This window comes from Schistocerca cancellata, chromosome 4 (assembly GCF_023864275.1).
Source record: "Schistocerca cancellata isolate TAMUIC-IGC-003103 chromosome 4, iqSchCanc2.1, whole genome shotgun sequence".
NCBI classification, from domain to species: domain Eukaryota; kingdom Metazoa; phylum Arthropoda; class Insecta; order Orthoptera; family Acrididae; genus Schistocerca; species Schistocerca cancellata.
In genome coordinates, this window is record NC_064629.1 from 626026770 (window position 1) to 626315127 (window position 288358).

Sequence of the window (288358 nt, forward strand, 5' to 3'; positions counted from 1 at the left end):
AGAAGTTGGCTAGCAATATGATTTGCTGTTACCCCGTTGTTCTTCTGCTGCTGGTCAGTTAAATCTCCACTTAAGTTTTTCAGTAATTTCCATGCACGTCTGCTGTTTTGTTTCATGTCAAGATTCTCGACTAGTTTGCACCACCGTGATCTCTTATCATCAGCAATAGCCTGCATTAGTTCCTCCCCAGCCTCCTTCGTATCTTCGCTGAAGGGGTCCTGAGTGAAAAGCTTTTTGTACCTGTCAAGTAAGACCATGCTGCTACCGGTCAGACCCTGGATGTACTGGGTACGGCAACCCCTTGGGATGTTTTTCCTTGAGATCCTTTTCACAAGATCGATAAATCTACCATACTCATCTGGTAGAGGAGGGATTTTCCCAATCTCTTCATCCAATTGCTCTTTAAATTTCTGCCAGTCTGCCTTTTTGAAATTAAACCGTCTTCGGAAAGGCACCTGCTCTGGTTTAACCATGGCATTCACAACACAAATGACGGGTCTGTGTTGTGTACTTGGGATAGGTTCTTCAACAAGCTTCATGCACTGTGCTGCCAACTTCCTACTCACAAAGATGTTGTCAGGATTATATCCCCTTCTCCATCTTCTGCTGTTGAACGATGCTGGCTGTTTTGGGTCATGAATGAGTTGTAGGTAATTAGTGTCAGCCCTGGTCTGCCATGATCGAAACAAGAATTCCGGGAATGTTATGTTTCTATCACTGGACAACGTACCTCTGCTTTGCCGGTTTGGGCAAAGGTTCAATGGCTCTATGTACACCACTCCACCACACGTGTACCTGGTTTCTGCCTGAATGGTGTTGCCAACACTGACCCAGATGCAGTTGCCAAGCATTTTGCTCTGCATTATGTTAGAACTTCTATGTTTGAGAATCACTAGCCTGCATTTTGTGTCCTCAAACAGTGGATGAAGAGATTCATTTACCTTTGACAATAGGTTACTTGGAGCCATATAATGCTCCCTAGCCCTTTGCCCTGATGTGACTCGAAGGCCAGACCATATCCACAGCAAAATGCTCAAACATTTCCCAGTGGATTGTCAACATGAAGTCCTTGCAATTTTCAGTTGTACCTAGAACGAGGGTGAGTTCCCATCTGAATGGCGAGAAAGCATGATCGTCCTGGTGTTGATAATGGGTAATCACCCTATTCAGGTGGACAGCTATTGTCCAATTTGTCCCATTGATATTTTCTGCAAGTTGTTCGAATGTGTGGTTAGATGGTGAGCCAGTGTCCACTGCTGACAATTTAGTCTGTCTGGAGTCTGCTGTTCAATCAGCTTTTGCCCAGCGTCAACACCTTCTAGCTGTCTTCTTCAACTTGCAACAGGCCTGTGACATGATATAGCATCATCAAATCCTCGTTACCTTACGTAAGTAAGGTCTCTGGCGTCTGCTCCCATTTTTAGTCCAAAAATTCTCGTGATAGTGCACTTCAGTGTACTGTGCAGGTGGTTAAAGTTGGCGCTTTCCACAGTACCCTCCTCCAATATACAAGAGAATGGGGTCCCACAGGATTCGATGATGCCCCTTTTTCTAGTGGCCCTCAATGGTCTAGCTGCAGCTGTGAGGTCTACAGTCTCACTCTCCCTGCATGCTGACGATGTTTGCATTTCTAATTGCTCCTCCGCATTGGGTATTGCTGAACATCAACTGCGGGGTGTCATATGAAAGGTCAGTCTTAGGGTCTCACCCATGGCTTTCGATTTTCAGCCAACAAGACATGTGTCATGCACTTCTATCGCCATCGTACTGTCCATCGACAACCAGAATTCTACCTCGACGACCAGCTGCTCAGTGTGGTGGAGTCTTATCCTTTTCTTGGGACTAGCCTTCAATGACTAGTTTACGTGGCTTCCCCCATCTTCACCAACTTAAGAAAACGTTATGATGACACCTTATACTCAGTAACACCAGCTGGGGCACAGACTGCTCTAATCTTTTGTGGCTTTACAAAACTTTGATCCTGTCATGTCTTGATTATGGAAGTCTAGCATATGGCCCAGCATCACCTTCAGCATTACAGATGCTGGAGCTGATATACCATTGTAGGGTTCGACCTGTGACAAGTGCCTTTCAGAGCAGCTCTGTCAAAGACCTACTTGCTAAGGCTGGGGTCACTCCACTACAGATCAGAATGCAACAGTTGCTCCTCGACTAAGGGATACACATTTGCTGTTGGCTTCTACCATGCCCTTTTTCCTGGTAGGGAGTGCCACCTCCTACAACAGACGCCCAGGAATGGAGTCGTAATTGCAGTTCACATACAGTGTCTCTGCTCTGGACTCCAACTTCCTCACTGTCGTCTCTTGTCAGGGAGCAGTCACTTATGCCCCATGATGTGCACTCCATCTTCAGATCTGTCTCGATCTGTCTTTGAGCTGAAAGACTCTATATACTCCATGACTTTCTGCCACGTATTCCTGGCCATTCTCAATGGATTTCCGGGTTCGAAAGTGATATACACCGGTGGCTCTATGGTTGACAGATGAACCGGTTTTACCAACATACATGCAAAGTACAGTGAACTCCTTGTGGAAAAGAGGCAGTGTATTTACTGCAGGACTGGTAGGCATTAGTGGAGTTAGCAGTCACACTTGTTTTTGCACCGGTGAGACATTCTTAATTGGCAGTGACTCCCTGAGTAATCTTCAGGCTATCGTCCAGTGCTCCCTGCCGCCGTTGGATAAGCAGCTGCCAGCCGCAAGTCGTATACTCCTAGCTTACTTATTTGCTACATAGTTTAATTCTTAATTTCTTTGCGTGTTTTTGGGTACTTACATTGTTTAATTCATAAATTTCGGGCGTATTATAGTATTTGAAAGTTGTACCATCGCGCTTTAGTGCCTGAATAGTGTTAAATCGCGTAGTCTCCTTCTGCTGCCGAGCAGTGTGTCAGCAGCGCGCAAGTAGCAGCATTACTACATTTACTAGACAACCTTGTATTTTAATAACCGTTTAAATTTTGTGTCGAATTGTTTGTGCTCTGTAGATTAGTTCAGACATTCTTTGCTCAACAGTTTTTAGCATGGATAGAGACTGTGACTGCTGTGTTCGGATGCGGGCTGAGTTGGCATCCCTTCGCTCCCAGCTTCAGGCAGTGTTGGCTTCAGTCACGCAGCTTGAAGCTGTTACCAATGGGCATCACTGTCGGGGTCTGGATGGGGGTTTGTCGGGGACGGCCAGCTCGTCCCACGCATCCCCCGATCGGACTACAGCTGTGGCTGCCCGGGATACTGGTCACATTGAGGCTGACCCCTCACCCGTGGTAGAGTGGGAGGTCGTCTCGAGGTGTGGCAGGGGGCGAAGACATTCCGGATGGCTGAACGGAAGGCCTCTCCAGTTTGTCTGATGAACCGGTTTCAGGCTCTGTCTCCGGCTGATACTGATCTTCGGCCGGACATGGCTGCTTGTCCTGTTCCAGAGGTTGCCCCTCAGTCTGCAATATCCAGGTGGTCGGAGAGGGTGGGCTTACTGGTAGTTGGGAGCTCCAACGTCAGGTGCGTAATGGGGCCCCTTAGGGATATGGCAGCAAGAGAGGGGAAGAAAACCAATGTGCACTCCGTGTGCATACCGGGGGGAGTCATTCCAGATGTGGAAAGGGTCCTTCCGGATGCCATGAAGGGTACAGGGTGCACCCATCTGCAGGTGGTCGCTCATGTCAGCACCCATGATACGTGTCGCTATGGATCGGAGGAAATCCTCTCTGGCTTCCGGCGGCTATCTGATTTGGTGAAGACTGCCAGTCTCGCTAGCGGGATGAAAGCAGAGCTCACCATCTGCAGCATCGTCGACAGGACCAATGCGGACCTTCGGTACAGAGCCGAGTGGAGGATCTGAACCAGAGGCTGAAACGGTTCTGCGACCGTGTGGGCTGCAGATTCCTCGACTTGCGCCATAGGGTGGTGGGGTTTCGGGTTCCGCTGGATAGGTCAGGAGTCCACTACACACAGCAGGCGGCTACATGGGTAGCAGGGGTTGTGTGGCGTGGATTGGACGGTTTTTTTAGGTTAGATGGCCTCGGGCAAGTACAAAAAGGGAACAGCCTCAAATGGTGCGGGGCAAAGTCAGGGCATGCGGGGACCAAGCAGCAGTCGGTATTGTAATTGTAAACTGTCGAAGCTGCATCGGTAAAGTACCGGAACTTCAAGCGCTGATAGAAAGCACCGAAGCTGAAATCGTTATAGGTACGGAAAGCTGGCTTAAGACAGAGATAAACTCTGCCGAAATTTTTACAAAGGCACAGACGATGTTTAGAAAGGATAGATTGCATGCAATCGGTGGTGGCGTGTTTGTCGCTGTTAGTAGTAGTTTATCCTGTAGTGGAATAGAAGTGGATAGTTCCTGTGAATTATTATGGGTGGAGGTTACACTGAACAACCGATCTAGGTTAATAATTGGCTCCTTTTACCGACCTCCCGACTCAGCAGCATTAGTGGCAGAACAACTCAGAGAAAATCTGGAATACATTTCACATAAATTTTGTCAGCATGTTATAGTCTTAGGTGGAGATTTCAATTTACCAGATATAGACTGGGACACTCAGATGTTTAGGACAGGTGGTAGGGACAGAGCATCGAGTGACATTATGCTGAGTGCACTATTCGAAAAATACCTCGAGCAATTAAACAGAGAACCGACTAGTGGAGATGACATCTTGGATCTACTGATAATAAACAGACCCGAACTTTTCGACTCTGTAAGCGCAGAACAGGGAATCAGTGATCATAAGGCCGTTGCAGCATCCCTGAATATGGAAGTAAATAGGAATATAAAAAAAAGGGAGGAAGGTTTATCTGTTTAGCAAGAGTAATAGAAGGCAGATTTCAGACTACCTAACAAATTAAAACGAAAATTTCCTGTTACGACACTGAGAATGTTAAGTGTTTATGGAAAAAGTTCAAGGCAATTGTAAAATGCGTTTTAGACAGATACGTGTCTAGTAAAACTGTGAGGGACGGGAAAACCCACCGTGGTTCAACAACAAAGTTAGGAAACTACTGCGAAAGCAAAGAGAGCTTCACTGCAAGTTTAAACGCAGCCAAAACCTCTCAGAAAAACAGAAGCTAAACGATGTCAAAGTTAGCGTAAGGAAGGCTATGCGTGAAGCGTCCAATGAATTCAAAAGTAAAATTCTATGTTCCGAGTTGACAGAAAATCCTAGGAAGTTCCGGTCTTAGGTTAAATCAGTAAGTGGCTCGAAACAGCATATCCAGACACTCCGGGATGATGATGGCATTGAAACAGAGGATGACACGCGTAAAGCTGAAATACTGAACACCTTTTTCCAAAGCTGTTTCACAGAGGAAGACCGCACTGCAGTTCCTTCTCTAAATCATCGCACAAACGAAAAAATGGCTGACATCGAAATAAGTGTCCAAGGAATAGAAAAGCAACTGGAATCACTCAACAGAGGAAAGTCCACTGCATCTGACGGGATACCCATTCGATTCTACACAGAGTACGCGAAAGAACTTGCCCCCCTTGTAACAGCCGTGTACCGCAAGTCTCTAGAGGAACGGAAGGTTCCAAATGATTGGAAAAGAACACAGTTAGTCCCAGTCTTCAAGAAGGGTCGTCGAGCAGATGCGCAAAACTATAGACCTATATCTCTGACGTCGATCTGTTGTAGAATTTTATAACATGTTTTTTGCTTACGTATCATGTCGTTTCTGGAAACCCAGAATCTACTCTGTAGGAATCAACATGGATTCCGGAAACAGCGATCGTGTGAGACCCAACTCGCTTTATTTGTTTATGAGACACAGAAAATATTAGATACAGGCTCCCAGGTAGATGCCATTTTCCCTGACTTCCGGAAGGCGTTCGATACAGTTCCGCACTGTCTCCTGATAAGCAAAGTAGGAGCCTACGGAATATCAGACCAGCTGTGTGGCTGGATTGAAGAGTTTTTAGCAAACAGAACACAGCATGTTGTTCTCAATGGAGAGACGTCTACAGACGTTAAGGTAACCTCTGGCGTGCCACAGGGGAGTGTTATGGGGCCATTGCTTTTCACAATATATATATAAATGACCTAGTAGATAGTGCCGGAAGTCCCATGCGGCTTTTCGCGGATGATGCTGTAGTATACAGAGAAGTTGCAGCATTAGAAAATTGCAGCGAAATGCAGGAAGATCTGCAGCGGATAGGCACTTGGTGCAGGGAGTGGCAACTGACCCTTGACATAGACAGATTTAATGTATTGCGAATACATAGTTAGAAGGATCCTTTATTGTATGATTATATGATAGCGGAACAAACACTGGTAGCAGTTACTTCTGTAAAATATCTGGGAGTATGCGTGCGGGACGATTTGAAGTGGAATGATCATACAAAATTAATTATTGGTAAGGCGGGTACCAGGTTGAGATTCATTGGGAGAGTCCTTAAAAAATGTAGTGAATCAACAAAGGAGGTGGCTTACAAAACACTTGTTCGACCTATACTTAAGTATTGCTCATCAGTGTTGGATCCGTACCAGGTCGGGTTGACGGAGAAAATAGAGAAGATCCAAAGAAGAGCGGCGCGTTTCGTCACAGGGTTATTTGGTAATCGTGATAGCGTTACGGAGATGTTTAGCAAACTCAAGTGGCAGACTCTGCAAGAGAGGCGCTCTGCATCGCGGTGTAGCTTGCTGTCTAGGTTTCGAGAAGGTGCATTTCTGGATGTGGTATCGAATATATTGCTTCCCCCTACTTATACTTCCCGAGGAGATCGTGAATGTAAAATTAGAGAGATTCGAGCGCGCGTGGAGGCTTTCCGGCAGTCGTTCTTCCCGCGAACCATATGCGACTGGAACAGGCAAGGGAGGTAATGACAGTGGCACGTAAAATGCCCTTCGCCACACACCGTTAGGTGGCTTGCGGAGTATAAATGTAGATGTAGATGTAGCAGTGCTATCCTCAGCACCCATTGATTATGGCTATCCAGGATCTCCATTCTCACCTCCATCCAGCAGGATGTTTCGTCGTGTTTCTCTAGACCCTAGGTCACATTATGGTTCCATGGAATGAACATGCTGACCTATTGGCCAAGTCGACTACCAGAAAGACAACTTTGAAGATGGAGCTACTGGAACTGGAACTTAAGTCAACTCCATGCCACCATTTGTTGGAGATTTTTAACATGGATTCGTGTGCCCTGGTTTATCCAAAGAAACTGCGAGCAATAAGGGGGAATACAGCCATGTGGCAGTCTTCATGCTTCTTTCAGTGAATCTACCATTCTGTGTTGACTTAGAATAAGGTACACTTGGCTGACCCATGTCCACATCCTAAAATGTGATGATCACCACAATGTTGGCGTAGTGCCCATCTAATGGTGATCCACACCCTGCGGGACTGTCCTCGGCTGCCCTAATTTGGATAACTGATGGCGATACCTTAAACTCGTTGACTTGCTGCAACTAGTACTAGCACACAATGGCAAAGTGACATCTTGTTTTACGTTTTACCTGGGAAGGTGCTTTCTACTCTGCTCTATGAGGTGGGGCACACTGGCCTTGTTGGCTGCTTGAAGGAGGGATGCTCCGTTGCTTGCTCCAGCTCAGGAGTCCTACGGCTCCCCTTGCTCAGTGGTACAGCCTGGCTCTTCCTCTCCCACCTCTAAAATTCTTCTTATTCTTTTACATCTGTCATTTGTTTACTGTCTCATCGTCGTTTTTCTCTTTTCTGAGATTTTATCAACTTGTCCGCTTTGCTCGTTTTCTTGTAGTAATGGAGAGTGTGGAAACACGAGTCAGATACAGAGGGTGTGTATCCCATTGCATAACATGTCCTGGGGCCCTCTAACTGCTTTCTGGGCGGAGCAAGTCATCCACTTTCACCTTCTTTCCACTCTGTCACTTCTACTTGCTTCTGTCTCTTATTTTTATTGATTATTGGTTGAAACTGAGTTCACCAGGGTTTGTCTTCTGTGTCCTTTCTTTCTGAGGACTCTTCCCAGCTTGGCACATAGGATAGAGGGACTGATGACCTCATAGATTGGTGGCTTTAACACTACAAAGCCAATCCAATTATCTAGAGAGGTGTGGTCACTACTGAAGGAGAAGCAGTCAACCCTCGGATGACGTAGTGAGCCACGGAACTTAGTGAGCCATCGTCATCAGGTGCTCCTGGGCAGTGGTGTGCATAATCTGAGTCACCTACTGGAGCCAGCAGGATATCTATAACTCGCAGGGATGGCGTGCAGCAGCTGATGCATGCTTATGCCATCCAGGCTGCTGGCCCTCTTTGAGTCATGCAGTACGCCACAGGGAAGGACAGTACTCAAACCATATCCCCTGCATGATTGATACCAAAGGTGTATGCCCAACTATGTGATGAACAGCGTTTATGGAAGCTTTCATGAACTGGAGTACAGTGACAGGATTGGGCTGCCGCCAGTTCAGTCCTGAACTGGAAAGCTGGCCAACTGCTGGAAGTAGTCACCCAGAGAGAGACACAGCGGTTTGATAGTGCTAAGTCGTCTGCATACGACTTCTAGCCCAGGCTGGAGACAGAGTCCGTAGTCAGTGACTGGAAATGCCATCAGGTGCTGCTGTAGTCTCTATCTAAAAGTCAGCAATGGAGACGGCGATGGTGGTATCACATACATGCACCTCTACAGTCATACGCAGAGAATGTAGACGAGCATCTGAATTCGTCTGATTAGATTAGAATATATCTGAGTACATCTGGAAGTGAGGATCTGATGTGGGGGAGTATTTATGAGTGTCTGCTGGCCAGTACTTCAGGACTTCAACAGCAGCACTCTCACAGCGGAATGGACAACAGGTCATACTAACTGGGCATTGGCAATGGGTGACGATAATTTCATTCATTCTCTTCTTCTTGTTTAGCCAGTTCCTGAAGCTGCCTGGAAGTGTTGCCTAATTGCACCCTTCAGAGGCGCTGAATAGCTCCTTCTGCTTTGTCAGCTTCCTGAATGAGCGCTTTTGCGCTCTGAACCCAACTTCTTACTTTATAGTGTATGGTCACCACAACTGATGTTGTTTTGCTGTATTGGATCTAAACGGTTCAATGTCTGAGACTAAGGCATGCAGCAGCAATATTCTCAGCAGCTCCAGAATAATTTTTCAGATCTCTGATCTGGGGTAAAGGAGAATGGGTGTGAGTGGAACACACACGTACCACCTTTGCTTTTGCCTACACTGCAGATAAATTTCAGCTACTGATGGGAGAAGCTTCTAGAACAAACTTGAAGGTAGGCCTGGTATCAACACACCATTAACAAAACAGTACAAATTCATGTCTCACTCATGGAACGGTATGAATATTCCAGAATGAGATTTTCGCTCTGCAGCGGAGTGTGCTCTGATATGAAACTTTCTGGCAGATTAAAACTGTGTGCCGGACCGAGAGTCGAACTCGGGACCTTTGCCTTTCGCGGGCAAGTGCTCTACCATCTGAGATGCCCAAGCACGGCTCACGCACCGTCCTCACAGCTTCAATTCTGCCAGTACCTCGTCTCCTACCTTCCAAATTTCGCAGAAGCTCTTCTGCGAATCTTGGAGAACTAGCACTTCATATCAGCGCACACTCCACTGCATAGTGAAAATCTCATTCTGGAAACATCCCCCAGGCTGTGGCTGAGCCATGTCTCCACAATATCCTTTCTTCCGGGAGTGCTAGTTCTGCAAGGTTTGCAGAAGAGCGTCTGTGGAGTTTGGAAGGTAGGAGACGAGATACTGGCAGAATTGAAGCTGTGAGAACGGTGCGTGAGTAGTACTTGGGTAGCTCAGATGATAGAGCGCTTACCTGCTAAAGGCAAAGTTTCCGAGTTCGAGTCCCCGTCCAGCACACAGGTTTAATCTGCCAGGATATTTGATTATTTTTTCAGTGAGGGCATTTGAAGATAAGGATTCTGTGATCAGCAAAGTAAATAAAGAAAAGAGTAAAAATGGCGCTGAGTACATTTTGACCATTGTGAGGCAGTGGCTGTATTTATCACTGCCACAGGTCAGTGCTGTGATGGCTGTCATGACTCCTGCAGTGCCACTGGGCAGTGATAAGCTTCTCAGCCCCTGCACTAATCCTTCTGATTATGGTGTGAAGAGTAAAGAAATTACATCTCATTAGTAAGTGAGATTAGAGGTGCCTGGTCTCCGGTAGGCAGTGTTGCTTGCCATTTTGACAATCTGGCCTTTTGTTTTGAGGTTTCGAGAAGTTGAACTGAGGTGAGGGAACTCCGTCTTGATTTTAGACGTGTGTGCCTCTGGAAATGAGCTAAAATGGCCATTATGGAGAACCCTCAACCACCTACGAACTGGGGTGGGCAGATGCAACGTAAACATGTATAAATGGGGATACCGAGACGGGACGGACACGTGCCAGTGCGGACAGACCCAAACAATGGACCAGCTGGAATGCAGAAACATGGGGAAAGTGTGCAGGAAAGAAGATCTGGCAAACGCTACGGCAGTGGCAGTTAAATGCGCTGAATTTTGGCGGGACGTGATATGATATATATACTATGTTTGTCTTTATATTGTAATGTGACTCCCCATTTTGGGTTTGTTTTATTTATACATATGTGTATTGTATTTGTATTTGTGTGTGTATGTAATATGTGGATTGTCTATGGCTTGGACACGATTAAATAAAATAAATTAGTAAGTGGACTCTTTCAAGTGATATTTTCTTTTATAAAGATGAATTTCAATTTTGGGTTTACTATAGTGGTTTTATTTCTGTAATCTGACTTTTTATTTCCTATCAGTTCAACTTTAAAAGCTCTCTGGGTAAACGCTGTGAGAAGGAAAGATTATAAACTAATGAGACGTAGCAAAATATGTTCTCAGCATTTTGGAAGAGCACATAGACCGAACAGAAGTTTCTTCAATCCCTATTAGGGAAAACGCTATGCCGTCAATTTCTCCTCATTTAAAAAAGGTGTGTATGTTGAAGAATATTAATTATTGTTCAACTTCTATAAAATTAAAACATAAAAGATCAGTATCAAAACTGTAGAGATTGCAATTGTCATAATCTCTATAGTAATGCACAACCTGATGTGTTCATATTGGGACAGAGTTAGGTCTCTGTAATAGTATTCTCATAGTTTTCTCACATATAGGGTGCTTTGAAGTTATATTTTTAGTTTGTTAATAACCAATGAGGAAGTACTGAATAGAACTGGTAGAAAAGAAATTTTATGGCATAACTTGACTAAAAGAAGGGATTTGTTGATAGGACACATTCTGAGACCTCAAGGGATCACCAGTGAGGTATCGGAGGGAAGTGTGGAGGGTAAAAATTGTAGAGGAAGACCGTGAGATAAATACAGTAAGGAGATTCAAAAGGATGTAGGTTGCAGTAGTTATTTGGAGATGAAGAGTCTTGCACAGGTTAGAGTAGTGAGGAGAGCTCATTCTTTAGACTGGATACATCAACAAAAATATATTTCCAAATATTTGTAGGGACCTTTCACTAACATTGCAGTTACTCTATTGAGCTATGTCCTTGTGCATAGAAATGTTATATGTATAGAAAGAGTATATGTGTGACTTATTATTTCCATATTGTAAGGTACACATTTGCTCATTTGTTTCTTTAACTGTATATTTTAATGCAAAATTGATATTTAATTACATACCATTTATTTTTAGAAGATTTCATAAAATTCTACTATTATCTGATATAATACTTTCACACTTGCATGCATTTCTGCAATTTTACCTGGCAAGTCATGTAATAGTCAAAACGATGGCAGGATATCAACGTGACTTTAAACTGCGGCAGCTTAGCACTTTGATAGTGCAGCCACATCTTGACATTTTCTTCCCTCTATCTAAATGGAGCTTCTTCCATCTCCCAGAAGCAGTTATCTCCTCCCTCACCCTTTCACATGTGTTGCCCATGCATAACATCTTATTGTAAAGGAATGTGATGTAAATACATATTAATGAGTCCAATCAGAGATTTATAATACTGTAAATGTTTGACTTCCCATGAAATGATGAGAATAATTTAAATCAAACAGTGGGTTGTAATGCAACAGATTCATCTGCATTGTGTTCAACACTTTTTTTGTTTCAATTTTCTTTAAAAAGAGAGGAAGAGATCCCCACCAGCACAAAATGAAAAGACTATAAAAACACTGTGGATCTGAAACTTGTTGTCAAGTGTCTTTCCTTGGTGCTTGCACCCTCTCACAGTGTTTGAGTGAAAAACCTGGTGAAGCATTACTATTAACGAAAACCCTCAAGAGGTGTGTGAGTTTTCTGTTAGAAAAAATGAAAAATACAAAAAAAACAAGAGTCCTTCAGTAGCTAAAATAACACCTAAGAAAGAAAGCCACATCTCTGACACAGTAACTGATCATGGATTTTACAGTGTTTATGTGTCTGATTTTGCTGTGTACAGTACACTTATCTTTTCAATTTTGAATTTGCATTGACATGGATTCTTTAAAGTGTAACTCATTATTCATATACTGCGATGTATGTGATGCCATGTCCTTGTTTTATTTCTCCTTTTTTACATTTGCTTGGAATTCCTTCATTTAGTAATAGATGTTAATGAGATGCTTATGGAATTTTGTTTTCAGTTATGCAGTGTAACTGACACCGACTGCAGTTTTTCTTTATATTCTTTCTTAGAAAATAAACATAAAGCGTGAATAATTTCATCTGTGTTATTAAAACAGCTGTTCAGTAAAACTGGACTAACACAAATTTCAACTGCGCACATTGATTCATAGCTGCTGTTTTAGGACGTTTTTGGAGATACGTTTACTTTTCTTTCCAAACAATAAAAAATAAAACATTCGAAACAGGTACACTACCTTCTTTCTCTATAGTTTCTATTCAGAATCAGTCTCAGCAGTATCGGTCCATAGTGATTTTGTTCAGTCGGATGTACAAACTTATTAATTTTTGCATTTGTTAAGCCTAGTGCACACAATTGTGTAACTGGAATTCTGCCTTGAACGTAGTTTGTTGTATAGCAGTATACTATGTTTAATTTCAGTCTGTGATGTCTTATTCCATACATTTATGGGCTAACATAGAAAATGGAGATAAGTTTTTTTCAACCTTGAACATTAAAATTGTTCTGCATATGAGTAGAAAATTGAAATTTAGTGAAGAGTCAATAGCAGTAATCAAACAAGAATTGCCTTCAGAGTTCTGGCTCCGTCAGCTACCGACATAAATACTGTAAAAGAGAACTTAAATGAATTACAAAAGCAGCCTTTTTGCACCACTTCTTGGTTATTAAAAATTTATAACCTAAAATAAGTTTACATTGCAAATGCGTCGTTCTACTTGCTCAAATAAGCATTTAAGGCAAGGAAAATTTCTTAAAATGACTTTATTGACACTGTGCTATTCCCGAAAGCAGTGTAACACTTGCTACTTAAAACACCTGTTACGTGCACAAGACAGAAATTAAGAACAAGAAGCAACCGTAAACATTAATCTGCTAATGTTCTGGGGCACCGAATATGGCGGCAGGAGACCTTATGTTGACCACGATATCTCCCCGTGACATCACTATGACGTATCCATGTCCATTTCCGATCGTTGAAGAGTCTATCGACTTTCGTGATCGTATCGAGCCTGAGTGAGATGAGCTTCCCGTGGCGCGAATCTCACATCTGGTATACTTGCTACTATAACTTAATGATTCTTGGAAATACTCTGGTTGCTGTTTTCAGTACTCAATTACTTTCAAGCATGAAAGTAATGTGTGGCTAACCCGGTTATGATCATTCCAGAAATGCTGTCTGAAAATGCACCATCATTGTGTGTGCATCATTAGTATTATTAGATGGAAACGTACTTATAGCTTGCACACTAATGGATGAATCATATCTTGCTTCATAGTATGCTCTTCAATTAATGGCCCACGCTATCACCTTCCCGATCCTGGACGCACAGGAATTACAGGGAGTGTCTAAAATGAATGTAAAAAATGAGAGGGCTAGTAAAGTGGGTCATAACAAGCAACTTTCACATTGCAACCCACGTCCGCATCCTTTTGCGTTTGGCTCAAGGCGTCATTTAACAGCGTCGCATGTTGCCGGGAAAGTAGGCATACAACCCAACATCCGAGTCGATAGTAAGTAGCTATTCCGGATGGTAAAATACCACAAAGTTTCTCCGTTTGCTGGGACGCGAAGGCTTTGCGTTTGGCAGTATAAATGCCTATATGATACGATTTCGCACGGAGAGCGATATTACATGCACTGCAGTGTCTGGTCGCCCTGCTTCAGTGTGGAGCGGACGGCAGATCGAGTGTTTTTCTTGGGAGGAAGGGGCAGACGTGCGCTGTGCTTCAGGGGTGGCGGATGGAAATGCTCTCGCTGCTCAACGGTTGTACGTTCAGCGGCTACCGAGTCCTAGAATGCCAGACCAATGCACATTCACTGCCATCCACAGGTCCTCAAGAGAGGCGCACATGAGGTGAGTTGTCCACTGACATCCTATCGTAATGGTGCATGTGCGTTTAAGGCCTACATCGAAATCCCGCACGTTTGGGCCTGGAAAGATATGCATTGCCTCTTTGGTCGTGGTCACCGAGAGCGCTTCGCGGTCAATGTTTGGGCTCGTTTGGCAGGCGATAATCTCACTGCTCCATACATGCTTCGTCGACAACACTGTCAGAGTTATAGAACATGTCCCACTTAATGTGTGACAACTCAGCGCGACAGCATGATGGTGCATCAGCGCACCTTGCTCGTGCAGTGCGAAATCATTTGAATGAGAACTTTGGTGAGAACTAGATAGAGCGCAGTGGACCGGTGGCTTGGCCTGCACATTCCTCCGATTTGACTTATTCGTCTGGAGACACCTGAAAACTGTTATTCACGTAGCACCTATAGAGACGGATGAAGAGCTGATAGCACGAGTTATGGCTACCTCTGATGCAATCCCCCCTTTGCTAGGGGTGTTTGTAAGGGTGCGACAATCACTCAAGGATCGTTGCACGACGTGCAGTCAAGTGGAAGGGCGTAATTTCGAGCAGTTTTTGTAGCTGTTTACAAGTAAAGATCACGAAACGTCAACCCCACCTCTCTTTCACCTTGATATCACAAAGATACTGAAAATATTACCCTGCAGACCTGCTACTATGTCGACACGGATGGCTAGTTGTATGCCACCCTTCACGGTGTTAAACGAACCCCGAACACTGAGGGATACGCGCCTGAGTTGCTTCGTGAAAGTTGCTTATTACGACCCCCTCTACCAGCCCTCTCACCTTTTACAGTGTGAACGCCAGCAAAAGGGGCCTAATGAATATCCATGGCTTAAGCACGAGGTTCAATTAAGCTGTTGCAACTGACTAAAATGCATATCTGACTGCGTACCGAGATGATTTACAGCATAGCGCGCGATGTAACCGTTGGTTCGAGGCACAAAGTTTATGTAAATTCCTGAGAATTATTAACTAGTACTTCTTCATAATTATTTCTCCACTCCGAAGTTAAAAAAAAACTACTCAAAGCTAAACTTCAATGAACGTTCACTGCCGAATATCACTTCGATGGACACGAGACTGAAAATCACGAACTGAGGTAGCTCAGATAAAGTATATTGTCAGTAAGACAATACAAGTATTGCACCATTTGAGACCCTGGTTATCTTTTAGTCCATTCAAAGCTGGCCTGGGACGTTAGTCACTCCAGAATACAATACAATGGTCAACATTGAACTTGAAAGTATGGTGGTGTCTTTTCATAATGTTCATTATTCGACCATGGCTTGTCGAATCCCTTTGACGGCCAGGATTGTAGCCCTGCCGTCGCTGCTAGCGCGTCTTCTTACCAGGCTATACCAGTGTATTAGGATGCCTCGAGGCTCTGTCTGATACGCAACTTCTGCAACATTTTATACAAATATGAGCGCGTACCGTTACCCTCACTTGTTGTCTACCTGGGCTCTCAGTAGCCAAAGTCATCAAAACCTCCTACCTTCGAGGCAAAAATGAATGTAGACAATTGCACTGGGAATACTTTCACAGGTTCTGATGAACAATTATGATTTACATTTGTCAAGAAATAATCTTATACAATTTTTGAGTTGTATTTAAACAGGAGTTGTTAGGTTTCACTAACTATCTTTTCTACTGGTGATTTACATTTGTGCTTAAAAATTTAACTGTTAACTTTTAAAATTTTACCTTGTGCTATTGTTAATTTGTGAACCTGTTTGGGTAAAGATAATAAGTTAATGATATTCCGATATAAGTTGTCCTGCAACTTTTACTTATTGTAAATAAAAAAATTTTGCTGCGCTTTGTATGTATAACGTAGTAGTTCGAAGACCTGCGTGCTACTGCTAATCTAAATTCAGCATTCAAAAGAAAGTGTCTAATGTGTCTGAAAAGGAAAGTTTACAGTGCGTATATGAATCACCAGTTATGATGAATGGCTATGGAATGTAAACTATCCATTGATTTGCTTACTTGTAAGAGATATGGAAAGACCGATACGATTACCTTATGAAGGAGGGGTAAGTGACTTCAGAAAACATGGAAGTATACGGCTGAAGACCCTAATGGCTTTGCAAATCGGGGTTTAAGACACTGCTCTTTATATCCTTGTGTCCATAAGCGTGTTAAAATATTTGAAAGAAGGCACTTCCCTGCACCAGGCTGTTTGGTATTTAAAGAAACACTTCATTTCATCCACAATTAACATGTTTTGTCCACTGACATTATGAAGCAACAAGACAATAAAACAATTAGAAACGTTATGAGCAGCTTATCCATGTAAGCAATAAGAAAATACAGCCCTAGTTACTAACATTACACGAAATGTTACGTCATATCCTTTCATCTGTCCGACTGTCATTATCCGCTCAGCAGCCCGGAATAAAAAAGTAGTGGGCACTTTTAAACAAACAAGAAATAATAAAACGCAGCTCAAGTTACCTACTTCACACAAAAAGTTACGTTGTATATAATGTTCCATGTTAGCATTTCGCGTCAAATGTGGGTGCAATTTCGAGTTTTTCGAATTTAAGGCAGCATGATGTAATGATGATGTACACTCATCGCTCACAATCCGTGTGTAGGATATAAATGGTTACCACAATAGCAGCCATGAAAGTTAGTTTTTCTGACGAAAAGAATTTCGTCTGATGCTTGAAACTGTACCCCGATCAGGCGCGAGATGTGAACCGAGGATATTATACGCAATAATTTAGTCGCGATAAAATTCGATCTCAAAACATTACGCTATATATTTCCATTAGTGAACATGTTATGATATATTCACCAGTTTCGAGTAGATGAATATACAATGGCCGGACGGGAACTGAACCCCAAATGCAAATCCAGTGTGCTAACCACTACGTCATCTTGCTCAACAAGGTTATTACAGCAGTTAACATGGACAGTAGAGAATGTTCAATGTCGACCACTTAATGTTAAGTAGGTATGTGAAAAACGCGTTACTTAGTCTTACAATACTTTAACGCACCAACACATTCACATTGAATCACCTTTGAAAAGCATTTTGTAGACAGAATAAAAGACCCGTTGGTGACCATACCATATAAAGATGGGTAAAAGGATGCAAACAAATGTATTTTTGGTGTTCATCATTGTAGACAGTAGCGATATTCAGACGTCAGCAATATCTATACTATGTGGATGTAGAACTATGCTTTCTCAATAAAGAACTAAATGGTGCCTCCAGACTGCTGTCGTTCGTTATATTATGTTTAGACAAAAACATTCCATACGTGATTAAGAATTATTTATTTGTTTCTTGTTATAAGCCTTATGTTGTTAGTTTGATGCTACCCGCCACGAATTTCTCCTCTGTGCCAACCTCTTTATCTCAGAGTACCACTTGCAAATTACATCCTCAATTATTTGCTGTATGCATTCCACTACTGCCTTCCTTCAGAGTTTTTACCCTCTACAGCTCCCTCTAATACCATAGAAGTTATTCCGTAACGTCTTAACAGATGTCCTACAACTCTGTGCCTTCTTCTTGTCAGTGTCTTCCGTATATTTCTTTCCTCATCTGTTCTGCGGAGAACCTCCTCATTTCTTACCGTATCAGTCCAGCTAATTTTCAACATTCTTCTGTAACTCCACATCTCAAATGCTTCGATTTTCTCCTGTTCCGATTTTCGCACAGACCATTTCCACTACCGCACAATGCTGTGCTCCAAACGTACATTTCTCTGCCTCGTGATGACTGGGTTTAGTTACGTTTAAGTAGTTCTAAGTTCTAGGGGACTGATGACCATGGATGTTAAGTCCCATAGTGCTCAGAGCCATTTGAACCATTTTGAACCAAACGTACATTCTCAGAAATATTTTTCTCGATTTAAGTCTATGTTTGATACTAGTAGACGTCTCTTGGCCAGGAATGCCCTTTTTGCCAATGCTGCTCTGCTTTTTATGTCCTCCGTGCTCCGTCCGTCATGGGTTAGTTTGCTGCGTAGGTAGTAGGAGTCCTTAATTCATCTACTTCGTTATCACCATTTCTGATGTTAGGTTTCTCGCTGTTCTCATTTTTGCTACTTCTCATTACTTTCGACTTTCTTCGATTTACTCTCAGAGCATATTCCGTATTCATTAGACCATTCATTCAATTCTTCACTTTCTCAGAGGAAGGCAAGTCGTCAGCGACTCTTATCATTGATATCCTTTCACCTTGAATTTTAATTCCACTCTTGAATCTTTCTTTTATTTCCGTCATTGTTTCTTCGATGTACGTATTGAAGAGTAGGGGCGAAAGACTATATGCCCTGCCTTACACCCTTTTTAATCCGTGCACTTCACTCTTTGTCTTCCACTCTGATTGTTCCCTCTTGGTTCTTGTACATATTATACACTACCCGTCTTTTCCTATAGCTTACCCCTATTTTTCTCAGAATTTCGAACCGCTTGTGCCGTTTAACATTGTCGATTGTGTTTTCCAGGTCGACAAAACCGCTGAACGTGTCTTGAATTTTCTTCAGTCCTGCTTCCATCATCAACCGCAACGTCAGAATTGCATCTCTGGTGCATTTACCTTTCCTAAAGCCAAACTGATCGTCATCTAACACATCCTCAATTTTCTTTTCAATTCGTCTGTATATTATTCTTGTAAGCAACTTTGCTGTATGAGCTGTGAAGATGATTGTGCGATAATTCTCGCAGTTGTCGGTTCTTGCAATCTTCGGAATTGTGTAGATGATTTCTTCCGAAAGTCAGATGGTATATCGCCAGACTCTTACATTCTATACACCAACGTGAATAGTCGTTTCGTTGTCACTTCCCTTACTGATTTTAGAAATTCAGATGGAATGTTATCTATTCCTTTTGCCTTATTTAATTTTAAGTCTTCCAAAGCTCTTTTAAATTCAGGCTCTAATACTAGATCCCCTATCTCTTCTATATCGACTCCTGTTTCTTCAATCATGTCATCAGACAACTCTCCCCCTCACAGAGGCCTTCAGTAAACTCCTTCCACCTATTGGCTCTCTCCTCTGCATTTAACAGTGGAATTCCCATTACGCTCTTAATGTTTCTGCCTCGCTTTTAATTTTACCGAATGTTGTTTTCAATTTTCTATGTACTGAGTCAGTCATTTCGACAATTATTTATTTATCGATTTCTTCACATTTTTCATGCAGCCATTTTGCCTAAGCTTCTCTGCGCTTCCTATCTGTTTCATTCCTAAGCGACTTGTATTTCTGTATTCCTGACTTTCCCTGGACATTTTTGTACTTGCTTCTTTCATTTACATTTACATCTACATCTACGTGATTACTCTGTTATTCACAATAAAGTGGTTGGCAGAGGGTTTAATGAACCACCTTCAAGCTGTCTCTCTACCGTTCCACTCTCGAACGGCACGCCGGAAGAACGAGCACTTAAATTTTTCTGTGCGAGCCATGATTTCTTTTATTTTGTCGTGATGATCATTTCTCCCTATGTAGGTGGGTGCCAACAGAATGTTTTCGCAATCGGAGGAGAAAACTGGTAATTGAAATTTCATGAGAAGATCCCGTCCCAACGAAAAACGTCTTTGTTTTAATGACTGCCCCTCCAATTCACGTATCATGTCTGTGACACTATCTTCCCTATTTCGCGATAATACAAAACGAGCTCCCCTTCTTTGTACTTTTTCGATGTCATCCGTCAGTCCCACCTGATGCAGATCCCACACCGCACAGCAATACTCCAGAATAGGGAGGACAAGCGTGGTGTAAGCAGTCTCTTTAGTAGACCTGTTGCTCCTTCTAAGTGCTCTTCCAGTGAATCGCAGTCTTTGGTTTGCTCTACCCACAATATTATCTACGTGATCGTTCCAATTTTGGTTATTGGTAATTTTAATCCCTAACTATTTAGCTGAATTTACAGCCTTCAGATTTGTGTGACTTATCACGTAATCGAAATTTAGCCAATTTCGTTTAGTACTCATGTGAATAAGTTCACACTTTCCGTTATTCAGGATCAATTGCCACTTTTTGCACCATACAGATATCTTATCTAAATCATTTTGCAAGTCGTTTTGATCATCTGATGACTTTACAAGACGGTAAATGACAGCATCATCTGCAGACAATCTAAGACGGCTACTCAGATTGTCTCCTAGGTCGTTAATATAGATCAGGAACAATAGAGGGCCTATAAAACTTCCTTGGGGAACGCCGGATATTACTTCTGTTTTACTCGCTGACTTTCCATCTGTCACTACGAATTGTAACCTTTCTGACAGGATATCACGAATCCAGTCGCACAACTGAGGCGATACTCCGTAGGCAAGCAGTTTGGTTAGAAGACGCTTGTGTGTAACGGTGTCGAAAACCTTCTGGAAGTCTAAAAATATGGAGTCAATTTGACATCCCCTGTCGATAGCACTTATTACTTCATGAGTATAAAGAGCTGGTTGTGTTTCCCAAGAACGATATTTTCTGAATCCGTGCTGATTATGAGTCAATAAATCATTTTTTTCGAGGTGCTTCATAATGTTCGAATACAGCATGTGTTCCAAAACCCTACTGCAAATCGACGTTAGTGGTATAGGCCTGTAATTCAGCGGATTACTCCTACTTCACTTTTTGAGTATTGGTGTGAGCTGAGCAATTTTCCAGTCTCTAGGTACGACGGATCTTTCTGTGAGCAAGTGGTTTTATATAATTGCTAAATATGGAGCTATTTTATCAGCATACTCAGAGAGGAACCGGACTGGTATACAATCTGGACCGGAGGCCTTGCCTTTATTAAGTGATTTAAGCTGCTTTGTTATACCGAGGATATCTACTTCTATGTTTCTCATCTTTGCAGTTGTTCTTGATTGGAATTCAGGAATATTTACTTCGTCTTCTTTGGTGAAAGAGTTTCGGATAACCGTGTTTAATAACTCTGCTTTAGTGGCACTGTCATCAGTGACTTCACCGTTGTTATCGCGCAGTGAAGGTATTGGTTGCGTCTTGCCACTGGTGTGCTTTATGTATGACCAGAATTTCTTTGGGTTTTCTGCCAGATTTAGAGTCAGAGTTTCGTTGTAGGAATTATTAAAAGCATCTCGTATTGAAGTACGCGCTATATTTCGAACTTCTGTAAATCTTTACCAATCTTGGGGATTTTGCGTTCTTTTAAATTTGACATGCTTTTTTCGTTGCTTCTGCAACAACGATCTGACCCGGTTTGTGTACCATGGGGGATCAGTACCATCACTTATTAATTTATGTGGTATATATCTCTCAATTGCTGTCGATACTATCTCTCTGAAAATATTCCACAACTTTCCTACACTTACATGATCAGATCGGAAGGAGTGAAGATTGTCTCTTAAAAAGGCGTTAAGAGCATTTTTATCAGCTTCTTTGAACAGATATACTTTGCGTTTCTTTTTGATGGTTGTAGGTGTTACGGTATTCAGCCTAGCAGCAACTGCCTTGTGGTCGCTAATCCCTGTATTCGTCAAAATACTCACTATTTGTCCAGGATTATTTGTTGCTAAAATGTCAAGTATGCTTTCACAACCATTTACGCTTCGAGTGGGCTCATGAACTAATTGTTCAAAATAATTTTCTGAGAAAGCATTCAGTACAATTATTGATGACGTTTTATGCCTGAAGCCGGCTCTACGTATAATTTTTCCAGCGTATTGAGGGTAGATTGAAGTCACCACCGACTATAATTTTATGAGCGGGCTACGTATTTGAAATGAGACTCAAGTTTTCTTTGAACTGTTCAACAACTATATCTTCTGAGTTGGGGGGGTCGGTAAAACGATCCAATTAATAGTTTAGTCCGATTGTCAGGTATAACCTCTACCCATACTATTTCACACGAACTATCTACTTCAATTTCGCTACAAGGCAAACTACCTCTGACGGCAATAAATACTCTACCACCAACTGTATTTAATCTATCCTTTCTGAACATTGTTAGATTATTTGAGGAATTTAGGCTGAACTTATTTCCGGCTTTAGCCAGCTCTCTGTACCTACAATTATTTGAGCTTCAGTGCTTTTCATTAGGGCTTGGGGCTCTGGTTCTTTCCCAGCACAGCTACGACAATTTACAACTACAATACCAATTGTTTCTACAACTACCTTACTGTGTTTTACCTGCCCACTTTCATCGATCAACTGAAGCATTTCTTCTGTTATACGTGGTCTCTTCGTAGTTACATTCTTTGTACATATGTTTTTGTCTCCAAATTCCATGATTGCCCCTTTTAGAGATGTCCATTCCTTTTCAACTGAACTGCGCAGTGAGATAAGATGTTCCTTAGCGCAGTATCTATAGCCTCAGAGAATTTCAAGTGTACCTCTTCATTCCTTAGTGTTTCCGCATCCCACTTCTTTGCGCGTTGGTTCTTCCTGACTAGTCTCTTAAACTTCAGCCTACACTTCATCACTACTAAATTGTAACCTAAGTCTATATCTGGCCCTGGGTATACCTTACAATCCATTATCTGATTTCGGAATCTCTACCTGACCATGACGTAATCTAACTGAAATCTGGCCGTATCTCCAGGCCTTTTCCAAGTATACCTCCTCCTCCTGTGATTCTTGAACAGAGTATTCGCTATTACTAGCTGAAATTTATTGCAGAACTCAATTAGTCTTTCTCCTCTCTCACTCCTAATGCCAGGCTCATGTTGTTCTGTAACTCTTTCTTCTACTCCTGCTCCTACAACTGCATTCCATTCCCCCATGACTATTAGATTTTCGTCTCCATTTACGTACTGAACTGCCTGTCCAATGTCCTCATAAACTTTCTCTATACCTTCATCTTCCGCTAGAAACGTCGGTACGTGTACATGAGCTATCGTTGTCGCTGTTGGTTTGCTGTTGATTGTGATGAGAGCAACCGTGTCACTGAACTGTTCACAGTACCTCGCTCTGTGTCCTAGCTTGCTACTAATAACGAATCCTACTCCCGTTGTACGATTTTTCTGCTGCTGTTGATATTACCCTATACTCATCGGACCAGAAAACTTCGTCTTTCACCTCACTGACCCGAGCCAGGTATCTAGACTGAGCCTGTGAATTTCTCTTTTCAGATTTTCTAGCTTCCCTAACACGTTCAAACTTTTGACATTCCTCGTCCTGACTAGTAGAACGTTATCCTTTCGTTGGTTATTCAGTTTCCTCCCTATGGTCACTTCCCACTTGGCAGACCTCTCTCTGAGATCCAAATGACGGACTATATTGGAATCTTTAGCTAATGGAGAGATCATCATGACACTTTTTCAGTTACAGCCTACATATCATGTGCATGCACATTATGTGTCCTTAATACAGTGGTTTCCGTTGCCTTCTGCACCCTCATGCCATTGATCACTTGCTGATTCTTCCGCCATTAGGGACGGTTTCCCTCCTAAAGGACAAGAGGGTGCCCTGAACCTCTGACAGATCCTTGCCCTCTTTAACAGAGCCATTGTCAGAACGAGGCCATCTTCTTATGCCGGAAGCCTTCAGCCGCCATTATTGATGACTTTTGTTCAAAATTTAAGCAGTGCCAGTGTTCGAACCCAAGACCGAGGACGTTTTAATTATTAATCAAAGCCACTACCCCAGATCACATAAACAGATTAATTATGTCGCTTACATAAGCTACGAATTTAATAACCTCTGTTTCTGCAAAACCTAACAGGAAATTTAGTGCGCCAGAAATATTTCTTGTGCTTTATACGAGGGTGGGGGGCGACAAAAAAACGGGAAATTCCTGATAACGTCTTTATTTCTTAATATTTTTGCACCAAATATTAATCACCTTCAAAGTATTCTCCATTTATCATAATGCACTTCTTCAAACGATCCTTCCATTGTTCAGAACAGTTTTTAAATTTACTTTTCGCGATGTTCTTTATGCCTTCCAAAGATTTTTATTTTATCTCCTCCACAGTGGCATAAACTTTCCTTTCAGTTCCCTTTTGAGTCTTGGCAACAAAAAGAAATCACAGGGGATTAGATCTGGTGAGTAAGGGGAGTGGACAATCGGTGTCATGCCGTTTTTGGTCAAAAACTGCTTTACGGAGAGGGCGGTGTGGGCTGGCGCGTTGTCATGATGGAAGAACCAGTCGCCTGTTCGCCAAGGATCTGCCCTTTTCTTCCGGATCTTTTCAAGACCTCCTAATAGATCTCCTGCTTGTCAATCTGAGCCGGAGGAACGTACTCCGTGTGCAAAAGACCTCTGCAATCGAAAAACAAATGAATATCATATTGATGTTTGACTTCACTTGGCGAGCTTTTTTGGGACGAGAAGACCCACTTGTCTTCCTCTGGCTTGATTGCTGCTTTGTTTCAGGGTCGTATCCATAGCACCACGATACATCACCAGTAAGCACCTTGGAAAAAGTTTCAGGGTCCTCTCTGAGCTGATTTTGAAACTCAAAACAAACTTGAAGTTGACGCTCCGTTTGCTCGTCTGTGAGAGGGCGAGGGACAAATTTGGCTGCAATCCTTCTCATGTCCCAATTTGCGGATAAACTCCACTGAATTGAACTCCATAATATTCCAAACATCTCACAAAGTTGATCAATGTTTCGGTGACGGTCTTCACGAACGAGGGCATTGATTTTGTCGACGTTTGTTGACGTTGAGGGGCGTCCTGAACGTAGTTGGTCCTCAGTTGATAATTCTCCATTTTTAAAACGTGAAAACCACTCGTACACTCTCGTTTTACTTAGGGTAACATCCCCATAAGCAGTCTTTCCACACCAGGAAACAAAATTTCACAGCCGCGCGTTGCTCTCGACGATCTGCTATAACGTTTTCGCCGAAATGGAAAAAGTGGTTTCACTAAAAAACTCTTACTGGGGAACCGATGCATCCACAGCGACACAACTTCGCACACTGACTCAGGTGACGTGACCGTAACGGACACCTGGTCGAACAATGGGTTCCCCACTCTCCCTCCTTACGGCAGCCCAATTCCCATTACTTTTGGGTCCCCTTGTATGTTTAAGCTGTGTATCTTGCAAGAAACGGACGACCATTTGAAAAAAAAATCGAAATCCTTAATCTGTCACCTCGTATATGTAGCTTGGTTGTCAAAATAGACTACATGTCATCATCATCAGTTTTCTGCTATATTAGTAGGTCCTTTGGCTCTCCATTTCCTGCGATCCATTGCTTCCTTCTCAAGGCTGCTGTATATTGTACCGTCCATCACTTCATCCAGTATCTGAAATCTCTCCCTTCCTCGCTTCCTTTTCCCTCTACATAACCTTCTAAAAAGTCTTTATTAGTCCATCATTCTTTCTTAAAATATGCCCAATCCAATTTCTTTTTCTTCTTTTTATTACATCTAGTAACTGTCTTTTCTCTCCCACTCTTCTCAGTACCTCATCATTTTTTACTCTGTCCATCCAACTTATTCTTTCCATCCTCCGCCATGTCCACATCTCAAAAGCTCCATCCTTTCTCTGTCTTTCTTCCTCAAAGTACATGTTTCAGCGCCATACAGAAGAACACTCCATGCAAGACATTTTATGAGTCTCTTCCTGAGTTCTCTCTCCAGACCGCTGCAGAAAATTCTCCTTTTCTTATAAAATGTCTCTCTTGCCATTGCTATCCTTGTTTTAATTTCTGTGGTGCACTTCCAGTCGGTGTCCATCCTGCTTCCAAGATACTTAAAATTTTGAACCTGTTCTAATATTTCTCCATTCAGTATAATTTTTATTTCTTTATTTCCTCCTAGTGCGAATACTTTTGTTTTCTTTTTGTTAATTTTCATTCCATAATTTTTTCCGTTAGCTTCAATGGGGTCCACCAAATGCTGTAATTCTTTTTCCCCTGTGGCTAGAAGGACTATATCATCAGCAAACCTCAAACACCCTACTCTTCTTCCTCCAATTTCTACTCCTTTGTCATCTAATGAGCGTTGGTCAATCATATTTTCCAAGTAGAGGTTGAAAAGGGTAGGTGATAGACAGCATCCGTGTCTTACTCCTTTTCCTAGTCCGATCCAGTTTGTACTTTCTCCTCTTACTGCAACTGAGGCTTTTTGATTAAGATATAATGAGTTTACAAGTCTTTTGATTTTCCAGTCCACTCTCTTTTACCTCATTATAGTCGCCAGCTTGTCCCAAACCATATTGTCAAATGCCTTTTCTAGATAGATGAAGCACATAAATAGGTCTCTTCCTTTTTCAATAAACCTTTCTCCCAAGATTTGTAGGAGCCCTATTGCATCTCTGGTGCCTGTATTCCGTCTAAAGCCAAACTGCTCCTCGCCAAGATTCTCCTCCATTACTTTTTCAAGTCTCTTATTAATTATTCTTAGCATCACTTTGGCTACATGTGAAATGAGGCTGACTGTTCTGTGCTCACTGCATTTCTTGGTTCCTTGTTTTTTCGGCAATGGAATCATTACTGTTGTCAAAAAGTCCTCAGGCCATTCACCAGTGTCACATATTTTATTACATAACCTCAATATTTCTCTTATTCCATCTTGATTCAAGCATTTTAATATTTCTCCCGGTATCGTATCTGTACCTACCGCTTTGCCATTTCTCATTGCAGCTATGGCAGACTTTGCTTCTGCCGTTATGATGGTTGGTCCTTTCTCGTCATCACTTACGCTGCTGAGTGATTCAAGTTCCAGAGTTTCTGGTTTGCGATCTGTGTCATATAGCTCTTTTAGACATTCTTCCCATCTCTGGAGGACATCGTCACGATCTTTGTACACTACCTCTTCGTCTTTACTCAAAATTTCCATAGTAGCACTTCCTGCTCTGTTTTGATACCATGTCATAGTCTTTACTCTGCTGTATAGTAAGTCGTATCTTCCTTTCCTGTCCAGTTCTTCAATTGCATCACACTCGTCTTTTAGCCATTTTTTCCTAGCCTGCTCTGTTTCTCTTCGCAGTTCATTATTTAACCTTCGATACATCTTTCTTGCAACTTCAGTGTTCTTGTTTTTAAATTTTCTTCTCTCCTCCATGTTGGATATCATTTCTTGTGTGACCCACGGTTATTTTGCAGTTTTCCCTTTTACATATCCTATATTTTGCTGTCCTGCTTTAGTGATTCCTTCTTTCAGCATATTCCACTACTCGTTGGCATTATCAGGTGGTTCTTTGTCTCGTAATGTGTTTAGAAACTCCCGAGACAGCATTTCTGTAATTTGTTCTTTGTTGGATCTTATGTTCTCTAGATACCACTTCTTCACCATGGTCGCCTTCTTCAGTTTTTTCATTCTTATTTCTATTACTGCCATAAGTAAGTTGTGGTCGCTGTTAATATCTGCACTTGGTAATGTGTGCTCCTTCTTGATTCCATTTCTGTATCTTTCTTCTACCAGTATAAAATCGATTTGGTTTCTGTACATTTTTTATTTACGTCCATTATTCTCTCTATTGCATTGTACGTTTCCTCTACAAATTGGTCATCATGTTCTTAAGTTGGCATATACACCTGGACAATCAGTAAATCTTTTTGTGCTCCTTTCAGCCTTACACCAACAACCCGGTCATTTGCATAGTCCACATATTCCACACATTTAGCCAATTGCTTTGTCATAATCATTCCTACTCCATTCATTCCTTTTACTTCTTCTCCTGAATAGTACAATACATATTCATCTGATTGTAACTCTCCACATCCATTCCATCTTTCCTCAGCAACTCCTACGAGGTCCATATGATTCTTTTCCATCTCTCTTGCAAGGTTTTCTAGTTTTCCTGCTTGTAGCAGAGTTCTAACATTCCAGGTACCAATCCTCGTTTTCATTTTTTGCCTGCTTTCAAGTTGTTCCCCTCGGAGATCCGACTGGGGGACTATTTTACCTCCGGATACTGATTTAACATGAGAGGAACCCACTTTTGTGCATAAAATGGAGAGTGCATTATGCAGGGAAGATAATCTGTGGTGGTATTCCGTTGCCTTCCGCAGTTCTGGAGGCCGCCCCTAATATGGGATACAGACGCCTTTTGCAGCCGCCCGCTCCGGGTCAGACGCTGCATGAGAAGTATAGGTTGGAAAATGAAAGACCCTTAGCCCTCGAAACCTAATAGCGTCAGGGTCGGAAAAGAACAAGAGCTGGCCGACGGTGGCCATATAGTAAAGATAAAAGTGAGGAGCCTGGCACAAGTAAGAGTAAGCAATGCCAGGACTCAGCTCGGGGCCCCGTGGTCGCTAGCCACGTACTCACTAGGTGCGAGTCCCTGACGAGAGACTACATGTAGTGACCAGAAAAATGGATAATGTTTCTAAAAAGAAAAAAGATTTTCGAATGAGCTATTGAGATAAACACATTGTTGCACTTTTCTATGACAATGACTGGTAAATAAATGCTGGTAGTCATTGCAGATAAGAAATAGGTAAAAATGTATTTCGCTTTAGTCTGAGAAGTAGGTGCCCTTACAAATTTTGATATCAACTTATCCTGAATAATTACTTGCTTAGTCAGCGACGAATCACGAAGTATTTTGTCTTGCGTTCTAGTGACACGACGTGCTGCTTATTTAGTAACTGGACAAAAAAAGAAGTACAAGTATCGGCACGCTCAAATAGCTGCAGTTAGACATCCAGTTTAGATGTAGATTACTGGTAGACGCCAGGAAGCAGTTTCACGCCAAGTATCAGCACTGTGGAAACACTCAATACTGCGACGCAGAACATACCGTACTGGCCGAGTCTATCTCGGAGTAGTATATAAGCACAGACACGGAACAGCTACAGCCCATTCGAACTAATGCCAATGTGTTTTAAATGATTTTCTGATGCCTTCAGCTGAAATTTTCTATACTTGTATGTCTGTACAATTTCAGCCTTAAACCATTTCAAGTACCTAAAACGAAAGCATTATACGAGGTGTGTGAGAAACGTAATGAAACTGATTTTTTATATGAAAAAGTTTTTATTTATATTCAAACAACAGTCTTGTCTCCTACAAAGCCGTTACCTTCGGTAGTTATACAACGGCGGAGTCATTGTTCCCAGTCTTGGTAGCAGCGCTCAAAGCCTTCAACTGGTAGGGCCTTTAACATGTCGGTCACATTCTCTTAAACGCTCTCCAGAGGCCCAAAATGACGACCTTTTAAGACATTTCTCAATTTGGGGAAAAGAAGAATGTTACGAGGACAGATAAGGTGCATAGGGAAACTGTGGACAGACAGGAATGCCGCTTGATGTCAAGAATTCCGTGATGTAAGTGGCCGTGTGTCTTGGGCCGTTATCACGATGCAACATCAACTTGTCTCCATTGCCCAGTCTCACTAGATTCACTCTTTTCCTCAGCCTTTCAAGGCCATCTTTGTGAAACACTTGGTTGACAGTTTGTCCTGGAGCACTTCGACGTTTTCGTCGGGTTTTGAAGTTGAAGATCTCCAGAGTGAGGTTCGTCTTCAACGTGTTCTCGGCCTTTCAAAAACGATTTTTGGCAGCGAAAAACTTATGCTCGTAATGAGGAATGTTCCCCATAGACCAGTTGCAACATTTAAAAGGTCACATTCGTGGAGTCCTGAAGTTTAACGCAAAAAGTGAGGACATAACGTTGCTCTAAATTCCGCTGCTCCATTTTTGTAACATACAACAAAAACACAGCTTCACTGATGGCGCTCTAAGAATCACGTAATGGCTGTACGGAACTGAAACAGTGTCGTCGTAACTGCTGTCTGCGTCACGTCTGCTGTGCAGCGAGCTACGTTAATTTAAGTATTAACTGTATTTTTCTTACTTGTCACTTCTTCCGTGTGTTTTTGCTTTTAGGAAGCTTTAACTGTCGAATGATAGTAATAGTGTTCCATAGATTTCGTGTTTGTTTTGAATACAGTCAGAGAGAGTCCCTTTAGTCAGCCATAGTGCCAGTAGTGTCATTGTCGTCGTAACTGCCGTCTGCGTCACGTCTGCTGTGCAGCGAGCTACGTTAATTTAAGTATTAACTGTAATTTTTCTTACTTGCCACTTCTTCTTCCGTGTGTTTTTGCTATTAGGAAGCTTTAATTGTCGAGTGCTAGTAATAGTGTTCCATAGATTTCGTGTTTGTATTGAATACAGTCAGAGAGAGAGTCCCTTTAGTCAACCATAGTGCCAGTAGTGCTAGTGTTTGTTTTCAATACAGTCCAGAGACAGGTAGTGCTATTTTCATTGTTTTCTACAAGAAGTGTCTAGCAACCACAGTTTAGTCAACTATCAGCCGCCTTTAGTGAATTAGCAGTCTAGTTAAAAGTTGATTAACTCTCTACAGTAAATTGATTTCTTAGGATGGATAGGATGTGTGACTGCTGTGTACGGACGCAGGAGGAGCTGGCCACTGTTCGCGAACAGCTGAACGTGTTGATGGCCGCGGTCAGCCGTCTTCAGGCTGCTGCCCCGGAGTGTAGCGGCAGTGGGGAGTCTGGTGCGCCGCATGGTACACCCCAGGTGTTACATGCTTCACACACTGTCCCTGCTGTCGAGACATCTTCGCGGGTACCGGGCGCGTTTGGGCCACCCACTCCCCAAGGGGAGTGGCGGGTTCAACGGCGTTCGCGGCGCACGAGGCGGAGGGTCAATGTGGAAGCTGGCCGTGTGGCATCGCCCGCTCTGCCTGTGAGTGGACATGTGGCCGCTCCTTCAGCAAGGTCCGAGCAGGCACACGGGGGGAGGGGTTTATTAGTTATTGGGAGCTCCAACGTTAGGCAGGCGATGGAGCCCCTTAGGGAAATAGCGGAAAGGTCGGGGAAGAAGGCCAGTGTTCACTCTGTCTGCTTGCCGGGGGGTCTCATCCGAGATGTGGAGGAGGCCATGCCGGCGGCGGTAGAGAGCACTGGGTGCACCCGACTGCAAATTGTTGCTCATGTAGGCACCAATGACTCCTGCCGTCTGGGTTCAGAGATCGTCCTCAGTTCGTACAGGCGGTTGGCGGAATTGGTGAAGGCGGAAAGCCTCGCTCGCGGGGTGGAATCTGAGCTAACTGTTTGTAGTATCGTTCCCAGAACCGATCGCGGTCCTCATGTTTGGAGCCGAGTAGAAGGTTTAAACCAGAGGCTCAGACGATTCTGTGGAGATCTGGGGTGCAAAATTCTCGACCTCCGCTATCAGGTGGAGAAATGTAGGGTCCCCCTGAATAGGTCAGGCGTGCACTACACGCCGGAAGCGGCTACAAGGGTAGCGGAGCACGTGTGGAGTGCACATGTGGGTTTTTTAGGTTAGAGAATTCCCTCCCTACGCCTGACAAGACGACTCCTGAGACGCAGCAAGGTAGGAGTAGGCAAAATGCATCAGGGAATAACAATATTGATGTGCTAATAGTAAACTGCAGGAGCGTCTATAGAAAGGTCCCAGAACTGCTCTCATTAATAAACGGTCACAATGCCCATATAGTACGAGGGACAGAAAGTTGGCTGAAAGCAGATGTACACAGTAATGAAATCCTAAACTCAGATTGGAATGTATACCGCAGAGACAGGCTGGACAGTGAAGGGGGAGGCGTGTTTATAGCGATAAGAAGTGCAATAGTATCGAAGGAAATTGACGGAGATCCGAAATGTGAAATAATTTGGGTGAAGGTCAATGTTAAAGCAGGCTCCGACATGATAATTGGATGCCTCTATAGGCCCCCTGGCTCAGCAGCTGTTGTGGCTGAGCACCTGAAGGATAATTTGGAAAATATTTCGAGTAGATTTCCCAACCATGTTATAGTTCTGGGTGGAGATTTTAATTTGCCGGATATAGACTGGGAGACTCAACGTTCATAACGGGTGGCAGGGACAAAGAATCCAGTGAAATTTTTTAAGTGCTTTATCTGAAAACTACCTTGAGCAGTTAAACAGAGAACCGACTCGTGGCGATAGCATATTAGACCTTCTGGTGATAAACAGACCCGAACTATTTGAAACAGTTAACGCAAAACAGGGAATCAGCGATCATAAAGCGGTTACTGCATTGATGATTTCAGCCGTAAATAGAAATATTAAAAAAGGTAGGAAGATTTTTCTGTTTAGCAAAAGTGAGAAAAAACAGATTACAGAGTACCTGATGGCTCAACACAAAAGTTTTGTCTCAAGTACAGATAGTGTTGAGGATCAGTGGACAAAGTTCAAAACCATCGTACAATATGCGTTAGATGAGTATGTGCCAAGCAAGATCGTAAGAGATGGAAAAGAGCCACCGTGGTACAACAACCGAGCTAGAAAACTGCTGCAGAAGCAAAGGGAACTTCACAGCAAACATAAACATGACCAAAGCCTTGCAAACAAACAAAAATTACGCGAAGCAAAATGTAGGGTGAGGAGGGTTATGCGAGAGGCGTTCAATGAATTCGAAAGTAAAGTTCTATGTACTGACTTAGCAGAAAGTCCTAAGACATTTTGGTCTTATGTCAAAGCGATACGTGGATCAAAACAAAATGTCCAGACACTCTGTGACCAAAATGGTATTGAAACAGAGGATGACAGACCAAAGGCCGAAATACTAAATGTCTTTTTCCAAAGCTGTTTCACAGAGGAAGACTGCATTGTAGCTCCTTCTCTAGATTGTCGCACAGATGACAAAATGGTAGATATCGAAATAGACGACAGAGGGGTAGAGAAACAATTAAAATCGCTCAAAAGAGGCAGGGCCACTGGACCTGATGGGATACCAGTTCGATTTTACACAGAGTACGCGAAGGAACTTCTACATCTACATCTACATTTATACTCCGCAAGCCACCCAACGGTGTGTGGCGGAGGGCACTTTACGTGCCACTGTCATTATCTCCCTTTCCTGTTCCAGTCGCGTATGGTTCGCGGGAAGAACGACTGTCTGAAAGCCTCTGTGCGCGCTCTAATCTCTCTAATTTTACATTCGTGATCTCCTCGGGAGGTATAAGTAGGGGGAAGCAATATATTCGATACCTCATCCAGAAACGCACCCTCTCGAAACCTGGCGAGCAAGCTACACCGCGATGCAGAGCGCCTCTCTTGCAGAGTCTGCCACTTGAGTTTGTTAAACATCTCCGTAACGCTATCACGGTTACCAAATAACCCTGTGACGAAACGCGCCGCTCTTCTTTGGATCTTCTCTATCTCCTCCGTCAACCCGATCTGGTACGGATCCCACACTGATGAGCAATACTCAAGTATAGGTCGAACGAGTGTTTTGTAAGCCACCTCCTTTGTTGATGGACTACATTTTCTAAGGACTCTCCCAATGAATCTCAACCTGGTACCCGCCTTACCAACAATTAATTTTATATGATCATTCCACTTCAAATCGTTCCGCACGCATACTCCCAGATATTTTACAGAAGTAACTGCTACCAGTGTTTGTTCTGCTATCATATAATCATACAATAAAGGATCCTTCTTTCTATGTATTCGCAATACATTACATTTGTCTATGTTAAGGGTCAGTTGCCACTCCCTGCACCAAGTGCCTATCCGCTGCAGATCTTCCTGCATTTCGCTACAATTTTCTAATGCTGCAACTTCTCTGTATACTACAGCATCATCCGCGAAAAGCCGCATGGAACTTCCGACACTATCTACTAGGTCATTTATATATATTGTGAAAAGCAATGGTCCCATAACACTCCCCTGTGGCACGCCAGAGGTTACTTTAACGTCTGTAGATGTCTCTCCATTGAGAACAACATGCTGTGTTCTGTTTGCTAAAAACTCTTCAATCCAGCCACACAGCTGGTCCGATACTCCGTAGGCTCTTACTTTGTTTATCAGACGACAGTGCGGAACTGTATCGAACGCCTTCCGGAAGTCAAGGAAAACGGCATCCACCTGGGAGCCTGTATCTAATATTTTCTGGGTTTCATGAACAAATAATGCGAGTTGGGTTTCACACGATCGCTGTTTCCGGAATCCATGTTGATTCCTACATAGTAGATTCTGAGTTTCCAAAAACGACATGATACTCGAGCAAAAGACATGTTCTAAAATTCTACAACAGATCGACGTCAGAGAGATAGGTCTATAGTTTTGCGCATCTGCTCGACGACCCTTCTTGAAGACCGGGACCACCTGTGCTCTCTTCCAATCATTTGGAACCTTCTGTTCCTCTAGAGACTTGCGGTACACGGCTGTTAGAAGGGGGGCAAGTTCTTTCGCGTACTCTGTGTAGAATCGAATTGGTATCCCGTCAGGTCCAGTGGACTTTCCTCTGTTGAGTGATTCCAGTTGCTTTTCTATTCCTTGGACACTTATTTCAATGTCAGCCATTTTTTCGTTGGTGCGAGGATTTAGAGAAGGAACTGCAGTGCGGTCTTCCTCTGTGAAACAGCTTTGGAAAAAGGTGTTTAGTATTTCAGCTTTACGCTTGTCATCCTCTGTTTCAATGCCATCATCATCCCAGAGTGTCTGGACATGATGTTTCGAGCCACTTACTGATTTAACGTAAGACCAGAACTTCCTAGGATTTTCTGTCAAGTCGGTACCTAGTATTTTACTTTCGAATTCACTGAACGCTTCACGCATAGCCCTCCTTACGCTAACTTTGACATCGTTTAGCTTCTGTTTGTCTGAGAGGTTTTGGCTGCGTTTAAACTTGGAGTGAAGCTCTCTTTGCTTTCGCAGTAGTTTCCTAACTTTGTTGTTGTACCACGGTGGGTTTTTCCCGTCCCTCACAGTTTTGCTCGGCACGTACCTGTCTAAAACGCATTTAACGATTGCCTTGAACTTTTTCCATAAACACTCAACATTGTCAGTGTCGGAACAGAAATTTTCGTTTTGATCTGTTAGGTAGTCTGAAATCTGCCTTCTATTACTCTTGCTAAACAGATAAACCTTCCTCCCTTTTTTTATATTCCTATTAACTTCCATATTCAGGGATGCTGCAACGGCCTTATGATCACTGATTCCCTGTTCTGCACTTACAGAGTCGAAAAGTTCGGGTCTGTTTGTTATCAGTAGGTCCAAGATGTTATCTCCACGAGTCGGTTCTCTGTTTAATTGCTCGAGGTAATTTTCGGATAGTGCACTCAGTATAATGTCACTCGATGCTCTGTCCCTACCACCCGTCCTAAACATCTGAGTGTCCCAGTCTATATCTGGTAAATTGAAATCTCCACCTAAGACCATAACATGCTGAGAAAATTTATGTGAAATGTATTCCAAATTTTCTCTCAGTTGTTCTGCCACTAATGCTGCTGAGTCGGGGGGTCGGTAAAAGGAGCCAATTATTAACCTTGCTCGGTTGTTGAGTGTAACCTCCACCCATAATAATTCACAGGAACTATCCACTTCTACTTCACTACAGGATAAACTACTACTAACAGCGACGAACACTCCGCCACCGGTTGCATGCAATCTATCCTTTCTAAACACCGTCTGTGCCTTTGTAAAAATTTCGGCAGAATTTATCTCTGGCTTCAGCCAGCTTTCTGTACCTATAACGATTTCAGCTTCGGTGCTTTCTATCAGCGCTTGAAGTTCCGGTACTTTACCAACGCAGCTTCGACAGTTTACAATTACAATACCGATTGCTGCTTGGTCCCCGCATGTCCTGACTTTGCCCCGCACCCGTTGAGGCTGTTGCCCTTTCTGCACTTGCCCGAGGCCATCTAACCTAAAAAACCGCCCAGCCCACGCCACACAACCCCTGCTACCCGTGTAGCCGCTTGTTGCGTGTAGTGGACTCCTGACCTATCCAGCGGAACCCGAAACCCCACCACCCTATGGCGCAAGTCGAGGAATCTGCAGCCCACATGGTCGCAGAACCGTCTCAACCTCTGATTCAGACCCTCCACTCGGCTCTGTACCAAAGGTCCGCAGTCAGTCCTGTCGACGATGCTGCAGATGGTGAGCTCTGCTTTCATCCCGCTAGCGAGACTGGCAGTCTTCACCAAATCAGATAGCCGCCGGAAGCCAGAGAGGATTTCCTCCGATCCATAGCGACACACATCATTGGTGCCGACATGAGCGACCACCTGCAGATGGGTGCACCCTGTACCCTTCATGGCATCCGGAAGGACCCTTTCCACATCTGGAATGACTCCCCCCGGTATGCACACGGAGTGCACTTTGGTTTTCTTCCCCTCCCTTGCTGCCATATCCCTAAGGGGCCCCATTACGCGCCTGACGTTGGAGCTCCGAACTACCAGTAAGCCCACCCTCTGCGACTGCCCGGATCTTGCAGACTGAGGGGCAACCTCTGGAACAGGACAAGCAGCCATGTCAGGCTGAAGATCAGTATCAGCCTGAGACAGAGCCTGAAACCGGTTCGTCAGACAAACTGGAGAGGCCTTCCGTTCAGCCCTCCGGAATGTCTTTCGCCCCCTGCCACACCTTGAGACGACCTCCCACTCTACCACAGGTGAGGGATCAGCCTCAATGCGGGCAGTATCCCGGGCAACCACAGTCGTAGTCCGATCGGGGGATGCGTGGGACGAGCTGGCCGTCCCCGACAAACCCCCATCCGGACCCCCACAGTGATGCCCATTGGCAACAGCCTCAAGCTGTGTGACCGAAGCCAACACTGCCTGAAGCTGGGAGCGAAGGGATGCCAACTCAGCCTGCATCCGAACACAGCAGTTGCAGTCCCTATCCATGCTAAAAACTGTGCAAAGAACGTCTGAACTAATCTACAGAGAGCGCAAACAAAACGACACAAAATTGAAGCGGTTATTAAAATACAAGATTGCCTAGTAAATGCAGTAATGCTGCCACTTGTGCACTGCTGACACACTGCTCGGCGGCGGAAGGAGACTACGCGATTTAACACTATTCGAGTACTAAAACGTGATGCTACAACTCTCAAATACTATAATACGCCCGAAATTTATGAATTAAACAATGCAAGTACCAAAAACACGCAAAGAAATTAAGAATTAAACTATGTAACAAATGAGTGAGCTAGGAGTATACGACTTGCTGCTGCAGCTGCTTATCCAACGGCGGCAGGGAGCACACTCCCCCTTCTTGCAGCGGTGTACCATAGGTCTCTAGAAGAGCGTAGCGTTCCAAAGGATTGGAAAAGGGCACAAGTCATCCCCGTTTTCAAGAATGGATGTCGAACAGATGTGCAGAACTATAGACCTATATCTCTAACGTCGATCAGTTGTAGAATTTTGGAACACGTATTATGTTCGAGTGTAATGACTTTTCTGGAGACTAGAAATCTACTCTGTAGGAATCAGCATGGGTTTCGAAAAAGACGGTCGTGTGAAACCCAGCTCGCACTATTCGTCCACGAGACTCAGAGGGCCATAGACACGGGTTCACAGGTAGATGACGTGTTTCTTGACTTCCGCAAGGCGTTCGATACAGTTCCCCACAGTCGTTTAATGAAGAAAAGTAAGAGCATATGAACTATCAGACCAATTGTGTGATTGGATTGAAGAGTTCCTAGATAACAGAACGCAGCATGTCATTCTCAATGGAGAGAAGTCTTCCGAAGTAAGAGTGATTTCAGGTGTGCCGCAGGGGAGTGTCGTAGGACCGTTGCTACCCACAGTATCCATAAATGACCTTGTGGATGACATCGGAAGTTCACTGAGGCTTTTTGCGGATGATGCTGTGGTATATCGAGAGGTTGTAACAATGGAAAATTGTACTGAAATGCAGGAGAATCTGCAGCGAATTGACGCATGGTGCTGGGAATGGCAATTGAATCTCAATGTAGACAAGTGTAATGTGCTGCGAATACATAGAAAGAAAGATCCCTTATCATTTATCTACAATATAGCAGGTCAGCAACTGGAAGCAGGTAATTCCATAAATTATCTGGGAGTACGCATTAGGAGTGATTTAAAAAGTTGATCGTCGGTAAAGCAGATGCCAGACTGAGACTCATTGGAAGAATCCTAAGGAAATGCAATCAGAAAACAAAGGAAGTAGGTTACAGTACGCTTGTTCGCCCACTGCTTGAATACTGCTCAGCAGTGTGGGATTCGTACCAGATAGGGTTGATAGAAGAGATAGAGAAGATCCAACGGAGAGCAGCGCGCTTCGTTAGAGGATCATTTAGTAATAGCGAAAGCGTTACGGAGATGACAGATAAACTCCAGTGGAAGACTCTGCAGGAGAGACGCTCAGTAGCTCGGTACGGGTTTTTGTTGAAGTTTCGAGAACATACCTTCACCGAAGAGTTGGTTCAAATGGCTCTGAGCACTATGGGACTCAACATCTTAGGTCATAAGTCCCCTAGAACTTAGAACTACTTAAACCTAACTAACCTAAGGACATCACACACACCCATGCCTGAGGCAGGATTCGAACCTGCGACCGTAACAGTTCCGCGGTTCCGGACTGCAGCACCAGAACCGCTAGACCACCGCGGCCGGCCACAGAAGAGTCAAGCAGTATATTGCTCCCTCCTACGTATATCTCGCGAAGAGACCATGAGGATAAAATCAGAGAGATTAGAGCCCACACAGAAGCATACCGACAATCCTTCTTTCCACGAACAATACGAGACTGGAATAGAACCGATAGAGGTACTCAAGGTACCCTGCGCCACACACCGTCAGGTGGCTTGCGGAGTATGGATGTAGATAGCTAGATAGAAACTCGGACTGAGCATTTGGAAGGAATGAACACACCAATCTACAGAGTAGAACATCACAGCGTGTTATCAGCTCATTACTTTTCTCACACACCCCGGTGTTGGATGTATTAGTATCACTACTGAACTTAACATAATAGCAAGTCATAGCCAAAGATAGACTAGGAGGACTATAACTTACTTTATCGAGGATTCGTTAACTGTATATTATGCCATGTACGTCTTTGCCCCTATCACTGCATCAAATTGTCATAAAATAAACAGGAAATTGTTTCCCATAATTTTAGAAGCACGTTGCTTTTGAGCAGTTTTTTAATGTACATACACTAGGAAAATTATAGTTTCTTAACAAAAGTCGTTAGCCACGCCATTTAGATCTTTATTCTTCCTTTTTTTAATTATCGCTCATCGTTGGTGTAAATATAACTGCATGCTGTTTCCATAAAACAAACTGCAAATATTTGTTCTATTATTATGAAAGCACGTCAGTTTGGATTAGTCACTACAAATATCTTATATATAAAGTTGAGCACAGTAGTCTAATGAAAACGTTTCGTGCCCTGCTTTATGGTTGCGTGATTTTTCGAATTACAGTAATATTTATGAATGGGTATAGCGATAACTATGCGTTCTATGGTTCTATAACACTTCGTTGTAGAACTGGTGAGAAGTTATGTAGGATTTTTCCATTTTGCAAGTCTATTTGGTCATTTAAAACTGCACGACTGGTCTTTCAGAGGGAAGTAAAATTCAATGTCTCCTGTCACATCCATGACTTTCATTTTCTGTAACTTATGTAATATTTGTAGTAATTTATTAATATTAGGTATTTTGTGGTCGGTGTCTTGTAAACCTGCTAAAAATGTTCCACACAGATTTTTCTTTGACTACCCGTTTACCGGCATTCAGCTTCTACAGGCTCTCAAGAAAAGAGGCGTTGAAGTTTCTGGAGCAATCTGCTGGAACAGAATACCTAAAAACTGCATTTTTTATCCACCAGATAAATTCTATAAGGAGATAAGAGGAAAACACAAGTCGTGTCCAGATAAAAATGCTGGTAAAAATCTAAATGTATATGTTAACATGTTATGCTCTGAAATAAATCTAGATGTTAAGTATTATTTTCGATTGTTTCTGGAACATCAGTCATCACGTGGAATGATAACAGCGTCATTCCTTTGGCTACCAATTATGACCAGGCTCTGCAGTTGAGACAAGCAGGCCGATTTCCCAGCGAGAAGAAACAGAAAATGTCATTGCCTCGCCCTAGACTGTTCGAAGCATATAACAATCATATGGATGTAATAGATCACGCAGATCAAACTATATCCTAATACAGAACACCCATAAGAGGAAAACAGTGATATTTTGCAATAACAGCACGTTTAATCGACATGTCTGAACAGAATGCTTGGAATTTCTGTAGGTGTAATGAGGGGCCAGTAGATCTTCTCACATTTAGGCGCCGTGTTGGCACTGCCGTACTTGAAGGAAATAAGAGAATTGTCCAAAGCCGAGAAAACCTCCACTAAGTGCCTCAAGTGTGATTTAGCTCTCCAAGAATTTTTTTCGGTCTTTCCATACAGAATTCTAGAGTACTGTAATACTGTTTGAAAATGTAGTCAAATTATCTTGCCACTAGAAGGAAGGCCCATTGTGACTAGACTAAAAGTGTAATTGTTGCAAAATCTGTTTTCTGTGTTTGTAGTAACCAATGATAGTAAGATATTAGAAAATAAACAAAAAAATTAAAAATTATGCTTCATGACTACCTGGGTTAACGTTATTTCGTCAACGGGAATTGGCTGTGTTTTGTAGGTTCTTTTTAATGTGGCCAGTAACTTTTTAAAATAAATGTAATTAGAGCCATGTTTCGAAGAACATCTAGTTGTTTTTCAATTTTTTCTTTTTACTGTGGCAAGTTAATAATAAAAAAGTTTGTATATCCTTGCGTGGCATAAATGGTTGCGGATAACTACATATGTTTTCGTTGGTTTACGAAAAATATCGATGTGAGTTCAGATTTCTTGTTTGAAATTTTGAAATCTAAAAAGTCGATGCTTTTATTTTTCTCCCTTTTCAGCTCGAATTTAATTTTATGATGTAAGCTGTTGAAATGTGAATGCATGGAGTTACTCTACTCTATTGTGCCATCGAAGAGAATTAAAATGTCGTCAACATATCTATAGTAATAAAGGAGTTTTTCGGCTGTTCGAGTGAACGTGTTGAATTTTTTTTCTTCTGAAGTGTTAATGAATATATCTGGTAATGTACCCACTAATCATGAACCTATTGCTACTCCATCGTCTTGGAGATAATTTTATTCTGGAATGAGATGTAGCTTGAAGCAGTGATTATTGTAGGAGGTATATTATTTCATAAACTTCTGCTCGAATGTTTTTCTTGCATTTGACAAGATTGTTTTCAATGGTTTCTGAAATCTCCGTTACGGGAATGTTTGTGAACATTGTAAATGGTATCAAATGATAAGAGTGTCCCATTGTCTAGTATTCGTATATTTGTAATTTTACTTTTTGTAGTGTATTCTTTCTCATATTTGTCATATTCCTTAAGGTGTATATTGAGTTTTTGACTAACAGCATGTGCTGGGAGGGTAATCGTATTAACAACTGGATGAACGGGGATTTCTTGTTTATGTCTCTTGGTTTGGACACACAGTGATGGTGTTATTGGATTTATTATGTCTTTTTACGTGAAATTGTGGTTACAACCTTATATTCCTTTCTTTAGTTGTGCATTAAATTTGTTGGTTTGGTCACAGTCAATAATTTTAATATTATTTTGTTCGAAAACTTCTAGAATCTTTTTGTTGTAATCTTTTTCTGAAATAATAACTAACGTATTTCCTTTATCTGATTGTACAGCGATAGTATTACGTTCTTCAAGCTTGTTATTAACCTGACGTATGGCATCATTATCCTTTGTTCTTACACTGGACGTACTTCCCCCCCCCCCCCTCTCTCTTTTTTTCTTTTTCTTTTTCTTTTTTTTTTTTTAAAGGCGGAAACCAGGCCATATCGAGTACCACTTTATTGTTTGCAATTATTTTTACGACTGTTCAATTTCGGCCTTAGGCCACTTTCAAGTGCCTAAAATGGAAGCGATGAGTGATAATTAACTGTATCTAAGAAGAAAGGCCTACAAGGCTTAATTAACAAATTTCTGTAAAACATTATAATCTTCCTAGTGTTTGTACATTAAAAACATCGACCTTATATATGAGTTTTCAATAACTGCTCAAAAGTAACGTATCTAAAATTATGAGAAATGATTTCCAGTTTATTTTATGAGTTATATGCAGTCATAGCAGCAAAGATGTGTTGACATAATATACGATTAACGAATCCTCTACTAAGTAAGTTATATCTTGAGATGAGAACTGTTCTTGTGTTAAGTTGAGTAGTGATACTAACGCATTCAGTGTATAATAGTTCCGATTTAGGTACTTGAACACGGCCTAGGGGCGAAATTGTCCAATCGTACAAATAAAGAAAATTTCAGCTGAAGGTATCACAAAATCGTTTAAAAAATTCGCCACAGCTACAGACCATGCGGTAATGAAGATTATATATTATATAATGTCAACATTGCCTGGATCTCTGCCTTCCTCTACCGAGCGAGGTGGCGCAGTGATTATCACACTGGACTCGCATTCGGGAGGACGACGGTTCAATCCCGCGTCCGGCCATCCTGATTTAGGTTTTCCTTAATTTCCCTAAATCGCTCCAGGCAAATTCCGGGGTGGTTCCTTTGAAAGGGCACGGCCGACTTCCTTCCCCATCCTTCCCTAGTCCGATGAGACCAATTACCTTGCAGTTTGGGCTCTTCCCCCCAAAAAGACCCAACCCTCTGCTTTCCTTAAATTCTACAAATCCCTCGAATTATTAGAAATACATAAACTCACTCTTGCCCTCCAGCAATCTTTCCCATCTCGCATCCTATACCAACTCATCCACTCCCCACACCTTCTTGTCTTCTTGGAGCACCTTCGGATCCGCCAAAGGCACTGTCTCATTGAATGTACAGGTTCTTGTTACATCAACGAAGGGGAGCAATGTCTGGTGTGGGCAGTCCGTCGATGAGTAATCACCTGGGTACACTACGTGCTGTTGGCTGCTTTCCCTTTCCCCTTATGCAAAAAGGGAGGAGAGACGGTAGCATGAAGTCCGTGATCACCAGTCTTTGCGCCAATGTCCTGGTTTAAATTCCAAACTTCTCTGCAGTGTCTCACGAAGTGAAAGGAAGAAGGAAGTAGGTAAAGAGGGAAGGAAGGAAGGAAGATAGATAAGGGTTTTAACGTCCCGTCGACATCACGTAAAACTGAGGGCGTATGACACTGTTGATTGTGATCCGTCCGTCAGACGGGGATATGAAGCTGAGCCGACTCTTTGGAGATATTCGAGAGGAGTGGACTATGTGCTGGCACTGGGTTTCACCCTCTCTCTTCTGTCCGTATTATCCAATACAAACATGACACCATGCTATATACACACCCATCACAATCATCTAAACTTATCAGGTACACTTAAACACACAACGCCCACATTTAGCCAAGGAAATGTGCCAATGTGCGTGAAGGATAAGAAAAAAACTTTCGTATTAAGCAGCTAAACCTCCCTTCGGGGTCTCCCAGCAAACTATACTATACGACTTTGCACTCAATACATTAATAGGTAAATTCAGTCCCAATACCCAATATCCTATCCAATCCAGAAACCCTGCCGCGCCACTATATCCATATGCAATCTTATGTGCACATCCATCGCCTTATCCATACTCTCTCGCCGGAACTTCAACCGATTCCCATCACCCTGTGACTAAATCCATTCCGAGATATACCCTTTCTTCCAGCCCAAGACAAGAAACCTCCACCGCATTCTATCCTCTCTTTTTCCTGCCTTATCACCCCTGAATAACTGTTAAATGCTTCTTGGAGATAGTGCTTGCGGATACGCAGGACCCCACTGTTGTACTCACCATTACACATCCTTTAGGCACATGATGATTTTCTTGCACTTCAAATGGCTCAAAGCACTATGCGACTTCACATCTGAGGTCATCAGTCCCCTAGACTTAGAACTACTTAAACCTAACCAACCTAAGGACATCACACACATCCATGTCCGAGGCAGGATTCGAACCTGCGACTGTAGCAGCAGCACGGTTCCAGATTTAAGCGCCTAGAACCGCTCTGCCACAGCTGCCGGCTTTCTTACACTACCAGCATCACCATTACACCCTAGAAGCGTTATCACCACCATCACTGACTGTATTTAAATCTTGCATAAGGTCATATAAAAAGTATTAAGAGTCATAAAATTTTTTCGTCAATCTATACTGCTAAAAACAGAATTTATTTAAATCTTTTTTATATGTGCTAAAACTTAGTCAATAGTGTAAAAGTTTTGGCTGAAGAACAGTTTAATTTTTTACCAGCGCGTTCCTTTTTACGCTCCTACCTTACCAATAAATATAAGAAGCATCCGCAGATCTCGGGATAAAGCTACATAATCAAACAAGAAAGAAGGTGCGCGCCGTCGGGTAGTCGGCAGATCGTCGTTTTACGGAAAACCATAGCGCGAGCGGTCCCACTAGAAGGAACTTGGCTATGGCAACCGCGCCTTCGAATAAGGCGGACGAGGCTATGCATATGGATTAGGAGAAAACTGCTTATTCGGGTGTTTCGTAAGAAGACGAACTCTTATGTCAACAAGCTCTGCCGCTAAAGCAGCGAGGGTGCCGCAGCACAGTTGACAGTCGTCAGTCTTCTGGAACCAATAATGATACCTTTGTTAAAGAAACAGACTGAAAACACCTCAATTGCTGATTAAAAAACCAATAAATGCTATTCTAGACGCAGACGCAATACCAGAAGATAAAAAAGTACAACGGTATCTGCAATAACAGCGATAGCAGCAGCAGCAGCAAAAACAACCACCACCACCACCACCACCATCATCTTAGAAGCCACCGCCAACTTGTTCTTAGATATGTGTGCGCCATCAGCTTCAGGAACGTCTTCGCAACCAGACAAGGGGTATGCGGGCCAGACACTCGCGTAATTCTGCAGCTGTACACTGCAATAGTGCTGGATCAGCACTCTGCAATGGGGAGTTCTGCCACCAGTCGTGGAGTAGGTTGCAACATAGTGCAGCACAGCACTGAGTTTCCACAGCCAACTATCTAGCGAGAGCCTAACACTTATCATAACACACACACACACACACACACACACACACACACAGCCGGAGTGAATGAAAATGCTCCCAGCTCAGCTAGTAGCAGCATTCATGCGAACTGTGCATTCGATAGACACAGTCTCTGTACGAGTCATCGTTTGAATGTGTGGCTAAGCTACTACAGTCTCATCGAGTAGCATCACAAATAAGGTGAAGCTGCTGATCTAAGAGCCGTCAGCAAACCCTGAAGGTTCCAGGCTTCCAAATGAATCCGCTGAGGCCGGTCTACCTTGTGGATACCATCAGCTGACAGTTCACCCAGTCTTCCGTGGTCCTGGTTTGACCTCAGAACGTCTACGTGTTCCTGCCCGCCACCTCAGGTGGCGTACAGTTTGTGCTAGCCCAAACGCCAAGCCTCAGTACCTGCAACATCACCTGAGTGTGGTGAGTGAAAATCAGCTGTTTTACATGTAATAGGATTTCGTATGCAGTCTCTGATCACCTGAATAGCAAGTCTGGACATTACTCCAGGGAACGTACGGAATGCCTATGGTTAGCACTCAGACGTAAGATTTAGGTGTGTTCAGTGGCAGGAAATAGGACTGTAATGTATTTTGTAGCTACATTTCATCGTCAACATGTATGTTGACAATAAACACCGAGGTGCCGCTGATACCAGTGTAAACGGGGACACTACTCCCAGCCAAACATTAGGCGCACATAATTGCAAGCACAACTACTGAAATGTCCGCAATTCTATTTCCAAACATTTATTCCAAGATACACAAACATTCAACTTCAAGAGATTGTAGTAGAACATTTCCAGTCTATAACTCCAATATTGAGTTATTTTATTATTTTATTTACACGTGAAGTTCCGTAGGACCAAATTGAGGAGCAAATCTCCGAGGTCATGGAATGTCAGTACATGAAATTACAACATAAAAGTAGTAAAAGATAATGTTTATGAACACGAAAAAATTCAGTCTATAAGTTTAAGTAAACGCAATCAACAACACAATAAGAATCTGGAGAGTGACCTATGAGGAAACTCTTCAGTTTCGATTTGAAAGCGCGTGGCTTACTGCTAAGGTTTTTGAATTCGAGTGGTAGCTTATAGAAAATGGATGCAGCAGTATACTGCACACCTTTTTGCACAAGAGTTAAGGAAGTCCGATCCAAATGCAGGTTTGATTTCTGCCGAGTACTAACGGAGTCAAAGCTGCTTATTCTTGGGAATAAGCTAATATTGTTAATAAGAAATGACAGTAAGGAATATATATCTTGAGAGGCCAATGTCAAAATACCCAGACTTGTGAACGGGGGTCGACAAGAGGTTCGTGAACTGACACCACTTATTGCCCGAATAGCCCGTTTTTGAGCCAAAAATATCCCTTTAGAATGGGAAGAGTTACCGCAAAATATAATACATACGACATAAGCGAATGAAAATAAGCAAAGTAGACTAATCTTCGTGTCAGACGATCACTCACTTCTGATACCGTTCGAATAGTAAAAATGGCAGTATTAAGTCTTCGAACAAGATCCTGAACGTGGAGTTTCCACGACAGCTTACTATCTATCTGAACACCTAGAAATTTGAACTGTTCAGTTTCACTAATCATATGCCCGTTCTGTGAAATGAAAACGTCAGGTTTTGTTGAATTGTGTGTTAGAAACTATAAAAACTGAGTCTTGCTGTGATTTAGCGTTAGTTTATTTTCCATAAGCCGTGAACTTAGGTCATGTACCGAGCCAATGCTGCACACAACATCCTTTACTACGAAGCTAATGTCATCAGCAAACAGAAATATTTTAGAGTTACCTGTAATACTAGAGGACATATCATGCATATAAATAAGGAACAGGAGTGGCCCCAACACTGATCCCTGCGGCACCCCCCACTTGACAGTACCCCACTCAGACCCCAAATCACAGCCGTTGTATCATAGTGAATAATGACCTTTTTCTGCATGTTGCTAAAGTAAGAGGTGAACCAATTCTGAGCTGCTCCCCGTATTATGTAATGGCCCAACTTCTGGAGAAATATTTTGTGATCAACACAAATGCTTTACTACATCTTCTGCCGTGGAAGTGCCATGCGTTGTCGAAGAGCGGCAGATCCTTCTGCAGACACGTGAGCTGCGGTGAATTGGAATAGTAGCGGCGATGGCGACTGGAACCAAAACTCCGGACGTGTCTCGCTGGAACACTTACAGGAGCACACTCTCGAAGACACTCTGCCAGTTAAGCACGTCTTATATCCTGAAGCGCAGTAATCCTAAGCTCCGCACTATTTGTTCCATGTGATGCGTGACGTGAAGCAAGCACACGTGAGCAAAACTGAACGACTGAAGTAAATTTTGCATGATTTGTTACAGCCAAGTAACATAGTTCCATGAAATTTGGACCATACATAGGAAGAATTCCTACAGGGTATCACAGAAGTTAAGTGAAAGAAAAGCGAAATGAGACGAAAAGAATTCAAAGACAGTATTTCCGCTGAATGACTGCGATTTAGGATGGTCCCATGGACATTACAAAAAGCGGTAAAAGGATCTTAATAGGTTGTGTGGTCACCGCAGACAGCAACGCGTGCTGTGCATGTTCCCATGTTGACCACAAAGTTGATAAGGAGTTACTGTGGTAGGGCATTCCATTCCACTACCAGCGCGGTTGACAAATGATGGATGATCGTTGATGCCTGTGGGCGTGCTACAGTATGTCTCCTCACCGCATCCAGCACGTGATGGATGGGATTTAAATCGGGGGAAGGGGCAGCTCAGTCACTTCGCTGAATGTCCTCTTGTTCCAAGAACTCCTCCAGTCGCGACGTTCAGTGCGGTCGTGCATTATCATCCATGATAATGAATCCAGGGCCGAATGTGAAAGGCAGCAAGCCCTTCCGCTGGCTGCGTTTCATTTTTTCACCTTTAATTATACGACTGATGGAGAGTTGAATTAGTTTAATATCAGTTATGATATCACAGTGATTTATGAGCTCATTTCACTTCCTTTTCTTTTGTAATCTAACACCGTTCTGGGTACAGTAACTTGCTTTATTATGGGCTGGCTTTGGAAGTGAGGAGTGCTTTGAATATGAGACAGGCGACTTGTGGCGAGGCGCGGCGAAACGAACTAGGGGTGTGGAGGTGGGGCCGGGGAGAGGGGGGAGGGGGAGGGGTGCATGCTAGTCTTTGCAGAAATAGAGGGGGAATCACAGAAGGTATGGCGTCCTCGCCTTGTCAGGGATGAAAGTCGCTTTGTCGAACGGAGAGCAGGCGGAGAGGCCATTGTCTGTTTATAGGATGGTCTGCGTGCGGGACGGCCGAGATAAAAAAAGTCCCTATGCTTTTAGCACCATCACAAACGGTGGCGCTGGTGTGCGGGTGTCAACAGAACACAATGGACTGGTCGTCCAGCAAATAGACCACTACCATGGAGCCGCCGTGCCACTGTCCGGCGTGACACTGCGTGCCTTGCAGCTCTATTAAATTTGGTTGCAATTGGAACCGTTGTTTAACGTGGGTCCCTGCTTAGCTGTTGCAGTGTATTATGTGGCGGTCATGTGCTACTGTAGCTGACTGGTCGATCACCTCCTTTCCTTCGGACAGCAGTGCCTGTGGTTAAGAAAGCTCCCCATGCATATGAACCAATTCTGTGAGCAAATACCAAGCTCCTGGGCTACACTGGTGACACTTCGTCCTTAATCCAGACTGTGATCATTCTACCCTGTGTGAAGTCATCTAGATGTTGTGTTGGGGCCGTGTTGTAATGGAGAACACCGTCACAGTGTACCGTAACTGCTTGCTGATTGACACACACTTTCCTTTCGCGTTCCTTCAACTGCCTCGTATAGCAGGGAACGCCCCATTTTGTGCCGCAGTCGTGGTGACCTCACTCCATGTGAAGTCTAGCTTTCTGTGCGCGACTGGGAGACCATAGGCAACTTGCTCCAGCAGTTTCATTCATTTCCGCAGAGTAGTTAATATGTTAGTTACATTATCCACCCTGTCCTTAAGTTTCGCAGAGCAGTTTGTTTCCGCTCTGCTAGCGACTGATGCGGCAGGCTGCTAGAATTTGCTGGCAGACTCGCTTCGCCTGGCGAGTCAGCCGTTATGTGTAGCTTGCGTTGTTTGAGAGAAGTCTACTTTGCAGGAGTTGCGACTCACGGCCACGGTGGTGTTGGTGTTAGAGTCTTTCCATTTTAGTTTTTCCTTTTGGACATAAGCTTTGCAATAAACGAACCAGAAGTGGGGAGTGTTACCACCGCAGAGGTGGTTCAGTCCTTATTGAATCAGACAATACAAATGGTAGCAGACAAAAGGGAACTGCGCAAGCAGTAGGATACAGTGATAAAGGGTAGGACGAATCAGTCCTCGTCCAGTACATCGGTACGCCAAGACACTAGTACCGCCATCTTAGTCTCTCCTTTCTCGGGTGAGGCAGAATGGGATGTAATATATTTGACAAAATTCCCCAAACCACGCAACATCGTCTGACCTGTACATCGGTACGCCAAGACACTAGTACCGCTATCTTAGTCTCTTCTTTCTCGGGTGAGGCAGAATGGGATGTAATATATTTGACAAAATTCCCCAAACCACGCAACATCGTCTGACCTGTCTTCTAAGTTGCACTTGTTGTTAACTTCCGCAACAATATGCCCTTCCTTCGGTACTTCCGAAACATATTCTTCCTGATTCATAATCTGTTTCTCTGCCTCTCTCTATACCCTGTTCCGTTTGAATATTTTCAATTTCATCTACCACTGTAACAATTGTTTGTTCTATAACTCCACGTGTCTGTATTCCGATATTTACCCTGTTACTATCTGTGTTGCGAAACTTGTTTCCAACAAGACCATGCTCTACGTTTCTGCTCCATCTTAATTCTGATAGTACTTTCGCTGTTTCTTATCTTGGTCCAATTTCTTTTTATCGCACCTGACAGACCTGAAATATGCGTAGAAGTTAGTTCTCCTCATCTCCGTGCCCCTACACTTTACCTCTACCACGGTTGCCAAAACCACCTCTACTTGCCGTCTCGTCATATTTATTTGGTGTCGTCCATTGAGGTCTCCACTTTCAGGTACATTCTGGTTCCTGAAAGTTCTTTGGTCGCGTGTTTTACGCCACCTATCTTCATCTTCGACTTTCTCTAAGAAATCATCGTCAAGAAGTTTCTTCCATAGCTCGCACACTATTTCGGATTTTGAATCTCACTCTTTCAGATATGCTAACGTCTTGGACCAGGACTCAAAATAGTCCTTCATGGCACTGCGTCCGTGATAGTCGGGCATTTCTGTAACGACGAACTCTCGCCGTTAGTTATCCTGTTTCTGCGCAGACCAAATCTCCTCCAAAAATGTTGTTTGTGGACTCTGAGAACGTCCTATTTGACGTATCTCAGTTCATTCCTCATGTCTTTGCACTAATAGCCCTAGCAATAATTTGCTAAATTAACCTGTTCCCTATCTTTAAGGTTCTTTCGGTAGCACGTGTTCGCAATGATTTATAAAATCCGCCGGATACCAACCCTCTTGTTTGGTTTGAGGATCGTATTTTTTTCCCTTTGCTCAATGGTTCTGATTTTTTCACGACCAAAGGAGTACTGCTCGCTTATTTTGCAATTCTATGCATAATGACCTCACTTCATTACGAATGTGTGTAGTCACGTCACCTACGCTGCTTTGTACTTGCGTGTAACCGGACTGTACTTTCGTGAAACGGTTTTTGAGCGCCACGAAATCAACTTTCGTTTCGTCCCTTGCTTCAGTCTTTAATACCGGAAAGGGTTCCTGCAATGTATTCCATACGATCGGTTCTACACTTTCTTCTGTTCTTCGTAATTCAGTCTCTAGTCTCTCGCTGATACTTGTTATTTCGTTTCTGTTTCTCGTTTTTGAGTTTCCAGCTTTTGGTTCGCAGTTTTTACACGATTTTCTAATTTCTGATTCTCAGATTTTATATCTTTCGTATCTGCTTTTTAATTTGAGTTTCCAGTTTCTGGACCTTCGTTTGAGTATGAGTCGTAATATTAGTTAGTAGCACCGCCGTATTACGATTCACTGTAGTCGTATTCATGGCCATGTTTCCATTAAATTGGAGGTAGAGGGTTACTGTTCTGCTCCTATTGTTCGATTGTGTTTAGAATTTTGATGATCGAATATTTTAGTCTCATTCTCTCTTTTGATCACTGCTGGTGAGAGTTCGCATAATGACCGCTAATCTGAAGTACACTGTCACTATTTAATGGTGTTGCCATCTGTTGACTATTGCAGTCGCTCTCTACGCTCGCGCATGCACCATCAACAAGCGCTTCGTCATTGCTAACATTGTCGTCAGGACCAATCATAATGACTAATTATTTTTCTTCCCTCGCTAGCATCCTAACATAGTCTAATACAAACTGTCGTACGTCCTGAACCACTTTCATTCCACTACTTTACAAGTCGTCATCATGTACTTTATTTACCAAATTCTGGTATTTCAGTTTTTTGCGTAGAAGTGCTGTCACAGTCACCACCTGTAATCGAACCCGCCGATTCCACGTGTGACTGATTCGTCTTTTAGTTACAAAGTACAAGAATTGCGTGTAATCAAACATTTAAATGTTTTCGTAGCAGGGAAAGTATTTCCTTTTCACTACGAACCTAGCAATTACTAGCTATTGTAATAGCTGTTATTGCTTTAAATAATGCTTAATATGATACAGAATGTTTTAAGTTACTAGAAAGAAAAAACGTTTCGACGCCTACGGGCTACGGAAAAACATGCCTTTATACCGGCTGCTTTTATGGCAACGCGGTCAATGACCCCGGCGCTGTCTCGCGTATCTTCACAGAAAAAAAAAAAAAAAACCGGCCTCCCTGGGCAAACTGTTTGTCTTCCCAGGAAAATAAAGCTTTTCGTTCATCCAGTCAAGCACTGTCATTAAATGTGCACTATATTACTATTACTACTTTCGCTGATTCTGACAATATTAATTGCTGTATTGATCATCTGTAACCTAACGGAATGCTATTAATTTTAGGAAACTAATTTCCTTTCGAATTCACTACCAAGCACGATGAGGATATCGGGGCTCAATATGAAATAATTTCGGTACACATCAAAGAATATTACACCGAATACGCTGCACTGCCTACCTGGTAGTTTCATCTGCACCGCAGTAACGATCGGATTGTAGACTGGTGTAATGTTACCGTTCAACAGTCCTGAAAAATATGTTAATACTACAAAGATTTGTGGTCAGAAACTCTGGATAAGGAATTTAACTTTATTCCTTCAGAAGTTATTAAACTGTTACTGAAATGAATTTACGTTATTACTATTAATTTTCAGTGTTCTATTTGGAATCAAGATGGATGCAAGCTGTGATAGCTTGACATGGCTTTAAAATTAGCAGTTACATATGAATAAAAATTGGATAACTGACCATTAAATGAAAGTAATCTCGAAATTTGAAGCTTTAAGTGATCAGCAATGCGACCAGATAATTATATATCCACACAACTAAATTTAAAGCTGTGTTTTACAGGTGCGTGTTTTTGCGACAATCTTTCATTGTCATTATTCTGAAATTATTTTTTATACGATCTTCTGGCACTTCAAATTTGCTCAAAATTATTGAAACAAATTGATAAGGAAATTTAAGGTTCAGTTTCTTACTTTAGGAGACTGACTTTAAAAAACACTTTAGAAAAAAACTGAACGTATTAAATAATTAGATATAATGCTTGTGATTGTAATACCCATTACGCTTATGATTACTTGTATTTAATAAAAAGATTTGTCCAAATTATCGCAGTCATTGCACTGCTGAAGACGACAGTTGCGGAATGATAATTGGGAAGGATCTCCACCTCTCCAATTAGATGGAATTAATTTGCTACTACCACGTTGCTTGTGGCAGCCATTTTCCTGGAAGTTGCATTGATTCCAAATTCCATCGTATATAAATTTTGGATATTCTTGCTGTCCAAAACCCACAATTCCTGGAGACGACTTTAGAGCACAAACGTCGTTGCCACTCCTAATTTGACTTGCATAAGCTCAGTTTTAGCTCTCACAGAATTTCGACATCGCCGAAGTAGTGCAATCATGTACATACAACATGCTACCCTGTCTGTGACTGCAGTTTAACTTCGTTCCATTCTTTCCTCAAGCCAATAATGTCAAGGTCATCCACACAACTGTGAGTTGAAAACCCAAAGTGGATTCCCGACTACATTAGTACGTCATCAAAAGGAATTTACTATTTTAAATAATCAGTATGTTTACGAAAATTCCTTGTCATGCTTCTGGTTTCCTTAAACAATATTTATTACTTAATTTACTTTTTACCGATTGTCAAAGACATTGTATACATCGATACTTCTAACAAGATTTTGAAAACATCGATATTTTTACATATCGATTTTTGCAGTCGCAGTTTAATTGAAAAATGTTATTAAATTTTTTGATGAAATTTAAGCTGTTACAATAGAAGTTAGAAGGTGAGCAGATAGCGCCCATTGGGATATATAATTCTGGATCCGCAGCTGTGGAATTGTCCTAGGGATTGATGGTCACCAATTTGGGTATCTTACAGGAAGATAATTTAGAAAGAGAAAATTTGGACTCTAAGCTTAAGCAAGCTGCCAGTTTAGTTGCGTTATGGGAGGGGAGAGTGCACTTGGAAGGAGCAGAGAAGATAACAATGGAACAGTTATTGCTACAATATGAGGGCAGGACTGCTTGATCGTGATGGGTCTTTGCCAGCCTTATCAGTGACACAGCATAGAGTCCAAATTGAGAATGAATTTCCTGTGTGTTGTAAACTGTGCTGCGTACCACATCATCTACAACAACCAGTGATGGGAGAATTTACGAACCAGCAGCTACAACATCGCATTATTGAGGAAAGGACGAGTTCCTTGGGAGCACCAGTGGTAATCGTCTCAAAGAAAAGTATGGATTGGACAAAGGTATGTCGATTTTGTTGTGACAGTTGGTGCCGCAAGAAGCTTACAGTTATAGATGCATATCCGATCCTGAAAATAATGGAACCTCTGGATAACCTGGTTATACACAGAATTTTACCCCATTAATCTGTAGAGTTGTCAGCAGTTAGAAGTAACAGCAGACGATTGTACAAAGAGAGCTTTTAGAGACTGATAAAGTATGTTGCTGATTGTCATTTGGATTGAAAAACTCACTGGTTACATTTTAGGGCTTCTTAGACGTATTACTGCAGGGGCTGATACCTAGACAGTGTGTGTCGTATTTAGATGATATAACTATATTTCCAAAGGACATGGAAGACCGTGTTATTGTAGCTAACGAAAGTGTTTAGGTGGTTGCCTGTGGTGCAGCTAATACTCAAAGAAGTACAGCATTTAATGCATGAAAGTGGTCTTGAACAAGCCTGAATGTATCAAAATAAAAGTCATATAGGAGTTCCCAGTGCCATGAATGGAACAAGTGGTGCAGTATTTCTAGGACTTGGCGAGTTGTTAACAGAAGTTGGTGACGAAATTTTCGGAAATAGCACAGCTTCTCACTCATGTATTGAAGAAAGGTGTCAAGTTTTACTAGTCAATTGAGTGTGAAAATGCATTCACTTGGCTGAAAGGCTTGCTAACAATTGTAACAGTACTAGTTTTCCCAAATTATGAGAAGGAATTTATGCTGACACGTAATGCAAACAATCATGAGCTCAGCTGTCTATCATACAAGAAGTGGATGGGGCAGAAGTCTGGTCACCTATGCCTCATGATAACTGAATAAATCAGAAAATAAATGGAGAAAGAGATACTCAGTCTCATATACGGCATAACATGCGGCATGTCCATAAAGTCACGTGAACAGTTTAAAAAATCATAACTTGGAAACTAATAGAGATAGAGAATCATAGTTTGTTGTAAAACGTTTAGTAGCTCTCAAAGTGTTTTCTTTCCTCCTTTGCTGCAAATTAAACTTTTAGTGTATCAAAATAGGAAAAAGACCAAAAGAATGCACAATGTGTCATAAGGTATGCAGAATCCAAATCTGCGACCACCACACTGCAGAATTATTGACGCCAGAATGAGGTGGCACCACCAACATAACAAGCAGTGTCAGAGTAGGGCCTACCTTATTTGTAGTGTACATCCCGCTGTGTCTCAAGCACATGTTGGCAGAATGCAATCTGAATTTCATAGCGGTACTCAGAGGTCGAGTCACTGTACTTCACACATACAGCAGGAATCAAGATCAGCTGTCTATAAAATGTTACACAAGTGGTTACGCCACTTGGTGTATAAAGTAAAGTGAAAATGGTTCAAGCATTGCAGCCAACCTATCATTCTCTGCAGTATGCGTTCATGTGCTCCATGCTCAATAGATACTGACAATGACAACCTGAAAAAGTGACTATTTCAAGATGGAGCAACGTTCCACATTTATGGACATGTGAATTGCCACAACATTAGGATTTGGGGTTCCAAAAACCCACACAACATACATGTCAACACACATGATAACTCGAAGCTTAATGATAGCGTTATAAGCTAATTTTCCTTTACTAAGAAAACCATAATGGTAAACATTTACCCGGACATGCTTAAACAATTCCTGCCGTCACAGAATAAAGAGCTGCAGCCATGCATCATCTCCCACAATGATGATGCATCATCATATTGGGGTTTGAACATGTGGGATGTGTTAAATGACAGATTTCCTGACAGGTGGCTGGGTTATGTGGTCTCATTGCATGAATCCTGTGCTCTTCCAACGTGGCGCCAATCAGAAGTGTTTTTGTGGGGTTAAATCAAAGATTGTGTGTACACAACACTGATCAATAGTACTGCTACTCTTTGAGCACGAGTCAATGAAGCAAACGAAATGCTTGAAATTATGGCATAACTGAAAAAAGCTTTAAGAGCTGCTAAACGTTTTACAACAAACTATAATGCTCCATCCCTAACGGATTTCAAGTTATGATTTTTTAAAAATCACACTGGGGCTATATGGCCGTTCTGTATTGTCGATGTTATTTGCTAAGTAATCTGTAAAATGAAAGACATTTCTTGGAATACTTTTATTTTTAAAATGATGAGAGATGAATGATATTTAGTTTGTGCATGTGTGTGTGTGTGTGGGGGGGGGGGGGAGGGGGGAGAATTAGAATGAATGACGAAGGAATTTGTGATGCATTGCAAGTGCTGCCTCCAACTCATTTTCAGATAAGAAAGCTAACTATCCATAGTGAGGGTAGACACTTGTTACAAAACACACGTACTTGCCCTGCATTACTCCTCTCCACTTGCTTGACCTGCACACCGCAACTTCATTTGAAATCAACCAAGTTAAAATTTGTGCACTATACTTACTGTGTGTAAGTCATTGAGTGGTAAACTCCTTACTTCTGAACTGGCTGAAATTATAAGAGTTCAGGCTCTTAATGATTTTGTCTGACCACAGAAACTAATAGTAGTAGTAGTAGTAATGATGATGATGATGATGATGATGATGATGATGATGATGATGTATACAGCACTATAGTAGCCCTTACGTAGTTACTGATAACTCATGCTGCAAATTAATTCGTTTATCTGTTTCGAAGCGAGTAGTGAAGCAATTTCTGGACTACTGTAGGTACCATCTACAACTTGGAGAAGACATTTTCTTGAGATATTTAGCATTTGTTACATGTGTGTCTCACTTTTATCATCAGCAACGTACAGAACAAAGCACAACACTTGTGTTTAGTGGGTGGACTGTGTGATGAACCTGTAATCTCCACCACATTAATGCTATTAACTGAGAGAAAGTAATTATAGATAACTTATATAATCAGTAGTAGTCTTGCCAAATTGTGATAATAGGAATGATATTTTGAAAATAATTCAGTTTCGTGACTGAAACAGAATAGAATCGTTTAGTTTTTACCCCTCAGAAAATTTCATTTTTCCCCTCAGGAGGTAATTACCCTTAGGTTGGGAACCATTGTACTAGAGAAACAGAACAATGTGTAGGCGAACAATAGCGTTGGTAAATACGAAAGCAGGATGTAGAACAGTATGTAAAGAACTGTGTACTGTACATACAATCAGACAAATTAATACATTAGTGTATCCTGCAGCAAAGATTACCAGCGACCAGCAAATCTTCTGAGATGATTGGTTTGGACATCTTAGGTCCTTGTGGGCAGTTACCGGCAGGGGATATATGTGTTAAGATAACAGATCATCACACTTTGTAGAAATGATAACTATTCCAAATCAACAAGCTGACACAGTGACACAAGTCATAGTTAACAATTGACTATTGAAGTTTCATACTTCAGAGATATTGATTAAAGACAAAGGCAAACTTCATGTCAGAACTGATAAAGACTTTGTTGTTTGTCACGAATTCGTAAATTAAGAACAAGTATTTTACATCCACAAGTAAATGATGGAATAGAGTGGGTTCTCAGGATGATAGGGAAGTTGTTGAGTAACTATGTCAACAGTCATCATTATGACTGGGATATAATATAACATAGTGAGCATGCACAATCTAAAAGTTAACAATAGTACAGGACTAATGTCTTGCGAGGTAGCTGATTAACCAGAGATGCCCTCACAATTAGAGATAGTGAAACTTATGGTGGGGGAAAACAGTTCACAAATGCTGAATTTTATGAAAACTTATGGTTGGTACTATAGGGGTTGCTTACTCCTGGGTTTGAAACCCCTACTGTTTGTCAGGATGAATGCCAAGGAAACTGTGTGGCATGCCAGATGCAATACAATAGGAATAAATATTAATTTCATATATTTATGTGAATACATCTCGCTGCCATAACTTTGACAGTGGCTTACCAAGCCAGCGAGGAATCTACTGAAACCAGTGGCTCAATCAGGCTGCCATATCTCACTTCATCAGTTCCATGATCAGGCTGGTGATTTCTAGTAAGGAGGTTGCTGCTTGTGGTGTGGAAAACATATCTCATCAGAAGATCTGGTTGGAGATGGTGGTGACTGCGGCATGCGTCTGTTGTGTCTCGTGCAATTCTGGGATATTCTGTCCTTCGCAAGTGGATTGCCTGTGTTGTCTCATCAGATGGACCATGGTGTCCTGTGCTGAGAGGTCATATCGAATGCCGATCCTGGCCCGCCAGTTCTGAAGGTCATCTGACCCAAGCGATGCTAGAGTTTAGAGCAATTTCTGCCTCTGACTGGAATGGTGTTGGTAGGCCCCAGGAGTACCCATCAGCAGCGGCTAGTACTGGAGGCTGGCTTCTATCATCTGACTACGGATCTGTGGTCATCTCATAACGTGGCAGGAATGTGACTGGTATTGGAATAGTCTCAAACACAAGATGTTACAATATAATAATCAGAGAATTGAATGCAAATGACATGAACGCCATTAATCCTACTGATCACTGACTCTAGCCCAGCGGGGTGGAGTATTTATTGCGCCAAGGAGAGTCTCTGCTGTTACATGTCATTCGTCATGGTGTAGCAGAACACTGAATTTCCACAGCCAGCTACGTGACAGTCATAACAAACCTGTCGTAACAAACCTGGTTGGAGCTAATACAAATACTCCCAGATCAGCCAGTATAGGCATTCATGTGGCGCTGTACGTTAGACCCCCACAGTCTCCGTGCTACTCATGGGTCAGATTTGTAGCTAAGCTACTACAGCCTCGTCGAGCAGCTTCATCAACGAGGCGAAGCCACCTATCTATGAGCTGCCAGCTAAGCCTAATGTTTGCAGGCTTCGAACTACTCGTAAATGTGTTGAGGCGTACTTTCACTGTGCACTCCATTGCCTGAAACTCCAGCCAGCCTCTGAGGGTCTTGGGGTGAACTCAGGGTGCCTGAGTGTTCCTGTCAGCAGCCTCAAATCTTGTACAGAGTACGCTAGCCTAGATCCCAAACTTCGCTGCCCCTCAAGTAGTGTATTTTGCCCTAAAAGCTGGCCAAAAGTTCACTTTTCAAATGTGTGAGTCATTTGCTTATTGTGCATTGATACGCGGTAGAGCTAGTCCGTATTTAAGTCTCGCTTGCCGGGCATCTGAAGAGTGTGATAGAATAATCATTCATCTGCTGGAAATTTAGAAACGTAGGAGCTGAATAACACAGTTAGATTTTGTACTATTGTTTTACATTAATGAATTGTCAGTTATCAAAAATTTCATCTCCGAAATGAATTCTGAAAGCATTTTGTTCTTATCCTAGGGCCTTCGAGAATCAGTTATGACAAGAAAAGGCCACTATGAGCTTATGGAAAATTGTATATTATCACCTTTGCCTTTTCTGATGAAGAAAAGAGAGATTTTAAACATAAAATTTCTTATTTAAAGTCGCAATTAAAGAAACAATGGCTTGCTTCACACAAAATTGAAAGTACCTTCTTAAATATAATCATGATTGGCTGCAAAGTACCATTAAAATACCATGTTGCAAAACTCGAGTTGGCAGGTCATCACTTTAGCGTGTTCTTTTTATGTATTTCATATTACAGCTCGTGGGCGATAGCAATTAAGTGACGCAAAGTCATTTGTAGAGTTAAGCGAACACAGTAAAAGGCGTACAAGTCACAGCTATTATCTCATCTCCTACACGAAGAGCTAAATACAGACAAGCAATAGATCGGGGCCATAGAGACTTAAAAGCAAAAAAAAAAAAAAACAACTTTCACGTATTCAGTTCTTGTCAGTCGTTGTGGAAGCTTCACTGACAAGGAAACAATACGAAATAATCCGAACAGGTTATAAGAATATCTATCCCGGTTACAGTATCCTTCAAGAGGCTAAAAAGCAGTGCTATCCTGTGACTGAATCCTTATAGGCGACTGCCACATGACGGGGATTCAACTTCATGCCTTGCCAGTCTCACATGTGAACGATTAACACTATATTTGGAAGTTGTTTTAAATGATCTTCCAGATGATGACATAAATGCATTGGAACTTATCTATAAATAGGGTTGTGATGGTTCACAGCAAAATCAGTTTAAACAAAAATTTGAAAACAACCATGATTCTGATGCAAACATATTTCAGTCATCTTTAGTACCTCTGGAATTTATTAGTTGCTCGAATAAAGACCTAATTGTTTGGAAAAATCCTACACCATCACCTCCTCGCTATTGCGGGCCAATGAGAATTAGATTTTTCTTGAAACAGTTGATGTTACTAATGAAGAAATTTGTTATATTAAGAGGCAAATTGTAACATTAGAAGAAAAAAATTGCGAGATCAGGTCGTGGCTTATCCATAAAACATACTTTGCTGATGACTGTGGTAGATGCAAACGTGTGCAATGCAGCAGCAGAGACAGCATCGACAATGAGATACAAGGCGACCTCAAAACACTTCAGTGTCCTCTCAAAAACCATGGTAGTAAATACTGAAGCTCTTCAGTTTGGCGTGTCTATGATCCATGCTCGTACTAGATTTTTCAGATTTTGTTGCATTTGTTTTATAAAATAAACATCAGGAAGTGGAAAATCAGTTCAAAGCAGAAAAAGAAACTTGCTCACCAGAGGAAAAAAAAATCACATAAGAAATGTTTAGAAATCGATTGGGCATTAACTGTAAATATTCCCAAGCAAGGCTGTGGAAATATCAGTAGAAGATTTTTTGCAGACCCTGAAACATCAACAGAAGTAACAGGTGTAGGTCTGTAAGTCATCTATAAATTCAGGAATCATCAACAGAAGTAACAGGTGTAGGTCTGTAAGTCATCTATAAATTCAGGGTTATTCTAGAAGCTATTTCCAGTGGGTGTAAGATAGACGTGGACAAATTTTCAGCTTATTCATTTCAAACAGTAAGACAGTATGTTGATTTATACCCACGGCATCCAATGTGTACCACAGTAGACAATATTTTGATGATAGCCCAACTGTCACTGAACATGCTCTATTACCCATAGGCAGTTTATCAGAAGAAGCAGGTGACGCCTATAATAAGCACTTTCATCTGTATGGACAAATGTTTGCCATGAAATTTGCCGAGAAGAATGCAATCTGGACATAATAATCTGGCTGCTATTGAAATCTGATCCATTAATAACAGGTATGAGACAGAAGCCACAGAAAACCAGAAAACTGTTCTAAGAGAAACATTACATTTATTGCTCTAGAGCGAAGGATGGATTAGGCAGGTCCCCCAAGCTGAAAATGATGATAAAGAGGAGTCTGCAATAGAAAAAGATCGCACAGATAAACAAGATTGGAAGACGTCATCAGAATAATAAATAGTATTGTAGCTAAGAAATAAAAATCTAATAAAAATTGCACAATTTTTATTTTGTTACATAGGATGTGAATACATTATTATCCTACAAATATCTCCTGTAGGGTCCCACAGTACTGAAAATACCAAGCAGTAATTTTAGCCAACTTTTTGCATGAAATACCCCTGTGTGTGTCGCACAACTGACACCGGATTTGTATTAGCAATGGCACCATCGTCGCCAGCTGCTGTTGTGTTGCCGTAGCATTGCGCTGTCTCAGTGTACGTCACTCGCTGCCTGTAGCTTCTTCCAGTGGCAGGCTACTGCCATCAGAGTGCTGTATAAAAGGAAACTAATAATAAAGAATGTTCCTGTTGAGGAAGCACACTTTACTACACGTTCGCGACGGCACTGGAGAATCGATTCCACGGCTTCCAGCACACGTATCGTCGCCGTCAGATGTGGTCACCCGGCAATAATGGTGGCGGTTAGCTGTGACAGTATCTATGAATCTACAAGAAAATCTGCGATTGTCTGGAAAACAACTTCAAATAAACCTTCACTGCTAAGTAGGTAGTTGGTTATAAGTTAAAACTAGCATCTTGAATCACTGCATTCAAACACAAGCCATTGTTCTTCTTGTTGAACTGTGCATTTCGTGAGAACGAGCAACGATCTTCATGCTTAGTCCTACGGAACTACATTAACAATTTTACGCCTATTGAAATATATTCAACATCGTGTCTTTGTCATCTACCAAAAACATATTAAAAGTTCTCTTATCAGCATATTAAAATATAGATCAATGCAAAAAAGTTATTGACAGTCTTTCCCCACTTAAACAAGCCCAATATGTCTTTCTCCCTCACTGGGCGAGCTCCACAGATTTGTAACGCTTAAAATACGTTGCTGCATTTGCATAGCGAGAAGTATTTTCTCTCAGTCGTCGAACGCAGCAGATTCGTAAGGATGTTACGCTGCATTTTGAGAAATTCTTCAGCTACTTACAGAGTTACACCTAGGGAGATCGGTGTAGCATGAACGTATCTATTTCAGCTGTTGATATTTATTATTATCGATCTTCAAGATCGTATGTTATCAACTTTAAATAAAAATTACGCGATTGGGGTAATTTCGAGATATATCTGGATAAAAAAATAATTATGGTAGATATTATTCCTAGAATTTCAAAGTGTATATTTCAAACGTCGAAAATTTGTCAACTTAGGTATCCGCAAGCAAAGTGTCCTTCTTTTAGATAATGCTGCAGTATTTTATGGAAAGAAGAGTAATGTTCTCGCTCCTGTAGTTGGTGGAGAGAGTGAAGACTGTTGCACTAGTACCTCCTCTAATGATTACTAAGTAAGATGCACCAATTGGAAAAGAAGGTTAAAGAAAGGCTTGGAATTGACTGTCCATCAATTATTCTTCTCTACAGCGAGTTTATGGGAGGAGTGGATCTTTTAGATTCACTAACTGCATTGTACAGGCCGGCCGCGGTGGCCGAGAGGTTCTAGGCGCTTCAGTCCGGAACCGCGCGACTGCTACGGTCACAGTTTCGAATCTTCCTCGGGCATGGATGTGTGATGTCCTTACGTTAGTTAGGTTTAAGTAGTTCTAAGTTCTAGGGGACTGATGACCTCAGATGTTAAGTCCCATAGTGCTCAGAGCCATTTTTTGCATTGTACAGAATCAACATGAGATCGAATCAGTGACTGCCGTGTGCTATTCTTTCGCGTCCGTGATGTGATGGTAGTAAATCCATGGCTATAGCAGAGGAGAGACTGTGACACTGTTGGTGTGTCCAAAAATAAGCAGAGGCCAATTTGTCAATTCAGTGCTAAAGTGGCTGTTGCCCTGTGCAAAATAAACAAGAGGGAAAGAACCGGAACATCTTCAAGTGTAGATGCTGAATATGCAAAGAAGCAGAAAATAGGGCATACGTCTAACCGATTCCCCAGAAGACTGATCGTGAGGACAATATTGAACGTTAACCAGTTGTGTCTGCGAAGGGAGTTAGATGCAAGATTCCAAACTGCAAGGGAAGTCCATCAATTATCTGCCGGACGTGACGCTACAAAATATACAAAAATGACTTAATGTATTTTTTATGAGTGCATATTTATTGTGACCCTTAATTAACAGAAATAGAGCACTTGGAAATGTTTGTATTTATTGCATCATAACTCTGTTGATAGAGGGTTATCATCTGTCCCACGAATTATTAAGAGTTTTGCTCTCAGTATAAAGCCAGACGCGACAGTGTGAGACACGCTGCACGTCTTCTGTTCTCCGCGCTCACAACTTACACAGCTGAAACTCCCGCTGGGCGTGCGTACAGACGGAGAGAAGGTAAAGGCCGTTGTGTGTGTCTTCTCACGAAACTTCTGTCTCGCCGAAGAACCTTAAGACCAACAGCGCACTGAACAATTAGAGGAAAGGCTCGTCGTCTATTTGTATGCCACCGCCGACACAGGAATAGACCAAGAGCCACACACGGCCGCTAGTGACTTCAGAGGGAGCCCGCTTTTGTACGAGACGCCTACCAAACAACAAGGACGCTTGACGTGACACACCGAAGTAACGACCAAAAAAATCGACTTAGCTGTCGCTGGAATCTTCAAGTAATTTGCAAGGAGGCATGTTCGACCGCGTGGAAACATGCAGTTATTTTCCAGTCGCAAAATGAAGCAAGAACGAGTCCAAGATCAAGAACTACTGCCCCATAAGCCTCCTTCCACAGTCTCTGAAAGACTTTTACCAAACAGGCTCCGACGCAATCTTTCTGAGAACAACAGATTGGCTTTCATTAAGGCCACTCAACCACACAACTAGGTCGAATGACTGCACAAATCACAACAGCCTACAGTAATTTTTTGGAAGTAAAGAGTCTTCGATATTATATGGCACCAAGAATTGCTATACAAGCTATACTTGCAAGGATTCTCTGTATCGTAGTTAAACATTACACCCACATGGGCAGACATTCGTCTGAAGGGCAGGTGAAATAACCTTCTCCGTAAGAATAATATTAGCTGGTGAGCCACAAGAATAGGTTGGCTGTACATCTGTACGTCGAACCTACTAATGGTATCACGAGAAATGAGAATTATCTATGGGGATGATATTACTCTGCTAACCAGAAGTAGACAGACAATGGCTCTCCACTGCCGCTTGTAAGACGTTTGTCGGAAAATAGAAAAGTGGTCAAAACAGAGGCAAATTATCTTTAAAACCACGGAAAACCAAGGCTTGGTAATTATCAGGAGGTTTTGACCAGATCTCCCTGATGTCCAGCTATTCAGAGAACCCATACAGTGGATGGGGACAGCTAAATACTTTGGCATCATTCTTGGCATCAGTAAGTCCAGAAAAGTAGACGGGGCGAAACAACGTCTGACTGCGTTGTACCCATTCGTAAATGAGAAGTTTTATGTCTCCATTTATTCTGCCCTGACCATCTTTCGTCTCTATAGTCGACCACTGATCGACTACGGAAGGGCAGTGTGGGGTAACATAGCGCCGAAACATCTGCAGAGGCTACAAACTTCGCAAAATAAGGCGCTACAAAGAGCGTACCAGGCCCACTGAAATTTCTTGAAAACAGAGGAAAAGGATATAATACAAGACGAATACGTAGCTGTGAGAGATAAAATAGTGAAACAAACAGAGAATCACATAGGCAAAAAGACAAGACTCAATAGAAATCCTTAAATATGACACGAGATACTGAATTAGAATGTAGAAGATGGAGGGTAAAGAGAAAAAAATCCCTAGAACCAACACTGGAAGAAAAGCAAAATGGGAAAGCAGGAATAGCTGAAGGGCATATTCATGGATGTAGAAGCATGAATGACAATGAGAAAAATAGTTCTCCCTATTGGAGAATTAAATAGATGTTTGGAGGAAAGAGAAACTTCTGGATGAATATTAAAAGATCAAATGGCAAACCACTAGTAAAGAAAGAAGGAAATATTGAATGCTGCATAGTGTGGTGTCACCGCCAGATACCACACTTGCTAGGTGGTAGCCTTTAAATCGGCCTCGGTCCGTTAGTATACGTCGGACCCGAGTGTCGCCACTATCAGTGATTGCAGACCGAGCGCCGCCAAACGGCAGGTCTAGAGAGACTTCCTAGCACTCGCCCCAGTTGTACAACCGACTTTGCTAGCGATGGTTCACTGACAAAATACGCTCTTATTTGCCGAGACGATAGTTAGCATAGCCTTCAGCTACGTCATTTGCTACGACCTAGCAAGGCGCCATTACCAGTTACTATTGATATCGAGTCATGTACAGTCAAGAGCGACGTTCACCATTAATGGATTAAAGTTAAGTATTCCACCAGCTACGTCCGTTTTTCTAAAGTCTATTTTCCTTGTCCTGTTCCAGACCTCACGCCAGCCTGCGTGAGCTAAAACGCGTGCCTTTCGGCTTCCTCTAGTACCCGGTGTTGGCTCTCCTGCCAACCCACAACACATAGAATATATAAAATTCTATAGAAGAGAAATGCCCTTGAATACAATATTATGGAAAGGGAAAAAGTAATAAGAGATCAGATGCGAGATACGGTAATGCGAGAAGCATTAGGCAGAGCACTGAAGACATAAAAAAATAAATCGAACCAAGGCACCTGAAGTAGACATTTCTTCAGAATTATTGAGACCCTTGGGAGAGCCAGCAATGGCAAAACCGTTCTTCCCGGTATGCAAGATATATAAGAAAGGCTAATTATCTTTATACTTAAAAGAAAAATGTAATTATTACAATTACAAAAAAGACAAATGATGAGAGGTATGAATACTACCGAACTTTAAGATATACATGCAAAACACTGAAATAAATAATCTACAGAATAACGGCAAACTGGTAGAAGCTGACATCGGGCAAGATCAGTTTGAGTTCACCAGGAACGTGGGAAGACGCGAAGCAGTGCTGAACTTACTGAAGAAAAGAAGACGAGCATTTAAGATTAAGAGCAAGTTTTTGAGAGTACTGTGAAACGTTATCTACCACTTGTACAGAAACCGGATTGTAGTTACAGGAGGTGTAAAAGGAAAGCTTTATTGGCGAATGTTGTAGGACAGGGCTCTGTCTGCCTCTGTGCGTGTGCGTGTGCGTTGTTCAGGGGTGCTCAACTTCGAAGTTATCAACAACGTTAAGAAAATCAGTGGGAACAAACGTGGTTGACGCGGCTAAAAAGTCATAAATTAAAGAGGAGGAAGTCCCACAGAAGTGCACTCACACTCACTCATCACGCTGTCTCGCATCCTTCAACATAAAACGAAATCGCCGAAATTCTCTAAAACCGTAAATTAATACACAATTAATACAAGAGAAAAGCTAAAATGAGTACACAGCTAAATGTGACTGGATAATTACTTACAAAAAGAAAAAGCCACGGATGAGTCAGCCACATTGATAACACATTAAAAATTTCTCTCCAAAAATTTTAGGGACAAAGTCAGGCTTGTCAAAAAAATACTTAAAAGTCGTACCACATTCGTTCGATTGACTGTTAAAATACAGGGTAAACCTTTCGGTGATTTAGGTGCTGCCTTCTTGCCTGCAAATAAAACAGTCTTCTAAAATGTGCCGTATGTTGATCCGTATGCTATAAGCACCACATACTGGACAGCGCTTTCGCCGGAGCGAGATTCCATGCGTCAAAGGGCTGTGTCGCATGTGACAACAAATGAGAAGGACGTACACCGTGGCGTGCCACAGTGCGTGCGAGTGGCGTCGGTAGCGCTGGAGGCGACTGGAATACTTGCAGAGGTTGCCAGCCTCCTGATGGGAAGTCCTGCCCTTGCGCGTGGCAGGGTGGGGCATCACTCACAGAGCACGCACCATCATAGAAGGGAGGGCGGCTGTATTGCCCCCCCTCCCCCCTCCCCCCTCCCCCCTGCCCCCTCCCCCCCGGCAGTAGTCGAGGTGCTACCGGCGTGAGCCTGGAAGTGGCCGACCAGTGGAGAGGCACCAAATCCCAAATGGAGTGACAGGTGCTAGAAGATGGTTCGGTGGCGGCGGCTCACTGAGCTTGTAGAGACTGGTGTAGAACCCTCGTCATCAAATTGCTGTAAATACCTACGCTAAAAAGTGACTTATTTACGTGGCATAGCAGATCACTTGCTGTGACGATGTCACTTCCCAGCACGTTCCTGCCAATCGGCCCATCGGTGAAGAAACCGCTTGGCCCATTCTGTAAGAACTTTGTCTTACTGCTTTGCAGACAGATTTGCAGTGCTGAGTCTGGTCTACCTTGCAATGTGCAAACAGCCCTGTTGCTGTAACTGGCATGCTGAAACATTCTGGATTCACCGGTTGTCCGTGGCTTGTGCAGTTATTCAGTGCTATGCTTTTACAGAATCGCCAAATGTAGTGGCAGCTATACAATACCTCCCCTCCTTTGAAACGCCCAGGCTCTGGGTGTCGATGCTGGACCAGTATGCAACAAAACTCGACTGTATGTCCAATGATGTACAATATTGACATACATTTACATTTAGTAAGTACTAGGTGGCTTCAATCATAAGGTTCAGAGACTGTGATTTTACCCTACAATGCTTCGCTCGTAAAATCCCTACAACTAGAAGGTTACATCTTTGTCACACTACTTAGCATTTTATTAGTTCACGTGAGAACGTATAAGACAAGGTACAGCTGCTAGCATCTCGCTAGTCACGCCATCCCAGCATCTCTCCATACATCGATTAACACCTTACCACACTTCTCGCAGGATCTACATGCCCTGCCCAAGAGTATTATGACATCCTACGCTAGGAAAGACCTTTCTTAATACACTCCTGGAAATTGAAATAAGAACACCGTGAATTCATTGTCCCAGGAAGGGGAAACTTTATTGACACATTCCTGGGGTCAGATACATCACATGATCACACTGACAGAACCACAGGCACATAGACACAGGCAACAGAGCATGCACAATGTCGGCACTAGTACAGTGTATATCCACATTTCGCAGCAATGCAGGCTGCTATTCTCCCATGGAGACGATCGTAGAGATGCTGGATGTAGTCCTGTGGAACGGCTTGCCATGCCATTTCCACCTGGCGCCTCAGTTGGACCAGCGTTCGTGCTGGACGTGCAGACCGCGTGAGACGACGCTTCATCCAGTCCCAAACATGCTCAATGGGGGACAGATCCGGAGATCTTGCTGGCCAGGGTAGTTGACTTACACCTTCTAGAGCACGTTGGGTGGCACGGGATACATGCGGACGTGCATTGTCCTGTTGGAACAGCAAGTTCCCTTGCCGGTCTAGGAATGGTAGAACGACGGGTTCGATGACGGTTTGGATGTACCGTGCACTATTCAGTGTCCCCTCGACGATCACCAGTGGTGTACGGCCAGTGTAGGAGATCGCTCCCCACACCATGATGCCGGGTGTTGGCCCTGTGTGCCTCGGTCGTATGCAGTCCTGATTGTGGCGCTCACCTGCACGGCGCCAAACACGCATACGACCATCATTGGCACCAAGGCAGAAGCGACTCTCATCGCTGAAGACGACACGTCTCCATTCGTCCCTCCATTCACGCCTGTCGCGACATCACTGGAGGCGGGCTGCACGATGTTGGGGCGTGAGCGGAAGACAGCCTAAAGGTGTGTGGTACCGTAGCCCAGCTTCATGGAGACGGTTGCGAATGGTCCTCGCCGATACCCCAGGAGCAACAGTGTCCCTAATTTGCTGGGAAGTGGCGGTGCGGTCCCCTACGGCACTGCGTAGGATCCTACGGTCTTGGCGTGCATCCGTGCGTCGCTGCGGTCCGGTCCCAGGTCGACGGGCACGTGCACCTTCCGCCGACCACTGGCGACAACATCGATGTACTGTGGAGACCTCACGCCCCACGTGTTGAGCAATTCGGCGGTACGTCCACCCGGCCTCCCGCATGCCCACTATACGCCCTCGCTCAAAGTCCGTCAACTGCACATACGGTTCACGTCCACGCTGTCGCGGCATGCTACCAGTGTTAAAGACTGCGATGGAGCTCCGTATGCCACGGCAAACTGGCTGACACTGATGGCGGCGGTGCACAAATGCTGCGCAGCTAGCGCCATTCGACGGCCAACACCGCGGTTCCTGGTGTGTCCGCTGTGCCGTGCGTGTGATCATTGCTTGTACAGCCCTCTCGCAGTGTCCGGAGCAAGTATGGTGGGTCTGACACACCGGTGTCAATGTGTTCTTTTTTCCATTTCCAGGAGTGTATTTATCGCATCGTAATGCCCCCCCCCCCCGCCCCCCCCCACACACACACTCACACAAATTAACTCATCCACTTTCAGCTAACTAAGAACGATAAGGCTAAACTCTTTCTCTCTCCACAGATTATCCTTAATCTCCTTTAACAATACATGGTCTGACTTCACTAAACTTTTATGTTCGGCACCTCTTTTGCCTGTCTGATTTTTTTTAACCAATTGTTTTTTAGCATCAGTCGGAATTTTGTCCCTGCGACAACAGTTTCCCTTATGCTTTACTAAAAAACATATTCTCAGACCTATCCTTACACATGAATCACATACTGTAATACTACAAACAATAAATCGACAGGTAGTCCCACTTATTTGTCTCACCGTAGTGCTAATCATAGACAGAATTCTTCCCAAAATGCTCGGCTTTCTTGTATCCTTGCTCTCACAAACCAACTTCGTGGTGCCTTGAGGCACTATATTACATGAGTTAAGCCTTAGTGGTTTTGCTCGCAGTTTAACTGGCTTGCCCCTTAAGACTGACGAAACTTGCGATAGGAATCCATTGGCGACAGTTCCTTCTAGTTGGAATTTTGTCCCTATAAGTGTCACCGTGCGTCGCCGAAGGTAAATTTTGGCATTTTATTGAGACAGGAAGTTTACTCTCAGTCTTACCTCTTACCTTTCACCTACATTACAGCCGTCATCCACATCACACTGCACTTGTTTTGTAAACAGGTCGGAGCGCGTGTCACCAGATCGCTCTGCAAGGCTGTGACCTGCTGCTGCACCGTGTTGAGTAGTGCAGAAATCTGCTGTGTCTGAAAGTGCATTAGCTGTGTGGCATCTAACACTTGCAGCTGCGGCCCCTGAGCAGGGGGCAGGACAGATGGGGTTGGCCATGTTGGAACAGCTCACTTGAAAACACTGATTAGCAAAAACAACAAGCACCTGTTGAAGCAATAAGCGCCTCTGCAAAGTAAATACAAGAAAAAAGTAAGGCACTAAAAAAATAAATAAGTAAAACAGAAGTCCGTGGCCGTTGGGCACTGGGTTCGGCGTATACTCGTCGCAAAATATGGAGTTCTGCAAACTCGTCAGTTACAGGGTGCCTAAGGGATGCTGCGTCTTCAGAATGCTATACAAAAATTCAAGCAAATAACATTAGCGGTTTTATTTCAATAAAGCCGATTGGCAATACTTAACTTTTATTTACAATGTGTTGTCAGAAGCGATGGGCGACATGCAATATAGATCAAAGTCGTTTTCTATATACACTGTTCAAACAAGTTTGACACAGTTTGACACAGTTTGTGGATCACTGATAACTGCTATCGTAGCCCTCTCTGCTAGGCCGTGCTAATACTCAGCAAATACTGTCCACTAATGTCCAGCCGAGACTGACAGGAGCGGCGCTTGTATTCACTTCTTGCAGAGGTCGCTCCTCTCGTGGCGCGGTCCTTGTCAGTGGGCTATTGGCTGACGTCACCTCACTGTCTTCTATGGTCTTGAGTTCTTCCTCTTCGTTTCGGCGCTTGTGGTTACGCCAGAACGGAATCGCAGTGGGCAGAGCACCTCCAACTTCTCGCAGCACAATAAATAACTTTCCAGCCAATTTACAATCCAGATTAACAGCCGGCATAATCGTATATGAGTGCACTAAGGCATTGACGTTAGTTGATATTGATACACCTGTCTTCGAACCTTTAATTTCCCGGGTTCCTTTCATATGAATTTCCTCTTAAAATCCCGATTGGTCGGAGCTGAAATCAAATTCCTTATTAAACGATGGGATTAAGTTTTTTCTATCACATCTACAAAGTTTCAGGCCGATTCCGCAATTTGATTCTTTGTCTGAAATTTCGTGATCTTAAGACTTCGAATTCCTTAACACTGTTTGAAGTCATGCAGTCATTCACTGCTTCCGTTGAAATAACTGTAATCTATGTGGTGCGCAATTTGATGTGTATAACGTAGTAGGTCACTATCAAGCATATCCTGCAACAGTATCAAGCATCCTTGAAACACGCAGTCTTTCTGAAAAGTGCGCCTTGTCGTCCCTTGAATATCCGTAGTTTTTCTTATGAACTGCACAGTGAAATTGCTGTGGATTTATTCGAAATCTGTTCATAATTTTTTTTTAGTATGCTGCAGTTCGTGCTTCATGCATGTAATTACGTTTAGTACCCGCTCCTTGGACAACATTTGTCCTTTGCTACATTTCACTGGAAACGGATGATAAATTACATGGCTCGACATCTGTTTCATTATCAGTTTCATTTGTTAAGCATGTATCGTCTTCATTGTACTCCACATGTACATTGTCCACACAGTCGAGTATACACATTCCACTGTCTCATCTTGCAGAAATACCAATATTTCATATGTGTTACTCCGTCGCCAAGGTAGCCCCTGCGGGCCGGCAACACATTTAACACGACAAAGGACCGAGGTTGCCTATGCCCAAAGGCGTAAGCGATGGTAAACATCGGCTGTTTTGAAAACAAACGTTCCGCGTACTACTTCCTGCAGAGGGAGTTTGAGATGGCCTGAAGGAAGTATTACTACACCAACATCTGATTGGCTGATCAATACTATTTAAAGGCAAGAACCAGCACTGGACGTCCTGCCTCTTGGTGCACCTGCTGACACCCCTAGTCTTTCCATCCTGCCCCCTTCCCTGGTGCACCTTGTTCTCCCCTCCTTTTCCAACCTCTCAGGTCTCTCCCTCGGCAGGTCCCACCTGGCAGTTTCATTCTAAATTGTGTGTGCTCCAAGTGGGTTTAAAGTGTTGTTCTGGAGTGTTTTTAATACTGTGGCCAACTTTTAACCTGTGCATTTGTCTTCAGTGTCTTTTTTGTGTTCTACGAATCGTCAACTGTGTTTTGTAACTTTATGTCGACTTTTTTAATTGTCCCCCCATGAACGTCTCCATGTCAGTGTATTTTTACCTCCATTATCTCCCCTTCTTCTGTTTTATGTCCCCATTTTTAATCGCCTTATATGTAACATTTTATTCCTGTATTAGTTCTCATATTGAGAAGGAGACCCTAGCCATCATGTTTGCCTGTACCAAATTCCTCCCATACCTTTACAGTAGGTCTTTTCACTTAATCACTGACCATAAGCCGCTCATGGTCTTATTTTCTCCGTCAGCCCAGTTACCCACGAAGACTTCCTACCACCTGCAGCGATGGGCACTGTTCCTTTCACGTTGTAGGTATACCATATATTTCCGGCCCACCTCCCAGCATGCCAAAGCGGATGCCTTGTCTCTGCTCCCCTTCGTCCAGGATTCGGCATTCGATTCATCAGACATCCTAATTTTGCAGGTTAATGACAGGTTGCGTTGACTGCATTTCCAGTCACAGCTGAGAGGGTGGCCGCAGCAACAACCGCCGATCCGCTCTTCCAGCTGGTGTGCCACTACGTTCTCCGCGGCTGGCCAATGCTTCTGTTGTGGGTTGGCAGGAGAGCCAACACCGGTTTACTAGAGGAAGCCGAAAGGCACGCGTCTTAGCTCACGCAGGCTGGCGTGAGGTCTGGAACAGGACAAGGAAATTAGACTTTAGAGAAACGGACGTAGCTGGTGGAATACTTAACTTTAATCCATGTCACTCGGCTGAAGAGCGGTGGATTGAGCTGCTTAGAACAATCCCCTGCCCATATGGGGCGGGGGAATGAAATCATAATAAAGGAAAAAAAACAGCGGACGTCAGTTCACGCCAAATACCGACCTCAAGGACGTCTCCACGGAAGACTACGTCCTCTCCATGGGAATAGGACTTGGAATTAAGTGTATGTGTGTTACAACGGACTCTTGTGGGAAATTTAGAAGTTATCTTTTGTTGCCTCTAGTAGGAAATTCTTACTGGCTTTGTGATTGTGACTTTTCGTTGTATTCAGTCATCTCCATGTAGACTCACGTAAATAAAAGTTGTATTGTAGAAACGTTCGAATTGTCAGTTGCAACACAAGTGGCGACGAGTTTGTACCTGCGTGTGTCTTCATCATGGTGGAAATAGTGCTTCAGCAGCTGATCCTACGTGTGCACGACTTACTGCAAGGTTTTCAACAGTTTTGACAGAAATCTCAGGATACACAGGAACGTTTCTTTACGGAACTCTTGAAAAACAAACCGGTTCCGCCGCCCCCGCCGTTTCCGGTTTCAATGAGGATACTGAAGACTGGGAAACATACGAGAAGAGGTAACTGCAGCATTTTCCCATCCATCAGATTGTCCAAGAGACTGCTCGTCGTTCCTACTTTTTGTCCTGGAACCAGTCCAAAGTGTATGTTGTCTTGACGAAACTACAACCTCGACCTCCGGATTCTTTGACTTTCTCCCAGATTTGTGGGGTTCTCGCAGCTTACTACCGATGATGGTTCCACATGTTGGCTGTCCTGATCGAATTCTACCAGTGTCGCAAGAAGGCAGGCCAATCCTTTCGCCAGTGGGCAGCGGAACTGCAAAATCTCAGCCGGAAGTGACAATTCACCACACGGGTCTCCAAAGAATCCTACACGGATGAGATGGTCCGCGACCACCTCATCCAGGCCGCACCTGACGCGGCATTCTGACACGAGACCCTCAGACTCGACTATTCTACTCTGGACCAGATCATTGGTCTGGCATTCAAGTACGAAGTCTCTACGGCAGCCGACAAACGTTTGGAATTCTGGGTGGAAGTGGCGTCCCTCCATGACCACAACGACTCGGAGCCCGTCGCATCGCTGGCAAAGGTCGGAGACGTTGCTGCCGTCCGTTCTGATGACCGGCGCTGGCCGCCAGGTTCGGCACAGCGTTGGCAGGGTAGCAGCCCTGTCCAGGACTTTGCAGCCTTGTCCTGCTCTGTGGGTCCAGCGCGAGACCCCCGCGCCCTCGCCAGTGCCGCCAGCCCCTCCAGCTGCTGTTCTGCGCAGGATGCTTTCAGGACAGTGCATGAGAAGACTGCCCTGACAGGTGGGCATATTGTACAGTGTGTACCCGTAATGGACATGTCAGTTTGGTCTGCCACTCTCGACAGCCTCCTCCTCCTCCTCCTCCTCCTCCTCCTCTGTCCACTGACCGTTGGGGGCCGCTACCCATGGATGTCAACCAGGTGCAGTCTTCAGGTTCTTCCAAGCTGATGATCAACATTCAGGTCAACGGTCGGCTGCTGCAGATGCAGGTGGATACTGGAGCAGCAGTCTCAATGATTCCTCTTATGCCAAGAATGGGATCCCCCCCCCCCCCTGGAGCCCGCACCTTGGCGCCTCCTTATGTATAATAAGCAAGCGATTGCTCTCTTGGGTCAGTTCACAACTTCCGTCCTGTGTAAATTGGTTAGCCGGGACGTTACCTTCCTTGTGGTCAACAATGCAGCCACTGCTGACCTCTCTGGGTTGGATGCCTTCCATGCCTTTGGCTTCGCCATCGACAACAGTGTTCATCTGGTGTCTTCCCAGGTTCTGTTTCTGGCAGTCGATGCCTTGTGCACAGAATTCCAGGACCTCTTCTCGCCAGGTGTTGGCTGTGCTCAAGATTTTCAGGCGTCACTCTAGCTGAGACTGTCTGCCAGACCGGAGTACTTCTGGGCTTGGCAGGTCCCCCTCGCCGTCCAGCATCCTCTTAAACAGGAACTGGACCATCTCACCACAGAGGGAGTCGTCACGCTGGTCCGTTACAGCTCGTGGGTGACACCGTTCATTGTCCTCAAGAGACCAGATGGGCATTTTCGGGTTTGTGGCGACTTCAAGGCTACGCTAAACCCTCAGCCAGGTTGAAGACTATCTCCTTACCCATCCTGAGGACCTGTTCTCCAAGCTTGTTGAGGGCCAATTTTTTTTCGAAGATCGATCTTGCCAAGGTCTACCTCCAAATTCCTTTAGATGAGCCTTCTACGCACTTGGCCGTCGTCAATGCACTGTTTGGGCTGTTCCGGTTGAACCGCCTCATGTATGGCATTGCTAGTGCACTGGCCCTCTTTCAGCATTACTTGGAACAGCTCTTGCACGATGTGCCCGGATGTATCAACTACCCTGGCGACATCGTCGTCACCAGCCGTACTGCAGATGAACATCTAAGTCATCTGCGACACTTGCTCCTGCGCCTGCGGGCCTCAAATGCAATTTTGCTAAATGCTCGTTTTTTCAATCTACTATTTCCTACCTGGGTCACATAATTTCCCTAAGTGGCATATCGCCTACCTCCTCCCACATCGCAGCTACAATGGCCATTCCTTATCCGCGTAACGTCTACCAATTGCGGTCTTTCCTGGGTAAAAAGCTTACTATCGAAAGTTCATTCCCTCCGCCGCCCACATTGCGGCGCCCCTTCATTACCTATGCTGAAAGAACATGCATTTTCATTGGCCTTTGGCTTGTGAATCGGCTTTCCAAAACTTAAAGTGGAGGTTGCACTCTGCGGATTGTCTCATGCTGTATAACCCCTCTCTTCCTCTCCTATTGGCTACAGATGCCTCAGACTATGTGTTGGAGCTGTCTTTTCGCACCGTCTACCTGATGGATTGGAATGCCCCGTGGCGTACATAGCTAAATCCCTTACCAAGGTCCAATGCAAATATTCTCATATTGAGAAGGAGACCCTAGCCATCATGTTTGCCTGTACCAAATTCCTCCCATACCTTTACAGTAGGTCTTTTCACTTAATCACTGACCATAAGCCGCTCATGGTCTTATTTTCTCCGTCAGCCCGGTTACCCACGAAGACTTCCTACCACCAGCAGCGATGGGCACTGTTCCTTTCGCGTTTTAGGTATACCATATATTTCCGGCCCACCTCCCAGCATGCCAAAGCGGATGCCTTGTCTCTGCTCCCCTTCGTCCAGGATTCGGCATTCGATTCATCAGACATCCTAATTTTGCAGGTTAATGACAGGTTGCGTTGACTGCATTTCCAGTCACAGCTGAGAGGGTGGCCGCAGCAACAACCGCCGATCCGCTCTTCCAGCTGGTGTGCCACTACGTTCTCCGCGGCTGGCCAATGCTTCTGTCGTGGGTTGGCAGGAGAGCCAACACCGGTTTACTAGAGGAAGCCGAAAGGCACACGTTTTAGCTCACGCAGGCTGGCGTGAGGTCTGGAACAGGACAAGGAAATTAGACTTTAGAGAAACGGACGTAGCTGGTGGAATACTTAACTTTAATCCATTAATGATGAGCGTCGCTCTTGACTGTACATGACTCAGTATCAATAGTACCTGGTAATGGCGCCTTGCTAGGTCGTAGGAAATGACGTAGCTGAAGGCTATGCTAACTATCGCCTCGGCAAATGAGAGCGTATTTTGTCAGTGAACCATCGCTAGCAAAGTCGGTTGTACAACTGGGGCGAGTGCTAGGAAGTCTCTCTAGACCTGCCGTTTGGCGGCGCTCGGTCTGCAATCACTGATAGTGGCGACACGCGGGTCCGACGTATACTAACGGACTGCGGCCGATTTAAAGGCTACCACCTAGCAAGTGTGGTGTCTGGCGGTGACACCACATTCCTCCCCCGCAAATCGGCGGACGGTTGTGGCATAGGGCTTCCGCCCGCCGTGGGGAGGACCCCATGTTGAGGTATACGGCGAGGTGGGGAGCCTAACAACAGGCGAGGCTGTGCCACCCGCACCCTGCCATTCGGACCGCGGGGAGCTAGGAAACACCCGAAAACCTGCTCCAGGGTGCACACCAACATGCGGTGTATGCGCCCGTAGAGAGACAGGAGGGGCCGTAGGGTCGACCTCCATCGGGCTGGGGCACCCGACGGGCGAAGACGACATATGGTCCGGAGCGGGCAAGAGTTCCCTGTCGGAGGACAACTGGTCACGGGAAGCGATCGGCGGCGCGTGACCCAGGGAGGCGCCCGGCGGTTGCAGCGACGCGTCCACTGCAGGCGTCGCCGGCGGGAGAACAGGCGGCGGCAGCGGCGGCGGCGGCGGCGCGTCTCCATGGGGCAAAATGGAAGGTAGCGTCGGTAACACCTGGGGCTGAGGCGAGCCAGTAGATGGGTCCCAGGGCGCTGACCGGACGGCACCGTCGCTGAAAGCAGACGGGGAGCGGCAGATCCCGTGCGACGACAGAGGCGCAGCTGATTGAGATGCCGACACACCTTACCAGAGGCCCCCAAAACCAGATACATAGCGCTGCCGAGGCAGCGAAGAATGCGCCCTTAGAGCCAACGCCGTGAACCTCGATAGTGACGGTAGTAGACAACGTCGCCTGGGGCAAAAGCAGGTTTCTGCCGCTGACAGGAACCGGAGGCGGCGGATGTAGGAAAGACATCAAGGTTCGATGAGGGCGACCGTGAAGCAACTCAGCCGGCGAGCGACCATCTCGAGGCTGAGAGCGATACGAGGACAAAAAGAGCAATAACGCGTCCTCCCGAGAATGCGACTCTTTCCAATTCAACATCTGTGACTTGAAAGTCCTGACCAAACGTTCAGCGGCACCGTTTGTCTGTGGGGAAAACGGCGCGGACGTCAGATGTTGAATACCATTGGCCTTGCAGAATGACTGAAATTCTGCGGACATGAATTGTGGGCCATTGTCGGAAACAATAGTCTGTGGAAGACCTTCAATGCAAAAGATAGCAGATAACGCTTGGATGGTGGCAGATGACGTCGTGGAAGACATCCGGACAACAAAAGGAAAATTACTGAATGAATCTACCACAACCAACCATCGAGCATTCCAGAATGGACCAGCAAAATCGATGTGTAAGCGTTGCCTAGGGGAAGTGGCTTTTGGCCATGCAAAGAATTTCCACGGTGGTGTTGATTGTTGTTCGGCACACACCATGCAAGAAGAGCACATATTCGTAATCGCGGCATCGATTCCGAACCAAGTACAGTGCTGACGAGCAAGTTGTTTCGTTCTCACTATACCCCAATGTCCTTGGTGGAGAAGCTGTAAGACAGAGGACTGTAACGAACGTGGGACCACGACCCTAGACTGATCATTATCAGAACGCAACAGCAAAGCACCACGTCGTACAAAAAGTCTCTCCATGTGAGCAAAAAATCGGCGAACCAACGGATCCCCGATCCGTGACTTTGACAAGGGCCATTGTGTAGCAACGGAACGCAGAACGGTAGCAAGGACAGGGTCGGCAGCTGTGGCTGTAGCTACACGACGAAAATCAATCGGAAACGATTCGACCACGTCATCGGTTTCCGAATCAATGAACATGCAAGCAAGTTCGGAGGAATCGAAGACTCTATCCTCAGCAACATTCAAATGGGACAACGCATCGGCGTTTCCGTGCTTAGCAGTGGACCGATACAAGATATCGTAGCGGTACTGCGAGAGGAAAATAGACCAGCGAATGAATTACTGCGCTGTACGTGTAGGTACAGGCTTGTTCGGATGACAAAGCGATATCAAAGGTTTGTGGTCTGTGATGATGGTAAAGTGACGACCATACAAGAAATCATGAAACTTTGTAACACCAAATACGAGAGCCAATGCTTCTTTCTCGATCTGTGAATAATTTCGTTGCGCAGACGAGAGCAATTTGGACGCAAAGACAATAGGGCGATCGTGCGATCCATCTTTGTGCGCAAGCACAGCACCGATCCCGAAATCCGATGCATCCACCATCAACAAAAGGGGCTTCTGGGGATTGAATGGCGTAAGGCAAGTATTGGAAAGCAACGCCGATTTCAACTGGCGAAAGGCGCGTTAGCATTCCGTCGTCCAGACGAACGGAACACCTTTACGGCGTAAGCGATGAAGGGGAGCTGAAATGGAAGAGGCATGGGGAACATAGCGATGGTAATAGTGAATTTTGCCCAGCACACTCTGTAGCTGCTTCAAATTCTGCGGCGAAGGCAAGTCTTGTATGGCACGGAGGTGCTCTGGACTGGGATGTATGCCTTGGGCATTGAGTACATGTCCCAGATAGGGTAAGTCACGAGCAAAAGTCACACATTTGTCCTTCCGCAAGCGAAGACCACTTTGTCGCAAGAACTGAAATAATGTTCTCAGATTGGCTAAATGTTCTTCTTCCGTCTTTCCGGAGCTCAGAAGATCGTCCAGATAGTTTGCTGCAGCAGGGACCGACGCACAAACAGTTTGTAGATATTGCTGAAACAATGCAGGGGCGGATGCACACCCAAATGGCAATCGTTTGAATCGATACAAACCAAGATGCGTGTTAACCACAAAAACGCGCTGGGAGTCTTCGTCCACTAGTATTTGTAAGTACGCATCTGCCAGGTCCAACTTCGAAAAATATTTACCCGGGCACAGTTTGTCAAAAAGATCTTCCGGGCGGGGTAAAGGAAAAGTTGCAGCCACTAGTTGTGGATTCACTGTTGCCTTGAAGTCCACACAGTCTCAATTTTCCGGAAGGTTTTGGCGAAATTACTAAGTGTGATGCCCAGAGAGAAGCCTGCACACGTTCAATTACACCTTGCGATTCCAAATCGTGTAATGTTTTTGCGACCTCATCACGCAATGCGTGGGGAACATTGCGCGCTCTGAAAAATTTCGGTTGCGCGTTGACTTTCAGTTCCAAATGTGCTTTATAGTTCTTAGTGAAACCGAGGCCCGGTGCAAAAATGTCTGCAAATTCTTCACATAGACGAGAAACACTGTCTGAAGGCACAGTCTGGTTCACTGATAGGATCTGATTTACTATAGACAAGTTAAACAACTGAAATAAATCGAAACCAAACAAGTTCACTGCAGAAGAAGAACGAAGGATGTAAAATGACATAAGTTATGTTTGTCCCTTGTATGTTGCAAGAAGGCTGCACTGTCCTAACACAGGGATCTTGTGAGCTGAATAGCTAGTTAACTTAACAGTTGCGGCACGCAACAGAGGTGTGCCCAGCTGTTTGTAAGTGTCTTGATTGATCAGTGAAACCGCAGCCCCGGTATCGAGCTGGAATGGTATCACTTTGTCGTTAATGTCCAAGTCCACAAAAAGTTTATTGTACTGCTGATAAGAGCGACTGTCTCGTGTAACGTGAACTGACACTGGTACAAAATCACTTGCGACTTGACGGGAGTTCCGGCGATGTCGACGGACACTATTTTTGGGACGAACACAGTCACTGTTAGAGAGAGTGGCACTGGGCGGAGTGGCATGAACTATATGAATTTCCATGGGCGAAGTGTCGCGCTCCTGAGTATCCTTGGTTCGATTCCGATGCTGGCGCGAAGCAAAGGGCTTGGAATGATTTTGAGTTTCCGATCTGAGCTTTTTCTGGCAAACACTTTGAACATGCCCTTTTTTATTACAGAAAATGCAAATAGCTTGGCATGACGGGCAATTCTCACACGAATGTCTATTAGCACACCGCGGGCATGATTTTAGCACTGCATTTGCTTGCCGGCGCGGTACACATGGCTGAGAGCCTGGCGGCAGCGGCGCTGTACGTTTTGCATGAAAGAAGTTATACCTTTTCGCAACTACATTGACTGATTCTTTGAAATATGCATCTAACACAGACAAAATTTCTTCGTAGGACAGAGTTGCTACATCGCGTCATGGAAATAATTTGACTTTCACACGGTACATGGTCACCCCGACGGAAGATAATAAAAAAGGCTGTCACTCGTTACCTTGAATTCTGTAGGCGGCGAGATGGAATCCAAATTGGCGTGACCACTCCGTCCAGCTTACCAGTGCAGCATCAAAAGGACGAAAAGGTGGTACAACTGCGTGTTGTGGCTGCGTTAGCGGTGGAGCGGCGGCTGCCGCATCGTTTTGTTTTGCACGTTGACCCTGGACAATCTGTCAAAGGGCATCCAGTAAGGCCTGCGTCTGCTGATTCTGTAAGCGATAAAATTGGGACAGTACATCTGGAGATGGTGGCGAAGCCATTACACAAGTAAATCAGGGCAGTATAATTACGAACGCGGTGTTGCCCTGTCGCCAATGTTGTGGGTTGGCAGGAGAGCCAATACCGGTTTACTAGAGGAAGCCAAAAGGCACACGTTTTAGCTCACGCAGGCTGGCGTGAGGTCTGGAACAGGACAAGGAAATTAGACTTTAGAGAAACGGGCGTAGCTGGTGGAATACTTAACTTTAATCCATTAATGATGAGCATCGCTCTTGACTGTACATGACTCAGTATCAATAGTAACTGGTAATGGCGCCTTGCTAGGTCGTAGGAAATGACGTAGCTGAAGGCTATGCTAACTAGCGTCTCGGCAAATGAGAGCGTATTTTGTCAGTGAACCATCGCTAGCAAAGTCGGTTGTACAACTGGGGCGAGTGCTAGGAAGTCTCTCTAGACCTGCCGTTTGGCGGCGCTCGGTCTGCAATCACTGATAGTGGCGACACGCGGGTCCGACGTATACTAACGGACTGCGGCCGATTTAAAGGCTACCACCTAGCAAGTGTGGTGTCTGGCGGTGACACCACAGCTTCCTCCACCTCGCGCCCAGGCTGCTCTCCGATTCTTCTTCTCCATTTGCCATCAACTGGTGGCTGTTAACAGGGTGCTCCTCCATGCAGAACATGACTCCAATCCATGAGTCATTGTGCCAACTTCCCTGCAGTCCCGGATTCTCAACGTCTTACATCAAGGTCACTGGGGTATTGCCCGACGAAAACCCTCGCAAGTCGCCATGTCTTCTGGGTGGGCATGACAGCAGATGTGGAGCGCATGGTCTGGGTTTGTCAGCAGTGTACTCTAGCCCTTACCGCTCTGCGCCAGTCCTTACAATCCTGGCAGCTTCCCTCGCATGGGAGCGCATCCATGTGGATTTTGTGGGACCCTTCCTCAGTGCTTTCTGGTTGCTCGTCACGGATACCTACTCCCACTTCCCTTTCATTATCCAATGCTCCTTTATCACCACGAAGACTACTATCATGGCCCTGTCCAAATTTTTTCCATTGAAGGCCTTCCCGTCACCTTGGACACTGATAACGGCCCTAAATTTCGCAGTCAAGAGTTCGCCAAATTCTGCCACGATAATGGTATCCACCACGTCTTTACCCCACCTTTACATCCACAATCCAATGGCGGGACGGAGCACCTTGTTCGCACATTTAAAACTCAGATGCGGAAGTACACAGAAGACCGTTCTCCGGAAGACGCTCTTATATTATTTCTCAGTTCCTTCAGGACCATGCTGTTGGGTGACAAGAGTCCAGCTGAACTGCTCCATGGTCGCCAGCCTCAGACCCTCCTCCATCTCCTCCTGCCGCGGGTGGCACCAAGCGCCCGGCCCGGCGTTTCCAGATATTCATCCGGCTCCTCGGTGTGGGAGCGCAGTTTCGGGTCCCGGCCCTGCTGGCTGCTGGGGGTCGTTCTCCCCATGGTCGACCACTGTTCGACGTCCACTTGGAAGACAGTGTGGCTTTGCGTGACTGCAACCAACTCCGTCCTCGTTTCCTCGAGCATCCACAGCCCCACACACCGGCTTCTGTCTCTCTCCTGTTGCCGGCCCCTTCCATGAGGCCTATGTTGCTGCCCTCTCCTCAGTTAGTGGGTGATCTTCCAGGAAATGGCCAACAGCTGCCGGCTGCTAGCCTCGCGCCGCCGCCGCCTCCTCCGGCCTTGGGACAACCCCGGGACCTTCCCAGGGATCCACTTCCTGGCCCCTCTACGGCGCCACCCTGGTTGGACGACACGCAGGTTCCCATGCCGCTTGCCCAGCCCACCATCGCCTCGCAACCGCCACCACTTCGACGTTCCCTCCGCAACGCGCCGAAGGCGGCGCCCTACTCACAGGCGGCCGGTTTCCACCGCCTCCATCAGGACGACTTAGCTGCTGATCGGCTTACGGCACCAGGCTACGTTGGTGCACTCTACCCCGCGGTCGCCCGTGCCGCTCCAGCTCTTCCAAAGGGGGAACGGTGTTACGCCATCGCCAAGGTACCCCTGCGGGCCGGCAACACATCTAACACGGTACAGGACCGAGGTTACCTATGCCCAAATGTATGACCAATGGTAAACATCGGCTGTTTTGGAAACAGACATACCACGTACTACTTCCTGCAGAGGGAGTTCGAGATGGCCTGCAGGAAGTATTACTATACAAACATCTGACTGGCTGACTAATACTACTTAAAGGCTAGAACCAGCATCGGGCGTCAGCTAACGCCAAATACCGAACTCAAGGACGTCTCCACGGAAGACTACGTCTTCGCCATCGGAATAGGACTTGGAATTAAGTCTGTGTGTTACAACGCGGACTCTTGTGGGAAACTTAGAAGTTATCTTTTGTTGCCTCTTAGTAGGAAATTATTACTGGCTTTGTGATTGTGACTTTTCGTTGTTATTCAGTCATTTCCATGTAGACTCACGCAAATAACAGTTGTATTGTAGAAACGTTCGAATTGTCAGTTACAACAATATGCTATTTCTTTCTCACTCTGCTCCTTCTTTTTTTTCTAACGAAATGTCAACTTCGGCAACTGTTGTTGTAGATATAATGCAATGTTTGCTTTGTTTATCGTTGCCACTGTTCTGCTTTGTAGCAACACCACTAGCACTATAGCACTGTTGTGGGTTACTTGTCGAGTAAGGAGCTCAACTTCGCTCTTTAGCCTCATGCTGTGCTCATCATTGGATGCCTTTTGTCCAGCCCCCCGATACTGTTGGAGCCAGTATTGTGATTGCATGGTAGACAATATTTGGGGTGTCGAATGTCGTAACCATCATAGGCCTTTTGCGACCATGCACTCCAGGGGTTCCTTGTTAGATCAGCAGGTATATTGGCAGCATCATTTCGAATTGTTAAGAGTGAAAACTTTGGATAGAATGCGTATGCAGTGCACTGTACTAGGTGCAGTATACTGTACTAAATTCTACGTCCATGCTACCACGTTTTACTGTAGCGCTATATAAGACGATATAACGGTTGGTTCTTGATTAGGGTGAGATCGTATGGGGAAATATATCGGAAACGCCTTTTTAACGGCAACATATAGCAAAAAATACTCATGAGATTCAACCGGGTGTCGGAGTATCCATCAGAGCCGCTACACATGTTTGTTGGAGCCTTTCACCAAAGAACTTAAACATAAGGGAATTAGGAACAGTGCGAATAACAGGGCGATAATTTTCACTGGCCAGACCAACTACATACGCCATGAGTAAAAGAAAATTAACTAAAACATGAGAGCAACAGGGAAGACCAATGATATGAAACGTAAATGAAGAACCACAAACAGTAAAACTGAAAACACCAGAAGCAATTTTTATTTTAACTTCATTAAACTTTGAATTTATTGAAAACAAACACATACGTCCTCTCAGCATTAGTTATTTTCTAACGCAGAAAATTATTACGAGATAACATTCGTTGCAGTAAGGCACGCAGCCTTCTAGTACGGTGGCTGCAGGATGGCTATGTTCTTTTCGCTCTGCTCACAGCACAGCTGACGCTGCCTGCTGTGAGAACTGCGTAGCGTAACATTCAGTCGATACGAAGATTCATACCCTCCACGAATGTAAATAATCCATGTTAGTTATTATTCGATTTTATTCAAATTTGGTACACAGCCTTTTGTTATTAATGGAATACTGTTGTCAGAATTTCAGATTTTTATTTATTATAGATCCGGAGATAAAGAGAATTACCTGAAAGTCATAAAACCTGCGCTTGTTTTTTAAAACCAAGTTAGGAACAATAACAGATCGACTTTCATTATCATTTAAAGCCATTACAAAGTTGTCAGCGCATAAAAATCGATCAATTACAATTTTATTTTTAAAACTTTAGTCACTTTGCATTACATAATACCAAAATCGTTCAAAATTATTATTTTGATTATATTTTCGTGTGTGAGTGCGTGAGAATGATTGAGATAGTGTATGTGGGACATACTATAAAATTTAATATTTCGTTTTACGTAAAACCGTGTAAAGCGAAACGTGGGAAAATTATGTTGCAACCACGATTCCAGTGACGTATGTCTGTGTGAGCGTGCTTTTGTATAAAAGCAGCCAGAATGAAAGTTAGAGGTGGAATATGTTTATTAATTTGAAGAATATTTCGCACTTCTCTTATTTTGATTAAACATAATACAAGAAATTGAATTTTGCTGACATTAATTACTATCAAATTAGTGATTGGATGAGGCAAGATTTGCCGCAAGAATGAGCAGGAAGGAACGTTTTGATTGGAAGTTTAGATCAACAGCCAATTAGAATTAAGCTGTTCCCGCGCGAATAGAGGAGTGGGTAGAGACACGAGGGAGCAGTAACTGCTGCGCAGAAGCAAACCCATTTCTGACGTTCTGCGCATGACGTCACTGAGGAACAGCTCTTGGCGCGCGCGAAGTGTACGTCTGAGCTTTGTGTTGTCGTGGTTCGTCCGTGTTGTGTTTCGTGCGTGTTGTCGTTTCCGTTTGGTTATCTTTGTGTAGTGAGTGTTTGTCCGAAGTATTTGAGTGTGTGGAAGCAATGCCAGGTTATGCTGTTGTTGGCTGTAACTCTCACAATCGCAATACAAAAGGGACTGAAATAGTGTTGCATTGTTTCCCACGTGATGAAAGTCTGCAAAAGGTTTGGCTTTCAAAATGCTTTAGGAAATATCCTGTGAACGTAGGGAACGCTAGAATATGCTCTCGTCATTTCAAGGAAACGGATTATATCCGGGACGTACGTTCAGAACTGTTAAATTTACCGCGGAAACTAATCCTTAAGAGTGATGCGTATCCGTCTTGCAATTTGCATTGTGGTAGTAGCGCCAGTGATAACACACCGATTGCAATAGAAGAAAGGAAAGAACGTTTTAACAAACGTGAAATTCGTAGAAGAAGCCTAGAGACTTTAAAGAAGCTCTCACCATCGAAGAGGAATGTTGACAAGTATACATTTACAGATGAAGTTCTTTGTAGTGATCCACATAAAGTCACTTTACAGAATTCTGTAGCGTCACTACAGAGAAGAAATGCTCATCTAAGGGACATGTGCATGAAATTGCGAGCACGTAATAAAGATCTTAGAGGTCAGCTGTCCTCAATGAAACGACGTCTGCACGAAGAAGAATTTAATAAAAAGGAACTTGGGTCTCGTGAAACTAATCAAATACTGGGCAAAATATTTTCACCCAATCAATTTAGAAGTTTGTTGCATGGTTCAAAACGGGTTCGATGGGGCAAAGAGGACATTTGTAAGTCTATTACTTTACGTGCTCTGTCGCAGAAGAGTTACAATTTCCTCAGAGAAAAACTCGGATATCCTCTACCTGCAGTGTCAACCTTGCGTTCTTGGATTAACCGCAGTTTCAGTTGCCAACCAGAAATTTTGAAGGATGTTTTAGTGATGATGAAAATGCAGGCTGCAACACTGACTGACAGGGAACGTATTTGTGTTTTGTCATTTGATGAAATGAACATTGACAGTAGAATTTGTTACGATCAGCAAGATGACAGGATTCTTGGACCTCACAGTAATGTCCTTGTTGTCATGGTCCGAGGCTTGTTTGCAACGTAGAAGCAACCTATCTATTTCAATTTTGACGTTCAGATGACAGCAGCACTCTTGAACGAAGTAATTGTTTCCCTGGCCAGCATTTGCTACAATGTTGTGGCTGCAGTAGCAGACATGGGTGCAAAGAATAGCTCTGTCTGGAAAGAGCTTGGCATTACTCATGAAAATACTTGTTTTCCACACCCGTGTGATTCTCTGATACGTATGTGGGTGTCTGCTGACGTTCCCAATTTGCTCAAACTCTTAAGGAACCACTTGCTGGATCAAGGAATAATGTTGGAAAACAAGGCTGTGACAAAAACTGTGTTCGAGAAACTGTTAGTTCTGGACAGTGGTGATATGAAAATATGTCCCAAGTTATCTCAGCAACACATTACAGTGAAGGGCAGAGAGCGACAGCGAGTACGCTTAGCAGCTCAGCTGCTATCAAATACAACTGCACAGGCGATTCGGTATTTGATGCCTGAAGAAGGACACGCCAGTGATTTCATACAGATGGTGGATGAGACTTTCGATGTACTTAATTCAAGGACAAAAGAAAGTAATAAATCACTAGCCTGTGGATTTGGTGTCAATTTTCAAGCCCAAGAACAGTGCCTACGTAAATTTTCGAAGTGTTGTGAGAAGATGTGTGTTGGCAACTCAAAGCATCTCCTACCCTTCCAGAAAGGATTTTTGAAAACTGTTCGGTCACTTTTGGGTCTGTTCAGTGACTTAGCTGTTTATGAAATTGAATATATTCTTACAGCAAGATTAAATCAAGACTGCTTGGAGAACTTTTTTTCTCTTATAAGAGGCCTTGGACGTTTTTATGATCATCCATCGCCAGTCGAGGTAAAGAGCCGTATAAGACTGTTGTTGTTGGGAGCAAACGCTCATGATATTCCTCTTTCAAATGCATCGTCTGTTGAGCCAGATGAAGAAGGAAGATTCGTGACTGCAACTGTTTTTGGCAATATCCTGCCTGATATGTCTGAGGCGTTGACAATGGTTGAAGGAGAGAAGGAGATAGAAGACTTAGATTTTGGAGTAGGAGAATCCGATGTGCCTCCACTGTCACTGGCTTCTGATTGTAGCACTGAAGGATTTAAATATCTTGCTGGATATGTAGCTTACCGATGCAGACAGTATGACAGATCACTGGCCACACCCACTGGAGAGTTACTGACACTGCCTGAGGAGACGTCGAGAGGATGGCTGGGCATGGTTTCTCGTGGGGGTTTGCTTGTGCCTTCAGAAACGTGGCTCGAAACAATTAGCATATTTGAAGTAATTTTTGCGCAGATCCAGGGACACGACAGTTTGTCCAGGGAAACTGGTGTCATCAAGAACCTGTGCGCTATACTTACCGAGCGATTCCCCACTATTCACCCAGAAATCATTAAGATTTACGCTAGAACGAGAACATTTATCCGACTGCGTTGGCTGTCTGCAAAGGACAAGTCGAAGAAAGCAGTTGCCGCTCAGCAACGGAAAGCAAGAAAGTGGTATTTGTCATCGCTTTAGAATGTAAATAAACAATATTTGTGAATGTTAAATAATATATAAACTTAGTGATAGAAGTGAAGGTCCTCTGACTGTGTGTTTCACTACTAGCAAGACTCTACACTGACAGTGTCAAGGATTGGCTTATGGTTTCCCACACTACATACCAACTTTGCTGAACGGCTGACTCGGTAAGTTAATTTACCACTATTTCCTGTAAATCGTATTTTGCAGCACTTTTTATGATTCAATGCTCTTTTATATAAGTGAATTTTAACAACTAGGGCAAACATTATACAGCCACCTTGATAAAAATATAAGCCAAAGGTTTGAGGTGTGAGAAAATTAAGAATGTACGTGTGTGTGTGTGTGTGTGTCAGTTCAGGTAGGTAATTCAAATGCTTCCTACAAATAAGGCAATTGCATAATTTCATGAGTGAAAATGAAAGTGTTTTTGTAGACATGATTTAAAGAGAATATAAATGAGCGTTACATAGAGCTTGTCTACAAGTTAACACTTTTCCCAGAGCCAAAGTTAGAAAATTGAATTCTCATTTCGAACGTTTACTTCGTAGAGAACTGCAAAACAGACTGTACTTTACACTTATTTTTGTATAGTTTGATCTATAGACGCTTGATTTTATTAAAGTCAGCACTCAGCAGTGTCTGTTTAAAAGCTGGACAAGTTACAGAATATAGCAGTAACTTTCTAGAAATAGCAGAATAACAATTTACCTTTTACTATTTCTGTAGAAACTGAAACATTTCACAAATACATCGCTTAAATGCGCGGGCTGCGTCTTGTAGCGCTGTTCAGAGTAGAGATGGGGGATGCGCTCTTGAACTGATTCATAGAGTTGAATCTTTCAAAGGAGTGAACAATCAGTGATTCAGAAAAAAAGAACGGTAGCTCCAAACGTTTCCCACGGCAGAGAGAGAGAGAGAGAGAGAGAGAGAGAGAGAGAGACGGAGCATATCAGCAGCGCCTCTGCTGGTCACAGCACAGTGCATGCCACACAACACAGCCAGCGCCGGCCTCTGCCCTGCTTCTACCTTGGCTGCCTGCATTGTGCAGTGCCCCGTTGGATTTTGTGTTTCACATATGCCGTGCCGTCTCTGTGCATCGTCTGCCGCGTGCAGCGTCTGGCGCAGCTTAACTTCGCATCGCACTCTGTCGGCGATCGTTTCAGTCGCACGTCCTGCCCTCTGGGCAGTTGATGCGAGCAACAGGACAGAGAGCCACCTAGCGGATAACATAGGAACTACTTGCAACAACCTGCTCGCAAAGGAACGGACGATTTGTCTCGGAGCGGGTGAGTTCACCGCTCCCCCCACCCTCGGAACTCGCCCGCTCAATGCTCACCCCACCGTTCTCGACTCTAGCCAGAGCGTTGAGCAAAGCAACTCAGGTGTCACTCTGGTCTCTGCGGTCTTAGCTCACGCATTAATACAGCTCGCGGCTCGACCTGCTCGACTCAGTGCTTCTGCATCGGAGTTCGTCTCTACTGGATATTGTTCTTCGTAGTAATACCGCTATGTATATTACATTATTATGTTATGTATACATCATTTGTTTTTATTTGTTTAAACTGATCAGATTAGGTTCCTGACGACTCCTCTTACTATAGGATTTTTATTATGGACGCTCGAATTTACGCTCTAATTACGAGCGAACTGATAAACGTATCGCAAAATGTGATACACCAATATTTTCCTTGTTTTATTCTGCGTAAGGCTATATGCAGCACTTTCGTTTTACAGTCAAATTTATATATTTTTTTCTTATTCTGGTACGGATTTTGCGATTTTAGGCGTCTTCGGAAGGAAACGTTCACTTTAAAAATATATAGCTTGCGATGTATTTGTATGAGGTTAATGAAATTTTAATACATTATAGCCAAATATATTGTTAATGTAAATCTCAAGTTACAACATTTTCCGATCACCCAAAAAACCACGATAGTGCAAAATAAATCAATAATCAAAAACTTTGTCATATCGTGGAAATTCCAATAAACAATACAAAATTCTTACTCATTACCTGTGTTACTTCAAAATAGGATCAAATAAGATCAAAATACAGGTATAGTACTGGAATAAACCAAGTTTAAAGGGCAATGTGCCTTCCATTTATTTTCTATTGTAAATGAGTGGTGAGTCATGAAAAAGAGCTAATTCATTCAGTTCTGATCCGATCTCTGAAAAGAACAGTTTTACCCATCTCTAGTTCAGAGGCAGCGGCGGTTCCTTCGTGACGTCACAGGCTCAGCCAATGGCAGGACAGAACGCTTACTGCTCAACCTTATTTTTTTTACAGACCTTGGGTAGAGAGGAGAGTACCTCGAGAGAGTGACTTTCTAGCCAGCCAACGGATAACACGATGTTAGATCGCACCTTAAAAATACTCTGCTGGATAAGGACATAGTGAGATAGTTTCGGTTCGAATATATCGTGACTGAAGCGACTGGAGTTACGAAAAAATTAATGAAAGTTTGGTGTTTCTAAGTTTAATAGTTTGAGAGATATGATCGTGTGAACTTCCTGGTCGTGGTAATTTCTCCACGTGGCGTGTTTCAGGCTCTGTACGGAATATTTTGGCGAGCACTTCTTACGAAGAAGACCACTGAAACGACCAATTGTTAAGTCACGAATAATTGTTGGTCTGTGACTGGTAGATCGCGAAAATTAGTCGGGTCGGATTTGCAAAAATTCTAGCTACTTTTCGAGTGAATATTTGTTATACAGACAGTGAACTTTCAATGATAACGTTTCACCATTTTAAATACGGACTTGATAGTCATTTCATGTGTTTCAATATAAATAAAAAAGAGTTAATCTGATTTTAAACGCTTTTCTGCAAGTAGACTGAATATCCCGAACGCCCGATTTTCTAATCGTGAACTTTCAGGAACTGACTTTCATCTAGAGTTACGCGGCCTCTCTGTGGTAGATATTAGGTAGTGGTTTCATCAACGCTGCTTTACACTCCCTAGCACGTATCTGCTACCCCATATTGAAGGGACATCGGCAAGAATCCTATGTAGATAGGTGGACTGAACGATAGCGTTAACAACAACACTGACGACCGACCCCGCCCCGCCGCAGTTGGTGCATTTAGCATCTGGGAAATGTGAAGTTCAAGTGAGCGCGAACTTTAAAAGCAGCAGTGTAGCTAACCCGATAAAAGAAAGACCCAAACGTGCATAAATAAACTTTGATAGAAAGACAAAGGAACCATGTGATCAAGGGAAAGATGATTCAGAAAGGACAGCAATAGCGAAGTGGAAGATTTAGCGGCTAGAACAACTGGGGGAGAAGGCGGCTGACGACGTCGGCAACGGCTTAACATCGCGCGACAACGAGGAACAGCAGCCGGGAATCTGCGCCAGTTGTCAGCAGTGGATGGAGTGTGGACCCAGAAACTACATCTGTGGGGGCAGAGTTTGGCGAACGGATATCTCGCCGTGCTGACGACGATCGAGAAAAGCTAAGTTGTATTCTACATAGTTTGGTGTGTGTGTGTGTGTGTGTGTGTGTGTGTGTGTGTGTGGAAAGAAACTTGTGAGCATGACGGAAAATAATAACCCTGCTGTAGTAGACAAAAAAGTTGGGGGTAGATTTAGAGAAAGTAATACATGCAGATATGTAGTGGCTGGTGAATTTAGGTTTGATACATCACAAGCAAATGATAGTGGCTTGCCAGATTCAATGTATGCTAATTATGGGACAGACAATGAACAGAACACGGTGGAAACCGATGTCAGGTTTACATCGTTTCGTGTTCAGAGGCTAAAAAGGGAATTGAAGGTTGAAAACTCCACACCTATTCCTATTCGGGAGGAAAAAAGTGAAGCAGAATCTGAGGTTAATGTTAAGTTTACACTTTTTACTGTTACAGAGATAAAACAGGAACCGTTGTCAATTGCTTGTGAGCAGAAAGATACTGTTTCAGAAATGTTGGCAATTATTTTGAAACATATGGAGGATATGAATATCAAAATGAATGGACTGGGTTCTGAAATTAAAATTCCATTAGGCTCTGATATTAACACTTAAATGAAGGAAATGGGTTCTGATACAAAGGATTCCTTAAGTTCTGAGATAAATGGGTTGCACACTGAAATAAATGGGTTGCATACGTAAGTAGCTGGATTGGTTTCTGAAGTTAATCAAGGGTTTACTAACATGTCAGCAGAAATGGAATCCAAAATGGAAAAGAAAATTTCTAAATTAAGAGATTCATGGAAAAACGATATGACTTTGTTTAGTGACAGTGTAAAAAGTGAAATTAGTAAAGTAAAACACGAATGTAATAATGCTGTTGTAACAGTAAAAAATGAATTGTCATCTAAGATTAAGCAAGTTGCTGATGACAGCATACATTTAGGGGAACAAGTAAATGCAGATTTAAGTAAAATGCAGGAACAAGTAAATAATGTGGAAAAACAACGTGGAAAAACAATGTGAGGATAGTCATACTATAAAGGGAAATCAAATCAAGGAAAGAAAGGATGTGTGTGAGAAATTTGGTATGCAAGTGGCTGCTAAATTTACTAACCTGGAAAGTAATATAACTCAATTTATTACAGCTGTAGGTGAACAACTGCGTAGCCATGATGGTAGACTAAAAAGAGCAGAACAAAGTGTTACTAGCAGTAGTGGCTATGTAATATCCAATGGTATTGTAGAATCCTCAGAAACTGCATATGTGACACATCGGCAGTTCTTGCGATTTGATCCAAGTAAAAATGTACATCGTAAAGAATTTTGGGGTGATATTGAGGACGTTTTGGCCAAATCATGGAATGATAAGCAAAAAATTGGCTTCATAGCGTCAAATTTGATGGGTGAAGCTAGATCGTGGGGAAATTGGACAGTAGATAAATATGACAAGATAGAGGATTTAAAATAGGCAATTTTTGGGGAATATAGGGGCAAGCGAAAGCAGATGGCAGTTTTGAACAAATTCTGGTCAGGTGAAAAATGTGACACGAACAAAGATACTATTAAGAGGTTTGTGCAAAAATGGGTCACAACTGTCATATTTGTGCTCTAAAGTGGAGACGGAACAGATCATTATGGGGGCAGAGAATAAGTTGGCTTTGTACTGGCACAACAAAATAATCTCGGCACCTAGGCATGATACTGATAAATTTATTCATTATCTTGAGAAGGCAGAAAATCTTCTAAAGCAGGAGGAGAATGGTAGGAGGAATTATAAGCCTCCCGTTAAGCAAAATGAAAATCACAGCCGAAGCTCATGTAAATATAATAGGAGTGCAAAGATCCAGCAATTACAGAGGCAGGTACCGAGGGCTAGGGGTTCCTGTTGGAAGTAGAACGAAACGTTGAATATAGACAGTAGTAGTCCGCTATCTGGGCGGAGTTGTGTACACAGCCAGCCGAAAGAAATGTCAGTGGCAATGACCGCGAAGGAGAGGGGGAAAACTAATGGCAGTCCGTAATGGTGCTAGCGTTTGCAGTCAGCTGCAGCACAGGTTAAATCCGCTAGGAAAACATTTTTTAAGACAGCCACCGCCGGGCAGAGTGGCCGAGCGGTTCTAGGCGCTACAGTGTGGAACCGCACGACCGCTACGTCGCAGGTTCGAATCCTGGCTCGGGCATGGATGTGTGTGCTGTCCTTCGGTTAGTTAGGTTTAAGTAGTTCTAAGTTCTAGGGGACTCATGACCACAGCAGTTAAGTCCCATACTGCTCAGAGCCATTTGAACCATAAGACAGCCACTAGCTGAAAATCTTGGGGTTGGTGTAGTAGAAACAGATGATGCAGAGGAGAGGGACACTGTTAAAATATGTGTTCTTCAGCGAAGTGTAGTAGATTTTTGCGAAAGAAAAAGTCATAACAGTGATTCCAGGAACCACGTTAATGAGGAACAGCCATTAGAAAATAACGAATCAGAACAGGGTGTTAGTGTGAGTGGGCACTGAAATGCAGATGAGGAGCTTACAGTGAACTGTGGAGTTAGCACTATAATAGGGGAAACGGTGTTAGAGGTACCTGAGGAAGAATATACACTCCTGGAAATGGAAAAAAGAACACATTGACACCGGTGTGTCAGACCCACCATACTTGCTCCGCACTGCGAGAGGGCTGTACAAGCAATGATTACACGCACGGCACAGCGGACACACCAGGAACCGCGGTGTTGGCCGTCGAATGGCGCTACCTGCGCAGCATTTGTGCACCGCCGCCGTCAGTGTCAGCCAGTTTGCCGTGGCATACGGAGCTCCATCGCAGTCTTTAACACTGGTAGCATGCCGCGACAGCGTGGACGTGAACCGTATGTGCAGTTGACGGACTTTGAGCGAGGGCGTATAGTGGGCATGCGGGAGGCCGGGTGGACGTACCGCCGAATTGCTCAACACGTGGGGCGTGAGGTCTCCACAGTACATCGATGTTGTCGCCAGTGGTCGGCGGAAGGTGCACGTGCCCGTCGACCTGGGACCGGACCGCAGCGACGCACGGATGCACGCCAAGACCGTAGGATCCTACGCAGTGCCGTAGGGGACCGCACCGCCACTTCCCAGCAAATTAGGGACACTGTTGCTCCTGGGGTATCGGCGAGGACCATTCGCAACCGTCTCCATGAAGCTGGGCTACGGTCCCGCACACCGTTAGGCCGTCTTCCGCTCACGCCCCAACATCGTGCAGCCCGCCTCCAGTGGTGTCGCGACAGGCGTGAATGGAGGGACGAATGGAGACGTGTCGTCTTTAGCGATGAGAGTCGCTTCTGCCTTGGTGCCAATGATGGTCGTATACGTGTTTGGCGCCGTGCAGGTGAGCGCCACAATCAGGACTGCATACGACCGAGGCACACAGGGCCAACACCCGGCATCATGGTGTGGGGAGCGATCTCCTACATTGGCCGTACACCACTGGTGATCGTCGAGGGGACACTGAATAGTGCACGGTACATCCAAACCGTCATCGAACCCATAGTTCTACAATTCCTAGACCGGCAAGGGAACTTGCTTTTCCAACAGGACAATGCACGTCCGCATGTATCTAGAAGGTGTAAGTCAACTACCCTGGCCAGCAAGATCTCCGGATCTGTCCCCCATTGAGCATGTTTGGGACTGGATGAAGCGTCGTCTCACGCGGTCTGCACGTCCAGCACGAACGGTGGTCCAACTGAGGCGCCAGGTGGAAATGGCATAGCAAGCCGTTCCACAGGACTACATCCAGCATCTCTACGATCGTCTCCATGGGAGAAGAGCAGCCTGCATTGCTGCGAAAGGTGGATATACACTGTACTAGTGCCGACATTGTGCATGCTCTGTTGCCTGTGTCTATGTGCCTGTGGTTCTGTCAGTGTGACCATGTGATGTATCTGACCCCAGGAATGTGTCAATAAAGTTTCCCCTTCCTGGGACAATGAATTCACGGTGTTCTTATTTCAATTTCCAGGAGTGTAGAAGATTAGAGGAAGTTTTACGTATAGTAGAAGGAGTAGTGTCTAATAGTGACGACGAAAGAACAGAACTGGAGGAAGCAGGGGGTTATTTTGATAATTCTGACAACACGATAGGAAGGCTTGCAGAATCCGACATTATTATTAAAGAAGGAGAGTGTTTGGAGAAGTGTTTAGATTTGTCAGTAGTGGACAGACTAATTATAGCTGCCACAGTTGAAGAGGAAGAAGACTACGAGAACATATGCGTAATTTCCACAGAAGGTGTAGATTCAATAGACGTGATGTATTGCAAGATTTGTTAATCGAACCTTATTCTGAAGTCAGGGAAAAAAACTGCAGGACAGCTTATAGTAGAAGTTACTATTTTTAATGAGAAGGTTTCTTGTTTAATGCTCTCCATGCTAGTAAGGATGTGGTTATAATGCTAGTGAATGGCATAAATATTATGGCAGCCACAGGGAAAGTTAAGAAAGTAGTTAGACATGAAGCAATGCTACCTGTCAGGATCGGTGATGTACAGTTGGACTAGATAATTTTCTGATAATAAATGGATTATTCATGGAAATGCTGGTGGGAGTAGATTCTTTTAAAAGTACAAAGAAAGAGTGGATTTTGTACGCAATGAAGCGGTCATTGTGGTGCAGGGAAGAACAGTAGCTATTCCTTTTTTTGGTAAAAGACAATATGAATCCGAGGAGCAAAGTTACACGCACCGCTGCATTTTGTGTTGACCATCAAACTACTGCTTTCTACTATGTACTAGTGAGATCAAATTTACGACTTATATGCTACTGTCAGTGTCGGCTGGTCCGCATTTCGCTGCTGCTGCAGATAAAGCGAGTACACCATTTATTTGCCAATTATAATTACGAGCTTCAGACGGGAGCATCTTATTTTCAGCCATCTGCGTGGATACTAGTTTACTTTCTTAATTTCTTGCGTGTTTGTGTGCGTACTAGGCACAATCTAGCTTCTAATAACTGTGTAGTGTATAGTTTTGCCTTTTTTGATGTGGATAGGCACTATGATTGCTGTGTTCAGATGCGAGCTGAGTTGGTGACCCTTCGTGCAAAGCTCTAGATGGTGTTCACTTCGGTCACACAGATCGAGGCTGTTGGCAGTGGGCATCACTGTGGGGGGCCGGATGTAGTTATCCGTGGGACGTACTGTACGGCCCACATATTCCCTAATCAGTCCAATACTGTGGCCGCCCGTGTTACTGACCACATCGAAGCTGATCTCTCACCTGTAGTCCAGTGGGAGGTCGCTCCAAGGAGGCAGGCAGAGAAAAACTTCCCAGGAGGCCGATTTGAAGACCACCCCAGTTCGTCTGACGAACAGGTTTCGGGCACCGTCTGTGGCTGAGAAAGTTTCTGAGCCAGATGGAGTCGCTCGTCCTGTTCCAGAGGAAGCCTCTAAGCCTGCAAGGTCTGGACACTCACAGAGAGTGGGTTTACTGATAATTGGGAGCGCCTACGTTAGGCGCATAAATGGGACTCCTTAGGACTATGGCTGCCAAGTAGGGGAAGGAATCCAGCGTGCACTCTGTGTACATACCGAGAGGGGTCATTTTAGATATGGAAAGGGTGCTTCTAGGTGCCATGAAGAGCACAGGGTGCAACCAACTGTAGGTGGTGGCTCATGTCGGAAGTAACGATGAGTGCCGCTTTGGATCGGAAGAGATTCTGTCTGGTGTCGAATGGTTAGCTGAAGCAGTAAAGACTGCAAGTCTTGCTTGTGGGATGGAGGTAGAGCTTGCCATCTTTAGCATCATCCACAGAACCCACTGTGGTCCCTAAGTACAGAGCCAAATGGAGGGTCTGAATCAGAGGCTCAGTTTGGCCTGCGACTGTGTAAGCTGAAGATACCTCGACTTGGGCCATAAGGCAGTGGGTTTTTGGATTCCGCTTAATAGGTCGGGTTCCACTACATGCAGCAAGCGACTAACGGGCAGAGGGAGCTGTGTGGAGGGGCCTGGTTTTTTTTTTTTTTTTTTTTTTTTTTTTTTATAGAGCGTCTCGGGAAACTACAGCAAGTGCGTCAGTCTAAAAGTGTGCAGGAGATACACAGGAAAGTAGACCTACAAATAACCGGTATTGTAATTGTAAATTGTCGTGGCTGTGTTGAAGAAGCACCTGAGTTCCAAGAGCTAACAGATAGCAATGAATCTCAGATCGTTACAGGTACGGAAAGCTGGCTAAAGCCGGAAAGAAGCTCACTTTGTAGAAAAATCGATGTAGATAGTTCCTGTGAGTTAGTTAGGGTAGAGGCTATACTTGACAGCCGGAATATATTAATAATTGGCTCCTTTAACGGACCCCCCGACTCAGATGGTAGAGTTGCTGAACACTTCAAACAAAACGTGAGTCTCATTTCAAACAGGCACCGGCCGGTGTGGCCGAGTTGTTCTAGGCGCTTCAGTCTGGAACTGCGCGACCGCTACGGTCGCAGGTTCGAATCCTGCCCCGGGCATGGATGTGTGTGATATCCTTAGATTAGTTAGGTTTAAGTAGTTCTAAGTCTAGGGGACCGATGACCTCAGACGTTAAGTCCCATAGTGCTCAGAGCAATTTGATCCATTTTGATTCAAACAGGCAGCCCATTCATACAATTATCGTTGGTGATGACTTCAACCTACCCTCGACCTGTTGGCGAAAATAAATGCTTAAAGTCGGAGATAGGTATAGAACGTCGCTCGAGATCGTTTTGATTGCGTTCTCAGAAAATTATTTTGAACAATTAGTTCGCGAGTCCACTAAAGTAAATAATTACGAAAACTTACTTGATTTCTTAACATCAAATAATCCTAAGCAAATAGGGAACATTCTGACGGATACAGTTATTAGTGACCACAAAGCTGTTTCAGCGAGACTGAATACCGAAACACCGGAACGCACCAAAAATGGACGCAAAATACATCTATGTAAAAAAGCAGATAAAAATTCCCTTGAGGCCTTCCTAAGAGACAGTCTCCACTCTGTCCAATGTCAATATTTAAGCGTAGACTAGGTGTGCTTTAATTTCAAAGAAATAGTATCGACGGACATTGAGAGACGTATACCAAATACATTAATAAGAGATGGTAGTGATACCCCATGGTACACTAAACAACTCAGAACATTGTTGCAGAAGCAACGAAAAAACATGCGAAAATTAAAGGAAGTAAAACCCTCAAGATTGGCGAAGTTTTGCAGAAGCTCTAAATGTAGCGCGAACTTCAGTGGGAGATGCTTTTATTACTTTCTACAACAAAACTTTGTCTCGAAATCTTGCAGAAAGCTCAAAGAGATTCTCGTCGTATGCAAAGTACACCAGTAGTAAGACGTAATCAATACCTTCGCTGCGCGACAACAATGGTGATGTTACTGATGACAGTACCACTAAAGTGAAGTTACTAAATACTGTTTTCCGAAAGTCCTTCACCAAAGAAAATAAAGTATTCCGGTATTCGAACTAAGGACAATTGCAAACGCGAGTCACTTAGAAGTAAATGTCCTCGGTATAACAAAGAAGCTTAAATCACTCAATAAAGGCATGGTCTCCGGTCCTTAGTGTATATTAGTCAGGTTCCTACATCTACATCTACATACATACTCCGCAATCCACCATACGGTGCGTGGCGGAGGGTACCTCGTACCACAACTAGCATCTTCTCTCCCAGTTCCACTCCCAAACAGAACGAGGGAAAAATGACTGCCTATATGCCTCTGTACGAGCCCTAATCTCTCTTATCTTATCTTTGTGGTCTTTCCGCGAAATATAAGTTGGCGGCAGTAAAACTGTACTGCAGTCAGCCTCAAATGCCGGTTCTCTAAATTTCCTCAGTAGCGATTCACGAAAAGAACGCCTCCTTTCCTCCAGAGACTTCCACCCGAGTTCCTGAAGCATTTCCGTAACACTCGCGTGATGATCAAACCCACCAGTAACAAATCTAGCAGCCCGCCTCTGAATTGCTTCTAAGTCTTCCCTCAATCCGACCTCATAGGGATCCCAAACGCTCGAGCAGTACTCAAGAATAGGTCGTATTAGTGTTTTATAAGCGGTCTCCTTTACAGATGAACCACATCTTCCCAAAATTCTACCAATGAACCGAAGACGACTATCCGCCTTCCCCACAACTGCCATTACATGCTTGTCCCACTTCATATCGCTCTGTCAAACATTATGGGATTATTTTTCATATTCATCTGCATTATTTTGCATTTATCTATATTTAGAGTTAGCTGCCATTCTTTACACCAATCACAAATCCTGTCCAAGTCATCTTGTATCCTCCTACAATCACTCAACGACGACACCTTCCCGTACGCCACAGTATCATCAGCAAACAGCCGCACATTGCTATCCACCTTATCCAAAAGATCATTTATGTAGAGAGAAAACAACAGTGGACCTACCACACTTCCCTGGGGCACTCCAGATGATACCCTCACCTCCGATGAACACTCACCATCGAGGACAACGTACTGGGTTCTATTACTTAAGAAGTCTTCGAGCCACTCACATATTTGGGAACCAATCCCATATGCTGGTACCTTAGTTAGGAGTCTGCAGTGGGGCACCGAGTCAAACCCTTTCCGGAAGTCATGGAATATGGCATCCGTCTGATACCCTTCATCCATGGTTCGCAAGATATCATGTGAAAAAAGGGCGAGTTGCGTTTCGCAGGAGCGATGCTTTCTAAAGCCGTGCTGATGCATGGACAACAACTTCTCTGTCTCAAGGACATTCATTATATTTGAACTGAGAATATGTTCGAGAATCCTGCAACAAACCGATGTTAAGGATATTGGTCTGTAATTTTGAGGATCCTTCCTTCTACCCTTCTTACATACAGGCGTCACCTGCGCTTTTTTCCAGTCGCTCGGGACTTTACGTTGGGCAAGAGATTCGCGATAAATGCAAGCTAAGTAAGGAGCCAATGCAGTAGAGTACTCTCTGTAAAACCGAATTGGAATCCCATCAGAGTATGCTGATGCAATAGGTCCGTATTTTGCAATCATATACAACTGGTCGCTCGTTGAAAGACCCGTACCTAAACACTGGAAAGTAGCACAAGTCACACCAATACCCAAGAAAGGAAATAAAAGTAATCTGCTAACAATGAGACTGCCTACACTACGCTTCCACATCCTCTTCTGGAGTACTGCTCTGCGGTATGGGATCCGCATCGGGTAGGATCGACGGAGGACATCGAAGCATTTCAGATAAGCACAGCTCCTTTTGGACTATCGCTAAATAGGGGAGATAGCGCCACGGATATGATACGTGGCAATCATTAAAACAAAGGCGTTTTTCGTTGCGGAAGGATCTTCTCATGAAATTTCAGTCACCAGCATTCCCCTCTGAATGTGAAAATATTTTATCGGCGTCTACCTACATAGGAAGGAACGATCATCATGACAAAATAATAGAAATCACAGCTCACACAGGAAGATTTAAGTGTTCGATTTCCCATGCGCTGTTCGAGAGTGGAACGGTAGAGAAATAACTTGAATGTGGTTCGATGAATCTCCTGCCAGGCACTTAATTATGAACTCGCAGAATAATCATGTAGATGTAAAAGTAGATGTAGATGCATTTGGTTACTGCTTAATTTCTTATTGGAGAAACTGCCTACTTACTAGTGGACTGTCTGAATTCGCTCCTTGCTCAACGTATAATTATTAATTTTAGGAAGCACTTGGCCTGTGCTGCTTACAAGTGAAGTGACTCGGCTACTGTTTTTACTCTGTGAGTCAGTGTCTCGTTATTGAATTCCATAAACCATAGAGCACTGTTCATAGAATAGTGTAACGGCACAAACAATCTGCTAAGCAGCCGTTGTTTGGTTCCAGTAAGAGTTTTAAATTGATAAAGCGCATACGTTTTTACTGAGGGTTACAATGTGAGGTGTGACTCTATCTATGTTTTATAAATATGTTCCACATCACCTCCTAAAACACTGGATCGATGTCAGTCAAACTTGATACACGTATAACTTACATACTGTCTGAAAAGAACCACTGAGGGGGGTAAGAATCACCTTCCTGTGAAAATGTTGGAGGTGGCGGTGAAAAAGGGGTTTAGCTGCTTGCACACAGATAGTCAGAATATATTCATCCAGTGTTTTGAAGTGAGAGCACTCAGAGATTAGCAAAAAGTTTTACTCGCCCCAGTTGTACAGCCGACTTTGCTAGCGATGGTTCACTGTCTACATACGCTCTCATTTGCAGAGACGACAGTTTAGCATATCCGTCAGCTACGTCATTTTCTACGACCTAGCAAGGCGCCATATTCATTTATTATAATTACTATCTTCAAGAATGTATTATGAACAGATAATATTGTGAATCATGTACCGTCAAGAGCGACGTTCATCATTAATGGATTAAAGTTAAGTATCAAACTAATTACGTCCGCTTTCTGAATTCTCATTCCTTGTCATGTTCCAGACCTCACGTCAGTATAGTTCTTCCCTCCTCACGCCTGCCTGCGTGAGCTAAAACGCGTGCATTTCGGCCTCCACTCGTAATACGGTGTTGGCTCTTCTGCTAACACAAAAAGCACTCCAGGGACACGAAAAAACGGTAGCAGCATGCTTATAAAGATATTTATTCGTCTATGTCTTTGTTTATATCCGATATATACTATTCATGAAGAAATTAATTAAATACTTACTGTGTTTTAGAAACCACAGGGACATTAGGCTACTGGCCTACCTTTTGTTCTATTCCTTTGATATATGTTTATTAAATTTGTTTATGTGTTTAATAAGTGTGTTAGAGCGTGTTTATGGTCCATCCGTAGGAATATTTATTTAATTTGAAGTTATTTAAATGTAAATCCAGTATTTCGAACGTGTTTCATTATGTTTGTAAGGGTGTGTTGGCTTGAAGACATGGCGCGAGCGCTGTAGCCAATCACAGCGCTCGTGAATGGGGAGACTGGTTGGAAGTGGGAGAAGAGCATCGTTTCGAGAGAGGACAAGGCAGTTCTCGGCAGTGCGACATTAGGGACAGTCGCAGAGGACACGGGAAGTGCTGGACGCGACGCCACGACGGACGCATAGTCGCGGGAAAGACTTCGAGCAGTTTGCACGTGGTCGCGTGAGATAGAAATATTTCGTAGTGCCGACTTGTGCTCTTGTGTGATTTCCGTGGCTTCTACAGTGAAGACGTAGTATACGTTTAGAAGTGAATATCTCGCGAGCTATGTTGTTGTTCATTACTAATTACGTGTAGTATGAATCTGTTGTTTACCTGTTATTCAACTTATATTTTATTTTATTGCTGGACCATCGACACCAACAAGTGTTTTGCAGAAATATACGGCATTCTCAAAAGTACTTCTGCTATCGTACTCATCATTTAAAGTCGTTAAAATAGTACCTGCAGATTTTATTTAATTGCAATCTTTCATTTATAAATTTCTACGTTACATTCGCAATTGACGAGTGATAGGAACCTTTGACCATTCGATTCATGTGTATATTCATATTGTATACTGTAGGCTTAGCAGTATTTTGCTTGTAATGTGGTAACTACGTATCCCAGCCCCTAGACAACTAAACCAGCCGAAACTTTAATATTTCAATTTTGAGTCTGAGGGTACATAGTTGAGGGCCACCACACCACATCATCATTCATAATTTATTATTTGAAAGCCCGCAAGTAGATGGACAGAGAGAGGGAGGAGTAGGAGGACAGAGAGAGGGTTCAAATGGTTCTAAGCACTATAGGACTTAACATCTGAGGTCAGCAGTCCCCTAGACTTAGAACTACTTAAACCTAACTAACCTAAGGACATGACACACAACAATGCCCGAGGCTGGATTCGAACCTGTGACCTTAGCAGCAGCGCGGGTCTGGACTGAAGCGCCGAGAACCGCTCGGCCACAGCGGCCGGCGACATAGAGAGGGGCGGAAGGCAATGGACAGAGAGCGGTGGTTGGAGGAGGTGGACAGAATAATGAGGGAGGAGGGGATGACTGGGGGAAGGGAGGAGGAGAAGGACAGAGGAAAAGGGAAGGAGGAGATGAGATAATAGAAGACTGAAATAAATACTTACCTGGCCAACACTGGGTCCTCAGCTAGTAACATGAAATTAACATGGTACATTTTGATTTCTTAATGGATCGGAAATAAATGCAAAACTGTAAACTGGCAGCCAGTGGATGAATGTGTGACGCTGCAGCGAAATTTCACTGCGCAGCTGACAAGGACAGTAAACAGGGGTCATGTCAATACCAGAACATAAAATCTTCGTGAATTTCATTCCGTGTATTCAGCTGGACAGTAACTATGCTTCACAGACAGACACGTGAACCGTATAAGCAGATGTCGCCATTTGAGAGAGTATGTGTAATCAAGAAAAGTAGTTTGAGTAATCGACGAATTACTCTACATTTGAATAAGAGTGATGCCACTACTCTATGGTGTTGGCAGGAGTGGGTGAAACATGGCCGAACACAGCATCAAGATGCAAGCGATTGATCTAGAGACGCAAGTAATAGTCAGAGAGGCACTCAGAGCTCAGGATTCATCATTATCATCGATCCAACGTCCAACTGGTTTTTCAATACCACAAGGACCATTAATAGGCGACTCACAGAATGGAGGCTGAACTCACAGAGCCCCTTGCACCAACTGCCATGACCTCTGTACACCAACAAGCCCGTTTGCTGTGGTGTCCAGCACATTCGATCTGGAATCTCACTGACTGGAGTAGAATTATCTTGAGTAATTAGCCCTGCTTCAAACTGAGACCGTATGACCAGCGAAGAAGTGTCTGGAGACGTCCTAGACAGCAGTATGCTACCAACCTGACCCAACAATTAGGAGTGATGGTACGAGGTGCTACTTCATTTCATAGCAGGATCCCTTCGGTTGTCATCTGCGGCGCCCTTACACCACACTAGTACGTCGACGATATTCTACGCTCCATTTTGTTGCAGTTCATGGCAAGCCATACTGGGCTTACATTTCCGCAAGATTATGCCCGCCCACACACCACGAGAGTTTCTACTGCTTCTCTTCGTGCTTTCCTGCTTGAGAAACCCTCCCTTGGCTAGTAAGGTCGCCAGATCTTTCCCCAGTTGAGAACATTTGGAGCATTATGGGCAGGGCCCTCCAACCAGCTCGTGATTTTTGACGATCTAACAGGCCAATTAAACAGAATTCGGCACGATATCCTCAGGAGGACATCCAGGAACTCTGCCAATCGCTGCTAAGCAAATAACTGTTTACATAAGGTCCAGAGGTGCACCAATGCATTATAGACTTACTCAGTTAGTGAAGCCTTTGGCTTGAACCAATCATCCAATTTTTTCTGTAATTGTAATCAGTTGTTTTTCTGTACATTGTAAAGTTACGCGTATGTAGGCGAGCTAATCAGCCGTCTTGAATTTCTGTGAGGTAAGGTGTACCTGTTGCAAGGCTGAACGCTAGTGGTCACAGGGCGTGCCACGACCAGCCTGGCTAGTTGACCGTTTCAGCCCCAGGCGAGTTCAGGTGCAGAGACAATGAGTGAGTCGTCGGAAACGGGTAAATCACAGACCTGGGAATTCGATAGACCGATCTCGCATTGCCTTTGTGCAGAATATGCTCTAGGAAATGGTGGAGTGTCGAACACTCATAAGAAATCGTCAATTTACAGTTCTGTTAATAAACTGTGCTGATTTAAAAGTGGTCAGTCGCATGCGTTAGTGGATACCAACTTAGTAAAATAATGCCAAAAGACACGGTACCGACCGGCCGCCGCGTCATCCTCAGCTCATAGGCGACACTGGACGCGGATATGGAGGGGCATGTGGTCAGCGTGCCGCTCCTCCGGCCGTATCAAGTTTCCGAGACCGGAGCTGCTACTTCTCAATCAAGTAGCTCATCAGTTTACCTTACAAGGGCTGAGTGCATCCCGCTTGCCAACAGCGCCCGACAGACCGGAGGGTCACCCTTCCAAGTGCTAGCCCAGCCCGACAGCGCTCAACTTCGGTGATCTGACGGGAATCCGTGTTACCACTGCGGCCAGGTCATTGGCTGCAAGAATGTTAGCTTATGTATTTTTGAATTAGATATTACTCATATTTCTTGTAAATTGCCTGAATGTAATCGAATGTTTGAAACATTTATTTTACTTAAATACTCTGAAAATATATCTTATACTTCATTTATTTTATTTAAATATTGTTATAATATTTTCTTTTAGTACAGGAAAGTGGTCTAGTGAGTCAGATCATGCCTGTAAAGCTTGAGAACGATGTTTGTTTAGTGGCGACGGCCTTCAGCCAATGAGAATTGAACAGTGGCGGAACACTGCTGTAGTCAAATGGAGCCTGGGACTTTTATGCGAGTTCTGAAAGGCGGCAGACCTACCTGTTGTAACGAGTGGTATTCGATTGTGGAGGTGATCGAAATTCGAGAAGTTTGAATGTGATTCAGAGCAGGACTTTTAACTTTTGTCGCTTGATTGAAGGAACTGAGAACAGACGGAGTATGAGTTACTATGCTTCCTATCTCGTATGTTAATTTGTACATCATTTTGAACTCTGAACTATTTTGAGTTGGCGAATCTTTCGTGTACTGTGATCACGAAATGGACTTAGTTCTCGCGAATCTCTGATGACTATCTAGTTTGGGGATTTTGGTACCATTCTCGTTACGATCTCAATGTGACTTTACTGCATTTGGTAAGGATATTTTCTGTTTGTATTTCAAATGAATATCATAAGACAACCTTCCATTTATTTGAGATGTCCTTTCTCGAACAAACATTATGCAACATTATTCTCTGTCATTTACATCAGTTACAGGCGCTAGAATATAACCCTTGTAATTAAGTTATTCATTTCAATTTTATTTTGTACTTTTGTATATTTCACTAACTCGCAATTCTAGCCATGATTAGACTATTTGACTGTATCATCACAACTGTAGATTATTATTTGCAACGAGTTAGCTGCGGGGTATGAAAGCAGACTTGCGCAGCTGGAACCTAGGACTACATTGAGCTATTATTTTGAAACAGAGGCGTGCATAGCCCAAGAATCTAAAGTACGCCGTGCGGGGTAGCCGCGCGGTCTGGGAAGTCTTGTCACGGTCCACGCGGCTCCCCTCGTCGGAGGTTCGAGTCTTCCCTCGGTTATGGGTGTGTGTGTCATCCTTAGCGTAAGTTAGATTAAGTAGTTTGTAAGCTTAGGGGCCGATGACCTCAGCAGTTTGGTCCCATAAGACCTTACCACAAATTTCCAATTTCCTAAAGTACGAATAACCGCAGGTAAAACACATAACTGATTTGCTGATATGGAATGTTCTTTAGAAAAGCAACAATGCAGCAGTAACCATTAGGTATCGCCACATCTCGTCCGGGATATGAGTCTAATCCCTTCAGAACAGCAATTATTATTCTAACACGTTACAGTATTCTGTGATCCAGGTCCCAAATCTATTTATTGATAGGCAATTTGCGTGGGGGCTCTGAGCGTTAAGATTTAGCAGCAGCTATGTGCGTGAGAATCGGTAGCAATAGCTAGGTGTGGGGAAGTTCGCCGCGGAACTTCAATCAAGAAGAGGAAGGCTACGCAGAGGCGTGCAGAATTCGAGTTTGCAGCGGCCAGCAATAGCGGAGACCTCGACGGCGGCATAGCAGCAGCGGCGGCCACGGCAGCGCGTGCCACTGGCGGCGACTTTGGGTTCATCAGCATCGACCTTTTCAGGCAGCAGCAGTACAGCAGAAGCAGCCGGCATGACATATAAAATAGGTACTACCACCAATAACCTTAATATGTGCGAAATCACAGAGTTATCGTCAGTGATGGAGTTTCCAACGATTAAGTAGTCACCCAATCTGTGTCGTTCAGATAATGTTAGTAGACCACTTCGTCTGAAATCTGAACGTGGCAGTGTTGATAGGGACGATATTAGTGGGGCAGATAGTCCGAAATCAGGAAAGGGAGTCGTAATTGCGGACGATTGAGTGGGATGGTTAAGGGAAATTCTGATAAATTTTAACTCTAAAACGGGGGTATTCCGTACAGAGATAGTGAGGCGTAGGGCCTTCGTATCGCCCCTGTCACTTGTTACAACGATATCGTTATAGGCATGAGTCATCGACAGCTGTCACCAGCTGACATGGATCTGAGTTACCGAGCTGCAAATCAAAAATGGTTCAAATGGCCCTGAGCACTATGAGACTTAACATCTGTGGCCTTCAGTCCCCTAGAACTTAGAACTACTTAAACCTAACTAACCTAAGGACATCACAGACATCCATGCCCGAGGCAGGATTCGAACCTGCGACCGTAGCGGTCACGCGGTTCCAGACTGAAGCGCCTAGAACCGCACGGTCACACCGGCCGGCACAGAGCTGCACGTAGTTGTACAAGTAGGCGGCAGAGGTCAGCAGTTGATGGACACTGCTAGCAGTCGTAGTCAAAACAATGTTCTAAAGTTATGTTTGATTAATATTTAATGTATTTGCATAATTATAATTGTTTTATATGTGTAGTAACTAGCAGTGTGAGTGTTGTATGAGTGAAGAAGATGTAAATGAAAATTGTTTTGTTTATTCACGAAGTGCCAGTTAAACTATACAGGGGATTTGCTGTAATTAAATGTGCAGTCAGTTTATGGTACTAATAAATCGTGAGTAGAACACAAATTAATAGGTAATTTCAGAAGGAGGAATTTTATATTTGATACTTTTCTAAATTTATTTATTCAGCAATTGCCATAGAAAGAAATGTTTTACTATGGTTGGTCATTGAAGTAAAGCGCGGGTTAGCGCGGGATAATACTGCAACCTGATTTGCTGTTTGTGATATCAGCCAATCAGAAGAATGCAGGCTCGCGCCAATCTATGCTGGGAACAAAGCCTTTGGCGTGATCTGGTGGGGTCGGGGCTGAGGGTTCGAACTAGTAACATCTCATTGAAAGCAGCTCCGACGAATGTACAGCAAAATCGCGGAAAAATGCTAATTACGAGTTCATGAAGTAGTACAAACTGTATTTAAGCGAACGGTATAGTGGAAGTCGTGTGGAACTTCGGACGGAATATCAAAATTATTGCTTTTGACTGTTAGTTAAAACCGCGTGGCGTGTTGTGCGATCTAAGACTGGAACAGGTATTACGTGTAGAGCAGAGTGCACAACATTTGAGGGAGCATTTTCATAACTAAACGATCCGGTGAACTCAATTAACTTCGGTAACGGATGTAAATACCATAAACTGGCTACGTGTGTGATTGTGGTGTGCGTGTGAACTTTACATTGTGTTGAAACTTAGTAACGACTTGGCAGTATTATCTGTGTATCATAAAAATACACCTGAAAATTTACATTGCCGAGTTAAAACTTTTATTTCAGTAGCTGGCTACATCCCGTTTACCGGACAGTTCTATGTATGTTGCGATCTGCAGTAGACAGTAGTGGCCTAGTATTTTCTACTACAGCTTTTAGCTAGACAAATGAACATTGCTGGACACTGGCAGGGCGGTAAAAAGTAGCGTGCCGCGCCGCAATAGGTTCAATAAAAACGGAGATAGATTCAGTAGAGACAAGTGTAGCAGTAACAGAAAAAACTGAGACGAAGAATATTAAATCAGATGTAGAAGAGATGATTGATTCAGTATTAGAAGCTATAGGGGCAGATATAGACAAAATTTCTGAGGAGACTGGCCTGGTTAACACCAGACTCGTGGAAAAATATTTCGGGCACACGTTGGAAAAGATACAGGACAAACTCGGCAGCGGAGTGAAAATTCGTGTACAGAGGCAAAATGCGCTTGACGACGAGTCCAGTAAGTCTGTTAACGATTTATCAGGCAGAGTAGCAGAATGTCAAAAGGAGGTGATTAAGAATAGAGAACATTTTGAATCAAGATTGAATAAAGAAGCTGCGCAGCGTGAACAGCAGTTTAAAAACATGAGAGAAGAACTAAATTCCTTATCAGCGAATTAAACTACTGCTGTGATAAGTGATCCATGGGCTAGTGAAAGAACGACACAGTGTTTTCTAAATGATGGAATATACCATTCAGTTGAGTTTCTTGCTGCGTGTAGAGCTAGCTTTGTGAGAGGAATGTTGGAAGAGGCAAAAATTAAATTAGTTAAAAGACATCTTGAGGAGAATGCACAATCATGATCAAATTTAATGAGTGCTTCATTTACTACCTGTGAAGTGTCTGACAGTTGTTTCCTGAACAAATCCTGTAGTGAAGCGAAACAAACGCGACTTCAGAATGAGTTCCTAAACGGATCAAATTTCAGACACGGAAGTGGGACGATGCGGAATTTTTGTGTCCGTGAAATGGCAAAATTGTCGCATAGAAACCGTCTCCTGGGAGTGCTGACGGAGATTACAACGCTCAAGAGACGCTTACCAGAACATTTACAATGGAAGCTTGTCCACAGTCTGACAAATTACATTGACTAGTTTTTAGGTTTTATTGAGAAACTTGAACATGCATTGAAATGCAAGCTACATATTGGAAACAGTAGACAGAGAAATGAGTACCAGAACGGAAATTACAATGATAACAGAAATAATTATCAGTGTAATAATAATTTTCGGAGTGGACATGGGAATGGGAACTGTCATAATAGAAATCAAAACTAGCATCGACAAAGAAGGTTTGAGGGGTAGGAGCCTCGCGAAATGCTACGCCCGAGTACGAGGTCGGGAAATCAAAGATCGTCATATCTCAGGTCCGGAGGTGGCGAAATAAACCGCTGTTGAACGGGGCCAGTTATTTTAAAAATTCTGTGGTTATCGAAAATTCAGCACATAGCCCACAAATGTTGGAGACAGAGCTTATAAGAAATAAAAATAAATTGGGGAATAATTTTACACAGAGCAGCCATAAAGAGGGCCCAAGAAATATGGTAAAATGTGTAGAGGTGTTTGATAGTGATGATATCGAACCGCGCGGAGTGGCCGCGCGGTTAGAGGCGCCATGTCACTGACTGAGCGGCTCCTCCCGCCGGAGGTTCGAGTCCTCCCTCGGGCATAGCTGTGGGTGTTCTTAGCATAGGTTAGTTTAAGTAGTGTGTAAGCCTAGGGACCGATGACCTCTGCAGTTTGGTCCCTTAAGAACGCATTACATTTGAAGATTTGATGATATCGAGCTGAACAATTTATTTTGTGGAAGGGAAGTGAATGATGAAATGAATGTATGTTTGCTGAGAGATTCTGCGATGAGAAGAGAGACTGCGGTGAATATGAATTTGGTGGAAGTGGAATATATGACGAATTCTAACCAGGCGCTATCAATTAGCGGCAATTACAATAATATAGGTGAAAGTAATTAAGATGATTTTGTATCGGAGAAATTAGTTGAAGCCATCTGTGAAGGTGGTGAAGCAATAGTCTTGTCAGCTGGAGATGAATTTTGTGGTGTACTGACGGAAGAATGTGAAGGTATTTGTGAAGGCGGCTTAGTAGTAGTTACGTCAGCTGGTGATGAGTTTTATTATGTATCGGCGGAAGTGGGTGATTTATTGTTAAAGGGAAGCAAAGGTGATGTGTTAGTGGCTGAAGTTGCGCAAGTAGAGGCTATTGATTTAGACATCGTGGAGGAAGGAGCTTGTGCGTTTATTTCTGTTGATGTAGGTGAACCAATGGCTCTTGATGAAAGCGTGAATTGCCGAGCGGGATTAGCCGAGCGGTCTCAGGCGCTGCAGTCGTGGACTGTGCAGCTGGTCCTGGCGGAGGTTCGAGTCCTCCCTCGGGCATGGGTGTTTGTGTTTGTCCTTAGGATGATTGAGGTTAAGTAGTGTGTAAGCTTAGGGGCTGATGACCTTAGCAGTTAAGCCCCATAAGATTTCACACACATTCGAACAAAGCGTGAATTATGAGTGGATGAGGAAGGATGAATGTGAAAGTAATGTGTCAGATAGCGGATCAGAACGCAAAGTGTCGCAAAAATCTGAGAGGAAAGAAAATGTTACGAAGACAGAAGTTGTTCCGAATTTGGCGGAATTCGAGTGTACTGTGCATTCGTGGTGCGATGCAGTAAAGGCAATTTGAGTGTTGTATCGGAGGAGGTTGACGAAGTCATTGCTGATAATTTCTATAAGATGCCGACGGATGTAATGGATGTTTTAAGTAATGAATCTTACGAGTTATCGGCGAATGTCAGTGGAGTTACTTACCATGAAGTTTGTGGTGATTCGACGGAAATAAGTGAGGCTTTGTGTACTGGAGACGAAATTATAAGTTGTGTGGCTAATAGTGAGAATATTTCAGCTACTGATGTCGTTATTTCAGAGGAAGGGGACAGTATATTTGATGCTTACGACGACGATGAAAGGACGGATTTGGAGGGTGACTTCAATCCTACAAATGAGTTGAAGGTAGATGAGGAGAATCTAGGAATAGATAATGAGATTGAGGGTTATTCTGAAATTATAATGTGTGCCCTAAATATGAAAGAAAAAGGTAGGGATGTTGAAAATGATCTGTTTGATGGAATAGTGTTTAGAGAGGAGTGTAATTAAAAAGTGTAAGTGAAATAAACGATGCTGCCGAAGGAAGAAAGTGGGCGTTTCCTGGATGTAAAAATGTTGTTCTAGCGGTAGTCACAAAGTTTTTATGTAAACGAAAGCGTCCGTCTGTGAACGAGGAAAAAGGGCTCGAATTTGAGTAGTTCAAAAACTGCAAAAAGGTGAGATTTAAAAGGTACTCGCACTGTCGATAAAAATGCTATAAGAGGCAGCAGAGTTGCACCTTGTGAATGTAGAATGGGGTGTGTACAAATATAAGTGTGTATATAACTGTAATTTCATGTGCAGTATGTAAGAAATTTGGGGGTTATATTTGCTTTGTGTAAGGGGTGACATGCTGAATTTAGATCTATGTAAGATGTATGGTGGAAGAACTTAGTGAAACGAGAGTGTCGACATTTCGCCGCACGACTCTCGGTGCGCGGAGGTCGGAAATACATAATTATTTAGTTATTTGCGAAAGAGAAGAATAATACGAGGGTTGGAACTTTATAGTGGCAACTATTTATTTACAGCTCGTACAAAATAGATACGTCTCTCAAAGTTTTACTGACCTTCAAAGTAGTCACCAGCATTCTGTATAACCCGTTGCCTGCGATGTGGAAGCCGTAGGATACTCTTAGCAGTGCCAGTTGTGTTGACAGTTCGAGCGGCGCGGTCTATTGCCCGACGAATTTGTAGCAGTTCTGAAGCGAATGCCGTGAAGTGTTTCCTTCAGTTTAGAAATCAAGTTTAACTTTCGAGGACTTAAGTCAGGGGTGTGCAGTAGGTGGTATAGCACTTAGCAGCCCCCTCAGTCAAACAAATCAGTAACAGCTTGTTGTTGTTGTTTTTGGGGGAGGAGACCAGACAGCGAGGTCATCGGTCTCATCGGATTAGGGAGGGAAGGGGAAGGAAGTCAGCCGTGCCCTTTCAAAGGAACCATCCCGGCATTTGCCTGGAGGGATTTGGGGAAATCACAGAAAACCTAAATCAAGATGGCTGGACGCGGGATTGAACCGTCGTCCTCCCGAATGCGAGTCCGATGTGCTAACCACTGCGCCACCTCGCTCGGTAGTAACAGCTTTCACTGTACGTGAAAAATGATGGTCAGGTCCTGCAGAAAGTGTCATCACTTTTGTCTCTATGCTGTTCATTTTTGGAACATAACCTACGACCAACTTGGAGACAGAAGTGATGACACTTTCTGCAGGACCTGACCATCATTTTGCAGGACAATGCTCAAGCACGTACAGTGCAAGCTGTTACTGATTTGTTTGACTGATGGGGCTACTAAGTTCTGACTGAAGCCCTCGTCAGTTAAATTCGATTTTTAAACCGAAGGAAACACTTCACGGCATTCGCTTCAGCACTGCTACAAATTCGTCGGGCAATAGACCGCGCCGCTCGAACTGTCAACACAACTGGCACTGCTAAGAGTACCCTACGACTTCCACATCGCTGGAAACGGGTTATACAGAATGCTGGTGACTACTTTGAAGGTCAGTAAAACTTTGAAACACGTATCTATTTTGTATGAGCTGTAAATAAATAGTTGCCACTATTAAAGTTCCAACCTTCGTATGTATTGCACGTGGGATTTTGGAGGAAATTTCAAGTGGCTATTTAAATGTGTTATTTCTAGTATTTCGGACAGATTTCCCGTATAATATGTATAGTTTATTTATAGTCATTGTTCGTGTAAAATTTGGTGTGCGAAATTCTAATTTTCTTATGGGGGTAAAACATGTAGTTACGTGCAAAGCATGAGCTAAGTTTTTGGAGGCATATTAGTGGGTTGATTGTATGATGTATGTTATTTTTGAAGGGTTCTGAATAGATTTTCATATGAAAATTTTCAGGCAGCTTCGTAATGAGTTTTAGTGAATAATTCTAGGAATAAGAGTTTTACTATGTTAATAAAATTGCAATGAATTATGATCGAGTAATTTGCTGAATTATAATGAAAGCTAAATGGGCGATTTCTGCACAGAGTAGTTTTAGTTTTAAAGTTTCTAACTAGACGTGGAGAAATTGTTGAGAAATGGTAAAGTGTTAGTTGACTTATGGTATCGAAAACATGTTTCCTAGTGGGAGCACGGACAGAGTATTTGAAATGTCGAGCTGAATTAAGTATTTTGCCTATGCTATAGATCAGTTTTTGCTTCCGACCCTGTTTGCCAATGTATCGATTCCACTGGGGAGGGCGTTCAGTGCCTGATCTATGGGGACATAGGAAGTCATATGTTTATCGGTAATCACACTACAGTCGTATTTAGACAGCTATCGTCCTTCGTTACAGGCGGTGACTGCGGGTTGACGCATGTTTCGGCGCAATACTTAGCCAAGGCAGTCATGAAATTCTGCGGAGGCAACTGGACTGCGAACCCTCCGAACTTCGACAACAGAAAACCGATCACTTGTTGTGTTAGTACCACTGAAGTGCTACGAAGCGGTAACAAAAAGTGCTGTCAAATGAGCGCAAAGGATATATCAAATTTTGTGCTACTTAATGTGCCAAGTTAGCAAGCTAATGTGCCACACTAGGCAAGCGTATGTGGGTGAGCTAATTCTAAGCCTAGAACTGCTGTGAGGCAAGGTCTATTTGTTGCACGGCTGAACACTGGTGGGCACAGGGCGCCCCACGGCCAGTCTAGTTAGTTGACGGTTTCCGCCCCAGGCGTGCTCAGGTGCATAGACAATGAGCGCGTTGCAGGAAACGGGTAAATCCCAGAGCTGGAAATTTGGACGGCTGATGCTCGCATTGCCTTTGTGCCGAATATGGTCCGGGAAATGGCGGAGTGTCAGACTTTTTTAAAGATGGCGAAGTTACAGAGCTCTTTGAGATTCGACAGTAACTCACAACAAATATTAATGCAAATTGAATACATTTGCGATCTCAGAAAAATGAGGCGCATCCAGTGACACAACAATATCTCAGTACCTTTAAAATCACAGAAGTTAATGCCTTACAGCGAATAACCACTTTCACAATGAACCTCTGATTTAGCAACTTTTAATCGCTTCACGCGATTTCAGCAAACTTTACCTCAACTGGCAGCATTGCACTATAGCTATCATCCCTGAAAGCTAAGTATCTGTGTCTACTTCATTTATTGATTTACGACATCTTTTGTATCTTTTTCATTACGCAAATATTTACCAGAACATCGTATTCTCCATATTTACACAGCAAATGAATGCAGCACGAATATCTCATACTTTGTCATACTTGCGTTCCCATTTAATGAATAGTTTACTGTTGTGCCAGTAACTTTACTTAAATGTTGGTTGTAAGTAATATTAAAAAACTGTGCTATTTTAAAGTGGTCATTCGCATGTCTTAGCGGACACCACCTTCGTAAAAGAATGCCAAAAGACACTTCTGACAAGAATGCCCCAATAATTGTGTAATCTATGTTTAACAACAATTAGTTGTCATTTAAAGTGAGCGCACTTGCACTAGAAAGCTAGCTTATTTATTTATGAGCCAACTATTGCTTATATTTATTGTAAATGGTCTGAATGTAATCGAATGTTTATAAACATTTTATGTATCTTATTTAAATATTGTTATAATACATTAGTTTAGTGCGGGAAAGTGGTCAAGTAGGTCAAATCATGTCTGTAGAACCTGAGAACGATGTATTTTGGTTGGGGATGGCCTTCAGCCAATGAGAGTTTGGCAGTGGCAGAACACTGCTGAGTCCGAGTTCTGGAAAGAGGCAGGCCTGCCTGTGGTAGCGTGTGGTTTTTGAATGTGGAGGTGATTGATTGTGGACGATGAACGGCCGCTTTCATACTTCTGAAAAGACTTTATAGTTTGAGATGTCTGAATGTGCTCCAGAAATGGATCTTAACTTTTACCGCTTGATTGACGGAATTGAGAGCAGACAGAGTATGAGTTACTTTTCTCCGTATCGCGTGTGTTAATTTGTAAATCATCGTGTTGAACTCTGAACTATTTTGAGCTGGTGAATCTTCGAGTATTGTCATCACGAAATGGACTTAGATCTCGCGAGTGTCTGATGAGTATCTAGTTTGGGGATTTTGCTGCAATTTTCGTAACGCTCTCAATGTAACTTTACTGCATTTGGTAAGGACATTTTCTGTCTGTATTTAACCGAATATTGTACGACTAATTCCCATTTATTTTAGATGTCCTTTCATGAATATACATTATTCAACGTTATTCTCTGTCGTCCACATCAATTACAGACCTTAGAATAGAACACTTCTTATTAATTTTTTTTATTGCAAGTAGGTCATCTGAGGACCACGTTCCAATTTCTATTTTTCGTTCTTTGTTTCTTTCTTTTCTTCCAGTATGCCTTCATCGGTTCACTATGTGAACCAGTTCATTTCAAACCATTCTTTTTAGCTCCGCTCCCTTGGAATCCTTCCATTTACATTACTTTTCCTCGAAATGGTTCTCCGTTGTTTATATCTTTTATTTTTATGTTGTTCCTTTCTAAATCTTTTTTTACTTCGTTGACTCGGCTTGTTGTGGACTTCTTACCCAACAAATATTTGAAAATTTTATTATCTAATCTACTGTCTTGCATTCGAAATAGATGTCCAAAAACATGAGTCTTCTTTTCATTATTACGTTTGAAATATTTTCTACAGTTTGGTATATTTCAGCATTACTTCGTAATTTACAACATTCTGCTGAGTTTTTTGCTCCTAATATTTATTTTATAATTCACATTTCTAGCACTTCTGATTTATCTAAATTGTAGTTTAATGCCAGGCGTTCTCTTGCATATAGGCATTCTGGCTTCACTGTTGTGTTTTAATGCTTTATTTTTGCATTTTTGGATGGGCACTTTTTATTGTAGAGGACTTTGGTGCTACCGTATGCTCCCCCCATTTTATGCAACCTTTCCTCCACAGTAGATTTTTCCAAAGTATTTTCTTATATTATCTCCCCTAGATATTTAAATTTTCTTACCCTCTCTATTTAGCCAATATCTGTTTTCAGAAATTTTGGAGCATCCTTAACGTTTGTTGCTAATTTTGTTTTTTCTGCAGAAATTCTTAAACCAGTTCTGCTAGCTATTTCTTCCAGGAGATTTATTTGTGTCATAAATTGTTGATTTAAGTTTTATTTTGTATTTCTGTGTATTTTTATAATTCGCAATTCTATCCAATGCTCAGACTATTTGACTGCAGGATCACACCTATAGAGTATTATTTGCAGCGAGTTAGCTCCGGGACATGAAAGCAGACGTGCGTGGCTCGAGCCTATGACTGCATCGAACTTTTCTTTTGAAACAGAGCGCTGCATTGACCAAGTACCTAAAGTACGAGTAACCGCAGGTAAACACGCAACTATTTTGCTCGTATGGGATGCTGTTTAGAAGAGCAACTACGCAGGAGTAACCGTTATGTACAGTCGCAACATGTACATCAGATCTACCTATTCGGACGATTCCCTCTTCGTTCCTCGTTTTGTTTGTCATAAAGTGTGTAACTGATTCTTGAAATGGGCTACTATCAACCTATAAAACTGAAAATTGTTGTTCAGTGTCTCAAGACGTCCCTCGGATTCGGTCATTGTAAGTAGGTGACTGTTTCAAAATCCTGTAATGTGTACGTGCCTTTCTCTAATTTACGTCAATGACCTATTACTAACAGTACAACTTCATTAAAGCAATATAAAATCTTAGATGAGAAATTCACAACTTTGTGATATGATGTGAAAGACACAGCAATCATATTAGTGTATGATCTAAGGACATGGCTTGCAGAAAACAGGGTAACACCATTAGTGTAAAAACTGTCTTTTCGAAATTTATTTTAGTGTGATAGATCGCATAATTGTGAAGGAAAATAAATAAGAAAATCCACTTGGAATTCTCAACAGGATATACCCGGAAAGATAGGTGCTGCTATCTTTCTATTAACCTACACATTTGTTTAATTTTCTGTTCTTCATTCATTCATATCCTGAATTTAAGTGTGGTGACAACGAGGGGTCATGCTGCCCTTTTTTCTGAGACACTTTGTTTTGGAATTGATGTATCATTGCTTCCTTTCGATCGATGAATGATACAATCACTGTTTTATGCATGGCTGCTATGCGTAAATGCACCGAGCAGCGTAACTTTATTTTTGTGTCGTTATTGGTATTTGTAACGATGAAACTCACTACCGAGACGTAGTCGAACAACACTAAGTGGAACTAAGTGAGTTAGAACGGAGATGTTTCAATCGTAATTTTGGTCGGCGCCTATGAGTACAGTGATCAGGAACTGGACATCTCCAAATGTTGTCCTCTTTGCTGGTCAAACGCTGACAGCGAAAATTTTTTCTGTTATGAACATTCAAACTAACACATGAGTACCAAATATCACCGCTCTGGCTTATGTTAGAGATCTCGGGAAGCGGAGACTTGTGTCTTATAGAACTGCATACTGGAGCACCTCTACTCATTCCCGTGGCAAATTTTTAATTAAAAGAGATCCGCTGCAGCAATATATAAAGTCGGCTCACGAATTTCATCTGGGTCCCAGTGCAAAAGCCTAGGAAATGTAATGAACCCAATATTTTTTTCTGTCACATACGTTTTTTTAATAGAATAAAATGGGTTTCTCCAGAAGACATTTATTTAATCTCTTAGTGGACACGAGACAAACAGTGAATCTGAACCATAGTTATTCTTCCTTGATTCCTGCGAGACTTCAAATTATCAAATCTCTTCGTCTGTTATTTACAGAAGTGCCTCACTGCAGTCTTTAATTGCTACCGATTATGTTGACATATAGGTTAATGTAAGAGATAAGATGTGTTTTGGAACTTAATGGTCACAAAATTGAAATGTCTGGCGTTTTGTAATACAATTCCATTTATTTTACTTTCTGAGAATAATTTCCAGCATACTCAACTTGCATCTGTTCATCGTTTGACACCTCTCAGCAATCCAGTTATGACAGGTGTCTTCTACAGAATGGTTGCATTCATATTCTCATGAAACAGAAATTCATCGTCAGTGAAAACTGATGCAAGGCACTGTCTCATGGCGTAAGACCAAGGCTATATGGAGTGTGCTTATAAACCTTGAAGTTCACTGTAGCTTATTAACCACAAATGATTTTTGACCGACGTCCTGAAACATTATCGTGACGAGAGCAACAAATGGACGAATGATTTGATAAAATTCGTTTGTAAGCGTTACTTTAAATACAGATTTCTGGCTTATTTCAGGGTCGAGCACCACAGCAATTTATTTGAGGAACTAAAAGAACCGTCTGGGGCGGAAATCGGTAGATGCGATGTACAGTCATGCTCAAATGTATACGAACGACCTGAATTGCATTTCACCTGATTCGCATGCGACCCGCATAACGCAACTGTGTAGAAGGTCCTCTAATCGTTCCTTGGTACAGCCGTTTGACCATTGAAAATGGGTCCAACAAGTCACCACTAGAAAACACTGATCTTTATCGCAATAACTCAAGATGTAAAGTAATACCACGATACTAAAAATATCAGGAAACACCTTATCACGGATAAAACTGTCCTTAAGGCTTGTAAGCTCACATTTATTACACTAAATTACATACCTGAAATGTTACCACTCCCACTATTACGTCAAATAGGTAATACACGTAGTACGTTCGTCGTATTCGTGATTTCCTCTTCAACGTAACATACCGTACTTATTATTTAACACAAAATGACATTAAAAATTTAAGTTATTCACGAGCAGCTAGTTGAGAATATGTATGGACTTCAAATGGCACGACGAACCGTCTCGTTCTGCATATGGATTCAAACCCACGTCATGCAGACTAAGCAAAGGTTTCGTGACTGACGGAAACTAACAGTCATTCCTGACTAGGCATACAGAGAGTGATATATCTCGATTTTAGACAGTATCAGTTAGCAAATGCCGGCCGCTGTGGCCGAACGGTTCTGGGCGTTTCAGTCCGGAACCGCGCTGCTGCTACGGTCGCAGGTTCGAATCCTGCCTCGGGCATGGATGTGTGTGATGTCCTTAGGTTAGTTAGGTTTAAGTAGTTATAAGTCTAGGGGACTGATGACCTCTGATGTTAAGTCCCATAGTGCTTAGAGCCATCTGAACCATCATCAGTTAGCAAATATCAACTTTAAATTACATGTCGTAAACATTTTTAACGGACGGGAATTCCTACCAATCATCTATTGTCCCTGTTAACGAACTACGAGAGAAGTTAAATATTGCTTCTTCACAAGTAGCTTACTTGAAATACCGTGAGGTAAAACTTTGTGTTGGACAGGGATTCGAACCCGGAACCTAATCAGATTGATATCGAAGCACAATTAACTGTCACATATCGGATTTTCTCGGCAGCAGCTAGATGTTTTAACTGAAATGACGAGACGAAACATTATTTATTTCCTTCTCAGTACTCCAACCCGGCACCTATCGCTGTTCTATTCTAGAGAAAACGAACGTTAAATATGGCTTTGTTACACCAGCAGCGACATGTGAGCATGTTTGAACTAGAAATAACATGACGAAGAGTTCAATGATGACTGGGAATCGGACGCCACACATATTGTTGTTGACTACACACAAAGAGACGTCAACTACCGAATTTTTCTCCACCAACAGGTCCGAATAAGATTCTTGAACTTACAGTGATCTCGCAAACAGTTCTGTGTCTCACTGGGAGTCAAAAACGTCAGATGTCGTTAGTGTTGACAACGAATGAAAATACATCAAAAATCAAAATTATTATTCTACAGCAGATAGGTGTTCGCATGCTAGAGCTTGATAACACATAATGAAAACTTTAGTGCTGGGCCTGGAATCGAACCCATTCACGCGCAATATGTAGAGATGTTGAGGAATCTGCAGTTTTGAACAAACAACAAATTTTAGTAGTGCTGTATTGTCACAAAGGGATCATATTCCGCGTTAAGGGTGGTCTGAGTTGCATTCCCAGTTCAGAAGAAATTTTACCGACATACAGAAGCTCAAATAAAAGACGGAATAAGTGTCCTGTGACACTTCATAGCGTTTGTTTTGTCACTAGAAATAAATAACCACTATAAATCAAATGGTTCAAATGGCTCTAAGCACTATGGGGCGTAACTTCTGAGGTCCCGCCGGCTAACCACTATAATAAAGGTTACTGGTGTTAGAGTTTCTACACGTCCTGACTTTATTATGGTTCAACCTAACATCTACTTGGTAGAGAAGGAATATCATTTTTAATGTTTCAGCCCACAGTGCCACTTCACTTGGCGTAGCCAGAAAAGAATAGAATCCGTCTCTCCCTATCCAGAATCATCGGGAGAAGTTGGAATCGAACCCAGACCATAAGAATAAGAACCTATCATCAAACCATCAGGCCACCAAATCCTCTTCTCTGTGACTAATTTTTTCTATCGCAACGCCGTTGCGGCATACCGGATGAGAATTCTGACACACAGTCTCCCTGTAGTGGTTTGCAGCATGTTCTGGACATTCATTTACTTGGATGACCGAATCGCCATGAAGTAGCTGCCTCGGCTACCCAGTGCATACATTCGACTCTATTTTGTAATCACCGAAATAAAATCAAGTAACTGCCACCTACACAGAACTGCCAGCAGTGTAGGATGCAGAAATTTAAATACACTACGGGCCATTCAAACTGCTACACCACGAAGATGACGTGCTACAGACGCGAAATTTAACCGACGGGAAAAAGATGCTGTGATATGCAAATGATCAGCTTTTCAGAGCATTCACACAAGGTTGGCGCCGGTGGCGACACCTACAACGTGCTGATATGAGGAACGTTTCCAACCGATTTCTCATACACAGATTGCAGTTGACCGGCGTTGCCTGGTGAAACGTTGTTATGATGTCTAGTGTAAGGAGGAGACATGCGTACCATCACGTTTCCCAATTTGATAAAGGTCGGATTGTAGCCTATCGCGATTGCGGTTTATCGTATCGCGACATTGCTGCTCGTGTTGGTCGAGATCCAATGACTGTTAGCAGAATATGGAATCTGTGGGTACAGGAGGGTAATACGGAACGCCGTGCTGGATCCCAACGTACTCTTATCACTAGCAGTGGAAATGACAGGCATCTTATCTGCATGGCTGTAACGGATCGTGCAGCCACGTCTCGATCCTTGTATCAACAGATGGGGACGTTTGGATGACAATAACCATCTGCACGAACAGCTCGACGACATTTGCAGCAGTATGGATTATCAGCTCGGAGACCATGGTTGCGGTTATCCTTGACGCTGCATCACAGACAGGAGCGCTTGCGATGGTGAACTCAACGACGAACCTGTGTGCACGAATGGCAATACGTAATTTTTTGGGATGAATCCAGGTTCGGTTTACAGCATTATGATGGTCGCATCCGTGTTTGGCGACATCTCGGTGAACACACATTGGAAGCGTGTATTCGTCATCGCCATACTGGCGTATCACCCGGCGTGATGGTACGGGTTGCCATTGGTTACACGTCTCGGTCACCTCTTGTTCCCATTGACGGCACTTTGAACAGTGGACGTTACATTTCAGATGTGTTACGACCCATGGCTCTACCCTTCATTCGATCTCTGCGAAACCCTACATTTCAGCAGGATAATGCACGACCGCATGTTACAGGTCCTGTACAGGCCTTTCTGGATACCGAAAATGTTCGACTTCTGCAGTGGCCAGCACATTCCCTGGCGTATGAAGGCCGTTATTCCGACCAAATGTGGTCGTTCTGGATACTGATTTCTCAGGATCGATGCACCTAAATTACGTGAAAATGTAATCACATGTCAGTTCTAGTGTAATATATTTGTCCAACGAATACCCGTTTGTCATCTGCACTTCTTCTTGGTGTAGCAATTTTAATGGCGAGTAGAGTAGGAAATGTTCCTTTCCACTTGAGCTTCTCTATTGCGCTATCTGTTTGTCGAAAACGTCGTGCAGTGCAAAAGAAAAGCTGTAACTGTCTGTCTCTCAGAAGTCTAGATCCGGCCATATGCATTATCTCACAGCACAGAGGAATGCGAAAGTTCTAGAGGAATTGTTGTCGACTTCTGGAGGTGCTGCAGTTATGTGTCAGTTATTAGTGTAACGGTAAGCGTCGCGCACCGTAGATGATAGTTTGAGTACATTCACTGCACCATTTTTTAAAACGCAGTTCTGCTATCTGCTGAAGTTATCAGTGTAATGGACTTTTAGACATAATTCCCTTCACTTCTCAACCCAAAATAGTCGCATGTGGAAAAGAGGGCTAACTTCTGCGACGTTTTGTTCTTTTCAGGTTTAATAGACGGCCAGGCAGCAGATGCATCTCGAAACTTTTGTATTACGTATGGGGAGAGGGCATGGTGCCCATATTCGTCATAAAAGTATTTTCTACATTATCTGTCATGTGGTAGTGGCATTTTAATCTTCTTCAAACCTTGTTTGACAGCTTTAACTCAGATAAAGTTTTCTACATGCATGTAATCAATAAACTGCAGGTGCATTGTCAGACTGCTATAGATAACATCAGAGAATTCGCATATATCGTTGATGATTGATTTCTCTCTTATGTTTACTATTGTTTTAACAACACTAAAAGAAACCTTACGAAAATTGTGCACTGTATTGTAAGAAATGAAACGAAAATAAACACCATAACCTGACGACGAAAGTCTGTTTTAATAAAACTGTGTATCTGTACACAAGCGTGCCTCTATCGGAAGGAATTAGTAAAATACTACTCACTTAGATTTCGATTGGGTCTGTGTTTAATTGGTATGCTGTGTCACACTCAAGAGGTATGCAAATGTGGCAGTTCATAAATAAAGTTATATATTCCTTGAATCCCAAAATTTGCTTGTCAATAGCGGAAAGAGGCGTTACCTGTTATGCAGTATTGTAAGTTTTTCACCATTGCGCTATGAGTCGAAAGTATTTTCTTGCGATTTTCTTATAGATGTTTGATCTGACTGCTTGTAGCTCTTCCACAGAAGGGATAAGAACGTTGCAGTCAGCGAAACTGGAACCGCCAACCGTAACAGCTGCTTTTTCACATGTCAGCACGTTACCACAGAACTAGCGAAGAGGTATGTGTCCTGGCTTCCTCTTACGAGGCCAGTAGGGCCTAGAACTCGTAAACCGCTATTTAAAGAACGAGATTAGTTGCGATTTCCACGTGCAACAACATTCCTGGTCTGAAAACCGTAAATTTACAATCTTTTGTTACACCTCAAGCGATAATAACTCAGATTACTCAATGGAAATGACATGAAAAATCAAGTGAACTTTGAGGCTTAATTCTGGGCACTTCAGGAAGTAACTCGTCGATCACAGAGTTGCCAGACATACCTTGCCTTGTTGCCAAATCTCAGTTACAGTACCAGCAGGAAGAAGACGAACCGATGTGATCCTACAGCGGGCTGGGAAGTGACCATAGCTGGCGTCTCAATGACGCGGATGCTACCGCCTGGAATATGTGATGCATCTGATTCGCATTTCTGTAACTAGGTTTAGGGACTGGAGCGTAGTTACTAATAATACTCAGAACTGACTGCAAACTAAAATCGTAAAGCAGTAACTCTCATAGTTGTATTTATATTTCTTTTGTAAGTGTACTCAAAACTGAGAAACTCATTCACGGACGTTTTGCTGCCTAGCCGGTAGTCGAGCGCAACAAACAAATAAAAATAAAAAAGAATGTGTGTGTGTGTGTGTGTGTGTGAGAGAGAGAGAGAGAGAAATGAAAAAGAATGAGAGAGAGAGTCGAAAATTGTTGTAAAGAAATTGAATTACGGTATTTCATTAAAATGATGCATTCCACATCATTACGAAATGTATTCATGATCTATGGAACAAGTATTAATCTAATCTAACCTAATCATATCATATTGCTGACTAGCCATGGAGAGTCATGAATTACCGAAATTTTCGCCAATATCAGTAACCAACTCTAAACTTGAAAATATAAGACGACAGTTTTTGTAATAAACCGGGACTCCTATCAAGACCATTTCGTCCCTGTTAACTAACCACAAAAGATGTCTGATATACCTCCATTCAGAAGTAACAATGTGTGCAAGCATTTAAAGATGAAGCACATGTGAAGTTCTGTGACGTAGGTACTAACCCAACTCGTAATCGAATTGTTAAATAAATAAAATCAAATGTTACGTATCGGTTTGTCTTACCAGCTGCTAGGTGTTTGAATCCAAAATAAGGATCCAAATTTTTGTGCCTGAGCGACATTCGAACCGCACACCTACCGTCCTTCTTTATCAAATGGCTCTGGTTCAGTGGCTCTGAGCACCATGGGTTTTAACATCTGAGGTCATCAGTCCCCTAGAACTTACAACTACTTAAACCTAACTAACCTAAGGACATCACACACATCCATGCCCGACGCAGGATGCGAACCTGCGACCATAGCGGTCGCGCGGTTCCAGACTGAAGCGCCTAGAACCGCTCGGTCACAACGGCCAGCTCCTTTATCATCCATGAATATAGCTTAAGTAGCAATTTATTACTTATCAATAGTAAGATGTGAGCGTGTTTGTCCAGAAATAACGACACCTATTGCGATTGTTGGCAACATATGAACAGATATTAAAAATGCACGTTAATTTTCATTAGCAGGCTAGTGTGCACGTGATAGGGCTTGAAATGAAATTATGAATATTTTTGTACTGGGTCAGGATTCGGACCCACATACTTACCTTTGGAAGAGACCTAGAGAAGATTGCAGTCTTGGAAAAAGGAACGAAGTGATTGAACTATACTGTTCCGAGAGATTCAGATCCTTGAAAAAGGAGATATGAATTCGAATCACAGTCCAGCACCAAATTTTTCAACGTCTCTAGTTCAATCAAATACAAGTAAAATAGGAGCCCTGTTCCTTTAAATGGCTACCGGTTCACCAAATAAAATAAAATTTTCTAATGTAAGTAAGTTTACTGGCGACAGTATTTCTGTTTACCATGACTTCCGCCTATGTCATTTCCCAACGTAAACCGGCGCTGCCCAGTTGGTAATGAATGAACGTGATGTTTAATGCGGATTCTGAATTATAACATCATTCTCTTGAGATTACCAGAGGTAAAGTAAATCTGTTTGTGCCTCTTAAAAGTAAGTGCCTGAATCCACGCATTGCGCCTGTGATAGTTCGTTCCACTAGACCAATGTGGCCACTTTTCCCAGCCCCAGGAGTGTGCTGTAACGGATGATGTGCTTAGCTTACAAAATTAGTCACGGTGGAAAAAATGCGAGTCTATTAAATGGTTAAGTAGAACCAAGCTTCTGACGCGGAGAATATGCTATTTTCATGTCAGCAGGATGTAATGAATCTTCTAGGCATCATAGCCTCGATGTGAAGCCATTTTGAAATTTTCACTAATTCAGCAAATTTCTTAGTTCGATAAAATCCACTGTGAAGTGTGAAGCTACAGGATAATTCGATTATTACCGTCATTATTACTATTATTTTCTTCATACCTCTGCTGGAACACACGTGCCTGAATATCAATTAGTGCCTTTTGGTCATTACAGAAGTAGTTGTCCAAGAACAGGCTCTTACACTGTCTACGGAATCCTTTTCATGTTAACATCAAACTTCAGCAATTACTGGTAGATTACATTAAATCTAAAGTAACTGATGAAGACGTTACTTGACAACAAAAACGCACTGCCTTTCTTCATTTCCTTGCACCTAGAAATGGCCGTCGAATACTGCCAAGGCAAGAGATCTTACTGCCTTCCGATATACGTCGCTGTCAGTCCTTCCATATGATTTGGTTGACGTGACCTGTTTCAAGTTGTGTATGACAGAGAATGTTTTAGAAAATCAGTTGTTTTCCTTTGCAATAAACAGAAAGATTTTCATTGTAAGCTATCCAGGTTCAAAATTTTCCCAATATTAGTTTAAATTTAATATTCGCTTCTATAATGTAGGAAAGTATTTCACAGTTGCAAAATCCGCATTCGACTCATTGGCCTTACACTTAGTCGCCGACCATAAATTCTAGCTCATAGTGACACCACTTTAAGTAACCTAATATAGCGTGACTTTTTGCCTGTGCTCTTTCTCAACGGAAAATACGCAGTTCACTCATTGGGCTCCATAAGTACACTGTAACAGTAATTTCTGTGTTTATGCAATGCATACGGATTGTAGAGTTTAGTGGTGCTCTCTCTTCCACTTCACTGCACTGCACTGCCTCGCCTTTTGCCGACAACGTCTGCTTCACTCCTCGCTCCCGACGGTGTAACTGTAAATGCTTTAATGTTGCTGAGTGGTGACCCATAAAATCTGTCTACGATTTGTGTTTCACACTCAATGGCAATAGAGGCACAAAACCGTTTTTATTTTGAGGAGTATTTTATTACGCTAGTATGCAACACATCAACGTGGCACAGAATTAATTTTATTGTTTCTGATCCAGTGCACTATAATTGAAGCGTCACATCCTGTTCTTTTTCCTTTCACAGGAGAGTCTTCAAATAATTTATATTTGTCATGGATTCATATGTGTTAGTCAAGGCACAGAGAGTAAATGCAGTGTAATGTGTTTGGTTTCTTTCTTTGATTCCCTAAGGTAAATGGATGCGAAACATTATGTCAATACCTTTCAGAACCTGCGCTCTAGCTACTCAGGCAAATTGCTTGTTTTGAGGTCCATACATTAATTAATGGAGAATTGAATGCTGTTCAAAACTGATATTTAAAATATTCAATTGGATTTAAGGCGACAAAATTGCCCATATTTGAAGCTACCCAGAGACAAAGTAAGTTAGTAGAGAAGCTGTTAGCAAATGTCTGCAGAGAGTTCCTAATTGCTACCGTGGATATTTAGCTGCAGTAATCAAGAGGTTCATTTCCTTCATACTTATCACCCTGGCATGTGAGTCTTAAGTGAAGAACAATATTGAAATTCCTATCGTTGACGGTCGATTCGAATTTATTCAGAAACGCTTGTATTGTGTAGCATCTTGGCAATCAGAAAGCCGAGATCTATGACTATTAACAGAACTTACTGGGTTGAGCTACCAAGAGGACTTGATGTGTAAAGGTTGTCTTCCGATTTCGTTACAGAATTTTTTCTGGAAATTCGCAGCTCCATAAAATAAATCAGAAGAAAAGCTCACACACGCTGGCCCCTACCACAATTAGAACTGACGACTCATTGAGCCGTTGCGACATGAGATACGGGTGGTACCACGGGGCTACAGACACACTGCTGCCATCAGGTCACTCTCATCATGGTGTTGGTCTCTCAGCCTCATAACGTAGTTCACATGAGGATTATATAGCATGAGTCATTCAAATGTAAAGGGAAGATCAAGTGAATAGAGCGAATCAATTCAGTACCATACGCAGAAGTGATTGCACTGTCACAGTGTGGCCAAATGTTTGTGATGATATTGCCAATTCTCAGCTGTGCTAGGAACAGCTCTGTTGCGGTATGCAAGGAGAATCCTGTGCTCGTGTCATAGGAGGATACAGAGAGGAGGCGCAGGGTTTGGTTAATATGTAGCGTTTGCTCCTACCAGTTGTGTTAAACATTCAGATGTATAATCTTCCAATACGATTACAGTTTCCCACAAAATATATGCAAATAAAACACGTACCTTGTTGCTTTGTGACAAAAGGTTATTCCAGTACAATAAAAAGTCTTTGGAAATCAACTTTGCTCACATGTCAAAAAAGTAAGATAACAAACACATTGCACCTCGAAATCGATTGCATCTATGTGCAGTCTTGTGATCATACAAGTATAATTTCATGAATTGCATGAGAATGTAGAAAAATGTTGGTGCGAATGGAAGCTATAAGAAACACAGTTTACTAATTATTCTGTGCCTTGTAATAATCAATTCATTTGAAAATTCAGAAGAGAAGAAACTAAAAATTATGTCCATTAAGACAGAAACTCGAGTGCAGATTCGGGCACTGTGCAGATCTGCACTTTTTCATCTGCAGATTTATACAAATAATGTATACTAACCAGCGTATTCATTGCTTTCGTAATGTTTCCCTCTTGTTTAGTCTTCTAATGATGAACTGGATCCACACCCATGAGTCTGATTGTTTCCTTGTATCCTTCCATCTACTATCTTTGTGTGTTATTGCTCGGTGTTCAAAAAGCAAAATATTATGCCTACTCCCACGAGGTATTAGAACGAGGTCGCAAGAAAGCTAACGAATTATAATCAAAATACACTGAGACGCCAATTTGTCTGTCGTCATGGTGATTAGTCGACAGAAATAGTTGGGTATTATTGCCTGCATCACCGGCATCCTGTTGTCGTCTTCTCTTACTGAGATTTTCATATTACCCTGAACACAAGACGCCGAGATAAATGTGTATATTCTCTGTGACGAAACATCCCACATTTCATTCATCCTGATCCATTCGTTACATGCATCAGCAGCAATGAGTGATAGGAAAACTGTTGTGAGGTGACGAATATCAATAACAATGGTAGTAATAACAAATCAGTAATCAAAGATGTTTCCTGCATCACAGACAATTGTTAGCGATTGACAAAATAACCAAGAAAGGCTGAGTGTTTAATTGACGCACTGCATAGGTGTTCTTAGCAGTTTGTTACTGAAATCTATTCTGGTTGTTTGCAGAGAGAAAAGAAAAAAACCCTGTAGCCATACATATCACAAGTACAACGAGATATTACCTATCAACTATCCTTGCTTTACATCACGAGAGTTGCTGTTTTATGATGCTTAGTTTGCAGTCAGTTCTGAGTATTATTAGTAACTATGCTCCAGTCCCTAAACCTAGTTAGAGAAATGCGAATCAGATGCATCACGTATTCCAGGCAGTAGCAGCTGCGTCTCTGAGACGCCAACTATGGTCACTTCCCAGCATGCTGCAGGATCACATCGGTTCGTCTTCTTCCTGCTGGTACTGTAACTGAGATTTGGCAACAAGGCAAGGTATGTCTGGCAACTCTGTGATCGACGAGTTACTTCCTGGTGTGCCCGGAAGTAAGCCTCAAAGTTCACTTGATTTTTCCTGTCATTTCCATTGAATAAACTGAGTTATTATCACTTGAGGTGTAACAAAAGATTGTAAATTTAGGGTTTTCAGCCCAGGAATGTCGTTGCACGTGGAAATCGCAACTAATCTCGTCCTTAAAATAGCGGTTTACGAGTTCTAGCCCCCACTGGCCTCGTAAGACGAAGCCAAGACACATACCTCATCGCTAGTTCTGTGGTAACGTGCTGACATGTGAAAAAGCGGCTGTTACGGTTGGCGGTTCCAGTTTCGCTGACTGCAACGTTCTTATCCCTTCTGTGGAAGAGCTACAAGCAGTCAGATCAAACATCTATAAGAAAATCGCAAGAAAATACTTTCGACTCATAGCGCAATGGTGAAAAACTTACAATACTGCGTAACAGGTAACGCCTCTTTCCGCTGTTGACAAGCAAATTTTGGGGTTCAAGGAATACATAACTTTATTTATGAACTGCCACATTTGCATACCTCTTGAGTGTGACACAGCATACCAATTAAACACAGACCCAATCGAAATCTAAGTGAGTAGTATTTTACTAATTCCTTCCGATAGAGGCACGCTTGTGTACAGATACACAGTTTTATTAAAACAGACTTTCGTCGTCAGGTTATGGTGTTTAGTTTTGTTTCATTTCTTACAATACAGTGCACAATTTTCGTAAGGTTTCTTTTAGTGTTGTTAAAACAATAGTAAACATAAGAGAGAAATCAATCATCAACGATATATGCGAATTCTCTGATGTTATCTATAGCAGTCTGACAATGCACCTGCAGTTTATTGATTACATGCATGTAGAAAACTTGATCTGAGTTAAAGCTGTCAAACAAGGTTTGAAGATTAAAATGCCACTACCACACGACAGATAATGTAGAAAATACTTTTATGTCGAATATGGGCACCATGCCCTCTCCCCATACATAATACAAATGTTTCGAGATGCATCTGCTGCCTGGCCTTCTATTAAATCTGAAAAGAACAAAATGTCACAGAAGTTAGACCTTTTTCCATATGCGACTATTTTGGGTTGAGAAGTGAAGGGAATTGTGTTCAGAGTTCCATTAGATTGACAACTTCAGCAGACAGCAGAACTGCTTTTTAAAAAATGTAGCAGTGAATGAACTCGAAATCGCAACCTCTTATACACAGTGCGCGACGATTACCGTTGCAATACTAGCTGACACAGAGGTCTAGCTACTCCAGAAGTCAACAAAAATTCCTACAGAACTTCCACATTCCACAGTACTGTGAAATAATGCATATGGCCGGATCTGGACTTCTGAGAGACAGACAGTTACAGCTTTTCTTTTGCACTGCACGACGTTTTCAACAAACAGATAAGGCAATAGAGAAGCTCAAGTGGAAAGGAACACTTCCGATTTAAATTTCTGCATCTTACATTGTAGGCAGTTCTGTGTAGGTGGCAGTTACTTGATTTTATTTCGATGATTACAAAATAGAGTCGAATGTATGCACTGGGTAGCCGAGGCAGCTAGTTCATGGCGATTCTGTCAACCCTTAAATGAATGTACTGAACATGCTGCAAACCACTACAGGGAGCCTGTGTGTCAGAATTCTCATCCAGTGTGGGGCAACGGCGTTGAGATAGAAAAATCAGTTACAGAGAAGAGAATTTGGTGGTCTTTTTATTGATGATAGGTTCACATTGTTATGGTCTGGGTTCGATTCCAACTTCTCTCAATGATTTTGGATAGGGAGAGACAGATTCTATTCTCTTCTGGCTGCGCCAAGTGAAGAAGGTATAATGACAATGTGGTCTGAAAATCACATTAAACATGATATTTCTTCTCTGCCAAGTAGACATTAGATTGAACCACAATAAAGTCTGGAGTGGCAACATGTAGAAACTCTCACCAGTAACCTTTCTTATACTGGTTATTTATTTCTAGTAACGAAACAAACGCTATGTATGGGCACAGAGCACTTATTCTATCTTTTATTTGAGCTTCTGTATGTCGATAAAATTTGTTCTGAACTGGGAATGCAACTCAGACCACCCTTAACGCGGAATTTGATCCCTTTGTGACAATACAGCTTGACTACAATTTTGTTGTTTGTTCAAAACTGCAGATACCTCAACATCTCCACATATTGCGCGAGAATGGGTCCGATTCCTGGCCTGGCACTAAAGTATTATCAAGCTCTAGCATGCGAACACCTATCTGCTTTAGAACTATTTGCGAGATCACTGTAAGTTCAAGGATCTTATTCGGAGCTGGTGGTGGAGAAAAATTCGGTTGCTGACGTCTGTTTGGTTGTAGTCAACGACGATATGTGTGGGGTCCGATTCCCAGTCAGCACTGAAGTCTTCGTCATATTATTTCTAGTTCAAACGTGCTCACATGTCGCTGCTGGTGTAACAAAGCCATATTTAACGTTCGATTTCTCTAGAATACAACAGCGATAGGTGCCAGGTTGGAGCCTTGCGAAGGAAAAAATTAATGTTTCGTCTCGTGATCTCAGAAAAAACATCTAGCTACTGCCGAGAAAATCCGATATGTGACAGTTGTTTGTGCTTAGATATCAATCTGATTAGGTTCCGTGTTCGAATCCCTGTCCAACACATAGCTTTACCTCACGGTATTTCAAGTAAGTTACTTGTGAAGAAGTAATATTTAACATCTCTCGTAGTTCGTTAACAGGGACAATAGATGCTGGGTAGGATTTCCCGTCCGTTAAAAATGTTTACGATATGTAATTTAAAGTTGATATTTGCTATCTGATACTGTCTAAAATCGAGATATATCACTCTCTGTGTGCCTAGTCAGGAATGACTGTTAGTTTCTGTCAGTCACGAAATCTTAGTCTGCATGATCAGGGTTTGAATCCATATGCATAACGAGACGGTTCGTCGTGTCATTTGATGTCCATACATATTCTCAACTAGCTGCTCGTGAATAACTTAAATTTTTAATGTCGTTTTGTGTTAAATAATAAGCTAGGTATGTTACTTTGAAGAGGAAAACACGAGTACGACGAACTTACTACGTGCATTACCTATCTGACGTAGTAATGAGAGTGGTAACATTTCACGTATGTCATATATTGTAATAAATGTGAGATTACAAGCCTTAAGGACAGTCTTATCTGTGATAAGGTGTTCCCTGATATTTGTAGTATCGTGGTATTAGTTTACATCTTGAGTTATTGCGATAAAGATCAGTGTTTTGTAGTGGTGACTTGTTGGAACCATTTTCAATAGTCAGACGACTGTACCGAGGAGCGATTGGAGGACCTGCTAGACAGCTGCGTTATGCGGGTTGCATGCGTATCAGGCGAAATGCAATTCAGGTCGTTCGGATAGTTTTGAGCACGACTGTATATGTATAGGAAAACAAATGATAACAATTTCATAAAAATTGGATGATTCGTTCAAGAGAAAGAGCGTCATAAACTGAGCAAGTCAAAAACGCGCTGGTCCACCTCTGGCCCTTATGATAGTTATTATTGTGCATGGCATTGACAGATAGACCTGTTGGATGTCGTCCTGAGGGGTATCATACCATATTCTGTCCAATTGACCCGTTAGATCGTCAAAATCCCGAGATGTTTGGAGGGCCCTGCCCACAATGCTCGAAACGTTCTGGACAGGAGAGAGATGTGGCGAACTTAATGGCCAAGGTAGGGTTTGGCGTGCACGATGACAAGCAGTGGAAACTCTTGCAGTGTGCGGCTGGGCAATATTTTGCTAAAATATAAGTCCAGGAGCGCTTGCCATGAAGGGCAACAAAATAGGGCGTAAAAATCGTCGACGTGCCGCTGTACGCTAAGGGTGGCGCGGATGGGAACCAAAAGATCGTGCTATGGAAGGTAATGGCACCCCAGATCATCACTCCAGGTTATCGGGTGGTATAGCGGGTGACATTTAGGTTGGTATTCCATAGCTGTCCAGGGCGTCGCCAGACACGTCATTGGCCTTGAACATCATTGACTAGAGTTGAATAGTCTTCAGTGATGAATCTCGCTTCTAAAAGAAACCTAATCGCCAGCGAAGACTTATCTGGAGACACCGCAGACAGTGATTTTCGTGTCATTCGCGTAAGTACTTCGTGATGCACCTGTGTTTTTGTCTTGGTGCATATAATGACAATTTTCGTAGCTCCCAGCGTAGACACTGTTCTGAGACCTGATTATAGCAGTTGACCGATTTGGGTTTTAATCTCTTCTTTCACAATAACAGCAATGCCAGCTCTTCGATTGATTCCAGAATTGCCTGGTAGCCGGGTATGCTACACAGACGTAATGACAGTAACTTTTGTAGTAGCGCTGCTGTCGCGTTTAGGTATTACATTAAACGCTTCTTTTGACGTTTGTTCGCGTCCCGAACTCATGTACAGTTAAAATACTGTAACTGTGGAAATGAAGACTGAGGTTGTTCGTGGACTTCTCTATTCTTTCACTCTGGAGATGTTTCACTTTTGTTGATATCTATGGGACAGCTGTTTGCCCAGCTGATCGAAGCTGCCGTCTGCACTAGCAGAGGTACCTCAAACGTCACTTCCTGTTTACGTTTTGTCTCAGCCGGATACGACTCTAGCTCACTTAGTATACTCATTTAAACCCAGAATTCGTATTTGCTTACACTGGGACTTTTTACGATTTTTTTTTCTATTTACTGTTTTCGTTTATGTTTCCACTGTCTCCTCTTGTAATCAGTTTGCCTTTGCGTGCCCCTCTATAGTTTTCTGAGCAGTGTATGGATCGTTCTCTTCTATGTTCTAATCAGATGATGCTTGACTGACGCCTGTTACCGGCCGCTGTGACCGAGCGGGTCTAGGCGCTTCAGTCTGGAAGAGCGCGACCGCTACGGTCGCAGATTCGAATCAAGCCTCGGGCATGGATGTGTGTGATGTCCTTAGGTTAGTTAGGTTTAAGTAGTTCTAAGTTCTAGGGGACTTATGACCTCAGATGTTAAGTCCTATAGTGCTCAGAGCCATTTGACGCCTGTTCCCGTATTTCTTTATCCTATATGCCGTTTGTATATATCAGTACCAGATAGTTTTAAGTTCTTGTATACAAATACATATCGCCATTTTTAACAGTTCAAGTAACTGCAATGTGTATTTACATCAATACTAATCGGCTATCTTCTGATATAGTGCTTGTCTGTGATAGTCAAATATGTTTCCCACAATGTGATGTCTGATGATTCTTCTTTTTTCATCTTGTTTATCATTCCTGACCATTTGCCCTCAGGCTCGCTATCGCAATGTATTGTATGTATAGTACTCCGCATATGTAAATCTCAGAGTTGCTTTCATTGCTTTTGTTCTCTGCATTACCCTTATCCTTGCTGCTTTCGTATAACTGAATTTTCAGCTATTGTTCTTGGTTGTTAAGGCTAGCTGAAGTATTTGATTAGAGTGGGATATTCCGTCTCTGCATACTGATTGATGGATCCGTTACAGAACTACATCTACATCTACATAGATACTCTGCAAATCACATTCAAGTGCCTGGCAGAGGGTTCATCGAACCACCTCCACAATAATTATCTATTATTCCATCTCGTACAGCGCACGGAAAAGACGAACACCTATATCTTCCCGTGCGAGCTCTGGTTTCCCATATTTTAGTATAATGATCGTTTCTTCCTACATAGGTCGGCGTCAACAAAATATTTTCGCATTCGGAGGAGAAATTCGCTGAGTGCAATTTCATGAGAAGATTCTGCTGCAACGAAAAACGCCTTTGTTTTAATGATGTCCACCCAAAACCCTGTATCATTTCAGTGGCGCTCTCCCCCTATTTCGCAATAATACAAAACGTGCTGCCGTTCTTTGGATTTTCTCGATGTACTCCGTCAGTCCTATCTGGTAAGGATCCCACACCGCTCAGCAGTATTCTACAAGAGGACGGACAAGTGTAGTGTAGATAGTCCCTGTAGTAGATCTGTTACATTATCTGAGTGTCCTGGCAGTAAAACGCAGTCTTTGGGTAGCCTTCCATACAACATTTTCTATGTGTTCTTTCCAATTTAAGTTGTTCGTGATTGTAATTCCTAGGTATTTAGTTGAATTTACGGCCTTTAGATTTGACTGATTTATCGTGTGACCGAAGTTTAACGGATTCCTTTTAGCACTCATATGGAAGACCTCACGCTTTTTGTTGTTTAGGGCCAACTGCCAGTTTTTGCCCCAGAGAGATATCTTTTCCAAATAGTTTTGCAATTTCTTTTTATCTTCTGATGACTTTACTAGTCGATAAACGACAGCATCATCTGAAACCAACCTTAGATGGCTGATCAGATTGTTTCCTCAGTCGTTTATATAGATAAAGAACAACAAAGGGCCCACAACACTACCTTGGGGAACGCCAGAAATCACTTCTGTTTTACTCGATGACTTCCCGTCAATTGCTACGTACTGTGACATCTCTGACAGCAAATCACGAATCCACTCACCTAACTGAGGCGATATTCCATAATCACACACTTTCACTACAAGCCATAGTGGTACAGTGTCAAAAGCCTTCTGGAAATCTATAAATACGGAATCAGTTTGAAATCCCTTTTCAATAGCACTCAACACTTCGTATGAATAATGAGCTAGTTTTTTGTCACAAGAACGATGTTTTCTAAATCCGTGTTCGAGGTAATGCATAATACTAGAATACAATATATGTTCCATAATACTGCTACATCTCGACGTTAATGATATGGGCCTGTAATTTAGTGGATTACTTCTACTATCTTTGTTGAATATTGGTCTGGCCTGTGCAACTTTCCAGTCTTCGAGTACGGATCTTTCGTCGAGCGATCGGTTGTATATGGAGCTATTGTATTAGCATACTCTGAAAGGAACCCAACTGGTATACAGTCTGTACCGGAAGACTTGCTTTTTTAAGTGATTTAAGGTGCTTCACTACTCCAAGGATATCTATTTCCACGTTACTCGTGTCTGCAACTGTTCTTGATTCGAATTCTGGTTCAAATGGCTCTGAGCACTATGGGACTTAACATCTTAGGTCATCAGTCCCCTAGAACTTAGAACTACTTAAACCTAACTAACCTAAGGACATCACACACATCCATGCCCAAGGCAGGATTCGAACCTGCGACCTTAGCAGTCCCGCGGTTCCGGACTGCAGCGCCTAGAACCGCACGGCCACCGCGGCCGGTTCGAATTCTGGAATATTTACTATGTCTTCTTTGGTGAAGGAATTTCGGAAGGGTTTGTTAAATAACTCTCCTTTGGAAGCACTGTCGTCGATAGCATTTACATTGCTATTGCGCAGAGAAGGCATTATTAATTATGTCTTGCCGCTAACATACTTCAGATACGACCAGAATGTCTTTGGACTTTCTGCCAGGTTTCAAGACAAAGTTTCGTTGTGGAAACTATTATAAGCATCTCGCATAGAAGTCCGCACTAAATTTCGAGCTTCTCTAAAAGAACGCCAATCTTGTTTAAATCTGGTATGCTTTTTTTGTTGTTTCTGCAACACTGTTCTCACTCGTTTCGTTTACCAAGCAGGATCAGCTCCGTCGTTTGTTATTTGGTATCAATGTCTCAATTGCTGCCGATACTATTTCTTTGAATTGAAGCCACATCCGGTGTGCACTTAGCTGGCCGCAGTGGCCGAGCGGTTCTAGGCGCTTCAGTCCGGAGCCGCGCTGCTGCTGCGGTAGCAGGTTCGAATCCTGCCTCGGGCATGGATGTGTGTGGTGTCCTTAGGTTAGTTAGGTTTAAGTAGTTCTACGTTCTAGGGAACTGATGACCTCAGAAGTTGAGTCCCATAGTGCTCAGAGCCATTTGTACCATTTTGGTCTACACTTACGTTGTTAATTTGGAAGTCTCTTAGGAAGGTGTGAAGTGAATTCTTTTCTGCTTTTTTGGATAGGTATATTTTTCGTTTATTTTTGGAGGAATTGGAGGTTACACTATTCAATCTCGCTGCGACAACCCTGTGTTCACTAGTCCCTGCATCCGTTTTGATGCTTGTTATTATCTCAGGATTATTTGTGTGTTTTCACAACCATTTACTATTCGCGTGGGCTCATGAACTAACTGCTCAAAATAATTTTCAGAGAATGCATTTAGCACAATTTCGGATGATGGTTTATGCGTACCTACGTATTTAAACAATTATTTTCGCCAACATATCGAGGATAAATTAAAGTCACCGCCAACTATAATTGTATGAGTAAGGAACATGTTCGGAATTAAACTGCCGGCCGAAGTGGCCGTGCGGTTCTAGGCGCTGCAGTCTGGAACCGCGAGACCGCTGCGGTCGCAGGTTCGAATCTTGCCTCGGGCGTGGATGTGTGTGCTGTCCTTAGGTTAGTTAGGTTTAACTAGTTCTAAGTTCTAGAGGACTAATGACCTCAGCAGGTAAGTCCCATAGTGCTCAGAGCCATTTGAACCATTTTTGAAATTAAACTCAAGTTTTCTTTGAGGTTTCAGCAATTGTATCATCTCATTGGGAGGTCGGTAAAAGGATACAATTATTATTTTATTCTGGTTGCCAACAATGACCTCTGCCCATACTAACTCACAGAAACTACCTGCTTCAATTTCGCGACCACATAAACTGCCTCTAACAGCAACAAACATGCCACCACCAACTGTGTTTAGTCTATCCTGTCGGAACACTGTTAGGTTCCTCGAAAAAATTTAGGCTTTAGCCAGCTTTCAGTACCTGCAACGATTGGAGCATCAGTGCTTTCTATTAGCTCTTGGAGATATGGTAATTTCACAACACAGTTACGACAATTTACAACTGTTATACCGATGGTTCCTGTATCTACATTCTTGCTGTGTTCGGCCTGCACCCTTTGGGACTGAAGCCCCGGCTGGTCCGGTGGAGGTACGAGTCCTCCCTCGGGCATGGGTGTGTGTGTTTGTCCTTAGGATAATTTAGGTTAAGTAGTGTGTAAGGTTAGGGACTGATGACCTTAGCAGTTAAGTCCCATAAGATTTCACACACGTTTGAAGGTTTGAACTGAAGCCCTTTTTGTGTTTTCGCGAGACCTTCTAAACTAAAAAAAAAAAAAAACAAAAAAAAAAACGCCAAGTCCACGTTACACAGTCCCTGCTACCAGTGTATAGCTGCCTCCTGCGTGCTATGGACTCCTGACCTATTCAGAGGAACCCGAAACCCAATAACCTTACGGCCCAAGTCGGAGAATCTCCAACATACACGATCGCAGAACAGTCTGAGTCTCTGGTTCAGACCTTTTACTCGGCTCTGTACCAGAGGTCCGCTTCTGTCGACTTTGCTGCAAATGGTGAGCACTGCTTTCATCTCGCAAGCAAGACTGGCAGCCTTTACCATTTCTGTTAGCCATTCGAAACCAGAGAAAATTTCTTCCGATCCAAAGCGACACACATCATTGGTAGCGATATGAGCCACCACCTGGACTTGGTTGCACCCTGGCCGGCCGTGGTGGCCGAGCGGTTCTAGGCGCTACAGTCTGGAACAGCGCGACCGCTACGGTCGCAGGTTCGAATCCTATCTCGGGCATGGATGTGTGTGATGTCCTTAGGTTAGTTAGGTTTAAGTTGTTCTAAGTTCTAGGGGACTGATGACCTCAGAAGTTAAGTCCCATAGTGCTCAGAGCCATTTTTTTGGTTGCACCCTGTGCTCTTCATGGCACACGTCGGGAAAGACTCCACCTGGTATGCACATTGGCTTTCTTCCCCTTTGTGGCCTGCATGTCCCTAACGGGCCCCATAACGGGCCTAACATTGGAGCTCCCAACTACCAATAATCCCATCCTCTGTGATTGGCCAGATAGTGTGGGCTGAGAGGTTACCTCTGAAACAGGACAGGCGACTGCATCTCGCTGAGCGACAGTGTCAGCCACAGACAGCACCTGGAACCTGTTTGTCAGACTAAACGGGGAGGCCTTATCTGAGGCCCCGTGGGCAGTCTTCCGCCGCCTAACACGCCTCGAGGCGACCTACCACTCAACTATGTGTGAGGGGTCAACCTCTGTGCGAGCAGTAACTGGGCTGGCCACCAGTGAGGACCGATCGGAAGACTTGGACGTGCGGGACGTCCTTTGGATCCCCACGGCCGGCCCACAACAGTGATGCTTACCCACTGCAGCTTCAAGGTGTGTAACCGAAGCCATCACAGCCTGGAGATGAGAGCGAAGTGTTACCAACTCGGCTCACAATGGTACACAACAGTCCCTACACACACTAAAGACTGTGGAAAATTGTACTACTAAGACGAACGACAAGTGCTGCGGAACTCTACAGCAAACCCTGACGAAATCGCAAGAACTGTGTCTAATAAATTAGATTACTACGCAGAGATTCAGAAACCAAACTACCGAAACACTCAGGTGAGACTAAATAATTCGCCTCTGATTAGTAACTTGTAGTGTGTTACAAAATCGGTTTACTTTCCGAAGCAAACGAAAACACAGGAACTGTGTCTATTAGATGTTAAATTAACACGCAGAAAATCAAGAAAGTGTACTATCAAAACACATAGTTGAAATTATACAATTCGCTCCTGGTTAGGAACTCGTAAAAGTCACAAAATCGGTTACTTCTCTCTTGCTGCTTCTGTCTCGGCCAGCTGCTGCTGCCTGATTTTTCGAGTGTTTATTATATGTGAGGTCTTTTGCTGGCATTGTGTTCGTTTGCTTATGGGGACATTCCACCTTAAAACGTTAAGCAAAGGCGCACAGTCTACGTGTCAGTGGCTCTCCATCTTACATCAAGAGAGTCCTGTTTCTGTCCACTGGGAAGTAGAAGGGAATGTGTCTAGTGGTTTCTACTTTGACACTGTTGTTCTTCTAGTTTCCCCTAAGTGATACGTTCAAATAGTTTCAATGGTATTTCACTTATTTGTTACTGATTTCTAAAGATATGTTAAAAATTGTAACGCATCTTCTACTCATTCCTACATTTACGGCTGTTACATCACTTGAGTCGCAAACATTTGCTTTTCGTTTGGTCGGCTAGTTTAAACGTCTATTTTATCGTGTGACTCTCCGACTGTCTTATTCATACGTTGGGTTAACCAGTTTATAATCCCGAGATCTTATATTTGGAGACGTTTTGCTATGATGATTTAAAAACATGAGATTTTTTTAGTTCCAAAATAATGTTAGAATGAAACATGCAAACTGGCTCTTGGCAGCTCTCAGCTTTGTTTTGAAAGTCAACATTAGTTGGACCTGTGAAAGTGAAGGCTGGCTCCTGCGGAGCGATGCCACCTTCCTGCTATGCGTACCCTCCGTAAGTTCCTGCGTGGGCATCACATTGCTCGAGAGCAGTCAGCCAGTGTTACTGAATCCATTCAAAAGTTATTTGTTTATTACTACTTACATCTAAATCCCTTCTCATTTACTTTACTGAAATAGAACAGAAAATGTTCTTCCAGAGCTGAGTTAAATCTTAGGGCTGAGGAAGTTTCAAATAAAATCTCGAAACGTATGCTGTTTCAAGTTCACTGAATGGCTCTGAGGACTATGGGACTTAACATCTGAGGTCATCAGTCCCCTAGACTTATAACTACTTAAACCTAACTAACCTAAGGACATCACACACACCCATGCCCGAGGCAGGATTCGAACCTGCGGCCGTAGCAGTCACGCAGTTTCGCACTGAAGCGCCTAGAACAGCCCGGCCACCGCAGCCGGCCAAGTTCACTGAATGATCAGTTTTACATAAGGCTGTAAGTGCAGCTTATCATGAATAAAGATGCAAATGACAGAAGTGGAACACAAGTTAAAAAAAAAAAGGTGTTAACTCAGTTGGACTTCCTTCGAAAAGTTAAAATACTGTCTCCAAATGTTTTCTCAATGTATTCTGTTACTGCCTTTATTTCTCTGACTATAACGTTTTATAAAGAAGTTTATTCAAAGTATCAACTCAATGATACATTCACAAGAACACTATTGACTGGTAAAATAACTCTTTTCAGGTCGGAGAGATTTAAGATTAATCCATATACACTGAACTTTAACTTTACACCTCGATATTGACATTTAATTATTAACGCTCAAAGTTCTCAATCTGAAAAAGAACATCGTATTTAAAATAAATTTTTCACTCTCCTTTACTGAATGCTCTTCAGTGCAAAGTACGCGTTTTCAATAACTGTCAAATAAGAAAATACTGTAACTACTACATATCTGTACTATAAATAATGAATACTCTAAATAATTCTGAAACATGATGAAAGTTCAGGAAAAATGTTCTGAAGACCCTTGAGGCTAATTTGCTTCAATAGTTTTTTGAAGTTTCTCATCTCGCTCTAAGTAACTTGTGCTCAACACCAGAATTCGAGGAACTTTCATGGAAGCCATTATTTCGTAGTAATCGTCTTACGAACGCACTCTCCGAGGACTTGCGAACACATGGAAAATTAAAAACATCGGCGAAAGTGTAGTACTCGCCTCTAGAGACTCCTGTTAGAATAATCCTTCCACGCGTGACTTTACTCGTAAAATAGATGGATCTTGAAACACTGCTTCAGTACCATATCTACATAAAATTATCCAGTTTTTTTCACGTTTTACACAAGTATTACCGACCAGACGGTCATCAAGGGAATATTTATACAGCACTGAGAAAATCGCAAGTATTCCCGACCAGACAGTCATCAAGGGAATATTTATATAGCACTGAGAAAATCGTCAGTAAGTTAGTGAGCACAGCCCAACTTACAATTACCGTAGCAAGAAAAGAAGCAGGGACGTGGCAAATGGCTAGAAGTAATTTCGCCATCAAAGTCCAACATTTGTTCACAATATAAAAATTCGTTTCCTACGCAATTTCATGTACACTGCTTGACAAAAAAGTGTAGGGTTCAGAAGTGGAGGAGGAAATGAAATGGAACTTCACGGGTTGAGAGGAAATGTGATTTTATTTCAGTGATTAAATTATCGACTCAGATTTACGCAGACTTGGCAGTAATATTGAAAGGGTGCAGTACCGCCCGACATTGAAAATAGGTACAACATTCTTCGTTATTCTTGTCAGTACAACACATTTTTCTAATAATAACTCAATTTCAATTAATACAGCGAAGCCGGATACCAGTGTGGGAAAGAATGACAATTTATTCATTTAATTGATCACATGTGCACTCCCACAAAATAAATCCCTACATCCAGTTTGGTGAGATCTGTGAAATGAATGAATGTATGGTCTTCTGCTAACCGCAGATAGTGAATGTGAATATATGATCATCTTTGAGACGATCTTTCGGTGGAACCAAAGAGATGAAATTTACCGGAGCTTTGAGCGCCTGAAATGTGGCTGACCAATGGGTAGCATGGTCTTCCCCCACCTCGACGGAGGTGCGAGATGACCTGGAGAACGGCCAGGTTTCAGCACTGCCGCTGGATCTTGTGTTGTTAAGACCTGTCTTAGGTGTGCTCCGTAAAGACAAAAGATTGGAGAGAATGGTATGCATGTGGAATACGTAAGAGTAGTTTAGAATAATAATTTCTCTATCTCAGGAACTTTTGCGGGGAGAATTAAATGTCAGGCAGGTAATATTAAGGGGACCGTAGTAATTTTCGAAAGTGACCAACGGTCACAATGAAACCACGTGTAGCAATAAGTTGAAATACTTCCGAGTGCTTAAGTTAAGCTGAATTACTGGCGTGTGTACTACACTCCTGGAAATGGAAAAAAGAACACATTGACACCGGTGTGTCAGACCCACCATACTTGCTCCGGACACTGCGAGAGGGCTGTACAAGCAATGATCATACGCACGGCACAGCGGACACACCAGGAACCGCGGTGTTGGCCGTCGAATGGCGCTAGCTGCGCAGCATTTGTGCACCGCCGCCGTCAGTGTCAGCCAGTTTGCCGTGGCATACGGAGCTCCATCACAGTCTTTAACACTGGTAGCATGCCGCGACAGCGTGGACGTGAACCGTATGTGCAGTTGACGGACTTTGAGCGAGGGCGTATAGTGGGCATGCGGGAGGCCGGGTGGACGTACCGCCGAATTGCTCAACACGTGGGGCGTGAGGTCTCCACAGTACATCGATGTTGTCGCCAGTGGTCGGCGGAAGGTGCACGTGCCCGTCGACCTGGGACCGGACCGCAGCGACGCACGGATGCACGCCAAGACCGTAGGATCGTACGCAGTGCCGTAGGGGACCGCACCGCCACTTCCCAGCAAATTAGGGACACTGTTGCTCCTGGGGTATCGGCGAGGACCATTCGCAACCGTCTCCATGAAGCTGGGCTACGGTCCCGCACACCGTTAGGCCGTCTTCCGCTCACGCCCCAACATCGTGCAGCCCGCCTCCAGTGGTGTCGCGACAGGCGTGAATGGAGGGACGAATGGAGACGTGTCGTCTTCAGCGATGAGAGTCGCTTCTGCCTTGGTGCCAATGATGGTCGCATGCGTGTTTGGCGCCGTGCAGGTGAGCGCCACAATCAGGACTGCATACGACCGAGGCACACAGGGCCAACACCTGGCATCATGGTGTGGGGAGCGATCTCCTACACTGGCCGTACACCACTGGTGATCGTCGAGGGGACACTGAATAGTGCACGGTACATCCAAACCGTCATCGAACCCATCGTTCTACCATTCCTAGACCGGCAAGGGAACTTGCTGTTCCAACAGGACAATGCACGTCCGCATGTATCCCGTGCCACCCAACGTGCTCTAGAAGGTGTAAGTCTACTACCCTGGCCAGCAAGATCTCCGGATCTGTCCCCCATTGAGCATGTTTGGGACTGGATGAAGCGTCGTCTCACGCGGTCTGCACGTCCAGCACGAACGCTGGTCCAACTGAGGCGCCAGGTGGAAATGGCATGGCAAGCCGTTCCACAGGACTACATCCAGCATCTCTACGATCGTCTCCATGGGAGAATAGCAGCCTGCATTGCTGCGAAAGGTGGATATACACTGTACTAGTGCCGACATTGTGCATGCTCTGTTGCCTGTGTCTATGTGCCTGTGGTTCTGTCAGTGTGATCATGTGATGTATCTGACCCCAGGAATGTGTCAATAAAGTTTCCCCTTCCTGGGACAATGAATTCACGGTGTTCTTATTTCAATTTCCAGGAGTGTATAAGTTGAAAATATTTAAGAAATGCAGGACTTGAAATTAGAGACGAGTACTTCCACGTGGTGAGTACTGTGTGAGTCTCAATCTGTGAATGAAACAAAGGATAAAGAGAAGTACTCGTCCATGGTATCAGTTGAGGACTCGCGTGTGTGATGAATATGTTCTTAATATTACTTTGCGTGTTATGCTTCCGTGTGACGCTTGATTCAAACTATAATACTCTGAGAGAGAAGCAAGGTGAGTCAGCCGTCTATCCAGCAACGCCACTTGGCTTGCATTGCACAGGAAGGCGTGCATATATCGTCCAGAGTTCATAGTAGGAAAGAAAAGTTACGAAGTGGGGCAGTGTCGTGTGAAACTGGGATAAATACCAATTGAAGTGGGAAAGCTGAAAGTGATGTGATTATAACGTTGTGACTATTCTTTGTATTGTATATTGCCGGTGTGATGTAATTCATGAAATTTAAGTATGTGTGGTTGGCATGGGAGAGTAACAAGATAGTTTCAGAGTCAGTGGGTTATGCATGTTCCTTTTTGTACCGCTCGGTCTGGAGGAAATTTTCGTAATGATGGGTGTGAGAGTCGAAGTGCGAGATATAGAAAAAGATCCACCATCCTATCCAGAAAGTGCATTGTAGCGTTAAATAATTACGAGACCATAAGATAGAGAATCACCAATGTAAAGCCATGCCCACTGGGCGGAATTTCTCTTGTGTTATTGTTGTAGGTTATAGAATTTGTGTGTTTAGGTTATAGAATTTATCGGAATAAATAAGAAAGTGAAAAGAAAAAGATTGGTGGCCTTTTCCTTCGAATAGTATGTTGTCATGATACCTATGATTTATAATGTGTGCGCCATTCATATTCAGTGCGATGGCCACGTGTTGATCAAAGCCGTTAAATAAAGAAAGAAAATGTGGTATTGCCAGTGCGTAGTGAACAGTCAGAGTTGTGTAAATTACTAATAGTCAGATGTGCGCTTCCGTTTCCGTTGCGTAATATTCAAACAGGAGAATAATTTGTAACTTAATTGTGAGTACTAGAGTTCATAATTAGTCATTGAGAAATATAAATAAATCCACTGGCTTGGCAGACCACTCATCTTGCAGGCCTGACTGCTTGATGCCACAGTATGAGCAAGGCAAGTGGATGCCTCTCAATATATCTGTTACTAGTAAAATGTTGCACCTCCTCTGTCCTGGGTGCATGGGCTAATTCGTTTGGGAAGGGTGTGACCCACAGCTGTTGTAACTTGCCCTTGGTATTATGGGTACTGGCACTGGAACGAAGTTGACGTCCGAGCTGGTCCTATACATGTTCTATTGTGAATATTTTTGGGTAACTTGCCGGCCATGGGGGTACCTCAACATACGCAGACGTGCCATGTGTGGACGGACATTGTCCTGTTAAAAAGAGCCATCACGATGCTGCCAGATGAGAAGCAATACAAAAGGAGGCAGGATGTCTGTGACGCACCGTTGTGCCATCAGAGTTCCCTCAATCACTACCAGCTGTGACCTGAAGTCATTCCCGATGGCGCCGGGACGCCATCATGGAAGAATGGGACCTCTTCTCTGGGCACTACCACAGTTTCCGTCAATGCTCATCTGGAATAGTGTGGAACTGCGATTCACTGCTGGACGCAATGTGTCGCCATTCATCAGCAGTCCACGTTCCGTAGTCAGGGCACCACTCCAAACACAGCCGTTTGTATTGGGTGTTAACGGCAGCCTACACATAGGACTGTAATTCCGGCTGCTGCTAGTTTCCGACCGATGTTGCGGGTTGACACGGAATATTGCAGGGAGTGAATTACTTGTTCTTCGATGGTAAACTAAAATATGAAGGGGTTACAAAGCGCGTGGTGCGCAATACAGTGATCCTGCCTTGTAGTGATCAGAAGTGGTCGACTAAAACAATGACAACGAGTATCCCTGCCCTCACATTCCTATGCAGTCCAGAGCAGGTTACTGCGGCGTCCGAATGCCACACAGATCTGGATGCTGGGCGATTTTACCAGCTGGCCTAGTGCAGACACGCAATGAGGCCCCTTTCAAATTCTGTCAGGTGCTGATACCACTGTGTCACAGGAGTACGCGGCCTCTCTCGCAGTGATCGTTCACCATCTGACGCTGTTCCCGCGTCATATATGCCCTAGCAGACTCGGTAACACAACACTAGCGCTTGCTGATGACTGTCTATCTGTCACAGAGAACTGCAACCCGGAATCAGTTACATGTCCGCCGATGGAGTGTACTGGTACGACATTACACTGACATCTGACAAAGTCTTCAGTGTGCTTCATTTCTTTCTTTTTTTCAGGCGTTGTACTTCACTTGTGAATGACAGTTAAACTTACATCACAGCGTACTACGCAACTTACATTCAAATGACACAGCCGGCCGCGGTGGTCTAGCGGTTCTGGCGCTGCAGTCCGGAACCGCGGGACTGCTACGGTCGCAGGTTCGAATCCTGCCTCGGGCATGGGTGTGTGTGATGTCCTTAGGTTAGTTAGGTTTAAGTAGTTCTAAGTTATAGGGGACTTATGACCTAAGATGTTGAGTCCCATAGTGCTCAGAGCCATTTGAACCATTTTTTCAAATGACACAGACGATATGGTCAGTTCTCGGTCGACTGCCGTCACGATCTTCTCTGCTCAAGTTGCTACTACCCCAGTAAGTAAATCATTTTCTTAGATAACACAATCTGAACCATTTTAGTAGTATAGAATATGACTAATATTTATTCCCACTTGACTCAGTCACTATGAAAATTTTATTGCAATTGCTTATCCTCCATGTTTTACAATTCTTGATTTCCTGCTTTGTGTCCTCCCCACGAAAGGAAATGAATGAGTCCCCTCTCAGGAGGCAAGTGAATTCCTTTGACCTAAATGGCGTCTTGTCCCATTTTAAACAGCAAGTACATATATAAGGAATATTGTTTTTCAAAATCCGATCTGTCGCGGGATGGAAACCACAGAGAAAATCAAGAGTCTTTTATTTGGAACATTTAGCTACACCTTCCAGCGACCTCTCTATCTAAGACATCTGTCGTAAAGTGGTATCAACTGTCGAATACCCTCGTCATACAGGGTGGGGCTAATAAATGTGGCCCGGACGAGTGGATATAATTGGACGTGACTGTATGCATGTAACAACGCCCCGTGACGCGCATACTACTTATACATCCGCCACGTGATCCACGCCGGTTCAGAGCGTTGTGCGAATGGGAGGATGGTAAACTCACAGTGGAGCAGCGGAAGTTACATGACAACATAGTCGTGGACAGGTTTTGGTCAGTTGCTTGCTGAGAAGTTTAATGGTGTCAAAGTGCCAGCAAAGAGTGCCTTGCAACGCTTATTCCGAAAATAGTGTCAGACAGGATCTATTTTTAACAAGTCGAAATACATTCCGAAACGTGCCCGCACATCAGAAAAAGTGGCTGCAGTTCACCAAATGGCTCTGAGCACTATGGGACTTATCACCTGAGGTCATCAGTCCCCTAGAACTTAGAACTACTTAAACCTAACTAACCTAAGGACATCACACACATCCATGCCCGAGGCAGGATTCGAACCTGCGACCGTAGCGGTCGCGCGGTTCCAGACTGAAGCACCTTTAACCGCGTGGCCACACTGGCCGGCGCAGTTCACCAGAAAGTACTTCAGAGTTCTACCAAATCACCGCGGCGCCTGGCACAAGAGACCTGCACATTACGTCTATCATGCGGACTTATGCTCCACCTGGACCTGCACATGCATCCCTTCCGAGTGTCTGTTGTTTATGCATTAAAACCGGCAGATGGTCCTCAGCGTCTCCAGTTTTGTGAGTGGCTGTTCACTGAGATAACAGTGAGTGGCTTGGGCATTAATCTCTTCTTTATGTCTGATGCTGATGAAGCCTGTTTTCACCAGAGTGGTTGCGTCAACTCCCAGACTCAGAGATTCTGGGCAGCGGATAATCCGCATAACTTCCACGAAACAGCATTGCATGATCAGAAGGTTGGGGTTTAGTGTGCAGTGTCTGCACGCCGCATTATTGCTCCCATCTTCTTTCATCAGACGCTGACTTCGGCGCTTTACATTGCCAAGATTTTGAAACCATTTATGGCTGCATTAATGGAGGAATAAAAGACCTACCGTTACTTCCAACAGGATGGAGAAACTGCCCATACAGCCGACCGAACCTTGGAGCACATTTACACATTATTCACGCCTGACAGAGTTGTTGGCAGAGGACAGTCTGGTCGCGGCCCTAGCTGACTACCCAGTCACCTGGTCAATGTGCGATTACTTTGCGTGGGGACGCCTCAAGTCTAAGGTGTATCGCAATTACCCACATAGTCTTCAAGAACTGCGCCTCAACATTTCGGATGAGACTGCAGTAATTCCAGCAGTCTAGCTTAGATCCGCCTTCAACAGCTTGCTGACCACGGCTCAGAAGTGCCAAGAGATGAATAGTGGTCACTTTCAACATCTGCTATTGTCGGGTTAGAACTGTATTTCCTTCCTTCTGCTTGGTTTCCTTGTACCCTGAAACTCTGTTCTCTTAGCCACTTATTTGCCGCACTCTGTAGAAGGCAGACGCCCTTGCTTTCTGTCAATTCTATATGCTAGTCTGCAACTCGTTGTCTGCGCCAAAATGCTGTCCTCACAGCCAAGTGCTGGCTGTGTGGTGGGAAATCAAACATTTCCCATCAAAAACGTTGCAGGAACGTCATTGTTGCAGCTGCAGCGTGTGGATGAGCATTGTCAAGAAGAAAGACAGTCCCTAATGACAACGTTCCTCTTCGTTTGTTCTGAATTGCCCTTTGTAGACGATTTTCTCGAAGCCCCTGATCCACTCACTGAACAAGATCAATGCTTGACACTCGCTTCCTTCCCTGACTGCCTGCATTATGAGTACCTGCAATTCGTACTTCAAAGTTCCTGAATCAATGCCGCACTTTGCTGTCACTTGTGACAGTTATGTTATGTGGGCTGCATGAAAATCAGGCAGAACCCCTCAGCATGAAGTGATCGAACGACAGCACGCACTTCACATTTCTCAGGAGACTCTACTGTTCCATGTATATTTACTTTCTCGCTATGCTCTCGAAACTCAAACGTGCGACGTCACGCGATCAGCAGGCGTACCAGAGGCACTACACAACACATCTACGCAAAGTTTCATTGGAGTTTCACTTTGATTTTACTTTAATGACAAATTGAAGCTTGAAAAATGTAGCGCTTATACATGAGTCGACACTCTTGATGGTACGCGGAATCACTCCATGTGGAAAATCTTCCATCCATGTCTGTAAAATACACTACCCGGTCAGTCATTGCCTCTATTCGCCATGCATTTCTTCCTTGTGTGTCTTTGGAACGATGGAAACCATGTCTCCCGTGTTCGTCTCTGAATTCTGCTGCTTTGCTGTCTTTAAAATCCAATAGTCGGATTTTGATGCATGTTGCAGCATTAAACTTACAATTTTCAGCTGTATGTTATCAAACACGGGAAAAAAGAAATTGCTTTTGAATAATCTTAAGTTACTACGAAAATTTATATTCGAGAATGAGGATGGCAGGGAAGTGAAATAGTACTGCTATGTCCCACACTGTTAATTTTTTTTTACAATACTGGTAGGCATCTGTAACACTACAGCACCATTTAAAAGTAACTACCATGAACCGTCTTCCACAATGACGACGTTTGAACCATGTCTGTCCTGCCATAGTTTTTGCATGTTCTCTCGTTGCTGCTACTGCGCAGCCCACGCTTCAATGTTGATCAGGGAAAGCCTTTACATTCGTTGGTCGACAGTCTCCCAATTCTTTGAATACAAATTAGTTTGACTAATACTTAAGTTGGCTACGATATTATTTACTTGAGTGTTCTTATGGATAAAGCAACTTGACAAGTTTTATAAAGGGCAGTCAAATGAAAACGAGACAACTGAAAAAAAATAAATGAAGTCTTTATTATTTCAAAAGTAATCGCCGTAACTATTAACACATTTATCTCACTGTGAGACAAGACGGTCAATACCTTCATGGAAAAATGTTTGGGATTGCTTACGGAACCATGATTGTACCCACGCGTGCGCCTCTTCGTCCGAAGTAAATCGACAGCCAGGATTGTCTTTCTTCAGGGACCAGAAATATGGAAATCGCACTGAGAGAGATGGTGGTTGTAGGGGTACGTGTAAGTGATTTGCAGCGTAACTTCTACAGCGTAGTCGAAACAACGGTGACAGTATGTGAGCCCGCTTTGTGCGAAGAAGTTGACGCCTCGCTGGAGTCATGGTTCCGTGGGCAACCACAAACATTTTTTCGAAATACGATAAATGTATTAATAGTTACAGTGATTAATTTTGAAACAATAGACAGTTTACTTACTTTTTTCCATGTGACTCCTTTCCACTTGAATGCCGTTATAAAAATTTTGCTTACTCCCTCATACAATGTCCAAAAATCCGTTTTTCTTTTAAAATTATGTAGCCGTCTCGTCAGATACTTTAGCCATTCAGGAGCCGCTACTTCTGTTGGACTGTGGCTTCGTTTTCCTCGCATGATCATCATACTGTACGTTACATAGCTCTGGATTGCACGCTGTATTTATATGTAATTCGAGAAAGAGTGGAAAGGGGGCCAGAGAAGTTGCCATTATCCGTTATACCATAGGAACTTTTCCAAAGCTTACCTGGCAAGCATTACATAAATGATACACCCTGAATTTACTGTCTGCAATATTCAAATCAATGGAGCCTGAGTTGCTTTTAACCAGTGTCAGAAATGCCAATACAAAGATACACAAAAAATAAATTACAGAACACATAAAACAAGCAACTTAGGGTAAATACGTTCAGGTGTAAGTGCGTGGAAAATTATACCATGGATGCCCAAAAGTGGGCAAGCTCAAGAGCATTTAGAGCAGCTTCATGTAGAATTTACTTGGCGCAAGAAGCAGGACAGAGCAAGTGTCTCATAGTATGTGTTTCCCTGCTGTCGAAGCTGCCAGTGACAACTGTAAAATACCTCATTTTTGGTGACTACATCGGGATCTCCCGACTCTGGATTAACGGCAACTGAGAGAACTCCATTAGTCTACTTCTCATGATAACCAGAAGGGAGATTTACGTATGGTTCAGCTCTCTGCTTTCCAGATTTCCATTCTAGCTTTGGGTGCAGTCGCATGCAAGATATTGCTGATAATCATTAAACTTTTCCTTGACCTCAGACTTTGGACGACTGGTACATAGTCATCTATTGGACAGCAAGGCTTGGCGACCAGATTAGTTCTTTTCACATTGGCAGCAACCTTACCATGGTTGTCTGGGGGAGAAATATGTGAATAGAGCCCCGCGGGGCAGCCGCGTGCTCTAGGGTGCCTGCCACGGTTGCGCGGCTTCCCCCGTCGGAGGTTCGAGTCCTCCCTCGGGCATGAGTGTGTGTTGTCCTTAACTTAAGCTCGTTTAAGTTAGATTAAATTGTGTGTAGGCCTAGGGACCGATAACCTCAGCAGTTTGGTCCCATAGGAACTTAACAGCAAATTTAAAAATAAATAAATAAATAAAATGTGATTAGGGTGGCAAGGGGAGTTCTGACTGGAAAAGTTCTGATGTCATCATCAGAACTTTCTCATTAGTCATGTCACATTACACCTGAGACGGTTGTGCTAATTATATTTCGCTGACAACAGCATCAGCACTTCCTCATGTCTAAGGTCATTGCTTGCACCACATGCCACAGCCAATGAAGGGAGAGAAGAGAGGAGGGGCCCCACACCCCCACACACCTGCAGTTTGCATGTATGTGGTCAGCATGAAGCACCCCTGCCCTGGGAACCCGACTCAGCAGCCTCAGCTCTCTACCTTTTTTTTTTTTTTTACTAATAATGTGATTGCATGTGTAGCGCTGTCAGTAGCAGCAACTGCAATCAGTTGAGAAGAAAACGGCTGTTGGTATATATTACGTCAATCTAACTTTAATTATTAGTATGATTATTATTATGCAAGTATGTTTCATTATTTTTTTTTTTGGTAATATTGTTACAGACTATGATCCAATCCTGGATGAGGTCATGCCGCCGATTTCTGCAGCAGCAGCATCAGCAGCAGCCTGAACACGTGTCTCGCAGAACAGTACTGTTTGCGAAGATGCACAGTTTAACTGCCAGTGGGCCTCAACACGTAATCATCGACCTAGCGCCTCATATTGACTTTGATGTGGTGATTGAAATATACGTAGAACATTCAGTGTCTTAGTACTAAGGAGCAGCATTCATGGCATGAGTAGGACTATCTGTGTAGTATGATGGAATTCATAGAGAGGAAGATCACAACTGAATATATACTCGAATTAAAATTAACATGTTAAAGGGTGAGACATCAATTAACGATACATATGAGCAGCCAGTTCTTGAGTTAAGATATGAGGCTGTGAGCATATATTTTAAACATTCTAGTGCGGTAAATTTAAGTGATCCATAAAACGCTTTATTGCTTGCTGCAAAAAGACTGAGCTGCTGGCATCCATATGCCAGAAGGGCATACTAGGAATTCGTTGCAATAACAGTGTAAATATAGGTCAAGTGGAGCAATGAATCAATGGTTGTATTCCTCCCATACCAAAATGTGTAAATGTTGAAGCTGTAACTATAAAATCAGTGAAGGCTGAATTTACTGAAGAAATGACCATGTATGTCATCACATCTATAGGCTTCGATGCGATTCAGGCTGAATTCAAAGCACATAAAAAGAATTATTTGGATACTTCCGTAAAGCTGATCGTTAGTGTGTAAATAAAAAAACTTATCTAGAATGAAATTGTTCTTATTCGCTTCCACCCTACAGTAAGTTTCATAATGAGAGAGGATCAACTGATAATAATAATAATAATAATATTGGCTTCTGTCTCGGGTTCTTCGGACGACGTTCATATAATGATTTTTCTGACGTTTCGCCAGCACGAGTGGCTGGAATTGTCAAAGCTTCACCCTCCATTGCCGGTGGTGAACTGGAGCCGAGCTCGCGGGCGCAGACTATATGTACCTGGCGCGCCAACGTCCGAGGGCTTCTCCGCGGTCATTTCCGGTGCGGTTCTCCTCTTGCTACCTGCGACGGTCGTTCGCTGCAGTACGAGAAGCCAGGATCCGTTTACCTTTAAGGCTTTCCTCTTTCTTGTTCAAAGTGTTCGCGTGTTTTTGTATCTCTACAGCTTCTCTGAACAAGCGCGTGTGATAGTGGTTCTCTACAGCCAGAACTTCCGTGTCGGCAAATTTTATTACATGGTCGGTCTCATTCAGTGCGTGCTCTGCCACGGCCGATTTCTCCACCTGCCCCAACCTGCAATGTCGCTTATGCTCTTTGATCCTGGTGTTAATGGATCGTCCAGTCATTCCGACATAAACTTTTCCGCATGTGCATGGTATACGGTATATTCCCGACATTGCAAGTGGGTCTCTTTTCTTCTTCGCCGATCTAAGACACTCTTTGATCTTCCTTGTCGGTTTGAAATTCGTCTTTACGCCATGTTTGCGCAATATACGGCCGATTCTGTCCGTCACTCTGGGAATGTATGGCAGAAAGGCCGTACCCGACATTTCTTTTTCTGGTTCCTTGCTTCGCTGAGTGTTTGGCTCTGTTACACTTCTAATATAATTTGTGGAGTACCCATTACTCCTCAGGACAGTTTCCAGGTGTTGCATTTCTCGTTTGAGGTGTTGCGGCTCACATATTCGTCCTGCTCTCGTTACGAGCGTACTAATCATGCCTCTTTTCTGGCTCGGGTGGTGGTTTGACAGTTTGTGCACGTATCGGTCCGTGTGTGTCGGTTTTCGATACACGCTGTGTCCCAGGTTTTCGCCGTCCCTTGTGACCAGCACATCTAGAAATGGCAGTTTCTTGTCCTTTTCTACTTCCATGGTAAATGTTATGTTGGCATGGAGACTGTTCAAGTGTCTTAGGAAGTCACCGAGCTGTTCTTCACCATGGCTCCACACCACGAAAGTATCATCGACGTACCTGTGCCACACCTTAGGTTTACAAGTCGCCGAGTCCAGTGCCTGTGCTTCGAATTGTTCCATGAAGAAGTTGGCCACCACTGGACTGAGAGGACTACCCATGGCGACGCCTTCCAGCTGTTCGTAGAAATCGCCATTCCATGTGAAATAGCTCGTGGTGAGACATGCATGGAAGAGCTTTCTGATGTCTTGCGGGAAAATGGAACCGATTACTTATGCCTGGAATGATTTTATTTACAGAACAGCTACTGATCAACTGTACAATATTTACAGCAGCAGAGGTACATCATACTAAGACAGGAGAAGAACGATTTTTTTATTTACAATATTTAAAGTGTATATGGACTAGCAGCAGAAAGTGAAGAACCACACACATACACAAGCACAAAAATATACAGTGTGTCCCAAAAGAAGACGGAAAACGCGGGAAGGTTTTCAAGAAGGAACGCACATCTGCAAACGCACGGTTTGGGCGCAGGAGAGTGTCAAAGTCTGAGACTGAAGAGTTGTGGTGGTTTGATTCGATTCGTTTTGGTGTCTGAATACGGAAGTATGGCCCAGTGATATGGTCACCAAATATCCAGACCCACATATTAATACCAACCCTGTGTTGGTGATTTTGAATCATCTGTGCACGCAGAGTTTCGTCCATCCATACATGCATGTTGAGGAAGTTTAATATGCTTTCCTTAGTAAACGTGCATTAATCTGTGAATAGCACCAAACTTGGGAATTTTGGCTGGAATATGGATTGTTGTAAATATCACTGTGCAACGTGTAGCCGTCATGGGTAGGCCTCCTTTCGTAATGCCTGGACTTTCCGCAAATGGTATGGATGGAGCTGGCGTTCGTGAACAACACGTCACATGGTACTTATACCCTTGTGCAGCAACTGTGCCACCTGCCGAGTGCTGGTGGTCCCATCCACACAAATGAAGCGTTTGTCATCATGACACGATAGACCAACTTTCACTTGCAGTGCAATATGCATCTCATGGCCCTGTAACTGGAGGACTACTTGCTGCACCATATGAGGAGACTCATCATCAGCAATCATGAGTGCCTGTGTGGCCACACGATGCACATCATTCTCCTGTCTCTGGGAGGCACTGGCATCTAATGCGGTATGCATATGTCTTCTATCTGAGCCCTACAAACTCCACAATCTGCAAGCCATTTACCGAGTCTTTCATCAGGCCAATAACCTTCTTGTTCTGAGATGTTCTGCTGTAAGAATTATCGGCCGCGTATCCAGACCTGCCGAATTCCTTGGGATTACCCATAATTATTTCGTAAGGATCGCATCCTTTCATCGAGTAGAAGAAACTGTCTCTATAGATATAAATTAACTTGACGTCAATGAATTTTGGTTTTGCACACTTGTAGTGGAGTCGGTACATGTGGAACTGAGAAAGGTCCAGAACACACATAGTGATATGGACAGGTTTCGTGAACTACACTGAAACCTTAGCCTTCTCCACAGCGACTAGTTCTTCATTGAAGATTGTGGTTCACTGAAAATTTGGCCTGGTGCCGTAATATCTTGCACCATAACACCCTTCTCAACGGTAAACTAAACATATTTCGCGACACTTTATAATACTCTCCATGGTTTGTTGGAAACTGAATTATTCATTAATTTATAACAATGTTTTTCAAAATCTCACATCGGGATAGCCCTTTGCTTGGTTTTTAAATCATTGTACTCCTTTAGCCAGGGACGCTGCTCGAAAGAGATACTGCTGGTGATTCTAAGAAGTCACATCCACAAATTGTGACACTGCTGGAGGTTTCTACAGGGTAGAATGTATCTCTGCTTATTTCTCAAGATTGCCGTCAGCTTGGGGTTGGAACCATTTCAGGGGGTTCAGGGGGCTAGACGTTCCGGACACAGTGGCAAGTCACTGTGCTCGTCATGCAAATTGGTGGGATTTCCAGGTCTGCCTCCAGGACATACCCCTACCAGCATCAGCATCCACACTGTGGACATTATCCTTCAGTCTGGCGATTTCATCTTTGGACAATCATCAGAATGCTCCAAATGGGAAAGTTTGTTATATAGTTTGTCCATCAAGATTGTTTACATCCAAGTAAAGGACGTAACTAAAATCTTCAGATAGCCTGTACTCCTCACTGGTCGTGGATTACTCGCCTTGGTGTACCTGTGGAAGCACTGGCAAAGTCCCCCATGAGTCCTGCGTTCGATAAAAAACAACATATCAGCATCAGTCAACAGATGGATATCGATACGCATCTGTTTTAACACTGCGTCGCACAAAAGCCCTGGCACAATGTAATAGAAGGCAGGATCCAGAGTGTATTTGCCCAGGCGCTTTCTCAAAAAGGCCCACAACCATGCACACATCTGTCTCTATGTACAATTTAGCGCCGGCCGGTGTAGCCGTGCGGTTCTAGGCGCTACAGACTGGAACCGAGCGACCGCTACGATCGCAGGTTCGAATCCTGCCTCGGGCATGGATGTGTGTGATGTCCTTAGGTTAGTTAGGTTTAATTAGTTTTAAGTTCTAGGCGACTGATGACCTTAGAAGTTAAGTCGCATAGTGCTCAGACCAATTTTTTTTACAATTTAGCATATCCCTCTAAATCAGAGAAGTTGAACTTCTGCCAGACATTCACCACATATTTAAACTCCGCATCGATTATGGCAGTGCCTGTGAGTTTACTGATGACTGCCGTTATATCTGGCAATGTGGTTTCGTGGAATATTCATATGGGAAGACCACTTTCTTCGTTAGAGTCTGAAACTTTGCATCATCGGGAAATGCAGCTTGAGTGAAATGCATTTCCTCCAAATATATTGTCGCAGCACGTTTCTGAAGATGGGCCCGTGTAAATCGTAACGAATCCAGGAAGTGGAGCGTTATTCTTAACGTGATCGCTTGGAGAAAATGACATGTATTTTTTTACATTGTTAGATATGATACTGATCTTATCATTTTCCAACATGAAATCTCCAAATTTCTCAACAAGAAAGTCAGCAAGATACCATTTAAAAAAAATGGAAGAAGACGGGTAGGTGTTATTGGACTTTGTACTTCAAGTTGAATGCATTATGAGTTGAAATAGAGAACTTTCCCATTAGATGATAGTGATCTCTACGTGGAATTTCTGCTTTTCTATCCAAAATCAGGTCACAAATATGACATTTAACTGTCTGCTTGTAGAGGGATTCATTCTCCTGCGAGTTGAATGTTTTTGATATAAAGCCCATGAATATGCCGCACGGGGTCTTCAAGCTCAGAGGGCAACCATCTCGTAGGAATGTCACCGATATATAAGTCAAATTGTAGTAACTGGGATCATATGAACATATAATTTCATATGCTGCCGCATACGGAATGGGAAACTTTTGGATCACATTCACAATGCACCGCAGGAACTAGTAAGCTCTCAAAGGCAGCGTATACAACAAAGGGACATCATTGATCTTTAAGAACTTGTTATCCTCAGTGGGCATTTCCACACGAACCGCTTCCTGGTTTGAGCAATCAGTAAGATGTCTTTCTAAAATATCACACTTACTAAAAGAGTTGAGATATCTGCGGCAGAAGTGCCTTGGTCCATAATTTTTCGACTTTTGGGGGGAGAGTAGGGGCGACATGTTTTTGATCAAAAGCTAGTGCTGCTACTCGCTTTTGGAGAAGAGCAATAAATCTACATGTTTAGGACGCTGACCAGCTACTTTGGAATAATAGAGTAATTCAGTTACTTTATGATTCTCATCCCCTGTCTTGCTTTTCTTGTCATATACAGGCAGACTCTTACCACGAATCAAGTTATTAGGGTTCTGCCTCGTGAATTTTTGGAGGTCTGAAATTGGGATGGGGAATGAGATGCCTTCAAAGTTATGATGCCCGCAGACCTTAGAGGTCTTGTGTGTATTCATAAGATGTGCATGATCTGAATAATTCCTGTCGCAAGCCAGAGGCGACCAGGGAAAGCAACATTCATCCTTCTCATCTAGATTCTGGACGTTAATACATACCTTTCTAGAGGCAATATATGGAGAAAGAGGGGTGAAACTGCACTCTCCATTAAGTAGATCAAAAACGTGTGAGTACATATCAAGGTGGAGTACGCCACTAATCATCTTACCAGACCCTCTTCCCTTCATATTAGAAAAATGCTATAGTATGACGCTCGCAGTAGAAGTACGGTACAACTCTGCTATTGACATGCCCTGCGATATCGCAGCATACTTCCCTCAAAGCATGATTACTGCAATCTTTAGGGGAACACAACAGCTTGCAACAGAGAACTGCTCTGCACCTGATGGCGGGATGTTGATGATTCGGGAAGCTCCTGTTCCAACACTGCTTGTCATGCAACAAGGAAGGTAGCAGGATCTCGAAATACAGCATTGCTGCAGTCACTGTGGGACTGCAAGATCCTATCCCTGAAAGTACCAGCAACCACAGAGTAGTCTAATGAGGATGCATGTTGATGAACAAGACGGGCTGTGGGACTGCTACTGCCACACCACAGCTGGGGTGACAGAAATGTTGACAGTGTCGCCCTGCTACTGCTAGATAGGCGACAGCGCCTCCTTCTGCAGTGGAAGAAGAAGCGAAATTGATAATAACATAAACATACACACATACACATACACATACACATACACACACACACACACACACACACACACACACACACACAATCAACAGAAATAATAATTAATTTCAGGTACTTACGTCAAGGGTAACCGATGATAAGTGCTTTTATGCACTCATCTTCCTCATTATTATTCATAATATGTATTAGTTGATGTACATTCTAAGATTTTTTGGTTTAGCTCAGTTTCAAAATTACACACACACAGAATAAAATTCTTACATTAGTATTCTTACTTTTCCTTGATGTAAATCAATCTGGAGTAATGCCATTCTCTCATCATCAAAAATTGGTGAAAACAATGTATGCAGGCATAAAAAATTATTATTGTTGATACAAGAAGTGGCAATATCACTACTCATGTATCTGCTTCTCAACGACTGGCATCATTGCCCATGAGCTCCAGCTAGAAAAAGACTGTGTTGTTACTTACAGCTCATCCACGAGCTTGTCGAACCCTATGAGATCTGAGTGGAAAACGGTATCAACTCACTGTCGATGGCATGTATTCCACATCAGCAATCTGATCGAAACTTCATGAGCTCTGGTTGGAAAATGGTGTCACAGATGCTTGTTGTGGTAGATCAAAATCGATATGTTCACCTTTACGGAACAAACCGAAGGAATAACTAAGTATTGCATGCAAATATGAAAAATGAATTACGTACATATAGCAAAAAAAGCTTATATTCGCCATCGTATGAATCATTCGTGAGAAATAACATTCTCCCATAATCAAAAAGTGGTCTTGGAAAACTATCAACACTTGATAAATGAACGGGCTTAAAAGTGCCGTCGCCATCAGCCTGAGCAGAACGTTTCATGATTGATCAGACAGAAATGAGAAGCCGCCATTCTGTACTGATTATTTGTATACAAGCGGTACATTCATCTGGTTACAGGTAATTGTGCACTGAGAGAGAGAAATCGTCAGGCAGACTACTGCATTCGTGTGAAACTAGCATAGCGCTGACGTTCGTGATTTCAATGGGAGCGAGAGGCACAAGTGTAGCCTTGCTGCACGTACCACTACACCACTATATTCACGTTTATCATGAGAGTGGAAGTGTGTTGTAGCTCACAAATACACATGCAAAATCTAACACGCCTGCGCATACTGTCAAATGGCGATATGCGCACATTCACAGTACCCGTGTGATCCTCATTCCTGTGGATATTGCTGAGTGGCGCTACAAGTGTGTACGCAGCAATGCAATAGTGTTCCAGGCGAGTCAATGTAACCTAACGACGCCTGCTACATTCTGCTGCTGCCTGTCAACGCCTGCTGGCCCGTCTCCTAACTGTTAGGGTCAGCTGCAATGCATCTACTGCAGGCAGCATGAGGAGTACAGCAGAAGCCTGTAAGTTAGGAAGTGGAAAATATGAAGTGAATAAACATATACAAAGTTTTTTCAAAAAACAATTTATTCAGTAGTAAGCCAGTCCAGAAATAGTTGTACACTCCTGGAAATTGAAATAAGAACACCGTGAATTCATTGTCCCAGGAAGAGGAAACTTTATTGACACATTCCTGGGGTCAGATACATCACATGATCACACTGACAGAACCACAGGCACATAAACACAGGCAACAGAGCATGCACAATGTCGGCACTAGTACAGTGTATATCCACCTTTCGCAGCAATGCAGGCTGCTATTCTCCCATGGAGACGATCGTAGAGATGCTGGATGTAGTCCTGTGGAACGGCTTGCCATGCCATTTCCACCTGGCGCCTCAGTTGGACCAGCGTTCGTGCTGGACGTGCAGACCGCGTGAGACGACGCTTCATCCAGTCCCAAACATGCTCAATGGGGGACAGATCCGGAGATCTTGCTGGCCAGGGTAGTTGACTTACACCTTCTAGAGCACGTTGGGTGGCACGGGATACATGCGGACGTGCATTGTCCTGTTGGAACAGCAAGTTCCCTTGCCGGTCTAGGAATGGTAGAACGATGGGTTCGATGACGGTTTGGATGTACCGTGCACTATTCAGTGTCCCCTCGACGATCACCAGTGGTGTACGGCCAGTGTAGGAGATCGCTCCCCACACCATGATGCCGGGTGTTGGCCCTGTGTGCCTCGGTCGTATGCAGTCCTGATTGTGGCGCTCACCTGCACGGCGCCAAACACGCATACGACCATCATTGGCACCAAGGCAGAAGCGACTCTCATCGGTGAAGACGACACGTCTCCATTCGTCCCTCCATTCACGCCTGTCGCGACACCACTGGAGGCGGGCTGCACGATGTTGGGGCGTGAGCGGAAGACGGCCTAACGGTGTGCGGGACCGTAGCCCAGCTTCATGGAGACGGTTGCGAATGGTCCTCGCCGATACCCCAGGAGCAACAGTGTCCCTAATTTGCTGGGAAGTGGCGGTGCGGTCCCCTACGGCACTGCGTAGGATCCTACGGTCTTGGCGTGCATCCGTGCGTCGCTGCGGTCCGCTCCCAGGTCGACAGGCACGTGCACCTTCCGCCGACCACTGGCGACAACATCGATGTACTGTGGAGACCTCACGCCCCACGTGTTGAGCAATTCGGCGGTACGTCCACCCGGCCTCCCGCATGCCCACTATACGCCCTCGCTCAAAGTCCGTCAACTGCACATACGGTTCACGTCCACGCTGTCGCGGCATGCTACCAGTGTTAAAGACTGAGATGGAGTTCCGTATGCCACGGCAAACTGGCTGACACTGACGGCGGCGGTGCACAAATGCTGCGCAGCTAGGGCCATTCGACGGCCAACACCGCGGTTCCTGGTGTGTCCGCTGTGCCGTGCGTGTGATCATTGCTTGTACAGCCCTCTCGCAGTGTCCGGAGCAAGTATGGTGGGTCTGACACACCGGTGTCAATGTGTTCTTTTTTCCATTTCCAGGAGTGTACATTTCCTAAACAGTTCAAAAACCATTTCGTCCATACCTCTTCTTCAGCTGCTTGACGGCAGGACATCCTTATGTTTCCAGATTCTGTATAGACGCACATTTATAAATTTCTTGAAACCAGGATGTCTTCTAACGACCTGTCACATAAACTACGCTGTCTCTGTAATCATACTTTTGGAGTGATGACATGGTATCTTCGTACACCACTCCTTCATCGTCCCAGTGATTTACATAATAAATGGCGTCAACGACGTCACTGTTCTTCGACTTTTAGCACACGGCACTGAGCTACCTGGTTTGGGGAAAGCAACGATTCAGGGATACCTCTTCAATACTTGTTAGGTGCCAGAGAAAACAATGAATGCATCTTTAACCACAAATTGTCCGACCCATTGTGAGACCCTTGTGCAGTTATGACGATCTTTGCCCTTCGAGGCATCATTGTTAATGCTTCACAAGCTGTGTAATAGGTCTACATATATACTACACGTTGCATAATTCGTGCTAGTGGCAAGAAGTTTATGAGACGGTCATGTAGTATTAATGCATATGCTGGACTGGCCATAGGAAAGCTTTGCGATGATTCAAATTCAGTATATACGTCCACAGTTACAGTCTTCACTGCCTTGCATTGCTTTGAACAATGTATCAGCAGTATGAGTGATTATTCCTTAAAAGTCTTTGGGCTAATTGGGAATCTGAAAGCATCGTCAGCCTCATAATATGACGTACGAAATCTTGCGTACATGTCATGCAGTTTTCCACATGCGTTTCTGTTCCAGTCAAACTTTAAGTTGTCGTATGGAATGAACTGGGAGTTTAGGTAAACTCTGCCATTGGTTAGTTTACAGTTGTCAAATATTCTCAAATCCTTTTCGAGATTCCCCTGCCTGTCTGTTTGCAGCTCTAAAATAACAAAGTGAGGCATTTTTAACTGAGCAGAAGTCTTAATGGTCTATAGTTGGCAAAATGACTGTGGAAGGATTGGATATTCAAGCAACTCCCATGACCACAAAGTTAAGGGCAGTTGGAGTCCTGAATTGAGTACACATAAAAGTCTAGATTCTCTTTAACTGAAAGAGGTAAGTGCAGTACATTCCAAATGAGTTTATCAAGCACAATTTTATGCTCTTCTTCTCTTTGTCCTGGAAGTGGTGAATTATTATCTGTAGCACTTGGAACTAGAATCATCGCCTGCTTAGAGTTAATAATAACACGATCACTGTCTTAAAATAAGTCCATTAACATTCTGACTGGTGTCCACACACTACAGCAGTTATCTATCGATCCGTCTATGAACGGTCCAACTTTTTATAGGGCATTCAGACATGATGTTGATGCAGAGACGCATGTCTTGAGCGTCTATGTGGTACCAACGTTTCTGATTAAGTCGATTTCAACTGCGTTAAGATATTATCTCATTTCTTGACACAGAAAGGCGAATGTATTATGTGTAAGGTTTGATGTACTTGATGGTGCCGAGGCCTCCTTCCAAATAGAGGAAGGTCTTGTTTGGAAGTGTCAGTCCATTTTGATGTTGAATAATAATTCGTATCTCATCATATTAAATGTTACCAAGGCAAATGGTTCATGGGAAAAACATTCCTGGCTAATGATACACTCGTCATACTGAACTGGAGTTGTTACATCGAGTGACGCCATTGTGAGGTTTAAATCCCGTTGATTTAAGAAACTAGTAATTCTTGCATGGTATAACGTTGTGCTTCTGCTTCAAAGTAGTCTTGTGATGGCTGCATGTACCATATTTGAATTTAATATCCATAATGTTCCGGATGAAGACATACTCTAATTTTCTCACTGCAAAAATCGACTAGATTTGTGTTCTGATCTATGATATTCGGTCTGAGATGGTCTAATGCCTGAATAGTCACTAGGAGATACATCAGATTGCTGGGAACCTCTGCAGGTATATAACTAGGACCCACTGTAAGAAAAATGTGCGTGGATAGTATAGACTAATATGCCGTTAAGATATGATTTCGTAGAAATATTACACTTTACATGAATATCTTACTGACCGGCAGTACGTCCACTGGCCGATTCCACTCGTATAGGTATTTTATCAATATTATGCCCAGGACTTGCCCATAAAAAAATGGTTCAAATGGCTCTGAGCACTGAAGGACAGAATTATAAGACTTTTCATCGAAGGACATCTTAATGGTAGGAAGTCCACCACATTTCCGCAAGGAACATTATGTCTGTTACTGAAAGAAATACCTTTAGGAACATGGAACAGAATGTGGTATCAACACGATGGGTGTCCGGCACATTTTGCGCTGATGGCTAGAAATGAGCTGCCGAGACAATTCGCAAATCGTTGGGCTGGGCGCGAAATTGTGTCGTGGCCGGCTCGTTCGCCAGACTTCACGCCTCTGGATTTTTTCTTGTGGAGATTCGTGAAAGACATTGTTTATAAAGACGATCCAACTACACCTGAAGATATGCGAAAGAGAATTCTCAGAGCATGTGCTTCGATAAGTGCCGAAGTGATAAGAAATACCACTCAACCCATGATAAGAAGATTGCAGCACTGCATTTAAATGAACTTCGAACACACTCTGTAAATGGACGTTCATGCCAACTTTGTGACCTTCGTTGACTTTCAAAGACCTTACTGTTACACATCATTGGATTCGTCTCGATAGCCGCTATCAGAAAATAAGAACCAAACTGTAGTATGCCATTTGAAGTAACAAAGTTGACCTTCATACCTCTAAAGCGCCTCCACGTAGCAACAAAAAACCTTCATATTATCGCCCCTATTGTCCCATGCATCTTTTGTCCCACAAACTTTTCAGTTCCTATCATACTTTCGGAGTTATCCTTGGTGGCAATAGTCACATATAGAGCATAGTATTAGAATGACGTGGATAAATAGTGTCAAATTACATTCTTTCCAACATAATCAGCCTGTGGTATTAAATTATTCCTAAAATAGTGTCCAATTACATTATTCTAGACGTACATATCCTTATCTATAGCCACTCATAATATATTATTAAAAATTCCAGGTGATGGAAACAAACCAATGTGCTTTACGCCCCACTTCCCTTCTTCTGTATCTCCAATTAATCAGAGAGTAGTATTTAAATGATGCACAAAAAATTGAAGTCAAATTATAGTACTTCTAACGTAGACTTCCAATTTCCCTTCTTTTACCTCTAACCAGTCACAGAAGAATATTAAAATGACGCCATATATATACAGTAAAAAGTACGTAACCCCACTTTACATCTCATACATGTGTTTCTGCCCAGCTTTCCACGTATGTACCCTTGCTAAATGTTATTTTTCACAATTTTTTGCGGAAAAGTATAAATACTCCACTCTAGTGGTTCAAATGGCTCTGAGCACTATGGGACTTAACTTCTGAGGTCATCAGCCCCCTAGAACTTAGAACTACTTAAACCTAACTAACCTAAGGACATCACACACATCCATGCCCGAGGGAGGATTCGAACCTGCGACCGTAGCGGTCGCGCGGTTCCAGACTGTAGCGCCTAGAACCGCTCGGCCACTTCGGCTGGCTACTTGCCCTTCAAGAAAGCTAGTAGTGATCCTATTGAACGTTTGTGATTAAAGTCTACTATCTCTTCTGTTGTTTTTATCTCTGTTTTACACGTATTAACGTTTGCATGTATGTCAAATCCCTTTACAAATCGTTCTATATATGCATTTAAATAGTGAATGTTGTAAGAGTCAGGTGGTATTACTGCTACTTCTTCACATCCTAGATGAAAATCTTATTTGCCTCAGTGACATTAACTGGGCTGTTGTATATTTCCAGACCAATCAATGCTATAGTTAACTCCTCTTTGTTTAAATCTATTGGAGAAGAGGAGTTTGCTCTTAATCTAGCCAAACATTCCTTTACAGAGAGTGAACATCATGCATCTCAGTAGTATGGAGATGGCAGCACCACCACAATTTTGATATCAAATTGATATGCAAGTTAATTAAATCGATTAATTAATCCCCCTCCCCCAGACCACACCCACCGCCACCTCTGGATGACATCGTGTTAGCCCCAGCCCCCTTTCCCCTCCTCCCTCACCGCCCTCCCCCTCCCACAACCTACCCTTTTGGCGGGAATTTCGAATTTTTGGCGGGAATTCCGAATTTTGGCCGAAATTCCGAAATTTCTCGGTACAATTCAATTGTCAATTCAGAGCACGTAATATTAACAGAAACTGTTGATGGAAATTGTTTGTAAAACTGGAGTAGGTGGTAGAAATCGGAAAAAAATTCAGAGGACAGGAAATTGGAGAATTATTCTCTGAGAAGGACATAATTTGCTTTTCGTAGGACATGGATACTCTTTTTTAACTTCCGATCGCTGATCGCTTCGTATAGTGCGATCGCAAAGTCATTAAGATGCTTCGTGGTGCACTGCCAGGCTCGAGTGCAATACTGGTGCGGCTGGCTCCACTCCGCCCCCCCCCCTCCCCCTTTCCACTCCTCGCACGATGTGGCAGCTGTCGCCTAACCTTGACCGCTCGATCCCTCCCTAGCTGGGCCGCATTCTTCATGGCCGATTCGCGGGACACTGCCGGACCCGCCTACGCACGTCTCCTGGCCTGCTGCGAGCAGTTTGCCATGAAAGGCGCCGCGCCACATGAGTTCGTAACTCTCAGACGGCCTTAGATGACACAACCGCGACACATGCACTCCTTGGCTACGTGTCCAGCGGTCTACTGATGACCACTTGCATGCCTCCCTCACAGTCCCCCAGGCCTCGACTTCCACGCCCCAGGGGGCGGCAGCCAGCAGTTGCAAATTGGCAGAAGATTATAACATAAAATGCCACTCTCAAGGCACTTTTTGTTGGTTATTTATCGCGAAAAATAGATTTGTTTTCTAAGTTTAGTGTCTTCCACCACAGCTCTGTCCTAAGGAAAACATCAACATATATTTAGAGGGATGCAGCTGGCATTGGGCATACCAGATCATCTCAGAATGAACAAAGGGTGTTTTTCTAAAGATAGCAGATTTGTACAATTTTCCATACACTTGTCAGCACACGAAGGATGTTTGTTAAAAAAAAATGGTTCAAATGGCTCTGAGCACTATGGGACTTAACTACTGAGGTCACCAGTCCCCTAGAACTTAGAACTACTTAAACCTAACTAACCTAAGGACATCACACACATCCATACCCGAGGCAGGATTCGAACCTGCGACCGTAGCGGTCACGCGGTTCCAAACTGACGCGCTTAGAACCGCACGGCCACAAGATGTTTGTTTCAGAATTTTTTTCCTCCCCCCACAGATGCGATATTTTCCTCAAACAACTATGCCAAGCCTGCTTGAAGAAAAAAGAAGGCGGGTTATAATTTGCTGGTATGGCACTCTGAGATCCTATTGGCCCTCTGCAAAATAGAGGGTGGAGTCTGAAGGTATATAAAGCCCAACCCCCACTACAATCATCATCAGTCTTTGACAGTGACAAGTTGTGTCAGTGCGGTTCCTGCAACATGAAACAGTCAGCCAGCAGCGAAGCCTGCGATAGTGGTGGTGGGTCCAAGGCCAAACGCGGATCAGTTGCCACGTAACTGTTTATAAAAAAATTATGAGTACAGATTGCGACAGTTATAAGGTTTCGCATCAAAGTATTCAAATTTTTCGAGATTGTGATACATTTTCGTAACAAGTGGGTGTATAAGTTCTTTTTTCTTACTATTACAGCATTCATTCCCGAAATGTTGGTAGAACTATAGAGCCAGCTGGAAGCTGAAAGTCTCCAGCAAGCGGAGGAGGTTGTGCTACCATCATGTAAGTTCATCTACAAATTCTGTGTGATAGTTTACATGTTCACAAAACGGCTCTTGATGTATTCGGATCGTAACAAGTGTTTATAAAACTTTTGATGTCACTGTTGCAGCATTAGAGTAGCAGCTGATGGACATGGAGCTGCTGCTGAAGGCTGAAATGCAGCAAGTAATATATTGCCGTTAGACATTTTTTTCATCGTATGTAGTTGTGTGACCTAAATATTATTCATTGCTGTAGATGTTGAACAGATCAAGAGCAAAATGAGTTTTAGTAGAGTCATGCAAAGAGATTGATGACCAGGAGTCATCACTTCCATCTGGTATGAAATTTTTAGTTATTTAATAAATTTTTTCGTAGTTATGTGTAATCAGTATCTCTTTGTAGTCAAAATCAGTACAAATTTTTGTTGTTGTTTCTAATAATCAATATCTCGTTGCAGACGACTTCAGTGAGATGGATCGGTGGCATTTCAGAAGCCACCGTCCCAAGCTCCCACTCAGGCATTAGACCCTTGCCGGAATTGTTGTTGCTGTGAAGCCACCGATCCATCTCGCAGAAGTCGTCTACAACAAGATATTGATTATTAGAAACAACAACAAAAATTTGTACTGATGTGCTTAGGACGGTATAGAGCACTACCGATAGCCACAGGTTCATTATCATTAATATTACAGCTAGGAGATTACTGCATCCACCCGGTGGATGTCACTGTTGCAGCATTAGAGTAGTAGCTGATGGACATTGAGCTGCTGCTGGAGGCTGAAATGCAGCAAGTAATATATTGCCGTTAGACATATTTTGCAGCCGCCCGGTGTGGCCGTGCGGTTCTAAGCGCTTCAGTTTGGAACCGCGTGACCGCTACGGTCACAGGTTCGAATCCTGCCTCGGGCATGGATGTGTGTGATGTCCTTAGGTTAGTTAGGTTTAAGTAGTTCTAAGTTCAAGGGGACTGATAACCTCTTGAAACGTCCCCTTAGAACAATTTATACACGACTGTGCTTAAACTGACACACAATATTTTTAGCGCAACGCAATCTGACTTTGAAAAATCCCTACAAAAGAATGGCCCTGACTAACATTAACCTATACCTTTCACAAATCACTTACCTCACCAAAAATCTTCCTTACTCGAACTACTGCAATACAGCGAGCGCCACTACTGCCAGCTAAATAAAAGATTCAAACTACGGAAGGCACTAACTACTAATAGGCATAGTTAGCAAATGAAAGATTTTAATGGAGAACAAACAATGTATTTACCTTAATATCATCACAAGTCATAATATATGTAATTTCAAAACTCCGCCATCTCTCTCCTCACATCCACCACTGCTGGCGGCTCACCTCTAACTGCGCAACGCTACGCGCTGTTCACATCCAGCTGCCGCTGCCCAACACTACAATGGCAGACAACAATGCAAACTAGCCACAGACTGCACACAGCACAGCCAGCGATTTTCATATAGAGCGCTACATAACGTTGCCAATAAGAAAACATAAACAGCCTACTTACACTCTGTAGTTAAGTCCCATAGTGCTCAGAGCCATTTGAACCATTTTTGAACATATTTTTCCTTGTATGTAGTTGTGTGACATAAATATTATTCATTACTGTAGATGTTCCAACAGATAAAGAGCAAAAAGCCTTTTATTACATGACACCTTGCCCCTATCACTCACTGAGAAGGGAACCCCTTACCTCACATACCACTGTGACGCAAAAACACGTATCATATGTGGCGGCCTACCAACTACTGCAGATTATAAACATGCCATGAATGTCTGGCGGGAATTCAACATTCCAAATTTGGGTGAATACACAAGACTATACATGCTTGCGAACGTTTCTGAAAAGTTCTGGACTGTATGCATGGCCACATAATCTATGGACCCTGCCTTTTATTACATGACACTTTGCCTCTATCACTCACTGTGAAGCGAACCCCTTACCTCACATACCACTTTGACGCAAAAACACGTACCATATGTGGCGGCCTACCAACTTATAGTGTGAAGGACATCAGATTAGTGGCGCTATGAACCCTCTAGAATACACCGTGGTTGCTAGAGACTTTGAGGGGTGTGTCTCGTTTACTAGACTTGAGGATTCAGCTGGGGGGTATCGCGACCCAGTCAGGTTTCTAGAAACTGGAGGCAGAGCTCCTCAAAGCCATAGAAGATCCGAGATATGTTGCTATTAAATGTAACGCGCTACTGTGCTGCCAGTTGACTCACAAAAAAAAAACCACCAGGGTTCCGCTGAGGAGAAAACCTTGCACTACATTTGGGGTGATAATGGCGTTATATCTCAGAGTACATCAATCGCCGAGTGGTATCGTGAATTCACCTTGGGTGCTATACTGGCACGGTTTTCCGAGATGGTAGTAAGAGGGTCAGTGAAAGCACTCGGCCAAATGCCACATCTCGAGATCCAAGTTAATGTCTATGATCCGTTAAATGGAGGGTACAGTTACATCAGACTCCCAGAAGATAATAAGAAGAAGCAGAGTTGCATTACATTCAAAATGAAGAGGATACCACCTGTTTTGCATAGTCAATTCTAGCTTGTGAGAGAAATTACCATTACAGATACCATCCCCAGTGCACAACAACATACAATGTACGAAAAAATAAAATCCTCGGATGTTATAACTGTGATGGTATCGAGTTCCCTGTAAAGATTCAGGACGTATCAAAGTTTGACGCACAAAATCCCAGTATACTGGTTCATGTTTATGGCCTGAAGAAGAAGCAGAAAAGCAAGCCAGATGAGCAGGACAAGCATACTATAGTTGGACCAATCCATTTTTCGAAGTATGCAGGTGAGCGTGATCTTCATGTAAACATGCTGCTCTTCTTAGAAGGTGATAATCAGCATTACGTATGGATCAAAGATCCTTTACAGCCAATTGTCGAAACATGAAAATAAAAAACACATTTTCTTCAGGTGTCTAAATACTTTTTCAGATGAAAAGTATTTAAAAAGGCATCTAGAGGATTGTGAATCCAAGGAACCGCTACATGATGTTATGCCCACAGAAGAAAACAAGTTCATTAAATTCAAGAATGCTCACCACCAGGGACGATGTCCGTTTGTTGTACACGCAGACTTCGAATGTCTCCTTGCCCCTATCACTCACTGAGAAGGGAACCCCTTACCTCACATACCACTTTGACGCAAAATCACGTACCATATGTGGTGGCCTACCAACTTGCATGTTCATTTGATTCAAGTCTTAACAGCTATGTATCGTATGTCGGGGATAATCGTGTGGTTGGTTGCTCACTGAGCTTGAAAAACTCTCATGGGATGTTGATAGCCTTTACAGCACCAACATCCCCAAGACCGAATCGAAGGAGGATAAAAAATTATACAATGATGCGGTTAACTGCCATATTTGTGGGCTGCCATTAGATAGAAAAATAGAAAAGCTGAAACTCCCCATAGAGATCATTGTCATATGACAGAGAAGTTCCGTGGTGCACCTCACAACGCATGCAATTTGAAATATCAATTATCATACACATACCCATTTTATTCCATAATTTAAGTGGGCATGAGACTCACTTTCTAGTTGAGCAATTGGTTAATTTCGGTTGGGAGAAAAATCAGGTCAGTGTCCCGCCTGAGAGTGTTGAGAAGTATATTTCATTGTCTAAACGTATGACTCCAAAAATTACGCTCCGCTTCCTTGACACGTTACATTTCTTGCAGGTGCAACTCCAGAAACTCGTTGAAACTCTACCTCGGGTGGATATGCATATCACCCGATCTGCATACCCCGATGAGGAAAAGTTTCAGCTTGTGATCAGGAAAGGAGTTTTCTTTTTATGAGTATCTGGATAGTAAGGCGAAACTCGACGAAACCAGGCTACCCCGCATATCTGTATTTACCAGTAGTTCCACAGGCACATAACTAGTGCAGATTATGAGCATGCCATGAATGTCTGGCGGGAATTCAACATTCCAAATTTGAGTGAATACGCAAGACTATACATGCTTGCGGATATTTCTGAAAAGTTCTGGAGTGTATGCATGTCCACATACTCTCTGGACCCTGCCTTTTATTACATGACACCTGTGTTGTCTTGGGACGCAGAAAACTAGGTGCAGCATCAAACTTCTGACTGATGCTGATATGCTTCTTTTCTTTGAGCATGGGATCCGTAGAGGACTTTGCCAATGTGTCCATAGACACACCAAGGCGAATAATCCACGTGTGGGTGCAGGGTTCAACGCAACCCTCTATTCAAGTTGTATTCTATATTTGGTTGTGAATAACTTATATGGGCACGCCGTAACGCAGCCACTGCCGGTTGGTGGGTATCAATGGCTGCTCGAAAACGAATTAGAGGGATTAGGTGGAAAAATATTGAGTCTGGCGGCAGATTCTGATGTAGGGTATGTGGTGGAGACAGACCTCATATATCCTGTTAGTTAGCATGAAATGACAAGCGATTTGTCGTTATGCCCAGAGCAACAAGTTCCACGAGGTAGCACTATCCATAAATTGATGACCACTGTTGGTCACAAGCAGAGGTATGTAATTCATTATCATAATCTCCAGCAGTGTCTCAGTTTAAGGATGGAGCTAGGTAGAATTACCTGGTCTATCTCCTTCAATCGGTTGCTTTGGTTGAAGGAGTATATTGAATTATATACGAAAAAGAGGGCTGGGGTGACTAGTGATTTCGAAAAAGATTTTCACAAAATGATAAATAAATCCATTTTCAGTAAAATCATGCAGAATACATGAAGTTGTAAGTAGGCTCTTTAGGTTTTTATGTTGGTAACATCATGTAGCGCTCTGTATGAAAATCACTGACTGCGCTGTGTGCAATCTGTGGCTGGTTGGCATTATTGGAATATTCGCTATTGTAGTGTTGGGCAGTTGGATGTGAACAGTGTGTAGCGTTGTGAAGTTGGAGGTGAGCCACCAACAGTGGTGGATGTGGGGAGAGAGATAGCAGAATTTTGAAAGCAGACGATCTGGGCGTGTGTCCGCCAGAAAAACGAAATTTGTAAGACTGGATGTCATGAACTGAGATATATATATTTTGTGACTTTTGAACATTATTAAGGTAAATACATTGTTTGTTCTCTATCAAAGCCTTTCATTTGCTGACTATGCCTATCAGTAGTTAGTGCCTTCCGTAGTTAGAATCTTTTATTTAGCTGGCAGTATTGGCGCTCGCTGTATTGCAGTTGTTCGAGTAACAACGATTTTTGTGAGGTAAGTGATTCATGAAAGGTATAGGTTATTGTTAGTCAGGGCCATTCTTTTGTAGGGATTGTTGAAAGTCAGATTGCGTTGTGCTAAAAATGTTGTGTGTCAATTTACTGATGATCAGAATAAATAAAGAGAGAAATCTCTGAGCACGTTCATTTTTGCTCAGCTGTTTTAAAATCAAATAATGTAAGAGGTTTACCAGCACAGTAATTTATAATTTTCCAAAGGGGACATTTCATAAGGCGACCCTGCTAGGATACCTCACTGGAATCTTCTGATTTTTTCTTGTAGTTTGTGTAATTAGTATAGCTATTGTTTATTGGTAGCAAGTAATTGTAGAGAGAATTTCCTTTGTAGTTGTGGTTTTTTATTGTTGTACAGTAAAACAATTGTGGCATGCATGTAAATTTGCACCAAGTATTTCGCAGCTGCACTTGCAATTAACTAGATATTATTTTCAGTGCTATTTTAATGTGTTTTCTTATTTTACTATTCAAATTGTGCTTTTCTGTGTTATTGTGTGAAATATTGTGACAATTATGGCGTGTGAAAAACGCAATGCTAGTGACAATGCTAAGGACAGTGAAGACAAGAGTAGTGTGTTAGCGCCATCATGCAATGAATTAATTAATGTTCAACATAGTAATTTGGAAATTGTGCATAGGGAAATGGACCAGGCGGCAAATAATGGTGTAGACAGTGAAACAATAAGTGAACAAGGAAGCACTGTCGATCGATCAGTCGGCAACAGCTCGCCTCAGGATTACAAAATGACAGGACAAAATTTTGCAAATACTGTAGTCAATTTTTGGGTCCTCACCTTTTTGTCAGTTAAGTCAAGACACATTTTCTGCTTTTCAAAATGCGAATGTTGCCGGTGCAAATGCACTGCCGAAAAGCATAGAGGAACAGATTCCAGACACTAACACATTATTATTGCAATTAATGCAACAAATGAAAGAAAATCAAAAACAAATGGAAGAAAATCAGAAACAAACACTGCAACAAATAGAACAAAATCAGAAACAAATTAAAGAAACACTTCAACAAACACGTAAAAATTTAACTACTGAGTTACATAACATCGAATCGAAATGTCAAAAAGTCTGTAATGACGTAAAAACACAAATTTGTGAGCATTTTCAACCTATTTTTTCACTGCATGAAAATGCATTACAGAATCACGAAGCAGCCATAAAAGAACTGCAGACCATTGTTCATGAAAATCACGACACCATGGGAACTAAAATTGACTAAGTTGCATCTACCGATTCAGTTACGCAACTTGCAAAAACTCAGGAAAACTTTAAGGACGCAGTAGATACTCTAAAAATTGGTTCAGAAAGACACATGAAGGAAATCAGTTCACTATCAGAGCAAGTATTCGAACTTTCGGATCTACGAAGGTAGATGATAATCTGAATGACACAAGAGCGGTAGTCTTTAATGACTCAGAAGAGTACGAACAAATTAGGAAATTCAAACAAAATCAGAATCAAATTAATACGCAACACAAAAGAGAAATCCGGGCAGTACAAGATCAGTTGGCACAAGTAATACAAGAATTACCTATTTCACAGGAGACTCGCGCTCCAACACGGGAAGAGGGACTTAGAAATACGGAAAAGCCATAAAATAATAACACAGGGCATTTCGGAAATTATGAAAGAAATTGGCAACGTGCACCGAATTTTGAGATGGGACCGCCGACACGACGTAACAATGACCGATATGCGACTCGCCGACACAATGACTTTGACTATAAGCTGTTCATTACTACACGTAAATTCAAAACATTTAAGAATTCTGGCAACGACATTCATCCAAAAGCATGGCTTCATCAAGTCTCTCAGTGTTTTCCTCCCAACTGGTCATTGGAGCACAGGCAACGACATTCATCCACATGCATGGCTTCATCAAGTCTCTCAGTGTTTTCCTCCGAACTGGTCATTGGAGCACAGATTAGAATTTATGTGTGGCTACTTAGAGAACGAACCAGCTGTAAGAATGCGATCGGTCATTCACGATTGTCACAGTGAAGGAGAGTTTTATCATGCCTTCCTCTCAGCATATTGGTCTCAAGCTACTCAAGATCGAGTGAAACATAGCATCATAATGATGAAACATTTCGAACAATCTGTATTTTCCAGTCTTGTCAAATATTTTGAAGGCATGTTGCACAAGAATTAGTATCTGTCAAACCCATACAGCCCCTCAGAACTTTTTCGCATTTGCTTAATCAAATTGCCTGAACGTTTACGACATATTATTTTGGCAAGACGTGCAAAGACGACATCGAAGCTTTTCAGAGACTGTTACAAGAATTGGAAATTGACACTGACAATCGCGGGACACGAAAACAGGAACACAAGAAATACAGGTCACATCCGTCACAATTCCGCGATGACAGAAATAATAACTGGACACGACAAGGCCATTCTTACAACGCAAATCGCGACCAAAACAGACACCACCCATATGACAACCGTTGGTAGAGTAATAATTACAGGGAAAGATCACCTCTCCGCGGTAATGACTATAACAGGGACAATCGGAGAAACAGACAATATGGGAACCAACATAATTATTATCAAGGGAGACAGAATAACTTCAGACGCAACAGTCCACCGCGCAGTTACGATTCCGGGAGAAATTCTCCACCACATGATCGAAAAGAAAGAAACTATGGAAACTACTGACATGACGACAGACCTGAATTTCGTCATAACTGGTGGGATTCAAACAGGGCAAGGCCCTCTCGGCAAGGTGCATTTATAGAAATTAGGTCTCCTAATCCCAATAACGACGCGCGCCAACAAAGAGACAGTAGGCAATGACTCACACCGCTGGCAGCCACAAAACGTACTTGTAAAGCTGAGTCGGCCGGGATGGCCGAGCCTGGAACCGCGCGACCGCTACGGTCGCAGGTTCGAATCCTGCCTCGGGCATGGATGTGTGTGATGTCCTTAGGTTAGTTAGGTTTAAGTAGTTCTAAGTTCTAGGGGACTGATGACCTCGGACGTTAAGTCCCATAGTGCTCAGAGCCATTTGAACCATTTATAAAGCTGATGACGTAGCTGCCGTGGCTAGTAATTACGTAAAAATGGAAGACATTGGAGACATCTTATTCCAGGAACACGATGTAAAACAGAACAACATTGCATATCCTATAATTCACATTACAGTAAATGATGTAAAATTTACATCAGTACTTGACTCTGGCAGTCCCATTTCAGTAATTAGTGAAACAGCCTTTAGCAAATGCAACAAATCGAACGATTGCTCCACATTTCCGTTACGTAAGATTAAATTACAAGGTGCAATCTTTGGAAAAAGTGTAGGTGTACGCCAACAAACCAACTTAGAATTCCTTTGTCAAAGCCACAGTTTCTCTGTGAACTTCCTTATCGTTCCATTATTTTCAACAAAAATTATATTGGGAGTAGACTTTTTGAATGAATACAAAGAAATCTTAAACTTTCATGATGCTGAAATAAGTTTAGAGAAAGAAGGTAAGTCAATAGCTTTGAAATTTGAAGATTGGCTCTCAAACCATGACGAGGAAATTAATCGGCTTTACATCCTGTTAGACAACAGTTCGGAATTTTCGACGGAACTCGACACTAACAATCACTCTGCAAGTGTTGAGAGGGATGATATCGACGGCGTATTTGATACTAATGAGCTAATTCAGAATAAAATTCAAACAATTGAGAATTGTAATGAAACTGATAGGCAGGACCTTTTTGAGATTTTACAAGCACATTCCAAAGTTTTGACTCACAAAACAGGAACAATAAAGGGATTTCAATACCAATTTTGTGTTCGTCAGCATACTAAATTTTGTGTTAGACCATACGTAATTCCGGCACATTATAAGGACCACGTTAGAACAGAAATCTATGTTTGACGAGGGCATTATTGAGCCTGCAGTAAGCTCATACAACAATCCATTACATGTTGTTGAGAAGAAAAATGGATCGATCAGCGTTGTCTTAGATTCGAGACAAATCAATACTATCATTATTCCTGAAACAGACAGGCCGCAAACGTTGCAAGAACTTCTTCAAAATTTTCAAGGTGTAAAAGTGTTGTCTTCCATTGATCTCAGATCCAGCTTTTATCAGTTCGAACTTCATCCAGAATGTGGAAAATACACAGCTTTTCTTTGTTTCGGCGTTTGTTATCAATTTCGGAAAGTTCCTTTTGGTTTGAACATTTCTTCTGCAGCATTCATTCGTGGGCTAAATTCCATATTACCTGAGTTCTTAAAACGTCACATCACCTTATATGTGGACGATATTCTAATAGCAGAAACCTTATGGGAACAACATAATCGCATCCTCAACAGTGTGTCACGTATTTTTGCAGAACACTATTAAGGTAAATACATTGTTTGTTCTCTATCAAAATCTTTTATTTGCTGACCATGCCTATCAGTAGTTAGTGCCTTCCGTAGTTAGAATCTTTTATTTAGCTGGCAGTATTGGCGCTCGCTGTAGTTCGAGTAACGAAGATTTTTGGGAGGCAAGTGATTCATGAAAGGTATAGGTTATTGTTAGTCAGGGCCATTCTTTTGTAGGGATTATTGAAAGTCAGATAGCAATGCGCTAAAAATATTGTGTGTCAGTTTATAGATGGGAATAAGTAAAGAGAGAAATGTCTGAGCACGTTCAGTTTTGCTCAGCTGTTTGAAAATCAAATAACGTAAAGGTTTATCACCACAGTAATTTATAATTTTCCAAAGGGGACGTTTCAAAGTGAATGCGATATTGTGATTGGGACTGAATGGGATGGGCCGTGGGATGTAAGAAAGTGCATCGCCAGACCAAATTTTAAGCGGGTCATTATTTTCAATGAGAATGTTGTTGCTGTGGAGATGTTGACGGTTTCAGTAGAGTTTACGAAACCAGTCTATTTGGGTATGTGTATATTGGACATCTGTAAACTCCAGATGTACAGCTTCCACTATGAGTTTGCTAAGGCTTATTTCATGGAACCAAAGTTACTTTATATGGATACAAATAGCTTCATCTATTGGGTAAATTACTGACCCATATGAAATAATTAGGTGTCACAGAAATGAATTCGACACATCGGGATACGCAGCCGATAATCCTTATGGTATTGTTCCTCAGGACACGAAGGTTAACCGCTTAATGAAAGATGAGGTGGATGCATTGTCGATTGTGGAATTTGTGGTTCTAAGATCCCAAATTATGCATTTCGTACAATAGATGGAGCCACCCAGAAGTAGGATAAGGCAGTGTGACGTTCGGCATCACGTGTCCTTATGGTCGAAGACTACTAGCGGTGCCTGTACAGTGGTTTTCGTGGTACTCTGCCACAACCTCCACATTTGGTGCAGCAAACAGGTATTCAATCGCAAGGTCATCAGGTGTATACTATGCTGCAATCTAAAGTTGGATTGTCACCTCATGACAATAAAACAGCCATTTGTGATAACGGGATTGAAACCCTTCCGTACTCACACTATTTGCTTGAAACGCGAGGGGGGTGGGGGGTGGGGGGACTCCGTTAGTGTGAATGAGAGAGAGATTGAGTGAGCGATTGGCTGAGTGAGAGCTTGTGCCGAATAGTATGGCTCTTTTATCATAGAGTAAATATTGTACGTGTGATGTGTTGTGTGTCTGCATGTGTGAGTGCTTGTGTGTGTCTGTGTGTATGCTTGTGAGGCTATATGAGTGTGCATGTCTGTGTAAATATGTGTGCCTGTGTGTAAATATATTCTGTTTATTTTTTTCTGAATAAGTACAATAATATCTATGCTTGAATATATAAGCAGCACGTGCTGAAAAAAAATTATAAAACAATGTTAAAAATGTGAAGATGATAAAAAAGATTAATAATTGAACTAAACTCATCAAAAGAAGCTAAAAAATTGTAAGTGAAGTAAAAAAAATTGTTTACCGTATTACTCGCTTATGCACTTTGTGTGCATGTGTGATTCTGTGAGTGAATGTGTTAACAGATTAGTTTTTAAGTTTCACCTAACACTAACCATCCAAGTCATACTAGCTTTAAGTGTGAGTTTCACCCAGTTCATTTTAGTACAGCTGTTTGGGATGAACATTTTAGGGCCATCCACTTCATTGTATTAGTAAAGTATTTAAGCTGCTTGAGTTGGAAAACGTTTAGAGCTACTCAGTTGTTGTTTGTATCCGGATCGCGCTCCAGCTACCGCCGGGTCTGGGTGTTACTATTGATTTGGCAGTGCTAGTTGCAGAGGGTGGTCGAATGCCCTTCCTGTCGCCACCCTGAACCTCCAGGGACGGAATTAGTGTACCTCAACTGTCTGCATCTAGTGTAAGCTACGTAAGAGAGCGAACATGTTCAAATGTCTACGAGGGGTGTAATTGAGACGGAACGTGGGGACCAGCTGGGTATTCACCTAGTGGGATTTGGAAAATCGCCTAAAAACCACATCCAGGCTGGCCAGCATACCGGCCATCGTCGTAATCCGCCGGGCAGATTCGAACCTGGGCCGGCGCGCCTACCCGAGTCCACGAAGCAGCGAATTAGCGCTCTCGGCTACCCTGGCGGGTAGAGCTACTCAAAAGTATAAAATAAGTATTATGAGTGGTTAGAATTTGGCTAGTAAAGTATTAGTCTAAGAGACACTATACCTCTGCAGTAACTGTAAACATTACTGCAATGTGAAGTAAAAAAAAAAATTCAATCAGTACTATTATTTTTAAAACCAAGAACTGTGAATTTAAAAGCAGCATTCCTTCGTGTAGTTTAAAAACAACAAGATTTGTGTACGTAAAGGCGTATTACTACTCACATCTGCGTCATACTCCGCAAGCCACCTAATGGTGTGTGGCGGAGGGTACTTTCGGTACCACTATTTGATCCCTCCAACCCTGTTCCACTCTGGAATAGTGCGTGAGAACAATAATTGTCGGAAAGCCTCTGTATTCGCTCTAATTTCTAGAATTTTCTCCTCGGGGTCAATACGCGAGATTTATGTGGGGGGAAGTAATATGTTATCCGACTCCTCCTGAAAAATGCTGTCCCGAAATATCAATAGTAAATCTCTCCGTGATGCACAACGCCTCTATTGTAACGTTTGCCAGTGGAGGTTGTTTAGCACCTACGTAACACTGTCTCGCCAGCTAAACGATCCCGTGACGAAACGCGCCGCTCTTCGTTGGATCTTCTCTATCTCCTCGATCAGTCCTACCTGAAAGAGATCCCATATAGATGAACAATACGCAAGAATCGGGCGAACAAGTTCCTTATAAACCACTTCTTTCGTGGATGAGTTACATTTGCTTAAGATTCTTCCGATGACTGAGTCTAGTATCTGCTTTTCCCACTATCTGTTTTATGTGATCATTCCAGTTAAGGTCGCTCTGGATAGTACGCCTAGATATTTTACGGCAGACGCTGTCTCCAGCTGTTTGTCATCAGTAGTGTAGCTGTAAAGTAGTGTATTTCTTTCCATATGTATGCGCAATATGGTACATTTATTTATGTTCAGGGTCAACTGCCAGAGGTTGCAAATTCTTACTATCTTCTGGCGTTGCTACTTTGGTATAGACAAGTGCATCATCTGCGAATAGCCAAACAGCAACGGTCCTATCACACTTCCCTGTGGTACTCTGGATATTATCTTTCCATCTGTCGATTTTGTTCCGTTAAGAGCGACGTGTTGATTTCTATCTACAAGAAAGTCTTGAATCTAAGCGCAAGTCTGCTCCGATACTGCGTAAGCTCATTTTTTTTCATTAAACGGCAATGCGGGACGGTGTCAAGTGCCTTACTGAAATCAAGGAACACGGCATCAACCTGAGCGCCGTTGTCCACTGCGCTGTGGATCCCATGGAGGAACAGAGCGAACTGAGTTTCGCAGGATCTCTGTTTGTAAAATCCATGTTGATCTTTATAGAGGACATGTTCATTTTCCAAAAACGTCATAGTTCTTGAGCATAAAACGTGTTTCATAATTCTGCAACAGACTGACGTCACCAATAAAGGTCTATAATTGTGTGGATCTGTCTTACGGCCTTTCTTAAAAACGGGAAGACCTGCGCTTTCTTCCAGTCGTTAGGAACCTTTCGTTGCTCAAACGATCCACGATAAATTACTGCTTGAGCTAACATCCCAAAGATGTTCGGTCTCACATGCGGTTCCTCTTCGTCGAAATGTCTTGGCTCAAACTCGTCTAGGTGTTGAACCGCACCTGTCGCATTACACGCCCTACATTAAACACTTTTGATCCTTTGGTTAAATTGCCTGGCTGATGGTAAGTTAGGGAAATACAAAGTTAACGTAACATATAATAACAGTAATAATAATATCGTGAACTAAATTAACGACTCATATATGAAGTAGGCCACACGGTTGCGATTTGATTAGAATAATGTTTATTCAGACAGAAAACTAATATCGAAAGTGGTCGTATTTAGAATTACTATTACACTCGAGCGCATATCCATTAGACACAGTTCCATCATTTGCAATCTCATCACGAAACACAATACTCCACCTCGATATTTACACGAAAAGTTCATTCCAGGCGCGCGGATGCTCACCGCCCCGAGACTAAGTCCCGTGATACCAAACAATGCGAAATTTTCTAAGTCGTTTCACTTCCTAGCTACCTAATGACCGACTGTCCGCTTTCGCGTCTCAATCCAAACCATACGCTTTGGTGTCTCCAGCCGAACTGTACTCTTTGGCGTCTAGACCAGAACTGTCCCTCTGCCGTCTCTGGCCGCATTTCCCGCACGCCGAATACCCTCGCTCAACTGACTAGGGCAGATGCCTTTACTGAAGCCGTCCATCTGATTGGCTACAGCTTATTCTACATTATTTTACTATTTAACATATTTAAATAATCAAAAATTGACCACTTTCACGATCTAAATAAAGTAACAATAATATCTTTTGCTAAATTCTTTTACATAAAACCAATACAATTTCCTTCTTAACTCTGAATGTCACGGCCAGTAGCCTTGCACCAATGTCTTTTCTGATAAATAAATAAAGAACAAAAGTAACTATTATGCATTAAACTTTACAACAAATATTCTATTACCTAATGATTTAATAGGGTGTCATGCTGTCATCGTCCAATGTGTTTTGTGTCGAGGAAATGATGATCTGATGCTTAATTGTAAATACTGATAATTTAAATTTACTGTATCTTCTAAACAAATAACGTTGGAGAGTTGATATTTACTACGTTTGTCATTTTAATGATGCGCTTCAATACGAAGATCGACCAAAGCATTCAGATTGCACCATTCAGGTCTTTGTTATAGAACTTGTAAATTTCACTTTAACAGTAAATCCTAAACTATTATAGATATGAGCGATATTCAAGTTTTATTGTGATCACCATGAAAATTTATGGAGGATCGCAGATTAAAATTACTGTGGCTTGATTCTCTGCAGTACTACAGAATTAAATAGTTTTTTTAAATGTGTCCCTTTATGGCCGATTTTAGGTCCTCCATATTTAACACTGCTGCATCTCTCAGGTACAAACGTTTTATACTGGGTTTCCCTATGACATAGGTTCTCGTCTGTCTCCTTTGCACACTACAGCGCTTGGGCCTCAATAGACAATAGACGCCTGGGAACTTCGCCATATTGTGCTGAATCTGCGCCCTTTGTGGCACACGGTCCTCGACAACAGGGTTCGTTTCACAATTCATGTAGGCTGACTCTTTCGGCAATATATTTAAATGAGAGCGCAATGCTCGTTAACTCACACACCTCCACTTCATAACATGTTGGCGTGCCATGTATGTTATGAAGTAGCGCCCAAATTTACAAGACACAAATTCATAAATAACATAAATATCCTTAGCGCCAGATCAATAGTGTAATTATTTGGAGTGGTGTTCATGCAGCATGGTCTAAATTTAAAGAAACATATATATAACATAAATATATATAACATTACTTGAGGCATATAAATAAAATTCCAAATATAGCTATATATTTATCAAAATCGACAGCCTATTGAAATGTTGCAGAAATATCAGTGCAACTGCGCTCACTTTCACAGAACCTTTTCGTCACAACGAAGTCTCCAGCGGCGCTCCACAGTTTCGGAGCCGAGTACCCCGCCGAAATTCTGTATGGCTCTGCATTCCATCGCCATCGTTTTGCGGGAACAAAATTCGGATCAGGTGTAGATACCAGAAAACAAGCACTTTCGGAAGCCACACAGTATGTGCAATGAACGCTTGTCCCAGTGGTATAGATACAAACAGATCTAAACTACACAGTAAACAATTGATTTATAGCGTTTGCGAGATTCTTCAATGATTAAGACACGTTATTAAAGTCCCACTAGAGACATGCGTCTCGTTACAGATTCCCAATCTACTTCATCATCAGCAAATTAATATTTTCTTTTAATTTAAATAGCTCCCATTAGACTCTAAACTAACAACAAATAAGAACAAATCTCACCCCTCGTCTAATACCGTGCAGTGAAGCTGCGTACACAAAACGTTACTCCATACAACAAGAAATTATTCCCCCAAATATTCTCAGATAAGTAGATAAACATACATCTGTCGTCCTAGATAAGCATTATTAATTTTCATTTTTCCAAATTTCTCCAACCTCCATGCACCCAAATTGGTGTGACCATAAGTTATAATTTGGAAATTACTACAAACATAAAACAATCCAAAAACTTAAGCCTAACACATACATACAAATAAATAAATCCCTTATATACCCCCAAGAACCTAATTTATTTGCATAGTGTGTACTGATTTTTGACTTGATACAAGACTTTTGACTTGCACAAGACTTTCTGACACTGTCGACACATTGCTTTCAGAATCGAGCAATACATCTACTTTCTCATCATTTACTTTAATTTCAAATGGTTCAAATGGCTCTGAGCACTATGCGACTTAACTTCTTAGGTCATCAGTCGCCAAGAACTTAGAACTAATTAAACCTAACTAACCTAAGAACATCACACACATCCATGCCCGAGGCAGGATTCGAACCTGCGACCGTAGCGGTTGCTCGGTTCCAGACTGTAGCGCCTAGAACCGCACGGCCACTCCGGCCGGCCTTTAATGTCAATGATACTCCATCCCCCCCCCCCCCCCCCGTCAATTTCATACTCGTCCCAAAATAATTCATTAAATGCTTATTTCGTCCCAATTTCATTTTAAACTTCTCTCGAGTCCACAAATGAGGCAATAACGATCGCAATGTTCTACCGTACCATCGCCAATCAGTTACAGTAAAATCACATTGCTCCTTAAGATATCATTCTGTCCTAATATCACTTTCTATATTAGAATCAAATTCGCTGTATTCTCCCTTAAAATTATCGACATTAGTAACTACAACATCATTATCATGAAATAAAGCAATACTTTTTACTTCCACGTCATTAAAAACACCTTCAGAAACAGCACTTTCAACAGCCCCTGATACATCAAACAAATCGCTATATAAAACCTCATTTACCTCTGTCGCCAAATCACTAATATAAAAACCGTTCACAGTTTCACCATCATCTGCCGTTACATCACATAAATTGTAGCTACAGCGTCGAGCAGTTCCAGAATCAACCGTACCATTAAATTCCGCTGCGTTTTAATTTAAATCTAAGCATAATACCTTTTCCTCTCCTACACGCTCCTGCGCCACATTAATTTCAGATCGCACATCAAATTCAGACCCACATTCATTCTCTAACAAACATTTAAGATCCACAGATACATGCAGACTTTCGGATTCACCTCCATTAGTAGAAAGATATGCACAGATTCCTTCCTCTGAAGTATCAAGACAGCACTTTGAGCTTTCGTAACTTCAGCACGTGAAACACCATTACTACCTTCCTTCAAAAATAATTCACCAGTATCCGCCGATACACACACAAATTCAACAACAGCTGACGAGACTAATGCTACGCCACTCTAATTAACCTCCTTAACAACTTTCGACGTCATAATATCACCTGAAACATCATCACCTTCATCACTATAATCATTACCGCTGGTTTGTACCTCTTTAGAATTTTCTGTACCATCTAACTCCACCAAATTCAGCTCCACCTCAGCCTCCTTTTGGCACATAGACGCTTTCATTGTATTAACATTATGCCGTCTGGTGATACCACAGTGGTGTTGTGCGCGAAATAGCGGTCAACGGCCGGCGACACCACAGTGGTGTCGTCAGCATAGTATCGCTCAGTGGCCGGCGACACCAGAGTGGTGCCGTGAGCATCGTATCGCGCAGTGGCCGGCGACAGCACGTCAGTATCTTTTGCATTCTGTCGGTGTTTTGTTTAGGTAACAATAAGTTACACACGTCAACAAGTGTTTTGTTTTTATAAGTACTTGTACCGTTTCATCATGGCGGAAGAAAGAGACAATAGGATTATTTACGATGAATGCGCGGACGTCTTGTCTGACGTTCCGGACGACTTAGCCGATTGGGAAGGAGACATTGGATATCAAAAAATGAAACTGAAGCAGAATCGTAGGAAGATATGAAATACGTACAAGAAGAATTAGGCGGATGCTACGGTTGCCAACTGATTCGGCTGAATGAGACGAAGAAGACAGTACGCAGTGGTCAGACTTTGATTTACCGAGAACCAGTAATAAATTTGAAGGATCCCCGGCTCCAAACATATTTCCCGAAAATACACAAAGTGTCGAGGATATCGTAGAATTATATATTGGGTACCATCTATTTGAATATATTAGCAACGTAACCAACAAGTACTACAGTCAAAATTGCAGCAGTCCGGAACCGCGGGACTGCTACGGTCGTAGGTTCGAACCCTGCCTCGGGCATGGATGTGTGTGATGTCCTTAGGTTAGTTAGGTTTAAGTAGTTCTAAGTTCTAAGGGACTGATGACCATAGAAGTTAAGTCCCATATTGCTCAGAGCCATTTGAACCATTTTTTTCAAAATTGCAACAGAAGAAAACGATTTAAAAAATGCCAAATTTGTCGACGTTACGGTACCCAAACTTAGAAAATGGTTTGGACTTGCTATCTTTAAAGGAATTGTAAAAAAAGTAAGGATCGATTATTATTGGTCAACGAATCCGTTGATAGACACACCAATATTTCGCAAAACGATGTCTCACAACCGATTCAGTTAAATATAATCATTTTTACAGTTTTCCGACAGCAACAATAAACCGGATAATGCCGACCGGCTTGTCAGAGGGCAATTTGTAATTAATTATTTTTCCAAAAAGTTTAAAGAAACGTTTAATCTAAGTCAACACATCTCAGTTGGTGAAGGAATGATACCGTGGAGTGGACGGTTAAATTTTAAAGTTTACAATCCGTCGAAAATTACGAAATACGACATACTCATTCGGATGCTGTGTGATTCGAGTACGGAATACATTTCCTCATTCAAGATATATTCCGGCACTCGACAGCCTTTAGAAAAAACAGTGATGGAACTACTGACGCCGTGCGGGGTTAGTCGAGCGGTCTGAGGTGCTGCAGTCATGGACTGCGCGGCTGGTCCCGGCGGAGGTTCGAGTCCTCCCTCGGGCATGGGTGTGTGTGTTTGTCCTTAGGATAATTTAGGTTAAGTAGTGTGTAAACTTAGGGACTGATGACCTTAGCAGTTAAGTCCCATAAGATTTGACACACATTTGAACATTTTTTGAACTATTGACACCTGATGAAAGTGGCATCGCCTCTGCATGGATAATTATTATAACAGTGTAGAACTTGCAGAGAATTTACTTGAAAAGAAAATTCGAGTTTTGTGAAAATATAGGATATCCGGAAAATTAAAGTGCTCAAAAGTCAATGTGTTTGAAGCTTGTTATGAACGGAAAGGTGACAAGCGGCCGGTGACAAGCCAAGTAATCCGACTTAGCATTGCCGGCGCCAAGCGAGTAAATTTGTAAAAGACGTGAGGACGGCAAAGTGTTAACTCACACACTCTGTTTTCTCACATTCATAAAACAAATCATTTAGCCCCAAATCATCGTCATCGCCTTCATTTTTACCGTTCATTATCTTAGGATTACGCCTTTCATGTACGATCTGAGTTGAAAATTTATTTATTTGATACCCATTGTTGTGGATTGGCAAGACAGCCAATCCACTATGAGGAAGCCGAAAGGCACGCGTTTAAGCTCACGCAGGCTGGCGTGAGGTCTGGAACAGGACAAGGAATTGAGACTAGCAAAAAACGTACGTAGATTCGGGAATACTTAACTTTAATCCATAATTGGTGAACATCGCTCTTGACGGTACATGTTTTACAGCATCAGTAGTGACTGGTAATGGCGCCTTGCTAGGTCGTAGCAAATGACGTAGCTGAAGGCTACGCTAACTATCGTCTCGGCAAATGATAGCGTAATTTGTCAGTGAACCATCGCTAGCAAAGTCAGCTGTACAACTGGGGCGAGTGCTAGGAAGTGTCTCTAGACCTGCCGTGTGGCGGCGCTCGGTCTGCAATCACTGATAGTGGCGACACGCGGGTCCGACGTATACTAACGGACCGCGGCCGATTTAAAGGCTACCACCTAGCAAGTGTGGTGTCTGACGGTGACACCACATTCCTCCCCCGCAAATCGGCGGACGGTTGTGGCATAAGGCTTCCGCCCGCCGTGGAGAGGACCCCATGTTGGCGTATGCGACGAGGTGGAGAGCCTAACAACAGGCGAGGCTGTGCCACCCGCACCCTGCCATTCGGACCGAGGCGAGCTAGGAAACGCCTGAAAACCTGCTTCAGGGTGCACGCCAACATGCGGTGTATTCGCCCGTAGAGAGACAGGAGGGGCCGAAGGGTCGACCTCCATCGGGCCGGGGCACCCGACGGGCGAAGACGACATATGGTCCGGAGCGGGCAAGAGTTCCATGGCGGAGGACAACTTGTCACGGGAAGCGATCGGCGGCGCGTGACCCAGGGAGGCGCCCGGCGGTTGCAGCGACGCGTTCACTGCGGGCGTCACCGGCGGGAGAACAGGCGGCGGCGGCGGAGCGTCGCCATGGGGCAAAATGGAAGGCAGCGTCGGTAACACCTGGGACTGAGGCGAGGCAGTAGACGGGTCCCCAGGGCGCTGACCGGACGGCACCGTCGCTGAAAGCAGACGGGGAGCGGCAGATCCCGTGCGACGACAGAGGCGCAGCTGATTGAGATGCCGACGCACCTCACCAGAGGCCCCCAAAACCAGATACATAGCGCGGCTGAGGCAGCGAAGAATGCGCCCTTCGAGCCAACGCCGCGAACCTCGATAGTTGCGGTAGTAGACAACGTCGCCTGGAGCAAAAGCAGGTGTCTGCCGCTGCACAGGAACCTGATGCGGCGGATGTAGCAAAGACATCAAGGTGCGATGAGGGCGACCGTGAAGCAACTCAGCCGGTGAGCGACCATCTCAAGGCTGAGAGCGATACGAGGACAAAAAGAGCAATAACGCGTCCTCCCGAGAATGCGACTCATTCAGCTTCAACATCTGTGACCTGAAAGTCCTGACCAATCGTTCAGCGGTACCGTTTGACTGTGGCGAAAACAGCGCGGACGTCAGATGTTGAATACAATTGGTCTTGCAGAATGACTGAAATTCGGCGGACATGAATTGTGGGCCATTGTCGGAAACAATAGTCTGTGGAAGACCTTCAATGCAAAAGATAGCGGATAACGCTAGGATGGTGGCAGAAGACGTCGTGGAAGACATCCAGACAACAAAAGGAAAATTACTGAATGAATCGACCAGAACCAACCATCGAGCATTCCAGAAGGGACCAGCAAAATCGATGTGTAAGCGTTGCCAAGGGGAAGTGGCTTTTGGCCATGCAAAGAACTTCCGCGGTGGTGCTGATTGTTGTTCGGCACACACCATGCAAGAAGAGCACATATTCGTAATCGCGGCATCGATTGCGAACCAAGTACAGTGCTGACGAGCAAGTTGTTTCGTTCGCACTATACCCCAATGTCCTTGGTGGAGACGCCGTAACACAGAGGACTGTAACGAACGTGGGACCACGACCCTGGACTGATCATTATCAGAACGCAACAGCAAAACACCACATCGTACAAAAAGTCTCTCCTCGTGAGCAAAAAATCGACGAACCAACGGATCCCCGATCCGTGACTTGGACAAGGGCCATTGCGTAGCAACAAAACGCAGAACGGTAGCAAGGACAGGGTCGGCAGCTGTGGCTGTAGCTACACGACGAAAATCAATCGGAAACGATTCGACCACGTCATCGGATTCCGAATCAATGAACATGCAAGCAAGTTCGGAGGAATCGAATACTCTCTCCTTAGCAACAGGCAAACGGTTCAACGCATCGGCGTTTCCGTGCTTAGCAGTGGACCGATACAAGATATCGTAGCGGTACTGCGAGAGGAAAATAGACCAGCGAATGAATTTCTGCACTGTACGTGAGGGTACAGGCTTGTTCGGATGAAAAAGCGATGTCAAAGGTTGGTGGTCTGTGATGATGGTAAAGTGACGACCATACAAGAAATCATGAAACTTTGTAACACCAAATACGAGAGCCAATGCTTCTTTCTCGATCTGTGAATAATTTCTTTGCGCAGACGAGAGCAATTTGGATGCAAAGGCAATAGGGCGATCGTGCGAACCATCTTTGTGCTCAAGCACAGCACCGATCCTGAAATCCGATGCATCCACCATCAACAAAAGGGGCTTCCGGGGATCGAATGGCGTAAGGCAAGTATTGGAAAGCCACGCCGATTTCAACTGGCGAAAGGCGCGTTCACATTCCGTCGTCCAGACGAACGGAACACCTTTACGGCGTTAGCGACGAAGCGGAGCTGAAATGGAAGAGGCATGTGGCACATATTCATGATAGGAATTGATTTTTCCCAGCACACTCTGTAGCTGCTTCAAATTCTGCGGCGAAGGCAAGTCTTGTATGGCACGGAGGCGCTCTGGACTGGGATGTATGCCTTGGGCATTGAGTACATGGCCCAGGTAGGGTAAGTCCCGAGCAAAATACACACATTTGTCCTTCCGCAAGCGAAGACCATTTTGTCGCAAGACCTGAAATAATGTTCTGAGATTGGCTAAATGTTCTTCTTCCGTCTTTCCAGAGATCACAATATCGTCCAGATAGTTTGCTGCAGTAGGGACCGACGCACAAACAGTTTGTAGATATTGCTGAAACAATGCAGGGGCTGATGCACACCCGAATGGCAGTCGTTTGAATCGGTACAAACCAAGATGCGTGTTAACCACGAAAACGCGCTGGGATTCTTCGTCCACCGGTATTTGCAAGTACGCATCGGCTAGGTCCAACTTCGAAAGATATTTACCCAGGCACAGTTTGTCAAAAAGATCTTCCGAGCGGGGTAAAGGAAAAGTTGCAATCACTAGTTGTGGATTGACTGTTGCCTAGAAGTCCACACAAAGTCTCAATTTTCCGGAAGGTTTTGGCAAAATTACTAAGGGTGATGCCCAGAGAGAAGCCTGCACACGCTCAATTACATCTTGTGATTCCAAATCGTGTAATGTTTTTGCGACCTCATCACGCAATGCGTGGGGAACATTGCACGCTCTGAAACTTTCAGTTGCGCGTTTACTTTCAGTTCCAAATGTGCTTTATAGTCCTTAGCGCAACCAAGGCCCGGTGCAAAAATGTCTGCAAATTCATCACATAGACGAGAAACACTGTCTGAAGGCACAGTCTGGTTCACTGATAGGACCTGATTTACTATAGACAAGTTAAACAACTGAAATAAATCGAAACCAAACAAGTTCACTGCAGAAGAAGAACGAAGGACGTAAAATGACACAAGTTTTGTTTGTCCCTTGTATGTTGCAAGAAGGCTGCACTGTCCTAACACAGGGATCGCTTGTCCTGAATAACTACTTAACATTTGCGGCACGCAACGGAGGTGTGCCCAGCTGTTTGTACGTGTCGTGATTGATTAGTGAAACTGCAGCTCAGGTATCGAGCTGGAACGGTATCACTTTGCCGTGAATGTCCAAGTCCACAAAAAGTTTATTGTCCTGCTGATGACAAGAGCGACTGTCTCGTGCAACGTGAACTGACACTGGTACAGAATCACTTGCGACCTGACGGGATTTCCGGCGATGTCGACGCACACTATTTGTGGGACGAACACAGTCACTGTGAGAGAGAGTAGCACTGGGCGGAGTGGCATGAACTACATGAATTTCCATAGGCGAAGTTTCACGAGCCTGAGTATCCTTGGTTCGATTCCGATTCCGGCGCGAAGCAAAGGGCCTGGAATGGTTGTGAGTGTCCAATCTGAGCTTTTTCTGGCAAACACTCTGAACATGGCCTTTTTTATTACAGAAAAAGCAATTAGCTTGGCGTGACGGGCAATTCTCACACGAATGTCTAGTAGCACACCGCGGGCATGATTTCACTGCATTTGCTTGCTGGCACGGTACACGTGGCTGAGGGCCAGGCGCCTTTGGTGTGGCCGGGCGCGAGGACTGTTTACTGTTTCGTGCAGCTCGCCCGGCGGGCCAGTTAACGTGACACTCAGGTGGCGAAGTTTCAAATGATTCCTGAGCAAAGTCAAGTGTGTCCTGCCGATCCAATATGTCCATCACTTGTTGAAGGGAGGAATTGACTAGTTTCAAAATCTGTTCCCGTATACGAACATCAGAAACGTTCTGTGCAATTGCATCACGTACCATAGTACCTGAATAAGGGAGTCCACATTGACACTCAAAAGCACAATCCCTAGTAAGGCCTTGCAAGGTTGCAACCCACTCCCTATTAGTCTGACGTGCTGTACGTTTTGTACGAATGAAGGTATACCTTTTCGCAACTACATTGACTGATTCTTTGAAATATGCATCTAATGCAGACAAAATTTCGTTGTAGGACAGAGTTGTTATGTCGCGTCGGGGAAATAATTTGACTATCACATGGTACGTGTGGACGCCGACGGACGAAATGAGATAAGGCTGTCGCTCATTACCTTGAATTCTGTAGGCGGCGAGATGGAATCCAAATTGGCGTGACCACTCCGTCCAGCTTTCCAGTGCCGCATCAAAAGGACGAAAAGTTGGTGCAACTGCGTGTTGTGGCTGCGGTAGCGGTGGAGCGGCGGCTGCCGCATCGTTTTGCAGTGCACGTTGACCCTGGACGAGCTGTCCAAGGGCATCCAGTAAGGCCTGCGTCTGCTGATTCTGTAAGCGATAAAATTCGGACAGTACATCTGGAGATTGTGGCGAAGCCATTACACAAGTAAATCAGGGCAGTATAGTTGCGAACGCGGTGTGGCCTCGTCGCCACTTGTTGTGTATTGGCAAGACAGCCAATCCACTATGAGGAAGCCGAAAGGCACGCGTTTAAGCTCACGCAGGCTGGCGTGAGGTCTGGAACAGGACAAGGAATTGAGACTAGCAAAAAACGTACGTAGATTCGGGAATACTTAACTTTAATCCATAATTGGTGAACATCACTCTTGACGGTACATGTTTTACAGCATCAATAGTGATTGGTAATGGCGCCTTGCTAGGTCGTAGCAAATGACGTAGCTAAAAGCTATGCTAACTATCGTTTCGGCAAATGATAGCGTAATTTGTCAGTGAACCATCGCTAGCAAAATCAGCTGTACCACTGGGGCGAGTGCTAGGAAGTGTCTCTAGACCTGCCGTGTGGCGGCGCTCGGTCTGCAATCACTGATAGTGGCGACACGCGGTTCCGCGGCCGATTTAAAGGCTACCACCTAGCAAGTGTGGTGTCTGTCGGTGACACCACACCCATCTCTTACTAATTTCATGTCGAAATACTGTCGCCTTTCTGCCGATTTATTGACACCTAACACATTTTAATTTACTCGCATCCTATTCATCGTCGGTTTATTTTACCATCTCCGGACCTGAGATGCGGTGAAACTTAGTTTCCCGATCTCCCATTACGCTGGTTCATTTAGCCAAGTGTCGGTCCCTCAAACCTAGTTCTTGGTGTCGGTCTCTATCACGAAAGTATCCGTTGCTATTACCACTTTGAAATTTATCATTGGATGTGTTCCTCATTCCGGCTGCAGTTATGATATCCAGTCTAAAAACTATTTGTCTGCTTATTTGGCTGTTTAAATTTCATCGTCCGTCATAATTTTTCTACAAAGTCAAAAAATTCGTCTACTGAGTTTCTAGGACTCGGCACTATATCCTACTGTAAATTTTCCGGTAACTGACTTTTCAACGTCGTAATTTCAGTAAGCACTTCCAATGGACGTTTCACATGCATTAGTCTGGCATGTTCACGTTTGCAGAGTTCTCGTATCCATCCGTTCTCGTATTTAAATGTTGGCCCGTTCAGAAACTCATTTTGGAGTCGCGTTTGCTTCGTTTCACTCCAGAACTTGTTCAGGAAACTGCTTTCAGATATTTCGTAGGTAGTGAACGTATCACTGTGTATATTTGCCCACGATTGCGGCCACCTTCCTAAGGTCTTTTCACGAATTTTATCTTCGCCTCGTCGGACATTCCCCTTGTAAAACCATCCCTGCATCCTGCTAGAAAATTTACTGCGTGATATTTCCCGTCGTCTGCAAAACATTTGACCGATCCCGAGTTAATCCACGGAACACTGATCACTGTAGAGGTTTGATGTGCAGCTAAAGAATTCAGTTCGCTTTTAATTTCATTGATTTCATTTTTAACTTAACTATTTTCAATCTTAATGCTATATTCTACTCGTTCCTTAATTTTATCTACTTCTTTCTCTCCTTTACCTATTAGAACCTATAAGTTGCTAATAGCCTCTGTAGTCTCAGCCATTAGAGCATGTTGCCTACTCATACAATTTCTTACGTTGCATCCCAGATCTGCCTGAAACTTGTCCACCTTATCACTGAAATTTTTCTCCGCTTGATATCCCTTAGAGTCAAGTATCCCAACTTCATCAGAAATTTTGCCCATTTCTTCCCGAATGGCTTTTAATTTTCCGTCTATCAGTTCCTTGAATACACTAGCCATTTTACTTACTTCGTCTTTCACAAGAGAAACTATTTCGAATTGAACTGAATCAGTTTTTAAATCTACGTCAACCATATCCGTTTTAACAGAATCAATTTTTAAATTTACGCCAACCGTACCGGTTTCAACAGAATCAATTTTGGATCGCAATCCTCTTATCATTTGCGTTAACTGCGGCATCATGTCTCCCCAAATCCATCTCCGTTGCCTGATTTCGGACTATTTGCCCTGCTAAATTCACCGCCGATCACGCTCTCCCGCTCCGACTTCGGGCTAAGCAGCTTGCTAGTCTTTTAGGACCCGCACAAACTGGCCGACTGCTTAATATTAGCGATGACTATTATTGGCGATTGAACTACAGAACCATACATAATCTCCCTGTCAGTGCAAGTACTTAGCTTTGCCGCGCTGGATCCTTCTGCCATGGTAGTGCTGCCGATGTTGCAGTTGAAGCTGACGCTGAAGATCTCGTAGCATCTGCTGTGGTACTGCATCTGCCGCTGCGCGGTGAATCGCCGTTGAAGATGCCGCTGCTCCTAACCACTGCTTAAACTCGGTGCACACAACAGTTGCAAAATTCGTAGGTCAGAGTCCCCACGCAAACTACCTGAACTGCCACAGACTTAGGACCTAGGTCACAGAATGTCGTTAACTGTGAGATTTACAATTGTAATTTCACAACTATTAAAGAAATCTTATATTCAGTCCTGTATCAATCTCCCATTTAACTTTTCAGAGAGATCCCGCCTATCGAAGTCCAGATAATACTTTTGGAAACACTTTGCAGAATTCAAATCCAATTCTAAGGTTTCCAGAGGTCATATTCCCCAACTGACACTTTCCAAAATCCAATCCTGTTCCAACACTGCAAGTTTCGTACCTCTCAATTAACACTTTCCAAGTTCACATCCCTGGCGAGCCCCCAATTGCAAGCTAACTTCCCAACGATGTTCGGGCTAACACGCGGCTCCTCTGCATCGAAATGTCTTGGCTCAAGCTCGTCTGGGGGTTGAACCGCACGTGTCTTATTACACGCCCTAATTTAGACACTTGTGACCCTTAGGTTAAATTGTTTGGCTGATGGGAAGTTTGCGAAATACAAAGTTAACGTAACATATTGCATAATAACAGTGATCATAATATCGGGAAATAATTTAACGACCCATAAATGATGTAGGCCACACAGTTGCGATTTGGTTAGAACAGTGTTTATTCAGAAAGAAAACTAATATCGAAAGTGGTCGTATTTAGAATTACTATTACACTCGAGCGCATTACACTCATTTACAATCTCATCGCGAGACACAATACTCCAACTCGATATTTACACGAGAAGTTAAGAGTTCACTCCAGGCGCGCGGCTGCTCACCGCTCAGAGACTAAGTCCCGTGATACCAAACAATGCGAAATTTTCTAAGTCGTTTCACTTCCTAGCTACCTAATGACCGACAGTCCGCTTTCGCGTCTCAATCCAAACCGCACGCTTTGGTGTCTCCAGCCGAACTGTACTCTGGCGTCTAGACCAGAACTGTCCCTCTGCCGTCTCTGGCCGCATTTCCCGCACGCTGAATACCCTCGCTCAACTGACTAGGGCAGATACCTTTACTGAAGCCGTCCATCTGATTGGCTACAGCTTATTGTACATTATTTTACTATTTAACATATTTAAATAATCAAAGATTGACCACTTTCACGATCCAAATAAAGTAACAATAATATCCACTGCTAAGTTCTTTTACATAAAACCAATACAATTTCCTTCTTAACTCTGAATGTCACGGACAGTAGCCTTGCACCAATGTCTTTTCTGATAAATAAATAAAGAACAAAAGTAACTATTATGCACTAAACTTTACAACAAATATTCTATTACCTAATGATTTAGTAGGGTGTCATGCTGTCATCGTCCAATGTGTTTTGTGTCGAGGAAATGATGATCTGATGCTTAATTGTAAATACTGATAATTTAAATTTACTGTATCTTCTAAACAAATAACGTTGGAGAGTTGATATTTACTACGTTTGTCATTTTAATGATGCGCTTCTATGCGAAATGTCGATCGTTAAGATCGACCAAATAGTTCAGATTGCAGCATTCAGGTCTTTGTTACAGAACTTGTAAATTTCACTTTAACAGTAAATCCTAAACTATTATAGATATGATCAATATTCAAGTTTTATTGGGATCACCATGAAGATTTATGGAGGATGACAGATTAAAATTGCTGTGGCTTGATTCCCTGCATTGCTACAGAATTAAATAGTTCTCATAAATGTTTCCCTTTATAGCCGGTCTTAGGTCCTCCATAATTAACACTGTTACGTCTTCTCGGCCTCAGACGGATTATACTGGGTTTCACTATGATGTAGGTTCTCGTTTGTCTCACTCGCACAGTACAGCGCTTAGGCCTCAACAGACAATAGACGCCTGTGAATTTGTCCATCTCCTGCTGAATCTGCGCCCTTTGTGACACACAGTCCGCGACAACAGGGTTTGTTTCACAATTCCTGTAGGCTGACTCTTTCGCCCATATATTTAAATGAGAGCGCAATGCTTGTTAACTCACAAATGGGAGCAAGTTCTTTCGCATAATCTTTGTAGAATCTTATAGGTATCTCCTCTGGTCTTGACGTCTAACCACTACTAAGCGGTTATAGATGCTTTTCAATTTGACGATCGGTTATCTCAGTATCTGCCATGTCGACGTTCGTACGACGATTGAAAGGAGGGACAGTGTTACAATCTTCCGCGGTGAAACAACTTCGGAAGCCCGAACTCAGTTTCGGTCTTCTCTCTGTTATCTTCCGTTTAGGTGCCGGTGTGGTCACTGAATAGATGATTTTGACCCACTTACTGATTTTGCATTCGACCAAAATCTCCTAGGGTTTTTACTCAGGTTGTTTGACAACGTCTTACTTCCAGACTCATTGAACGCTTCTCTCATTGCTCTCGTTACCCTCATTTTCGCTTCGTTCAGCTTTTGTTTATCACTTAGGTTTTTACTTCTCTTGAATCTGAGATGAAGTGCTCTTTGTTTACGTAGTGCTATTCTTACAAGGCTACTAAACCATGGTGGATCATTCCCATCCCTTAAAACCTTACTCGGAACATACTTGTATAGGGCATATTGAACGATGCGTTTGAATGTTTTACATTTGTTCTCCAAATTTTCGTTCTTATCACTGAATATTTGATGCTGACTGTTGACATATTCTGAAATTTGTATCCTGTCACCCTTGCTGAGCAAATATGTCTTCCTACCTTTCTTAAAATTCCTTGTAGAACCCGTAGTCATAGATGCTGTCACAGCCGTATGATCACTGATACCTTCCTCTACGTTAACTGATTCGATAACTTCAGTTCTGTTTATTCCCAGGAGGTCTAAGACGTTACCCTCAGGAGTTGATTCTAACTATCTGCTGAAGGTAGTTTTCGGAGAAAACATCCAGAACAATGCCACACAAATCTCTGTCTCTGGCACCAGTTTTGATGGCGTAACACTCGCAATCTATACCTGACAAGTTGAAATCACCCCCTATTACAACGGCATGATCAGAAAAATTACTAATGATATTCTGCAAGTTCTGTCTGAAGCGCTCTACAACAACAGATCTTGACCCAGGTGGTCTATAAAAGCATGCGATTCCAATTTTTGACCGTTATTTGACACTCAGTTTCACCCAGATTAATTTAGTTTCAGAATCCATGAAAAAATCGGTATTTCATCGTATTTTTTACTGCAATACGCACACCATTGGCGACTAACCTATCCTTACAATGAGAGTTCCAGTCTGAACTTAGGATTTCGTTGTCACTGACGTCTAGTTTCAACCAGCTTTCTGTTACCAATACTATCTGTGCATTATAACCTTCAGTAAGCGATACTAACTCAGGGACCTTTCCTTGGATGCTCCTGCAGTTTACTAAATTATATTCATCTTTTCTATCTCTGATCTGCAAGGACCAAGATTCTCTGAGGTCAATGTATCCTAATTTAACAGTCAAATCTTCTTTGAGCCCAAGGGAGGGGTTCTCTAACCTAAAAAAGTCCCATGTGCACGCCACACGTACTCCGCTACCCTTGTAGCCGCTTCCTGCGTGTAGTGCGCGCCTGGCCTACTACGGAGAACCATACAATTATGCACCCGATAGCGGAGGTCGAGAAATTTGCATGCGATACCGTCGCAGAATCGCCTGAGCCCCTGGTTTAGATCTTTCACTCTGCTCCAAACCTGAGGACCGAGATCAACCCTGGGTACGATGCTACAAATAGACAGCTTAGCCTGCTCCCCGCAAGCGTTGCTAGTTGTCTTCACCAAATCAGCCAGTCGCCGAAAGGAGGGAGGATGCCCTCAGAACCCAAGCAGGAGGCGTCATTTCGTGCCGACATGTGCCCTACATGCAGACGGTTGCACCCAGTGCGCTCGACAGCCGCCGACAGGGCCTCCTCCACATCCCGGATGAGACCTCCCGGCAGGCATGCCGAATGCACACTGAAATTCTTTCTCGCTTTGCCTGCTATATCACTGAGGGGCTCCTTCACCCGCCTAACATTGGAGCTCTTAATGCTAAGCATACTCTCTCTCTATACTTGTTCGGTCTGGGCAGGAAAATCGACTGCTGGCCCAACAGGAGGGGCATCCCGTGCTGGCTCAGAGTTATCATCAACACTGGATAGCACCTCGTACCTGTTGCTAAGACGTAGGGAGCCAACCGCACGGACTGCTCCCTCCTTCGCCTTCCGCCCAGGGACACGCGAACCCACCACTGTCTGCCACCCACTCTGCAGTGAGGACGGACCGGTCAGACGTTGCGTATCAGAAGCCGCAGCGACGTCCGGGCCACCAGGGCATTCCAGTGGCACCAGAGGTGTCGCAGGTCTCGTCACTGGTGCTCAGACGTCACTGCAACTTTGACTACTGTGAGTATTTATGTCTGAATAAAAAATTGTTATTCGTTACCACACGTCTTACTTGTTATTTCGCAAATCCCGACTCTTACAGATGTATATAAAGACTGTGCAAGATGCACAAGATATTAGTTTAAAGCGTGAGGGAGGTGAGGTTTAAGATGGAGGAAAACAAAATATATGTAATGATTGCATGGGATTTCGCCTATCGTGCAGCATGTATAGGTTTTTGGGAACTGGCGGCGCGTGATCGCGTTCACTTCTAAAGACATATAGCAAACACGGCTGAATTATATCCCCTGTGCTTCAACAAAGCCACAGACAAAGGATCTGGGCAAAGTAACAAACTACCTAAGTAAGGGAGAGGTAGAAAGAAAGAAAAAAACAGAATTCGAGGTCGACAATTCATTTATTTTCATTAATCCAACTTAAAAGTAATTTTACATTTTTATAAGCAGACACAACACTATTTTCACACGTATTTCTCTTCTTGAGCCCGTAGAATTCCAGGTCTTCAATAGATACAATCTTGAAGATTCGCTGCATCCATGTGACCTTTTCCTCGCTTTTGACGTAGATGGTGGTCTCAGGGTGATCGAATATTCGAAGTGACGTCATCATTTCTGTATAAGGTATACCAGGATCGTCCCAGTGGAGTCCATGAAAGAAACTTGTTAGCCACTTTGCACTCCTCCGTGTTTTAGCACAGTTCACATCATTGAAAGACCTCGGTGATGCAATTCTTGGTGAAAATACCTCTATTATACCAGCATATTTTGTGTGTGCTAAGAGTGCAACATCTTCAAATATGAATTGTCTAGACTCATCGTCATAGAAACCTTGAATGTCAGCAATGACATTCACACCGCAAGTTGTCATTGTGAAATATTCTGGGTATGCCACAACACCTGATCATTTATACATCTCGCTCCACAACACCAGTAAGTGGGCAAAATCACACGGTCATGTAGAACTAGAGCATATGCTGCAGTGTGTTCTGGGAAATTTGATGATGATTCAAATTCGATTTGTACATCTATTGGTCCGGATTTAATTATCTAATTCTGCTTAGAACAGACTATCACAATGATGGTGCCAGCTCCTTGATTTTCCATGGACTAGGAAGGCATCTTTCCTCTTCAACACCTTCATAGTGAGAAGCATGGAACCTTGCATATATGTAAAATTCAAGACTGTGCATATTCTGATCCCACTGTAGCAGTAAACTGTCATATGGATAGAATTCGGAATTCAAATAGACTCTGGAATTAGGTCAATTACAGTTGTCAAATACGGTGGAATCATTTGCTAAATTCCCCCCTGTATTGATGTGGAATGCAAGTATGATGATTCTTGGTGTTTCCAGCTGCACTGAGGTTTTAATAGCCCATGTTTACTTGCTGTCGGTAGCCCAGGGTAGTCAAAAACCTCCCATGAGCGGAAAGTTAATGACAGATATGTACCGGCATTCAGAACTTTTGAAAGCTTCAAACGCTCCTTGTTTGCCACAGTGATGTGCAGCATTTTCCATATAATTTTACTGATGCTGATCAGATTCTTCGCTTGAGCTCCTTGACTGTATGAGTTGCTATCTGTTGCGCTCCGTACCAGAATAATCTCCTGTTAAGCATTCATAATAATTCGTTGCATGTCCTCAAAGTATCTCACAAGCATTTTTAGAGATGTGCATGCATTAAATTGGCGTTATTCTTCTGCTGTTCTGCCCACAGGTGCGCCTATGAACCATCGTACATTTCCTAAGCCATTCAAATCCGAGCGTGATGATGAGACGTATGTTTTAAGGGTTGATGTTATGCCAACATTACGTGTACGATCAATCTCTACCCCCATTAAGTTCATAACGTATTTCCTGGAACAGAAATGCCAAAGCATTACGTGTAAGCTTTTATCCCACAGTATCACTACCATCCTTTTTCTTAATATATGAAACTCTTGCGTCGAAGAGTTAAAGCTTTTTGGCGCTGGATGACAATCCTAATTTCTTCGTTCTTGTTAAATGTCGTTGAAGCATAAGGTTTATGCGAGAAGTATTCCTGTCGTTCGATTAGCTCATCATTCTCCACTGGGTTAGATATATTGAGCGACGACATCATTGTGAGCTTTCAAGCCTTCTGATTTAAGAAACGTGTTATAACCTTGCAGTTCTGCTGCGAAGTGCTGCGCTGTGTGCTGTGTGCGCTGGTTTTATACCTTACGCCCATTTTGTCTTAGATGTAGTCGTACAATTATTTCGCCACCATGAAAGTCAACAAACTGTGTATTCTGATCCACAATACACAGCTCCAGATAGTCCATTATATGAACTGTCACTGGAAGGTATACAACGTTGGTAGGAGTCTCAACACTCTTATACCCTGTTCCAACTGATGCGAAGAATCCGTAAATTGAATGAACCAATCTATCGTTGACATGTGAGTTCGTTGCAATGTTACACTCAACACCGATTGTACTGACAGGGAGAATATCCACTGTCTGATCAGATTTGCCAAATTCATTTGGCTCCGTCTTCTAAACCTGTCCCTTTGTGAAACCCAATAGTGGGCCTACTGAACCCTTCTGCTTAAAGTCAGTCGATGCATTCGCCGTCCATATTTCAGATTTAAGCGTACTGATGTTTCCAGACTGTTTTAAAACTTCGTTTAAATCGTCAGTATCGTATGCACCAGATTCAATTCCCACAATTTCGTTTTTACCATGAATTTCCAGATGCAGTTTATTGTTAGCCTCTGTGATATTTGGGATGATGCTGTATGTCTCCAGTCCAATCAGCGCGATGCTCCAATCTCCAACGCTTAAATCAATTGGTGGGAAGTAACTTGCACATAGTACAGACGATCGTTCTTTTATCAGAGTACACGATATTGCACCTAAACATCGACTGATGATTGGGTGCTTAATACGCGTTCTTATATATCATTCATAAACTGTCACGTTGTGCAGTCTTAGTAATATCTCTTTTCTCATAGGTCTAAAAGATACTTCCTTATTCAATCATTTACAACAGTATATTTCTGCATATTTTGAACCACATCTTAATTTTTTTTATATTGGGATCTCTGTTCCGAGATATTGAAACAAATTCACCTGTTCTATTATTTTATTTCTATCACTATTTTTGATCTTCTTATATGTTTTCCTTTCACTGCCAGTACTTGTGTTTTATTATATATATATATATATATATATATATATATATATATATATATATATATATATAACTTGGGGTTCGGAGGCTTGTCTGCTCTGCAAGATAGGATAGGTGGTGATCTGTGGCATTTATGCCGAAAGAGCACAATGCTGATGCACACACAAGTATTTCGGAGCACACCATTCATCGTATACTGTTGAACATGGAGCTCCGCAGCAGACCACCCCTATGTGTTCACATGTAGACCAAACGACATCGTAAATTACGATTACAATGGGTACGGGACCATCGGGATTCGACCGTCCATCAATGGAAAGGTGTCACCTCTTCGGATGAATCACATTTTTTGAAGCACGCCAGCCGGTCGGAGTGGCCGAGCGGTTCTAGGCGCTTCAGTCTGGAACCGCGCGACCGCTACGGTCACAGGTTCGAACCCTGCCTCGGGCATGGATGTGTGCGATGTCCTTAGGTTAGTTAGGTTTAAGTAGTTCTAAGTTCTAGGGGACTGATGATCTCAGCTGTTAAGTCTCATAGTGCTCAGAGCCATTTGAACCATTTTGAAGCACGCCACGGACGTAGGGTGGTGAGAGCAGTGTTATGGCATGGGAGACACTCTCCTTCGCTTGCATAGGATCTGTGGTAGTAATCGTAGATACGCTGACAGCTGCGAACCATCTGCATCCCTTCATGTCTGACATCTTCCCCGACGGCAATGTCATCTTTCAGCAGTACAATTGTCCTTGACTCTGAGCCAGAACCGTGCTACAGTGGTTTGAGGAGAGTTGTAGCGACCGCACGTTGATCTCTCGGTGAACAAATTCGCCTGCTGTAAATCCTATGGAACCCATCTGGGTCGCTATCGGGCATCATCATCGTGCACGCAAATCAGTGGCCCATTATTTAAACGAATTGCATGACCTGTGCGTAGACATCTAATGTCACATATCTCCACAATCCTACCGAGAATCTGTCTGATCCCTGATACGCAGAATCAGTAATGTATTTCGTTTCAGAGACGGACAGACAAGTTATTGAACAGGTGGTCATAATGTATTATATACTCTTCTTTTATACTAATTTATGTGTTCTTGTATATTGAGTTAATGACAGTATTTCCTCCCTTCCTTAACGAAGGCCTTCTCGTAGTCTAGAAAGAGCAGAAATGGTGTCTTGTTGGATTCTTTTCTCTTTCCTAGGACTTGTTTTAAAATAAATGTAGCATCAGCACAGGACCAGCCTTTAAGAGAGTCGCATTGCTCCTCTTGTAAAAATGTTTCTGCTGTTGGCTGGAGTTTCATTTTATGATGGAGGAGTAGACTTTACAAGCAGCAGTTAAAATGGACATTCCTTTTTATCTTGTTTCTTGTATATACTTATAGCTCTTGCTACCTTCCATTCCTCTGGAATTTTTCCCAAGCGCCAAATATCATTCAGGGACTACACAAATTACTTTTTCCATTTAATACTAGCACTTTTGTATTTTATAGGTCCCAGTGAATTCAATAACTTACCTTCTCTGCCAACATGCCTGTCACAAATAGTAATACACCGTAATTCATGAATTTCAAAGGCTGAAGGCCTAGAAATGCTGTATCACAGGCGAATATCAGTGTCCTCTGTCTCCTAATTGAGACTGCGGGCCGGACACTGGAGTCACTTACTCTTCGTTGATAATTCTTCGGAAGTCAACCTGAGTAGAAAAGTTCTAGCAGCAACAGTCGGTAAAGACTGTTCTCCGTTGTACTTTTCCGAGCGCAGTAACCAAATAATACCGTTACGATGCACGAGCCTACGACGTCGCAGCAACACCTGAGCACGTTCGCATTCTACGAAAGCCGGAAGTAACCGCGAGCTACTTACAAATTATGCTGTTTCTACCAATAGCGAGACATTTCATGTCAATGTTGTGTCTTCGACTCCAGTTTACTAAAGTCAATGCCTTTTTAAGGTTTCGAATACTACGAATTAGGCAGTGCGTGTTTTCTTGTGTTTTTTAGATAGTGCGTGCTTATGCTGAATGTCGAGAAGAAAACGAGAAGAAGACTTTGGGTAACACTCGTAACTATAAGTGTTCTCCGTTTTGATGAGTAGTGCTGCGTACGATGGTATCTGGCTCTCGCGTTGCCTCGAAGGAATTTCAAATTTTGTTTCCGTCAATTTTTGTGCCTTCTTGTGTACAACATTGTATGTAACCATTTTAAAATTTTAATTTTTGGCCAAGTGTTACTCGATATGTTTTGTGTTATGCCCTTGCACCACAAATACGAGCATTGCTCTCCAAATTCGTCTCACAGACGCCTATCATTATTTCCGTTAACATTTCACCCGGGAAAACATAGTAAAACTTCTTTCCATTGTATTTAGATAGACAAATGTTATGGGGATCCGTCTGTGTAATCAGGTAGTCAAATGAGGAAAGAAAAAGCCACATCCAAAATATTGAAATCATTTTGGGGCAGTCGGTTCTTGTACGTTCTTACTGACGCTCGGCCTGCAATTCACTCAGTGTCGTATGTTGCTCATCTGCTCTCACGTTGTGCTGTTTAAATAAATGATATTGCTGTGGCGCTCGTTTCGGTTTAAATAATAATGCATGCGTCAGCTCCGAAGCTCCATTTATCCTCCTAATCTCCGGAATGGACTGCAGTGTCAGGCAGTTACTCATCTGCTGAAGAGGAACAGTGGACCGCGTCACAGCTTTGATCTCTGCGCCCGTATTATTACCGGCCACTCTCAGCGAGCAATAATCTTTGCACGTTCCCGTCATATGGTCACTAGCCTCACTGTGCACCTCACGCTTTTGAGAGATTTACGCGGATGATACTGCCGTCATAGGATTCTGACATTTTACCTCGGCACAGCAAAGCTTTGCGAAATGTGCAGCACAGAAACCATGTTACTGTGTCAGTAATATTGCACAATTCAACCATTTCATTTATCAACAGAGCGGAAAACGGCACGCTGCTGAAAAGCGTTTAATCCGTATTGGAATTGCTTCTCGTTAATGTTGATTCGTGTTAGGAAAGCAGACGGCGGTGAAAAGAACTTCATGGGACGAAATTTTCTACATCACTAATAAATGAGAGATTGAAACTGATGGTACAAATAAAAATAAGTAGTTGTAGTACATATCACACTTTTGACACATAGAGGTTTCTAAACCTATTGTGACACGCTCTTTGAAAAGGGATTATATTTCCAATAACGTAACAGCTTTGCATATATTCGTCATTTCTCGTGAAACTGAAAGTAGTTGTAGTATATATTAGACTTTTGACATATAACGGTTTCTAAACCTATTGTGACACGCTCTTTGAAAAGGGATTATATTTACAATGACGTAAGAGCTTTGCAGATATTCGTCATTGAAACTGAAAGTAGTCATGTCCACTGTGACAAGTTATAAATCTGTTACTTATCTGCTGGCTTCGTTGTCTCCATCGGTGTACGATTGTTTTCTCGAGTTTTTCCTGTACAAAGTAATCTGGAACTTCCCAGAATCGTAATAGCTCAATGGGTGACTTTACCTACTATATAATAAATATTTATTCCTTTTAACTTTCTTATTTTTTGAACACTCAATCAACTAGTTCACAATAATAATTCAACTTACATAGTGTATAATTTGGATCTGATCACAGCAGCTGTAGCTGCTGAGCTACAAAATTTCAGCTGCTCGCTACGGCTACATAAACACGTCTGACTTTTAGATTGTCTCTCCCCGACAAGCGAGAGAGCTCAGAGAGACTACAGTTGTGGGGAAAGACGTACATAATTGACTTTACACACATCATTTACGTAAATATAACTTTAGTAAACCCTTTGTTGTAAATAAGTTTATAAAGTTTCCATAATCATATTTGCTGTTAATTAACTTCGACGTTGTTTTATTAATATCTAATGAAATCAACGGTTCACAAAGTATGTCGATTACGTAGAAATCGATGTATACTGAGTTATTATTTCTTTTATAAATGATGTGATCGATACTCACTGGTATCGAAGGGGTGCTAATAGGCTTTAGTCTTGATTACATCACACTATGCACTGTGAAAATGAACAGAATGAAAAGATTCTGCAAATTTATTCAAGTTTTGGTTCGAATTGTTCAAATGGCTCTGAGCACTATGGGACTTAACTGCAAAGGTCATCAGTCCCCTAGAACTTAGAACTACTTAAACCTAACTAACGTAAGGACATCACACACGTCCAAGCCCGAGGCAGGATGCGAACCTGCGACCGTAGCGGTTGCGCGGTTCCAGACCTTAGCGCCTAGAACCGCTCTGCCACCCAGGCCGGCTACACAGTTTTCACTTTAAATGTCTCTACATAATAAATTTGAGAGTTCTCTGGTCTCAGGATCTCTAGGGTAGCGACCAGCGGTACACATTCAGTATCTTCACTGCGCGACAGTAATGGCAATGTTACTAATGACAGTGCCACTACAGCGCAGTTGCTAAACATGGTTTTCTGAAATACCTTTACCAAAGAAGACGAAGTAAATATTCCTGAATTCGAATCAAGAACTGCTGACAATGTGAGTAACTTAGAAGTACGTATCCACGGTGTAGCGAGGCAACTTAAATCACTCAATAAAGGCAAGTCCTCCAGTTTAGATTGTAAACTAATTCCATTCCATTCTGGGTATGGTGATATAGTAGATCCGTATTTAACAATCATATACAGTCGCTCGCTCGATGAGGGATCCGAACCTGAAGACTGGAGAGTTGTACAGATCACACCAGTACTCAAGAAAGGTAATAGGAGTAATCCGATGAATTACAGACCCACAGTACTGACGTCGATTTCAAGTAAGATTTTGGACAAATAGTCAGTACGGATGCAGAACATATCGTTCTCCTGAAACACAACTAGCTCTTAACTCTGACGAAGTAATGAGTGCTGTCGACAGGAGATCTCAAATTGATTCCATATTTCTAGGTTTACAAAAGGCTTTTGATACCAGTTAGTCACAAACGGATTCTAATAAAATTTTGTGCCTGTGGAGTGTCATCTTAGCTGTTCGACTGGATTCATGATTTCCCGTCAGGAAGGTCACAGTTCGTAGAAATTGACAGAAAGTCATCGAGTAAAACAGAAGTGATAGCTGGCGTTCCCAGAGGAAATTTTATAGGCCCTCTGCTGTTCCTAATCTACGTAAACCATTTAGGAGACAGTCTGAACATCCCTCTTAGATTGTTTGCAGGTGATGCTGTCATTTACCCTCTGGTAAAGTCATCAGAAGAGCAAAACGAATTGCAATATAATTTACACAAGCGATCTGTAAGGTGCGAAAAGTGACAAATTGACCCTAAACGGTAAAAAGTGTGAGGTCTTTCACATGAGTACTAAAAGGAATGCTTTAACCTTCGGTTACATGATAAATGACACAAATCTAAAGGCTGTCAATTCACCTAAATACCTAGTAAAAAAAGTTACGAACAACTTAGATTAGAACGAGCAGATAGATAATGTTTTGGCTAAGGCAAATCAAAGACTGTGTTTTATTAGCAGAATTAGAAGATGTAACAGGTCTACTAAAGACATTGTCTACACTACGCTTGTCCGTCCTCGACTAGAGTATTGCTGTGCAGTATGGAATCCTTACCATATACCATATAGGATTACCGGAGGGTATCGAAAAAGTTCGAAGCAGGGCAGCTCGTTTTGTATTATCGCGATATAAGGGATAGAGTGTTATTGATATGATACGCGAGGTGGAATAGCAATCATTAAAAAGGAGGCGTTTTTAGTTGCGTCGAGATCTTTTCAAGAAATTTCACTCTCCAACATTCTCCTCAAAATTCGAAAATATTTTACTGACACCCACCTAGAAAGGGAGAAATGATCATTTTAACAAAGTAAGAGAAATCAGAGTTCGCACGGAAAGATTTAAAAATTCGTTTTCCTGCGGGCAGTTAGAGAGTGGAACGATAGAGAAACAGTGTGAAAGTGGTCCGATGAACCGTCTGCCACACACTTCAGTGTCAATTGGAGAACAGTGATGTAGATGAAGACCATAAAGTAGGTCGCACAGAACAAGTATTGAAAATAAAAGAAAGCAGAGCGTATCATATCCTTCAACAAAAGGGGAATCGAGTTTCTCTAGCATGATGTTACACTTAATTTCACAGTCTGATTATTTGTTTCCGGATATTTGTTTGAATGAGTAGGCCCCTGATACCAAACGCCGACACTCTATTCAAAATTACTACCTTAGGGGAATGCAGTAACATCCCAGTAATGGCAATTCTGTTTATTTACACATCCATATCTGTGAAACGGCGCATTGGCCATATTATTCGCGCAACATATAAATCATCGTTTAAAATACTTATCATTATGTTACATAATTATAGGTGTCGCTGATCCAATTTCGTTTCATTTCTTACATTGCGTGAGTCTTGTATGGGTTCAGTTTCTAGGCAAGCAGCGAGTGTGACTTAAACTTGGCATGGAAATATTTAAAGTAAGCCACGGTCGCGGGCTTAGAAGGATGGAAAATTTGCTGTTGCCCACTTTGTTGGCGTGTTGTCTTTGGAACACCTGTTAGCGCCAATTGCCTACGACAGTTTACGATCACTCCTGGTATCACGTTTGTAGTGGACTGACAAGACAGCCAGTCCACAGTGACGGGTAACCGAAAGGCATGCGTTTACACACGCCGGCTGGCGTTAGGTCTGAAACAGGATACGTAATGAATGCTATAAAGAAAAGTACGTAGCTGCTGGAATACTTAACTTTAATCCATCATTTGTATACAGCATTCTTGATGATACAAGTGAGGCTCTCTCTTGAAATGGTTAATGGCGCCTTGCTAGGTCGTAGCCATGGACTTAGCTGAAGGCTATTCTAACTGTCTCTCGGCTAATGAGAGAAAGGCTTCGTCAGTGTAGTCGCTAGCAAAGTCGTCGTACAACTGGGCGAGTGCTAGTACGTCTCTCAAGACCTGCCGTGTGGTGGCGCTCGGTCTGCAATTACTGACAGTGGTGACACGCGGGTCCGACATGTACTAATGGACCGCGGCCGATTTAAAGCTACCACCTAACAAGTGTGGTGTCTGGCGGTGACACCACATTCCTCCCCCGCAAATCGGCGAACGGTCGTGTTATATGGCTTCAGCCCGCCGTGGGGAGGGCCCCATGTTGACGTATGCGATGAGGTGGGGAGCCTAACAACAGGCGAGGCTGTGCCACCCGCACCCGGCCATTCGGTCCGAGGGGAGCTAGGAAACGCCTGAAAACCTAGTCCAGCGTGCACGTCAACATGCGGTGTATGCGCCCTTAAAGAGACAGGAGGGACCGAAGGGTCGACCTCCATTGCGTCGGGGTATCCGACGCGCGATGACGCCATGTGGTCCGGAGCGGGCAAGAGTTCCATGGCGGAGGACAGCTGGTCACGGGAAGCGATCGGCGGCGCGTGACCCAGGGAGGCGCTTGGCGGCAGCATCGAAGCGTCCACTGCGGGCGGCGCCGGCGGGAGAACAGGCGGCGGCGGCGGCGGCGGCGGCGGCGGCGCGTCGCCATTGGGCAAAATGGAAGGCATCGTCGGTAACACCTGGGGATGAGGCGAGCCAGTAGATGGGTCCCCAGGGCGCTGACCGGACGGCACCGTCGCTGAAAGCAGACGGGGAGCGGCAGAACCCGTGCGACGACAGAGGCGCAGCTGATTGAGATGCCGACGCACCTCACCAGAGGCCCCCAAAACCAAATACATCGCGCGGCCGAGGCAGCGAAGAATGCGCCCTGCGAGCCAACGCCGTGAACCGCGATAGTTGCGATAGAATACAACGTCGCCTGGAGCAAAAGCAGGAGTCTGCCGCTGCACAGGAACCCGATGCGGCGGATGCAGCAAAGACATCAAGGTTCGATGAGGACGACCATGGAGCAACTCAGCCGGCGAGCGACCATCCTGGGGCTGAGAGCGATACGAGGACAAAAAGAGCAACAACGCGTCCTCCCGAGAATGCGACTCTTTCAACGTCAACATCTGTGACTTGAAAGTCCGGACCAAACGTTCAGCGGCACCGTTGGACTGAGGCGAATACGGCGCGGATGTCAGATGTTGAATACCATTGGCCTTGCAGAATGACTGAAATTCTGCAGACATGAATTGTGGGCCATTGTCGGAAACAATAGTCTGTGGAAGACCTTCAATGCAAAAGATAGCAGACAACGCTTGGATGGTGGCAGATGACGTCGTGGAAGACATCCGGACAACAAAAGGAAAATTACTGAATGAATCGACAACAACCAACCATCGAGCATTCCAGAATGGACCAGCAAAATCGATATGTAAGCGTTGCCAAGGGGAAGTGGCTTTCGGCCATGCAAAGAATTTCCGCGGTGGCGCGGATGATTGTTCGGCACACGCCATGCAAGAAGAGCACATATTCGTCAGCGCAGCATCGATTCCGAACCAAGTACAGTGCTGACGAGCAAGTTGTTTCGTTCGCACTATACCCCAATGTCCTTAATGGAGAAGCTTTAAGACAGAGGACTGTAACGAACGTGGGACCACGACCCTAGACTTATCATTATCAGAACGCAACAGCAAAACACCACGTCGTACAAAAAGTCTCTGCCTGTGAGCAAAAAATCGGCGAACCAACGGATCCTCGATCCGAGACTTTGACAAGGGCCATAGCAACAAAACGCAAAACGGTAGCAAGGTCATGGTCAGCAGCTGTGGCTGTAGCTACACGACGAAAAATCAATCGGAAACGATTCGACCAAGTCATCAGTTTCCGCATCAATGAACATGCAAGCAAGTTTGGAAGAATCGAATGCTCTATCCTCAGCAACAGGAAAACGGGACAACGCATCGGCGTTTCCGTGCTTAGCAGTGGACCGATACAAGATATCGTAGCGGTACTGCGAGAGGAAAAGAGACCATCGAACGAATTTCTGCGCTGTACGTGGAGGTACAGGCTTGTTCGGATGAAAAAGCAATGTCAAAGGTTTGTGGTCTGTGATGATGGTAAAGTGACGACCATACAAGAAATCATGAAACTTTGTAACACCAAATACGAGAGCCAAAGCTTCTTTCTCGATCTGTGAATAATTTCTTTGCGCAGACGACAGCAATTTGGATGCAAAGGCAATAGGGCGATGATGCGAACCATCTTTGTGCACAAGCACAGCACCGATCCCGAAATCCGATGCATCTACCATCAACAAAAGGGGTTTCTGGGGATCGAATGGCGTAAGGCAAGTATTTGAAAGTAACGCCGATTTCAACTGGCGAAAGGCGCGTTCGCATTCCGTCAACCAGACGAACGGAACACCCTTACAGCGTAAGCGATGAAGCGGAGCTGAAATGGAAGAGGCATGGGCGATATAACGGTTATAATAATTAATGTTTCCCAACACACTCTGTAGCTGCTTCAAATTCTGCGGCGAAGGCAAGTCATGTATGGCACGGAGGTGCTCTGGACTCGGATGTATGCCTTGGGCATTGAGTACATGTCCCAGATATGGCAAGTCACGAGCAAAAAACACACATTTGTCCTTCCTCAAGCGAAGACCATTCTGTCGCAAGACTTGAAATAATGTTCGTAGATTGATTAAATGCTCTTCTGCTGTCTTTCCGGAGATCACAATATCGTCCAGATAGTTTGCTGCAGTAGGGACCGACGCACAAACAGTTTGCAGATATTGCTGAAACAATGCAGGGGCGGATGCACACCTGAATGGCAGTCTTTTCAATCGGTACAAACCAAGATGCGTGTTAACCACCAAGACGCGCTGGGATTCTTCGTCCACCGGTATTTGCAAGTACGCATCTGCTAGGTCCAACTTTGAAAAGTAGTTACCCGGGCACAGTTTGTCAAAAAGATCTTCCGGGCGGGGTAAAGGAAAAGTAGCAGTCACTAGTTGTGGATTCACTGTTGCCTTGAAGTCCACGCAAAGTCGCAATTTTCCGGCAGGTTTGTGCAAAATGACTAAGGGTGAAGCCCAGAGAGAAGCCTGCACACGTTCAATTACACCTTGTGATTCTAAATCGTTTAATGTTCTTGCGATCTCATCACGCAATGCGTGGGGAACATCACGCGCTCTGAAAAATTTCGGTTGCGCGTTGACTTTCAGTTCCAAATGTGCTTCATAGTTCTTAGCGCAACCAAGGCCCGGTGCAAAAATGTCTGCAAATTCTTCACATAGACGAGAAACACTGGCGGAAGGCACAGTCTGGTTCACTGATAGGACCTGATTTACGATAGACAAGTTAAACAACTGAAATAAATCTAAACCAAACAAGTTCACTGCAGAAGAAGAATAAAGAACGTAAAATGACACAAGGTTTGTTTGTCCCTTGTATGTTGCAAGAAGGCTGCACTGGCCTAACACAGGGATAAGCTGTCCTGAATAACTAGTGAGCTGAACATTTGCGGCATGCAACGGAGGTGCGCCCAGGTGTTTGTACGTGTCGCGATTGAGTAGTGAAACTGCAGCTCCGGTATCGAGCTGGGATGGTATCACTTGTCCGTCAAAGTCCAAATTTACAAAAAGTTTATTGTCCTGCTGACGACAAGAGCGACTGTCTCGTGCAACGTGAACTGTTTCTGGGACAGAAGCACTGGCGACTTGACTGGATTTCCGTCGATGTCGACGCACACTTTTTGTGGAACGAACACAGTCACTGTTAGAGAGAGTAGCACTGGACGGTGTGGAATTAACTACATGAATGTCCATGGGCGAAGGTTCACGAGCCTGAGTGTCCGTGGTTCGATTCCGGCGCGAAGCAAAGGGCTTGGAATGGTTGTGAGTGTCCAATCGGAGCTTTTTCTGGCAAACACTTTGAACATGTCCTTTTTTATTACAGAAAAAGCAAATAGCTTGGCGTGACGGGCAATTCTCACGCGAATGTCTAGTAGCACAACGCGGGCATGATTTCAGCACTGCATTTGCTTGCTTGCGCGGGACACGTGGCTGCGCGAACGTGCACGAGGGCTGTTTACAGCTCCGTGCAGCTCGCCCGGCGGGCCGGTTAATGTGACACACAGCTGGCGAAGTTTCAAATGATTCCTGAGCAAAGTCAAGTGTGTCTTGCCGATCCAATATGTCTATCACTTGTTGAAGGGAGGGATTGACTAGTTTCAAAATCTGTTCCCGTATACGAACATCAGAAACGTTCTGTGCAATTGCATCGCGCACCATAGTATCTGAATAAGGGAGTCCACATTCACACTCAAAAGCACAATCCCTTGTTAGGCCTTGCAAAGTTGCAACCCACTCCCGATTAGTCTGACCGGCCGTACGTTTTGTACGAAAGAAGGTATACCTTTTCGCAACTACATTGACTGTGTCTTTGAAATAGGCATCTAAAGCACACAAAATTTCTTCATAGGACAGAGTTGCTACGTCGCGTCGGGGAAACAATTTCACTATCACACGGTAGGTGGACACACCTACACACGAAAGCAAAAACGGCTGCCGCTCATTACCTTGAATTCTGTAGGCGGCGAGATTGAATCCAAATTGGCGTGACCACTCCGTCCATGTTTCCTCGGCCGGCTGAAAATTACGGAACGGTGGTGCAACTGCGTGTTGTGTCTGCGGTAGCGGTGAAGCGGCGGCCGCATCGTTTTGCAGTGCACGTTGACCCTGGACGAGCTGTCCAAGGGCATCCAATAAGGCCTGCGTCTGCTGATTCTGTAAGCGATAAAATTCGGACAGTACATCTGGAAATTAATGGCAACATGATCCCATCCTCGTCGCCAAACTGTAGTGGACTGACAAGACAGCCAGTCCACAGTGACGGGTAACCGAAAGGCACGCATTTACACACGCCGGCTGGCGTTAGGTCTGAAACAAGATACGTAATGAATGCTGTAAAGAAAAGTACATAGCTGCTGGAATACTTAACTTTAATCCATCATTTGTATACAGCATTCTTGATGATACAAGTGAGGCTCTCTTTTGAAATGGTTAATGGCGCCTTGCTAGGTCGTAGCCATGGATGTCACCGGCCGCGGTGGTCTAGCGGTTCTGGCGCTGCAGTCCGGAACCGCGGGACTGCTACGGTCGCAGGTTCGAATCCTGCCTCGGGCATGGGTGTGTGTGATGTCCTTAGGTTAGTTAGGTTTAAGTATTTCTGATAGTCCATACTGCTGCAGACGTCGTCGAGCTGTTCGTGCAGATGGTTGTTGTCATCCAAATGTCCCCATCTGTTGATACAAGGATCGAGACGTGGCTGCACGATCCGTTACAGCCATGCAGATAAGATGCCTGTCATTTCCACTGCTAGTGATAAGAGTACGTTGGGATCCAGCACGGCGTTCCGTATTACCCGCCTGAACCCACCGATTCCATATTCTGCTAACAGTCATTGGATCTCGACCAACGCGAGCAGCAATGTCGTGATACGACAAACCGCAATCGCGATAGGCTACAATCCGACCATTATCAAAGTCGAAAACGTGATGGTACGCATTTGTCCTCCTTACACGAGGCATCACAACAACGTTTCACCAGGCAACGCCGGTCAACTGCTGTTTGTGTATGAGAAATCGGTTGGAAAGTTTCCTCATGTCAGCACGTTGTAGGTGTCACCACCGGCACCAACCTTGTGTGAATGCTCTGAAAAGCTAATCATTTGCATATCACAGCATCTTTGTCCTGTCGGTTAAATTTCGCGTCTGTAGCACGCGGTGGTGTAGCAATTTTAATGGCCAGTAGTGTAGATGCTAACAGGGTGAAACTTAGCAGGCTTCCCTATCTAAAGGAAAATATTGTTTTTAAAATGATGAAACTTGAATTAACAGATACCGTAATTTGGGCTGCTGATAGGCGAGATAATGGCTGGGCTCGTGAATTGTTGGAACATATCTGTGATGAAGACCTTTGTGCTAAAAATGTTGAGTATAATAGGTTTTGTTAGAGATGTTTTAACTGGCCAATCAGGGGTGGAAGAAGACAAGGAAGTTCTGGATCCACACGGTTAGATGAAGCAATGAACATGATTTCTTCCTACATCGAACAATCAGAAGAGTGCCAGTTTACTTGGTAGGAGTTAAAGTAGTTACCAACCGTGCACAGGCAGGGTGACGCGTCCAGCGAGCGACCAAATGGTGTAAATTGCCCTGAAGATGACCCCATCGCGGATTGAAACCAGTTGACGGCAAAATAAATAATGGAATTTAGACTGTCATTTTGAATAATTGGTTAAAGGACCAAATCACGAATGGGAGATGTAAGGACCATAAAAACTTGACTCTTGCGGAAATATAGTAAAGAAGGCTACAAAACACTGTCTGATAATTCCTATCACGGCAAGCTATCATGTCTAGGAGAGGAGCGTGTGAGAATTGTACGCGCCAATGCAGAATACTTCGCGAGGACATCCGTACACAGGTCTGTCATACATCGCAATACGCCCCACCTGATGATTTCTTGCCAGACATTCAATTAGTGTTCCTTGAATCTTTGTGTCGTTTAGTTTGAAAAACAAACGATGAACTCTAGATAAATGGGAAAAAAGTGTGTTGCTTTGTCACATGCACTGATTCCTGCAGTAGGACCACGATTATTTCTGTTTTCACTATTAATTGGTCTCAGTACATTCAGGTACAAAAGAGTCAGATAAAGATTTTTTGTCGATGCTCTTACTGCAATGGGATTTGCAGCTCCATAAATGGAAGCTTCCTATTTGAGACGTCCTCTACTGCACGATCTGAGCATCCTCACATAACCGTGAAGGATTCATCTAGCTCATCTCTGACAACGCCGATTTTAATATCTGCTCGATTGACGTATTGAATACTTTCCATACCATGGGAGAACTCGTTGCAGTCTCTCCCTACACAGCTGTGGAGCCTGATAAGAACATTGATCGGGAAAGAAGACGTTCAACTTCTGAATTTTTGTCTACGCAAGTGATGCTCCGCAAAGAGGAACAAAGTCTTCTGAAAGACCTCGTCGTTTAAAGACATCAGGTTCTTCATCAGCTATCATTTTCGATGGATACAAATGCTGCCGTCGCACGGAAGTTTCTCGTAAATAGGAGCAACAAGAACCACTTGATTTTTATGCTCATGAGGAGATTTGAGGACGGAGGTTTTAAAGAGCTACAGGCAGAAGAAAATGCGAATTACTTAACTGTGGCTATTTACCAAGTTGCTGAGTCTCATAATGTGCAATCGTAAGAGAGGACATTGGCGTGATTGTTCTCCTAAGGGGTCGAAGAAACAACAACTTGCACTTCCATAAATTGAGAAGACAGAAATCAGCAGGGGTGTGGTACTCCAGTAAGTCTTTCAATTTCGATCCTGCGTTTGCCCTTTACAGCCATGCCTTCAAAGGATGTGATACCACATCCTCCTTTTTTGACTAATGAAAAAGGGATATTACTAAACCTTATGTAGCAACAGCCACTCCTCAGAGTGAAAGCTGCTGAATTTGTTAAACCCTCAGTCTCTCAAGACTTAATAGCACAGGCAGAAGAGCAGCTGATGTTAGCACTGTATGGGAATTCCAACTGCGCGACTTGGGAGGAGCTAAGGTACGAGGCTTTTTGTAAAGTCTGCCCCGAAAATCTTTCAAACATGAAAGGCTTCCGCCAACATCGGACGAAGCATGGTGGCACTCAGTGCGATCTTACCGTCAAGTGAAATCTTGACTGGTGAAGAAAACTGATCCATTCCAGTGGGGTTGGAAGAAAAACTTATCAGGCTTCTTTCCCGTGGCGATAACGAAAGATGGGACACCACGCCCACTACTGAAGATGGTTTCCTGCTCGTGGAAAACAGGATGCACAGCAGTATGTGCATGTTGCAAATCTGGACTGAACTGCTCCCCGACGTGCAAACACCATTGTGGCGAGAACGGCCCAGAAAGTGAGCTCGACAAGGATGAGGAAGAGATAGAAGATACGTTACAGGACGAGGAAGTTGGTAAAAGTACCGTAATGGATCCTGAAGATCCGATGCTGGACCGAGGACCTGCCGCAGTCACCCAAACGATCTCGATGGAATAGAAATTTGATAAAATGTTAATCTCTGTTACTTAAATTGTTTTCATAATGTTGTCATCCCCCCCATGAACCATGGACCTTGCCGTTGGTGGGGAGGCTTGCGTGCCTCAGCGATACAGATAGCCGTACCGTAGGTACAACCACAACGGAGGGGTATCTGTTGAGAGGCCAGACAAACGTGTGGTTCCTGAAGAGGGGCAGCAGCCTTTTCAGTAGTTGCAAGGGCAACATTCTGGTTGATTGACTGACCTGGCCTTGTAACAATAACCAAAACGGCCTTGCTGTGCTGGTACTGCGAACGGCTGAAAGAAAGGGGAAACTACGGCCGTAATTTTTCCCGAGGGCATGCAGCTTTACTGTATGATTAAATGATGATGGCGTCCTCTTGGGTAAAATATTCCGGAGGTAAAATAGTCCCCCATTCGGATCTCCGGGCGGGGACTACTCAAGAGGACGACGTTATCAGGAGAAAGAAAACTGGCATTCTACGGATCGGAGCGTGGAATGTCAGATCCCTTAATCGGGCAGGTAGGTTAGAAAATTTAAAAAGGGAAATGGATAGGTTAAAGTTAGATATAGTGGGAATTAGTGAAGTTCGGTGGCAGGAGGAACAAGACTTCTGGTCAGGTGACTACAGGGTTATAAACACAAAGTCAAATAGGGGTAATGCAGGAGTAGGTTTAATAATGAATAGGAAAATAGGAATGCGGGTAAGCTACTACAAACAGCATAGTGAACGTATTATTGTGGCCAAGATAGATACGAAGCCCACACCTACTACAGTAGTACAAGTTTATATGCCAACTAGCTCTGCAGATGACGAAGAAATTGAAGAAATGTATGATGAAATAAAAGAAATTATTCAGGTAGTGAAGGGAGACGAAAATTTAATAGTCATGGGTGACTGGAATTCGAGTGTAGGAAATGGGAGAGAAGGAAACGTAGTAGGTGAATATGGATTGGGGCTAAGAAATGAAAGAGGAAGCCGCCTGGTAGAATTTTGCACAGAGCACAACTTAATCATAGCTAACACTTGGTTTAAGAATCATAAAAGAAGGTTGTATACATGGAAGAACCCTGGAGATACTAAAAGGTATCAGATAGATTATATAATGGTAAGACAGAGATTTAGGAACCAGGTTCTAAATTGTAAGACATTTCCAGGGGCAGATGTGGACTCTGACCACAATCTATTGGTTATGACCTGTAGATTAAAACTGAAGAAACTGGAAAAAGGTGGGAATTTAAGGAGATGGGACCTGGATAAACTGAAAGAACCAGAGGTTGTACAGAGTTTCAGGGAGAGCGTAAGGGAACAATTGACAGGAATGGGGGAAAGAAATACAGTAGAAGAAGAATGGGTAGCTTTGAGGGATGAAATAGTGAAGGCAGCAGAGGACCAAGTAGGTAAAAAGACGAGGGCTAGTAGAAATTCTTGGGTAACAGAAGAAATATTGAATTTAATTGATGAAAGGAGAAAATATAAAAATGCAGTAAATGAAGCAGGCAAAAAAGAATACAAACGTCTCAAAAATGAGATCGACAGGAAGTGCAAAATGGCTAAGCAGGGATGGGTAGAGGACAAATGTAAGGATGTAGAGGCTTATCTCACTAGGGGGAAGATAGATACTGCCTACAGGAAAATTAAAGAGACTTTTGGAGATAAGGGAACCACTTGTATAAACATCAAGAGCTCAGGTGGAAACCCAGTTCTAAGCAAAGAAGGGAAAGCAGAAAGGTGGAAGGAGTATATAGAGGGTCTATACAAGGGCGATGTACTTGAGGACAATATTATGGAAATGGAGGAGGATGTAGATGAAGATGAAATGGGAGATACGATACTGCGTGAAGAGTTTGACAGAGCACTGAAAGACCTGAGTCGAAACAAGGCCCCCGGAGTAGACAACATTCCATTGGAACTACTGACGGCCTTGGGAGAGCCAGTCCTGACAAAACTCTACCATCTGGTGAGCAAGATGTATGAAACAGGCGAAATACCCTCATACTTCAAGAAGAATATAATAATTCCAATCCCAAAGAAAGCAGGTGTTGACAGATGTGAAAATTACCGAACAATCAGTTTAATAAGCCACAGTTGCAAAATATTAACACGAATTCTTTACAGTCGAATGGAAAAACTAGTACAAGTCGATCTCGGGGAAGATCAGTTTGGATTCCGTAGAAATACTGGAACACGTGAGGCAATACTGACCTTACGACTTATCTTAGAAGAAAGATTAAGGAAAGGCAAACCTACGTTTCTAGCATTTGTAGACTTAGAGAAAGCTTTTGACAATGTTGATTGGAATACTCTCTTTCAAATTCTAAAGGTGGCAGGGGTAAAATACGGGGAGCGAAAGGCTATTTACAATTTGTACAGAAACCAGATGGCAGTTATAAGAGTCGAGGGACATGAAAGGGAAGCAGTGGTTGGGAAGGAAGTAAGACAGGGCTGTAGCCTCTCCCCGATGTTATTCAATCTGTATATTGAGCAAGCAGTAAAGGAAACAAAAGAAAAATTCGGAGTAGGTATTAAAATCCATGGAGAAGAAATAAAAACGTTGAGGTTCGCCGATGACATTGTAATTCTGTCAGAGACAGCAAAGGACTTGGAAGAACAGTTGAATGGAATGGACAGTGTCTTGAAAGGAGGATATAAGATGAACATCAACAAAAGCAAAACAAGGATAATGGAATGTAGTCTAATTAAGTCTCGTGATGCTGAGGGAATTAGATTAGGAAATGAGACACTTAAAGTAGTAAAGGAGTTTTGCTATTTGGGGAGCAAAATAACTGATGATGGTTGAAGTAGAGAGGATATAAAATGTAGACTGGCAATGGCAAGGAAAGCGTTTCTGAAGAAGAGAAATTTGTTAACATCGAGTATAGATTTAAGTGTGAGGAAGTCATTTCTGAAAGTATTTGTATGGAGTGTAGCCATGTATGGAAGTGAAACATGGACGGTAAATAGTTTGGACAAGAAGAGAATAGAAGCTTTCGAAATGTGGTGCTACAGAAGAATGCTGAAGATTAAATGGGTAGATCACATAACTAATGAGGAAGTATTGAATAGGATTGGGGAGAAGAGAAGTTTGTGGCACAACTTGACCATAAGAAGGGATCGGTTGGTAGGACATGTTCTGAGGCATCAAGGGATCACCAATTTAGTATTGGAGGGCAGCGTGGAGGGTAAAAATCGTAGGGGGAGACCAAGAGATGAATACACTAAGCAGATTCAGAAGGATGTAGGTTGCAGTAGGTACTAGGAGATGAAGAAGCTTGCACAGGATAGAGTCGCATGGAGAGCTGCATCAAACCAGTCTCAGGATTGAAGACCACAACAACAAAAATGTTGTCATGCCCTTTTATTTGTTCATTTGTACAAACTTTTGTATTACCCATACGTAAATACATATTGGCCATTACTATGTACTTGGTTTTCATTTTAGCAGCACACTCTTACCAATTAAGGCATGGATAAAACCAAATAAAAATGCACATGTATGCAGAAAAATTAAAAATATATTCGTAGAGAACACATATATGTTCATTAGAGAACAATCTTTCCACTGGAAATTTCATTTCATTGAATAACTTTGACTTAAACGAATAACAACAAAATGGAATTGATTTGGTTTCCAAACGTATGAACGGTTAATAGTGCCTAAAATTGAAAACTAGATGATTTTGTAACAAGAAATTTCGTGCTCTACACCTCTGATAACTTGACATTTGTCATTTGAAATAGCTGTTTTGAGTTACAGGCGTTGGAGCCGACTTTTTAGCCAAGTTGGTAAAAACGAACGAATTTTTTCAACTGATTACGGCCAAACGGCTGCACCGAGTTTGACATTTACGTAGGTAATTCGACGAAAAATTTATTGCTCTCTCATTTTTGTACGGGTAACAATTTTAGTAGGATGCATAGTTTCCGAGTAATAGGTGAAAACCTGAAGAAAGTGCCAAAATTTCTAGGTTTTTTGGGCACAAAATGTTTTCCCGAGGGTTTTGGAGGCCAAAAACTTGGATTCAGCACACTCTTAACTATAGAAAAAAGATAAAAAAACTTCTACCTCGGTTTTTGCAAGCAAGAAGTACCTCGTTATCGTGCGGTATTGATGGCCGGGAGCCCCATCTGTGGAAGTTCGGCCACCGAGTTGCAAGTCTTATTTCAGGTGACAACATTGGGCAACTTGCGTGTCGATGATGATGCGAGGATGATGAGGACAGCACAACACCCAGTCCACAAGCAGAGAAAGATAGCCAACCGGCCGGGAACCGAACCCGGGCTCACAGCATGGTAGACAAACACGTTACCACACTGCTAAGCAGGCGGACAGATACACTTTATTCAAATCACACGCAGGGAATGTTAAATGCGAGAACTTTATTCCTGTTATTCTAGTGACTTTATAGAGCACAGATAAGATTTTTTTGAAACAAAGATAATTTTTGCAAAGAATGTTGTAGCCTTAGCACGCCGTTGATGGCGGCTGATGGGCAGACGAGCCCTCTGGGGTTCAGATATGGAAACCTTACTGTCTGGTCCGTGAAGTTAGCTATAACTTCGTTCAATAGAGCAGCTCAGTGCGTACAGGCATTATCACACATTAAGAGGAAGCCTGAACCAAGTACAACTCTATACAGTCGCAGATGTGGTCGCAGTACGTGGTCTTCATAACGCTAATCGTTAACAAATGCCTCCCACCACTTCCGATAGGAATTTCTGTATGACCATGTTACACGACACCATAACTTCATCACTGCCTAAGTGGCCTTACACTGCTACCAAAACAACGCTAATACTCGTATAAACCCACTAGTTCACGACAGCTGACGAACGCAGAACATTCCAAAGCTCGAAAACACAGCTTTACATGGAGACCTGAGAAACACGTTCGACAGACACTACGTGCTGTTGCTTACCGACGAAGTAGCAGCAAAGTGCATTCTATAAGTGCATTAGAAGGCCATATATAGCAGAATAGGTATGCCAATCAGGCAAAATTGCCCTGAGCATTGAGGCAATGATCCCTTCGGCGCCAGCCGTGCTGGCCAAGCGGTTAAAGGCGCTACAGTCTGGAACCGCGCGGCCACTACGGTCGCAGGTTCGAATCCTGCCTTGGGCATGGATGTGTGTGATGTCCTTAGGTCACTTAGGTTTACGTAGTTCTAAGTTCTAGGGGACTGATGACCTTAGAAGTTAAGTCCCATAGTGCTCAGAGCCATTTGAACCATTTGATCCCTTCGGCACACAAGGATTTTAGATAAGTGTTTGGTGAAACACTGTGTCCTGGGGCGTGAAGAAGTCTGTAATTGCCTGGTGCACAGCCTCGTCCGAAAGGAATCGTCGGCTCTTCGATAACTTTTTTAAGGGACCGAAGGCGTGATAATCACATGGGGAGAGATCAGGCCTATAGAGTGGCTGATCGAGCGGCTCCAACTTGAGTTAGCGTATCTTCTGCATAACGACATTTAAGATACAGGGACGTGCGTTCTCATGAAGCAGCAACACCGCTTGTCGCACCATGCCGCAATGGTGGTTTTCAACAGACATGCTGCATCATACAATACACTTCATTTTCCGATGGATATCTCGGTGCTTATACTGGTTGATTACCTGATGATGGTACAAACTTTCAAGGATTATAGAGTAGGGAAAATACACTGAAGCGCCAAAGAAACTGGTATAAGCATGCATATTCAAATACAGAGATATGGAAACAGGCGCCGCGGTCGGCAACGCCTGTATTAGACAAAAACTGCCTGGCTTAGTAGTTAGATCGGTTACTGTTGCTACAATGGCAGGTTATCAAGATTGAAGTGAGTTTGAAAGTGGTGTTACAATCGATGCACGAGTGATGGGACACAGCTTCTCCGAGGCAGCGATGAATTGGGGATTTTTCCGTACGACCATTTCACGAGTGTACCGTGAATATCAGGAATCCGGTAAAACATCAAATCTCCGACATCGCTGCGCCCGGAAAAAGATCCCGCAAGAACGGGACCAACGACGGCTGAAGAGAATCGTTCAACGTGACAGAAGTGTAGTCCTTCCCCAAAATGCTGCAGATTTCAATGCTGGGCCATCAGCGAGAGTCAGCGTGCGAACCATTCAACGAAGCATCATCGATATGGGCTTTGGAAGCTGAAGGCCTACTCGTGTACCTTTGCTGACTGCACGCCTCAAAGCTTTACGCCTCTCCTGGGCCCGTGTGATTCATGGTGTCAGTTCCATCCAGCACTACTTCAAACATTAGTCCAGTCCATGCCACGTGGTGCTGCAGCACTTCTCCGTGCTCGCGGGGGCTCTACACGACATTAAGCAGGTGCACCAGTTTCTTTGGCTCTTCAGCGTATATCGGCATGAGGTAACGGACGCTGGTGCGGGAGCGACCGAGTTAAAAGTAGAATTGAAAATGGTTCTGGCCCCTTTGAAGTTGACCCCTTTTTCTGCATGATGTTTTTTTCCCATATTTGGAGGAGGTAGCGTGTATCAAAATAAGCAAAAGTTTTCAAGTAAACATAGGGTCTAAAATGCATATCTTAAGAGCTACGAGCATTTGTTCCATAGAAGAGATGTATTTCACACTAGCAAAGATGAGGAAATGCTCATAGTTCTTAAGGTATGCGGTTTAGAGCTCATATTTAATTGACTATTTTTCCTGTTTTGGTCCATAATACCACCTCCAACATAAGGAAAGCAAAGAGCCTGCAGTAGAAGAGGCTCACTGTCAGAGTTATCAGAACGGTTTTCTCTTATAAATTTTGAATCAATCGTTTCCGGACCAGGATACCTTATCTCAAATTGATACGTTTACCCATTTCCATCATCCCTGAAAGTCTGTAACAGCATCACGGACTCACCCCGTATACCCGCTTTGGAATCGCTACAGCAACGCACTCAAACGGAAACGTTTTGATCGCCCCTCATACCTGCCGGTGTGGGAGGGGATTCTGGCGATGGAAATCGACACAATGGCGTGCATACCACTAGTATAGCTTAAAGGTTAGGCAAGCCATTCGAGAGCTATTGCGGAGTTGCAGCGTTAAGTCAAAATTGCCGGCGAAGTTGGGTCGTGCACTACAGCAACGCCGGCCGGAGTGGCCGAGCGGTTAAAGGCGCTACAGTCTGGAACCGCACGACCGCTACGGTCGCAGGTTCGAATCCTGCTTCGGGCATGGATGTATGTGATGTCCTTAGGTTAGTTAGGTTTAAGTAGTTCTAAGTTCTAGGGGACTTATGACCACAGCAGTTGAGTCCCATAGTGCTCAGAGCCATTTGAACCATTTTGCACTACAGCAACGTAAATAAAATGGTTATCATCTCGTGCTATAGATCGATAGCATGTTCCGGTAATCATTTGTCACTGCACTTCTCCCTATGGTTCTACGCTGTTTCAGCAGTATGACTTCAACTAGTACAAAAGTGACGATGCGGCAATTACTTGGTTTCGCTTAGTAATGGTCACCCAATCCTCTGCCTTAGGCCATTCTTCTGGCCGATCCTTCACGCAGTGATTTGGGCCCGGAAGGACCTGGTTTCGAGTCCTGACATTCGAATACTTTTTAATTTTAGCTAATTCTTGTGCAGTTTTGTGAATTTTACTCTGTTTTGGCAGTTAAAAATAGTTCTCATTTCTTCCACCTATTGGTATTCGCATGTGGTACCGTCTGATTACTTCTGCTTGGTGATATGGTGCCAGAGGTTGTGATATGTTTTCAGGTGATGGATTTATTACGAGCGGCGTTCAGTAAGTAATGCAACACACGTTTTTTCAGCCAATTTCAGTTGAAGAAGTACTGAATTTGTTGTGGGACATCGTGGAATATTTCCGTTTAAGATTCTACAGTTTCATAAACTTCCAATAGGTGGCGGCGCTATACGTAGCCTATAAAATGGTGCCTATAAAGAATGTACGTTCCAATCAGAGAGTTGTAATTGAGTTTCTTTTGTCGGAAAACCAGAGAACCGCAGATATTCAGGAACCTTGCAGACTCTCTACCGAGGCCTGGCAGTCAAATAAAGCGCGATGAGTTGTTCGCGAGGTGTCTGTCATCGCATCAAGGTCTGGCAAACCTGTCCGATTTTCCGCGTGCCGGCCGGCCGTACAGAGCTGACTCCTGCAATGTTGGAACGTGCGGCCACTCCGAATCGATATACTTACCCGAAAGAACGGACACAATATCCATAAAGGTATATAGTTCTGGCAATACCGGCCATGACCTTCCTCTTCTGTGCGGATGCACACATATTACCCGAACTCTTACGGGACTTGGTAAGAATGTCTTCCACAAGAAATGAGTATGTTGGGTAGGGACACTACGGATGTAGTGTATGGACATATAAGGTGAAAATGTGGGTCTCGCGGGAGGCGTGCGCGAGATAGGCCCTGCAGTCACACTGTCCTCTGTGCCCTCGGTGGCTGCCATGTGAGCAGGAGATCCCAGGTTCGAGTCCCGGTCGAGGCACACATTTTCACCTGTCCCCGTTGATATATATCAACGCCCGTCAGCAGCTGAAGGTATTAATACATAATTCTATTTCCGATTCAAGGGTCACAATCAAATACCAAGCTGCTCAACTTAACATCTCTGTTGGTAGTGGTGACGCATTCGTCCACCAGATGGGGTACTCAAGGGTATGTGCCCGCTGAGTTCCTCGTCGCCCAGCAGAAGATCATAAAGAGCAACGAAGGACTATCTACGCGGATTTTCTTGCGTGTTACGAGGGTGATCATGACATTTTTTGTCGAACATTGTCACAATGATGAAACATGGATTCATCACTTCGAACCGGAAACATAACGGCTGTCGGTAGAATGGCGCCACACCAGCTCTCCTCCGTAGAAAAAGTTATTTAGTTCTAAGCAACTTCTGCCTAATATGCCACTTGGAGTTACGACATGTGTTAAGAGACATCTGTTTCAACTCATCAAAATAATTATCAGAAGCATCATTCAAATTATATATCATTTTACATGTACACTTAAGGCAATCACCGATAACTTTGACTTCGTCAAAAAGAATTTTTGCGACTTTTTAAAAAATTCGTCTGAGCCTCTTCATACACAATCTTACGCACTCGTGTCTAGACTGCGACCCACCGATACCACGAAACCAAAGCCCGCCCGTTTCATCTCCCAGCTCCAGAACGCATGAACGCTCTCTCCTGTGGCTGACTGTAGGGATGGCCATTAACGGTTGTAACTGTTCTCATATAACTACGAAAATCATTTAACTGACTAATCATTACTCTTAAACTGAATTTGTGTTAATTGCCAAAAATATTACCTCCATAATGACAAATGAACTTCAGATCAGCATATCTTTACTCGTCTTGTGGATCAGCGTAAAGGTATTCCTTTTCCGATGTAATTACGGCCTTGTATCACATTGCTATTGATCCTTTGACTCAGTGTGCTCGGTGTCCGTGACTCACTGAGCGATTGCCCAACATTGTGTCACACACTCCGACAATAATTGCTCAGAAATTCAAGATTTGTTCATCATGTGTACTTCAGGCCAAACACCTCCTAATAATATGGAAACTTTAACTTGTTTTTAACTACTGAAACTTATGTATTTTAAGGAAATTTCTGCACCTTCAGACCTATAAGACATATTGACTTGAAATTTATATGAATTCAAATTCCGGTACAAAAATGGTTCAAATGGCTCTGAGCACTATGGGACTTAACATCGGTGGTCAACAGTCCCCTAGAACGTAGAACTACTTAAACCTAACTAACCTAAGGACATCACACACATCCATGCCCGAGGCAGGATTTGAACCTGCGGCCGTAGCGGTCACGCGGTTCCAGACTGAAGCACCTAGAAAATTTAGGTACAACTGCCCCGTAAACATTGCTTCATGAAAACATATAAACGTTGAATCACTGCGTAGCTTACAATTTAGAATCTCGCTATACGCTCGCATGCTGCAGTATGCATAGCGTGGGAACCAACCACATGGACCGCCTCCACAAGGCATCCGCATAGTTACAAGACTGCCTCTAACACTTAACTATCTATTGCTGCGGTCATTTGTACCCAAAAGATCTTTCGTTCCAAGATTCTGTGTTGAGGTCCCCAGTGAGATGATCTCAATAAGCCGCACTTGCACTAGCGTCCTATCATTTGAACCTATTAGAGTTGCGCACCATAATGTGGATCTGAGCCTCTAGAGACGACGATTCCAGTCGCTGCTCGCCCTACACTGCGAAGTGATACTTTTTCAGTTACAGAATACGTAAGCCAATTACGAGGCGTTTTAGTTGCAGCTCAGTCGGTCAGGTATTAAACTGGATTGCTAATACTCCAATTTCTTCTTTTCCATTTGGGTCATCTAAGGACCACACGCCAATTTCAATGCTTCCTCCATTATTCTTCTTTCTTGTTCCTCCAGTTTTCTTTCATCTTCTCGCTATGTATTCTTTTTCTCTCCTCAGTCGATTTTGACACTGTCTTCGTCTCCCTCCTGCCTTGGAATCCTTCCATTTTTAACACTTTTTTCTTAAAAGTCTTTCATTCCGTTGCGTCTTTTACACTTATGTTGTTTTTTTTTTTGAGATACCTCCTAACTTCTTGAATCCAGAGTATTGTTGACTTCTTGTCCATAGGTATTTAAAAATCTGTTTGGATAGCCTGTTGCCGCTGATTCTGTATAAATGTCCAACAAATATCAGCAGCCTCTTCCGTAGCGTTTCAATTACGTTTTCTATGTTGCGATATACTTCTTCATTAACTGTTAATTTCCATATCTCTGTATTTCTCAGCGGACCAAGTAGTTTTCGAATTATTCTTCATTTTAGGACTTAAAGTGTATGTAATTTGTAATTCAGTACTAAACATTCACTTGCATAAAGACATTCTGGTTTTACTACTGTGTTATAGTGCTGTACATTCAAATTTTTAGACAGATACCTTTTGTTGTAAATGTTCCTTGCTATACCACATGCTCTCTCCATTTTACATACTTTTTCTTCTATATTGAATATTTCTAAGCCATTTTCTTGACTCATTTCTCCCTAATATTTAACTTTATTACCCCTCTACATCTGCCTAATTCTGTTACTAGAATTTCTGGAGCATTTGTATATTTGTCATAAATTTTGTTTTCTTCGGCAGAAATTCTTAAACTTGCTTTGTTGGCTATTTCTTCTAAGAGATTGATTTGTATTTAAGCGTTTGTTAGGTTTTCAGAAAGAATGGCAAAATCATCCGCAAATGCCAGACAGTGAATTTCAATAACTTTGTTCTTAGTCCCCAGTCTTATTGGTGATAGATTTTCTTTTGCTTTTGTTTCCATTCTCTTACTATTTTCTCCAGGACTCAGTTGAAGAGGAGTGGAGACAGGCCGTCACCTTGCCTTACACCTGCTTTTATTTTGAATGCTTTAGATATTTCATACCGAAAATTTTCTTTTGATATGGTGTCTGTGAGCATTTCGCGAGTAAGGTTTGCTAGTTCAGATTTGATACCAAATTCTCGGATCACTTTATCTAGTGTTTCCTTATCAACTGAAACAAATGCCTTTTAAAAATTTATAAATATTGCAACTATGTCTTTAGAGCTTGTAAGTCTGTGACAGATTATGGATATAATGTTGGAAATCTGTTCTGAGCAAGATATGCCTTTTCTACAATTGTTTCTAAGTTTCTTACGGGGTAACACGGGTATGTGTACGTGTTTTCCGACTTGAACAACTGCGCTGCATTTGTTGTGTTCTCCACATTGTGGTGAATTGAAGCCACCTACAGACTTCCAGGGATGCTCCATTCCTGAGTTGACAATTTTATGACTCATGGTATGAGGAAGCAAGTACGGCTTCCTGCTCGCTGCTGAGATGCAAATTAGCCCTGAGCACGGAGAAAGCGGGACTTCCCTATACTCCAAGCAGCAGCCCGCGCAATATGTGGTCCTTTGCTGGTTGGGAGCGATTGTGGAATATGACATCACAAAAATCTGTTGTTCGGTAACGTATATAATGTAGAAGAAAATAATCCTTACTTTTTGGCCAATACAGTCAACGATTTCCCAAAAATCACTTTTCTTCGTAACTTAGATGCGTGCTGCAGACAACACCTACAAATGTAAAACTTGCGTAGTAGATATAACTGAGTGTCAAACCATTGTCGTGAAATACGTTTCAAGGTATATTTATTACTTTGAAAAATAATAAGGCAGTATATCCGAAAAACGCTATAGATTAACTATCCATTTAAATTAATCTAGAGCTTTGAAACTTTTCCACCACATTCAACCAATGAAGTAATGAAGCCTATCAATGTTGAACCTTGCAAATATAGTACCGTCAGGCACAGTGTGTTTAGAAGAGGCAAAAGACTAAATTTATAGCAAATTTTCTGGAAAACCATCCCCTACCATGAAAAAAATTAAAAACAGTTTAGAGTCCTATTTCGGAAATGTATGAGAGATTTTAGATTACGCTAGTGGCCTTTCTAAGGTTGCGTTCACAGCGACACCGTCAACGGTCGTCAGACGCCGTCACTAGAGGTCGCCCGATAACGACGGCCGACAGCTTGGTCACGGTGCGTCCGATCTCCTTAGTCAGTTTGTGGCAGGGTCAAGGAGAGTATGTTAGGTTCGAACCTATTATATGTATGAGGTAGGTTAGATTTTAACCTCCAAGGGTGGGATGGATACCACGACCCATCTGTGCCTGAGGACAAGTGCTGATGTGCTGCGTTTGCTGTTAAAAAGATACCGAATGTATATAAATAAGCTATATCTGTTTCAAAAGAACGTGGCGAGTACTGTACGCTGTCATCAGTTACTGGGATTACGATTATATGGGATGAAGGGAAAGAAGTTATGCCACAAAAGTTAAAAACGCTTTAACTTTGTGACACCACTTTCCTTCTCTCACCGCCGATTACCGACAGAAGGGGAAGCCATCTCTGAAGCTAACATGCCATGCTTAATGTATCTCATATTTATATGTGTGCATTACGAAAACAGGTAGTTTCAGTGATACAGTGCATTAAGGATCTATCCAAAACACACTCTTCCGAGTATGGTTTACTATGCTACAGTGGCGAGATGTGTGACTTCGGAGTATAAAGGTTTAGCCAATGAAGTTATAAGCACATAATGGTTAATTTACGTGGTGAAGGTAGATTTTGTTTCTGTTACGTGGTGTACAGATACAATTTGTGTGTGAATAAGCACGTATTATTTAATTAATGAAAGACTGATTTATGATTTCACAGGAGCTAACTTTCTTCTAAGAGTTGTGAAAATTAATGCAATACTACCAGATTATTCAGATAATCAGATTCTAATACTGGAAACTTCAATGCTGTTGAAACACTTGCTCAGTGGATTTGCGAAAGGAAGTAACAAGGTTTCTGGTGGCAAAATTATTTCAGATTGAATGCAACTTTTAATAATGGAAATCATCTATATCGCAGTGGCTTTTTAGTGCACTTGCACGAAGCATAGCTTCAAAATTCGGTATAGAATAAATATAACATTTTTTAGTATTTGGGGTGCAAGAGTGAAGATATTAGCTTTTATATTGATCTTCGGGAATCGTAAATAGCATCCAGCATATCGCACAAAATCATTGAAATTACACTTTTCAGAACGTGGTGTAGGTCTGAATATTAGAAAGATGTAATCACCAGATCTCAAATAAAGAAGTGTCATGCCTAGTTTTACTTGAGCCAGAACTGCTTCTGTAATGTACCGGATTTTTTAATAGAGCTCGAATCACACCTCTACAAGTACTCAAAATTAGCTTTCGTTATACGAAAGTGTTTCACGCATGAGTCTTCGACTTAACATACTCAAGATGATTAGTGATGTTTTTCTGAATTTATTTGAAGCTCTCCAGACATGCGTTAATTATCCATCGATGATTGTCATTTAGTGTACGTGAAAGATAAACAAAGTTTATAATAGTGTTGTTTCTAGACAAGACAGTCTAGACACAAGGCGAGGTAACCGAAATGCACGCGTACACACACACCGGCTGGCGTGAGTTCTGGAACAGGATACGTACTGAATGCTATAAAGAAAAGTACGTAGCTGCGTTAATACTTAACTTTAATTCATCCTTGTGGTACATCGCTCCTGACGATACAAATGAGACACTTTAAATATGGTTAATGGCGCCTTGCTAGGTCGTAGCCATGGACTTAGCTGAAGGCTATTCTAACTGTCTCTCGGCAAATGAGAGAAAGGCTTCGTCAGTGTAGTCGCTAGCAAAGTCGTCGTACAACTGGGGTGAGTGCTAGTCCGTCTTTCTAGACCTGCCGTGTGGTGGCGCTTGGTCTGCAATTACTGACAGTGGCGACACGCGGGTCCGACATGTACTAATGGACCGCGGCCGATTTAAAGCTACCACCTAGCAATCAGAAGATTCCAGGTTCGAATCCTGGAAGGGTCGCCATATGAAACGTCCCCTTAGAAAAATTATACAAGACTGTGCTTAAACTGACACACAATATTTTTTAGCACAACGCAATCTGACTTTCAAAAATCCCTGCAAAAGAATGGCCCTGACTAACATTAATCTATATCTTTCACAAATCACTTACCTCACCAAAAATCTCCGTTACTCGAACTACTGCAATACAGCGAGCGCCACTTCTGCCAGCTAAATAAAAGATTCAAACTACGGAAGGCACTAACTACTGATAGGCATAGTTAGCAAATGAAAGATTTTAATAGAGAACAAACAATGTATTTACCTTAATAGTCATAATATACATAGCAGTTCATGCACAAATTTCAAATCTCCGCCATTTCTCTCCCCACATCCACCACTGCTGGCGGCTCACCTCCAACTGCGCAACGCTACGCGCTGTTCACATCCAGCTGCCGCTGCCTAACACTACAATGGCAGACAACAATGCAAACTAGCCACATACTGCACACAGCACAGCCAGTGATTTTCATACAGAGCGCTACGTGGCATTACCAATATAAAAATCTAAACAGCCTACTTACAACATAACATCACATTTGCAAACCACTTCATGTAACAGAATCACTACCCTACTGGCATAAAAAGGCCAGTAAGCAGTAATAATATTACCCTGCGTTCGGTGTGGGGCGGCGGAGGTGTGAAGTGGACTGCAATAGTCGTCATGGGGCTGTGGACCTCTGCGGCGGGGACGGAGCCTCTCTGTCGTTTCTAGGTCCCCGGTCCACATACAATACAATACAATACAAAGCAGTAATAATAATTTTTAAGCAGTTAATGTTTAGCTACCACAACCCAAAAAAGACCCGCTACAGTAACTTCAAGCATAAGATAAGCCATCCTTCTCACATGAACAAAGTATTTTTTGAGGCTACAATTTATCTCTAAAATTTCCGATAAAGCTTGTGCCTACTTGTGGTTTCCAATAAACCTGTGGTTTCAGTCCATAGATGCTTACCTGTATCCTTATTATGACATTTTTATCCTCACGATAGCACTCACTATTCATCGAATTAAACATATCGGTTTTTCGCAGTATGTATGTGAGAACGTCAGTCGATCTGACCGCAGGAATCAAACTGATCTGAATTTCACCGATTGGCCTGCGAAGTCAATACGTTTGGGTAATGAGGTCGGCTACAGTGTGACAGCAATCATAAGTGGCGTACTGATTTGAAAAGACCGACCGTCTTCGGCATATGTTGGTAGTCAGCGGAATCCACTGATATTGATGTCACTGTGACCTCTACCTCACAAGGGAAGGATACGGCGTTGGGATCACAGATTTACTTCAACTTTGTACATCCTTAGTAGGCCATTAAAACAACGTAATGTGCAAGTAGTAAGGTGCACTACACTGTCAATTCCAAGAAAATCGGAACAGAAGTTCTACGCGCCTATCATGTGACTTATGTATCTGTGAGTAGGTGCCAGACACTAGACTTCATGGTGGTCTAACAGTCCTGCTTTGGCAGCCGTGCAGTGCGGACATGTAGTTTTTGCCTGCGGAGAGCGCAAGCTCGCTGTTGTTTACTTTCAGCGGCTGTCACTTAACATGTCGCTTATGTATACTACGAACCATGGCCAACCGTTTTCGAAAGTCTACACTACGATGCACCTGCTGCAATGACTACACCCGACCAAAGACTTTGGAAGTGGAACACTTTCTACGCGCCGTCAATCCCAGATTCCGACATTTTGGGCATCCATTTTCCCATCTTAAGCAGTACTGTGTACGTCAAAGTCGTCAATGACGCGGTGTGTGAAAGAGTACATTGTGACACCAAAAATGGACTACACTTTTGCTACATGTAATGTAGGTGCAGTGACTGTCAACCACGCAGGCTTGGGCATGCGAGTAGTGGGACAAAGCAGAAGCCGCCCTACTCTCCATTGTTGTCAGATGTATCCAAGATGGCAGCGATTACGTCATCCACGATAACATGACGTAATCCAAGATGGCGTTTGTGATGACAGCTGATGACGCGAGTACCGTTATTCAAGATGGCGGCTATTGGGGGGAAAGTGTCACGCCCCCTGGTAGGAAGTTTGAAAGCAGGAAATTGAATTATGTGCTTCTACAGATCACCTGTCAGTCCCCGCCCCCACCCCCGCCCCCCTTTCCGACTTGTTGCATGATAGCATGTCATACTCTTGGAAAATGGGTGGGAATTTCGAATTTTGGAGGGAATTTTGCTGTAAGAGCTCACTCCTGCAGCTGAGGGAGTTAGTATGGTGTTGCCCCCACTAGAGACTGCTTATGATGTCATTAATTCGAATATAATTTGTTTAAATTTGTATAAATTTGTTTAAATTTCCTTAAATTTGTTGAAATTTATTAACTCCCTACATCATTAGTGGCCTACTGGCTGAAATATCAGTGCTTGTTGAGCTGTCAGTGTGGAAGGAGCATGTGTTCAATTAGTGAGATGTTGGTGCCAGATGGGGAAGTTTTAATAATTGTATTACATGCACTCATTCAACCAAGGAGTGCATCCACAGCTCACTGTGTAAAGAATGGAAGCGAGAATTAATGCTTCAACATATGAAGAGGAAGAATACGGTCCTGCAAATAAATGCTTTGCATCGAGATGCATGAAAGATTCATTACACAATGCATGGAAACATATGTATCTGCTGGAATTGTCTGTCATTTCTAAAACCTACGTATAAGCTCCCACCACACAAGAGACAACTGCCTCCGATCCAGCAGACCAAAGAACTGAGCTAGTTGAAAAGTTCACCCCTGGAGGGCGCCGCAGTAGGTCGCATTATTTTGCAGTTCAGTCAATAGGAGCACAGCATCATGATGACGTCACGTGTTTTTCTTAGCTGCTCATGTGCCCCAGCCTCTTCATCCGCCCAGTGGTCTGGAGGGGAAAAATGGCAGGAAAAGGAATCAGCCTGTTCTGGGCTGCTGGAGAGAGGAAGGAGTGTACTTTATTTACTTTTGTAACAATTTATTTAGGGATGGATTTCACCTAGTTTATTTATTACACTGATACAAAACACTCACACTGATGTGCTTGAGGTCACAATATGCAGTTTACAGACATGGAAACTACTCGTAAATAATGCAGTACACTGATATGCAGAGACTCAAACAACTCGTAAATTACCGAAATAATCCAGTACACAGCATACAGACGTGCAAACTATTACCGAAATAATGCATGTGTAGCACTATGCAAACATGTTTACAATGCTTAAACACCCGAAAATAATGTAGTGCACAAACACTCAGTGCCCATAAGAAACGCAACGTATCAGTTACTCGAACCCTGGTTCTACTGGATGAGAAGAATAAGTGCACCCCCTAACACATGGAAATAGCCCAGATGCGGGAGAGGAAGGTTAGGGTAGTGTATTTTATTTATTTTGGTAGGGAAATTGATTCAAATATCGATCCTAATTAATCACAAAGAGCGGTCCTAATTACACATCTCTATGCATAGCGCTACACAAGGACGGCGTAAAATCGGAATACAGCTCAAAAACTGACGGTATCATAGAAGTGGTGTTGTCCTGCTGGGAAAAAATTTCGCAATACCACTCGAAACTGACCTAAATATCGATCCTAATTACGTAATTAATCACAAAGATCGGGCCTAATTACACAACTATATGCACAGCACTCCTCAAGTACGGCAAAAAAGCGCAATACGCCCCAAAAACTGACGATACCATACAACTGGTGTTATCCTGCTGGAAAAAAAATTTCGCAATACCACTCGAAACTAGTGACAGAAACACTCAAACTCTACCCTACACCTACAAGCTAGGGGGAAAAAAAGCTTGGGTGTAAAGTACTATCTTTATTCTTTTTGGTGGGAAATACATTCAACTGACTAGATGTTGGTGTTGGACAGAGAGGAGTTTAAAAAAAAGTGCAGTACCTTCAAGCATACAGCATCTATCGTTGTTTGATATCGAAGTTCGCTACAGACAACTACTAAAAATCACTCTACAACCCGGGTAATCGAATCCAATATACACTATCACAGCTGATGGAAAAAATGAGTCACAGTTCTAATTACACTTCGAAATTGTCGTGAAAAACCAGCACTCGTATTGAATGGGTCATAATTCAGCACATGTACTGGGGCAATTCGTCGTCCTAAAAGACTACAGAAGAGGTAGTAGTTGAATTTGCGTTCTCCTCGACGTACAATCACAAACTGCCGAAAACCGAGGCCCTCTCTCCATCTATAGGACGGGTGGACCGAGGGAGAGCAACTCCACATGTGTCACAGAAGGTTCCCATGACGTGCTCTTCCTGCTGCGATCGTTAACAGAGAACCTCTCGATCATCAGAGGACTTCCATCCTATTTCGACACAGTCCTCTAGACGAAAGAAGCTTTATGCGAGGGACTCCATCCTCCTGCCGCATCTTGGTCATAAAATCGAGTCTTCAGTTTCATAAACTACGGTGATTTTAAGTGAGAGATAGGTGTTTGTGAGGTACTGCAATCCCCACGTATACATCTGATTGATGTCTTGTTTACAGAGTTAGTGGCAGCATGACGTGTAATTCCAAACACCACTGCTATGCGTTTCTCCCTTTCTTTGTAAGAGGCATTCCCCGTTACTAAAGATCATTTTATATATGACTGATGCGAGCATAGTATAATTTCTGAACCGTGATTGGATGTGAATAGTGGGGGCTATACACCTCTGGAAAGCTATATTGTACGTGTATCACAAGGTATCGATGTTTAAGGAAGTAGCTTTTCATTTTACAGTTTATCACCATAGTTTATCGTAGAGAAACCTGCAAGGAGAATGTATGTCATGCGCTGGAAATATATTTCTTTCATTGGGATAGTAACAGTGTTGCATTCCATATGACTAATAGGTCAGAAATAGCAACGATCTAACATTATAGCGTGTTTTAAGTGCAGAACATTGTGGCCTTAGGAATGCATGTGTTTATGTTCTCTCTTACCAATACCTTCTTGGTAATGACCCCAGACACTAGAACAATACTTTAGAATTGCTAGCGCAATTGATTTCCGTAAAACGCAACAAACTCCGTCCGTCTGGAGCTCCATCATACATAAAAACCACCTGTTTCTTGTTATTAAGCGGCTGTTATATCATCACAACAGTCTCATATCTACAGTACACCGATAAGGGGTGCTAACCTCCTCGACATTCGCGCATCTGGAGAAATCTTGTGCTCTTGAATGGGTGCAGGACAGTAGTTACAGCCTCGGTTCGCACTGTTCCTACACGAAACGTGGAATGTAGCGGTCTACTTCTGGTTATCTGCAGGGAGCGTTTGTCAAAGACAACGTGAGGAGATCTTTCGGTCTCTAACTTTATCCAACAAATGTGAGAATGCCCTGTGACTCTCATCCACATAAAGAAAGATCGTAAGTTACACACTATGATCGAAGTGCTGGAGATATGTAGGTCGCTGTCTGGTATACTTTGATGATGTATATGTTCGAGAATTAACACTGAATGGACGTACTGCACAGTCATCTATCCACATTCACGATGACACTCGCAAAGTAGAGAAGGGACGGTTTAGCGAAATTAGAAAACATGCTGTCGTATGATTGATCGATGTTGAAATTATTGCAAAATTGCTAAAATTGTTCCCACTATCAAATGTGATGTTTATTATTACAGTACATTGACGGTGTCTTTTCCACCTCATCCATACAATGGTACGCTGTTGGATACCACATAATGATTGACTGACATCGCTTGTTTGATATGGAGAAAGAGATATGGTGGAGGGTCAACACCTTCGGGGGATGGCTAGTGTCGAAACAGTGATCGCGTACATGATTGCGATATGAGGAATCAGTCGAAACGAAATGCAGAGTCATCAGCTATTCCGTCAGTGTGGCAGATGAGTTTAAATGCAGAGGTTGTCAATCACCTTCAGACAGTAGTTCTGAGACTCTCCACAACCCCACCGAACTCTTCCAGGTTCCTTATGTTGTAACTGTCTTTTATTTAAAATCATCCAGTTTGTGTGGTGTACTATGGTAGCAGTAGTAGCAACATGATTTATACAGTATGGCGTCTAGTTTTCTGTTACAAGCAATGGATCATAACGTGTTAATGTCAGTTTAGAACCTGACAGAGACATCGAAGTCGTGGAGGGAAAAAACAAAATGTATGGCAGTGTACAACGCGTGTTACAGCAGAAAAAGCAAAGTTTCCAATAACGACACAGGGTCACAGGGAGCGTCTCTTGCGACTTATTGTATAGTTTGTGGGGTACGGTTATCCTGCTACAGTACAGGCTATGCAACTTCACACTGGTCTGTGCAATGAATCAATTCCTGTATATTTAATAGGATCGTTACATGTGCTCGATGCCGGATGGTACAGAATAACGATGATATAATGTTTGGGTGATAGATGTGAATGGATTCTGTGGGTCACGGATCTGCTTTGATGTTGAGTCTTCCTAATTTTCCCAGCAAGAAACCCCACCGTAACTGTTCGTACTGTCGTCGTTTTGCTGGAGCAGGTTTCATTTGACGCTGACTTTACACATCGTACACAGGTGTTGGAGCTACGAGAACATGTTTCCACTTCCACGGAGTGGTTGAAACAAGCTCCTATAGCATTAACTCAGCTCACTTCCAATCCCGGCCATCCAGTGGGTATGCTGTTGATTACCGAATAATGATTGACTGACACCACTCCGTTGAGATGGAGGGAACATTGACGGAGCACTGGATATTTGCTACTTGTCGCTGTGGAACATGGGATTAAATGTAGAGGTCATGACCTTAATACAGTTGTTTGGTAGCGTTCCTCATTCCTATAGACTCGTCCTATTTATATATTCTGCATTACTGTACACATGTTTTTATTTTTCTGTTCATTTTTCTTCATCAATAAGATAATATTACCTCTTTTTATTTGTGCTACTTCAACGCGTGTTGTGAACAGCACCTTCCGGCGATGGTCAACACTGGAACAGTAATCATGTGCATGACTTCAAAATGAAGGAAGAATGCTTTTCCAAACAGAGCACCGAGTCATCCGCTACCCTTTTGATGGGAAGATGAGATTAACTGTATAGGTCATAACTGTTGGAAGCGCTCTACTATACCACAGACTCTTCCAGTTTCCGTATGTTGCGATGTCTTCCTCATTTTTGTCAATGAGAAACATCGCGTCTGTGTTTTATTTCTACCAGCCTGTGGTGTGGTAGCTGTACAGTTTATGTCATGTGATGTTCAGTTTTCTGTGAGAGCCAGAGGATCGAATCGTGTTAATGTTGGTTTAGTAGCAGCTGACACGGGTCTCTAAGTCATTGTAGAAAAAACAAAGTGTGTGGCAGTGTACACTCATTGGATGTGTTACAACCGAAAAAACAATGTATTAGACTGCTGATGAAGGAGCAATACAGGAACTCTCTCGTGTGATTGATAGTCTGTTGGATATGGTCATCGTACAGTACAGGTTATGAAACTTTACACCGGTCTGTGGAAGCGACTTCGATCACAAACCCCCTGATCCAGTGAATCAATACCTGTATATTCAATAGTGTTGCTCGAAAAGAACATCGTATTTCCTTCACGAATTCCCATTTGACCTACCTGGTGAGTGTAATCGGACTACAGAAAAAACAAAAACAAAAATTACTCGCCATGCAAAGTGACTCTCATGATCAATTTAATTTCGAAATAACGAGTGCATTCTGTGCTGATCGGTAATTTTCGCATCAACATAGTCGAAGTTTTTTTTCCCGATTTTACGCAGGCTGGGTATGTCTCTGCTGATCATTTGTGATCGGTGGCGGATGTCACAAAATAATGAGATGCGACTGCAGTCGAACGTACAAAACTAACCGATTTTGCTCATAGAACTAAATGAAAATGGACTTCGTTTAATTTCAAGGAAAGAGGACATTTATTATCGTCACAAATGTTTTTTGTTCGTTTTTTGTAATAGTTCGCCGGTCAGAGTGGCCGTGCGGCTCTAAGCGCTACAATCTGGAGCCGAGCGACCGCTACGGTCGCAGGTTCGAATCCTGCCTCGAGCATGGATGTGTGTGATGTCCTTAGGTTAGTTAGGTTTAATTAGTTCTAAGTTCTAGGCGACTGATGACCTCAGAAGTTAAGTCGCATAGTGCTCAGAGCCATTTGAACCATTTTTAATAGTTCCTTTATTATAAGAGTCGAGTTGAAATTAAATAGTCCAGCACAGAATGGCGGGCGACTTCTCTGCATACCGCGGCTCCCCCTCGGTCCCAGCTGGAGCGTCCTACGTGACTTTAAAAACAAAAGTGTTTTGCATCCCAGACCGAGAGGCCTATTGGAGGCGTTGGGGACCTGTCTAGCCTGTGACAGTTCGTCGCTGCAGCTGCGCCCCCTAACCATTAGTGGCGGCTGTTTCACTACACTTTAGATGGCCAAGATGCATTTGGGAAAGCCGTCCTTCTGTCTCCTGTTGTTCAGTTAACTATACCTCCTTCTGTGCTGGCGAAGGACCATCGTATCAAGGCGGATAGCGGCCAGCACGTGTCAAGAGGCTGCTGGTGGAGTAGCTCTCTCTCTCGGTCCATCCGCTGTGTAGATGGAGAGAGGGCCTTGATTTTCGGCAGTTTGTGATTGTACATCGAGGAGAACGCAAGTTCAACTGCTGCCTCCTCTGTAGTCTTTTAGGACGACAATTTTCCCCAGTATGGGAATCCGGAGTAGAACGGGATACAAAGTTGAAAATATTAATTAAAAGTACAAAAGTGTTAAATAAGAGTGTTACCAATTTTTATATGAACACATTCTGATGGATTAATTACAAAAATACAAGAACATTGCCATAAAATAAAAGAACAATATTTTTTCACTCAAAAACAGAAAGGTACGTCATTTGCCCCATTCTGCCCCGTGCACGGGGAAGATTAGGGTGGTAAGTTCAAGTGATTATAAAAACGTATAAAATTATCAGAAATGCAGAAAATATCGGCTTGCTCAGTATTTATTTAGTTTAAAGTGAACGTTAAGGTCAAACTACAGTTTTCATGTCTTGTATCTTTTTCTTAGGGCTATTTACAAAATTCACACACGAGGGAAAACTCATCATCTTCGCTATCTATTCCTGCACAAGAATCGTGTGCTCATTTTTTGCACATCGAACAAGCGACCCAACCTTCAACTTAATTTGAATAAAATTCACCACAATATAAACATTCACAGTCAGAAATTTCTTCATAATCACTCTCGTTAGTATTGGATGCTCTCACCTTTTTCCGTTTGTCTTCAGGCCCTTTCCTTTCTTTTTTGAATTCTTAATTTTATTCTCCTTCGCAAATAGTTTTTTCTTTGCTCTTTCTTGTTTGACAAATTTCTTTTCCTCTTTTTCCATAATAATGACTTCTAACTCTTTTTTTGTACGGCGAATCAGTTAAAGCAACGGTCTTCCCCCATTTCTGTTTCGCCCTTTTCGTGCTTTCATTAACTTTTGCCAAGGGCATCAGAATTTCAGGTGAAACATGAAATGAGGAGGCCGTGTTGTCAATTGTCATCCAAGAGCACCCAAGACTAGAACAATTAGCCTCAATAAACTTTGTCATTCTTAGACGGCAGTTCATTGTTTCAATGAAACCTCGTCAGCTTGATCATACAACCCGTTGGCGTCGTTTTTTTTAGCTAAGTGCTAAGTGCTAAGTGAAGGCAATTCCAATTGTTCAGCTCCAGATATAATAACCTCTTTATCTGATGGCCTATCAAGTCCGATATCAGTTGTGTCTGCCAGGAGGAAATCTGCATCGGTGAATATGGATGGGTCCGTGGGCCATATTCCAATAGCTTCGAAACCTTTAATAGCGGTTTTCATTGTTGCACTTTTGATGAAAGCTGAACCAAAAAACTTTGAAATTTTAAAGAGAGTTACGACTTTGCCTGGGTTGCTTTGTAGCCATTTTCGAAGCTCATCACTGTAATGAAGAATTAAAGGCTTCATAAAAGAAACATCAAGCGGCTGAAGTGTGTGAGAGCAATGTGGTGGTAAACATAGCAACGAAACGCTACTCTCCCTCGAGTAGTCTATGACGTCAATGTTATTGGTATAGGTTGAGTAGCCATCTAATATAAGAAGGACTGGGAAGTCTTTTGATGCCTTAGAAAATTCGACAAATTTTCGAAATTATACAAAGAATGACTCTGTGATCATCCACCCGGTGCTATGGACCTCAGCCCAACCTCCTGGTGGCAGTCCTAGCTCAAATTATTTCTGCTTCTTCTTTCGTGGAAAAATAAGCATTGGAGGCAGGTAAGCTCCACTTGCTGATATACAAATGAGCCAGGTTACAGTTTCGCCCCTTTCTGCAGATGTTAACGTTCCTACTTGACGTTTCCCCTTGCAAGCTATGATCTTTGATTGGTTTTTAGGGTTAACCGAAACGCCTGTTTCATCACAATTAAATGTTCGAGAAGCCATTGGTTTGTGTTTGTCAATTACATTTGTAGTAAGGGCAAAAACCTATCGACAGCTATTTTATTAAAACCCATGGCTCTTGCACCAGATGTTGCTTCGGGTTTGCGAACAGATAAAGTAGGATATCTTTTAAGGAATCCGTTGGCCCAATCTTCGCCTGCAATTTTATTTATAAATCTGTGAACAATGTCATGTCTTACAGCCAACTGATAAGCTGGGTTACGCAAGTCTTTGATTGTTAAGCCGAATAACCTAGCCTCCATACTTTTTAAGTACTTAACGAGCTCAAGTTCCTGTTCTTCTGTAAATACGTCTTTAAACTTTCCAGCCATTTTGTCAATATTGTAGTCAGGGTTTTCCCTTCTTTTTTTAACGTATCTTTCCAGAGTAGTATGGAGAACGTCAAATTGGTTTGACGCCTTCAAGTACCCACAGTGGCCAGAATTAACTGCCTCCACAGCATTGTTCATGGCCTCAGTAGACCATGACTGCCTATTTGTTTTTCTCTTATATACTCGAACCATCTGAAATCGAAAGCAAAATAGATTAGGAGCCTAATAAAAGCGATCTCTTTGTTAAAAATGTAGCAGGCAGAATGGGGTACTTCCCCATTCCGCCCCAGGTACATGGTTTGGGTTATGGAGGTAAGACCACTAAACAAAGATACGAAAACAAACATTTAACCGCATGAAACTAACGAGTATTAAAAATATTTTAAGCATCTACTAGCAATAATTGTATTGTAAATAAGTAGGTATACCTTTTCTTGCTTCCAATTCGCCAGAAGTTACAAGACAGGAGCAAACATTAGCGTCGGCCGGGGTGGCTGTGCGGTTCTAGGCGCTACAGCCTGGAACCGAGCGACCGCTACGGTCGCAGGTTCGAATGCTGCCTCGGGCATGGATGAGTGTGATGTCCTTAGGTTAGTTAGCTTTAATTAGTTCTAAGTTCTAGGCGACTGATGACCTCAGAAGATAAGTCGCATAGTGCTCAGAGCCAAAAATTAGCACAACGAAAACTTCACGATCCAACGCTTACGAAAACCAAACAAATATGGCTGCCAAGGTTGAACAGTAACTGAACTAGTTCTACTTATTGCCGATCGTTGGCAGCATCACCTTGACACAAAAATACGTACATCTTCATTCTGCCCCGGTACCCCTTTCTACCCGGGGTTCCCCTACATGTGCTGCATTACTTTAAAAATAAAAAAAATCCTAGAGGAGAAGGTTCAGAGACGGGAAGGGGGAGACATCGTGGTCAGGCATCGGCTGGCCATACTGTCTTCACCGGCTCAAAACTGATCGCTCTAAGTCCTGAAGAAAAAAAAAAACATATGTATGTATAAGGCTTTTGAGTGTAGTGAAAGAGGTTAAAAAAAAGGTTTGCGTTCGAGCGTTGTAAATCTCGCGTGTATGTGGCGACGGTTCGGCTCCCGCTCAAACTTAATTTTTCATCTATACTATCGGAAGAAAGAGAAATTTTTCAAAGTGCCAACGAGGTGTGTTTTCGCTTATAAATTATGAACATTCCCTATAAATGCGGGAAAATAGGATTTATTCGATGTAGTAGATGCCGTATCAATTTATGTTTTCCATGTATGTATGACAAATACCATCCTGCAACGTGTGATGTTGGGAGCACATCCGACGAGTAATTGTACATTAATCCTGTGATCTGGCAGTTTGTGACTTACTATTTTACTGAATAACGTCAATTGCATCATTATTTATCGAGGTTTGCCTTGGGCTTCCCAAGCCTGTCCCTCGTCGTTGAAAATTTAATTAAAAATAGTAAATAGTTAAATAACATATGAAATTCACTGCAACTTCATGAAAATGCCTGTGGGAATTTTTCATTACATTACCTCTCAAACGTCACACAAATTAAATAACGTGACCAGCGGTGAAAAATAAAAGGACTGAAAAGTAAGTGTTAGCAAGGATTCGAACTGTCGCTTCGTCGTCCACGCTCTTTATTTATTTTTTCTTTTTTTTAAATCTCGTTTTATTCCTTACTGTTCGTTGCATTTGTTCGGGACGGACGTCCCATGACACACGTTGAAGTTCATTGTTGATCCATTCACTTAGTTTATTATTACAAAGCGAAGCTAACTCTATTTTACAGAACACGCTGAGCTACCGTGCTGGCATCCTCTTGCAAAGCGCTAACGCTAACCCCATGATCACAACGTCTTATTTCGGCTAGTGCTTACGCACAGATACATCAGTTACATAATAGTCGCGTAAGACTTCTCTTGCGATTTTCTCGGAGTTGCCAGAGTAGTGCACATTATGTTGTTTTAATGACCTGTTAAAAGTGTACAAAGTTTGAAATAAATCTGTGACCCCGCAGTCATTACCTTTCAGACCCGCCGCTCCTCTGCCGAGCACGATAGCGTTGTGCGTAACATTACTGGGTAGAGCAGCAGTCGAATACGACAGTCATGTGTTATAGGGATGAGTGCGGTCTGATGCAGATAAGTTGGCAGTTAGTCGTTGAGTGAAATCGGGATAGTAAGAGAGGTCGCTTGCCTCTGATAGCCGCTTTAGTTCAAAATGGTTCAAATGGCTCTGAGCGCTATGGGACTTAACATCTGAGGTCATCAGTCCCCTAGACGTAGAACTACTTAAACCTAACTAACCTAAGGACATCACACACATCCATGCCCGAGGCAGGATTTGAACCTGCGACCGTAGCAGCGGCGCGGTTCCGGACTGAAGCGCCTAGAACCGCTCGGCCACAACGGCCGGCGCCGCTGTAGTAAAGTACTGTATCGTTTAGTGATAATTTTCTCAACTGACCTTTGATGTGATGTGTAAATGAGACGTGGAGAGATTTTGAATAAATGAATTTTAAATTTTGATAGTTTGTTTGATCTTTTGCGTGTCATCGGGGTGGAATACCGCATGGTCAGAAAAATTCTACTAGAATGTTCCATGTTAGGCAATCTGAATAACACGAAGCCGACTAGTAGATAGTTACTGAAATTCTTAGTAATGAATTGTGGAGCTAAGTAGACTTTAGGGTCTGAAAGCTTGCAGGTGCTATGAGAAAACAAATGCTTGCTATCAAAATGAAGTTATTATGGAAAGACATCTGCTTTTTCCTGGCCTTTGGCTCGTATCTTCACGGAGTCAGCATTTCGGTTATTGGATTTGGCATTGTTGGTGGTAACGGGTGACGGATGCCCTTGTTGTCGCTGCCTTCTCCCCGTTCCCTCTCCTTGCGACGGCCAAGTTTCCAGAATTTTGTAAACCACTCATAAATCTGCTTGTGCAGAGACGGCTTCTTGCTGAATCAACGGCAGAATGCAAGTAACACTTGAACATTAAATTGAATTCTCACAAATTCCAATACGCAAAATGATTTCCCTTGCGGTGTAGTCGCCATGCTGCTAAAAACAAACAACAGCGCAGCTGTGTCAGAACTTTGAACCATCCTCTGCCCAGTGACATGCACAATGTGTTTCTGTCTTTTATAGTTTATAATAAACAACAGAAATATATTTTTTATTCTGAATCACCCATTGCTACCCTCATCCAGTGGCTTGATCTACTTGTCCTCGGTTGATGGAGATGGTCTTAGAACTCTGATGGAACAGCGAGTCCTGCCAAGGGGCCTTTGCCACTGCAAGGTTCAGTCCTGCCGTTCGAGCCTTCCGGGGGCTAGCCCGTCGGCCAGGGAGTAATCCTCAATCGTCATCGCGGTGTGGCGTGCCGCAGCTGTCCCTGTAGACGCTGCGAGCCTTGCTCCTGTCGGAGGCTGCAGTGTGACCCAGTCCGACGTGACACACGCTGTTTAGGGCTAGTGGGTGGTTTCTAGGGCGCAGTGTCCGATGTCAGCGAGAGCGCTCTGGTAACCCACTATCCCGTGCTGCTGACACCAATGGCAGCGCAAACAATACCGGCCGAGCCGCGCTCAAGGTACGGTGACGTTGCCAAGCGCAGAGCACCCGCCTTCACCACTCCAGCGACCGAATTGGCGAGGCGCACGTGGTTGTCAGTGCAGTCCGGCGAGGCTAGCGCCAGCGTCCTGTCACCCGCCGCCGTGAGTGAAGACATTGTGAATTGTGGAACAATAAATGCGTGTTTGTTAGTGATATTTTACTAGCGCCTTCGAGTCCAGAGCAGGGCATCTCCCACTGCGCCACAGTTTACCCATGCCCGACGGGTGACGGTCTAGCCTGATCCTGACCTCGACGTACCGGTGCCGTCAACTAACGTAGCGACGTGTTGCTGGGCGCTTACAGTTTATTTGAATACTCAAGTGGAATAACTGCAGCCAACAAAGGTTAATCACAACATAGATAATACATCATGTATACATATCTACTGTACATATTGCTATTTTTAAGCCTTACACTGAATCAGGGGTTTTAATATGGTGGACGCGTACCACTGGTGGTATGCAAAGACAATTCAGGTGGTACACGCACAAGTAAACAAACTACGTACTGATATAAGCAAAATTATTCGCTAACGTAATTTTTAAAATAAAATGATAGCGAGAGCATAGACTGATAAAAGTAGCTGATGCATAATGTTAAAGTAAATGAATTTACCGCAGAATGTTTGTTTCGAACTGTACGCAGGACACAGGAAGATCGAATTGTACCCACCGCAACCCTCCCATCATTTGTTGTCGCTGTTCTGGCCGATAATGAAGCATCTTATTTAGACGTCGGCGATATTTTGATCGGGTCTCGTCGGTGGTTGCTTGGAAGTTTTCGTGCCGCTTTGCAACTGCTGCCAACTTATGCCGTGACGCGATGTGTGGTCTTGCAAGAGTCATTACACAGTGAACGGCTTGATGTTTTTATTGTTGCTTTGTTGGACGTTACGTTAAATGGCATCGTGATACGACGAAAGCTTGCTTCTGGAACCGGAATATTCGTATTACAATGAGCTGATTCTTGGCTCCTATAATTCTGACGTGAAGTTTAATTTGATGGTGTGGCTTATAGATGCTTGTGTTTAAAGTTAATCATGAAGCGATTTTTGACCCTGGAAATTCCTTCTACCTCCAAGGTGCAATTAAAAAACATCATCCAGTACCTAACCACAAGTACGATGAAAGCTCTTTCTGGTTCGCAAATCCTGAACAATAACTTCTTTGCATTCCTTGCTCTCAAATCATTTTTGGAAGACAATGAACTAGTTTCCGTGCAAGATTAAGTTCGAGAAGTCATTACGTATTTAGAGGTCCTTAAAAATTTTTTTAAGTAGTACTTTCCCTAATATTACACAAAATATGAAAACATAAGAAATCAATTTTCAGGAAAAGTATCAGAAGGAGTAATCACAAAAGAAACTTTCATCAATACGACTGGCGACAGTTCAATGGAAGATACTTTCAAAAAGAAAAATATGCTTCCTTTTTGGACAGAAACCAAAACATATACACCCTTCTCTTTTTAAAGAAGCACTTCAAATTTTGGTGTCTTTTGTTACTAGGTACATATGTGAAAGAGGGTATTGTGAGTTGTCGTACATTACATTAAGTACAGAAACAGACTTGAAGAAGACTTTAGAGTTAAGTTGAGCGCGATCGAGCCAGATTTTGAAGCTTTTATTAAAGAAGTGTGCTTCCAACTGAAACGTATAGGTGTTCTTTCATCAGAATTGAGATCTGAAAATTTGGTTACTGGCTGTGAAGTGTGATATATTGTGAAAGTTTGATTTGAGTTCTTTTTAATTTTTGGACTCTAATGTACCATTCTAAATGTTCAGTTCATTACTCTCTTGTGTAACTGGTTTATATAATTTGTAGTATAAATGTGCACCAAGTTTGTTAAATGTCGTTCCTCTCTTACTCATTGCATGTTTGTATAAGAACCGGATTAATTTAATTTCATATTACTAGAAAGAAGTTCCGCTTGTGAACATGAACAAGTATGTGAAAAAGAACAAGCTATAGTGGTACGCCAAAATTTCTACACATGATAGATGGTACATAGTGACAAAACGTCTGGGAACCCCTGCACTAGAATTATCAGAACGACTTCATTTTATAGTAACTTATACTATCAAAATGATCACGTCACATTCTCCACCTCTTGGAAGCATATCGAACTATGTGTTATATGAAAGTAGATTAAAACCACTAACCTCAGTGATGCATAAAAGTATAGCTTGTCAAACTACTATGACAGTACGTCATGCCCAGACTGCTTGCAGACTTCGCATTACAAAGAATGTTTAGAATTCGAGTTTGGGACTTTCCTTTTATCACGCTGGTATGCACAGACTCAGGATTTCAAAGAAAAGGTGAACTAAATATGGGGTAATGAATCGTACATGATGTTACTGGAGAAATAGGTGAGCGTTAATTTTAGCACCAAGAACAATGTCTGAAAACTCAACACTTGTTGGGATGTTGTCTTGTTATGACCTACCTATCTGCCATTCAGTGCCCCACCAGCAGAGAAGTCTACACAAACATATGCTCCAGATATTGCAGATAAATTCGCTCCAGCTACCATGCCGCTTTTTACAAGTGGTGTATGAATTTTGCATCAATTGAAGGACTCTTGTGACATCAATTACAGGTCTGTCTACAACCACATCAACATCTACATATGTAATCCACAAGACTTTTTGCAGTGCATGGGAAATGGTATCTTGTACCAATACTAACGATCCTATTCGATTTGAGTATTGTCTACAACAGTAGGATAGCATGGCAGGTACAGGCTCTCATAGCGATTTAATCGCATCCGGTGTCATGTTACATATACAGTGTCATGTTACCAACTTGGGATCCTTGTTACCTCACTTCTTATCCCCCAGGGAACCACTGGAACTTGACAGAGGTCACCCATGGGAATCACCCAAGCAATTTTGGTACTTATATTCAAGGTCATGAGTCAACCAGTCACGTGGCGTAAAGATGGCGGGTACCCCTCTCAACCTAGCCTTAAGATGGACTTCCCGATTTATTGAGCATGAACTATTCCGTACTGCAGTCTCCAACCAACTATACTGTGCCGTCACCACCGCAGCACCTCACAGAACCGCAGGCACATCCCCCATCAAGAGTACTACTGCTTGCTAGGACATATAACGTAGCTGCGTGTGGATCTAAACAAGTAAATGTAGGTCTGGATCCTGATAATGACTTTGCTGTGGTTATTGAAACTAAAACGCGCAACGCATTGATTCTAAAGTTCAATATTAATGGTACGAGTGGGATATATGAGCAGTATTGTTTGTTGTATAAAGAATAAGATAACTGACGAGTACGATCAACCCAATACACCCACTGATATTAAATACTAGGTCGTAAATTCACAGTACTTGGTATATACAGCGAGGTCATGTTAGAATTAACTTCATGGGGTCCGAATATATACTTAAAATATTCGAGTGTTGAGAAATTAACGGTCGCTACAGAAAAACTGAGTCGTTGGCAGTCTTATGCAAGAGCTGCGTACTATGTGTTTGTTGACTATTTGGGCAAAAATGGTGTAACAGTTTACCAAGCGGAGCGGTGTATAAATTCCTGTATACCCCTGTACCAATGTGTTCGTCTGTAGAACTTCTAAAGACTGTCGATGGGGACGTCACAGACGGAATTACCATGTGGGTCATGCTGCCTATTGGCTTGAACGCCTTTCAGGACGAGTTTAAGGCCTACAGACGAATATTATTTTCCAAGTTCGGTGCTGCTACTGAGCGATGTATCTCAGTGTACACAGCTCAATGTGTATGTGAGTTGATTTTCCAACCCGCCCCAGTCCTATCCGACAACCTACTAAAAGAATATATAGTTTCTTCATACAGTGAGTCGGAGCACCCCGTCTCAAAAAAAAGATAAGTCTATCAACAGCGATCGACGAACGGCTCACCCAGTCGTGGCAGAAGCGGCAAATAGTTAAGATGTTGAGGCACATAGCTGCAGCAGGTGAGGTGAAGAAGCCGCATGACTTGGTAATTATGTTGCTTAACGTCAACTACAGCTTAAACAACACAGGCTTGGTATGATTTCTGACTGAGAGTTCTGTCGGGAGGTCGTATTTGAAAAGCTGCAATTTTGTGACGTTAAAGTGATATTACGTGCTGATAAATGGTGTCAGCTATGTGATATGTCAATGAATATCTCCGCAGTGTTCCACGGAAATGTTCATTCTCGATCACTAATGCTGGGGGATCATACAGTCATAACTGGAGGCTTTCGTGGACAATTAAAATATCTTGCAGCAGCGATTGTATACATCTGCCGGAACAGACGTTTAAGAATCCAGTGTGTACAAGTCATAGTATAAAGTATGCTATAGACTGTCGACTGAGGTGGCAATCATACGTCTGCCGATTCTACGAGACACTGTCGAGCAAGCTGTGGACCCGAAATCTACGTCCATCGGAAGAATCCATCACTCAGGTGTACGATTGACCCCTGTAACCGCTAGACGTACATTGCGAACGGGGGGCTCAAGGATGCAACAGTTTGAAAAAATTCGAAAACATAGCGCCGCACTGACCGCTGAGCGCCTAGCGTGTCGGTGACGCAACCCGCCCGACATGGCTAGGCGCTATGCTGGCGCACCAGGGTACGCGCGCTGCTAGTAAGACTACAGCGCGCGTACGGGATAACTCTCGCCTGCTGGTGCCTGCAGAGTCTAAGTCCGTTATCAGCGCCTTACGTAATCAAGGTCACTCGCTCTGTATACAGGGTGCTCCATTGATCGTGACCGGGCCAAATATCTCACGAGATATGCGTCAAGCGAAAAAATTACAAAGAACGAAACTTGTCTAGCTTCAAGGGGGTAACCAGATGGCGCTATGGTTGGACCGCTATACGGCACTGCCATAGGTCAAACGGATATCAACTGCGTTTTTTTAAATAGGAACCCCCATCTTTTGTTACATTTTCATGTAGTACGTAAAGAATTATGAATGTTCTAGTTGAACCACTTTTTCGCTTTGTGATAGCTGGCGCTGTAATAGTCACAAACATATGGCTCACAATTTTAGACGAACAGTTGCTAATAGGTAGGTTTTTAAAATTAAAATACAGAACGTAGGTACGTTTGAACATTTTATTTCGGTTGTTCCAATGTGATTCATGTACCTTTGTGAGAACGCATGCTGTTACAGCGTAATTACCTGTAAATACCACATTAAGGCAATAAATGCTCAAAATGATGTCCGTCAACCTCAATGCCTTTGGCGATACGTGTAATGACATTCCTCTCAACAGCGAGTTCACCTTCCGTAATATTCACACATGCATTGACAATGCGCTGATGCATTTTCTCAGGCGTTGCCGGTGCATCACGATAGCAAATATCCTTCAACTTTCCCCACAGAAAGAAATACGGGGACGTCATATCCGGTGAACGTGCGGGCTTCGACGAACAATCCACCTGGCATGAAATATGCTATTCAATACTGCTTCAACCGCACGTGAGCTATGTGCGGGACATCCTTCATGTTGGAAGTACATCGCCATTCTGTCATGCAGTGAAACATCTTGTAGTAACATCGGTAGAACATTACGTAGGAAATCAGCATACATTGCACCATTTAGATTGCCATCGATAAAATGGGGGCCAATTATCCTTCCTCCCATACTGCAGCACCATACATTAACCCGCCAATGTCGCTGATGTTCCACTTGTCGCAGCCATCGTGGATTTTCCGTTGCCCAATAGTGCATATTATGCCGGTTTACGTTACATGGACCTTGCCGCTGGTGGGGAGGCTTGCGTGCCTCAGCGATACAGATAGCCGTACCGTAGGTACAACCACAACGGAGGGGTATCTGTTGAGAGGCCAGACAAACGTGTGGTTCCTGAAGAGGGGCAGCAGCCTTTTCAGTAGTTGCAAGGGCAACAGTCTGGATGATTGACTGATCTGGCCTTGTAACAATAAACAAAACGGCTTTGCTGTGCTGGTACTGCGAACGGCTGAAAGAAAGGGGAAACTACGGCCGTAATTTTTCCCGAGGGCATGCAGCTTTACTGTATGATCAAATGATGATGGCGTCCTCTTGGGTAAAATATTCCGGAGGTAAAATAGTCCCCCATTCGGATCTCCGGGCGGGGACTACTCAAGAGGATGTCGTTATCAGGAGAAAGAAAACTGGCGTTCTACGGATCGGAGGGTGGAATGTCAGATCCCTTAATCGGGCAGGTAGGTTAGAAAATTTAGAAAGGGAAATGGATAGATTAAAGTTAGATATAGTGGGAATTAGTGAAGTTCGGTGGCAGGAGGAACAAGACTTCTGGTCAGGTGACTACAGGGTTATAAACACAAAGTCAAATAGGGGTAATGCAGGAGTAGGTTTAATAATGAATAGGAAAATAGGAATGCGGGTAAGCTACTACAAACAGCATAGTGAACGCATTATTGGGGCCAAGGTAGATACGAAGCCCACACCTACTACAGTAGTACAAGTTTATATGCCAACTAGCTCTGCAGATGACGAAGAAATTGAAGAAATGTATGATGAAATAAAAGAAATTATTCAGATTGTGAAGGGAGACGAAAATTTAATAGTCATGGGTGACTGGAATGCGAGTGTAGGAAAAGGGAGAGAAGGAAACGTAGGAGGTGAATGTGGATTGGGGCTAAGAAATGAAAGAGGAAGCCGCCTGGTAGAATTCTGCACAGAGCACAACTTAATCATAGCTAACACTTGGTTTAAGAATCATGATAGAAGGTTGTATACATGGAAGAACCCTGGAGATACTAAAAGGTATCAGATAGATTATATAATGGTAAGACAGAGATTTAGGAACCAGGTTTTAAATTGTAAGACATTTCCAGGGGCAGATGTGGACTCTGACCACAATCTATTGGTTATGACCTGTAGATTAAAACTGAAGAAACTGCAAAAAGGTGGGAATTTAAGGAGATGGGACCTGGATAAACTGAAAGAACCAGAGGTTGTACAGAGTTTCAGGGAGAGCATAAGGGAACAATTGACAGGAATGGGGGAAAGAAATACAGTAGAAGAAGAATGGGTAGCTTTGAGGGTTGAAGTAGTGAAGGCAACAGAGGATCAAGTAGGTAAAAAGACGAGGGCTAGTAGAAATCCTTGGGTAACAGAAGAAATATTGAATTTAATTGATGAAAGGAGAAAATATAAAAATGCAGTAAATGAAGCAGGCAAAAAGGAATACAAACATCTCAAAAATGAGATCGACAGGAAGTGCAAAATGGCTAAGCAGGGATGGCTAGAGGACAAATGTAAGGATGTAGAGGCTTATCTCAGTAAGGGTAAGATAGATACTGCCTACAGGAAAATTAAAGAGACCTTTGGAGATAAGAGAACCACTTGTATGAACATCAAGAGCTCAGATGGAAACCCAGTTCTAAGCAAAGAAGGGAAAGCAGAAAGGTGGAAGGAGTATATAGAGGGTCTATACAAGGGCGATGTACTTGAGGACAATATTATGGAAATGGAAGAGGATGTAGATGAAGATGAAATGGGAGATACGATACTGTGTGAAGAGTTTGACAGAGCACTGAAAGACCTGAGTCGAAACAAGGCCCCCGGAGTAGACAACATTCCATTGGAGCTACTGACGGCCTTGGGAGAGCCAGTCCTGACAAAACTCTACCATCTGGTCAGCAAGATGTATGAGACAGGTGAAATACCCTCAGACTTCTAGAAGAATATAATAATTCCAATCCCAAAGAAAGCAGGTGTTGACAGATGTGAAAATTACCGAACAATCAGTTTAATAAGCCACAGCTGCAAAATACTAACACGAATTCTTTACAGACGAATGGAAAAACTAGTAGAAGCCAACCTCGGGGAAGATCAGTTTGGATTCCGTAGAAATACTGGAACACGTGAGGCAATACTGACCTTACGACTTCTCTTAGAAGAAAGATTAAGGAAAGGCAAACCTACGTTTCTAGCATTTGTAGACTTAGAGAAAGCTTTTGACAATGTTGACTGGAATACTCTCTTTCAAATTATAAAGGTGGCAGGGGTAAAATACAGGGAGCGAAAGGCTATTTACAATTTGTACAGAAACCAGATGGCTGTTATAAGAGTCGAGAGACATGAAAGGGAAGCAGCGGTGGGGAAGGGAGTAAGACAGGGTTGTAGCCTCTCCCCGATGTTATTCAATCTGTATATTGAGCAAGCAGTGAAGGAAACAAAAGAAAATTTCGGAGTAGGTATTAAAATCCATGGAGAAGAAATAAAAACTTTGAGGTTTGCCGATGACATTGTAATTCTGTCAGAGACAGCAAAGGACTTGGAAGAGCAGTTGAATGGAATGGATGGTATCTTGAAGGGAGGATATAAGATGAACATCAACAAGAGCAACACGAGGATAATGGAATGTAGTGGAATTAAGTCGGGTGATGCTGAGGGAATTAGATTAGGAAATGAGACACTTAAAGTAGTAAAGGAGTTTTGCTATTTGGGGAGCAAAATAACTGATGATGGTCGAAGTAGAGAGGATATAAAATGTAGACTGGCAATGGCAAGGAAAGCGTTTCTGAAGAAGAGAAATTTGTTAACATCGAGTATAGATTTAAGTGTCAGAAAGTCATTTCTGAAAGTATTTGTATGGAGTGTAGCCATGTATGGAAGTGAAACATGGACGGTAAATAGTTTGGACAAGAAGAGAATAGTAGCTTTCGAAATGTGGTGCTACAGAAGAATGCTGAAGATTAGATGGGTAGATCACATAACTAATGAGGAAGTATTGAATAGGATTGGTGAGAAGAGAAGTTTGTGGCACAACTTGACCAGAAGAAGGGATCGGTTGGTAGGACATGTTCTGAGGCATCAAGGGATCACCAATTTAGTATTGGAGGGCAGCGTGGAGGGTAAAAATCGTAGGGGGAGACCAAGAGATGAATACACTAAGCAGATTCAGAAGGATGTAGGTTGCAGTAGGTACTGGGAGATGAAGAAGCTTGCACAGGATAGAGTAGCATGGAGAGCTGCATCAAACCAGTCTCAGGACTGAAGACCACAACAACAACAACACGTTACCGCTTTTGGTGAATGACGCTTCGTCGCTAAATAGAACGCGTGCAAAAAATCTGTCATCGTCCCGTAATTTCTCTTGAACTGGCATATTACTTGGCAGATCTGTACACGACGTTCAAAGTCGTCGCCATGCACTTCCTGGTGCATAGAAATATGGTATGGGTGCAATCGATTTTGATGTAGCATTCTCAACACCGACGTTTTTGAGATTCCCGATTCTCGTGCAATTTGTCTGCTACTGATGCTCGGATTAGCCGCGACAGCAGCTAAAACACCTACTTGGGCATCATCATTTGTTGCAGGTCGTGGTTGACGTTTCACATGTGGCTGAACACTTCCTGTGTCTTTAAATAACGTAACTATCCGGCGAACGACTAGACACTTGGATGATGTTGTCCAGGATACCGAGCAGCATACATAGCACACGCCTGTTGGACATTTTGATCACAATAGCCATACATCAACACGATATCAACCTTTTCCGCAATTGGTAAACGGTCCATTTTAACACGGGTAATGTATCACGAAACAAATACCGTCCGCACAGGTGGAATGTTACGTGATACCACATACTTATACATTTGTGACTATTACAGCGCCATCTATCACAAAGCGAGAAAAGTGATCCACGTACTACACGAATATGTAATAAAAAATGGGGGTTCATGTTAAAAAAAACGCAGTTGATATGTTTGACCTATGGCAGCGCCGTCTAGCGGGCCAATCATAGCGCCATCTGGTTTTCCCCTTCAAGCTAGACGAGTTTCGTTCTTTGTAGTTTTTTCGTTTGATGCTTATTTCGTGAGATATTTTACCTGGTCACTATCAATGGACCACCCTATATAAGCGGGCAGTGCACGCCAGCGGAACCATTCCGCTGTGAGCTCCATCTGCAACAGCATTGAAGCACTATGGCTCGTCGACGTGTGTATCGTCAACGCCGCCACCGCATGCCTGTCTACAAACTTATTATTAGCCTACAGAATAAACTGTGCATGCTTGGTGCCTTTGTGGCCAAATAACACTAGTATCACTGCCAAAATCGCATAACACAAAATCGATAATGCATATGACTCCTAGTAATGCAAGACAGTTTTATGGAAACTTCACTTCAGAGTATGACATTGTGGATAATGTTGATGGCATTGATGATACACTTGATTCCACTTGGAGTAGTATTCAAGCATGTCAGCATGTGAAAGAATCATATGGACATAACGTATCTACATAATTAACAATAGTAATAATAATGTTAAATCAAGTGTTAAATAGTATTGGAGCAAGGTTGATTCTACCCCACTCTGCATTGTTGCCAGATGTATCCAATATGGCAGCGATGACGTCATCCAACATGGCGGCATGTACTCTTGGCAACAGTACATGACATCATCCAAGATGGCGGCCATGACGTCAGCTGATGGCGCAAGTACCGTTATACAAGATGGTGGCTTTTGGCGGGAAAGTGCCATGCCCCCCTCCCCTCCCCCAGAAAAATGGTGAGAAGTTCAAATTCCAACAGAATAATCCATCACACCAAGGTTAACTCTACTAACCTAAGGAAATTGCGGGAAGATAGGTCACATGGTTTACCTCCACTAACCTAAGACATCCGACCGCCACCTCATCCTAAGAATTGGCGCCAAGTTTGACTTTTGGCACTTGGGGTGTCTCTAATAAGTTAAGAAAATGGCGCCAAAGAAAGGGCACTTGGAATAACCTCAGTCACGTGACCGCCACCTGCTCCTAAGGATTCGTGGGAAAAGGACTCGACCAGTGCTGGACATTTCTTTACTTTGCATGCACCATTCTTTATTTAAACACCTTTCATGCAGCACATCCATTAAATGTGTTCACCACGAGATCCGGACTCCAACTGACCTAGTACAGAGCACCACCACGACAGGGCGCTATCATGACGTCAGCTGATGAGGCAAGTACTCTTACCCAAGATGGCGGCAAACAGTGTGTTCACCGCGTGGTTTGGTACGCAGTACCGGCACCAGAGGACGCTGTCGTCCGTGACGTCACCCAAAAGGTTGACAAGCATTGTGCTCGCCACGTGGTCTAGGATACAGCCAGAGCATGCTCCCATTACGTAATCGATGATAGTCGATCGCAGTACGTGAAACACGCGTCACCCCTCGCCCCACCTGTAATCAAGCGCTGAGAGATAGATGCTGCAATGCTTTCTCTCTCATGCGTTTCTAACGGGGCATACGCCATGTGTATAGCCTGCGAGCGATCAAATGCTGACGTCATGGCCTCTAGCCCGCACGCTCATACTGACGCCACAGATGGTCTTCTAGAAATATGCTAACGACTGTAATGGAGCACATCTAACGTATGAATTACCTAAGTACTTAAATCCAATCCAATTTTAATGATATGCTATAACTGAATGTATCACTTTGAGATTCAATGATCAAATGAGAAGTTCGAGGTTTTCCGTCCGCCGCTCGTGGTCTCGCGGTAGCGTTCTCGCTTCCCGAGCACGGGGTCCCGGGTTCGATTCCCGGCGGGGTCAGGGATTTTCACCTGCCTCGAGATGACTGGGTGTTTGTGTTGTCCTCATCATTTCATCATCATCCAGGAAAGTGGCGAAATTGGACTGTGCAAAGGTTGGGAAATTGTACGGGCGCTGATAACCACGCAGTTGAGCGCCCCACAAACCAAACATCATCATCATCATCATCGAGGTTTTCCCATTAGGAGTGCAGTCATCATTCATTAAGTAGCATCCCCCACCCCTAGAATGCTGCACTCCTATTGGCTACTGCATTAGTGACGTGACTCGACGTCATAGAAGTTATATATGCCAAACTGCAACCGAAATCGCCCTCAGTCTGCTTTCATACTTCGCCTAGAGGTCAATCGTTGTACTTTCATCCTCATCATGAAGCGTACCAGCAGCACCAGCAGCAACAACAGCAGCAGCAGCAGCGGCAAGCGCAGCCGAGGAGATGAAGATCAATTACCTGGTAAGTACTTTTTCGGTGTTCAAATACCTGCTTGAACCACAGTCTACAGACTGCTTCGCCCCTTAACAGATTCTTTGTCTGTATTCAATCTTTCTTTGTGCTATATCTGTTTTGGACCGCAGTCTACACAGACTGCTGCGTCCTTTAACGGATTGTTTGTGTGTTACATCTGTTTTGGCTACAGTCTACACAGGCTGCTGCGCCCTTTAACGGATTCTGTGTGTCATATCTGTTTTGGACCGCAGTCTACAGACTGATGCACCCTTTAACGGATTGTGTGTCTGTGTTATATCTGTTTTGGCCACAGTCCACAGACTGCTGCGCCCTTTAACAGAGATTTTTTTCCATGCTGGATATTAGTATTTTCCGTCTTTCTAGAATTCATCCCTCGCATGTTGGCTGGGGTAGCCCATCAGCTAGAGGTCGAGAGAGCACAAGCACAGAGCGAATGTAAGTACATTTGTAAAACGTAGTTCTTACATAAAATAATTTCATGTAATATATATTGGTTTTCGAAGTGCCTAGATTGAGCTGTCTGAGACATATTCTTTTCTTTTATTTCTAGATGATTCTATGCATAGGGAGAGGGCTGTAGAGTGTGCCGTGCAAGGCGGGAGTGAAATCCCTGATTGGGTTCACGAGATGGTGGCCAATGCAGATGAAGAAGAAGAAACCGAAAGGCATGAGCGTTTGGCCCTTTTAGATGAGGCGGCGGATATACCTGAGCGGTTGGGAGACCCCACTGAATGTGCTGATGAGTTGCTCAAGCCATGGAGCCAGAGTGGAGAAGGTGAATATTTTTGAACTTTATCATTACAGCAAATAATTACCATTATTTAGTCTTATTATTTATTCTTTTATATCTAGATCATAAACCTTCTTTTTTATTAATTATGCTACAGGCATATCATATGACGTACATCGTGTATCTAGAGCGATGGTTGCGGTGGCGGGAATTGACCGCACACCACAGAGACACGCTGTGCCGTGTATAGTGCCGAACACAGTTGTGCGAGAGGCGGCAGCAGCACGTGCCCCCACACCGCCACAAGCCCTCTGGCACCCATGAAGAAGACGAATAAGAGAATCTGTCTCCCATCTCACCGGTCGGTAATGGGGACATCAGATCCCGGGGGCCATCGCCGCAGCTCGGGTGTTCCCACCGAACATTACCGCCTCCGCCTCCTCAGACAGCTCGCCCCTGCCGTCAATGAAAGGTGTATGTACCAAGGCGCATACCCTTCCCTACAGCTGACGCACCTTCACCAGCCCCGTCATCAACGGGATGGACTCCTAGTTGTAGTAGAAGTAATAGTAATATTGTTTGTCCTATGGCTAGCAGTAGTGCTCTCCCCCATCCTATTGATAGTGAAGGACATCAGAATAATGGTATAATGACCCCTCTATAATACTCAGCAACTGCTAGGGCACATCTCATTCACAAGGACTGAGAATCCGGGAGGGAGGTACCGCGACCCTGTCGGGTTTTTAGAAATGTGCTCCCTGTCTTGGAGACCGAGCTCGTCAAAGTACTAGATGATCCGAGATTTAACGCCATTAAATGCAACGCAGTACTATGCTGCGAGTTGAATCACCAACTTAAACATCCAGGTGACGAGGAGGCTACAACTCTGCACTATATATGGGAAGATAATTGCGTTATTTCTCGGAGCACATCCATTGCTGAGTGGTATCGTGAATCACCTTGAGCGCTATTATGCCCCGATTTTCCGAGATGGAAGTACGCGGGTCCGCTAAAGCGCTCAGCCGTATACCACACCTTGACATCCATATACATGTCTATGATCCGATAAATGGAGGGTCCAGTTATATTAAGCTCCCTAAAGATATAGCTTTCAAGAAGACATGCGTTAATGTCGCAAATACAAACGATGATGATTGTTTTGCGTGGTCAATCCTTGCTTGTGAGACAAAGTACAATTACAGAGATCATCCGCACAATTTCTTGCCGAGGTTGGCAGTTCTACGAATGAGGTACTAAATGCCCGACCTCCGTCAGTATCGTAAGCATATTTAAAAACACTTCCCCTCCCCCACCTAAACTGCCATGTTAAAGTGTCCGTATATTTTCTGTTTGCAGATTGATGGAGGGAAAGGAACATTGGAAGCCATGCTCCATCATTCGATTCCTCGATTTCATTTTTATTCTTGCTGGAGACGAAATTGTACGTTACATTTTATGTCATGTTGAACAACACAGCTGGCACTAAGGTTAACGATTAATGAAAACCATCTGTGTTATTACACTTGACTGCCGCTGTGGCCGAGTGGTTCTAGGCGCTTCAGTCTGGAACCGCGCGACCGCTACGGTCGCAGGTTCGAATCCATTTCAACCTTTTAAATAAATTCTTAGTGACAGTCTATGAGTTAAGACAAGCACAAATACTCTCCTCGCCTTCTTGATGACCTTTTTGTCTTAGATCACCACTATTCCCGTCGTAGCGTCACAGTCCCCACGCTCTGTGTCATTGGCGATACTCTCGAACAGATTGGCTCTGCTTGTATATGTTGTTGTTGTTGTGGTCTTCAGTCCTCAGACTGGTTTGATGCAGTTCTCCATGCTACTCTATCCTGTGCAAGGTTCTTTATCTCCCAGTACCTACTGCAACCTACATCCTTCTGAATCTGCTTAGTGTATTCATCTCTTGGTCTCCCCCTACGATTTTTACCCTCCACGCTGCCCTCCAATACTAAATTGGTGATCCCTTGATGCCTCAGAACATGTCCTATCAACCGATCCCTTCTTCTGGTCAAGTTGTGCCACAAACTTCTCTTCTCCCCAATCCTATTCAATACTTCCTCATTAGTTATGTTATCTACCCATCTAATCTTCAGCATTCTTCTGTAGTACCACATTTCGAAAGCTTCTATTCTCTTCTTGTCCAAACTATTTACTGTCCAGGTTTCACTTCCATACATGGCTACACTCCATACAAATACTTTCAGAAATGACTTTCTGACACTTAAATCTATACTCGATGTTAACAAATTTCTCTTCTTCAGAAACGCTTTCCTTGCCATTGCCAGTCTACATTTTATATCCTCTCTACTTCGACCATCATCAGTTATTTTGCTCCCCAAATAGCAAAACTCCTTTACTACTTTAAGTGTCTCATTTCCTAATCTAATACCCTCAACATCACCCGACTTAATTCGACTCCATTCCATTATCCTCGTTTTGCTTTTGTTGATGTTCATCTTATATCCTCCTTTCAAGACACCATCCATTCCGCTCAACTGCTCTTCCAAGTCCTTTGCTGTCTCTGACAGAATTACAATGTCATCGGCGAACCTCAACGTTTTTATTTCTTCTACATGGATTTTAATACCTGCTCCGAATTTTTCTTTTGTTTCCTTCACTGCTTGCTCAATATATAGATTGAATAACATCGGGGAGAGGCTACAACCCAGTCTCACTCCCTTCCCAACCACTGCTTCCCTTTCGTGTCCCTCGACTCTTATTACTGCCATCTGGTTTCTGTACAAATTGTAAATAGCCCTTCGCTCCCTGTATTTTATCCCTGCTGCCTTCAGAATTTGAAAGAGAGTATTCCAGTCAACATTGTCAAAAGCTTTCTCTAAGTCTACAAATGCTAGAAACGTAGGTTTGCCTTTCCTTAACCTAGCTTCTAAGATAAGTCGTAGGGTCAGTATTGCCTCACGTGTTCCAATATTTCTACGGAATCCAAACTGATCTTCCCCGAGGTCGGCTTCTGCTAGTTTTTCCACTCGTCTGTAAAGAATTCGCGTTAGTATTTTGCACCTGTGACTTATTAAACTGATAGTTCGGTAATTTTCGCATCTGTCAACACCTGCTTTCTTTGGGATTGGAGTTATTATATTATTCTTGAAGTCTGAGGGTATTTCGCCTGTCTCATATATCTTGCTCACCAGATGGTAGAGTTTTGTCAGGACTGGCTCTCGCAAGGCTGTCAGTAGTTCTAATGGAATGTTGTCTATTCCCGGGGCCTTGTTTCGACTTAGGTCTTTCAGTGCTCTGTCAAACTCTTCACGCAGTATCATATCTCCCATTTCATCTTCATCAACATCCTCTTCCATTTCCATAATATTGTCCTCAAGTACATCGCCCTTGTATAGACACTCTATATACTCCTTCCACCTTTCTGCTTTCCCTTCTTTGCTTAAAACTGGGTTTTCATCTGAGCTCTTGATATTCATACAAGTGGTTCTCTTTTCTCCAAAGGTCTCTTTAATTTTCCCGTAGGCAGTATCTATCTTACCCCTGGTGAGGCAAGCCTCTACATCCCTACATTTCTCCTCTAGCCATCCCTGCTTAGCCATTTGGCACTTATTGTCGATCTCATTTTTGAGACGTTTGTATTCATTTTTGCCTGCTTCATTTACTGCATTTTTATATTTTCTCCTTTCATCAATTAAATTCAATATTTCTTCTGTTACCCAAGGACTTCTAGTAGCCCTCATCTTTTTACCTACTTCAACCTCTGCTGCCTTCACTACTTCATCCCTCAAAGCTACCCATTCTTCTTCTACTGTATTTCTTTCCCCCATTCCTGTCAATTGTTCCCTTATGCTCTCCCTGAAACTCTGTACAACCTCTGGTTCTTTCAGTTTATCCAGGTCCCATCTCCTTAAATTCCCACCTTTTTGCAGTTTCTTCAGTTTTAATCTACAGGTCATCACCAATAGATTGTGGTCAGAGTCCACATCTGCCCCTGGAAATGTCTTACAATTTAAAACCTGGTTCCTAAATCTCTGTCTTACCATTATATAATCTATCCGATACCTTTTAGTATCTCCAGGGTTCTTCCATGTATACAACCTTCTATCATGATTCTTAAACCAAGTGTTAGCTATGATTAAGTTGTGCTCTGTGCAAAATTCTACCAAGCGGCTTCCTCTTTCATTTCTTAGCCCCAATCCATATTCACCTACTACGTTTCCTTCTCTCCCTTTTCCTACACTCGAATTCCAGTCACCCATGACTATTAAATTTTCGTCTCCCTTCACTATCTGAATAATTTCTTTTATTTCATCATACATTTCTTCAATTTCTTCGTCATCTGCAGAGCTAGTTGGCATATGAACTTGTACTACTGTAGTAGGTGTGGGCTTCGTATCTATCTTGGGCACAATAATACGTTCACTATGCTGTTTGTAGTAGCTTACCCGCATTCCTATTTTCCTATTCATTATTAAACCTACTCCTGCATTACCCCTATTTGACTTTGTGTTTATAACCCTGTAGTCACCTGACCAGAAGTCTTGTTCCTCCTGCCACCGAACTTCACTAATTCCCACTGTATCTAACTTTAACCTATCCATTTCCCTTTTTAAATTTTCTAACCTACCTGCCCGATTAAGGGATCTGACATTCCACGCTCCGATCCGTAGAACGCCAGTTTTCTTTCTCATGATAATGACATACTCTTGAGTAGTCCCCGCCCGGAGATCCGAATGGGGGACTATTTTACCTCCGGAATATTTTACCCAAGAGGACGCCATCATCATTTAATCATACAGTAAAGCTGCATGCCCTCGGGAAAAATTACGGGCGTAGTTTCCCCTTGCTTTCAGCCGTTCGCAGTACCAGCACAGCAAGGCCGTGTTGGTTATTGTTAGAAGGCCAGATAAGTCAATCATCCAGACTGTTGCTCTTGCAACTACTGAAAAGGCTGCTGCCCCTCTTCAGGAACCACACGTTTGTCTGGCCTCTCAACAGATACCCCTCCGTTGTGGTTGTACCTACGGTACGGCTATCTGTATCGCTGAGGCACGCAAGCCTCCCCACCAACGGCAAGGTCCATGGTTCATGGGGGGGCTGCTTGTATATAGCAGATATAAATATATATAAATATATATAAATATATATAAATATATAGCTTGTATATAGCAGATATAAAATATTACTTTAGCGTACGAGTTCGGGCAAGTTGTTCAATGCAGATGTTAGACAATGGATTCGATAGTACTTCACAATACTGCTTGTCCTGTTGCCAGTAATACTAGCATACAACAGTAATAGATGAACACATTAATATCACCATGTACTACAGTTATATGCTAGTTGTACTTCCAGGATATTGAGTTTAGGCCAGCTGTGACTGACTGGAATACCTGTTTCTGAATCTGATGATATTTTGAAACATGCGATTATTAACCTGAATCCACCGACCACAGTTATACTTAAGCATGTTAGTTCGCAGTCGGATACAGTTTGGACCTGGATGGATCTCATGAGTCTGCTTGTCTCTATAAACAGTCCTCCTCCTTGGGAGTGTAGTCCAATATCCCGGTATTCTTTCAATGTGTTGTTGGAAACTTCTCTATGTACTTCGGGTTTCAAACAACTCTTAATTCCTAATACGACGTGTGGTCTACTGCTTCTTGGGAAAGGTGTGAGCTCTGTGACTTTGCTGTGAATATATCGCAAATTCCTCAGTGAAAGTAGAGACACAATAAATTGTGCGCGGGAGGTTTACAAATCTTTGTACGTTTGTACGTTGTACGTTTACAGTCAGAGGGGCAAAGGTTATGACCTTGTTCTGAAGATGTGAGCCATTCTTCTGCAGGTATGTAACGATTGTGGCCACATTGTAACAGCAGTGTCAAATGCACAATCTGCGTAGAAAGAATTGTTCATAGTTTCAGAAATTTACATCTTAGATAAAAATCTGCATGTTTCCTAGATGGCACCGTGTGATAAGTTGGATGACTCAGAAAATTACTGATCCTGCCACTGTACTGGGTCTTATTACCCACACAAACTGTCAACTCCATTCAACTGCCGGCTGATTGAAATTGTCGTTCTTAGCTTCCTGAGAGAGATACATCTAGGTTGAAGGGTTAAAGTTATAATCATGAGATGGTGTTCACACATATACAACACCCAAGTTTTCTGTAGAGACAGAACAGCTTATTGACACGGTAATCAGAACTATAGCCAAGTCTGTTCTCTAATTTTCTTACTCTAAAAGAGTAACACAGAACTGACTCAAAAAATATCACTCTCTTTAGCTAGCCAAAAATTTACATACTGTGTTTACTGTAGATAACCCAAAATAAAAGCAGCAACAAATGTTACTGTCCGTCAGGATTGCACATATTTATAAAATTCAGACAGGTTTCGGTTTCATCAGGCCACTCTCAAGTCTGAGTATGTCCACTACGAGAGTACAATATTATGACAAAGCACGTAAATTTGCGTATAGGAACTGATGGGTTTCGCTCGTAGTCGACATACTCTTTAGCTACGTCTTAACACGAATAAATTTTCTGGAATTCTCTGTATACGAAATAAACGATACATGAAGTTAACGGTTTCCATCTTCAGAAACACGCACCCATTGAGATATAATATTCACGCAAACAAAGTTGACACTTGGCACGGTGGCTGATGGGAGCGTCTGTAAATGGGAAACGCCTTTACTCTCGCTCCCCTCAGCCACGGCACCGAGTGTCAACTTGGTTTGCGCGTGGAGTACATTGCTCCCTCTCGCGTATCTCATTAAATTTACGTGTAAGACGTCTAGCATAACGTAGTGGAGACGTATACTTCACACATATCTGACCAAAGCTATATGTTTCACCGCATGATGACATATCTCGGAGGGGGAACACATATACAGTTCTCTTTCTTTGAAGGGTCACGCATCTAATATAGCGCGTTACAGATGGAAAATAGAAAAAAAATCTTCGCAAGGGCATTGCTTCTACCCACGAAGTTTTGAAAACTAGAGGTGGTAACACATGCGCACTTCTTACACATGTCGCTGACATAATTTATCAGTTGTTTTCGTGTGCATCTCTTTGAAATTTAGAGTATGTTTATAAAACCTTATCACTGAACACTATTTTATTCTACACTACTGGCCATTAAAATTGCTTCACCAAGAAGAAATGCAGATGACAAACGGGTATTCATTGGACAAATATATTATACTAGAACTGACATATGATTACATTTTCACTCAATTTGGGTGCATAGATCCTGAGAAATCGGTACCCAGAACAACCACCTCTGGCCGTAATAACGGCCTTGATACGACTGGGCATTGAGTCAAACAGAGCTTGGATGGCGTGTACAGGTACAGCTGCCCATGCAGCTTCAACACGATACCACAGTTCATCAAGAGTAGTGACTGGTTTTTTTCAATTGGTGAGAGATCTGGAAAATGTGCTAGCCAGAGTAGCAGTCGAACATTTTCTGTATCCAGAAAGGCTCGTACAGGACCTGCAACATGCGGTCGTGCATTATCCTGCTGAAATATAAGGTTTCGCAGGGATCGAATGAAGGGTAGGGCCGCGGGTCGTAACACATCGATGTAACGTCCACTATTCAAAGTGCCGTCAATGCGAACAAGAGGTGACCGAGACGTGTAACCAATGGCACCCCATACCATCACGCCGGGTGATACACCAGTATGGCGGTGACGAATACACGCTTCCAATGTGCGTTCACCGTGATGTCGCCAAACACCGATGCGACCATCATGATGCTGTAAACAGAACCTGGATTCATCTGAATAAATGACGTTTTGCCATTCGTGCACCCAGGTTCGTCGATGAGTACACCATCGCAGGCGCTCCTCTCTGTGATACAGCGTCAAGGGTAACCGCAGCCATGGTCTCCGAGCTGATAGTCCCTGCTGCTGCAAACTTCGTCGAACTGTTCGTGCAGATGGTTGTTGTCTTGCAAACGTCCCCATCTGTTGAATCAGGGATCGAGACGTGGCTAGACGATCCGTTACAACCATGTGGATAAGATGCCTGTCATCTCGACTGCTAGTGATACGAGGCCGTTGGGATCCAGCACGGCGTTCCGTATTACCCTCCTGAACCCACCGATTCCATAGTCTGCCAACAGTCATTGGATCTCGACCAACGCGAGCAGCAATGTCGCGATACGATAAACAGAAATCGCGGTAGGCTACAATCCGACCTTTATAAAAGTCGTAAACGTGATGGTACGCATTTATCATCCCTACACGAAGCATCATTACAACGTTTCACCAGGCAACGCTGTCAACTGCTGTTTGTGTATGAGAAATCGGTTGGAAGGTTTCCTCATGTCAGCACGTCGTAGGTGTCGCCACCGGTGCCAACCTTGTGTGAATGCTCTGAAAAGCTAATGATTTGGATATCACAACATATTCTTCCTGTCGGTTAAATTTCGCGTCTGCAGCACGTCATCTTCGTGGTGTAGCAATTTTAATGACCAGCAGTGTACTTGCTTAAAAATGCCTTATGTTATACACAGTGCATCAAATTCTGAATTGCTTTAGGGACTTATAGACTCAAATTAGGCCCCACAGATTTTCCTGGAGATTATACAGAACAAATAGTTCTTGGGCAAATGGAGATGTGACTCATTTTATTTCAAGGTATAGTTTTGTGAGGTGTTGCATAAGCGTTGACAGGATTAGTACTGTCTACTCTTCTTCTTCCTAGGAAACTGACATAACGTCTTATCGTTGCGTTCATGTTCATTATATTATATTATATTATATTATATTATATTCATGGAGAGCTGCATAAACCAGTCTCAGTGAAGACCATAACAACAACATATTACCCAAATACTTCGTGTATAATATGTTTCATTTTGCTTAATATAAAAGCTGTTTTTTTACCAATCCATTACAAAATATCAGTTAAAATTACTAAACAAAAATTTTGAAATCCCTCTTTTTTACATATCTTTCATAGATATGTAGTGAAAATTAAAAATCTGTGTCAAACTGGGACTGTGACAATGTGTACTTTTTGCTCTACGCAAGCTGTCGTCTTAACTATTAAGCTACCTAAACATATTTCTGTGACTGACGCAGATTTTTACAGTCCCTGCTTCTACGTTTGATTTCTGAACACTATTACCAACGGGTCTCCCATAGGGTTCTTGCGAATAAAACAAACATGGGACCAGTGTCAGTGTAGGGACGTGGCTTACTGTGTCACAAGTTTATTAACGAAACAGTTTTTATTAAATACTTAACGTTTTTATTTGTTTTACAGAATGATTATATACATTTTCCAAGTGTTACGTTTAAAATTTCATGTAATTTTAACCCGTCGAAAATATCATTAATAATATAAACGTAAGTGTCCATAGATATATGCAGCACCATTTGGAATTCATTCTTAATTATAACACGAATAGTTCAGCTTTATAAAATACAATCGATTCCTCAGGACTAAATCTTCCAAGTGTCTGAAAGACATATTTTAATTTACAGCTGTTACTACATATGCAATATGATATTGCTTCCGGAATGGATCTAGCATTTTGCAAAGCTGTGTGCGGTGGAATGAAACTTCATAGTAGATTAGTAGATTAAAACTGTATACCGAACCGGGACTAACCTTGATATTTCCGGACAATGTCCTTACCGATTGAACTGCCTGGGCACGACGCGCAAGCCGCCCTTTCAGTTATAGGAGAGAACTACTGTCGAAAGTAAAGATTGTAGGATGTGAGGTCCGACAGTTATGCAAAATGTAAAAGGCAACACAAACAGCTAAGAAGCGTACAGAAAACACAAACAAACACACACACACACACACGAGCGCGCACACACACACACACACACACACACACACACACACACACAAGGTAAAATGTAAACAAAAAATCAAATTTGGTGCCGAACTGTCTGGTGAACAAATGAACACTGCCTGGGATGGGACACCAACAAACCACAATCACACTGTGTTTTGGTGAAGTGAAATGGGTTTATACGATCTTATTTGTGGAAAATACGTGTTATATTTACGTGTGCATCACGACAGCTCATCATGATGCGGAGAATAAAAGGGCTTGCCACAGGAAAACGTAAGTAAAAACGCATATAGGACCGAAACATCGCGACAAACTAAATTACGTTCTAGATGATAGGTTAAGTCCCAGCAAAATTTCTCATCAACATCGTTTGGTTGCAGATGACAAGCTACCTGTAGTAAATAATACACAAGTGATCCGGAAAAATCATGCACACCAAGTGTAAAGGTATTAACAAAAAGAAACGAACTATTGTTTGAACTAAACATCCACGAAATTTTGTAATCATTTAACAAAAATGTTCACATTACAGAATAAATAAACCGGAAACCCACTGATGATGGTACCATGGTGCTGAAACATGTTTGGGAACTGAGAAAAAACAGTGTTTTGCATAACTGGGGGACCTTACATCCTACAATTTTAACTGCAAACACGGTCAACACAAGGAGCTGCAAGTCCAAATGATGAACATCGGAAGTAAAGCTTTGATAGAGGGTCGTAAGACGTACCCGGAGGGCTGAGGTGGCAAGAGCACTGCCAGAGAGAGGCAAGGTTCCAACTTCGAGTCCCGGTCTGGCACATATTTTTAATCTGTCAGTAAGTGCAATCTCGAAAATATATTTTGCTGATGCAGTCAGTGACAAAAATCAATTTTCACTGGGACTATCGGTCAAACTAATCAGGTAATTTCAATTACTACACAGCCGATACATGTTTGATTAATTGAGAAAACTGTAAATAAATACCACAAACCATTACACAGAAAATTATTTATAATTGTGTGACTATTATAAACTAAAAAAAAATGTTCAAATGTGTGGGAAATCTTATGGGACTTAACTGCTAAGGTCATCAATCCCTAAGCTTACACACTACTGAACCTAAATTATCCTAAGGACAAACACACACAACCATGCCGAGGGAGTACTCGAACCTCCGCCGGGATCAGCCGCACAGTCCATGACTGCAGCGCCTAAGACCGCTCGGCTAATCTCGCACGGCTACAAACTAAATGAGAAAAGACAGGACAGATCTGAAATAAATGATTCTGTTCAACACATATGCAGAAATAACATTTTATTCACATATCACAACATTGTTCACAGTAACATTTATAATTTACATTCAACTTGAAGCCTCAGTTCCCTTCGCCCCACATCATCCTGAAATTGCATTTAAAATCAAATGTTATTGAATCAGCCTGTACTTTACAAATAAAATCGCATACCTGTAAGAGATAAGGAAATTTCAATTAGTTTACTTGGAATCGTTTTATATTTCCGGAGCTATGTGAAAATAAATTATTTCGTATTTATGAAGCATTCTTTGGAAAATGCCAACAAAAATACTCGGTGTGAACGTCAGAGTATGCGACAGGCATGAAAAGCACTATTCTCCTGGGGAGAAAATAACAGTTTTAAAAAACGAATTGTTAGAACCGATTGGGATCTGGAGAGTATTAAAATCATAGTGGTATCGACACCTTACTCCAATTTCCATAATGAATATGCCCAGTTACAATGAAAAGTGACTGATAATTTCAGCAAGGTTAAAGGGAAAATAACAGTAAAATTCTACGCTAACATTATAGCGCAAGATAAATGAGTGAAATACTGCCTCATGATTATCATGAATCAGCCTAAATATATCCACCAACATGTTTGACAAATACATTTACTAGAAAATTGCTTTCCCTTTCTAAAGAAAACGTTAATATTTGAGAAAATGGAAAACGGTGACTCATAATGATGAGGGTTGAATGGTAGACGTGCAAGTGAAGTTGTTTGTTCGATACTTACAAGAAAATATCGCCTACTTGACATCATATTTTAAGGAGAAAAAAGCGCACTTGAAAGGTATCAACCCCAACAATATCTCCTGCGCAAAAACTTGTCTCAAATTCATACAGTTTGCAGATATAACCTCCTGAGCCGGCCGTTGTGGCCGAGCGGTTCTCGGCGCTTCAGTCTGGAGCCGCACGACCGCTACGGTCGCAGGTTCGAATCCTGCCTCGGGCATGGATGTGTGTGATGTCCTTAGGTTAGTTAGGTTTAAGTAGTTCTAAGTTCTATGGGACTGATGACCTCAAATGTTAAGTCCCATAGTGCACAGAGCCATGACCTCCAGAAATACAGCTTTTAACTTCCGCACTGACCAGTTGTCCGTCACTCGCTCCGGCCAACTGCAGCCGCTTATGCACGATCGCTAAGTACTGTACGGCGGAGTGACAACAGGGGTCCTCTCATTCGTAGGCTGCTGAAGGCGAGGGAAGAGAGGCCGGATGTGACTCATCTGCCCTACCTGCTTTAAAATCTTGTTCGAGAACACATTATCGTACGCGAAAAATAGTGGAAATATGAGTTCGTAATATGTCAACCTCACACACATATACTTTCAATATTATTTTAACGATATTCTCAGATTGATGTTCTGTAGCTACATATAAGCTTCAAAAGCAAAATGAATAAACCTAACCAAATGAAGAAGTATTATGAAATGAAGTTAATGATTTTCGACTTAAAATTTAAGTATGCCAAACATAATGAAGACTGACGCACCTCCCGTAACTGTATTTCACTTCATCACTGCCAGATTTAAAATCCAACTAAAATAACGCGCAACAGCGATGTGAATAATTACATAGCGCTAGGTTATATCTTTAATGACACATTAATTCCTTTTATTCATTTACAATGCATTTATGAATAGCAACATAAAAATGTTCAAAGCAAAGTGATCCCTGGCACCAGCAACGGGTTAAAAACGGCATAACTGACACAATGAACATAGCATGTTAGCAACGTCAAAACAGAAACACACGAACCTCTTAATGACTCCACTGTATAAAACTTCGGACTCAGGCATTAGCGGCTGCAGAGGAGCGGAATGAGAGACAAACAGTCGCTGAGCATGAAAGTTTAAAAGCTGAACTTTCAGAAGTTCGTAGGTGCGTATTGCGACTGTACCTGACGCTCACTGCTGAGCAGTTGCTCTTCTAAACAGCATTCCAACTAGTTGCGTCTTTATCTGTGGTACTCGTACCTCCGGTACTTGGGGTATGCACGTCTCTATTTAGAGGAATAGCTCGATGTAGTATTGGCTCAAGCTGCGCACGCCTGCTTTCATGCCCCGCAGCTAATTCGCTGCAAATAAAAACCCGTATGATCCTGCAGTCAAATAGTGTATGCATTAGCTAGAACTGAAAGCTAATAAAATATACAGAAATACAGAATAAAAGTTAAATGAATAATAACAAGGATTCTATTCCACCGTCTCTAACTGATGTAGACAACAGAGAATTATGTTGACTAATGTTTAGTTAAGGATGGACATCTCAAATATACGGGAAGTGGTCGTACGATATTCTGTTAAAATACAGACAGAAAGTTACCTTGAGAAAGTTACGAGAATAGTAGCAAAATCCCCAAACTAAATAGTCATCGAAGATAAGCGAACTAAGTCCATTTCGCAGCCAGGACACACGAAATATTCAGCAGATCAAAACAGTTCAGAATTCAATATGGTGATTTACAAATTAGCACATGGGATACAAAGAATAGTAACTCGTACCCTGGCTCTTCTCTGTTCCGTAAATCAGACGGCGAAACTCCTGAGCACATTCAACCCTCTCGAAATACACTCCTGGAAATTGAAATAAGAACACCGTGCATTCATTGTCCCAGGAAGGGGAAACTTTATTGACACATTCCTGGGGTCAGATACATCACATGATCACACTGACAGAACCACAGGCACATAGACACAGGCAACAGAGGATGCACAATGTCGGCACTAGTACAGTGTATATCCACCTTTCGCAGCAATGCAGGCTGCTATTCTCCCATGGAGACGATCGTAGAGATGCTGGATGTAGTCCTGTGGAACGGCTTGCCATGCCATTTCCACCTGGCGCCTCAGTTGGACCAGCGTTCGTGCTGGACGTGCAGACCGCGTGAGACGACGCTTCATCCAGTCCCAAACATTCTCAATGGGGGACAGATCCGGAGATCTTGCTGGCCAGGGTAGTTGACTTACACCTTCTAGAGCACGTTGGGTGGCACGGGATACATGCGGACGTGCATTGTCCTGTTGGAACAGCAAGTTCCCTTGCCGGTCTAGGAATGGTAGAACGATGGGTTCGATGACGGTTTGGATGTACCGTGCACTATTCAGTGTCCCCTCGACGATCACCAGTGATGTACGGCCAGTGTAGGAGATCGCTCCCCACACCATGATGCCGGGTGTTGGCCCTGTGTGCCTCGGTCGTATGCAGTCCTGATTGTGGCGCTCACCTGCACGGCGCCAAACACGCATACGACCATCATTGGCACCAAGGCAGAAGCGACTCTCATCGCTGAAGACGACACGTCTCCATTCTTCCCTCCATTCACGCCTGTCGCGACACCACTGGAGGCGGGCTGCACGATGTTGGGGCGTGAGCGGAAGACGGCCTAACGGTGTGCGGGACCGTAGCCCAGCTTCATGGAGACGGTTGCGAATGGTCCTCGCCGATACCCCAGGAGCAACAGTGTCCCTAATTTGCTGGGAAGTGGCGGTGCGGTCCCCTACGGTACTGCGTAGGATCCTACGGTCTTGGCGTGCATACGTGCGTCGCTGCGGTCCGGTCCCAGGTCGACGGGCACGTGCACCTTCCGCCGACCACTGGCGACAACATCGATGTACTGTGGAGACCTCACGCCCCACGTGTTGAGCAATTCGGCGGTACGTCCACCCGGCCTCCCGCATGCCCACTATACGCCCTCGCTCAAAGTCAGTCAACTGCACATACGGTTCACGTCCACGCTGTCGCGGCATGCTACCAGTGTTAAAGACTGCGATGGAGCTCCGTATGCCACGGCAAACTGGCTGACACTGACGGCGGCGGTGCACAAATGCTGCGCAGCTAGCGCCATTCGACGGCCAACACCGCGGTTCCTGGTGTGTCCGCTGTGCCGTGCGTGTGATCATTGCTTGTACAGCCCTCTCGCAGTGTCCGGAGCAAGTATGGTGGGTCTGACACACCGGTGTCAATGTGTTCTTTTTTCCATTTCCAGGAGTGTATAAAGTCCTTTCAGAAGTATGATAGCAGCCTTTCGCCGACCGGCATCAGACATCTCCATGACTGAATCACGCACGTTAGCACAGGACTCGACATAAAGTGTCCAGAGATGCTCGCTTGAACTCTTCACTCGAGAAGTTCCAGTCTCCAGATGACTCCCGTAGTGTTCCGCTACTATTTGCTGAAGGCCATGCCCACCAAAGATACATTGTCCTTAAGCTCTACAGACACGATTTGATTGAAGTTGACCACTTCTATGATTAAACTAATGTATTACAGCAGTATTTCAATACAGAAATTTCACAAACATTCGGTTACACTCATACCATTTACAAAAAATATAAGTAAGAACTGGTTGCCTTGAGTACTGTTTCAATAGTTATTTATGCGTTCTTGATATAAGTGTCTTTTGATTCTCTTTTCAAAAACGGTGTCTACTAAGACATGTGACTGACTACTTTTAAATTAGCACAATTTTGTAATAGCATTTGCAATCAACATTTAAATAAAGTGACTGGCAAAATGTCAAATTATTCATTACATAAATACACAAGCACTACAAAATATGAAGTATTCATGGTGTATTCATTTGCTGTGTTATTGCCGCGGATGCGATGTTCTGACAAATATATGCATAATGAAACAGATGTAAAAGAAATCGTAAATAAATAAAATAGATACAGATGAGTAGCTTTCAGCGACCGCTACGGTCGCAGGTTCGAATCCTGACTCGGGCATGGATGTCTGTTATGTCATTAGGTTAGTTGGGTTTAAGTAGTTCTAAGTTCTAGGGGACTGATGACCTCAGAAGTTAAGTCCCATAGTGCTCAGAGCCATTTGAACCAAGTAGCTTTCAGGGATGAAAGCTATAGCGCAATGCTATAATGAGAGATATCGAATGTCGAAATCGCATGAAGAGTTCAAAAGTTGTTAAATCGGAGGTTCATTATGTAACTGTTTTATTTGCTGTGAAACATTAACTTCTGTAGTTTTAAAGATATTGAAATATTTTTGTGCCATTGGATGTGCCTCATTTATCTGAGATCGATGATGTATTCAGGTTCGCTTTAGTATGTAACTGTGATTTATTGTCCAAGTTCAGAAAGTTGTAACTTACCAATCTTTAAGCTTTTTTGATACTCTGCCGTTTCTTGCAGCATTGTGTGTCCTCCTAAGCGACCTTCCAGCGCCAAAATTTCCCTTACTGGTATTCAAATGGTTCAAATGGCTCGAAGCACTGTGGGACTTAACATCTGAGGTCATCAGTCCCCTAGACTTAGAGCTACACACACATCCATGACCGAGGCAGGATTCAAACCTGCGACCATAGTAGCAGCGCGGTTCCGGACTGAAGTGCCTAGAATTGCTCGGCCACAGCGGCCGGCCATACTGCGATTAAACCACATCCGATGACGCTGCTAGTCTTTTTGCCTGGACTCGCTCGCACCGCTCACCTCGCCGGAAGCCGGAACAGCTACGGCACAATCTGAGACTGTGGCACCTAGCGTTTAGGTGTACAACAAATTTGACCTTACCTCGTACCAATTCCAAGTGGCCGATTAGCTCGCTTACATATGCGTAACGTTACAGTACTCTCAGAATTATGGCCCATATTTTCGCACGGGACAGATTTTTGGGGCTGATTCCCTGCAAGTGCGCTATTATCTTCTTAATATAAGAGGTCAAGATGGCGATGTTTCCTTGTTAGATGGCAAAAAATCACCGTTTCTAAAACTTATGAAACGTGAGATACTACTTTTCCTTCTCGACCTGCAGTATCTACGAGAAAGAAAGAAAGAGAGGACATTAACGAACGCTATTTAGCTGCCAAAACAGCCAGACGCTCATGGATACTTGGGCAGTGTTAGACAGAAGCGTCACCAATACCGTCTGCGCATGTATAGTGTGTTATAAAGCGTACCATAGCAATTAAAGCAGCCGCCACAAATGCATTAGCGGCGAAGTGGTCTGTAGCACCATCATGTTGCAGCCACATAACTCTTCGAATCATCAATGGCACTTCTTCCGGCAGGTGAGGCAAAGTCACTCGTAAGAAACGCCGATAGTTCCGGCCTGCTAGGCGACGTGGAAGGAAGACTGGTCACAAAATAGGTCGCCAATTATTCCGGTCCAAATATTCCGGCTGCACCGATGCTGATGATTCGCTGTCACCATACCATGGGGGTTCTGCATACTATCCCACAGATGACTGTTACCGTTCCGGCGTAACCACAAACGCCGGGACGAAGAGACGGCACGCAAGAGCAGAGAAGGCGGGGATGAAACGGCGGCCAATGGTGCCCGGAATCGGACCGCGCCGCACCAGGCGCGCCCCCTGCAGCAAGTGAATATACAGGGTGTTACAAAAAGGTACGGCCAAACTTTCAGGAAACATTCCTCACACACAAAGAAAGAAAATATGTTATGTGGACATGTGTCCGGAAACGCTTACTTTCCATGTTAGAGCTCATCTTATTACTTCTCTTCAAATCACAATAATCATGGAATGGAAACACACAGCAAAAGAACATACCAGCGTGACTTCAAACACTTTGTTACAGGAAATGTTCAAAATGTCCTCCGTTAGCGAGGATACATGCATCCACCCTCCGTCGAATGGCATCCCTGATGCGCTGATGCAGCCCTGGAGAATGGCGTATTGTATCACAGCCGTCCACAATACGAGCACGAAGAGTCTCTACATTTGGTACCGGGGTTGCGTAGACAAGAGCTTTCAAATGCCCCCATAAATGAAAGTCCAGAGGGTTGAGGTCAGGAGAGCGTGGAGGCCATGGAATTGGTCCGCCTCTACCAATCCATCGGTCACCCAATCTGTTGTTGAGAAGCGTACAAACACTTCGACTGAAATGTGCAGGAGCTCCATCGTGCATGAACCACATGTTGTGTCGTACTTGTAAAGGCACATTTTCTAGCAGCACAGGTAGAGTATCCCGCATGAAAACATGATAACGTGCTCCATTGATCGTAGGTGGAAGAACATGGGGCCCAATCGAGACATCACCAACAATGCCTGCCCAAACGTTCACAGAAAATCTGTGTTGATGACGTGATTGCACAATTGCGTGCGGATTCTCGTCAGCCCACACATGTTGATTGTGAAAATTTACAATTTGATCACGTTGGAATGAAGCCTCATCCGTAAAGAGAACATTTGCACTGAAATGAGGATTGACACATTGTTGGATGAACCATTCGCAGAAGTGTACCCGTGGAGGCCAATCAGCTGCTGATAGTGCCTGCACATGCTGTACATGGTACGGAAACAACTGGTTCTCCCGTAGCACTCTCCATACAGTGACGTGGTCAACGTTACCTTGTACAGCAGCAACTTCTCTGACGCTGACATTAGGATTATCGTCAACTGCACGAAGAATTGCCTCGTCCATTGCAGGTGTCCTCGTCGTTCTAGGTCTTCCCCAGTCGCGAGTCATAGGCTGGAATGTTCCGTGCTCCCTAAGACGCCGATCAGTTGCTTCGAACGTCTTCCTGTCGGGACACCTTCGTTCTGGAAATCTGTCTCGATACAAACGTACCGCGCCACGGCTATTGCCCCGTGCTAATCCATACATCAAATGAACATCTGCCAACTCCGCATTTGTAAACATTGCACTGGCTGCAAAACCACGTTCGTGATGAACACTAACCTGTTGATGCTACGTACTGATGTGCTTGATGCTAGTACTGTAGAGCAATGATTCGCATGTCAACACAAGCACCGAAGTCAACATTACCTTCCTTCAATTGGGCCAACTGGCGGTGAATCGAGGAAGTACAGTACATACTGACGAAACTAAAATGAGCTCTAACGTGGAAATTAAGCGTTTCCGGACACATGTCCACATAACATCTTTTCTTTATTTGTGTGTGAGGAATGTTTCCTGAAAGTTTGGCAGTACCTTTTTGTAACACCCTGTATACGCAGCTCCTGCTAGCCTCGGCCGCTTAGGTCGGCACGAGTCTGCAACGTGTAGTGCTTCGTTATCAGACTGTATTGTTTTCATGTCACCTCTCGCTAGCGACATTTGCTATAGTCAAGTTAAGTACTGTCAATTTGCTTTCTGGGAATGAAATTACTAATGTTATTTGATTGAATTGTTGTATAGCATTCCGAGAACGCTGCATCCCGTAGGCACCCTAACAACGAGTGGGGCAAGACACCACGGTTATGAAAGTTGGAGATATCACTTTGAGTAAAGGTGGCCTTACGTGAGAATAGGATGGATGACACAAACCCCAGTATCGTGGTTGCCTGATGAAGAAACCATTGACAAAACTGCCAATGCTGTAAGCGATGAGGGTAGTAACAATTGTCATGGAGAATGTTCCACACGGTTGTCTGGCTTACCCTGTACTGGCAGGCCAACTACCTGATACTGACAGGGCGGTCGCCTTCTACACTGTTAATCACGTTTTCCTCCAGGTCTGGTGTCCGAACATTTCGGATACGTCCTTCAAAATTTCCTGCTTCCTGAAACGATCCCGTCTGAGACAAAAAGCGAAACACCGTTGCAAACACTGATGCTGTGATTGTTGTCGGCGGGGATGGGTCTCCTGATACAACCTTGCTGCCAGCCGTCCGTTGACATTTGCCTTTCCGTAAGTAAACACCATGTTGGAAAGCTCTCGATTCGAATACGGAACCGTGATACGCAACGCTGTATCACATCCACTACAAGCTGAGTCAGCAATAGAAGTGAATCGGACACAACATTACCAATTACTATGGCAGGACATGACGTATGAGGAACAGTACCCTAGGAGGAAACCATGCGTACTGTAACTTTGGCTGCATGGTACAACACGTATTAGACCGCAGTCTCTGTAACACAGTATCATTGAATAAATGGTCTCGAGCATGGAAACCATGCATTTCCGAACATAAGTTCGTGAGTAATTTTTTGTTACGTATCCTCTCATCGATGAATCCCTAGAGTTTGTACACTGTGGAAAAAATCACCCTGTATTTATAATATTTTAAAAATAGAGATGAGAAAGGGAAAGATCCACGTTGTTTGATTGCAGGCTATGCGGTAGGGTTGAAAACGGACAGGCGTCAGAAAACTGTACGATAAATGGGTAGCCAGGGGGGTTGCTAGATAACAGATATCAGTGAGCTAAGTGGTAAAATTCTTCCAGTCTTTAAGCTGGGCAAGGAGACTCAGTACATAAAATTTGAGAGTCCAGTTTGCGGCATGCGAAGCATGACAGTCTGTAAAGCTCAAACAACAGCACTGTCGTAGAAGGCGTTGTTTGTTGTAAGTATTTTTGGTGCTCATTGCATTACCCAGTACTGAGCACTGACAAAATTTCAGCCAATACAGCACTTATGGAGGATGTGTTTAGATTAGAGGATCAGATAGGTCATGGGTTACATTTGTTTCTTTGGTAGAGAACAGACTGGCTGACAATTTGTAATGGCATCACAGCAATGCTGGCTGCACTGAGTCTTTTAGTACTGCAGAACAGCTCGCACAAACCGCCAATAGAGCGAGCAGTTCACCACATCAAGTGCTACAGTGAGTGAGTGTGAAAAAGGCTCCATCATACTGAACGGAAAGAACACGTATCGGAAGAGAAATTGTATTTTTTCCTTTGTAGATCAATTTTTGTTGTTTGATCGGCTTATTTGGAGCACAGGCGCTGAGTACTTAAATCTGATACAGTGTCTTGTCGTTAGAACGTCTTATATACATCCAAAGTGTTACTTTCACTCATGAACAGGTGCACCTAATATTAGTTTATTCATTATGTTTTTGATACATTCCATCTAATTTTAAATTACTACACACATAACTCGAAGATTGTTTTAACAAAACTCAATACATGTCAGTTACAAAATGTTGCACAAGAGATGTTTTCTTGTTGTACTCAGTATCGTTGAGTCAAAAAATTTCAAAGATGTACTACTTATCATTCATTTAAATAAGGACTAATGAAAGAATATTTGAAGTTTATCATTTCTTATTGAGGGAAAAAGGTACAAATTACAGCTTTTTAGAAAACTCAACGTCTCGATGTTTTCATACATGTTTCTTCTTATTTTATTAAGCTAGGATTATAAATATACATTTTAAGCATTTAACAGCCTCTGAAGTAAATTACATTTTGTAGATAATACAAGAATAAGAAGTTAATAATGTATTAGCAAATTTATAATTTTCTTGTAAGTTCACCTATGAACAGAAGTTTCATCCGTTTCTCACATTTTAAACCTATTATGAAACTGTGCATGTGCAAACGACAACTAAAGCAATACTACTTATTTTAATACAATGTTTATAGATTTAATGCTGTGTGAAATCCAAAACAATACTGAAACACAGTCCTCTTTAGTGTAAAGTTTCTTCATAATACTGAATTTTATCTTCAGTGTTATAAGCATTCCCTTATACAACTTTTGAATAGAACTCTTTACGTTCCTCTGAATCATTTTAAAAATAAGTCATCAACTTCCTCAAGTTATTACCTTCATTTTTGCTTATATGAGCCACTGATGGAAGCTGAGGTGCTTCAAACATGATTAAAGCACTCCTCTTTGGGCAGGTTACATCACCTCATCATCTATCAGTGAAGCAAAGTAAGCATTTAAAGAAAAAGGCATTGTCTCCTTGTCTTAGGTTTTATTAAATAATGCAGTGCTCTTACCCTCCAAGGCATGATGGATAACTGTGTAATTTTTACTGTTCCAATTTGTGCACATACAGCTCACAAACTGTGACAGACACAAGGAAGGATGATACATCATATTAAAGAGGAGAGCAATATGGCCCTGCCATTATTCAGATGTGATCTGTAATTAGTACATGTGAGAAGACACATTCAGCAAATTCTTATTAACGTTTATATTATTTATGATATGAAAGAGATCAAGAATACAAATTGTATTGTAATGTGCATCGACTGAAGTAGTAATATGTATCACATTGGAAATAATTAATCTGTGAGACACCTTTTAATCGAAATTTAATTAAAAATCGGTATATTAAACTATCACACACAAAAAGCAACATTCATTTGGTAAGATACATGATTTTTTGTTTTTAAATTAATTGTTCCTGAATTTTCGTAATTTTTCCTGTAACTTAAAAACTGTTATACCCGTCATTATTCAGATTACTAATCGACAGCACAGAGATTATGAACTTATTTTTACCATTGCAACAGACCTTTGTATTTGTTTAACTTTAAATTTCGGGTGATCTACCAAAACTCAAATCAGGCAGAAGGTATTAACCTTCCTTATAATTTACCATACATCATTTACGTTTGAAAAGTTGGGAATGAAGCTTGTGAAAGTACAAACTCATTGAGAGACACAGATACAGGACGTTTCCATGGATGGGAAGCCTGAGTCCTCAAAAGTGTGGTGGCTATATTGCAGGAGCACACAGTTTGGTATTTCTACTGCTAATCAACAAATAGGTTAGTGCATTGTGTGTTGGTTAGACTATTATTATTATTGTGAGTTGCAGTTCAGTGTCTCTTAAATTTAGCTGTGAAGTCTGTCTTGGTTTTCCAGCTATATTATTTATTATTTGGAATGGTATGTATATTAGCCAACATACTAGAGGCTTGAGGTATTTTAAAATCACTTATTTGTGTAGCTACTCTCACCAGCCTACGAATTAATGAGTGAATTTTAAAGACAATTAACTTTTATTAGTTAAAATACAAACCACTGTAGTTGAGGTATGTTATGTTACATTGATTTCATCTATGTTCAACGTAGCAATTATTTATCTGTCTAATCAGTACATCAGAGGCGAATGTATAGTTTATTTTATTTTAAAAGCTCACAGTAACAGGGTGAAAACTCGAAACCATTCCCAGAAAAGACTATAAAGTACTGTTAATTGTTGCTATAGGTTACAGTAGTTCAGCTTGAGTACCATGTGTTAAATAATCAAAATATGTAAGAATACGTCACATGTGAACTCTGTTGCAGAGCTAACTTAATAGCTTAAAATACATCAATGTTACTTTCACATTTAAACATCGCCAGAAGGCCAACGCACTTTGCAAGTACAATGGACTTTCAAATTTAATATTTCCAAACTGAATTTTCTGTGTAACTAATTAAAACAAACACATAATAGTAAATCCATTTAGAGAACTTCTGCAGAACAAACTTAAAGCTGAGAATTGGCAAAGTAAACAATGACAGCATTTTATGGTTAGTGTTACATATTTGCCCCAGCGTCTTACTGATTCTAGGTAAGACTTAATGTTCTCTTATGCAGGCAAGCAGTATTTCACTTTATTTTTCCGCAGCTGCAGATGATAACCGATGCTTGTCGAATTTCCTCTTCAATAGATAATATTCAATAGATTTCATTATCGTGTCAGTTAATGCCCACCACTTTCGAGCCAACAAAAAAGGCTGGTATCTGCTCCTGTTTTGTTGGAGACTGTCTTCCAAATGTGAACTCTTTTTCATCTTCTTGTTGCAATCATAATCTCCCTCATCATAATCATTGTCTTCTTCGTCTTCTTCTCCCCCTTACGTTTTCATATATGTATTGTTTTTAAAGTCTTCATCTGTCATTTTTAAGAAAAGCTGCTTCCATCTCTGAGAAACACTTCTGATGGGACGTTGAAGAGAGTGCGTCTTGAAATACATTTTCATCTTCTCTGACAAAACCTAGCGAGATATTTAGTGTCCAAAAGTAAGCACACATCTGTTGGGATCTGAAAGTGAGAATAATATACCACACAGTAAGAGATTATACAAATACTGTTACATTTACAATTTCACTTGGTGCATTTGATGGGAAATTGAAATGCATTGATTTTTAATAGCTCCTTTTTCTCCTGTGATAAATCTTCATAAGATTCTTTGTAACAAAAGTAGGCACAGCTGGATTAGGGTCTGAAATTAAGAATAATATATCTCTACTAAGCAACAGTGAGATATTCTGTAAATATTGTATTTAATATATTAACTCATTGTGTTTCTTGTGGGTGACTGACATTAATCAACCCGATAATATCCAGTTAAATGAGTTGTTGTTGTGGTCTTCAGTCCTGAGACTGGTTTGATGCAGCTCTCCACGCTACTCTATCCTGTGCAAGCTTCTTCGTTTCCCAGTAACTACTGCAACCTACATCCTTCTGAATCTGCTTAGTGTATTCATCTCTTCTAGTCAAGTTGTGCCAAAAATTTCTCTTCTCCCCAATCCTCTTCAATACCTCCTCATTAGTTATGTGATCTACCCATCTAATCTTCAGCATTCTTCTGTAGCACCACATTTCGAAAGCTTCTATTCTCTTCTTGTCCAAACTATTTATCGTCCATGTTTCACTTCCATACATGGCTACACTCCATACAAATACTATCAGAAACGACTTCCTGACACTTAAATCTATACTCGATGTTAACAAATTTCTCTTCTTCAGAAACGCTTTCCTTGCCATTGTCAGCCTACATTTTATATCCTCTCTACTTCGACCATCATCAGTTATTTTGCTCCCCAAATAGCAAAACTCCTTTACTACTTTAAGTGTCTCATTTCCTAATCTAATTCCCTCAGCGTCACCGGACTTAATTCGACTACATTCCATTATCCTCGTTTTGCTTTTGTTGATGTTCACCTTATATCCTCCTTTCAAGACACAATCCATTCCGTTCAACTGCTCTTCCAAGTCCTGACAGAATTACAATGTCATCGGCAAACCTCAAAGTTTTTATTTCTTCTCCATGGATTTTAATTCCTACTCCAAATTTTTCTTTTGTTTCCTTCACTACTTGCTCAGTATATAGATTGAATAACATCGGGGAGAGGCTACAACCCTGTCTCACTCCCTTCCCAACCACTGCTTCCCTTTCGTGTCCCTCGACTCTTATAACTGCCATCTCGTTTCTGTACAAATTGTAAATAGCCTTTCGCTCCCTGTATTTTACCCCTGCTGCCTTCAGAATTTGAAAGAGAGTATTCCAGTTAACATTGTCAAAAGCTTTCTCTAAGTCTACAAATGCTAGAAACGTAGGTTTGCCTTTCCTTAATCTAGCTTCTAAGATAAGTCGTAGGGTCAGTATTGCCTCACGTGTTCCAATATTTCTACGGAATCCAAACTGATCTTCCCCGAGGTCGGCTTCTGCTAGTTTTTCCACTCGTCTGTAAAGAATTCGCGTTAGTATTTTGCACCTGTGACTTATTAAACTGATAGTTCGGTAATTTTCGCATCTGTCAACACCTGCTTTCTTTGGGATTGGAGTTATTATATTCTTCTTGAAGTCTGAGGGTGTTTCGCCTGTCTCATATATCTTGCTCACCAGATGGTAGAGTTTTGTCAGGACTGGCTCTCCCAAGGCTGTCAGTAGTTCTAATGGAATGTTGTCTACTCTCGGGGCCTTGTTTCGACTTAGGTCTTTCAGTGCTCTGTCACGCAGTATCATATCTCCCATTTCATCTTCATCAACATCCTCTTCCATTTCCATAATATTGTCCTCAAGTACATCGCCCTTGTATAGACCCTCTATATACTCCTTCCACCTTTCTGCTTTCCCTTCTTTGGTTAGAAGTGGGTTTCCATCTGAGCTCTTGATATTCATACAAGTGGTTCTCTTTTCTCCAAACGTCTCTTTAATTTTCCTGCAGGCAGTATCTATCTTACCCCTAGCGACATAAGCCTCTACATCCTTACATTTATCCTAAGCCATCCCTGCTTAGCCATTTTGCACTTCCTGTCGATCTCATTTTTGAGACGTTTGTATTCCTTTTTGCCTGCTTCATTTACTGCATTTTTATACTTTCTCCTTTCATCAATTAAATTCAATATTTCTTCTGTTAGCCAAGGATTTCTGCTAGCCCTCGTCTTTTTACCTACTTGATCCTCTGCTGCCTTCACTACTTCATCCCTCAAAGCTACCCATTCTTCTTCTACTGTATTTCTTTCCCCCATTCCTGTCAATTGTTCCCTTATGCTCTCCTTGAAACTCTGTACAACCTCTGGTTCTCTCAGTTTATCCAGGTCCCATCTCCTTAAATTCCAACCTTTTTGCAGTTTCTTCAGTTTTAATCTACAGTTCATAACCAATAGATTGTGGTCAGAGTCCACATCTGCCCCTGGAAATGTCTTACAATTTAAAACCTGGTTCCTAAATCACTGTCTTACCATTATATAATCTATCTGAAACCTGTCAGCATCTCCAGGCTTCTTCCATGTGTACAACCTTCTTTTATGATTCTTGAACCAAGTGTTAGCTATGATTAAGTTGTACTCTGCGCAAAATTCTACCAGGCGGCTTCCTCTTTCTTTCTTCCCCCCAATCCATATTCACCTACTACGTTTCCTTCTCTCCCTTTTCCTACTCTCGAATTCCAGTCACCCATGACTATTTAATTTTCGTCTCCCTTCACTACCTGAATAATTTCTTTTATCTCATCATACATTTCATCTATTTCTTCATCATCTGCAGAGCCAGTTGGCATATAAACTTGAACTACCGTAGTAGGCATGGGCTTCGTGTCTATCTTGGCCACAATAATGCGTTCACTATGCTGTTTGTAGTAGCTTACCCGCACTCCTATTTTTTATTCATTATTAAACCTACTCCTGCATTACCCCTATTTGATTTAGTATTTATAACCCTGTACTCGCCTGACCAAAAGTCTTGTTCCTCCTGCCACCGAACTTCACTAATTCCCACTATATCTAACTTTAACCTATCCATTTCCCTTTTTAAATTTTCTATTTCCTGCCCAATTAAGGTATCTGACATTCCACGCTCCGATCCGTAGAACGCCAGTTTTCTTTCTCCTGATAACGACGTCCTCCTGAGTAGTCCCCGCCCGGAGATCCGAATGGGGGACTATTTTACCTTTGGAATATTTTACCCAAGAGGACGCCATCATCATTTAACCATACAGTAAAGCTGCATGCCCTAGGGAAAAATTACGGCCGTAGTTTCCCCTTGCTTTCAGCCGTTCACAGTACCAGCACAGCAAGGCCGTTTTGGTTAGTGTTACAAAGCCAGATCAGTCAATCATCCAGACTGTTGCCCCTGCAACTACTGAAAAGGCTGCTGCCCTTTTCAGGAACCACACGTTTGTCTGGCCTCTCAACAGATACCCCTCCGTTGTGGTTGCACCTACGGTACGGCTATCTGTATAGCTGAGGCACGCAAGCCTCCCCACCAACGGCAAGGTCCATGGTTCATGGGAAATATATTATACAAAATATTATTGCCAACGGAAACAGTTCCCATATTTTGACAGAATTACTGTAGCATCATGAAGTGTGTGCCATAATTATTAATGGTTTTCCTGGGAAAGGAAACAGATATTACTTATTTTACTGCTTCTATATATGTTCCTTTTGGTGTTGTGCCTCTCTTTGTCTTCTTTTAGTACTTTATCATGTTCTCTTCACAACAAGTTGCAACAAAATGAAACAAATTACCAACAATTCGCCTTTTTGTCATTAGTTAAATATGACATGCTTGGAGATTGCATCAATGTGCATATGCAGACGTCATAAAATCTAATCATGATGTTGACTAAGGCAGCTAAGACTTGTTCCAGCAAGTTGTGAGAAGCGGAAGCACGTTGAGACTTGTCAAAGCAGTACATTAAGATGCTGGTGCCTCATTAAAATAAGCTTTCCCAAGAGAAAGAAGAAATTTACTGTGGTGTATAGGTTAGAGAGATGATGATGATGATGATGATGAAGCAGATGTGCAAAAATTGTACATGATTTTTTGGTGTTTGGTGCACAAGTAAACTCTATCAAATTACCCGAATTACTCTAACAAATTGCCTCCAAATAACAGAAACATGGCCTGGCTGTATTTTAACTATTTCTTCAATTCGTTCACAGACGTTCATGAGTATAAAGTGTGCACCTTAATTCATTAGACTGTGACACACAACAGGCGCTGTAAAATTGTGCCTATGATTTAAAATACTGCTTTCATGCGTGGCTGCACGAAATCTGCCTCTAAAACGACAATGATCGCTGTCAGAATGAGATTTTCACTCTGCAGCGGAGCGTGCGCTGATATGAAACTTCCTGGCAGATTAAAACTGTGTGCCCGACCGAGACTCGAACGCGGGACCATTGCCTTTTGCGGGCAAGTGTTCTACCATCTTTTTTTTACCACTTCTTTTTTTTTTGGGAACAGGAAGGCAGGGTAAACAAACAATCATCATTCGTACAATTGTGCTGTCCTAGGGATAAGAAAAGTAGCGAGACAGCAAAAAAAAAAAAATTGGAAACCATAAAATCAAAGCAAAGGCCGCCCTCTTTTTTTTTTTTTTTTTTTTTTTTTTTTGTAACAGGAATAAAGTAAATGACAATCCCAGTCACGGGTGGGAGTGAAAATGAAGTTATCATCTGCATCACAATCCCTGTAGCACGTGGTGTCGCATCATAAACCTGGCCGAAAGCCATATAATGTTGATCATTTCTGCCAGTGTGGGCGGTATGTATTCCTCCTGTGTCGACCATTCGAAGGACCATTATCTGAGGCGGTTTCGGTGTTTACCATCGTTGTGTGTGTGTGTGTGTGTTTTTTTTTCACGTTAACATAATCCAGTCATAACTGGCGCCAACAGGTAGGGGCCAGTTTTCTTCTCAGTGTGCTATATGCCAATATAATTGAACCGCTCAGTACTGTCTCTAGTCTTTCTGCTGCAGGAGTCTTCTCAGTTCTGGGACACCCCAGCTGTCGGGCGGGTTGTGGAAAACACTTCCTAAAAAATTGGAAAAGTAAGTCCTGTATTTCGTATGACTCCGTATGAGCTCGTGTTGTTCTTGTAAATACATCCAATAATCCATCACGGACTTAATATCGTACGAATACAAATATTTCGACGCATGTCCAGCGATCCAATTGACCGCAACGTCTTTTGTTTGGGAAAAAAGGTCTTGTCCGGTAGAAAAAGTACATCCGATGTGAATTCTGTGTAG